Below are 288,358 nucleotides of genomic sequence, written 5' to 3'. Positions count from 1 at the left end.
CTCCCCCGAGAGTTTTATTTGATTTTATTTTAATAAGTTGACTCCTCCGTCGGACGTGTCGTAAAGCATTCTAAAGAATGACTGTCACCGGACAGACCGCCTCTAGCACGACGCGAAGCCTTGCTGTCACTTGGGGAGGAAGGAGAAGGAGCCAGGCCGCTGGCAGGAGCGCAGGCAGCGGCAGAGGTAGGCCAGGTAACTGGCGGCTCGGGACGTGCCTCTGGGGGCCCGGAGGGGAGATGCTTAGCGGCGGGCCCTGGGACCCCAGCCCCAGAAAACCCTTCACTCCATTGCCCCTCTTCCACCCCTCCCCCACCAGGGGCAGGAGGGTGCTGGGGGAGGGGGTACTGGTCCCCCACGGGGTGGGGGGGGTGCTCAGGAGGTCCACCGGGTATCCGTGTGCGCGGTCCTGGGCGGGCGGCCCACCCAACAGGTGCCTCTTCCCCAGAGGCCACCTCAGAAAGGTTTCCTGTAAGGTCGAATCCCTGCAGGTGAGGGCTCGGCCTGCAGCCCTCTCGCACTTCCCTGCACTCTACCCTGGCAGCCGGGTTGCCGAGTTCTGTTAAGGTCCTGCGGGGGCAGACCCCGGGCTAGGCTGCAGCCCAGTCCTGTTGGCCAGCAGAACTTTGAAGACATAGTTAAGCTGCGTTTGTCTTTCCCTAGGTCCAGGGGAGCCCGTCCCAAACCCAGGTGTCGGGCTTGAGAAGAACCCACCCTCCGTGGCCTGCAGGCTTCTGGCTCCTAGTAGGTGCCCGTTGCCTCCAGCCACCACCGGTCTTCTGGCTCCTGCCTCCTCAGTGCTCCCCCCCTTCCTAAAATCCAGCCTCCTGGCTTCAACCTCCACATCGGCCGCTTCCCACACACTGGGCCACTTGGAGGACCCAGCCCCCCGGTTCCCACCACGCTGCCGCCCCACGTGGGCCGTCCTAACTCAGTGTAGGGCAGACTTTACACCAATTATTGAAGTGTCGAAAAGGAAAGAGAAAATGGAGGGGGGGGGGGCGGTGCTCCAGCAGTCCTCGGAGCATACCAGCGTCGGGGTCTGGGATGTTTTTGGTCTTCCGGAGAGGGGATTCTGGGAGGTAGAGGCCTCGACAGAGAGTCACCCAGGTGGGATGACAAATGTAACAGCCAACGGATCAGATTGCAGGCTTCGGGGGTTCGCTTCCAATTAGATAGTTTAAGTGAAAAAAAATCAGGTCTAATGTTTATCACCAAGGATGATTGGCCTGCAATGTTTCCATTTCCAAAGGCCAGTTCCTGCTGTGTTTCATTAGCATTTGGGGCTCGTCCCCTCGCCCTCCCTCCCTCTCCCTCCACCCCCCTTGGGCCTGATCTCTGCCAGGGGCAGAAAAGAAAACAGCGAATTATTACAAAAACATCCCCAGTTTGGAGCAGGAGCGTATGCTCCGGATACACTCGATTTTGACATCAATTAAGTATATAAGCAGACAAGGCCACGTGGCTTTGGAGGGGCTCCCGCTGCCCAGGGCGCGTCTCCACCACGGCTGTCTCCTCTTCGTCTCTTGCGCGCGAGCTGCTGATTCTGAAGACAGCCTCTTCCTCCCGCGTATTTCCCCCAGCAATTACACCCCTCCACTGAAATCCAAATTCTCCATACTGCTGCCTGCTACTAATAAAAACCGTCTACCTTGCACTATTAAACAGTCGAATCGCAGTGCTTGCCGCTTTTATTGGTAGTGACTGTAGCAAATTAACATGCCTACGCAGAGACATTAAAACTTACGCTCCGCATTGTTCCTGGAATATATAAACTTCGTTTCACGTTAAAGCTCCCGGATTTTTTTTTTTTTAAGTCACTTTCCTTGTCTTGGATTAAAGTTGGCTGGCTCTTCTTTTAAAACAAGTCAGTGGGAAAAACAGGCTGCAAGCGAGGAGGCCCGACGCGGTGGCTCGGCACGCGGCCACCCGCGAGGGTGGCGAACTCCGTCCCCGGTGACCGCGGAGAGCGCAGGCCGCGCGGGGAGCGAGCCGCCGGCCCCGGGCCCCACGGCCGCCCGTGCAGCAGGGCGGGGACCCGGGCGCTTTGGTGGCGGGCGAGGGGTGTCCGGGCGCCTGGCCGCGGCTGTTTTCGTTGGCGTCCGAGCCGGAGCGGCGGACGGAGGCGAGGCCCGCGCGGCAGCCCCGGCCAGCTGCGGTGACAGCGCGATGGCTCGTAACCGTCACGTAGGCGGCGCGCGGTTTCGGGCTCGGTTTCCCTCTCCTCCCCGCCGCCCGCGGATGAAAAGAAGTTAACACCGTCGCATTTCTGTGTCTTGTCCCCACAGCCGCCGGTGCCTTTAGAGCGAGTCGGCGTGGACACGCACGTTTCAAGGAGCCGGGGCGTCCTGCGAGGCCGAGCGCGGAGAAAGGCCTGGAGCCGGGCTTGCGCCCGAGGGTCTCTCGGAAGGAGCTGGCGGCGCCGGCCGGGCCGCCTTGCAGCTTCGGTCGGCCCTGGGCTCTCGGGCGGGGCGCGAGGAGGCCGGGGAGCGGCGCGGGCCCGGGAGTCGTGCGCGCGGGCGGCGAGGGGGCGCTGTGGCCCGCGGCTGCGGCCTGGTCCCTGCAGCGGTGGCCCCGGCGCAGTCCCCGGCCACTGAACGGCGGTGGGCGCTCTCGCCCCGGCCGGGCCTACGTCTGCCCGCGTCGCTTTAACTTGGGGAAGAAGGAAAACTAGGCCGGGCGTTTCGATGAACCCAAGCCGCGCACGGACTTGTTTCACTCTGTCTCACTGCCGGGTAATAGGCGCAGTTTGTGGGGTTGGTGGCAACACTTACAAAATGGAACGTGTAATGGGGGGGGGGTGTCGATTAAGGTGAACGTACACATTTCCCCCCAGGGCTGTGACTTTCGCCACATGGGCGTGGGCGCGTCAGGGCACCTGCCCAGCGTGTTCTGAATCCCGGGTCGCTGCTGGCCCACGACTTCCTGGGGCCCTGCAGCAAACGCAGCCAGAAGGAGTCGGGGGTCACGAAGTTCGGATCTGCAACTTCCTTTGTTTCCGTCTCCCTCTGTTTCTCGCAAAGCAGCGCTGGCCGCCTTGAACTGCGCGAAGAGCAAGTCCCAACGAGACGCCAATCTCTCTCCGGCGCGGGTACCTCCGGGCTCGTCCGACGGGGCTGCAGATGCGGCGCTCTTCGGAGGTTCTCAAACACGGTTCCGGTGAGACCTGTCCCCGCAGAGCGAGCGCGCGGGAGAACCCTGGCAGGCGGGAGTGGGGGGGTGGGGGGTCCCCTCGCCCCTGGCCTGGAGCCGCCTGCGGCCGCGCGGGAGGAGACCCGAGGGCGCAGCCCCCAGAGGCCGGGGGCAGCCCGTGGCGTCGGGACCCCAGCACCGAGGGCACCTCTCTGGCTCCCCAGGCACCGGTGTTTGGTTCCCGGTCGCTGACTCGAGCGTAGCAGCCAAGTGTGCGTGCCCCCCGCGGCGCCCGCCTCCGACGCGTCCCCACTTCCGCGCGTCCGGCGGCCTCTGGCCTCGGTCCCTGCCCGCCCCCCGCCTCCCCCCGGTCCGCGTCCTCCCAGCTCCTCTGCCGCCGCTTCCCCCGCCTCCGGCGCGCAGCCCCCGGGCCCGAATTCCGTTCCCGGAGACCCGCTTCGGGAGCGTCCCGCGTGGGTCAGCGATCCGCGCGGGAGGCAGGTGGGCGAGCCCCCCCCCCCCGCCCCCCTGGCCTCTCCCCTGCGCGCGCACGCGGACACGCGCCCGCGCGCCTCCGGGAGGGTCTCCCCGCTCCTGCGCGGACAGAGCGGAGGTCGGGCCGGGGCCTGGCTTCGTTGTGCTCCTGGTTCGCGTTTCGGCTTTTTTTTTTTTTTTTTTTAAGTGTTTCTGCAAGGCAAACAGTGTTCGGGACAACTCAGCTGCCCCCTCCCCGCCCCGCGGCAGCGCCCCCCGCTCCCCCCCCCACCCCGGCCTGGCCGCTCGAGCGGGGGGCGCACCTCCGGGGGCCGGCGGCGCGGACCCAGCGGAGCCCGCGGGCGCAGGAGCAGGTAGGACCCCCGCTCGCAGGAATACGCTGGCGAAGGAGGCATCTCTTCAGCCGTCTGATGGCTGCTTTAGCGCCTGTCTGGGGCCGTGTTGCATCGCCTCGGGCTAACTCCTCGTCGGTCGTGTGTACCCCAAAACAGCTCGCCCAGACCGCCGACTCGGGGGCACAGGGCAGGCGCACAGGCCAGCCCGGCCCCCACCAAGCTCTCCCGGAGGCTGTGGCACACCTGGGATTGCTTAGGTAGGGAGGGCAGGAGGGTTTTGTTTCCTTTTTGTTTTTGATTTGTTTTGTTTTTCTTTTGAAAAACTGGGGAGCATGCGGAAGCCATTTGACAAATTGCACCAAAACAGTCATCATAAAAACTTCAGTTGGGCAGCATGGAAATGGCCCACCCCCGCCAGGGGGAGGACACTGGGAGCGTTTGCAGATAGGACAAGCCTTGCTGTGCAGAATCAGAAAGAATCCTCAGAGTCCGAGAGTGAAGACGAGCCATTTGGTGGGAAAATGGACCCGAGATAGAACAGACTGTGCGGAGAGCAGGTCTGAAAAGGCTCAAGGATGCCCCAACTCCCTAGTGATGGGAAATCAGAGAGTGCCCCAGATGCGACTTTCTGTCCACTGGAGGCCACCAGACTAGGTCCGAGGGTGCAGGCACAGGGAATGTCTCTCACTGCAGTGCTAGCTGAAATTGCTGAGAGGAAACTAGGGAGCTGTTCGGCAGCACGTGGGAGGTCAGCAGACACCCACTTCTCTGGTCTGCAACCCACTGCTTCCTGGTCCACCACAGAGAGCAGGCCAGTGGAGGCAGGGAGGGGTGGCCAAGCACCGCCCGCAGCGTTGTTTGCCAAGTGCAAACTGGGGACCCCCGGACCGCAGTCAGCACAGGCCTGGATATGCAACGTGGGGCATATTTCATGGAACACAGTGGCCCCCAGGGGTGAATGTGCATGAGGGTAGTGCCCCTTGGGTCAAAGTGTGTAAGTCCTGAAGGTACAAAGCTGAGTGAGAAAAAACGATCCTCCGAAAGGAAAAAGATTCGGGCAAGATGATGCAGAGGTGGAGTTTTACGAATGACAATATTCTGTGCTATTTACAGACAGGGGTGGGGGGCTGTCCCAGAGGCTGCCGTCACAGTGTGGGAAGGAAGGCTCCACTCCCCTGCAGGGCGCCTGAGTACTTGTGAAGGGGGGGTGGGATTTGGAGGGGGGTCCAGCGCTATTGGTGATACTTTAATTCTGAAAAACGTATCTGATGTAAATGTCCCACGAAAGGTGAATGATTATTCGCTTGGAATGATGGTCACATGCAGTTATGTTACTCTGTACAATTCTATTGTGTGGAAATGTTTTGTGTTGAAAATGAAAATAAAAAATAAGAGTTAGCGTTTTAAAAAGTGTTATACTACAGAAGAAGTATAATTTAGGGGTTTTATGTAAAAGCAAAACAAGGAGGTGCCTGGGTGACTCAGTCCCTCAAGCATCCGACTTTGGCTCAGGTCATGATCTCACGGTCCGTGAGTTCGAGCCCTGCGTCAGGCTCTGTGCCGACGGCTCGGAGCCTGGAGCCTGCTTCGGATTCTGTGTCTCCCTCTCTCTCTGCCCCTCCTCTGCTCATGCTCTGTCTCTCTCAAAAATAAATAAACATTAAAAAAATTAAAACAAACAAAACAAACAACTAGGTCTTGGGTTTGCCGTTCAGACCTTTAAATGGATTTTGTCAGCTGTGTATATGTCTTTGTGCCATTATCCGAGGCCCGGCAGGGGGACGGGCTGCTTGGGCAGTAGGCTCCCCAGGATCACTGTGCCTTCCATCTGGGGTCTGCAGAGTCACTGCCTCGCCTCGTGGGAGGTGGGCCTGGCCCCCGGCTCTGCTCTGGGCGGGGGGCACCGTGGGCACCGAGGCCTCCAGGGAAGGGGAAGGTTCAGGGATCACTGCAAGTGTCCGTGGGGAGAGGCTTGCCTTGACGCTGAGTGCATTCCCGCATCTTCCCTGATGTCACAGTGAACATCTTTAAGAAATTCCAGTCGAGGTTAGAGAGAGGGGCGGGGGCAGCACACAGCCTAGCGAGGAAAGGAGAAGAGAGGCGGGCCTGGGAGACAGACGGTGCTGCTCTGCCAGGCTGTGGCCCTTCAACACCGCCTCACTCCTGGAGGAGACTCCTCCGGCCTTTCTTGCCTCAAGCTCCTTCTAGAAACAAGGCGCTCTCACTCTCCTCTCCGCTGCAGCCAGAGGGATCTGGGTCTTCACGTCCAAATCTGCTCAGAGCCCTTGCTCAGTGGGAGAGGCCGCGAGGCCGGGTCCTTTGGCCTGGCCCCTCAGCGATCATCGTGGTCTGCATATGTCGTTCTGCTCCCCAACCCGTTTAGAGCCTGGCCAGGAGGCGGGCACTCTTGCCTGGGAACCACCACACTTCCGAAAGCTTCCCTGTGCCAACATGGCCAAAAGCCCTTTGGAATTCGTTTCTGCCCGCAGCTGTAGGCTGGCAGCTCCCCGGCTCCCTGCTCGCAGCACCCTGGCCCACTAGCCTTTCCACCAGCAGCCACGTTCCCTCCCGGCCGGGCCTCTACAGGTTGCTTCACCCCGTCAGTCCTTCCCCCTCGTCCTCCTTGGGAGCTGCTGGCGTCCGGGTAGGCGGGCTCTCTGGCCTCATTCTCCCACCCCCCAGTCCAAGCCTGGGAAAGTCATGAACACTAAATAAGTGTTGAATAAATGAATGAATGGACGGGTGGATGAATGGCTCACTCCTGGTTGTTCATTTTTACTTGTAAGAGGCACAGCAAGGAACCGAGGGAGATGAGCAGAGAACTGACGCAGACACTTGTGTAGATTTCACCACTGCTTCCCCCTGGGGCAGTCCCCTGCACCTGAGCGTCGTGGACCACAGGTCACGGGGCAGATCAGATGACAGGAGCCCTGGCTCTCCAATGTACGGCATGATCAATTTTGGGTATTAAACTTTAGGATCTAATAGATATGCACATTGAATATAACGTGGAGTTTTTAAAAAATACCTGAGTTAGGGGCACCTGGATGGCTCAGTTGGTTGAGCTCAGGTCATGATCTCACAGTTCGTGAGTTCGAGCCCTGTTGACAGCTCGGAGCCCGGAGCCTGCTTCGGATTCTGTGTCTCCCTCTCTCTCTCTGCCCCTCCCCCACTCTCACTCTGTCTCTCTCTCTCTCAAAAATAAATAAACATTAAAAAGAAAATTCCCGAGTTAGCCATCAGCCCCCAAACTTGCATTCCTTGAGCAAAGTGGGCACACGTTTCTGTTTTGCATCCGGAATGACCTGTGCTGTTCCCAGCACATAGCAGGTGCTCACAGCAATTAATTGGGTTGACTGAATGAATGCGTGTTGACATTTGGGAAAAGGAAACTTGAACATGAGCAAACTGAACGGTGATGATATTTTACATAAAATATTCAGGGTGGGAAAGAGTTATAGTATTTAAAAAATTAATTTGATTCCAGCAAGAATTTTGTGGATACAGGCAAATCATTTCCCAAATTTATTCGTAAAGGCATGGTCTTTAGTACTGCTTAAATAATTTTGATGAAGGACAAAGTAGGGGGAATCAGTTGATTTTATTTTAAGACGTTACATGGCTACCAGAGTCCGGAGTATGTGTTGCTGGTGGAGGGACAGACATGTAGATCATCGGAGCAGAATAGAGAGCACAGACACAGACCCACACGAGCCTGACCTGTTTGATGACAATGAAAAACAATTCAATGGAGGAAAGTTAGTCTTTTCCACAAATGGCGCTGGAGTCACTGGACATTCCCAGCAAAACAACAACATGTACAACATGTCACACCTTGCTCTCACACCTTGCTCAATAATGAACTAAAAATGGATCACTGACTTAAATGGAATTGTAGAACTTTGAGAAAAACATAGAAGAAAATCTTTAAGACCTAGGAGCTAGGCAGTGAATTCTTAGGCCAGGCACCAAAGGCATACCCAGAAAAGGAAAATTTGATTAATTGAACTTGATCCAAATTAAAATTTTTGTTCTGGGAAAGACACTTCCAGTTTTAACTATTATTCTTTTTGTGAAAGATATTTGTAAAAGAACGCAAAGATGAGCTGCAGAGTGAGGGAATTATCTGCAAAACACATATCCAACAAAGGACTAGTATCTACAATATATAAAGAACACTAAAACAAAGCAAAACAAAGAAAGAAAGAAAACAATGACAGGAGACCATCATTTGGAATTTGGACAAAAGATCTAAGAAGACATTTCACCAAAAAGGATATAGAGATGGAAAATAGGCACATGAACAGATGTTCAATGTCATCAAGGAAATGCAAATTAAAACCACAATGAAAGGCGTGACCCCCCTCGAATGGCAAAGGTAAATAGAAGAGTGACACCCTCAAATGCTGGTGACCACGTGGAGAAGCGGGCACGTCCACTCCTTGCTGGTGGGCATAACAGAATGATACAATCACTCTGGAAAACAGTTGGGCGGTTTCTTCCAAAACTAAACTTGAAACTCCCACGGAGTCCGGCAGTTGCGTTCTTGGGCATTGGTCCCAGAGAAACAGAAACGTGCATTCACACCAACTCTGCACACGGATGTTCCCAGCAGCCTTAATTGTAATAGAAACTGGAATCAGCCAGATGTCCTTCTGAGGCCGAATGGTACAGCTACTGCTCAGCTGTGCACACAGTGAGCTGTGGGTCCACGAGGCAATCCCGATGGATCTCCAGAGAATTAGGTTGTGGGGCAAGAGCCCATCCCAAAGGCTACCTACGGCACGACACATAGAATCTAAATCAAAAATGGATAGAACGTTTTAGAATGAGGAGATCGGAGAAGGGGGCACCAGTTTGGTGGGGACAAGGGTGGGGAGTTGGGGGAGGTGAGGGAAATGGGCGTGTCCATACAAGGGAATGGGAGGCACCCTTGGGATATTTTGTGCTGCCCCCTCTGAGCACGGCGACCAGGGCCCGGTGAGACCACCCCCTTCCCGGGACACAGAACCAGGAGCCAATCAGTGTCCCTGCGCTGAGGCTCTGGGGGGAAGTTGCAGGAGCACCAGACAGACACTCAGGAAGTGGAACTCTAAGAGGGGACCTTTCTGCATTGTTCTCTTAATTTCAGGGAGGCCCGGAGGGGAGGATTTGTAACAGTACCAGTGGGTACAAATCAGTCACAAAATTTGGTGGATTCTTTCTTCATTTGTTTGTTTTTTTTCAAAACGCTATTATTGTGTGCAGAAGGATTTGTAAGGATACACAGGAAACGCCAGGTCACTATTCACGAGGAGTGAAATCTGCAGCATGAAATTGGAAGAATCTACATTTTGCCACTTCATGTGTATTTGGTAATTTTCAAAAGCTATGTGCCAAGTGATGAATCGGGTGCATACGATAAAGGAGCGAGAGGAGGAGCAGGTCTCTATATCCGTTCTCTTTTGAAGTCTCTGACTTTGCCAGAGTTTACATGACTCCCTGAGAAAAATATTTATGGTCAGCTTTTATATATAGATTTTGAAATAAAGCACATAATCAATTATATTTCAGATAAGTGCACATATATTTCTAATTTGTATTTAGCATCAAAATATTTTTATTTATATCTCTCCCCATATATCGAAAGTCTTATTTCCTTCAACATGGTATATTCATTTATTTGATTTATCTCAAAATATATTGCATTGACATTATTAATAACAATAAATTCACTGAGTGCAGTTGTCTTTTACATTTCCTTAAATTTTTTTGTATGTGGAAAACATCATATTTAGGATGCATAAGGCTCTATGTCCAAAATTACTTGAAAGTATTACATTATCTCATCAAGGTTATACAGGTTTATGTATTTCTATCTACCGTAATTTTAGGGTTTTTCCCTTTTTGGACCGGATTCCATTTTAAAAAATTTAATGTTTCTATATTTTTGAGAAAGAGAGACAGAGCACGAGCAGGGGAGGGGCAGAGAGACACAGAATCCAAAGTACCTCCAGGCTCCGAGCTGTCAGCACAGAGCCCAATGCGGGGCTCGGACTCACGAACTGTGAGATCGTGACCTGAGCAAAGTTGGACGCTCAACCGACTGAGCCGCCCAGGTGCCCCTGGATTCCATTTTTTGCAGAATAATTCCCATGGTTTCAGTGTTATGAACAGTGAACTCAGCAAAGTCTTGCCTCTTTCCTTCCCTTTTATTTGTCTCCCCCACCGCCATCAGTCCATCTTCGTCAGCTTCTAGGAAGTGTTCCCCGTTTCTTTTTGCAAATGTAAGCCAAGGTATGCGTGCGTTCATGACAATAAGTAAATCCTCTCCCTTTCTTTCTTAAGACGAGGTAGCCTATTGTACACACTATTCAACACCCTGCTACTTTTTTGTAACAATAAATCAAGGACCTCACTACAAATTACTTTGTAGAGACTTTCCTCATTTTTTTCAAAAGTACCTGCATAGCATTCATCTTGGAATGCATTGCGGTCAATCAACCAGACCCCTCGTAAAGATATTTGTGTCGTTTAAGCTTTCACTTTTAGAAACAGTGCTGCGGTTTCTACGAAGGCTGTCCCGTATTTGTAGCGGTCCAGGAGCAGGATGGATTGTAAGAAGTGGGGTGACCGGGTCGCAGGGTGGACGGATGTGCGGTGTCGTCAGGGACGAGGCTGGCGGTAGGGTCTCATGTCTCTCAGCAAGGCGGGAGGGCGCTGGCTGCTTCACACGCGTGCCAACACTTGGCATGCTCAGTCTCTTCCACTTAGCCGCTCTGGTGGCTATGACAGGTGTTTTCTCAGATTCTGTATTTGTGTGTTTGATATGCATGCATCACAGCGCCAACATGTCTCATCAACATAGAAACAAGAGTCCTCATGCGTGTAAGGGACCCAAGTCCCGCAGCCTATCAGAGGGTAAAGCACCATGCACAAATGGGGTTCATCCCGGGAACTGAGAGTTGACTCAACTTGGAGAAATCGATGTAATTCACTATGTCAAGAGAGTAAAGGGGATAAATCATGTCCGTAGATGGAGAAAAAAATGGACAAATATATGACTCCTTTATTAAGAACGCTCAGAAAACCATGGGCAGAATGAAATCCCTCAATTGGACGGAGAACACCAACATGCACCACAGCGGACATCAGTGTTAACCAGAGAAGAGTTAATGCCTTTCAGGGTTGGGAGCACGATAAGGATTTGCACTGGATCTCAGCATTGCACTGGGGGTCTTAGCCGGTGTAATAAGATAATAAGCAGACAAGCCAACAAGCAAATGAAGAAATAAGGCAAAATTTGGAAGGTTTCTTAGGCAGCATGACTGTGAAAAACAAAGTATCTATCAGAATTAGTATGTGAATGTAGCAAGGTCACAGGATAGAAAATCCATATTAAAACAATTGCATTTCTCTTTATTTTATTTTGTTTTATTTTCATCATGACAAGTGTACTCTTTAATCCCCATCACCCATTTCTCCATCCCCTGACCCACCTCCCCGCTGGTGACCATCGATTTGTTCTCTGTAGTTAAGAGTTTGTTTCTTGGTTTGTCTCCTCTTTTTTTTCCCCTTTGCTCATTTGTTTCGTTTCTTAAATTCCACATAAGTGAAATCATATATTTGTCTTTCTCTGACTTACTTTGCTGAGCATAATACTGTCTAGTTCTATCCATGTCATTGCAAATGGCAAGATTTCATTCTTTTTTATGGCTGAGCAGTATTCCATTTTCTATATATATGACATCTTCTCTATCCATCCATCAGTTGATGGACATTTGGGCAAGAGGTTTCCTTTTTCTCCACATCCTCACCCGTACTTGTTGTTTCTTCTGGTTTTTGTTTTTTTTTTTTTGTCTTTAAAGATTTTATTTTTAAGTGATCTCTACACCCAATGTAGGGCTCAAACTTACAACCCTGAGACTGAGTTTCATGCTCTACTGACTGAGCCAGCCAGGCCCCCTACTGCGTTTCTGATTTTGGTCATTCTGACAGGTGTGAGGTGACAAATCTCCAAGGTTTTAATTTATATTTCTCTGATGATGAGTGATGCTGAACCTCTTTTCATGTGTCTGTTGGCCATCTGGATGTCTTCTTTGGAGAAATGCCTATTCATGTCTTCTGCCCTTTTTTAAATTGGATTATTTGTTTTAGGGGTGCTGAGTTGATCAATTCTTTATATATTTTGGTTACTAACCCTTTGGCAGATGTTTTATTTGCAAGTATCTTCTATTCAGTTGGTTGCCTTCTAGTTTTGTTGATTGTTTCCTTTGCTGTGCAGAAGCTTTTTATTTTGATGTAGTCCCAATAGTTTATTGTTGCTTTTGTTTCCTTTACCTCAGGAGACATATCTAGAAAAATGCTGCTATGGCTGATGTCAGACAGATTACTACTGCCTGTGCTCTTCCGAGATTTTTATGGATTTATGTCTCACATTTAGGCCTGTAGTCAATTTTGAGTTTATTTTTGTGTAGGATGTAAGAAAGTGCTCCAATTTCATTCTTTTTCATGTTGTTGTTCAGTTCTCTCAACACCATTTGTTGGAAAGACATTTTCCCCATTGTATATTCTTTCCTGCTTTGTCGAAGATTAATTGACCATTTAATTGTGGGTTCATTTCTGGGTTTTTTTTTTTTTTTTGTTCAATTGCATTGATCTATATGTCTATTTCTTTAAAGTTTATTTATTTATTTTGAGAGAGAGAGATTGAGAGAGAGACCAGATGTACATGGGCATCCATGAGCAGGGGAGGGACAGAGAGGAAGAGAGAGAATCCCAAGCAGGTTCTGCACTGTGTGGAGCCTGACCTGGGGTTTGAACTCACAAACTCAAATCATGACCTGAGCTGAAATCAAGAGTCAGATGCTCAGCCAACTGAGCCGCCCAGGCACCCATCTGTCTGTTTTTATGCCAGTACCATACTGTTTTAGTTACCACTCCTTTTTTAATGTAACTTGAAACCTGGAAATATGGCACGTCCAGTTTTGTCTTTCTTTTTTCAATTGCTTTGGCTATTCAAGATCTTTTGTGGTTGCATACAAATGTTAGGATTGTTTGTTCTCGTTCTGTGAAAATGTTGGTATTTTGCTAGGGATTACACGAAATCTGTAGGTTGCTTTCAGTAGAATAGACATTTGATAAAAACAATTATATTGCTACAATGTAGCAATAAGTTATAGGAAATTTAATTTTTGACAATTTTTTAACAAAGAAGCATTTAAATTTGAAGGAGTACGAATCAATTGAGTCAGATGTATCACACAAAAACTCTACCCAGAACACTACGCAAGAGTGAGGGAGGGAAGTGTCAATAAAACGAGAGGTAGGTCACACTCCTGGATTGCAAACTCCATCTGTGAAAATGTCCATTCTCCCCGGATTGGTATGTAGACATACGGCATCAATCAACACATCGGTGGTTTGTTTTGTTTTGTTTTGTTTTTTTCAGAGAAACTGATAGACTTATTCTAAAGTTTATGTGCAGTTACAAAGAACAAGATAAGTTGAACAATTTTGAAGGAGAACCAACTTGGAAAGCTTACGCCACTTGACTTTAAGCCTGACTATAAAGTTATGGTAATTAAGACAGCTTGACACCGGTGAATAGAAAGACCTATAGACCCACAGAACAGAATAGGGAGCCCAACATAGATCTGTACATAGATGATTGCTTAGTCTTTTATTTACTTATTTTTTAAAAATCCATGTTAGTTAACATACAGTATAGTCTTGGCTTCAGGAGTAGAACCCAGTGATTCACTACTTACATATGACACCCAGTGCTCATCCCAACAGGCGTCCTCCTTCACGCCCATCGCCCATCTAGCCCATCCCCCCACCACCTCCCTTCCAGCAGCCCTGTTTGTTCTCTGTGTTTAAGAGTCTCTTATGTTTCGCCTCTCTGTTTTTATCTTATTTTTCCTTCTCTTCCCCTATGTTCATTTGTTGTGTTTCTTAAATTCCACATATGAGTAAAAGCATATATTTGTCTTTCTCTGCCTGACTTATTTTGCTTAGCATAATACACTCTAGCTCCATCCACGTTGTTGCAAATGGCAAGATTTCATTTTTTTTATTGCTGAGTAATATTCCATTGCATGTATATACATATATATATATACACACACAACGTCTTGTTTATCCATTCACCAGTTCGATGGACATTTGGGCTCTTTCCTTAATTTGGTTATTGTTGATGGCGCTGCTATAAACATTGGGGTGTGTGTATCCCCTCGAAATAGCATTTTTGTGTCTTTTGGATAAATTCCGAGTAGTGCAATTTCTGGGTCATAGGGTGGTTCTATGTTTAATTTTTTAGGAGCCTCCATACTGTTTTCCACAGTGGCTGCACCAGTTTGCATTCCTGCCAACAGTGCAAGAGGGTTCCCCTTTCTCCACATCCTGGCCAACATCTGTTGTTTCCTGAGTTGTTACTTTTAGCCATTCTGACAGGTGTGAGGTGTTATCTCATCATGGTTCTGATTTGCATTTCCCTGATGATGAGTGACGTTGAGCATCTTTTCATGTGTCCGTTGGCCATCTGGATGTCTTCTTTGGAGAAGTGTCTATTCATGTCTTTTGCCCATTTCTTCACTGAATTATTTGATTTTGGGGTGTTGAGTTTGATAAGTTCATTATGGATTTCGGATACTACCCCTTTAGATGGTCACTTAGTTTTGACATAAATACCTTGGTGCAAAAGCAACTCAATATCCACATGAAAAAAAATGAACTATGTGTTCTACCTCAGACCATACACTGAATTATTTTGAAATGGATCATAAATCTAAATGCAAAAGCTAAAACATCTGGAAAAAAAACCATATGAGCATATCTTCACAGTTTCGGTGATTCAAATATTCCTTAGATAGGACACACACAAGAATATCCTTAAAAGAAAAAGGCATTAGTTGGAGTTCAAGTGATCCGTAAGTGACAAGGACAATACAATGAAAGGACAAGCCACAGTGTATAATTTGTGATATAGATTATATTGTTTATAGCATGAATCCTGTGATATAAGATATATTGTATATGGTGTATAATTTAACCAAAATACATATATATGAACACATCATACACTTTGATAAGAAGACAAGGAGCCTAATAAAAAATGGGTAAAAGTCTTGAATGGACATTTGCCAAAAGAAGACGTAAAATGGCCAATAAGCCTTTCAGAAATGGTCAACGTCATTAGTCATAAGAGAAATGCAAACTTAAAGCACAAGATACTACTACAAACCCATTAGAGTCAGGCTAAAACTAAAGCCTGAGAATATCAAGTGTTAGCAACGATGAGGAACAAGCCAGACTCTTCACTACCGCTGGTGGGGTGTGAAATCGCATGCACACTTGGAAAACTCTTGGCACTTTTATATATAGTTCAGCATCCACTTGCCACTTGTCTAAGAGATTCTACTCTTAGGTATTTACCCAAGAGAAAAGAATACACATGTCCTGCAAACTATCTGACCCAAATGTTTATTGTGGTACTATTCATAACAGCCCCAAACTGGAAACAAGCCAAGTATTTATCAAAAGATGAATGGAGAGTTAAGTTGTAGTCTATTTACCAAATGTAATAATGCCATAATCAAAAGGCTGAACTACCACACACAACATGGGTGGATCTCAAAAACATTTTGTTGAAACAAGAAAATAGATACAAAAGAGGGTAGATAGTCTAGAAGGGCATGCCGATGGTGTTGTAGAACAGTACTGGCTAAGATTAATCAGGAGCCCAGAAGCCGCCTGGGACGTCAGCGGTGGAGGACTAAGACGGGTCGGGGCAGGTGGAGACCTGACCCGATATGCTGATTGGTGTCATGACTGCATGCATGTGTATATTTATGAAAGCTACCAAATTTGACACTTACCATCTGATCTTTGTATCATATATAAATTATGCTTTAAGTAGCAAACATATACATCTTACGTTTTACTGAAATTACAAAACAATGTTTAAAATACTCCTGGGGCTCCTGGGTGGCTCAGTTGGTTGAGCAACCAACTTCGGCTCAGGTCACGATCTCACGGTCTGTGAGTTCAAGCCCTGTGTCAGGCTCTGGGCTGACAGCTCGGAACCTGGAGCCTGCTTCGGATTCTGTGTCTCCCTCTCACTCTGTCCTTCCCCCACTCATGCTCTGTCTCTATCTCAGAAATAAATAAACATAAAAAAAAATTTTTTTTAAATACTCCTAAAGAGTTTATGTTTACATCCCTCCGCCTGTTTACCAAATCCTGTCTGACCTGGACGTTCTCAATCATTTCTATCTTTGACAGTATGACTGGAGATAAATAATGTTTTACCCGTGTGTTAACTCTCCTTGGTCTTTTGTTACATTTGAGCCTGAACACATCTCATATTTATCGGTCAGTTAGCTTTCTGCTTCTGTGAATTGTCCCCTTAGTTTCTTTTCTTTTTTTTAAATTTTATTGTTGATCTTTCTGTTATTAATAAGTGATCTTGTAACTTATGATACTAAGCCTTTTACATCCATGTAAATTGAAATTATTTTCCTAACGTTTTGATCTTTCAACTCAATTTAAAGAATTTTTTAACTTAAATAAGTCCTTGATTTATCAAGGACTTAGTATCGTCTGTCAGTGGTTTATAAGTTGTGACCTTTTGGTTGATTGAAGACATTTCTTCAAAGAACCTAGAACGCCAAATATGTGTTTCTTTTTGTAACTATAGGCCTTTCACAGTAACATTTTTTATTCATTGGGAATTATCTTTTTAATGATGTGAGGTAACATTTACTGAATGGATAGCAAATTTTCCCAAGATTCGAATTTGTTTCTCCTACAAATGACAAGTTGAAACAGCCTCCACTCTTTCATACTATGTTTGCACAGATTTGCGGGGCTCGTCTAGTCTGTCTTTTTTTCTAAGTTGGTTTTTATTTTTATCAAAGTTATATATCGCCATCATTTGAAAACTCAGCCCCCTCCTCCCCTTCCCTGTTGTTTGCTCTGCCCAGACTGTGCCCCTCACAGGCTCCTCACACCAGGAGGGGAGGCCAGCCCCCTCCCCTTGCACCTGCACAAGCCCCAGGACAGGTTTTCATCAACAGAGTACAACGGAAGCAACTTTCAGCGACATCCAGCTCCAGCAGGGGACGGAGGCTTTGCCTCGTGGGCCCCCGGCTGCCATGTTGTAAGGAAGCTCAGGCCAGACCCCCTCCTCCCCCAGGCAGACAGAGGCACACAGACAGAGGCCCCGCCGGGAGAGGGCATCTCGGATGCTTCTGTGAGCTCCCGGCTGGATGTGGCCAACAGGAGGGGCTCCCATCCGAGTGCAGGCAGCTCACAGAATCATGAGACATAACACAATGTACGTGACTTAAGTCACTAGGTTTGGGACAATTTGTGTCCCAGCGACAGGTAACTGTTACACTGACCTTGGCAAATTACTGGTTCTCTGTGACCTTCAGTCTTCTGCTCTGTGCAATAGGGCTACAATGGCTTCCTTAGAAGGCTGCCCTTTTAAAAAAATTATTATTATTTTTTATTTAAATTCAAGTTGGTTAACTATAGAGTAGTACTAGTTTCTGGAATAGAATCTGGGGATTCGTCACTTGCATACGACAGCCAGTGCTCATCCCGACAGGCGAGGGGGCTGTTCCTTAGCAGGAACAGACCCTGGGGACCTAGCCCAGGGCCTGACACACACACCCGGTGCGTGGGGGTCAAGAGCCACACGTGGCTTTGGACGATATGCTTGCTCTCCTGGTTTCTCTGTAGCTGAGAACACTTTAACACTTTCTTCCATACTTTTTAATTTGGGGGGGAGGGGACGTTGACGGAGGCATGGAAATCGACTTCAGCGCGCTGACCTCGCACGTTCCTGTCCTCTGATGGGGACGATGGCGACAGATCCCTGTTTCAGACTAAATCCAGCCACAGTCCCCGAGGGAAAACGGGGCAGTGACTACAACCGGGCATGACACAGGAAGAGGGGGAAATGTGTCTGTGTCACATCTGAGCGATGCCCGCCGGCTCATGACTAGACCGCCAGATAGGACGTGCCGTGGCGGAGATGGAGGTGCATGGATGTGGCCCCGAGAGGCAGCTTGGCCTGGAAGCATGGAAGCACTCCATGGCCCCACCAGAGGCGGCTCGCGGGACGCGCTCTCTCCCGGCTCAGCAGGATGGGGCTGCTGTTGGCATTTGGAAAGAGTTGGCCGCCGAATGACTGAGTCAGTAACAATGCAGAGGTTGTCTAGTTATCTGTTAGATGTAGCTACTTGGACTTCACAGTGGATGCGGCATGGTTTCTGCCAAGGGCCAGGAGGGTGTCTCCAAAGCCTGGCCTCTGGGCAGAGGTGGTGGAGAGCCGCAGGCCCGGCCGGGTTTCAGGCTGAAGGTGGCACCAGGCGCGAGGGCCACCAGGACAGCAGAGGCCAGGGCCCGAGCTTAGTGGCGCTCCCAGAAAACTCCTCCCTCCCAAAGACAGGAGGATTGAGGCCATTGAGAAAGGGAGAGCACAGAGGCTCGTCGCTATCAGCGCAGGGGACAGCAGGTGCACACTGAAAATAAGCACCAAGACCTTGACGTGGGGGTTTCAGAGGAGATGGGACAGGGGTAAGAGGCGCTATCTTTGCAAGGATGCTTTAGTTCATTAAATTCTGGGAAAGGGACGGTGGAAGGTGGTGGCCGTGGGCCGCTGTCGATATCGCCTCGCGGCCCCCGGGACGGCGTCCGCCGTGCGCGTGTGACCTTCTGGCATCACGATCGCCCCTGGGGGACTCTGCGGTGCCTGTCTTTGGGATGTCCAGGCTCCCCACCACCTGCTTCGTCCTCACCACCGGTCCAGAACAGCACACCTGCCCAGGCAGCTCTGTCCTCATGACTGCAGGCGTGAGCCAGTCCACCAGCGCTCTTTGCTGGGCGTTACGTTTCTGTCTGTTCGTTCGTTTGTTCGTCAAATAGACCAGCAAATAGTTGTTGACAATGGTTGTGTGGTGAACCGTGTCCCCCAAATTCATCCTTTAAAGCCCTAACCTCAGGGGGCGCCTGGGTGGCTCAATCGGTTAAGCGGCCGACTTCAGCTCAGGTCACGATCTTGCGGTCCGTGAGTTCGAGCCCCGCGTCGGGCTCTGGGCTGATGGCTCAGAGCCTGGAGCCTGCTTCCGATTCTGTGTCTCCCTCTCTCTCTGCCCCTCCCCCATTCATGCTCTGTCTCTCTCTGTCTCAAAAATAAATTAAAAAAAAGTTAAAAAAATTAAAAAAAAATAAAAAATAAAAAAATAAAGCCCTAACCTCAGTACCACTACGTGCGACTGTACTTGGACATAAGCTCTTTTAAGAGGTGACCAACCCAGGGGCACATGGGTGGCTCAGTCGGTCGAGCGTCCAACTTCAGCTCAGGTCATGATCTCACAGTCCGTGAGTTCAAGCCCCACGTCAGGCTCTGTGCTGCCGGCTTGGAGCCTGGGACCTGCTTCGGACTCTGTGTCTCCCCCTCTCTCTGCCCCTCCTCTGCTCATGCTCTGTCTCTCTCTGTCTCAAAAATAAATAAAAACATTAAAAAAGTTTTTTTAAAGAGGTGACCAACCCAAATGAGACCATTAAAAGTGGCCCTAACCCCATGTGACAGGTGTCCTTATAAGAAGAGGAGCGTAGAACACAGGCACGCACAGGGGGACGGCCACGTGAGGACACGGGGAGAGACGGCAGCCGGGAGAGAGGCCTCACAAGGAACCAGCCATGCAGACCCCCGTTTCGGGCTTTGGCTTCCAGAACCAGAGAATACATTTCTATCATTCAGTCTGTCCAGGCCTGGCACTTTGTTACGACAACCTGAGCAGACCAACACAAGCACCTGCAAAGTGGTAACCCCTGGGCACAGTCGTCGTTTTATTTCAAAAAAGGGGGGGCTGGTTGTTTTTCACGCGGGGGAGGACAGAAAGTCACTGGTTACAGCATCGGCCCGGCCAGCAGGAGCCTCCTACGGCCTGTCCTGGTGGCAGGTCCGTCCTTCCACCGGGTTCGCAGCAGACTCCTGCCCTCTACGCTCAACCTCCCAATCAAATCAGGGGAGAATGTCACAGGCCGCTTACATCTCCCAGTTGGTGGGTCCCCGGAGACGGTGCACAAAATCCAGGTTAGGGCCTTATGTTGGCAGGGAATATTGGCCGAGCCCTCGAGGGTGCGAGGCCATGGCCTGCGGCCTGAGCCAACACGCTCCCTGGGCAGCTGGGCCACGCCACGTGCCGCTGGCTGATGCGGACACCGAGGGCCTTGGCCCGAGCTTTGTGCACATTGGACAAGAAGGGGCTCAGTGAGACCCAGTCCTATTTCCCTTGGGGACTGATGTCCACACAAGTGAGGAGGAGTGTTGACAGGGGAATATTTGGTTATTTATTTACATTCTGACTGTGTCCTCACTTTGCATGAACAAACTCAGCGGGGCGGGGGGCAGGGGAAGCCTGTGTTGCGAGTGTCCTCCCCGGGCCGCTGGGGGCTGGGGACACACGCTCCCAGCCTGCACCGGGTCGCGCCACGCAAAAACTGATGCGGTGCGGACGGCGTTGAGAGTTCAGAGCAGGAGCTGCAAACCATTGCCAGCATCCAGAGTGACCGTGGCCGCGTTGTGCCGGCCCGTCACCCACTCTCCACGCATGTGTGTCTGTGGCTCACGTGGACGCCTTGCGTGTTCTCCAGGATTATCGCTGACGCTCCTCTGATCTCCCTTCTCTGTCTCTCAGGTTTGCAAGTTTGCGGATGAGCGTGTGAGTCTTCCGAGGGCTTAGAGCACGCTTCACTTTTTCATTTTCAAAAGTATTACAGCGTCTTGGGGTGCCTGAGTGGCTCAGTCGGGTGAGCGTCCGACTTCATCTCAGGCCATGATCTCACGGTTTGTGAGTTTGAGACCCATGTCGGGCTGTGTGCTGACAGCTCGGAGCCTGAGCCTGCTTCGGATTCTGTGTCTCCCTCTCTCTCCACCCCTCCCTTGCTTGCACTCTGTCTCTCTGTCTCTCTGTCTCTCTCTCTCAAAAATAATAAACATTTTAAAAAAAAAGTATTACAGCGTCCTCTCCAAAGAGCCTCTCCCTCACCTGCCTTTCTTTCTAATTGTTTTAAATGTTCTTTCTTTTTTCTTTCTAATTGTTTTAAATCTTTAGTTATTTTTGAGAAAGAGGGAGAGGGAGACAGAGTGAGAGCAGGGGAGGGGCAGAGAGAGAGGGAGACACAGGATCCGAAGCAGGCTCCAGGCTCCGAGCCGTCAGCACAGAGCCCGACACGGGGCTCGAACCCACCAACTGTGAGCTCATGCCCTGAGCCGAAGTTGGACGCTTAACTGACCAAGCCATACAGGCACCCCTAGTTTTTCGATGTGCTTTTTTAATCAACCGTGAGCTAAGCATGGTCTCTCACCCGTACCTCCCTCACCTGTGCGGTCGGAAGCAATAGTGTATTAATGGGCATGTATCTCAGTGGGCTCTTCTAATTCACATGGGTTTTCGGGCTTGTGCTCCAAGGGTAGAAGAAGGACCCAGGCTTCGATTTTCAGGATGCTCTGTTGGTATTTGCTGGTGCACAGACAGATGTGTACACGGGGTCCCTGAATCCATGAGCTCAAGGCTGGGGCTGGTCCGTGTGGCCAGTGGTGGCCGGCCTGGACCGAGGCCCCTGGAGCTGTCTTGTGTTGCGAAGGCACATGTCCGAGACGGCTGTGGCCTGACCAGCTGTGCTGGACACATCGTCGTTTCTCAGGGGTCAAAGGTGCTAGAGGCACAGGGAAACAAGGGTAGGCGATCCGAGGGCTCTTTTATGAGTGCCCACGAGAGAAGGTCACGAGGTGACATCTGAGAAGAAGCCAGAACGGAGGGAGAGTGAGTTTCCGGAAGGCGTGGGGAGGTCAGAGGGTTTATCTGGGGAATGTGGCCACAGACTTCCAAAGTCTTAGAGGGAGCAGCCCATGGGTCCAGAAGACGGTTCTTCCCGGAGGCGGGTGTAAAAAAGGTCCGCAAATGGGGCGGCTTAAAGCGAAGGGAATTTACGGTGTCAGAACTCGAGGCCAGAAGTTGGAAGTCAAGCTGCCGGCGGGCGTGGGTCCCGCGTCCCTCGGTGTCTGGGGCCCCAGGCGTCCTGCCTGCCCTGTGGCCACACGGCTTCGGTCTCTGCCTTCCCCACAGCCCCCCCCCCCTTCTGGGAAGGGCCCCCCCCCTGAAATCCAGGCAGGTCTTTACCTTAGTCAGGTGCGCAGAGACCCTGTGTGTAAATCAGGCCACATTACCAAGTGCGGGTGGAGGCTTTCTCTGTCGGGGGAGGGGAAAGGCAGGAAATGCAGACTCCAGGAGGAATTCAGAAGAGAACGTTTGTTGACTGACCGCTTTCCAGAAGTGGGGGGAGAGAGCGGCCAGCCCCAGGCAGGTAGGTGCGGGTGGGTCACCCGGGGACAGGACTGTTCGCCGTGAGACCAAAGCTGATTCACGCTGACCTGGGGGCCTGGGGGGGGGGGAGGACTGGGCAGGTCTGCCCGGCTGGTCTCTGGCCTCTCGCTCCCCCTGGTCTCTGGTGACCCTGTCCTTTCTTTACCCCCAGTTTCAGGGGTCCCTATATGGTGCTAGGGCTGCCCAAGCTCGAATTTGTCACGGGCCTCCCTGCGCTCGGGCAAGGACCAGCTTCCTCTGTGTCCGCTTCCCGGCCCCTGACCCCCGGCAGCCGGGGTGGGGGGAGCAGGCACTTGAGTCCTTTTGAGATTGCTGTGCTGATGGCCGCCTCTAAGTGAAGAGCATGCTTTGTGTTTGGGGTTGCCCCGGGCCTGGTGTGTGCTGTTTGTTGCAGGGGCTGCCCCCCACTCCCGGCCCCCTCCCCCCACCCCCCAAGGCTGGAATGTGCCCTCAGGTGCCACACACCTCAGTGCAGGTGAGAGGTGCTCCCGGCACAACTGGTTCGACCTGTTTCCACCACCTGGGACCAGGAACCTGGAACCTGGGCCATTCCAGGGCTAGCCCTTCCCGGGGCAGGCTCCGGGCCCCCCCCCCCCCCCCCCGGCCCGGCCTGGGCACAGGTCTGCAGGCCAGGGCAGCTCCGGGCCCCGGGTGCAGGCCACTCTCCACACCTGCTCTCCCAGGAGGCTCTGCCCTGCCAGCTGGCTCTGCCTCACCTCTGCAGGCAGGAGCCCCGCTTTGCTGGACGTGGGAGGAGGCCTGGGGTGGGGGGAGGGGGGCGGGTTTGCTTCAAGATAAAGGCAGCTTCAGATTTGTTGTGGGGCTGTTTCCCCTGCATGGTCGCCTCCCTCTTTCCTGCTGTTCCCCTCTGCACATCCCCCTGGGGAGGGGGCAAGCCCCCAGCACCCACTCTTGCTCAGGAAGAGCGACGTTACACAGTGTTCTTGAGCTGGCTTCTGCCGATGGCCACAACGCCAGGGTTAAGTTCCTTAGGAAGGGTTTGCACCAACAAAGATCCTTTTCTCTCTAACGGGAATTCTTGTACCGGCCCATGTTATGGAACCAAATTAGAATGGTGTTAGATTTTCGTAAATAGGTATGTATGTATATTCACATATTTCCCACAAATAAAAATACATATGCTTATAAGGTACATATGAAAAGATGCAAGTTTGAGGTTGCAAAATTATTGCATGGTTCCCCAAACAACACATGCCCAGGCAACAATGATATAAATTAACCACAAAATGACCCCCAAATAGCCTACTGGAAATTAAACATCAACAACGATAACAAAAGAGCTCAAGCTATTTCATGAGCAAATGGGAGAATATGCTCAAGGTGGAGGGAACAGAAATCATCTATTTCGGGGCATAGATATAAACTATGCTTTTTGGAAGCAATTAAAAAAATTTTTTTAATGTTTATTTATTTTTGAGAGAGACAGAGACAGAATGCGAGTGGGTTGGGGCAGAGAGAGAGAGGGAGACACAGAATCCGAAGCAGGCTCCAGGCTCCGAGCTGTCAGCACAGAGCCCGACGCCAGGCTCAAACTCATGAGCTGTGAGATCATGACCCGAGCCAAAGTAGGACACTCAACCGACTGAGCCACCCAGGCGCCCCTGGAAGCTATTTTTAAATGTTTGTCAAAATACAGAATCTTTGTAGTCTCTGAATAAGAATCCTGTTTCCGGAAATTTCAACTATGGAAATATCCCAAACTACGTGCATAGGAGCATTACGAAGGCGTGCTTGTCATAGCAGAAAACTGGAACCGGCTTAAACACCTGTCAGGAAGCGTAGTAGGTAATTATGCACTGGCAGAGGACCATCCGTCAGCTCTAAAATCATGCCCACACCAGCTACATACGCAAGGAAGTATTTGTCAAGATTCGCACTATGTGGTTGGAGGTTTAACTTCTGAGGAATCGAATAAAGATTCTAGGGTGAGTATGTGTCCTTATCAATGTTCACATTGCTTCTCACCACAAATATGTGGCATTTTATAATTAAGAGAGACAGGGACGCCTGGGTGGGTCAGTCAGTTAAGCATCCAGCTGTTGCTTTTGGCTCAGGTCATGATCTCATGGTCCTGAGATCAAGCCCCGAGTTAGGCTCTGCCCTGACGGCATGAAGCCTGCTGGAGATTCTCTCTCCCCCTCCCTCTCTGACCCTCCCCCACTCGCGCGCGCTCTCTCTCTCTCTCTCTCTCTCTCTCAAAATAAATAAAGAAAAAATAAAAGAAAGTATAACTAAAAATATAAAAAAATAAAATAAAAAAAGAAGTAGAGAAGAGGTCCTGGGTCAAAACCGCCGCGATACAGCCTCGCGGTGGAACCCTGAGTAGACACTGAACAAGAAGGGCGCAGAGCCATGTGGAAAACATTGCAGGGAGAGCCGCTACCATTGGCTAGATTGTGTGTGCGATAAAGCAGGTGCGATACTAATAAAACCCTGGAAATAATAAGTCACAGAAAATCTGGAAATAAAAGCCTGGAAAGCTGAGTCAGCGCTTCTGTGATGGAGCACGTGGTCGCGGGGTCTCCTTCCTCAATATCTGTGTTTGAGTGACGTCGGGGACCGACTGTGGAGGGTGACCCGTAGGAGCGGCTGTCTGTCCTTCGCCAGCACCCCCTCCTACGGAGCAGCGACGTGACTGTGACTTTTAATCGTCGTAATGACCGAGAAGCTGAATAGTTGAGGACCCTAGCGCACAGCAGATCACCCACCGCCCTTTCACAGGTACTGGGTCGCAGTGGTAGGACCCTGTGACAGCTCCCCTGGAGGCTCCGGGGAGAATCCTTTCATCCCTGTCCCTCTTGCTGTCGGGTGCTTGCTCGTGATCCTGGGTGTTCCCGGGCTTGGGGCCGCCTTGCTCCAGCCTCTGCCTCCAAGTTCAAGTGGCTGTCCTCCCCGACACGGCCTCTCCTCTTCGGTCTGTCCTGGGGGCTGTCACTGGACTCAGGACACACACAGATAATCCAGGATGACTTTATCTCAAGGTCCTTGACTTACTTACATCTGCAGACAATGGTTTTCCAAATAAAATCCTAGTCACAGGTTCTGGGATTAGGACACAGGAGAATGTTTCTGGGGGTCACCATTCAACCCCCTGTAGACCACAACCCCAAAGTCATTCCTCCTCCCCAGACTCAGTGTGTACCCCCAGCATTTTCTCTAAGCATTTCTATGTGTCTACACGCACCTACAGACATGTAAGGCATGTGTGCATGTATGTGCGTATGCACCCACGGTCCCGTAAGTCGTGTGTACATACACATGTGTGCACCTGCGCTCACGGAAGCCATAGGCTACATATGCCAAAGCCTTCCAACAGTCAGTTCGTGGGCTGGGAAGACAGCCCTCCCCCCCACCTCTCAAGACACTTTGAGTCACTCAACTTTCTGAACCACAGAACCGTGACAGAATAATTGTACTCACAGCGGACGATAGAGTAAGTTTTACGGAACACACTGCGGTCTGACACTTTCTTCTTGTGCTAACGTGTCTTGAGGGAGTTTCCATATCACCAAGGTCCTTGGTTTTTATTGACCACATACTAACCCAGTGGTTTAGATTCCAGTTTTGAGACAGTGTTGGCGATTTATACCTCCAAGATCGTTTCATCATGGGTCGGTTTTAAAATGTATTCCTATAAAGTTTTGATTACCTTCTACCTTGAATTTTGGTTACTTGTGCCTGTGCATTAATCTTTCCTATTCAATTTACATACAGTTTGAATATTATTTCTTTTCAAAGAACCACTTTTTATGTTTGTTGAAAGATAGTGTATGCAAAGATGGATGGATTGATTTAAAATATGTTGCGATTTCCATATGCAGTAATAAAGGCTCAGTTTTTGTGATCGTTTCATGAATATTTTAAAATAATGTGTATTCTCTAATTGTTCAATTTCAGTAGCAAAAGGCAAATTAGACCAAGCTTATTAAAGATAGTATCCAACTTTGCCACTTTTCTTTTTTCTATTTGATTTGTTAGTTTCTGAGCTATAAGTTCATGTCTCTTTACTATGGTTGAGACTTTTCTACGTGTCTTTATTTGCTTTGTGTGTTTTCAAGTTCTGTCTTTGGGTGCAAAAAGTTTCCAATCGACATAAGTTTAGTCCTTTATTCCTTTTATCGTATGAAGATCTGACTTTCTCCACTGTGTTTTCACTCTGAATTCAAATTTATTTCACATCCACACGCTCTATTTGCTTGCTCGTTTTTGAGTTTGATGATCACATCTCTATCCTTCCCGTCTTTCTCTCTTCATGTTTGATGTGTCTCTTCAACCGACTGGTAGTAGGATTTTTTTACCTGGTGTGTAAGCTTCTGTCATTTACGACATGAAAGGAGCTCTTACATTTATCATGAGCACTGATCTGTCTACTTAGCTTTTCTTTTCAGTATATTTTTGTCTGTTTCTGCTTTCGCAGATACCGTATTTTTCCATTTCATTCTTCCTTTATAAACTTTCATTTGTTTGACTTGATCATGCTTTCTTAGTTCCTTCTCAGCTTCTCTCTAATTGTATCTGTAAGCATATGACTAGGGCATAACTTTAAATGTGCTCATTTACTGGCTGTTGAGAGTAAAACTGCTGTGAACACACATGAACTGGTCTTTGTGTGGAATATTCTTTTGACTTCTCGTGTAAACACCCGGGAGTTTGTGTGCTGGGCCATAAAGTAAGTGCATGCTCAACTTTATAAGAATCTTCCAAATAGCTCTCTGGAGGGGCGTACCATTCTCCATTTCCACCAGTGATTATAATGCTACCATCGGTCGCCGTCCGTACCTTTGTGCTCCGTCCGTACCCGATATTTTCAGGATTTAAAACGTTCATTATTCTGGTGGGTTTGCGCTGGTAACTTCTCGGGATTTTAATTTGCATTTCTTTGATGATTTAAAGAAACATGTTCCATGTGTTTATTGATCGTTCACATATTTTTTGCTTACAGATGGAATGTTGAGACATTTGTCAACATTTAAAAAAACATGGCTGTTTGTATTGTTTTTATTGAGTGATATTTTGGACATCAGCCTTTGGTCTGACATGCATATTGTGAATATTTTCTCTAGTCTGTGGCATGCCTTTCTATTTCTGTGACTTCCTCCCGAGCACAAAGTCTTTAATTTGTGGAAGTTCCACTTGTCAGTTTCTCTTTTATGAGGTCTCTGCGTTTTAGGTCCTAAATAATCTTGGCCTGTATCCGTGTCACAAAGATTTCTTATTATTTCTTCAAGAACTTTTATAGTTTTATATGTAGGGCCGTGACTCATTTCAAGTTAAAATTTGCGTTTGACGTCCACTTGTCCTAGAACCATTTAGTAGACAGACTGTCTCTTCCCCACGAACTTGCCGTACCCTCTTTGTAGAAACGCCATTGACCGCGTCCGTATGATCTGTCTCTCGGTAATTGATTCTGTGCCATCGGCTGCACGTCCCTTTCAATGTCAGGACCACATGGGCTTCATGGCTGTAGTAAAACAGCAAGCTTTGAAACTAGACTGTGGCGGCCCTCCCTCTCGGGTCCAGTTTACGACAGTCTTGGTTCCTCCAGGTCCTTTGCCCGTTTGGTCAAGTTTTCAAGTCAGCCTGTCGTTTTCCACTGGAAAGCCTGTTGAGGTTTTCATTTGTATTGCAATAAATCTACTGATTAATTAAAGGACAATTGATACTGTAACAAATTGGGTGTCTGATCCAGGTACATGATGTATCTCACTATTTACGTAGGTTTGTTTCATTTTCTTCAGCAATATTCTGTAGTCTTCAGGATGGGAGCACAGCACATATTTGGACATTTTTGTTTTTACGTATTTGTGATGCTATCGATAATGGATATTAAAATTCATTTTCCAGTTGCTTTTTGCTAGCATATAATGAATTATGCATATTGACCTTTCATCGTATGACTTTGCCAAATCCATTCTGAATTCTAGACACTTTTGATGATTCCATATGATTTAGGACTTACCATGTAAAAATTATGTCATTCACAAAATATATTATCCACAAATAAAGACAACTTTATTTCTTCTTTGAGAAGCTGTGATGATGGCTTCTTTTTTTGGCCTTATTGCACTAAATAGAGTCTCTGCTACAGCGTTGATTAGAGGTGGTGGGAACGGACACCCTCGCCTTGTTCCTGATCCTGGAGGAAAGCATTCAGTCTTCCACCACTAAAGATGTTGTTGATTGTAAGTAACTTCAGATGATCTTTACTGGTTTACGGATGTTCTCTGCTCCCTTAGTTTGCTGACTTTTTGTTTTTGTTTTTGTTTCCCCCACTCAGTGCTCATCAAGATAGTGTTCTCTTAATCCTCTTTGTCTGTTTCAATTACCACCCTTCACCTCCCTTCTGGCAACCACCAGTTTGTTCTCTGTGTATAAGTCTTTATTGTTGTTGTTTGCTTATCTTTTTGTTGTTCATTTTTTAAAAAATTTTTAATATGAAATTTATTGTCAGATTGGTTTCCATACAACACCCAGTGCTCATCCCAAAAGGTGCCCTCCTCAATACCCATCACCCACCCTCCCCTCCCTCCCACCCCCATCAACCCTCAGTTTGTTCTCAGTTTTTAAGAGTCTCTTATGCTTTGGCTCTCTCCCTCTCTAACCTCTTTTTTTTTTAATTTTTTTAAATGTTTACTTACTATTTGCAGAGAGAGAGAGAGAGAGAGAGGAGAGAGAGAGGCCTAGTGCGAGTGGGAAAGGAGCAGAGAAAGAGAGAGAGAGCGTGAGCAGGGGAGGGGCAGAGAGAGGGAGACACAGAATCCAAAGGAGGCTCCGGGCTCTGAGCTGTCAGCCTAACAATGGGCTAGAACCCATCAACTGTGAGATCATTACCTGAACCAAAGTCGGATGCTCAACCAACTGAGCCACCCAGGTGCCCCCATTTGTTTTGTTTCTTAAATTCCATACATGAGCAAAAACATATATTCATCTTTCCCTGACTGACTTAACTTCACTTAGCATTATACTTTTTAGCTCCATCCACGTCGTTGCAAATGGCAAGATTTCTTTTTCATGGCTGAGTAACATTCCCTTGTATATATACACCACATCTTCTTTATCCATTCATTGATCGATGGATACTTGAACTCTTTCCATAGTTTGGTGTTGTTCATAGTGCTACGATAAATGTGGGTGTGCATGTATCCCTTTCAATGAGTGTTTTTGTATTCTTTGGGTAAATACTTGGTAGTGGAATTACTGTATCATATGTATTTCTATTTTCAATTTTTAGAGGATCCTCCATACTGTTCTCCTCAGTGACTGAACCACTTCGCATTCCCTCAAACAAAGCATAAGGGTTCTTTTTTGTCCACATCTTCGCCAACATTTGTTATTTCTCGTGTTTTTGATTTTAGCCTTTCTGACAGGTGTCAGGTGATATCTCATTGCAATTTTAATTTGCATTTCCCTGATGATGAGTGACGTTGAGCATCTTTTCATGTGTCTGTTGGCCATCTGGATGTCTTCTTTGGAAAAAATGTCCATTCAGGTCCTCTGCCCATTTTTAATTGGATTATTTGGTTTTTGGTTTTCAGTTGCATAAGTTCTCTATATATTTTGGACATTACCTTTTATTGAGTGTGTAATTTGTAAATATCTTCTCCCATTGAGTAGTTTGCCTTGTTGTTTTGTTGACGCTTCCTTCATGTTTAAAAGATTTTGATTTTGGTGTAGGTCTAATAGTTTAATTTTTCCTTTTGTTTCCCTTGCCTTAGGAGACATATCTAGAAAAATAATTCTATGGCTGATGTCAAAGATTACTGCCTATGTTTTCTTTCAGGAATTTTATGGTTTCGGGTCTCACATTCAGGTCTTTGTTCCATTTCGAATTTATTTTTGTGTATGGTGTGTAAAAATGGTCCAGTTTTTCCCGTTGTATATTCTTGCTTCCTTTGTTGTAAGTTAATTGACCAGATAAGCATGGGTTTATTCCTGGGTTCCCCATTGGGTTCCATTGATTTATGTGTCTACTTTGTGCCAGGACCATACCGTTGCACTACAGCCTTATGTAGCACATCTCGAACCCTCAGTTGTGATACCTCTCGTTTTATTCTCCTTTCTCAAGATTCTTTGGCTATTTGGGGTCTTTTCTGGTTTCATACCGATTTTAGGATTATTTGATCTATTTCTGTGAAAAATGTTGGCATTTTGACAGGGATTGCATTAATCTGTAGATGGCTTTGGGTAATATCTACATATTAACAATATTGGTTCTTCTAATCAGTGAGCTGGGGTATCTTGCTACTTGATTTTGTGATCTTCAATTTATTGTTTTCAGTTTGCTGAGCCTTAAATCATGAAAAGGTATTGAATTTTATCAAATATTTTTTCCATCTGTTGAAGTAATTTCTTCTTCCTCTTCTCCTTCTTCTTCTCCTCCCTCCCTTCCTCCTCCTCTTTCTTTGTCTTCTTGTTAATATGGTGAATTATATTGGTTGATTTTCGAACGCTAACTTAATCTTAAATTTTTGAAATGAACTCTATTTGGTCATAATGTATTTTCTTTTTGTTGCCAGTTTTTATTTGCTGATATTTTGTAAAAGAATTTGCATCCTTTTTTTTCATAATGGATTTTGATAGTTCTTTTTTCTTCTGTTTTTGGTGTCTTAGTAATGAAGTAGTTTTGGTTCACAAAATGAGATCGGAAGTATTTCCCTCCTCCTTTATTTTCTGAAACATTTTTATCATTGTTGTTCTTCTTATTTCTGAAAATATTAATAGAATTGATCACTGAATTTTTGGAGGGACTGGGTGGCTCAGTCAGTTAAGGGTCTGACTTCAGATCAGGTCATGATCTCATAGTACATGGGTTCAAGCTCTCCATCGGGCTCTGCTGACAGTGTGGAGCCTGCTTGGGATTCTCTCTCTCCCTCTCTCTCTCTGCCCCTCCCCCACTCACTTGTGCGCGCTCTCTCTCTCTCTCAAAAATAAATAAACAAAAAATAATTGATCACTGAATTTTCTTTGTAGGGAATTTTTCATGATAAATTTAATATTTTGATAAATACAGAACTACTCATATTTTCTATTCTTCCTTATGTTTGATATCTTTCAAGAAATTGTCTCAGTTTTATATAAATGATTGAATGCATTGCCATAAAACACATTATAATGTTTCCTTATTATCTCTTTAACATCTGTGGGATCTGTAGTGATGTGCCTTCTTTGATTCTGGATATTAATAATTTATATCTTCTCATTTTTTCTTGTTAAGTAAACTACAGATTCATGAATTTTATTGATTTTTTTTCAAAGAATGAGCTTTTGGTTTCATTGATTTTTCCCTATTGTAAGTCTTTTTTTTTTAATCATTGATTTCAGCTCTGATCTTAATATTTCACTCCTTCTCTTATTTATTTGATATTCTTTTTCTTTTAGCTTCTAAGGGGGAGGCCTAGACCACTGATTTTCAACTTTTCTTCTTTTCATATTTAGCATTAAACTACAAATTACCTTCTAAGCATTGCTTTTGCTGAAGCTTACACATTTTTATGTGCTGTGTTTTCATTTTTATTTAAACTATTTTCTCAATTCCCTTTCTTCTCACCCTCTTCTTTGACCCATTGGGTTATTTAAATATATTTTGCTTAGTTTCCAAATATGCAGAAATATTATAGATGCATTCTTATTATTTATTCCTAATTTAATACCACTGTATCAAAGAATATGCTCTGTATAATTTCATCCCTCTTAAGTTTATTGAAACTTGTTTCATGGTCAATTATTTGGTCTATATTGGGGAAGATACCAGATTCACTTGAGAAATGCATTCTGCTGTTGTTAGGCAGAGTATTCTCTATAGACCAATTGATTAAAGTTGGTTGATGATGTTATTTAGGTCTTCTATGTCCTTATTGATTTTCTTTCTACTTGTTCTATCAATTGCTGAGAGAGGAGTGTTAATATCACCAACTGTTCTTGTCTAGTTCTCCTTCACTCTGTCAATTTTTTTGCCTCATGTATTTCAACACATTATTATTGGGTGCATACAAATTTAGGATTGCTTTTTTTTTCTTTATTAACTACTTTATCACTATGAAATATCCATATATATATATACATATATATATATACACATACACACACACACACACACACACACACACACACACACAAATATTCCTAGTCCCGAAGTGTATATTGTCTGATACTAAAATAGTCCCTTCTGCTTCCTTATGATTAGTGTTTTCATTGTGTGCCTTTTTTGATCCTATTATTTTAACAAAGCTCTCTCTCTTTTTTTAATGTTTAAGCTTATTTCTTATAGACTTGCAGTCTATACTCGGGTCTTACATTTTATTATGTTTAACAATCCCTGCCTTTTAGCTGGTGTCTTAGATTTTTTTAATATTTAATATCACTTGTTGTGGTTTGGCTTAAATCTACTATATTGCTGCTTATCTATTCTCTCCTGTACCTTTATCTTTTCCTGTCTTTTTTAGATTGATTTTTCTGTTTATTTCACTTAATTTCCATTGTTGGCTTATTAGTTATATCTGTTTTTAATTATATTTTTAGCGGTCTCTGGAGCTTACAGTATGCAACTTTAATTCAAGAAATCTACCTTTAAATATTGCATATCTATGTATATAATATAAGACCCTTACAAGACAATTTCCAATGTCATACTTTTATTTATACATATGATATTAACCTCATAATATATTATGACATTTTGGCTTTAAATGATCGATTATCCTTTAAAAAATTCAAAATTGAGGGGTGCCTGGGTGGCTCAGTCTGTTAAGCCAGTCTGTTAAGTCTGACTTCGGTTCAGGTCATGATCTCATGGTTCCTGAGTTCGAGCCCCGCACTGGGCTCTGTGCCAACAGCTCAGAGCCTGGAGCCTGCTTGGGATTCTGTGTCTCCCTTTTCTCTGTCCCTCTTCTGCTCAGACTCTGTCTCTCTCAAAGATAAAATGAACTGGGGCACCTGGGTGGCTCCGTTAAGTTAAGCATCTGATGCTTGATCTTGGCTCAGGTCATGATCTCACAGTTTGTGAGTTTGAGCCCGGCATGGGGTTCTGCACTGATGGTGCAGAACCTGCTTGGGATTTTTATCTTTCCTTTTCTGTGCCCCTCCCCCGCTTAGGCATGCTCTCTCTCTCTCTCTCTCTCTCTCTCAAAATGAATAAATAAACATAAAAAATGTTTTTAAATAAAATAAACATTAAAACAATTAAAATAAATAAATAATTCAAAATTGAGAAAAATGACCTTAATATTTATCTACCATTAGTTACCATTTCTGGAGCTCTTTGTTCCTTTCCATAGACCCAAGTTCCTATCTAGCATTATTTAATTTCAGCAATAAGAAGGTTTCTTTTTTTAAAAAAAACATTTATTTATTTTTTAAGAGACTGAGAGAGATAGAGCATGAGCAGGGAGGGGCAGAGAGAGAGAGGGAGACACAGAATGTGAAGCAGGCTCCAGGCTCTGAGCTGTCAGCACAGAGCCCGACGCGGCTTTGAACCCATGAACCACAAGATCATTGCCTGAGCCGAAGTCAGACACTTAACCGATTGAGCCACCCGGGTGCCCCCAGCATGAAGAACTTTTGAAATTAACATTGTTTATAGTAAATGTCTTCTAGTGATAAATTCTTCCCGCTTTTATTGATCTGGACAAATATTTTGCCTTATTTAAAAAAATGTTTCTCTGGACACAGAATTATAGCTTGATTCTTTCTCCTTTCAGCACTTTATAGATTTTCTTTTTTCGTTGTTCTGGCTTTCACTGATTCTCAGAAGTCTGCAGTCATTGTTATCTGCGGTCCCCTGAATTGTGCACTCCCGCCCCTTACCCCAGCTGCCTTGCATGGTTTTCTTTGTATTTATCCTGACTGGGCTTTGCTAAGTTTTTTCATTGATTTGTAAAAGTATCCACTGTCATTTATTCAGATATATTTCTGACCCTTTCTCTTTCTCAGAGATTCCAAATGGGTTTACATTAGATTGTTTGACCTTTTTCCACTGAGGCTCTAGCTTTTGTTGTTATCCTTGATGTTTTGTCTTTTTTCCTCCTCTGTGCACTCCTTTTTGGATACATTTTATTGCTGTATCTTCAAGTTCCCTAATCTTTCCTTTTGTGGTGTCTACCACTTTCTCTGTCTCTTTCTTTTTTAAATGTCTATTTATTTAGAGAGAGAGAGTGTGAGCCGGGGAGGGGCAGAGAGAGAGGGAGAGAGGGAGAATCCCAAGCAGGCTCCACGCCATTAGCTCAGAGCCCAATGTGAGGCTCAAACTCACGAGCCATGGGATCATGAGTCGAGCTGAAATCAAGAGTTGGACAGTCAACCGACTGAGCCACCCAGGCATCCCTTTCTCTCTCTTTTTTGGATGGTGGTGTTATATTCTGTGGCACAAAAGTAGATTATTGTAATTTATTCACCCATTTCCCCAAGGAAACACATGTAGATTCATTCTAGGTGTTTGCTATTCTCAATGGTCATACAAAAGACATCCTGGCACATATATTCTCATTCAATTTTATTTGTGTGTGATAAGGTACTGTGTGTCTGGGATTTCTGAGCCAAAAAGCATATATATATGTATGTATATGTATAATTTATATATATATATGTATATATATATATATATATATACATATATTTCATTTTAAAACTATTGCCCAATGCTCTTCTATCTCAAACATGTCTGTTTGATTATACACTTGCATAATTTACAGCACACAATTAATGTGAAGATTTCATACATTTTGCTTTAGCGCAGTCCTTCTTTCTTTCCTTCTGTGCTCGGATGTCTGCTCCTCTGCCCTCCAAATTTTCCTTTTCTGTGGCGCTTAATCTGCTACGTCCATCAGCCACTTTTCTCTTCAGCTCTTGACTTTTTTACCTTTAGACGTTCCACTGGGCTCTTGGCTGAAGTTTTAGAAGGTGTAGCACGAGAAGGCCTAACACATAACACTGAGCACAATATAAATCAATGACTCAACCAAACAAAACCCCTGTATGTGCTTTGATGTAATAATACGTATGTATTTAGTATAAAATACATGCCAGATTGTCTAAAGGTAGGAAGGCACAGCGCTACTATAAATAAATAATGCCAAAATTAACTTTCTTATATGAGAACCTATGTGCATAAGTCTGTCTACAGTTTAAACTTAAGTGGAAATGTTGACGTAGAAGACGTGGCTCCTTCAACCGCACCAGATACACCACCTGAGCCGGGTGATGATGATGATGGTGAGGGAGAGGAAGCAGTGGGGAATCTGTATTTGGCCGCTGATATTTTTTTAAAAGAGCATATTGGTTGATTTATATTCTCCCTTCTGGCCTCAGTTTTAGAAGTGGATGTTATTCTTTTAATTTGCCCGTTCCATTCAAGTCTGAAGCAGCTTGGTCTAACCTAAGCCAGGAAGGGAAGGTAAAGCATAAATGGGAAAAGGCTATCTAGGGCATATTTTCCTTGCTTGCCAAACATGCAGTTCCTAAGTCCAAGTTACTAATTGCCGTTAGCCAGAGTGAGTATGCGTCGTATGCTATGTTGAAAATTCATCGATAAATTAGAATTGCAGACAATCGTTTCTAAAAAGGAAAGACTAATATTTACAAAAGTGTATGATTTCTCTTTATAAAAGCTATTTTTTAACCCTCTTGGCAGATCTCAAGATCCTGTCTGCCGTAGAAGAAAATATATCTGATATAGATGAAAATTTTCGAACATTAAATATCAGTCTCTTAGCAACCATAGAGATTTAAAGAGTTGACTTTCTTAATACCCATTGAGAAGTGTGTCGATGATTAAATGTTTCCTAAAAGAAAGATATGGAACACCACCGGCTTGGGAGGGTCCCGTGGAAGGCTCACGTGATTGATGGCCCCAACCCCCCTGATAACACTTGACAGTGGTCTTGATGTATGGTCCACCTTCACAGCCATCTTGGGAAGCAAAACTGTGTGTCAGGGTCTGGGATCACATTTACGGGCTTTCGGGTGACTTTCTCTGAGTGGGTCTCATTTGTAATCCGTTTGATGCTTTGATATATAGTATTATGGGGAAGTAAATGTGATATTTCTGAGGATTGATAGCCAAATTCTTCACAGTCCAAATGTTTACACTCCGGGTTCTGAACAAAGCAGATAACAAGAGCTCAGTTAGTCATTTCTAAGAAAGAGAAGTTACATTCAAGGAATGGAATAATTTTATAAATATGGTTCAACTTCCAGTACTTAATAAAAATAAGTGCCCAATTTGAGAGAGATTCTCCGAGAGGGCATTGAAAGATGCCAAGTGAACTGAAACATTATCATCAGAGCAAACTTTTCTAACTTGAGAGCATTGTTTTAGACTTTGGGTATGATCTATAATTTGGCTCAAGTTTGGCTTGTTCTTGGAATAATAAGGCATCGCTCTGCTCTTTGCTGACGTCACGCAAAGCCGTGGTGTTTCATTTCCTTGGCTGGTTCGTCTTAGCCCGTGCAGGTGCAGGGCCGTTGGAGGGCTGGAAATACCCGGCAGGTTGGTGGGGGAAGCCTCTGCTCTTCTAGTGTTTGTTCCTTGGGACATGCAGGCTTTTGTGGAGATCTCTACTCTGGGACAACGGGGCAGCGTGGCTCTGGCAGTTCTGTACGTCCTGTCCGCCACACTGCAATCTGTGACATGACATTCCCTCTGGGGACAGTAGTAAGTTCTCCGCCTGGGAGTGAAGATTCACATACAACGTTCCTTAGGCCAGAGCAAGGAGTCCACCCTGAACTCACATTTGCCAGGAGAAAAAAACCTAAGGGCACACACCTAGCCTAAAACAAAAGCAGCTTCAAAACGTCAGATAGATGATCAATCATGAATTTCTACATAAGAATATATGTGAAAATAATTAGGGCTTTTGATTACGTATAAGTTCCCAATAAATCAGCAATGATAAGGATTCTGTCACAATCTGATGTCGTCTTAGTTCTTATTCATAAATACCTGGTATCTAGACGCGGACTAGGAGGCTGTGTGCACTGGTCAGACAATACAACAGGTAAGATGTTCAATCTGGGGATGCGTATTTGAAAATGAGATAACTGGGTCATGGGGACGTTTCAGTGACCGGGACTGAGGACGAGAACATTTTCTTCTGAAAGAAAATACAGGGATTGTCCCCTAAACTGACGCAAGTAGGATTGACTCTAGAAGAGATTTCTTTGGGGCTCTCTTCACAGGGTTATTTATCCAAGGGGACGAGGAACCCGTTATGAAACACTTTGTGTCTAAAGCTATTGCAGGGAGGAAATTCTGAGGCAGCTGTTAAACTGAACTTCAAGTACAGGGAACTCAGGGCTGTGTATCAGTCTGCATGAGTTGCTGTAACAAAATCTCCCAGCCTGGGGGGCTTAAACAACAGACTTATTTTTTTTCCCCACAGTTTTGGAGACTGGGTGTTTAAAATCAAGGCGTCAGCAGGAATGCTTTCTGGTGTGAGCTGTGGCCCAGGCTTGCAGGTGGCCTTCCTGGTGTCTCTTCCTCTAGTCAGAGCCCACGTCCGCTGGATTAGGGTCCACCCTTCGGCTGGTTACTTCTTTATGAGGGCCCCGTCTCCACATAGCCGCATTCCAAAGTGCCCGAGGGTAGGGCTTCAACATACAAATGTGGGGGGAACACAGTTCCGTCTGTAAGGGACAGCATGAGATCTAAATGGCTTCTCAAAGTGAGGATGGCTGGAAGCAGATTCCCAAGACTTAAGTTGGCCTTTCCTGAAAGTTCCTCCTCGTGTTGGAGGAATTTTTGTTTTTCCAATGCTTAATTACTGTGTGTGTGTGTGTGTGTGTGTGTGTGTGTGTGTTCTGCTTTCACCAGGAGAGGTGGTGCTAAGAATGACAACAACATCCCACTTCCCAGAAATAATAAAATTCAGGCTCGACTGAAAGTAAGCAGATCTTACAAATGGGGAGCCGTCCACTCTTGAGAGGAGCTTCTCCGGCATTTTCTCCCGCACCCTTCATGTCAAGGCTCAGCAGCCTTACCCTCCGGCACACCGTGAATGCAGCTTCTGGCTCGGGCTCATGTGTCCAGATGTCTAGTGTACGAATTTGTCACCGGCAAAGCCCCCCGTCAGGGCGCTTGGATCAGGCAGCTCTCCCCTCCCTTAGGGAACAGACCTCTCGGGGGCTCAGCGACACAGCTCTTTCTCCGTGGGCACTTGTGGTCAGAAAAGAGCCAGGCAAACCCTGTTAGTAGGTGTCTTGGGTGGGCAGAGGCCGTCTGACCAGCGTGTGACAGGGTGATGGGTTCTCCACTTGGAGGGGCTCATGCCTGAATTTCATGGCCAGAAATCAGCAGGCTACATGAATGAATGAATGAATGAATGATCCAATAAATCAATCAAATACCTGGGATCCCTTGCAGGCCCTCCTGAAAGCTGCCGTTCACATTTGTATTTCGCAGTCCTGGTAATCGCTTCCTTTCTGCGCCCTGTGGCTGCGATAGATTTTTTTCCCTCATCATTATAATTTCAGCAAATTTTTTTGCAATTGTAAAATACTGAAATTTTAGAGAAATCCAGCTACTGGTGCCCACTGAGCAGAGCGTCGCCTATGTTGTTAATTCAGTTGTCTTCCTCACCCTGGGCACCCAGCTCCAAGGACCCTTTACAGGGATGGATTTATGATGGATGCCATCTGGTCTGATAGAAGGAAACAGATATTGATTTTTAATATTTTCTCCCAACGTGTTTACTCCAGGATAATACAGCAGCTATGTGGCAGCTTGTCTGGGAGTGGAAAGGATTATTACCACTGCCTTTTGATGAGATAAATTACCTAGGATGCATAGCTAAAGGGTTTACTTTGATGTTATGTCGCTTCATTTACCCATATGACTAAATGATTATTGATTTTATATTTTTGAGCTCTTGAAACGTGAAAATAAGTTGGCGGAGGAGCCCGGCTGTGTTAGTTTTATTAATTTATTTCTGCGGGGCATAATTCACTTTGGACCAGGTTGTGAAGGTTTTGGGTTCATGACCGGCTGTAGATACAGTTGCAAAGAAATGGCTTATTTATATAGTCATTGCAAGTAGTCCCAAAATCAATACAGTCTGGGATTGGATGATTAAACTCAGTCCCTTTGTGGGACTCATTCCTGTAGCTGCTGCTGGAATCATCTGGACACCAGCAGACCCATGTGATCAAGTGTACAAATAGCAAGTTTGTTCAAGTTGAAATATTATTTTTTTTTGCTCATCATCTTTTTTACCGGCCAGGCTCACTCGGTGACATTTTAACAGCCTGGAAAAAAAAAGGGGGGCCGGGGGTTGATTGACTACTTCAGTGAAATCAGCCATTTGCATTCTGAGCTGCCTCCGGGGCCTTCTGGAACGCCAGCGCGTGGGTGGACGCGGTGCGCGTCTCGATCGGAGGTCCCGCTGCGCGCTGGGTGTCACCCAGCAGGAATCCGGGGTGCCCGCTAACCTACTTGGCGGCTCCGCCGGTTCAGACGGCTCGGCGTCTCCCTGTGTGAGGAGCAGAGACACTTCTGTGAAGTGTTGACTTTCCTACGCTCATTGAATGTGCCGCACCGTTTGGCCTCTGTCTGGAGCACGCTTGTGACGCTCTATTTCTCACCGGCCGCTCCCCGGTCAAGTGCAGAGACCCTGTCTGCAGAAAACTGGCCTGTTTTGTTTGAGTTTTCGTGATCTTCGCTCCATTTATTTTCACAGGTTTTTAAACATAATTCACCACATCACACCTATTCCTCGTTAATAATAAAATTTGGTATAATTTCTGGGCCTCATGGGCGTCTTTGAGGTGGAGTTTACATTCGAAATTGGGAATTTCTGCTTGCCCCACACTCAGATGAAGACAGCTCGGATGCTGGGTCAGGGGACATGAGCAGGAAGGAGCCACGTTCTAGGAAGATTCCGCATGTATTTACGCAGACGGTCAAAACCCAGGGTGAATGGAAGCTGGGAGTTGTGGAGAAGAAGGGAGTCTGGGCTTTATTTTTATTTATTTATTATGTATTATTTATTATTAACTTATTATTTATTTATTATTTATTATTTTATTTCTTTATTATTTTATTTATTATTTATTCATTATTTTATTTATTATTTATCATTTTATTTATTTATTATTTATCATTTTATTTATTTATTGTTTATTCTTTATTTTATTTGTTTATTTTTTATTTATTATTTTATTTATTTATTTTTAATTCTTAATTAATTAATTAATTATTTATTTATTATTTTTATCCAGCCAAGTTCCTGGTCCATGACTTCCCTTCTCTGTGCCTCATTCTCACTCACCTCAATGGTTAGCCCAGGGTGCTTCAAGAAAAGGGTGAGCAAAGTTCAATGATGGGCCTCATCCTGGGATGGTCTTTTCCTTTCCCTTTTCCTTTTCCTTTTCCTTTTCCTTTTCCTTTTTCTTCCTTTCTCTTCTCTTTTTTCTTTCTCCTCAATCTCTCTCTCTCTCTTTCTTAAGTAGGCTTCACACCCAACGTGGAACCCAACACGATGCTTGAACTCAAGACCCTGAGATCAAGATTTGGATGCGTAACCAACTGAGCCACCCAGGTGCCCCCCTGGGATGATATTTTAAAAGCCAAAATTTCACACATCGATTGCATTCAGATATGTAAATATATATATATATATATATATATTTTTTTTTTTTTTTTTTTTTTTTTGCCTTGGAAACTTACTTCACATAAAGCTACGTGTTCGCAGAATCTGAAACTTGCTAGGCAAGGTAACTACTCTATACACGCCGGAAGTGAATGTAAGACATCTCGCTTCCCAGACTGGACTTCTCAATGTTGTAAGTGATAGTGGCACGTTTTACAGAGTTAAAAAAGGTGTAAAACACTCCTTACTTTAGTCAGCGTGTATGTATAATTAATGTGTAGTAAATTATATGGCTCCGGTTTAAAGCTTGTTTAAATGCATAGAATTTGAAGTCGAATGAAGAAATAAAATAACTTTTGGAGCAGTGTAATGTAATATGTTGATCAATTTTATAGGGGAGTGGTGAATATTTAATTAATCACCTTTTGACAATTATTCACACTGGTCGGGATCAAGGTCTCCATTAAAGCCAAAGAATAGCTTCATTACAAACGACCCATAAAACTGTCAAGTGCTGGCTGGGAAGACAAGTAATTTCCTTTCCCTTTAAAACCATTAGATGGAATGATGGGGGTGGGGAAGGTGACAAAGTGTATAATCGCGTGATTACAAAGAAAAGCTTAAACAGTAAATTTGACAGCCAGGTTGCACAGGGTAGGGGATAAGGGTTATAAAGCGACGCCTGTATTCCTTCCAGGAGCTTTTAATTTTCTAAGAGGACAGGAATGGCTGCGTTCTATTTTTTGCTGGACTTTTTCTTCATCTTGCAGTATTTGCTTAGGGCTCAGGCGTGCCAAGTTTTTAGTACCGGTGGATGTAAATAGAGGAATAACACGGACTTTTTTTCTCCGAACGCCTCTCTCTCGATGACTCTCAGCAGAGGGAGAACACACTCGCTGCCATCCGGATTAATGCTTGAGAAGGTTGGCCTATCAGAATGGCGTCTGGACGGCAAAGAGGGACCAATATGTCAATGGAATCAGCACATGCATTTTCGGGCCCGGCTTTGAGGACTCAGAACAGATTGATCATCGTGACTCCTCTTCTGCCCCAGTACAATCTGGAAAGTTGATAACCGCTTGCATTTTACTGAATCCATTTCTTAATTCTTCAATATTGACCAAGAATCCTTGACTCTCATCAATCTTCACATGCCCAGAGAGGTCTCTGGGCTGCCGGAACTCGTGCAGGTATTTCCCTGAGTGAAAACGATGTTCTTTCCCAAATGACTCAGTGGTGAAAAGTCGCTTATGAGAATCTCAGGACTCCACTGCCTTGCAGAAAATAACACAGAACAGACCTGTTCGCAAGATCGTCTCCTCCCCTCCTCGTGGAGAGAGGCGTGTCAGGTGTTAGCCAATTTCAGCCGTAAAGGAGCCTGCTAGAGGCCAAGGCTTAGAGGCCGAGCTCTCCGCGTTAAGTGTTTCAGACACTTGAATTTAACTGTAATTGTACAGAACCTCCTTAGCCGGTAGAATTTTCCTAAAAACTGAGCAAAATGTAAACAGCCGTTCCTTGCTTCAATGGAAACAGATAATACTGGGGTTTACAAAAGTTCAGCAAGCCGTAGCCGCCACTGAGACGGGTCTCTTAGACCCGACTTCTCTTTATTTCTTTGAACCTCGTCTATTTTAAGATCCTACACCCAGGGCTCCAATGCACACGCCCACACGCACAAGTTCAAGTGGCCACTCTTAAAAACTAATGGCTATTGACTCTCGTTGGGATCTCTGTGATGTTATCTCGCCCCGTAAAGATTTTGCGGTATGCCGTTTACACTGTATCTGGTGATTGTATAATCATTATTGATTTTCCTTGTGTGCGGTACCTATGTCAAACAACCTAATATATTTAAATGGTGATTATTTCAGTTCTCTATCTGCTATTAGATAAGATCAAAGGTGGTTAAATGTGCGGTAGATGGGGGGGAGAGATAGCGTAACTTACTTGCGCCTCTGTCCCTGCTATTGTACAACTCAACGACAATCGAGGGTATTTAATAATTAACTTTCTAAAACGTGTGGAGATTTTGGGCCTGCGGAAGAATGAGGCTGTCAGATGGAGGGAGAGCGTCCCAGACGCGCAGCTAAAGGCGCGCGGCCCGCGTGAGTGCCAGTGCTGGGATGGATTGCTTTTCAAAGATCCTGGGAAATCACTCTGCGTGCTTAATTTACTCCTTGTTTTTGTACTAATGCTCCTGAAGACACGAGAGCCAAATCCGGAGCGTTGGGTAATTTCCCCCAGGATGTTGTCACTGCTAATCCAAGGAGTGGGGTGCACGGGAACCCAGGCCGGGGGGTGAGCGGGCCTCGGCAGGTCAATCTCAGGGGCGGCATCCTTACGGGGCTTCATTAATCATGGGCCAGGGCCCTGCTCGTGCCGCTGGGGAGGCTGTCTGCCCGGGCGCATTTATCTGAAGGCAAAGTCAGCTGATTTTGTGGCTCCTTCACAATTTTCTTAATGTCATTCCCCCCCCCCCCCAAATACACTGTGGATTAGTTTTTGGAATCCTTTGTAACCTATGTAAATAAATGCTTATTATTTTGAAAGGTGCTAACACGACATCTAAGAGCATCTAACGAACACTTTTCAATCCAGTTAGAAAACTAAATCTTGAAGTGAGGCTTCACGTTCCCGCCGCGATAGACACCATGGGCGGCCATCGTTCGTCAGGTGTCCGTGCTACGACCCGTGCCGAGTGTGAACGTGGCTCCCCTGCCCCGTTGTCCCTCCCTGGGCTCTGGGTGAGGGGAACCTGACGGAGGCTCGTGGCTTCCTTGGCGTCCCGAGAATATTTTCCGCAGAGGGTCTCCTGGCCCTGCGTATTCCCCCCCCCTTACATAATGTTGGTGACAAGTTCCCTGTTTAGTCGAGGTGGCTGACGGAACACAGGACTTTTCCCGGGAACCGCCATCAGAACGGTTCGCTTTCCCGGACTGGCTCACGTCAGCAGACGGAAAGTTCTCGGTGCAAAATGCACCGAAACATCTTTTAAATTTCTAAAACGCTTTCGGATGTTATTTCACGTACAGCCAAACGATGCTTGGCAGGGCAGTGCCCCGGACGACGATGGCCCTAGAATCCAGGTGGAAAATCCGATGGCGAAGCAGGTGTGTGGCCTGCCCCTGGAGGCCAGGTCGGCCAGCGTGTGCCTGCATCTCTGAGTTCTGGGGTGCTGCCCCCCCCCACAAACCACCTGTCGTGGGATGGAGGGGACACGGTCGGACACACTTTCCTGCATTTCCCTCAATTTCCCCGAACACCGTGCTCGGCTGCCCCGTAAACACTGAGGTCCCAGAGACCCTTGTGCACACTTCGCCGTCATTCCTCTCCACACCCAGTGTCCTCGCTGGGAACATTTGATTAGGTTTTCATTGGATTTGCTGATTTTCGCTGACTTCGTATTTAGTTTTGGGGTCCAATTCTTGACACTAGTTACCCCTTCAACTAAGTTCATGAGTTGAATGACCTACATTTTTTAGTTGTTTAAAAAATATTTTTTAACGTTTATTCATTGTTGAGAGGCAGAGACAGAACATGAGTGGGGGAGGGGCAGAGAGCGGCAGACACAGAATCCGAAGCAGATGCCAGGCTCTGAGCTGTGGCCTGGAGCCTCATGCAGGGCTCCAACCCATGGACGGGGAGATCGTGACCTGAGCCGAAGGCAGACACTTAACCCACTGAGCCACCCAGGTGGCCCTTTTTAGTTATTTTCCATTGTTTTCTTGTAGATCCAGCCATTTCTTGCAGATCAGACTGTAGAAGATGTTTTACATTAAAGGGTGTGCACTACTGACTGGTTTTTTTTGCACCCTTCTCGTTTTCAAACATGACATTTTAGGCACTATTAGAAAAGGCCACTTTCGGCCACGGTGAGGTAGAAAGCCTGCGGTCTCGCGCACGATAGCGCATTTGGTCACCAGCGTTGGCACCCGTGTGGGTGACAGGCAGGGAAGCGTCTGTGAAGTTGACAGGAAGTCACCCCGTGCCCCGCTCGCGGCCCACGGGGAACGGAGGCAGGGTGGGTGCACCCCCAGCCTTCGGGGCACACCGGACACGCGCACACTGCCTGCAGGGGCGGGAGCCCTCCAGGAGCGAGCTGGCCGCACACGGAGTCTCGGCCTTGGCCTGGCAGCCTCCTCAGTGGCGTCCTGACCGCGTGGAAGCCGTGAGGGGAGAGGCCGTGCTGTGTCAGGTTGGGTTCCCCCAGACCCGCTTGGAGGCAGGCGCGGAACCTGGAAGCGGGGAGCCGCGCTGGGCGGGCGTCCGGCCAACCCCACGGAGGGAGCCTGTCGGTGCCCCAGGAAGAGCTATCCACGGGGTAAGGGGGAGGGGGCCTGGGACACCCACTCCCCTACCACGCAAGGATTGCTTGGGGGAGCCCTGGGAAGACGTCGCCTGCCAATTTGCAGGCAGAGTAGGTTCTGGAAGCCAGGGCAGCCTCTGACAGTGACTCAGGTGCACGGTGAGGGGTCCAAGGGGAGCTCACAGACCACCAAGAGGCCAGGAGACACATTGGCTTTAGGCCATTTCTTGGAGTACAGGATCCCTTGGACGAACAGCCTTTGGGCAGTATAAGCATGACCTGGACAATGTTTTTATAGGTGAGCAGGGAGGGGTTGTGGGCCGGGAGGGGTCGTGGGCTGGGAGGGGGCGTGGTCCGGGAGGGGGCGTGGTCCGGGAGGGGGTGTGGGCCAGGAGGGGGCGTGGTCCGGGAGGGGGTGTGGGCCAGGAGGGGGCGTGGGCAGGGAGGGGTTGTGGGCCAGGAGGGGGCGTGGGCCGGGAGGGGGCGTGGGCCGGGAGGGGCGTGGGCCGGGAGGGGGTGTGCCCGGTGGGGGGTTGTGCCTGGGACGGGGTGTGAGCGGCGAAGAGGTGTGCCCAGGGAGGGGGTGAGACATCGTGCGGGTGTGTCCACACTAACTTAACAGAGCTGAAAGGGTCCCTCTGAACCCCGCCACACTTAATGCTGGCCTCCTCTCACACACACACCCGCGCACTCCAGTGACAGCATGCATGAACACGGAGGAACACCTGAGCAGCACGCGTGTGCACCCACGCACCCCGTACACACTCATTGACAGGCGCACACGTTTATGTCCACATTCTGGGCAAGGCTGCTTCTTGCAGGCACATGTCCTCACCCCCTTGTCAAATGTCCTCTGTTGTCCTCTCCAGATGGAGGGCAAGTTGACCCTTAGGTGGGATTTCCTCCTGCTGCTGCTGGAAGATGGAATCTCGGTCTGAAGCCTGAGCATTTAGTTCACACCAGTGAGTGGCCGTTTCTGCGCAACCAGACCGCTGTCTGTCTGGTCTCAACAGGACCGACTTCTCCCGGGAGAGGTGTCTTTAAGGGTGACCGCTAGTAGGCCTGTGGCGGCCACACTTCCTCGAATGCAACATTACGAGTTGACTGATCCTAACCACTCTGCAGATATTTAGATATCAATTACCCCTACTTATTATTTTGATATGTTTTTACCCGGATGGCTAGCTAACTCCCCAACTGTTGTCTGAAAAAGGTCATTTGGTCGTGATGGCTCAGCAGAAATGACAAATGACGCCCCTTGCAAGTGGACAGGGCACAGGGCCGGAGACTGTCCCGTGGGGGTGCAGGTGCAGTGGGGACAGTTACGCTGCAAACGAAGTTTTTACTTCACTTTCAGGGAACGTCTTTGTATTTAATTCACGTTTTTTGACTTCCACACGCTGCAGAAGCATCTCTGGCCGTGGCGTTTTTATTAGCAATTTCCTGTGTCCCACCAAGAGGGCTCTAACGTCAGGGCTACCTTCCCTCCGGTAGTCGGTCCCTGCCATGTCCTTTGCTCCTCGTAGTCCTATGTTTTATTTTCATTTTTGTTTAATAGGAGTTTATTGGCTCTCACAACAGCTAAGCCCAGGGGTTGGTACGGAATTCAGGGATGGCTTGATCAAGTGTCTGGCTAGTTTAGCTTCAATCATCTAAGAATTGCCCTCCACCACTTGTAGCTGTCACCCCGGAATCACTTCTCTTACAGTGATGACTAAGGAACCATTGCTACTATGTGCTTTCCTGAGGACGGAGGGTGGTTCTGACCAGATGTTTTCTCCAGGTTCATCCACCTGAATGGGGCCGTAAGGCTCTGCTGCACCCAGGACCGAGCCAGGAGATCGGGGTGTGCTCACTGACCTTCCATTGCCATGTGCCTCACTGCACGTGCTGCTGTGGTCTGCTTCCCGCAGACCAGACGCACAGCAGGGGCGGCTGCGGGATAACCTTGTCGTTCTCCACGCCCTTCAGCACACGGACAGTCGTTCAGTAGTAGTGGCCATCCTGTTGTAAGCTTCAAGAATTGGTCATGGTGGCGGGGGAATGTCTGGAGAGAGGGCCAGGAGAACTGCCTGCTCTTCCTTCCGCCGGACCTGCCCACGCCCTGCCTCTCGGCGCGGCGAGCCCTGTGCTCCAGGTCTTGTGTGCCACGTGTGCAGGTGGGAGGTGCCACTCTGCACTCCGTTCCCTTTGACCCCACCTTGTCATGATTCTGAGCTCCCAGGCCGACCCCCTGACCTCAACCCAAGCCTTGTTGTCCCGATATTAGGAACACAGCTCTCTCCTGCTACGTTGAATAGACTCACTCACCAGCCCTGGAGTCAAGTGTGGCTTTCAGGGAGGCTCCCACCATGACCTTGTCCGTGGCTGAGGTCTCTCCACACCTGACAGCTGCCTGGGAGGACAGGGCACACTTGGATAAATACATCAGACAGTGTTTCGGAGGAGGGCCTGTAACATCACCGAGCTCCCCTGGGGCTTGGTGATCGGAGTGACCCAGAGGAGGCCAAGGCCATCACACTCATGGCAGGAGGCCAAGCCCATCAGAGTCTCCTGGAAAATGCCAGGGCCATATGTTCAGCGTTGTTTCAAGACAGAAAAGCAGCCAGGTGCTCTGGAGTAAGATGGTGTTCAAAATCAGACCCTTGCCTCTCGGGGCGCCTTCTTTCTTCTTTGTCTGTCTTTGTCTTTGTCTCCCTTTCCTTTCCTTTCCTTTCCTTTCCTTTCCTTTCCTTTCCCTCTCTCCTTCCTTCCTTTCCCTTCCTTCCGTCTTGCCTCCTTTCTGTCTGTCTTTCTGTCTTTTTCCCTTGGCAGACACGTGATTTATGCAGACGGTGATAAATCTGTTGTGAAAGCACATTTTCCACTTAAAGGCGAGCCTGGGTTTCTGCCCAGCCTGGCGGCCTGCGGGCACGTGCTTGCCCTGGAGGAGGCCCTGTTAGGGGACAAGGGTGGGGTCGGGACGCTGGGTCCTCGAATGCCATGAGAAAGCCCTTCATTTGTGGAGCGGGAGCCGTCCGTCGGTTGTGAGGCAGGAAGTATCAGAAACTCATTTCGATTCAACCAGAAAACTGGGGCCGGCCCAGGGGTGAGTCACAGAAGGGCAAGTTGTGAACAGGGGTGGAGGGGACCTTGAAGCGGGGCAGGCCAGTGGGAGTGAAAACGCGAGAGCGCCCTGTCCCGAGCGCGGAGCGAAAGCAAGAGCAGTCTCGACCTTTCTCGCCCACCTGAGGAGGACGATGCTGAACCAGGAAGCCCTGGATGAGAAGGAGCTGGGGAAGGGCAGGGCCATCTGGTCGACCCATGTGCTCGGGGCTGGAATAAGGACTGGAAATGGAGAAGGGTGGTCTCGGAGGGGGCCGGGAGGGAGAAGGTTTGGACGCCTCCACTCCTTCCTCTCAGGAGTCCCTCTCGGGACACCCTCCATACCCTCTGAGGCCATGGGACCGACAGGAGGAAGGCAGCTTACCCCACTCGGCCTCGTGCTGAGGGGAGGCCCAGAGGCGTGTCGTGAGCCCAGTCTGGGTGCGGGACGAGCCAAGTGCAGAGGGCAGCCTGGCGTCCCTGGCGTCCTTATAAAGGAAGACTGTCCTTGGAAAATAAGAAAGTCTGACCCCGGCGGGACCCCTGGGCCCCACGAGTCAGCCTGGCTCCGAGGCCACGCAGAGGACCGGCCCGACCCCCCGCCACTGGGCCCGCCTTCTGAGTGTGCCCTTCTCTGGTTCTGCTCAACCAGAACGGACTCTAGTGGCGCACATTCAACAGATTCGGGCCACCAGTTGTGGTGGCTGAGATGCTATGTAAACAGGAACATTAAATAGCTTCTGGACTTTTCCCATCGAGCAGAGGAGATGCCTTGAGAAGCCAGCGGACCGCTCTGCAGCTGTGGTGCGAGCTGACGTCTTTCACTTCGTTTCCACGTTCCTCTTGCCAAACGTGGCACGAAAAGTTGCCGAGGCGAAGGAGAAGACCCGCACGGGCCCACCGACCACTGCCATCTTGCAAACACGCACACGGACCGCCCGGCTGCCCGTCGACGGCCCAGCGAAGCCGAGACAAATCACTTCTGCCTCCGCTGTGGATAACGGCGTTTTGACAATCGCAGGCTCCCGGTACTTAAGGTTTAGATTTATTATTATTGCTAATAATAATAAAAATGAAGATTGCTTATGCTCTACCACAGCGCTCTACAAAAATTGATTTTCCTGAGGTCTGCATGGTGTTCTAAGACTTCCTTTTCTTTAGTCTCCAAGGTGGATGGGTGTTTCATAGCCTCCATGCTTTATATTCCAAACAAATGATTGACATAATATTGATATCCTCACGAGAGGATGGTTTTAAGATCACATGCCTTCATCTAATGCCTTTATAATTCAATCGATTACAGACATTGGGCAGACCCTTTGATTTTTATGAAGGAATTCCTTTTAAGCAAGGAGAATGCCCATGCATGGAGATGTCTGTCCCTTCAGACCATCAAGCCACATCTTCTCAGCAGGCTCTCCTGTGGCTGAGGAGGTTGGTCTGGACGACAGGGCCGAGGACAGGGGCTGCCCTGTTTCCCCCGGCAGAGGGCTTCCGTCCGCGAGATGCAGCGTCGTGTTATTAAACAGTAATTAAACCCCGCAGGTGCAGCCCTTCGCGCTTGCTAATCTTGGTGAGTGTTTACATGCTACTATTTGTTAAATGGCAACGTTTATTGATTTGGCAAATTCAGTCCCACATTGTAGATTTTCACTCAGTCTGTGTTGCTGCATGTGGTTCAGCATTTTTAAATGTCAACTGCAAAGTATTATTGATCGGTAATTAAAAGTGTAGAGAAAAATTAGCAGAGTAGAAGTTTACGGTCATTAGTACAAGTACCGTCGGGCAATTATTTAGTATGTTTTCACATTTAGTTTCCTTCCCGCTATTGACAGAGAGCATCTTGCTCACCCGACAGTTTTTTGTTTTGCTAAAAAGGAAAGTTTTAACATCAATAGGAATTAATGACATACAATCCTTTTTGAAAATTTGCCTGTCGGTTTCCCTGGTGCATAAATAAACGAATCCAGAGAGTCCTGTGTGCCCCGAGCAGGATGAAAGAGAAGCCTGAGCTCTGCGGGCCTGGCCGGAGGGACCACAGGGCTCCCCGGACCCGGCGGCGGGGGTCCTGGCTGAGACTGCGCAAGGAAACCCGCGGTGTGAGCCAGACGGGGGCCCCTTGCTAAGCGTGCGTCCCGATATTGTCAGACGCACTGAGGACGGTGATACGCTGCACCGAGTAAGCGTATTTATGGGAATGGGCTTTGTTCCGGAAGCACGGCCACCCTGTTAGGGGTAACCCGGGCCCTCGGGAATCTACCATCAGATCATGGTTAAAAATCCAAAGCACAAAGCCAACACCACAAGTGCGCTACCTATGGGAGTGTGGCCTGAGGCGGGCTGGGGAAGAGAAGGACCGGAAGGTTCTCTGCACAGGGCGCACATTCTCAGGAATGAGCTGATGTCGCGACAATGTTTGTGTAAGGAAGGGGACGCGTGAGGGTCTCTGAACCTCCACGCTTAGACTGCAGGTGGAGTCATGATGGGATGACTATAAATTTCAGCCCCCAGGCTCAATTCCAGAAGATGATACGGTGAAAACCCGGGAGATACGTTTCATAAGGGAAAGATCTTGGGGAGGTCAGGGCAGGGGACTGGGGCCTGGCCCAGGGCGGTGGCTGGGGGCAGAGGGGCAGAGGGGAGGGCAGCCAAGATTTCATACAGACCCTCCGGAGAGGAGAGGTGAGAGGTGGAGTCATCACTGCACCCCCCACCCCCCCCACACACGCCCCTCCCTCCCTCGCGCCTTCCTCGGTCCTTCCAACAAATCAGCACCTACAAGTCTGTAGGGTCACCTCCAAAGAACCTATTTTCCGCAAGGAAATGGTGTAGCGCTTGAACAGTTTGGATGCGGAACCACAACCTCCACGGTGTGGCTGTGCCAGGGTATTCTGGAGACGGACGCCCACGCAGATAGGGGGAGCGTTTGCACGGCTGAGCGCAGTTGTGGGGGTGCAGGGAGGCACTCGGGCAGGTGGGAGGGGAGCGGCGGGGGCTTCTCGGTTTGAACAACACGGGTCAGTAAAGTTGCAGACAAGTGGCAGCCGCGGGTGCAGAGAAAGCCCCAGGAGACCCGAGTCCGCGGTAGGAAAAGGTTGCGCGGAATTTGACAAGAAACAGGTGGTCATGACCTTCCGAGGGAGTGTTTTCGATGCCACAGTTAACCGTGGAGTCACGTTGCAGGAATTCAAGAAATACAACGGATGAAATTACATAAATGTACCTCGTGCACATGGTAAATGCAAAGCGGAATGAAATACAGTCAAACGAGGTAGGAAGTTGAGCACAGACAGAAAGGAAGAAATCGCCGTGGGAACAGACGGAAGAGAGATTGCGTAGGAAGGCAGAGGAAGCCTCCTCCGGGTGCGCCTTCTGCGGGGGCCTCTTTGTTTATTCCCTCGCTCACTTCCTAGCACTGTTGTAACCGTTGGCACACGGTCGGTCGGTGGTGCAGGAGCCCCCGGGGTGGTTGAATAACCCGTGTCCGAGAGAGAGCCCACGAGGGCGGGTCATGAGATGGCCAGGCGGATGGCATCGCAGGGCCCAGCAGGACCGCGTCCCAGGCCGGGGTGGCGTCATGGCTAAGAGTGGGGCCCCGGTACCAGGTTACCTGAGACAACATCCTCCCCGTCCCTCATCGGTTGGCAATTCTTGACAAGTTGTAGTTAGAGCACCTTCCCTAGACCCCGTGTGCTCAGACTGAAACAGAGACAAGACTGGCCCGGCGGAGAAGGTCTACTTTGAGGACCAGGCGAGATGACGCCTGTAAGACGGTTAGCAATACCCAGAATGGTAAACATGTGACAAACGTTAGCTGTTTCTACTGCTGTTGCGGGGACAGTCCGCCCCCGGGGGCTGTGGACGATCAGCGCATCTAAAAACAAAGGTGGAGTTTGTTTTCAGAGTGGGCACGCGTCCGTGGAGAGACCGCCAGGCTTAACGAAGTGCGTTTCGTCTCCCAGTAGACTGTTGTGTTGGAGTCACCACATAGGTTTGGTCTGGTTTGTTTCCACAGGTGTTGGACACAGGGCCCCAAGGACTAGGCGGGTTGGGGGGCAGTGGAGCTGGGTGGGCTGGTTCACGCGACTGCTTACCTGGAAGGTGCTCCCCGGGATGGGGGAGGCCAGGCCGGGGCCGGCGGTGATGAGCACATCCAAAGGGCAGTCAAGACGCAAACAGGCATCAGGACAGCAGCCTGGAGACACCGGGAAGGGGGAAGAGCCGTGCTTGCAGGAAAGATATCTTAAAGCAAGACTTGGACTTTTGCCCTTTTTTTTTTCCTAGAAAACACACCTAAGAAGCATATTGCCATGGCAGGGACACAAATTTTGGCTCAGTACGGTGTGAACGAGTGTGCCCCTGCTGCACACGGAGCTCCCGTCTGGGGAAGGGTTCGAACACAGCCCCGGTCACCCCTCGCTGCCCGCATCCTGTGGGCGGCTGCCTCACGTGACCGACACCACATTTCCAGGCTGGAAATGGCTCAGGTCACGATCCTGAGCCATTTCCAGGCTGGAGGAAGCCAACGGGCACAGGTTCTAAGGTATTATGATGTGAGGGTGCAGGTTTGAAGAAATGGGGCCCTGTGCCCCCCTGAGGCCAGCAAGGTCTGGTGGCCACCGGGTGGGTGTAAGGGCAGGGAGGATGGTGGCCGCTGGGCATAGCTGGGCCTTACTCGGAGCCCGAGGAGCTTCACTTCCAGGAGCTAGGTGATGGGCCCAGCAAGCCACGGAAAAGGGTCAGAGCCACAAAACCGGTGAATCAAGGCTGCAAGCCAAGCGAAACCAGGCAGAAAGCGGTGGGCCTCGTGGCCTTGTTCCCCGAGTGAGCCGCCACTCCTTCACCCGCTTCCTTCTCCCTTGCCGACAGGTGCTCACTCGGCCGGCCACGCGCTCATCCCTCGAGGGCCGAGCGTCTCCAGCTGGGCCCTTGAGCTGCACGGTGGAGGGGCTGCCCAGCCCACCCTGGCCCAGCTGGAGCGCGCTCCGGACCTCACAGCCGGTGGGGGTGAGCTTCTCACCTGGGGCCGAACACGACAGTCACACACAGATGTAACCCGGCTGGAAGAACTAATGCCTGGGCCCTGGGCCGTCGCCCAGGGTCCCCCGGGGAGAGGGGTTCCAGGGGCAGCCCCGGGGGGGCTCAGCCCACAGGTGGGCCAGGTGGCCCCGCAGCGGGACGCTACGTGGTTAGCCGTGGGGACAGAGGAGCGAGGTGGGGTTCCGGAGGCAGGGGCGTGCACCCACCTGGCCCGTGTAAGGAGAAGGGAACGTGGTCCGGACGTGGGGTGGGGGGGGGTGCCGGGAAAGGCCGGCAGCGGGAAGGACGGTGCTTCTGGGGCAACTGGCGGGAGATAGGGAGACGGGCGATGGGCCTTCTGCTGCGCGATCGTCCTCCAGTTATGGTTTCCTGCACTTGAAACGCCACTGTCGCCCCAGCAGTCGGGACACATTAGACGCGGGGCTGGAGACAGAGGCGCGGTGGGGGCCGCAGTCAGTCTTCAGATCCCCGTGCTGAGTGCCCCGGGGAAGGTGGGGAAAGGCCAACCCCAGGGGCCGCGATGGCCCGCGTGCCTCGTAGGTGAGGAAGCCTCAGTCTTCAGCAAGGTGAGAACTGAGATTTAAAATGTATTTTGATACTTATTTATTTTTGAGAGAGAGAGAGAGACAGAGCACGAGCAGGGGAGGGGCAGAGAGAGAGGGAGACACAGAATCCGAGGCAGGTTCCAGGCTCCGGGCTGTCAGCACAGAGTCCGACTCGGGGCTCGAGCTCACGGAGTGTGGGATCATGACCTGAGCTGAAGTCAGACACTTAACCGACTGAGCCAGTCAGGCACCCCAGAACTGAGGATTTTTTTTTTTTAATTTTTTTTTCAACGTTTTTATTTATTTTTGGGACAGAGAGAGACAGAGCATGAACGGGGGAGGGGCAGAGAGAGAGGGAGACACAGAATCGGAAACAGGCTCCAGGCTCCGAGCCATCAGCCCAGAGCCCGACGCGGGGCTCGAACTCCCGGACCGCGAGATCGTGACCTGGCTGAAGTCGGACGCTTAACCGACTGCGCCACCCAGGCGCCCCCAGAACTGAGGATTTTAAATGAAATTAGGTGGAACGTGGTCACTAGAAGCCGCGCTCCGAGTGAAGACCACACAGCAAGCTTTCCGGGTTTGCAAGCCCACAAAGGATGGAGACTGGAGTGAGGCTGGAGGGGGAGGGGGAGGCTGCAGGCTGGGCTCGTCATGGAAGGATGCAGGCTGACCCCGGAGCAGGAGGCTGCCGTCTAAGAAATTAGCGTCCTATTTTTTAAAAGCCACATTTTCTATTAAAAGCCACATTTTTATTGGGTTAACAAATCCTATATAGGAACAACAAATAACCACATAATTAAAGCAAATCCAATCTCTTAATGCAAACAGCCTTTAAAGAGCCCTTAATTTACTTTTAAATGTAAATATTAAATAACACCCAACCTTCAAAGAATCGCTTCGCGAGCTTTCTTTCCGGATGAGCTCTGCCCCTCAGTTTTCTCTGTGTGTGAAAACTCTTTTATCTGGTGGCACGGAGTCCGCTGCCTGCCCCTCCCCTCTCTGCCGAGGGCGCGTCAGCACGTGTCCTCTCTGCTGGGGACCCGTCTGATACAGTGACGGAAACACCTGTCACTTAAGGTCACCCCTCTCTTGGGCACTAAAACTTGGAGTTAGAATTTGGACTGCAAGGTTGGACATAAAGCTTGAAAAAGCGTTTTCATTTGATTTCTCTGATTCGTTGTATACACTGAATTATTTTTTTCCCTTTTAAAACCTTGCAGTCCGGGACGTGGACGTATTTAAGAGCTCCTCCGGTGTTGGGCATAGTAGTTGCCGAACAGCATTTCACTTTACTAAGATCATCTGAAAAGAAATAAGAACGGAGAAGGATTACACGTGTTTTCCTTTTCTTCTTGTTCTCATTATCTTTCTGTATTTGTGCTTCAAAGATTTTCAGGTAGAACTCTCCGGGCTGCCGTGAGATAATTTCCCCGACTCCAATCCGCCGTCTCTCACAAAGGGTAAGGAGGAGGCTCGGGGAGAGCCAGGGACCGGCTCAAGGTCAAGTGACAATGGCTGAAACATGTCACATGGGTCCCGAGCTATTTACTCACCGAGCGTTCCTTGATGCTGTGCCTGGAACATCACCTGGTGAGTATTATCTGCAAAACAGATATCTTTTCATAATTTGGCTTTTGTTGAAAGTGCTGCTGTAAACATTGGGGCACAAGTGCCCCTCTGCGTCAGCACTCCTGTGTCCCTTGGGTCAATCCCTAGCAGTGTTACTGCTGGGTCATAGGGTAGATCTGTTTTTAATTTTTGAGGAACCTCCACACTGTCTTCCAGAGCGGCTGCACCAGTTGGCATTCCCACCAACAGTGCAAGAGGGTTCCCGTTTCTCCACATCCTCTCTGGCATCTCTAGTCTCCCGGTTTGTTCATTTTAGCCACTCTGACTGGCATGAGGTGATATGAAAAGAGCCTGAATGTCCATCAACTGATGAATGATAAAGAAACTGTGGTTTATACACTCAATGGAATGCTACGTGGCAATGACAAAGAAAGAAATCTGGCCTTTTGTAGCAACGTGGACGGAACTGGAGGATATTATGCTAAGTGAAATAAGTCAGTCGGAGAAAGACAGATACCATATGTTTTCAGTCTTATGTGGATCCTGAGAAACTTGACAGAAGACCATGGGGGAGGGGAAGGGAAAAAAAAAAAGAGAGGGAGGGAGCCAAACCATAAGAGACTCTTAAAGACTGAGAATCAACTGAGGGTTGATCCAGGGGTGGGAGGGAGGGAAGGGTGGGTGATGGGCACTGAGGAGGGCGCCTGTTGGGACAAGCACTGGGTGTTGTATGTAAACCAATTTGACAATAAATTTCATATTAAAAAAACACAGATACCTTTTCTTCTTCGTGGACAAGCACATCACAGCCCAATAGAGGGGAAAAATGCATTTACTTGCCTACAAAATACCATACAAATACAAAAAGATGTTTCTTAGACGATGTTCCAAAGTGAATGAAGCATTTACCTTGACTTGCCGTATGGAAAAAATGTTTCTGAGTGTCCTTCGTTAAGGAGTATTTCCTATTTCCTTTTATAGCTTGGTGTAAAGTTTTTTTGTTGTCGTTTGTTTTTTGTTTGCTTGATTTTAATAATCACAAAGTAGAGCCCGAAACCCTTCCAAGGTTTGGGAGTGAGTCTGTTGCTGATTGTTTAACACAGAAGGTCTTTCTTGAAATGCAAAGTATTGAAAACGTTCATATGATTAGTATGTTGGTAATGAAGGCGTGTCTTACATACGGTGTCTGAGGGCATCTCAAAGCCCTAGACTGCTTCCCACGGCCAGTTCGTCATCCTGTAAATGGAATATTGTCCTCAGTATTCCACTTCCCGATGCACAACATCGCATATATGTCCTGAGAGAAAGAGATCGGTGTGGGAGGCATTTCTAGGGCATCAGGCATGATTGAATGCGAGCTAGGCCTCTGGTCCCAACCCTTTGATGGAGTTGAAATCAATCCCTTTGAGTGGAATGGTCCTATTCATCACCTCAAACTATGTATTAACACAGCCCCCAGCCCGAGGCTGCACCTGCCAAGGGGCGGTGTGGGGCAGTGCTGGGTGGGCCCAGGTGAGTGTCACCATGGTGACAGGACCTAAGAAGGGCCTTGGGTCAGGCCAGGGCTGTGCTGACATTGTGGTCGGACCCTCACGGGCTGGAATGATTTTACGCATTCCTGCCGCTGGGTCATGTGACATCTCACATCCACCAGCCTGCCACCTAACACCCATGCCCCAGAACTGTTTTCTACCCTCCCCTCCCCTTAATCGACGAGTAATTGTCTCTAGCTTGCTGGCCTTCCCTTCTGCAGTAGCGTTGGGGAAATGGAGTCGCCCTGCAAAGACAGATTCCAGCTGACTGCTTCGCCCAGGGAGCCTGGCATCGAGTCTTCAAAGGGAACCAGGGCCACTAGGTCAGCAGGGAGCCTGCCTCCATCACCCAGAGATGCCCGAGTATGCTCTGCTCACAGAGGAGCCAGGCAACAGGAGCATAGAGGGCTGCCCCCTGGAACCCGGCTCATCTGGGAAGCGAAGGGAGGGCTGAGGCCGACGACTCTAGAGGGAGGGGTCCTTCCTGATATCACTGGATGCCACGAACACGGGCTGTGGCCCTACGACTTTGGGGGCTTTGAAGGCACTGTGCCTGGAGCTTCAGGGGGCTCAGACATGAAAAAGGTCTGGGAGCCTTCAAGCCATGCCCGGACAGGACACTCCAGGAGAGGAGCGGTAGTGCCTGAGGGTTATGGGGTCCCCCCCCAAGGAAAAGGAGGCATTTGGCGGGGGATCTGTCAGATAGTGGGGTTGGACAGGGAGCGTGGTCTGCAAGAAAACAGTAGGATGGAGATTGTTGCACCATCGAGCGGTTTTGTCCCCGGGAAGAACCATCGGCCTGGACCAGGGGACGTGGGAGAGCCTCCCACAAGCACACGGCTTGGGCGGTCACGTCACAGACGTCAGGTTCACCGTGTGATTTGGTTTTCACGTAGCGATGTCGGTCTTGGAGGGCTCCTCGTTGCCAGATTGTCTTCTCTGCAGCGTGACTCAACAATTCCTGTTTGCTGCCCTGAATCGTAGAATGAACCAGAGACGGTCAGATCTGCCGAAAGTTCTTGCCCGTTGAATTTGCACGTTTATGTTCCTGGGTTGCACCTGAAGGTTGTATCGATGGCCAGTTATCTTTGCACATGAGGAAGCAGGATAACACAGAAAAGTGAGCTGGGGTCCTCTGAAAGTTAGAGAGATGGAACACGTAGAAGAGCGAGAGGGTGATGGGGATGAAGAAACGTGGCCATCATGTTTATTTACGTAGGAGAAAGAGAATTCGCTGCGTCCACGTTACAAGAGCACCCTTGCATTTATTGAAGAACGGGCATGTATCCCATGTTGTCGGAGACCAAACTTAGGGGCTCGTGCGCACACGGTGTGGCACCGGGGGACTGGACCCTGGGAGTCACCTCACACACATCTCCACACATTTCAATTCACCTTCAGCGAACACAAAAATGATGAACAAAAGCGTGGACGAGAAGCAAAGTGCTGTGAGGACGTCATTTCGGAGTCTGAGATGGATGCTTTGTTGGCAGACTGTGGAGAGTCACAGAACCCATGGGGACAGAGGTCATGTCTGCTGGGATGGTCCCTGGCCTTGGCTCACGGCCGCCCTGATGGCCCGAGTGCTCCTGGGAATGACCACGTCTCTGAACCTTGGGTTCCCCATTTGAAATTAGAGGTAAGAGCTGCCCCCTTGGACTGCATTGGGATGTAAGTGACCCTCACCATTGAGAGGAGTGGCTGCCGCAGGACGAGTACATGTCTGTGCTGAGGCCACCACTGACCTGTGACCAACACCATCCAGCCTCCCAGAAACACCCTGCAATTCGCTGTCTCTACAGAACGAATTCCATCAAACTTCCTTCATAATGACCCAAGACATTTGCTATAAGTTGAATACTGTTCTACTATATCCTGAAGAAAATTTGGAAAATATTCATTTAATAACCAGGTTTTTAACAGTTTCTTTACTGCAACTGGGAGACATTTAGTTCTTAGACCCAGAAATTATAAACAACAAATGCCACTTAAGCTAAAAAAGAAAGGGGGGAAAAACGCCTTTTCTGTTTTCATTCACATCTTTACATCAAAATACCTTAGTCTTTTCATGATCGTAGACATTATGAATTTTGAGGTCACTTCAAAATTGACATGTGGCCGTTCTCCATATTCTGTTACATTTAAACATTTATTGGTATTTGAGAAAATCACCGTGTAGGGAGTCCTGTTCGTTTTTGTGTGTTTGGGCTCGACCAGAGCAAATAATTATCCCTGAAGCCAGTTTAAATTCACTCTCTGCTGCCTTAGCTTTGGGCACCTTTCATCCCAAATGATTTCGTGTTGGAAATAATTTGTTTTGGAAGCCAATAGGAAAGGGATGTATGCTTTCCAAAATCTTTTGAATGAAAGATTTGATTGAGAGACATTTCTTCTTTTCTTAAAACCAAATGTGAATAAATCTCTCCAGCCTGAGCCGTGCCGTGAAGACTTGAGTTCAGAATGGCGCCATGTTGTGGGAAGTCACACCCGCGGGACCAGGGCGGTCTTCCTGGAAGCGCCTCTTCTCTTTCACGTCCAAGGCCGCTGCGAATCAGGCTCTGGGTGTCACACGCTCACAGAGGACGAATTCCCCATTTACCACACATCTCTGCTGCAATCTGGCCAAAGCAGCAGAGATGGGCACCCGCCCACAATGAACAGATTGTACAGCACCGATGTGGAAAACTTACCTCACTTTGGCGGAGACAACTTGATGGTTTTCAATGCAAATGTATTTGTTGACCATCATCACAAAAAGGAAAAGTCGTATATGCCGAAATATAGAACACGTTCATGTTGCCTTTTTGAAGACGCCCTGTAACATGAGCGTCCTGCTCGAGGTGCTGAGACCTAGGCGGTGCCGAGACCGTGCTGGGTACTGAGCGCCACAAACGTCTGGAGGAAATGCACCGCGTGCCCGGGCTCCTGCTTGATCTCTCTACGGCCAAACAGCACGGGAAAGGCGTGCCGAGTTTCCTTTCCTCGACATGTGCTTTTTGATCGACTTGTCTGTGACTACCACCGAATGAGTTTGAGCCCCCTCCCCATTTAAATCGCAGCCATTCATGGGTGTAATTTTGTTTGTGTGCCGATGTGATGTCAACTGTCTCTACACTAACTAATCCAAACTGAGGTGACAGGGAGCCCTGACACCTAAATCTTTTAGCTCTGCACGCCTCTCACTTTCTCAATTCTCGGTGATATAAAAACATTACTGTTATGTACATGTGTTAAGCACTTGTGTGGATTCCTTTGAACCCTACGCCGTCGCATTCGCAAGGAATGGCTGTGTGTGTGTGTTTCTGTGTACCCAGGCAAATATCATCAGAAAGCCTTGGCTGTGATGGTAACCTTTCCATACACTTTCCAACTTGTCTGGGTTTTCTTGAAGGTCGATTGGGTTTTCAGCTGTGTTATCTGCTAGGTGTTTGATGGAATGGTCCAGATAACAGGCGAGAGCAAAGGGAAGAGAATTTTTTGAAGATCAAAAGTGGCTGTTCATTTTGTTATCTGACCCCATCTGTTGTCATAGTAACAGGTTTCTTTTAACCTCTGTCATGGGATGATTTGTCTCTATCCGCTCCGAATTCTCTTTTGACGGGGGAACTGCCTCCACGGCATCCTGGCTGTTCCAGTCTCTCTGTGAAGCCCTGCTGGGGTGGGGGTGGGGGGGGGGGGTGAGAGGCCCGACTCTCCTGCCGGAGAGGATTTAAATTACATTTTCAATTTAAGCCGCTATCTTAATTTCGGAGGAGATAAAGCCAACACAGACTCCCTCTCCCCTGGCTTTGCAACGTATAAGTAAATGTCATTTAGAAATGAAATGAATTAACGTGTTGACTCAGTGACACCCAGGACAGGCTCCATAGTGCATCGCGCCCATGACCGCCCGTAAAGTGACCAAGCGCGAGATGCCGTTGGAAGCGAACTTTTAATGGAAGGGACAGAGTAAAACGTTCCCCTTTCCTCTGCTGCCCCAGGAGGGGGGCGCCAGGAGGCGAGGGGCTCCCCGCGCGCACGCGGCGTCTCTGCAGTCCGCTCACATCGGGCCGCGAGTGACCGGAAACGTCCGTTTAGTTTTAAACAAAGCTTTCGGAAAACCGAGTTTCAGAAGTGAGATGCCTCCCGTTGCTCATTTCCAGCAACTTAATGCACCTGCACGTTTCCTTTTAGGTTTTGCAGGTAAAGAGATCTTGGAAACGACCACTGCGGCGCCTCGTGGCCCGTGGGCAGGCCCGGCAAGCCCTGTGGCTGGTGTCGGCCGGCCGGGGCTGGGGGAGTTCTGGAACCCGCCTGTGCCCCGGGCGGCAGTGCAGCTTGGCGGGGAGGCGGGCCTGTCTGAGGCCGGGGTTCCTGCTCAGCGCTCCTTCAGCAGAAAGCAGGAGAAAGTTCCTCCTTGCTGCCTGGAAGCTTCTAGACCCATGTCACTGCAGTGGCTTCATTTCCACGTGCCAAGGATGGGGGCGCATGGCCTTTGCTAAGTCAAAATGCGTGACCTCAAGGCTTTCCTGTGGCTAAAAACACCACCACCATCACCCTTCCCTTTAAGCACAAAGCACCTGACCCAGAAGTCTGAGACGTGACCCAGGAGACCAGAGCTGTCACCGGGCAGTTTCCTAACGGATTTGCCGAGACCTGTGAACCTTCCCGCTTCCTGGCTCTGGACAGACTCCTCTTCTGCTGTGGAAAGTTCCCTCGAAGAACATGGATATGGCCACCGGGTACAGGCACAGTGTCTCAGCCCAGACCATCCTGGCCAGGACAGAGGTCACCCCAGAGAGCAGAGTGGAAGTCCCCTCCATGTCTCTGTAAGGTTACTTCTCCTCCCTTAAGTCGGGTGTGACACCTGTCCCATGAAACCTCGCTGTTTTCATCTACAAAGTGCAGACAACACAACACTGGGCCCACAGGACTCGGAATAAATGAGACATTTTTCCAGAGAGCTTGCAAAGAGCCTGACACGGGGCCAGCTTGTTGTCCCTGCTATTGGCGGCTGAGTGCGGGAACTGTCTCCTCTGTGACCTGGCTTCATCGTCCCCCTGCCCGCAACGTCCCTGCACGTGCGATGGCATCTAGGTGCATTGTTAGGGTCAAGGGCACATGTAGTAATACCTAGGGCTAAGTTTTGTGCGCAAACTAACAAACAGTGGCCGACGGCATAGGGACAGTCACCTGTACGAGGCCGGGAACCGTGTTCCTGGACGAGGTCATGGTGACGTGGCACCTGTTTGACGGTGGAGACCTCGGTATCCTAGCAACTCTTTGTGAGCTCCTGGGGCCTTATTTCTTCGCCGCTGCTCCAAAGATCTGACCTGATGACCCAACGTCGGTCCCATTTTTGCTGATACACCTTTCCCTCTGACAGTCTCCCTTATGCATCACCCAGGCAAAACCGGGAGGCGAACTCACACATGTCTGAGCCACGCACGCCAGCCCCTGCTCCTCATGGCAGGTGGTTCCTCAAGCCTCACTCCGTGCTGGGTTCCTCTTCGCGAGACCCAGGAGGCTCAGGTTTGCCCTGTGGGTGCCTAGAGGGTGGGGGTCTTCAGCGAAGGAGTAGGAAGTTCTCAAGGCCAAGAGCCAGCTGTGGCTGAGGCCAGAGGAGGACGGGGAGAGGAACCCACGCCCCGGGCCCCGCCAGCGTAGAGGCAGTGGGGAGGGTCCTCAAAAATAGTGGTGACAATAGTTCTGGTGCCGAGCCAGGGGGAGGGAAGGGCGAATTGTGAGTTTTACGGGCAGAGAAATGATTCATATCTTTTCACAATAAAATTAGTAAAATCCACATCTTAATAATCTCTTATAGAGACTATTATGGGAAGTGGTTACAGTGTGTGTGGGTGTGTTTCTTCCCTGCCGCTCTGCACAAAGAGCCTGGAAGTTAAGGGAGCCAAGAGGGTAACTTCGGATCATTTAAATATTCACAGACATAGTGAAATCCACTTGTGAGATTCGGATACGACTATCCATTCTTCCATTTCTACTCATAAATTCTTAACAGAAACACGAAGAGCTTCCAAAACGGCGTGCAGTGAGTGAGACGGCACGGTGCGTTGCATTTGTTTCCTCAGAACCTTAAATTTAGCTTCCAATTCTGTAAATTTGATGATACATTTATTACCCGAGTTTTCAAAAGGAACTTTCGGGATAGAACAAATTCTGTTCTCCAAAGAGCTATTCACGTTTTATTTTTAGGCTGGCTGATTAAAATACAACTTTCTGGACCTTCCAGATATACTTTTAAAAACTATTCCATGTGAAGTTTCATAAAAATAAATAAATAAATAAAGGTAATTTCAATGGATTCATTTAGCCTTTGGGCTGCTAAATGCACATATCAGCCACTTTTTTTTTTATTTTATTGCCTGACACATAGTTAACCTGAAAGCATACCTCATTGTCCTTTATTTTGTGCCTTCACTGTTCCCCTGGGCATCGTGGGTGAGGCTGCCTCTATGTGTCATAGGTCAGAACAGGCAAACCAGGAGCTCCCAGAGATGACAGAAAAAGGTTTTATTACTCCCCAAGGGTTAAAGGGACATATTGCTTACAAACGTGGCATTTTAGGGTTCTGGGAACAAAATCCTTCCTGGAGCAGGTATTTCAGAAGAGGTGACAGAATACAAGATTCCCCCCTCCACCCCCCGCCCCACGTGTGCAGGCTCAGCCCTGTCAGCTATCAGAGGGACCTGGGTGTGTTGAGACACATCTCTGTAGGGACCACGTCACCCAGCACAGCACCTGTCCGTTGGTACTGACACAGGTGTGCACGAGCCCCGAGGTAGTTCGCTGGGTCCTCTGCTTCGGATTCTGTGTCTCCTTCTTTCTCTGCCCCTCCCCGTCTTGTGCTCTGTCTCTGTCTCTGCCTCTCTCTTTCTCAAAAATAAACAAACATTAAACTATTTTTTAAAAAGGGGGCACCTGGGTGGCTCGGTCAATTAAGCGTCTGACTTCGGCTCAGGTCACGATCTCAGGGTCTGTGAGTTCGAGCCCCGCGCTGGGCTCTGTGCTGACAGCTCAGAACCTGGAACCTGCTTCGGATTCTGTGTCTCCCTCTCTCTCTGCCCCTCCCCTGCTCGTGCTCTGTCGCCCTCTCTCAAAAATAAATAAACATTAAAAAAATAAAAAAAAAAAAAGAAGTTTGCTGGGTCCTGTGTGACATGAAGACATTACCTTTGCATGAACTCTGCACATTTCTTACATTTAAACCTTTAGCTCCTGCTGCCAGTACAGCGTCTCCGATGTGTTATCAAGCTGGTCATTCTTCCAGCGGCTCCAGTCTTGGAGGCCAATTACACCCCCATTCTACTATCAGCAAAGAGTTTGCGTGTTAAAACCACCCCCTGTGTGTCACAGGGAATCAGTATGTCCCCTCTAAACCGTTTGAGAGGTCCGAAAGGAGCAGGGTTTGGCTTCGCAACTTCACAACTGGCCTCATGTTGCAGTGTTCGAAAATACAAGCACGAAAAACTCGTAGACGAATGGTAGGAATGTTTTCAGGAGAAACGATTTTCTTCGTTTTTGTTTTCACATAAAAATGTTCCTAAAAGCCTTACAAATGCTTCAAAGAATAGATCTTTTGCAGCCAGTGGGAAATCATGTATCAGTTGCCTCCGATATCTGAGACACTGGCGAGAAATGACGTGAGTAAACAACATATCGTACACTGATTGCATTCAGTACCTGGTTTTAAGCGCATATCTAAAGATGACTAAGAAGGTCAAGAGAAAAATGATTAAAATTAATTAGTGGGAAAGGTAGAAAAGAAAACCCAAGAAATGACTTTTAAAAATAATAAAAAAAGAAAATCCAGGTATGTCTCCCCGTTTAGACCACGTCCGGTAAGTCCTTCTAGAAACTTAAGATGGTGGGACAAAAGAAGCTTACGGTGCTTCTAAATAGAAAACGCTATCATTCTTTTAAATTGATGAAGTAAATATCAAGATAAGAAATAAATAATATCTGACAAGCGAATCAAAAGGAGCGAGTGGGAGCCAACAGAAATGAACCTTATTCTCATGATGTACGATAACCCCTGGTTGCCTTTTTTTTCTTTCTTTTTTTAAATTCTAAAAATCCATTTAAATAAGAGTTTGGTGTTGAACATTGTTATGTACGTAGCTCCTTTTTCGTTAAGACTCTCCCCCCCCAGAAAGCATTTTAAAGTAGTTTTCAAAGCTCTCCCACCAGACTTGTCTCTGAGAAGCAGGGCAGAAGAGGGTCTGACTTCTTCAGATCTGCAGACTTGGGCTCTCCCAGCGGGTCAGACCTCAGGAGAGGACTTTGTCATATGGAAATGTTTAACGGTCCAGCTCATAGCCTGTGGAGGCCGCCTTTTATCTTGGCAGGGTTTGAACATGATCCTTTCAAAGCCAGATAACCCAGGAAAGGCCTCGCAGTGAGTACCCGGTGTGTGCTCCCAAGCCCCTGACGGCAGTCTCTACGGAATCAGTTATTAGAATTCTAGAAGGAGGCTTTCCTGAGTTTTCTATTTGGGCTTCAATCTTCATATCCCTGCAAAATAATATGCTCCCATCATTTTTTGAACCAACAGAAGCGATCTTAAAATTCAAAAAAAAAAAAATGTTAGCTATAAACGTAGGCTTTGAGATTTATTTGAATTTGCACACCTTTTAAGTATATTGAAATATTTGAAATCACATGGCCTTATCGGTTCCATTTGCTGACCCCTTGCCTCTGTCTGATCCCCAGATCTGCATAGTCTGACTTCTTGGCTAATTTGAGAAAGACAGTGCGTTCTTACTAATTTTTTCACTAATAGGGCACTTTAAATGATAAAGACTTTGCATTTAACACAGATAAGAGCAGATGCAGATTGTTCTTGGCCAGACTGTGTCAGTGTAGATTTCATACCCACGAAAGGAGTGTTTGCCCACGAGCCGATCAGCTTCCTACACAGCAGCGTTCCCTCTGGGTCTCCCCACTCCCCCCGCCCCGACCCCCCATCTTGAAGATCACGGCTTCTCCAACCAGCTTGCGAGAAGGACCAGGATTGCCCTACCCCCAATCCAGAGCAGACCGCCTTTTTTAAATACAATCACAATGAATATAAATGATGAAAGAACAAACTTTTAAATGATGAAACTCAACAGACATAAAATTACTCTGTCACAGTGCGACAACAGTTTCTAAATGCTTACTTTCCATTTCTGTTCTTAGCTGGTCTTGGACAGAAGATGAACCTTTTGCAGACTGTCTCTGCTCAAGTGTGTCTATGGTCAGTTGATTTTGGACAAGGGTGCCAAGACCATTCAATGGGGAAAAATAACTTTGACAACAAATTGTGCTGGGATAGCCGCGTGGCCACATGCAGAAGGATGAAGTTGAATCTTTACGCCATTTACAGAATTAGCTCAAAATGGAACAATGACCTAAATGTATGAACCAAAACAGTAAAACTTTTAGAAGAAAATGCACCAGTAAATTTTCATGACTGTGGGTTTGATGGTGGATGGTAGGTATGACACCAAAAGCATGAGCAAACTACAAAACAGACAAGTCAGACTTCATCAGAATTAAAAACTTCTGTCCTTCAAAGGACGCCAGGAGGAAATTTAAAAGAATGGATAGGGTGCCTGGGTGGCTCAGTTAGTTAAGCGTCCAACCCTTGATCTGGGCTCAGGTCCTGATCTCAGGCTCGTGAGTCCAAGCCCCACGTTGGGCTCTGCACTGGGTGGGAAGCCTACTTAAAAATAAACAAACAAACAAAAAATAAATAGATTAATTAATTAAAATAAAATCAATGGATAGGATGGGAGAACATATTCACAAATCATATATCTGATGGGGTTTGTACGTGGAATACATAAGGAACTCTTACGCTCAAAAATGAAACACAATAATTCAATTAAAAAAAATGGTGACAGGCTCTGAATATACACTTTCTCCAAGGAAGATACACAAATGTGCAATAAGCAGGTGAAAAGACGTGCATCATTGGCCTCCAGTGAAATGCAGATCAGAACGATATTGAGAGGGTACTTCCCCCCCCTCCTAGGGAGGCTGGAATCCAAAGTCCAATAAAAATATGCTTCGGCATGGGGCGCCTGGGTGGCTCAGTCGGTTGAGCGTCTGACTTAGGCTCAGGTCATGACCTTACACTTCGTGAGTTCGAGCCCCGCTTCAGGCTCTGTGCTGACAGCTCGGAGCCTGAAGCCTGCTTCGGGTTCTGTGTCTCCCTCTCTCTGCTACTCCCCCGCTCACGCTCTGTCTCTTCTCACTCTCAAAAATAAATAAACATTTAAAAAAAACCCACGTGGACGTGGACATAGAAAATTCAGAAGCCTCGCGCACTGTTGGTGGGAATGGCTGATGGCGCAGCCCCTTTGGAAGCAGCCTGGTGCCTCATCGAAGGTTAAATTAAACACAGACTTGTGGTAGGACTCAGCAGTTTCACTCCTAGATATACGCTCAAGATAAATGAAAGTGTTCTCCATGAGAAAGCTTGAACGCAAATCCTCACAGCGGCATGAGTCACAACAGCCGAAGGGTGGAAAACAACTCAGAGGCACATCAGCATATGGATGGATGAGCAAATAGGGTCCATCGTGCACAGGAAAATGAGTCGGCCACCAAAGGGAGTAAAGTGCTGACCCGTGTCTCCAAGGTGGGTGCCCTTGAGAGCATGATCCCGGGAGAAAGAGACCAAACCAAATGCCGCAGAGTTTATGATTCCAGGACGTACAATGTCCAGAAGAGGGTTATAGAGACAGAGAGTCGATGAGTGGCCTCTTAGGGCTGGGTCATGGCGGGAGAAGGGAGTTCTTGCTAACGAGTTTGGGTTTCTCTTGAGGTGATCAAAATGTTCCAACATTGACCGTGGTCACAGTTGCACGCAACTGTAAGCGTACCCCAAATTATTAAGCTGTACATTGCAAATGGATGAATTCTGTGGTATGTAAATCCCATTCCAGTAAAGCTGTATAAAAAAAGAAGTGGCATGTGAACGTCTCCCCCGCCACGGGGACCACGACCGAACTCCCCGCCACCAGAGAAAGCCTGCACTCCTGCCCTCACGGCGCCGTCCGGGGACCTCAAACTGTGCCTGGCTGCCCTCAGCGCAGGAGGCTGCCCTTCCAGCCCGGGACAAGTGGCATTCCGTAGCAAATCCGAAGACCACCTCACAGGTCCTGGAAGCAGACTCTCTGTCCGGCCGAAGGGCCAGCTGGCATCCAGCCCTGTAGATGTAAGGATGTGAAGGAGGCCCCCTCCTTCCCATGGGGTGCCCTGTGCTCAGCTCCCTTCTGTTACCTTCCCTGTGTGCTCTGCTCCCAGGAGATGCAGAAGACCTTCTCCCCAGACAGTAGTGCACGTGGTGGCAGAACATCGTCTCCCCAGGATTTGGGAAGAGCCTCCACGGTCCAGCAGTACCTGATAGCGGGATAGACGGTGGAGGGCACTCGAGGGCATCCGGCTTGAAAGATGATTTCTCTCATGGGCCACCTTGCTCACGATCTTACCATCTGCTCGCTTACCCAGAGACAACGCACCTTTCTTACTCAAGGCAACCAACATTTCGGCTGCCCTGGTGAACCTCGCGAGAGACACGGATCCCACAGCTCTGACCAGGCGGTGGTCTGGATTTCAAGTCTATGGCACAAATGCTGTTGACCTGTCAGGCAGTTAGCCACTCAACGTCACACCCCACCCGCAAACCATGTGACATGACCTTCTGCCGTTTGTTTAAAGGAGCTGGGACCTGAGTCGATAGAATGTCACAGAGCAGTTGCGACGTCCGTGGATGGGTTTGTGTGCGTTGGAGCTTTCCTGCAACTTTGCTTCCCGCACAGCCAGGAGGCGATGCTTCTCAAAGGAGATTCATTCCGGCATTTGGCCACTTTTCCTGTCAGTCTCCTCCTGATTTATTCTACCCCAACTTTAGAGTCCTAAAGAACGTAGGAGACGCATGAAAATTTTAATGACCTGTTTAAATGGACCATTTGTACTCAGTGAAAACAAAACCTCTTGGCTTCAGGGAGAGACAAGAAGGTTAAAATTGTCTACCCCAAAACTTCAAAATGTTTGGAAAAGAAAAAACAACAAAACAAGAGACCTCTTGGTTTTGGTTTTCATGAGGCTGTGCACAGTGTTGGTGGCTTTGGCCCATTCACACACCAAAGCCTCATCTCAGAATCTGGTCCGGGATGTGATACTTGCAGCCTTGAGACTTACTGTCACGGCCCAACGCGATGCCACCCAGCTGCTTAGGGACCTCCTTTATCAAGGGAAAGGAGGTGATTGTTCCCCCACAGAAACGTTTTGCTCCCCAAACATATTCCTTTGGTCCTCTGTGGATGACGACACATCCCCCAGCCTGTCTTTTTATCAGAACACGTGTTGGTGAGACAGGCTGGGGGATTTGGTGGGGGGCGAGTCAAGTTGTTTTCAAAAATTGAAAGTCATGAAACTTCCTTCCTGACTGGTGGTATTTGATCCTTAGTGCTGGGCTCCACAGCTCCTACCTTCAAACACAGACCATCTTGGAAAGAAGGAAAGGAATAAAGGCAGGAAAAGTAACGAGTGTTCATAAGCCCCTCGTTTGCTCTAGGCAGTTTGTATATCGACCGCTTTCTGTTTCTTATGGCGATCCTTTGGGATCGATCGTATTGTTAGTGCAATTTCAAAGATGAGCAATCTGAAGCTTGTAACAATGTTTCTGAAAGTGGTCAAAGATCACAAAAAAACGTTACAGAATAGAACCAAGAATGACCTGGCCATTGCTGTCTCGTGGTCCACCCACCGGTTCCCGACGGCCAAGAGACCCTTTTGCAAGGCGACTTTCAGCCCCGTTGGGTTAGTCTGGGGGACGGTCCAAGTTGGTAGAACTCTTCCTGTTGCCTTTCTGCTTAAGCCCCATGCTCGTCATCGTTTCTGCCTTCCCGGAAAGTCGGAGAGCCCAACGAAGCCCGCGTCTTGTTGGAGAGTGCGATCTGGAAGCGTGGTGACCGATGCCAACCTTCAGGCACGCAGTGCTGCTGGGGTGGTTGACCCATCCACGGCATTGCACGCTGAGCCCGTTCCTAGGAAGGTCAGCTCTGGCGCGGTAAACGGACACCTGGGTGCCCGGCCGGCTAATTTTGTGTGCGAAATGGGCTTTTCTGTAAACAGCCCCTGGAGTGCGGGCTTATTCCCCAGGGTGGAGCCCAGCTTCCTGCAGCAGGTGTCCTGGGGTGCCCATCTCAGACTCCGAGAGCCTCTGCCGTTGACGATAGCCAACAATAGCCTAGAGGACACCCTCAGAATGTTCACTGTGAGTGAGCACTTACATTTGCATTTTAAAGGACTGTTTTTTGGGGGTTCCAGCAGCACTGAAAGGAAGATGCAGAGATTTCGCATACAGCACCTACCCCCACGACACCCTCCCTCACTGTGAACATCCCCTGGCAGAGCGGGGTATTTGCTATGATGGATGAACCTACAGGAACACACCATTATCGCCCAAAGTCCACGGTTCGCAGCGGACTCATTCCTACCGCGGTATGCTCCATGAGTCTGGACAAATGTGTAATGTCGTGTATCTGGGGTTACAGTGTCATGCAGAGTATTTCCACTGCCCTGAAAACCCTCCACACTCCACCTCTGCATCCTTCCTTGGCCCCCAACCCCGGGAAATCCCTCAGCCTTTTACTGTCTCCAGAGTTGTGCATTTTCCAGAACATCATACGGTCGGAGCCATACAGTGTGGAGCCTTTTGAGATTGCCTTCTTTCACCTAGTAATATGCGTTTAAGTTTCCGCCATCTCTCCTGGTGCCTCGAAAGCCCATTTCTTTTTAGTGCTGAGTAATACTCCATTGTCTGCTTGGACTATAGTTTATTTACCCACCACCCACTGCAAGGGATCTTGGTTGCTCCCGCATTTGGGACATTACGCATGAAGCTGCTGTAAACATCCACGTGTGGGTTTTTGTGGCCATAGGTTTTCAACTCCTTCGGATAAACATCAAGGAGCACGGCTGCTGGACCACGTGGTGAGAGTAGGTTTAGTTTTGTAAGAAACCAGCAAACTGCCTTCCAGAGCAGTTGCAATACTTCTCATTTCCACTAGGGGTGAGCGAGAGCTCCTGTGGCTCCATCATCAGGATTTGATGTCAATGTTCCGGATTTTGGCCCCTTCCAGTGTGTCAGGGAATCTCGACGCTACTTTTACACTTGTTTTTGCCCAGCTTTTCCATGCCATTGGGACAGATTTTCCAACACCCAGTAGACCTAGACCATAAAGCCTTCTGAAATTCCCTGCCAGGTTTTGGTATTTTAGTCCCTGAGATTGTGTGTGTGTGTGTGTGTGTGTGTGTGTGTGTGTGTGTTGCAGAGGTGGGGATGCATGGGTAATCTAACTGATGTTATGAAACCCACCTGCTGGAACTACTGTGGATACAGAGCATCAATAATAAAATATCCGTGTCTCTTTAATTAGATGGCTACACTCAAGGTGTGTGTTTATTGCTTAAATACTTGAGGTAGCATCAGTCAATACTTTTTATGGTTTTTTTTTTTTTTGCTTCAAAAGGCAGCCTGATTGAAAAACATCAGCATTGATTAGGCACCCGCTGTGTGCCAGAGCCTGTGGTAAGTGCTTTTATGTTATTACTTTTGAGCCCACAACATGCTGTGGGACCCCTGGAGTCCAGGTGGTGGAACTGGGGTTCAGACCGTCAGCTACTGGCTGCACAGCTGGCCCACCGTGGAGCTTGGGTGCCCGTGGTGCACTTCTCATCCCTCCTCCTCTGCCATGCACCACCATGGAAACCCTGTGGATTAAATAGCTACGTTTGCCGAGTCTGACCACATACCAAGTGCAAGCATTTGTTATTTCCCATCCAGAGACTGAAGGGGGAGTGTCTAGGCAGTTACTGGTGTCCCTGTTTTATAGACAAGGAAAGGGGTCCATAAAAATACACAGTAAATTGCCCAAGGTTATACACCAAAGCTTTGACTCATTCCTGGTCTGCTGACTGCACGCCTCCTACCTACCTTCATGCACTAAAAGACTCTATGAGAGAAACTTTAACAGAAAACTTCCGAAAGGTTAGTGTTTCGTAAAGAATTGTTGAGACACAAATTAGCAGTTAGTATCCCTTTTCAAAATGACTTTATTGAAATACAATTTATGTACCATAAAATTCACGCATTTAAAGGGTTACGAGCTAATGATTTTCCGCAAATGTAGAGAGCTATGCGGCCACCACTGGTCTAGTGGTAGAACACGTAAATCACCCGAAAAAGAAAGCAGGTGTTCATGTGTAGATATGGCCCCATTCTCACCTCCAGCCCCTGGCAACCACTAACCTTTCTTTCCCTACGGATTGGTCTTGTCTGGGCTTTTCAGGTAAACGGAGGTGTGCCATAGATGCGTAACTTCTGTGATCAGCTTCTTCTATGTAGCGTAATGCTGTTCGGACTTCCCCGTGCTGGGGATTGGTACCGCGATCCTTTTCACAGCCGCGTAGCATTCCGCACATGGATATTCTGCATTTTGTGCATTCGTTTGCCAGTTGATGGCACGTGGCTGGATTTCCCTTTTGCGCTGCCGTGACTAACGCTCGCTGAACATTCACACACGAGTCTTTGCGTGGACATAGGTCTCCGTCTGGGGGTTGGGGTCTCAGTATTATCTCTTCAATGTGCATGCAATATTCAGACTTATAATAGCCTAAATTTTCTTTTTACCCATCCTGAAAGAAATCATAGTGCTTTGAGAATGCCAACAGAGGTATAGATATTCCTTCTTAAATATGACTGGGGTGATGAACCTAACCCATGAGAATTGATCAAAATTCTGTAGACTCCCCATATTCATCACTGAATGTTGTCTTTCCTCTTTAGTGTTGGGTCCGATGAAGCTTGCCATGTGTGTAAAAAAGCACAGGTGAACATGTGTGTGGAGGGAGAGAGTAAGAAGAGAAGTTTGTTTCTAGGTTTACAGGGCCGACGAGGTGAGAGTTGCTGGACTGGAGGAAATCCTGCCTTCTCTGCAGGTCCCACTATCTCTGTAACGGGAACAGCGAGTGTCGCACGGATCCGTCGGGTGTGTGGAGGCGAAGCACCTGTAACCTGGTCTGTAGGGACAAAGATGCCAGAAAGCGTTTCTCTCGGGTGTGACCGCAGAAGGGAACTAGGACGTGGTGACTTACACACCTCATGGGGTAAAAGCCCTAAAAGACAAAGGAGCAAATTTCTCAGGCACAAGGTTTCTGACAATGTCTCGTGCCTGACATTAGAGCCTGTAGGAAAGAAACGGGATGTGGGTCGGCCAGATCACTCCAATGGGTGGACATCCTGGGCTAACTATAATTTTTCTCTGTATTGTCTTCAAAATGAGTAGTTTGAACTGAATAGTTCAAAATGTGACCTGCGCGTATCACTGACACAGATTTTTGAATTTGGAATATGTATTTCCTCATCTCAGTAGTGAAAACTCAGTAATGAAAGCCACAATTAATACTAACATGAAACTACCATTCGATGTGCTCTGGGACGGAGCCCAGCAGGTGCCTGGATTCTGCGTGTTGGGCTCTATTTTCAGACCTGTTTGTTGGGTTTATGCTGCCGTCCTCACACGCCACCTACAAAGGAGCAAACTGGATTTGGAAGAGTGTTGTTCTCTCCCCCAGCACACGCCAGCCTCCCGGCTCCCAGGAGGAAATCGGAGGTTACAGCTGTTGGGCAAGCACCCCTCACTAGGTGTGATCAACTGCTCAACCGTCATGGACTGTTATTCTGGAGGTCCTAGGCATTAACGCAAAACAAGTTACCATGCTGGAAAGAAAGAGAAAAGAGTCCCATCATTTTCGGAAAATGGCTGTTCACCTAAAGGTCTCCAGAGAGGCAGTGAAAACCGCACGTTCTAGGAGAAACTCAGCAGAGGGTCTGGGTCCAGAATGATGCAGGGGACGGTGCAAGGCGCTCATGTAAGAGCCAGGGAGGCAAGATGGTGGGAAAGGAGCTCCCCTCCGGTAACAACAGAACCTGAAGGGCGCTGAGAAGCAAATGGTACACAAACACACAGGATGTCCAGGAAGAAAACCACCCGATCTGAAGGGAAGCCAAGGACTGGGGAGGAAAGCACCCGGTTCCTGGACGAGACTCGGCACGAGAAGATGCCGCCGTTCCCTGAGCTAATTTATAAATACTATGGGAGTCCAGTCAAACGCTACGGTTCACGGAAAAGGCAAAATGGCTGTCACGATTCAGATCGTTGAAAGGAATGCTGAGAGAGGCCGTGTACTCAACCAGCAGCACGATGAAAGCAGAGACGGGAGTGGGAGAAACAGAGAGAGAGAGAAAGCAGGGTGGAAATACCGGAAACAGTCTGAATTCCAGCAAAACGTTCCACTGATGACAAATGAAGCATTTGGAATGGTCCAGAAAAGGGCCACGTGTTCGTCAGCATTGAGGAACATGCCACCAGCTCTCTCTTGCACACCTCATGCTAAAGCAAACCTCCGGCGGGTCTGAGTTCGGAGTGAGAAGGACAGAGGACGTCCCCGTGAGAGCAGAGAGTGCGTCTGTCTTCCTCAGAATACTCAGAATGACATTGGAGACAGAGCCCTAAGAGACCGACAGGGCACTCAATTAAAAAGAAAAGCAAAATCATTCAGTATGTAAAATAATCAATACCATCAACATATTGACAGTCAAAGAACATAACAGGACCAAGTCGTGTCCACCCCCCCCCCCCGCCCGGTGCCCTCCCTCCCCTCCCCCCCATGGCTGATAAAGGACTTTTATTCCCCATGTGAAATAATGAGAAAACCTGTCATAAAGAAAAAATATAACAGGGACACTTGGGTGGCCCAGTCGGTTAAGCGTCTGACTTCAGCTCAGGTCATGATCCCACGCTCCGTGAGCTTGAGCCCCGCGTCGGGCTCTGCACTGATAGCTCAGAGCCTGGAGCCTGCTTTGGATTCTGTGTCTCCTTCTCTCTCTGCCCCTCCCCTGCTCGTGCTCTGTCTCTCTCTCTCTCTGTCAAAAATAAATAAAAACATTACAAAAAATTTAAAAAAGTTAAAAATATATAGAAATGAGAAAAATAAAACTTAAAATTGTGAGATAAATTTTAGCTGTCAGACGGGCTTGGATTCCAAAGAACGCCACTGTTCAGTGCTGGTGTCGGCTAGAGGGAGAGCGTGAGCACGAGCGTGACTTTCTCGAGGACACGGCATCCTGTTACCAAACATTCCCTCATGTATGTGCATGCGAAAGCTCATTTTGTTATGCGTGTAAACATATAATAATAAAGCACTGCTTACGAAGAGAACATTCTGTCCAATACACAGGGATATATTATCCTCAACAGAGGGATATGTTCTAACAGAAGAATACCGTTTGTAATGTTATGGTACTTAATTGCAAGTTTAAATATATTTTCTTTTAAAAATTTTTTTTTAATGTTGACTTCTTTTTGAGACAGAGACAGAGCATGAGCAGGGGAGGGGCAGAGAGAGAGAGAGAGAGAGAGAGAGAATCCGAAGCAGGCTCCAGGCTCTGAGCTGTCAGCACAGAGCCCGACGCGGGGCTCGAACTCCCGGACCACGAGATCGTGACCTGAGTCGAAGTCGGCCGCCCAACCGACGGAGCCACCCAGGCGCCCCTGTTTAAATATAATTTCTGAGCAACCGTGTTTTTTGCCTTGAGTGTGTTCTGATGGTACAAGAAATGCTCTTTGAGAAAACTGAATGCTTTAGTTCATGAAAAAGTAATTCAATAGTAGCCATGTATAAATAAATGAGTAAAGTAGGATATAACTGCTTGTTTATTCTTTAAATAAGCCTTATACTCCCGAAAAGTGAAAGCACGAATCAAACGATGATATTAGGTACAAGAATAAATCTCAGCACATATAGACCATAGGTGCAGCTGAATTCCTCCTTTTCTGTGCGTGTGTCCGTGGCGGGACCTAAAGAGCTGAGTGATCCCGTGGTTTGGAATGCACGCTCGCTTCTGCGAGACTGCAGGCTGTCCAGCCCCCCCCCCCCCCCCCGGATCGTGCTGCTCCCCGGAGGTGGAGTTCTCGCAGGGACCCAGCATGACTGTATGGCTCCTCAGTGTGGAGCCGCCCAGCTCACGACCGCCGTCTCTGTGGATGCGTGGGAACGACCCTCAGAACCACGATTCCGCTATGGTCTGGATGCAAAAGTGTGGCAACCACCCTGTACACAGAACGTGAGTAGGGAGCCCACCTCAGCGACCCCTTTGGGGAACCAGGCTGTCTAAAGATAAGGAGGCCAAAATTAACACGCACAAGCGACTTGTAGTTCGGGGGCCGATCTTGCGTGGCCAACTTTCTGCTGAACCGCCACATGGAACAAGCTCACAATCCCTTTGAGTTTTAAAAAAAAAAAACCTTCCTAAAATATTTTCCGATTTTACGGCATTTGATAAAGTCAGGGGGTTTCTTGATGTGTTTTCTCTGGAAGTGAATGGATGCTGTTTTGGCAACTTTGATATTTCATTCGAAGGGAGTATAATAAACTGTTTTCTTTGTATTGATTGAAGAAATATGGTGCTTATTTTTTTTTGCTTGGTCTTCTAGTAGTTGTTCAATAGGTTAAAGGGCAAAACCATCTGTTTCCTAACAGGACATTTTGTGTAAGATTTGCAAGCCCTACAAGCACCTTTAAGCATGGATAAGTATATGCACTCTTGGTTTCAGATGGCTAGGTTTTTACTACCAAAGGATGATTATGTTGTGTGCCTTGAGACATTGGCCATAATATATTTCCTGTCCCTTTATTGCATTTTGGAATCATAAACAATGACTGTTTGGCTCAAAGCCATTTATTCAGCCCAAAAAGACATTATTTGCACAACAAAAATCAATAAAAATGTTACTGGGTCTGGCTGGATACTTTGCTTAACTGTGATATTTGTCTATCACTGATGGCAAACCATCTCTCGCAGGAGACTGGGGCCAAAACACAGATATTGATCCAGTCAGCGATGATGGATACTGGCATTTGGAAAGGGCTGCTGTAGAGAATCTCGATTAAAAAAATATTTCTAGGTTTTGCCTGGAGCAGAGTCAAGATAACTCGACTGAGGAGATTTTCTCTGTTCTGTTGGGTCTCTCCCTCTTGTGGTGGAGAAGCACTCCAGACCAAAGTCATTATTGAAAGAATTAAGTCAATCTCTGTTTAGCCAAAGGCTTTGGCATCATATCAAGCTCAGCTGATTTAGACGCCTTCCTCTGTCCTTTTCATCACCTCGAAGCTTGGGGAAAGCATTTTATAGACACCGAGGGTGGGAGGTGCCGTGCGAGGCTCCCGTCTGCCTTTTCTCTCTTTCTACGTTATCTGTCTATGTCTAGAAAAATCGGACAGGCTCTTCCCCCAAATAATTAACTATGCAGTGCTGCTTTTGAAATGAACAATTTAGTTGAGACTCACAGCTTTAACTGAAACTGAGCCCATGTGAGTGACACAGAAAACATGCCGAGCAGGCTATAGACAATTTATTGCAGTGAGCTTGAGGAGAAAAAAAAAAGTGATATATTATCCTCCAGTCTCATAAATTTAAAATATGAAATTGTTTTTCATTTTTCATTTGCTATCTCCCCCCCTCCAGCATAAATCTGATCCGTGGAGCCACGGTGCATGGTGGTAGGAGACGGAAAATATTTTTATTTTATTTTACTCCATTTCATTTTATTTTATGTATTCGTGTGTTTATGCCACACCTTTTCCAAAAAGACTTCGTGGAAAAATGGAGCCATTTGAACAGAGTTCCGGATGCATGTTGGTCAAGTGCAGGTGTCCCGAGCTGCCCTCTGCACGGCCGGCAAACAGCAGAGCTCTGCCCCAGGCTGGGAGCGGACTCCGGAGCGGGTCCCCGGGGGCCACCGCAAGGGTGGCCTCGGTGGTTCTCCCACCGCCCGCAAGACCGCCCTTCCCGTCAACCAGCCTGACCCCCAGGGCAAGCGGCGGCTTGGTCCTCCCTACATCGCGTGTGAAGGGCTGTTCTCCTTTTTCTTTTAAACCAAAGACACTGGTCCTAAAGTCCATGCATGTCTCTGTTATTAACTATTAATATGTTTAATCTCCAAAATCTCCTGTTTGGGTCGCAGATGAGTAGAATGCACAATTACAAACCAACGGATATTGCGGGCGTCAGCTCTTCTCAGGTCGGAAATTCGGTGGCTGGTGGAGATCGAATCTCAGCCTTTTGGAGACGGCTGCCAGCCACGTTTCCCTCACGTTCCTCCGCAGCCACCGCTCTGTCTAGTGCCCGTGAGTTTACACTAATGATAAGTGAGGCCTTTTGGTCTTTTACATCGTGCGTGACTTTCTAGACTCGTATGACGGCTCCATTTGTCCGTAGATGAGAAGTAGTGAGTCACAGTAATTCGGAGCACGTCTTAAGGTGGTTAAACGGCCAACAAACACTGAAAACATTGTGTGTGTGTGCATTTTGTTTGCAGGAAGTTTATACATGTACCATATGTATAGATATTTGACGTGTGTGCACGCGCGTGCCTGGGTGTGCGTGCGTGTGTGTGCGCGCGTGGGCACCTGCGTGTGTTGTGTGCTCATTCCCTGGGGTCGGTAACTGTCGATGCACCGGCCACGACGTCCCCTCAAAAGCCTGTTTTCCACGATGCTGGATTTGGTAACGGTAATGCACTCCGACGAACAGACCCTCTGAGGTTAGCATCTCTGACGGCCGACGACGGCTCGGCTGAGGCTGTCGCACCCTTTAGAAAGCGCGTCTCCAAAAGCTCCTCGTGCGGCCGCGTCCACCTGGCCCCACCGGCTCCCCGTCCCTGCTACTTCCCTGAACGTGCGCGCTCACCAGTGATTAAAACTCAGCCCCCTTTCATCTTGCAATAGAGACAAACCGAGCGAGGCTTCGGATCTCAAGCAGATGGCCTTTAAACACTGCGAGGCAAACACACACCCGTGGCTTGCTCCCCATGTAACAGCTCGTTCCAATTTAATAGAAGAATAAACACTAGGAAGCCCCTTGTAAATGACAGTGAACAAATCAATTCTGCCCTAAATAGATTTGGTCTCATCCTGCAGGTCCCCCCTAAAATTTAAATGGGCTTTAAAAACATCTCTTTCGCAAGTTGAGAAAGAGCCGGCTGGTGCTGTGTCTTGCCTGCCGTCACTTAATTTGCGCGGAGATTCCTGTTTTGAGATGCGCTCCCATATCGAGTGAGCCTGTTTCTTTTTTAGTTCTTTTTAGTGCTTGGCTTTGTATTAATGGCTTCCATGTGAGGTCTTAATTTTCATTCCTGGTAAGATGGGTAATCGTCCCTTCCTTACGGGGCAGAGGCCCGGGCTGCGTTTTGGGCAGGAATGTGCCTGCGTCTGGGAGGGCTTCCAAGAACAATAGACTGTGGATGTTGTTGTTTTCAATCAACTGAGAAACCACCCTAATTAGGGGACTTTAACACATATTTGTTGAATGACTGTTGAAGCGAACGTGTGTTTAGCTGAAGTTTTAATGCTAGATCTAGTTAAGTTAATTGCATCTAAATGACTAATCCGGCAGGGTGTGAACGTAAATTATCTTTATTTGAACAGTAAGAGCCCACCGGCCAGGAATTATTTTTGGAAAACGGAGGGCCTGGGATGACATCCATTTTGCAAGTGAATCCATCTACAATTGACATGACTTTTTGATTCTGTGGCAAGGCCACCCTTCCTGCCCTACCTGCACTGTTCGTCCGATGCTGTTACGGGAGAGCAATGTTTTGTGGTGCCATAACCATGCGGGGGGGGGGGGTGTGTGTGTGAAAAAGTCATTTAGCGTGTAATTCATTAGCACACGTAGGACCCTGATGAAATACTGCGTTCAGATGATGCTTGAGAAATCCAAATAGCGAGGAGTGTAGCACGTGGGAGAGACTGAGTAAATACTTTTCTTCTCCCAGATCGATTCTATTGATTGTCATTAAAGCCGCGAGCTCAAAACAATGAAGTGGCTTCTAATTTCCAGGCTCCGGGTGGAGCCTGCCCTGTTCCTTCCTCCTTCCAGTTAAGAGCGTCATTAAATGTAAGAGCAAACAGCACATTGAGAGGCCAAGTGTTTTATTAATTCATCATCAGAATTATCTCTGTGCATTAATATTAATAGCCTCAAATTGGATTTCATTTAAGAGGTGAAATAAATATGCAGATAGTAAAAGCCTGCACAGCCGGGAGCGGCACGATGGGTATGCACCTGGAGCTTTGCCACGGGAGGGCTACGGTCCTACCTTCTTCCCGGAGCTGCCTGGAGCCAGAGCACAGCCGAGCGAGGACCCTGGCGGGCCAGGCACGGGGTCAGGAGCGGGGGCCCTGCCTGGCCTGGCCCAGGAGGTCAAGGGTACGGGGCGTGGCGGGGGGGTGGGCAGGGGGGTGTTCTCCTCGGATGCCTGTGGCTCGTTCATTTCTCATTCAGCAGGACAGAAACGATACCCTTGCCCGTTTCGTCAACAGGGGCTCGTACTTGATCTCCTCTGCATGGATCACATGAGGAAAACCAGATGTGAAGGGGGCCGGTGAGCTCAGATTCTGGGCACGGAAGGGCCTGTACAGCAGGAAGTAGATCGTTTCTGCACGAAAACAGAAACAAAACAAAACTTTTCTGCAGATCGCTTCAGTCCCGGACGAAGATGGGGAGAACGGAGATCGGGTCCCACGGAGCTCTACACACGCAAGAGTTGCCGGGACAGACGTCAAAACTGTTTGGTTTCTGTTAGAAAGCCTTCCATATAGTTGAAGTGACGTCGAACTTCCTTTGGGTATTTTTACGTGGCGTATGTGGTTTTGTACCCGGGTTCACTAGCGTGCTGTTTTGCCACAATGAGGATGCAGGCGCTGGAGGCTCCCTTCCGGCAACAGAAACAACTGTGTCACGACGTGGAGGTCCAGCATCTGGGGTCCGGCTGCGTGCGGAGCCGTGCTCCCTCTGCGACCCTGGCTGCCGCGTCGGCTCAGCAATTCCAGCTGCTGGTGCTGGCGACGGGCCCCGAGCTCCGTGGTTTAAGGATTCCAGTCACAGTGGCTCCGGCCCACCCAAATGCCTTCACCTTGACTACGCCTTACCAAATAAGGTCACGTTCACAGGTATGGGGAGTCAGGACGTCCACATACCTCTCACAGGCCGGACACAATTCTACTGATAACATCAGGATACTTTTGAAATAGGAAACAGATGCATTCGTAAATCAGTGTGCCTGGGGCTGCCGGAGAGTACCAGGGTACAGGGGCTCAAGGAGAGGAAGGTGGGCCGGCTAAGGGTGACTCTGCAGGTGCTGAAGGACGGCTCACCGCGGCCCACAGAAGGACCAGCCCTCTGATCCCCTGGGCAAAGGCCCACATCACACAATTTAGCTGAAAGACACAGCCCTGTGCCTCTGCTCACTCGCACTCAGATCCCAGCCCTCCCTTCAGGCTGTCTCAGGAGCCTGCAGACCCCACATGGAGCCGCCCACACAGAGGGGGTGGCCCTGGGTGGAGGGATGCTGCCTTGGGATGGCTGCAGGGTCCGGAAGATCCTGGGTCTCGGGGGCAACGTGGAGAAAGGAAGCAGAGAAGTGAAACGCTTTCAAGAGGCATGGCATCTCTCTCACAATGTTGCCAAAGGTTTGTCTTTTGTTCAACGTAATCAGCACCGTTTAAAATCCCGCACTTGTTTGGGCAAATGTGGTCCCTGTTCAGGTGCCACGGGACTCTCGACAATATGTACCCCAAGGAAATGTGGCTTTAATGTGCACGTATTCAAGATGGGGGGCACTGGTGCTCTTACCACTCGTGGGGGCCTGAGAGGGCTGGCACCCTGTCACCCTCCGGCCCGAGAGCACCCGCCTCGTCTGCTAATCCCTCATGCAGAACCGGCAGTCGTGCGGGGTGCCAGTTCCCGCCTGCGCCCCTCAGCTCCACCCATTTCAGTCTCTCTCTAGCCATGCCAGCCTCGCCCGGGGGAATATCTTCCTGTCCTTTAACTGTCTTGTAAAAAAAAATAAAAGCAAATTCTCATTCCCCCCCCCCCTCAGAACACTGAGATACTAGCATTTAAGGATTAATTTATTGTATTATAATGTATTCTCCTGTTAGAACGTTTTACAATAGACACATATCTATTCCAACAGAACGGATGATTTCTTTCTTAAATTGTATTTCAAATGAGCGGTTAATGATTTCTGAGACTGGAAACTGAAACGGAGAGGAAATGAACAGAATCCTGTAATTAATTTAACCATATACAAAAGTGGACTTTTGGGGAGGAGAAACTCAATGAAAATGCAAGTGTGTTTTTATCTATCATTTCTTTCCTAAATGATTCAAAACAATATTGTATTAGGAGGAGGAGTTTTTAAGATAAACTGTCACCAACCAACGTTCCTATACAAATACTTTTGGAACCTGAAACTCAACACTACTATTATTTTAAGAATTCTGACCCCAAGTAGAGATGTGTCTTCAATGTCTGTGTAGTTTTCTAGTTGTTGAAGGGCCAAAGAGTGGTAATTATGACTTCTTCAAATAGAGCAGCGCTTTTCCTATAAATCGCACTCGTACTCGATGTGCCCTAGCACCGAGGATGTTGCAAGGTTTCCATGGTGATGGGGCAGGGCCTGGCTCACATCCAGGGCTTTTGCAGAGTTCTGGGGGCACAGGCATCCCCCTGCCCAGGACAGACCCTCTGCCTGTGGGCACAGACATGAGACCACCCCCTCCACCCAGGCCTGCCTGCCAGGGTCTATGGCACTGGTCGGCCAAGAATAAGCAACCGCATTGATTTGAGGCTCTGTCGCTTGTGTAATGTGGGCCCCTGATGATTTTTTGTCACTGGCATTCTTGGTCTATTCTTGCAAACCTCCTACTCCTATTACAATTTTAGTTAGTTTTAACCGTGTCGAGAATAAGTCGATATATTCTAATTATAACAAAGCTAACAACACACAAGTAGGTGGGCGAAAGAGGGAGAGCCGTAGTTTGACATGATCGACACGTGCTATCATCACTTCCACGATCCCGGGGAAAAGAAGAGAAAACAAAGTCAAGGAACAGCACAGGGGAAAGAGCAGAGCCGCCCCCAAAACTGTTGGATGAAACGGGTGTCCGACCCTCGACCTAACTTTCCTTTCTCGTCCCTGCCACTATTCGTGATGTTCTCAATCTCTCTCCATCTTCATTTCGAAGTAGACATCCCACGAGATGCCATACTCCGCCTCCCAAAGTAAGCCCTTATTTAGGCAGACATTCTTCCTAAAAATATTCCGTATGTGCCTATGCACACTGGTTGCAGATTTTTCCAAAAATTAAAGCAAATCACACTTACTGTCCTGCATCTGGCTGCCCCTCCCCTTAGAAACATTTTGTGTTAGTTCCTGAAGAGGCACATTGCAGTAAACTAGGCGTGCATTTGCACACCACAGTCTCATGGCCCGTGACTTCTTTTAGGGCCAGGGAGGCATTTCCCACCTGATCAGTTAGATCGCTTCTGGGTCTTCTGCCATAAATAATATTCCAGCGAACAACTTTCCACATGGACTTTTGTTTTCTTTGCCTGAATAAAAAATAATATTTTTACACATATTCCCAGTGGTGAATTTCCAGAATTGCAAACAATCACCTTCCAGAAAAGTGGCTCCAATTTACTCTTGCATCCGGCATATAAAAGAGCTAGGCTTTCAGCCCAAACAGCTTCTTACTTCTGTATCTGTTTCTCCAATTACTTGTCCATTTGTGCACATTTTTAATTCTCGGAATTATTTCTTTTGAGTAATTTTTATTTGGTCAGTTTCTTTTTCTTATTCATTTGTAGTACTGGTCACACCTCATGGATGTTATATAGGTTACAAATATAGTTGTCCAGTTTGCTAACTGTTTTTAACCTTTGCTCATGGCTTTGTTTGTTGCATAGTGTTTCATTTTAATGAATTCAACGCTGCCAGTCCTGTGTGCGTATGAGGCATTTGGGCTTTGAAAATACATATTGCACACACACAGAAGAATATATATATATATATGCACACACAGTCTCTGCACACACGTATAAACACATATTACACATGCATGCATATATGTGTATATGTATATGAGCACATACACATATATGTAATTTAAGCTTTTGTTGTCCTCCAGATAGTTTTACAAACATTTCTCAGCATGAAGAAGACAGGGAGCCCAGGCTGAGTGTGTAACTTCTCTAACTGCAGATCCCCTGCCCCTCTCTGCCGCCTTTCCATGCTGACAGTCCAGGGCAAGTGGGTGGATTTATGGGGCACAAACGGGCCAACGGGGACAGTGTGCTCTCTTCGCTTCCCTTCTTGTCATGGAGGTGCCATTACTTTTGCTCGCTGCACGAGGCCCCGTGCACCCCGTCCGGTCTGTCCTCGAGGCCCTATGCATTCCTGCGTGGCTACTCTCCCACCCGTGGTCGGGCAGCACCGTGATCTGGTCTCTAATTCCATACCTGGGCGTTTGCTTCATTTCAAATGTGTCGTCACTTCAAACAACACGGATGTATACGTCCTCTAGATGTTTTCCTAGATATTGGCGATTTTCATTGTTCGCAATAGATTGCAGGAGTCAGAATGCTGGACCAAAAAGTATGCTATTTTAATTTTTATAGGAGATTCCAGATTGCTTGTCAGAAGTCACACAATTCACAACCCTACAAAGAATGTATGGGAGTATCTTTTTTCCTAGCATTCCTACATGGGATATGTAGGCATTTTTAAAGTTGTTTTTTCCTTTTTAAGCTATGAGTTATTTAATCCATTGCGTTTTGAATTTCCAAGTTTTGAGACTTCTTGAAAATGCTCATCTGTTTTTTCTTTTATTGCTCTGGAAGAATTTGGCTCACATGACTCTTCTGGGGACTACTGTTTATTGACATTCTCTCACAGGGCCTCTCTAATTCATACGATTTTTGTAATAGTTTCGCGTTTGAAAAGGATCCATACACTGTTGTGGTTGTGCTCAAACTTCACAACTGTGCTCAGTCCAGTCTGGTTATTCAAAGCCAAAGTGTATCCTTGGGGCGCCTGGAGGGCTCAGTCAGCTGAGCGTCTGACTTCAGCTCAGGTCACGATCTCACAGTTCCTGAGTTCAAGCCCCGCGTTGGGCTCTGTGCACTGACAGTGCTGAGCCTGCTTGGGATCGTCTTTCTCCCTGTCTCTTTGCTCCTCACCTGCTCTCTCTCTCTCTCTCTCTCTCTCTCTCAAAATAAATAAATAAATAAACTTAAAGAAAAAAGAAAAAAAGAGGCATATCCTCACTTCTTTGGGGGCTACTTTATGTGAGCAAAGAATGTGCAAATAGTTCTCCTTATATTTCTATACACTTTTGCCTTATTTATTTCCAAGTTTTATGGTTAGATGAACATGTTTCATTTACTTGTAACTCCTTGCTGGATCTTGTGTTTATACACAGAGCAAGCCTCATCATAACCGAACCATTTGTTCTTGATAATCACTGTTTGCATGAACCCTATTTTCTCGGATAGCCTCCTGATTACCATTTCCATGCCAGGTTGCTTCCTGATTTGCATTGCCCCTGACCTGCGTACAAATGATCCCCACTCCTGGAGATGACTTTCATCTGGTGACTTGCTTTTAAGGAGCAGAAACAGGCAAAAGTGATGGGTGGCCACCTTCGAGATGAGGTTGTAAATAATCATGATCTCCCACTCCCCCTAGACTTTCTCGCTTGCCCCGTCTGATAAAACAAGCTACCAGGTCCTAAGCTGCCCCAGGTAGCAAAAAACAGTGAGGAACCGAGACCCTCTCCAGTCGCCACATGAAGAGCTCAATCCTTCTGACCACCCCTGAATGAGTTTGGATCCTGCCCCAGTCGAGCCTGAGATGAAACCACAGCCCAGGGCAGCCCCTTGGCTGCAGCAGTGGGAGATTTTAAACCGGAGGGCTCAGCTAAGACTCACCCACACTCCCAGTTTATGAACTGGGACATAATAACTGTCTGCTGGTTTAAGCCTGTGAGTTTCGGGGTGATGTCTTACATGGCAATACATAATGCAGACAGGAAGAGAACACAGCTGGGAACTCTCTCTACCATAGACTCTTTTTTGAAATAGTTGAGTTTAACTGATTCCATGTCTTGGCGCTTTGGCATTTTAGACTCATTTTTATTGCCTTATTTTATGTTGGCAGTTCTCTTAGAATTTTAGCATGCGGAATTAACTTAGGGAAACACATTTAAAATTATGTTGTTCTACGAATATCTAAATTCAGTACACATCCTCCCTGTTACACACAAAGCATTCATGTTAAAAACTTCTTAAACGGTATTTATGTTTATATCAGTTATTGTCTCATCATGACTCAAAGACGTGTTATACTTAAAGATCAGTTTTACTGATTTCTGAGTTTGCCGTCATTTATTCAATCCCGCATTTTGCTTTCTGAGGACTGTTTTTTTTGGTTGTTGTTTTGTTTTGTTTTGCCTGAGTACATCCTTAAGTAATATTTTTTCAGTGACAGTGAGTTTGCCATTCAGCACATTTGACAATATATGTAAACACTTTCTTTTGTTTTTAAACGTTAAAGCTTTATCTCGTTTGGTAAATGGTTCTTTGTTTAAAATAAACATCTCTTTCACTTTCATTTGCATTTATTTTATGAAGAATTTATTCCCGGGCCATAAATTTTTGTTTCCACACCTTCTGGGATATCTTTTCCTTCTGTGCATCCCTCTTCTGGCTTAGGGACAGTCTGCTCTTTCCCGTCAGGATCATCTCCGTGAGGCAGGGAGAGCTACGTGAGGGTTGATCCAATCGTGAGTCCTGGAAGTTCTGCCCTGCATCTTGGGGACTTTGTTCACCCGGATGTGCTCAGTGACCAGAGAACCTACATCCCAACCCTTAAGCTTGGCATCACTCTCTGCATATTTAAGCACGTGCCGCAAAAAATCTCACACTCTCTATGGGTACCTGACCCTGTGTCCAGCCCCACTGTTTGTCCTGGGCACACCCTCCAACTCCACCATCGTAGCGACGGAACGGCACATGCTGCTTCTGCAAAGCGACATCCTTCAGAGACTCGGACTTTCCAGACATGCACACCCTTGATGTCTCGGGCAGTTTCACGTGTGTTCCTAAAGTGAACTCAAAGACTTGAACCTCTTGATTTGCATGATTTCGTGGGGTTTCTGGGTCAATTGAATAGCAAACCATTTTCAGAGATCACATCGGGCTGCTTCAAAATACTTTTTATTCTGAGCTTCAAAGCTGTAAATATTGTCACCTAGCATACCAAGGAGAAGCCTGAAGTCAAATGAACTCTTGTTCATTTTTAAGAAATTTGGGTTGTTTTTTTTGGGGGGGGGGAAGATTTTACTCTTTTCTTTTTATCTTTGCCGTTTTAAAATGTCATCAAGTTATGTCTTGTAGTAACTAAACCTTTTAGAATTTATCATGCTCAGCCTTGCATTTTTGTGTATGTATGTGTGGCAGAGCTCAGGGGCAGGTGTTTTTCTTCCTACTGATATTTTAAGATGAATTCTTCTCCTCTGCTCCTCTTGGAACTCTACTGGACAAGCACTGTAAGTTCTGCGTGTGCTCTGCTTGTCTCTTAGATGCTCTGACTGTTCATGGGATGCAGTGACACTAATCTTGTAGCTCCTGGAACTTGACCTCTGTCTGTACCTAGTCTTCTAGTCTCTTTGTTCTATTCAACTTTTTAAGAACTGATTAGTTTTTGTTTTTGTTTTTGTTTAGATCTCATCTTCTTTATGTATGTGACTGCCTCTTTAATCTCTCTCAGGATATCTGCTTTAATTATTTAAAGTCTTTTTTTTTTCTGTTTGTTTTCCTGTGTTCTCTCTGGTTGTGGCTCTTCTGTTATTTAGATGAGGACTTCTCTTTTATTGTGTTAGTTTTCCTAAGGGTCTGCAAGTTTTGGGTTGTTTGCTTCTATCCGTATCGAGGACCGTCTTTCCCACAATGCAACTGATTTCCCAGACTGGTGGCTTTTCTCTTCTAGTGCCCTGTTTCTCTTTCGCCTTATTTATTTTTACTCTCAATTTGGGGTATCTCTGGAATGAATCACTGTCATCTTTGCAGGAACTTTGTCTTGTGTTTTGGACTCAGATTTCTCACTCTTGTGTTCCCCAAGTGGATCGGTCATCTAAGAATTTATCAGTGTTCCTTCGTGGGGAGAGCATTCTGCTGACCTTCTGTCTTGTCTGATGACCTCCAGGATTTCTTCCTGGGTAATACAGTGTGCTGGTTATTTCCATAAAAAGGGCTGAAAAGACATGTGCTCAGTGTTTCATATTATGTCTCTTTCTCTCCATAAACACAGTCTTATTGTTAAGATGCCATGTGCTACTGGGAAAAATTTTCATTCATATTACTGATAGTCATTTCTCTTACTCAAAGGTTCCCAGAAGATTTGAAATCAAATAAAATTTATTTGGATATGCGTTATTACCCTTTCCAAGTAACTTTTCTAGCTTGGTCAAAGAGATTGATCACAACCAATTCTACATTCTTGTTATCAAAAATTTGAATATTATTGATAGTACTATTTAATGGTATATATTGTATTAATTAGCATTATCTTATATTTAGTATTTATGACTAATTAGAAAACACCTGTATCCGCCTATTATCCGTTCTACATAGAAAATCAGTCTGATTCGTGGTAAGATTAAACTGTTTAAAACATTCCATCCAGGGCTTTGCCACCGTCCCCAAATCCAATCGCTGTAGCAATACAAGCTCCCTTGGGGATAGAAGCAAGCCAAACCATGTGGTTCTCCTTCAGCTGTGCACCTGAGCTGGGCAGATGGCAGTCTAAAGACAGGTGAGACGCACCTTTCCCTTTAGTTTCCCACCAAACTAGACCCATCAGTGCAGTGGCCATGGGGCCAGGCAGCAATGAGTGAGTGGACATAGGCTTTCATGGTGCCCTCCTATGTCCTCAGGGAAACACGTGTGAAGGTTGGGTCCCACCTGTGAAGGAGGCCAGAGCCCCAGCCTCCCTGACTTTAAATCCTAAGACAGGGTTGGGCCAACCCAATACCACAAGGCAAGACCTTACCGGACCTCAGTTAGGGACCCTCAAGTTTGGCTTCCCATGATTGGCCATCAGTGTTCTCCAACGGAGTAGTTAGTGTGCATGTGGCACAGATTCTGGGGGAATGAGGCCTAAGAACATCTGCTCTGGAAAGTTGGTTATGCACTGGCCACGTGGACATCAGTGACTGACTTAGAAAAAAATACGACGTGAACTAATAAAAATCTGAAACAGTTCCCCGTCCCAGTTTTCCAGATAAGCTGCAAACACCTTCCACAAGTATATATGACATTAGTCAGTAGAATAGGGCCATCCCTACTGAGTATTTAGGCCAGCTGGGAGACACCCTTGGGACCCACAAGACTGCCAAACACCACTATGGAAAAAAAAAAAAGACTGATGAAGGGATAATGCAAATAGAAATTCATATTTATTATATAGGAGATATATAATCCAGTGGAGTATCTATATCTAGAAAAATTAAAACTTGATCCTAGTCATTGAAACTTTAAAGATCTAAAACTACATACAGCTACTAACAACACAGAAAAATATCTCAATTTCTACTTATAAAAAAGTAAATAGAAGTAATTGGGTAATTTCCCATGAATGCTCTCTCTGCTTACAGATGTGCTATTTTCTCCAAGTTTCAACGTGATTCACATCGCAAGTGTGAAGAAAACTGAGACAGTCATTTGCTTTTTGACAAGGCAAGGAAGTCTATTTAAAAACACTCCAGAATAAATGTAGACAAACATGTACAGAATGTGTATTGTGTGTGTGTGTGTGTGTGTGTGTGGCTCTTACTGCATGCAATATACATGTGTTATATAACATTAAGAAAAAAATTAATATTTATTCATTTTTGAGAGACAGAGAGTGAGTGGGGGAGGGGCAGAGAGAGAGAGAGAGAGAGAGAGAGAGACAGAATCGGACGCAGGCTCTAGGCTCCGAGCTGTCAGCACAGAGCCTGACACGGGGCTCAAACTAACCGTAAGATCATGACCCAAGCCGAAGCCGGACACTTAACAGACTGAGCCAGCCAGGTGTCCCATATAACATTTTTAAACCATAGAGTTTTAAATGAAAATTCCAATTCCAATAGATTCAAGGGATTTTTTAAAGGAAGAGTTTGTAATTCACACAAAACTGAGCAGAAGGTAAAGATATTCCCCATAAGCCTCCTGTCCCTGCCTCCCGTGCACAGCCTCCCCTGCCATCAACACCCCCTCCAGAGTGGTACGTGTGTCACAATCGATGAGCCCGCATGGGCACATCATTATCACCCAAGTCCATAGCTTACCTGAGGATGAAGCCTGGTGGTGTACATCCTATGGGTTTGGACAAATGCATAAGGACACGCCTCCCCTTCACGGTATCACACAGAGTATTTCACCGCCGTGAAAACCAGTCGTGATCTGCCCGTTCCTCCTACCTCCCTGAACCCCAGAAACCACAGTCCATAGTTTCGCCTTTTCCAGAACGTCACGGAGCTGGGATCTGGGAATATGCTGCCATGTCTTACCCCCAAATAGCACTCTGGGATGCTGGGCTCTGTTGTCTGGATGGACCACGGTTCGTCCATGAGCTACTGAAGGACAGCTGGGGTGCCTTCAAGTTTTGGCGACCACGCAAGAAGCTGCTGTAAACATCCCTGTGCGGGGATTTTGTTGACGCAAGTTATCAGCTCCTTTAGGTAAATGTTGAAGAGTGCAGTTGTTGGATCCCGTGGCAAGAGTGTGTTTATTTCTGTAAGAAACCACCAAACTGTCTCCCAAAGCGGCCGTTGTATTAGTTCTGAAAATAACGTTTCTTCGATGATGCCGAGCTGTGATTGTCAGTTTCACATTTTCCAATAAATTTCTCCAAGTCCCGACACCTTTCAGCTTGTTAGTGTTCTACCTGGAGGCAAATTTCATCCAGGGGGAGGGAAAACTCCATGTGGGACCCCCATGCCCGGGAGGCTGTGCTTGGTGACTAAATTAGAAAGACAACCTTCCTTGCTACCGAGGCAATTGGAAAATGAAAATAAGGGGCACCTGGGTGGCTCAGGCGGTTGAGCGTCCGACTTCGGCTCAGGTCACGGTCTCGCGGTTCGTGAGTTCGAGCCCCGCGTCGGGCTCTGTGCTCACAAACAGCTTAGAGCCGGAAGCCTGCTTTGGATTCTGAGTCTACCTCTCTCTCTCTCTCCCCCCACCCCCGCTCATGCTCTGTCTCTCTCTGTATCTCAAAAGTAAACAACTATTTTAAAAAAAGAAAATGAAAATAAAAAATAAACACACGCACGCACAATGGATGGATGAAAGGCACTCTTCCTCTCCGCAGAATTACAGATGTGAACACTTGGAAGTGTGGACTTGGACGAGGGCTGGATCAGCCTCCCAGGGCCATGTAGAAAGAAAGCACAAGTCAGCTGGGTTACGCAGAAGTTGATTCTAGTGGTTCTGGGGGCCAGAAGGACAGAACAAAAGTGTCGACAGGCTGCCAACCGTCCTGATGCTCTGGGGCGCCTTCTGCCCTGCCTTTTCTCATTTCTGGGAGGTTCAGGTGTCTCTGGGCTTGTGGCTGCATCACTCTCCAATCTGTCCCCTGTGTCCCCATCTTCTACTGGGGACACCAGCCATGGGATTTAAGGCCCACCCTAAAGACGGAAAGCCTCCCTCATCTCAACTTAATTCCATCTGCAAAGACCTTCTTTGCAGACAAGGTCACATCCTGAACTTGCGGGTGGTCATACACTGTGGGAAACACCACCCAGCCCTCTGCATGGGCACAAGCACTATGAGACTGAGACCGAGGGTCAAGGCCCGGAGAAGGGAAGGGGACGGCAGAGAGGGGCCAGAGGTGCAGAGACAGAAAAAACTTCGCTGATGTCGGACATAAAATGATTCCAGTCAAGCCCAGTCCCTCTAAAACTTCCAAGTACTGAACTTATTAAATGAATATTAAATAGTGTTTCTAAACATTTAAAAACATATGAGTCAACAGAATATTTTATTACAGGTGCCAGAAAATAATTATTTAACTTTGAATGGTATTTAATGCGCATTTGCTTTTGCATTTTTCTGACTTCCTTATGCTTTTAAACGGTTGTATTTTTAACACTTAGCACATTTTTAGTAAAAGTGTTAATTCTTAGGTTCTCGCTACATATTATTCTTCAGCACTCTCTCAAATCATTCTGTTCCGTTAAACATTTTCATAATCTGGAGATCTGACTCTTGTTAACGTGGTTCCCCAGATGGCCCGGCTCTGTTCACAGGGTCGCTCACACCTCCCGCAGCGGAGTGAACCTGGTGATTGTTGAAGGAGCAGTTCTGTCCGCCTAGGGCTAGAATTCGTCTAGAGCACGGCCAGAGACTGGCTGGGAGCCCGGTGGTTCTCGGGTCCTGCATGTGTGTGGTTCATCCTCTGCCCTGGACTTTGTCTCCCCATCTGTAAATCCAGGCTGATAAACCTCACTCCTCTCGAAACACTGCGTCACCATTTCCAAACCAGGAAGCAAAGACAGGAAGCTCCAGGGAGAGTTCAGCGTCCATCTAGAACCTTCTCCAAGGGGGTTCCGCACGGCACTTAGTGAGGTAGGGTTTTGTCCCCTGTCCCCAGTGCGTATCTGTCCCTGGGCTGGAAGGAGGTCTCAGGCTTCCTGGAGAGGCATGTGGGGTGAAACCCCCCGGGCTGATGGCAGCGCTTGTCCCCACCGGTCCTCCTTGTGGGGACAGTCACGGCCTCAAAGAGGTGAGGACACCTTCTCCACGTCGTAGGACGCTCAGAAAGCTCTGGAGCCGGGGCTGGGCAGGGGCCAACAATGGAACACAGCCGTGCCCTTGTGGTCTGCATTCCTGAACCACCAACCCCGTGCCATCAGGGAGCCGGAGGTCGGGGTCCCCGGCGGGCCCTGTGCCGTGCGGTCACCACGGTGGCGCACAGGGGGACACAGAAGTGGCAGCAGGCCTGGGGACCTTTCATACGAATGACCAGAACCGGGACTGCTCTGTCCTTGTCGGGCATTTTTAAAAAGGAAAATATTATTTGCTATCTCCTAATTTAAAATGCCAGTGCGATTTCAAATATGGTGGAAAGAAGACACAGTCATCTACCAAAACTTAAAGAATTCAAGTAACTTATGCTTAGAATCTCCGGTTTGTCTACTAACACCCCAAAGCGCATCGTATTTCAGACTCTAATGCCTTTTGAATCCTCTTTCTGGCAGGACTGCACTCAGCAAATGCATCAGCCAGAAAACACCCAGGACAGGAGCATTTTCCCTGAGAGAGAAATCAAGCAGGCAGTGCTCACCACCCACACGTACACCCGTGTGAGGCTCGGCCGGGGGCCGTTGAGTCCACCCCGTCTGCCTGGGTTTGCACAGAGGTGGCGCTCGGGCGCGGGCTGACATCACCAGCACGGAGGGCACATGTTGTCCACAGCGCTCATTTCGCGACACAAAAGATGATCTTAAAATACCAGATTTCTGGGGCGCCTGGGTGGCTCAGTCGGTTGACGTCCGACTTCAGCTCAGGTCACGATCTCGCGGTCCGTGGGTTCAAGCCTCACGTCGGGCTCTGGGCTGATGGCTCAGAGCCTGGAGCCTGCTTCGGATTCTGTGTCTCCCTCTCTCTCTGCCCCTCCCCCGTTCATGCTCTGTCTCTCTGTCTCAAAAATAAATAAAGATTAAAAAAAATTTAAAAAAAATACCAGATTTCTGAATGCGAGGACCAGGGTTGTCTCCAGATGCTCTTGTTGATAGCTCTAAATTGAAGCTTGAAGACACCAAATCAGGCCAAGCAGCCAGTTAAAACAGGGACCGAGAGACTCTCGCCCAAATATGCAGCTTTTAGAAACACGCTATTTTTAGACAATTTTCTTGTCTCTAAGCTTCCCTGAGATTTGCTCAGTGAAAGCCTGAGCTGAAGACGAAAAACAAAACCAAAAACAACCGTCTTCCCTCTGCCCAGTGCCTACCCCTCACCTACCACGGAACCACTTGGTTCTCGGTGACGGCCCGTGGACGCTCTCGCCGGAAATGCCAGGACGCCCTTGCTCGCCGTGGCCGGCTCTGCACGGGAGAGGCTGGAGCAGAATTGTAATGTGAAATTATTTACTTTCTGAGTCAGGTTAATTAAAACTCTCAAGTCTGTGCCTATTCAAGCTAAATAATGTAATTAAAAAGACATTTAGTTTTTCACCTGTTCATTATAGCATTTACAGTAACGGATGTTTTCCCTGAAATTACAAAATGGTTTCCATTTTTAATCTTCTGGTTCATGATTTTCTGCTCCCAACTTTCTGATAAATTCCCTTCAGGCCGGAAGTTGGGAGTGCCAAACACGGGGCCCTTTTGCAGGCAGCTGCTGCCCTGTTGCGAGTGGACCATTCGCATTTGACCGCAAGCCTTGCTCCCTTTACGCCCCCGTTTCCTAAAAACAAACACAAAGCACCAGGACTCAGATCGTGGTTTGTCGTCCGCTTGTTAAAAACGATCACGGTTGGGATCGCTGAGCCGCGCTGTGCAAAGGCGTCCTGGTGCGCAATGTCATCTGACCGGGCTTTCCACTTGACCGTTGCTTTGCCGAGAGTCTGGATCTACAACCATTTGAGAACAGTGCTTGGGTATTTCTCGACGTATTAAATTTAAAAACAAGTTCATATAAAGTTCATAGAAAAGGTAAATTTGTCATTTTGAGCTGCAACCTTACGTGGAAAGACAATGGGGGAAATCGAATAGCTGTGGGGCAACTGTAGCATCTTAAAGGGATGGCAATAAATTGCCAGGACGTTTTTATGGAGTTTCTTAACCTCTGGCCTTTGGAGGGGGGAAATCAATAAGATATTAAGAAAATCATGAATTAATGTTTCATAGAGTGTAGACAGCAGCGTGAGCCCTGCCGACCGGTGGCCCGCGAGCGAGGCTGGGCTATCGGCGACTGCCCGCCCCACGAGGCAGTGTCCTCTGTCCCAGCCGGGAGGGCACCGCGGTGTCGCGTGAGTATTGACAGCATGGAGTGGTGCCCGGGATGTTATGAGGAAGTCTCTAGAGAAGACAAACACAAATAATCCCTTCATATTAAGTGAAGTCACTTTTGTCGAAGTTAGTATTTTATAAGGATTTTCTAATCAAGTCACATTATGTTTGGACAACTCTAGGCTGCGGAGATTAGAGTGTTTCGTGAATGATGAATGTTGGAAACACACCGTGGCAACCTTCCACGATCTGTTTGACCATGGATCTTTCTGGGAGGGGCAGAGTGCCTTTCCCTCTGTCTGTCTCCCTCTGTGTGTCTATCCCTCTCTGGAGCAGGGGGCACACCCGCCAGGGCTCGACTCAGGGTTTGTGAGGACGGGGCATCCTGGCAGTGTTAACGGAACCCACCCCGCCTGGCACCAGTGGCCGATTAAGCCTTTTGCTCCCTGGGTTCCACTCCCGGAACTAAGAGAGGCCGCGTTCCAGCTGGTCCTTGTCGACCAGGCGGGTCCCTTGGCCAGCCAAGTCAAGAATGGAATAAAAAATCAGACAAGACACCAATCGTGGAAGCACATTTGTACAGTGTCACATAGATCGTGGTGACTCCTGGCTCAAAACCTTCGGAGGGGTTCCCATGAGACTCAGAGTAGAACCCCAAGCCCACCATGGTGTCCCCTCCGGCCCGGCCCACCGTGATCTGGTCGGGCTCTGCTCCAAGTACTGTCGCCCAGGCTCTCAGGGATGTGAACGCACATTGCCCACTCCGCCTCCAGGCCTATTTGCCCTGCCCTCTGCCTGGAACTGCCCCCGGCTCCTCACCGGGGGCTGCCTCCCTCTTTGCCCAGGCCTAGGCGCATGTGGGGCCCGAAATAACATTTCCACCCCCATCCCTCCTCCTGCAGCCCCGCCGGTCCCTACGACAGGCTTCTGTGGGGACCTCGCACATTTGCACGGGGACCTGTTTGCTGCTCCCTCCTCGCCCCCGCCCCCCCCCCCGAGGCCAGGGCTCGGCCTTCCCCGGTGGCCACGTGTCCCCAGCTCCCACAGCAGAGCCTGCTGTCCTGGGCCCTGAACCAAGGGCTAGGGAAACACCTCATGGCATTCACAAGGCGCTCTGTCTTCACACGCAGCTTGCTTCGTCCTTCCTGAGCGGGAAGGTGTGGGTGCCTTGGGTTTCATTTGAGGAGACTGAGGCACAGAGAACATCGCTGGCATGCCTGGGTCTGGCGGCCTGCAGGGGCAGTGCTGGCCTTTCACTCCGGAGTCTCTGCTCCTGACTCTGTGTCACCCCTGACTCTGTGTTGCCCTCCAGTCTGCCCACCCTGCACAGGTGGATAAATGCATATGCGCTGTCCTTCCAGGGAGGGCAAGTGTCCAGAACGCGCTTCCTCCTGTTCTCACGGTCCACCTTGGGCAGACGCCATGACCTGTCGTGCGGCCGAGCACGCTAGGGCGTCTGTGGGGCTGGCCACACCCCCTCCCCCACATCCTCCCCAAAGGGCAGCCCACCCCAGCACAGTTTCCCCAAACAGAGGGACCAGGCCGTCTCTGGGCAGAGCTGGGACCGGTGGTCACCTACCTGCCTCTGCCCGGCCTCCTCCATCTGCATGCTTTGAATTGATGCTCTAACTGGAGTCTCGGGGGGTGAAAACCTGTGGCTATTAAAAAACCTGTGGGTTTTCCCCTTCATGGGGACGGGGGTGGCGGGGAGAGTCCATCCCAGCGTGTGGTCAGCAGGAGAAGCAACCAACCGCCAGATTCCTTGGACGGTCAGGATCCCGTGTGGATATCGATCAGACTCAGGAAACTGCGTGTGGCCCCTTGTCCTCTGAGCCCTGGCTGGGATGGGGGTAGGGGCGCGGTGGCTGCCAGCCAGCACTCCAGGAGGGGCTGGAGCTGGAGGTCATCAGGGTCAGAACGGTCTTCCTTTCCACCCCTTTTCAACCTTGTGACTTGTGTACACATGTCACCTACCCAGAACTTGGTTTTTGCTTCATTTAAAATCATCACCACAAAAAACGGCCAGCACGCTTCTAAGTATGTGACCGAAGAATTAGTATTTAACATTTTCTCCGGCCAGTTTTGCTGCTCAGCTAGCAGTGGGAGGGCGGGGGTGGGGGGGCTATGCTCAATGGAGAAAGTGGGTCCGGGAAGGTCACACCTGACCAGAGCACATCCTACTCCACAAAGGGAGCCACCGGGTCCCCTGGAAAGAGAAAGCCCGTGACCGGAAGACAGGGGCAGAAGCGTGGTCGTGCCTGCCACAGAATGCATCTGGGCGTCGCTGGGATTCCAGGCAGGAAGCGCCTTGTGGGCGTCACCCCAGAAAAGCCAACCGGACCTTGGCGACGACGTGCGTGGCCTTTCACATATGCTGAAAAGCAGATTAGATGTCTATGATGGACTCAGGTAGAGTTTTGCGGGGGAAATGTGGCTTGTAAAATTAAGAGGTCATTGGCAACTTTGGATCTAACCGGGTACGTCAGTCAGCCAAGGGTGGCCTTCTCCGTGGATAAGGGCAGCGGCAATTCTCTTCTACGAGAGGCTGTGACGAGGGTGTTCTCTTACAGCAGAAGCAAACAGCGTGAGCAAGTCCGGAAGCACAGCGTTGTGTGTATGTTGACTCACAGATGGTCCCCCGCTACAGAACCCCCCCAGGCACCTGGTCAGTGCTGACATTCTGTGATTCCAGGGCCCGGGGAACGAGGCTCGAGTTCCAGCTGGCCACCAGAGAGGGATCTCAGGTACTGGCCTCTGTGATCGCTTCCACAAATACCGCTAAGTAAGGTTGGCACAAGCGAGAAGCCTCGTTTGGCTCTGTCCACAGCAGGAATCTTGCTACCTTCTAGAAGGTACTCGGCTTACTCCTATTTGCAATTGAAATAGTCGGACCGTACAACCGCGCTGCTGTGCGCACTCTGGCTTTTACGTGGTCCTGTTTCGGAGGCGACCATGTTGTTGGTGGGAAGCGTTTGTGGCCGGCCAGACACCGTCTTGCAGCTTTGCGCGGCCTGTCTCGTTTAGAGTGGAGGTCAAAGCTCACAGAGGCTCTGCAAACACAGCGGCGGCGGCAGCCTGTTTCCTGAGCGGGGAGCATCCAGCCTTTCCTGCCATTTGTCACCCACTCTCTTTGCAAGCGCACAGGGGGAGGAGGCGACCTGGGCCAGCCACTTGGGTGGAGGAGAGGGACGGGATGGGCCCCGACACTGGCTGACTTGTGATCCCATCAGACCGGAGCGTCACCAGGCTGGAGCAGGCAAGGATGTCACCAAACAGGTGATGTCACCTCCGGCCGGAGGTGGGCTGCCCCACGGGACGGCCACAGACGTCTATTTCCCAGGCAGGCCCTCAGTGGCGGCCCTGTGCTCCGTGCGCATCGGGAAAGGCCGCGTGTGCGATGTGACGGGCCTTGCCGTCGCCTCGCGCTGACGTGTGGGCCCCCGTCAGCTCTGGCCGGGCGGCCGCCATCCCCACGCTGAGGCCTGTGGCTGGAGCCGCTTCCCCCGCTGCAGAGACGCCCCTCGGCACCAGCATCACACCGCGATGCTGCACAAAACGGAAAATTGTCTGGAACGTCAGACGTTGAGCAAAATGCCCGTGAATGGCACGTGTCCACGTGGCACCGGCCGGCTGGCCCTGGTGGCACACGGGAGGCCCGGTGGGGGGGGGTGGGTTGACTCTAACGCATGGCCCCCACGTGTTCACACGCAGAAGGGGCACCACCCTGAGCTCTAAGTTGAGTGGCCACATCGCGAGGTGACTACTTCCCTGCAGGCCGTGGGAGGAGGCCTGTGGTGTTAAAAATTCACACAAAATGCCGCTATTTCCAGAGAAACAGGAGCAAAAGGTGTGTGTGCAGCGCCCGGGAGAGCGTTCCAAGCCAGACAGCGCCCTTCCCTTGAAAACCTGCCGGGCGGCTCCGGCCAGCGGCTCCGCCGGGACAAGTCAAGGGCAGCTGAGTCTAAGAAGCGGGTCTGCTGTCTGGTGGGGGCCGCACGAGGCCTCGCTTTGTTACCGAGTCCGGAGCAGGGGGGACCATGGGGGACCAGGGCTCAGCGGCATTGTGAGCGAGTCCAAAAGTTATGTGGGTGTGGCCCCCACCCCTCAAGTCTCCACGAGCGTGTGAACGCGCTATGGGCACCCCTGCCGACCCGACTGTGGCCCCGAGGGGGGCAGGAGGGAACGCCCAGCCACCTGGGGGTCACTGCTGCCTCCGCGGGGCTCAGTGCGAGGGGCAGGTGCTCCCCCGGGCCGTGGCCGGGCGTCCAGGTGTCGGGCACACACGTGGCCACAAACAAAAGGAAGTGCCACGGGATCTTCTCTCAGGAGGTTGAAACCGGGACCACCAGGCAGGCTCAGCACCACATTTTACGAGAAGCATCACAGGCCCAGATCGCGTGCAGGGGGAAGATGTGGTTGTGTGATAACAACTACAGCACAACAGAGGCCACAGGGCCACGGGGTCACAGGGACAAGTGTGAGGGCAAGCTGGGAACTGTAGCCACCACGGGGGAAGAGATGAGTGGAGGGCGGTGGTGGGGGTTGGAGACATAGCGTGAGATGGGGCTCTTCTTGTTAGATGGGTCACCACGTGAACCACAAAGTGTCTCTGAGCCCCAGAGTCCCGTGGCTGAGAGACCGGGTCCCCTGAAGAATGACTCGGTCAGCGTGGCCGGGATCCCCAGCCTGGGGGTGCTAGAGCGCTCGTGTGACGATTGGCCATAGCTGCCCAAGTTCTGGTGTTGGGGGACAGAAAAGCTACCATTACTGGCGTTATACACCCGAGAAAATTACAGGTTTATTAGGTGAACTCTTAGAACCAGAAAGAGATCAAGAAGTTTCCATCTACAGCCATAACAGCATGTCTTTGAACGAGCAAAGGCCATTCCAAAGTACAAACTGTTCATAAATAGTCACAGAAACTACGGAGTATCTGCAGTTAATTTTATCCAAGAACACACAAGCCCTCCACAAAGAAGCCTCTAAAAATCCTAATATAGGACACAGAATCTGATCTGAATAAATTGGACAGATTTTCTATGCTTTTCACTGGGGCAGCTTCAAAGATGTCAACTCCTTCAAAATAAATCTGTAAAATTAATGAAATCCCAATCAACAGTCCACTTTGATATACAGTAAATTTAAAATTTAATGGATGAATAAAATTTCACGAAGATCTGCATTAACCTCATAAAACAAGAGACGGCAGGCTCTCCCTCCGGTCATTAAGAAATACACACACCATAGTAATAAACGCAGTAGATTTTTGGTGTAACAGCAAGCAACGGAGCAGTGGAACAGAGTAGAGACCCGTGTATCTACGAGGACTACGAATATGGGGAAAGACGGTCTTCGAATCACCGGGAGTTGAATCTGTCGTTCGGCACATGGTGTCGGGGAAAGACACGCACTGTGTAGAACTAAGTCGGTTCCTTACTCTGCAGACAGTGGTGGACCCCAGCACAGCACCCACAGGTGAAACGTATGACTGTGCAGTTACTAGAAAAGGTGGGAGCCGTGCAAAGATTTGGGAGTGGGCAAGGACGCCTGAGATAAATCTCTGTGAGCAGAGCCCATCAGAGGCGGGAGATGACACCAGCCACCCGGCCGTCGGGTAGAGGCCGGCCAGGATGCGTGAGCCGGGGGCTAGAAGGAGAGAAACGCGGGCGCATTCTCTGTTCATATTTCTGGGGGATCCTCAACTCAAGCTCTCAGAAGGTGGGTCAACCTACGTGATGAATTGAGTGGGAAAAATGCTTTGGGAAGAGCCCATTATAAGGTCGTCAGTTTATTAAAGTAAGCGTGCAGTGTCAGACCATGCCAGCCTCCAATTCCATCCACGTGGCTAAGAATGGATCTTCCCTATAATTTACCGGAATCATAATTGACAGAGATTCAATTATTCTTGAACACATGAGCTATAATGTGCTAAAAGGATAGGCTCTTTTTTATTCATGGGAGTATATATTTTTAATTGTCTTTTAGAAAGTCATTAGGAAGGGACAATTGAGTAACAATTAAGTTTTCTTTTAAAAAATGTAATTAAACACACGCTTTTGTCTTTGACTTCGGGGTCTCCTTTGCCATTAAGCGCAGGGGCTGCGTTGACGAAAGCGGGCAGCCCCCACCCCTCCGCCCTTCAGAGATTTTCTCAATGAGCAGGATGCCACCCGATGAGGCGGGGACTCCACGGTTTCTTGACCTTTCCCCGTGGGTGATGGAAGTGATTCAAAATCGTGCATCACAAAATACATGAGTTCTCCTCCAAGCAGGGAGGAAGAAGTGACTTCTACAAAGCTACTAAGTGAACTGGAGGGTGTGTGATGTGGCCGGCGGGCAAGAGGCACTCGATGTGAGGGTCTGCGGCTCGCCATCCAACGCCAGGTGCACAGGGTGGAGTCCCTGGTGTCTGCAGCAGCAGAATGAACTGGAAGCCCGGCTCCGTGACATACCAGCTGGCTGGCCCTGAGCAAAGGCGGTTGTCTCCACCAGTTCCCCAGGGCGGAGCTCAGATGGGCTCAGTGGTGATGGTGCTCCTACAAGCGGTGTGCTTATTATTATTATTGCTGTGTGGGTGCAAATGAAGGTAAAGTCAGCATGAATCTGTAGAGACAAGAGAAACCAAACCCAGTGCTAGCTGGACAGGACTACTTAAGGAACAGCCACAGGTTTTATGAGCTTATCTATTATTATTATTATTATTATTACTATTAAATCTTCATTCTGTGCCAGGAAGCGTTTTTACTCCTGCAGAGGTGGAGGGAGCCAGCCACTTTTAAGCGGGTTTTGGGGGGCGCCCTCTCCGGACTCGACAGGCCCCATTGGTACACCCGCCTCTGGCACGGCACCTCCAGTGAAGGGGGTGCTGACCGCCCCCCAGGATCCGCCCAAGTGGCTGCTGCGTACTCTCCACTGGTCAGCAGAGGAGTGAGCAGGAAAGGCCGCCGGACTGTCCCGATTGTCAGGCTTGTCTTTGTGTCACTTGTCCGCTGCACTTTCACGGCAACAATACCAGCACCGTCACAACTAGCTTGGCTTTGCTGCCGGGGGAGGGGCGAGAGGATCTTTCAGCCATGGCCATTTGCGTGTGCGATTCTTGCTCGCTGTGGCTCGCGGCCCCTGTCTCCCTCCTCCCAAGAGTGACAGCAGCTTTCAGACCCCGCAGCTTGTGTCACTGATGGTTCTGTGTTCCCGTCCCCAAACCGCGGCAGGATGGTTCTTGGCCGTTCATTGGCATTGGGAATGGGCTTCCCCCAAACCACAGGCTTCTGATCCTCAGCTGTTGGTTGTTACTGGAGATTCGTGGGCTAACGTGGATATTCGATATTCACGCACTGTAGGAATAAACCTTCTGCCCCATCATGAATATGCAGGGGTGCTGTTTGCACTCATTGTTAGCAACACATGGAAGTGTGCTTGAAGTTTAATGAGTGCTTTTCATGCTCTGCCCCCCCAAATCTGTTCGACACATGATCGATCGTATGTTCCAGCCCTGCACCGAGAGGTCTGTGTGAACGGGCAGCCCTCACTGCCTGGGCAGTAGCCCCATGGACGCCTCTGGTCCAGGGCCCCGGACACCCACGACAGTGCCGCGGGGTGCGAAGGGGGTCAGTGGGCTCCAGGGTCTGCCGCTGGGACACTGGCTTTGCCAGGTGTTACTGCTGCCACTCCGGGAAGGGGACGGTATTTCCCTACCCCCCAACAGCAGGGGTGGGCTCGTGAGTTGCTTTGGCCAATGAAATGTCAGTAGAAATGACACGCTGTTTCTGGGTGGTGGCTTTCATCTGTTTTTTTAATATAATTTATTAGCAAGTTTGCTAACACAGTGTATACAGCGTGCTCTTGGTTTCGGGGGCAGATTCCCATGATCACCACTTGCATATGACACCCGGTGCTCATCTCAACAAGTGCCCTCCTCGATGCCCATCTCCCATCTAGCCCATCCCCCCAAGCCCCCCATCAACCCTCCGTTGGTCCTCTGTACTTAAGAGTCTCTTATGGTTTGCCTCCCTCTCTGTCTGAACTAATTTTTCCCCTTCCCTTCCCCCATGGTCTTCTGCTAAGTTTCTCAAGATCCACATACGAGTGAAAACGTAAGATATCTGTCTTTCTCTGACTGACTTGTCTCACTGAGCACAATACCCTCCACGTTGCTGCAGATGACAAGATTTCATTCTTTCTCATCGTGGAGTAGTGTTCCACTGTATCTACAAACCACAGCTTCTGGATCCATTCGTCAGTGGATGGACATTTGGGCTCTTCCCGTAATTTGGCTGGGAGACATCTGGAAGGCGACCTCAGCCCAAAGAACATCTGCCCGTGCCCTCGGCAACATCTGCCCGAGTGCAGCGGCTTAGAGCAGAATGACATCAAGGAGCTGACGGTGCCCTCGCCAAGGAGCCGCACGGAACGCGTGGTAGTTTTTTTGTTCTCTTTATTTGAAGAAAAAATAAGAAGGTATTTTCCCAGTGATGAAATGGCTTATTTTGTATTTTACTATTATAGCAAAAAAGATGGCCAATGGTATTATGATTTAAATGTTTGATGGAATTCTTAGCTTTGTATGTTTTTATTCAGAGCAGCGAGCCATTTTTGTAATTAATACCACTAACCTTTTATGTATGCTATCTTTGTGTTCGTTAAATATAATTTCATCAGCATAAAAATACACTCAATGCATCATATATGATTAGTAGCTAATTTATTATTTTTGTTTGTATTTTCACCCATAGCAATGAAATAGATTCTATAAAAGCACAAATGCACTTTTTTGTCTTTAGAGCCTACTCTAAATGATAAATATAAAAATCCAATGTCATTAAATACATAAATGTTCTTCTTGGTAAACAGCTGACTTTATTTCTAGTGCAGGAAAATCTAATTTCTGTGACAAATTGAATGTGGGACTGTAGGAAGACGAGGGAAGTTGAGGATGCTTATTCTAGAAGCGGTCATTCGGTTTTACTCTCATTTCCTGCCCACAGTTAAAGAACCTGGGGAAGTTTAGCAGAAACCACATCACCGAGGCCGCCTTCTCTCCCTGAGTGCTGACCTGAAGTCATACCATTGGCTGTGAGTCACTTTGCTTCAGGGCGGTGGCTGTCCCTGGACTACGGGTCCCTGTGGTCTAGTCCTTCCACCAGAACAATTTGATTACAAGTCACTTACCGGGAAGGTAAGCAAACATCCAAGAGAGCTCAGATGCAGTGCTCCCACTGTGACCTCCACACAAGCTGAGAGCCAGCCTTCTCCAGTCATGACCCATGTGAGAAGCCTTCTCTCTGGGCATCCAGGCTTCAGCCCCTTTGTCTGGTTGCTTGTCAGGACCAGTCTCGGCCTTGTGAAACTGATCATCTCAAATGGAGTTAATGGAGTAAGTCAGAAGACTGTGTGCTTGTTTACCTGGACTCTGCCTAATGAATGCCAAAGCCGTGATTCAGTGCTCCAGGATCAGGAGAATGTGAACCAGTTTCAGAGAGCCATTGCACAAGAAGCAAAAGCACCAGAGGTCGATGGTCTAGTTCTTTAAGCATCTACACTGCTGTGCAGAGGGTGGCCAACAACATTAACAACCTGGTTGCAGAGGACTGCTTAGCCATCACACCCTCCTGTTCTCACTCACCTCTCTCCCACCTGTGGGAGCAGCTGGGTCAGAAAGGACACCGTGCAGTTTACAGGTATGGAGACTGTCGCACAGACATGTAGCCGAACTTGTCAGAGTCACCCACCACAGGTGGAAACAGGAGCCACACTGACCCTCTGCTGGTACATCCCCCCTCTGCCCCACAGTGTGTGTGTGTGTGTGTGTGTGTGTGTGTGTGTGTGTGAGCTTGAGTTAGCTTGAACCTGTGTGTGCGAGCCAGTGTGAGTATATGTCAGTGTTATGATCAAATTTGCAGTTTGGAAGTCTTTCCCAGGAAGCAGTAAGAATAGAAAGTTTGTGTCCCCGAACCTTGCTGGAGGGTTTCTCTTGAGGGTTAAGAATTGGTGTTGAAGGCAGTAGAAGCAAAACTGAAAGTGTGGTCCTCCTGAGTAAACACCCCTCCCCTCCATCAAAATCCATGAGAAGCAAAATAAAGAAAAAACTAATTTCTTAAGAAGAGAAATGCCATCTTCAATTAAACAGAGGAATTTCCACAACTAACAAAAACAAACCAGGGAGACAATGTGCCAAGGCCTGCAAAAATGTGCCAAATCCTCAAAAATGATACATATGCAACAGTCATGCCAAAGCTGTTTTTCAAGTGCAATGAGATCTAGGGTGGTGGTTGGACCACAGAAGAGCAAACCCGATTCAATACCAAGTAATGTCAGGGGACAAGAAGCTGAAGGGAAAATTATGCTGACCAGCATTATCATCATCTCCAGCTTGGCTCCCTTGCAGAGGAATTGACTCTGGGGGTTGGGGAGCCAGAGTGAGGCCAGACAAGGAGGCAGCAAGGGCTTCTGGCATTGCAGAGAGCTCGAATGGGGTCCTGTTTCAAGTTATGGCGTGCTCATTCCTCAAATAACATAATTATCAGATTTCTCAAGATATGTTTGAGACCCCTTGTTAAGTCCTGTTCAAAGGTAAATGTTTTTCCAAGTGATTTCCATGTGTCCCTCCCTAGGCTTTTCTTAGCAAAGATCTGGCAGTAGAAAAATTAATGATAAGCACAAAGGAAAAAAAGGGACCTGGCCTAAAGATTTAGGAAATAAAAGATGAGAGGTAATATAGGCAAAAAAGTAAGTGAACAACAAACACAAACAAGGTATCCAACGAGTTCAGACAACTGGTTCACCATAATCTCAAAGATATTGTAGACAAGATCAACTATCAAAATATGAACCCAAAAATACACATAAATGTTCAAAAGGGAGACTATACAATCTTAGAAGAAAGGGATAAGTAAGTGCATTGTCAGAGTTCTGGAAATATTTAAGATGGAACAAAAGAGACATTTACAGAAATTAAAGCTATGCTATAAACAAACCAAGAAATACAAACAAAAAACTAGAATAAGTACAACTAAAAACCAAACTGTATGATAAATGTCTTTAGGAAAGCACACTATATGCAGTTTAGTAGATATCTGTCATTAATTCTGGCCACCCAGCACATGAATTTCTATGTTTGGTGAACATCTCATTTTATGCCAGATTGCTTGCCCAGATTCCCTTGCACATGAAGTAGAACAAAGGATTAGTGAATAAAGTAGCAGAGAGGATTAGCAGAGGGAAGACAGTAGAATGCGTCCAAATTGAAAGACAGTGGGAGAGACACAGAGGAAGAGAGAAGGAGAGAATAGAAACACACACACACACACACACAGGCTATGGTGAAGCCATCTCAGAGGAGTCCAAAAGAAAAAGGAGAAAGAATGGGTAGAAGAAATACTTGAAGAGATCATCACTGAGGATTTTCCAACATTCATAAAAGAAGACATCAACCCACTGATCTAGACTCTCACTTAACTCAAAGCAACAAAACTAAAACAATTCAACAAGACAGACACACACTTTGGAATATTACAGTCAAATTCCTTAAAACAAGCAAACAAACAAACAAACAAAACTAAAGAAAATATCCTAAAGGAAGCTAAAGATAAGAGAAACAAGAAACATTGGATACAAAGGAGCAAAATTTAGACTTACAGATGACTTTTGAACAGAAATTATGAAAGCCAGAAGACAATAGATGAAGAGTCCCAGGGGAAATGTACCAATCTAGAACTTATTACCAGCAAACTTGCACTATAACAATTATTACAGAATGTTCTTCAGGCTATTCAATAATCTACATGGAAGCATATAACTTTAGGAAGGACCAAAGAGCACCTAAGAAGGTAAATATGCAGTAAACATATGAGAGACAATGTTGCCTCTGTAAAGCAAAAATAATTATAATTTGAGGTGTTTGTACTACATGTGCCTGTGAAATGTATCACAAAAATTTCATAAAATATAGGAGAGAGTAAGTAAACATAAACTGTTGTAAGATATTTTTCCCGGAGTTTATAAAATAGTAAAGTATTTAAAGTATTAATAGTATTTAAAGTAAAGAATAATAAGTCAAAGATGCATATAGTATCTTTGCAGTAGCTACAAAAAGAATGTTCAAAATCCATAACCAAAGAGTTAATTTAAAAAACATAATCAAAGAAAAAATAAACCAGAAAAGACAAAGAGGAATAAAAGATTAAAAATAAATCGGACAAATTGAAAACAAATATCCAGTCGGTTGACTAACATCCAGATATGTAAGTAATTAGGCTAAACGTGAATGGATCAAACATTCCACTTAAATTGCAAAGATTGTAACGCTGGGTCAAAATACAAGTTCAACTATATGCTCTTGGCCAGAGGTGCACTAAATATAAAGGCAAAGAATGTATCATTACAGAGTCTACAAACATGAAAAAGGCAATAAGCAATTTTGTCAATCTATTTGAAAAGAACATTTCTTGGAATTGACACATTTCTGGAAAAATACACTGTATCAAAACTGACACAAGAGTAAACCAAATATACCCCAAATCTGTCAACAATATTGAATCTACAATTAAAAATCTGCTCACCACCCAACGTCAGACACAAAGAGCTTCACTGGTGAATCCTTCCAGTTATTCAAGGAAGTGAGAAGATTGATCTTACTCAAACCCTTTCAAAAAATAGAGAAAATAGAAGTAATTCTAAATGCACTTTATGGAACTGGGGTAATTCTGAAATAAAAATTTGGCAAGAATTTATGGACAAAGAAAATACATAATACTAATGCTAATTAGTTCATAATACTAATGAACAGAATCAGTAGTATATTTGGTATATAAAGGACCCTGAACAAGATTATCGAAGGAGCGTACATTGACTTCAAAACCGGAAAATGAATCAATGTGATTCACCATAGTAACAGAATAAAAGAGAAAAGCCACCTGATCATTTATTAGCTTCACTGAAAGCAAATGGCTAATGAAAATTCAATATCTGCTCATAAGAAGAGACATCAGCAAAGTAGAAATACAAAGAGTATTAATACGATAATGAATAAAAATCAAAACAGAACCCGTAGGTAACCTTGTACTTAATGATGAAATACTGAACACTTCCTCCCTAAGGTTGAGAATAGTCAGAGAGTGCCCGCTTTCACCGCCTTTATTCAACAATCTTCTAGAAATCCAAACAAATAAGGCAAGAAAAAGAAACAAAAGTTGCAAAGGTTGAAAAGAAAATTGCTTGCTCTGGCCATGACTATGTGGGTAGAAAATCCAAGAGAATCTACAAACTGTAAAATTAATTTGAATTTAATAAGGTCACTGAATCCAAAGTCAATATAAAAATCAATAGTGTTTTATGTGCAAATATAAACAAATGGAAAATAAATTTTTATAAAATGTCAGGTGTCAGCAAAAAATATTTTTTTAAAGGTCCAGACAGGAAATTATTCAGGCTTTGCAGGCCACATATAATCACTGTTGTATATCATTTCCTTCTCTCTCTCTCCCTCTCTTTTTTTTCTTAATGGACTTTTGAAAGCATAGGAACTCTTCTTAGCTTAGAGGCCATATAAAAACAGACTGGTGGTGCAGCCTGGCCAGTGGGCCTCAGCTTACTGGCCCCTGAGCACAGAGACAGACAATACTAAATACACAGGAGTAGATCTCTAGGAAGCTATGCACGATTTCCCTCTGCAACTAGAAAACATAGCCGAGAGAAATTCAAGAAAACACGAATAACAAAGAACATACCATAATTCAATGAGGATTGTCTTTTTAAATAATTGTCCTGTGAGAATGTCATTTCTGCATGGGAAAAAAATGTAAAGAACTTTTGTTCATTGTTAAGAGAATGAAAAAAAAATAAGCCACAGGCTGGGAGGAGGTATTTGCAATAAATGCGTCTGACGAAGACACCCAGCCAGGATATGCAAGATCCCCCATAAATCAGTAAGAAAAAAAAATAAATATCAAGTTAAAAAAAGGGTTATAAATAAGCTTTCCCTAAAAAGGGTATGAAAATGCCAACCAGCAAGTGTGCTCAACGTCATTAATCATCAGGGGCATGAGAATCAAGTCCAAGATCAGATACCATCGCACGCCCACCATAATGGAAAACTGAGAAAGACAGAAAATGCCAAGTGTCCAGCAGGATTCAGAGACAATGGGCATTCTCCTCTGCCCATTTTAGTGTGTAAGTTCGTGCAACCTTTTTCAGATCTGTTTGGTTGTACTTACTTGCCTTAGCTAGATATAGGTCTATGCCGTGACCCAGCAATCCCATCCCTAAGTAGAAGTCCAAGAGAAATTAGCTTATCCAGCTTAAAGATACATATATAAAATGTTCATAGAAATTGTGTTCATAGTGACCAAAAAGATAAAGCGGGGGAAATGGATACAAATTGTGGGGTCATAGAATATAACGCTATACAACAACAAAAAAACCCAAGTAAGTTGTCAATTCATCCAACTATGTGTGTCAGTCCCACAAACCTTATGCTGGGCTATAAAAGCCAGACACAGAAAAACACAGGCCATGTGGTTCTGTTTATAGGAGCTTGATAAGAGGCAAAAGTAATCTATTGAGATAAAAGTCAAATAGAGGCTACTTTTGGGCAGAGACGGGGCAAATGGCACTGAGCGTGTTTTATCTACTACTGATCTGGGTGGTGGTCATTTGTGCAAAGACACCAATTCATCAACTTGTTCAGTACACACTTAGGATCAGCACACGTCACACGAATGTCTATGCGTGTTGTTCTTCAAATTAAAACATGAACGAGAAGCAAGAAAATAAAACTAAAGGATGTACTACTTTAAGAAATTTGGCTATAAAAAACGACTGTTGCTGTGGAGGAAAACACATGTTTATGTGATTTTGCTGTTGCTTTTAGGATGAAGGACAATTGCATTCCCTTGTTGGCCGAGGGATTGGGGTGCAGAAGGGTGGAATCTAGGAAGTACACCCCACACGGGGATGCTTGCCTGCAGACAAGCTAAGGGTGGGGGGAGATCCAGAAAGAATATCCAGCATCCAGGGCAAGAGAGGGGTTTTGTTGGCAAAGGGAGAAACGGAAAGCAGGAAGACACAGCTTTACCCGAGGAGTGGGCAGCCGGAAAAATCCACTGCTGACAGCTGAGCTCTCTCAAGTCTGGGCATAGCAGGCATCCGACAGGGGCCCGGGTGGTGCCTGAACACCCCTGTGTGGTCCGATGTGGTCGCATTGCGCAAGCTTGTCCGGCAAGTCGGGGAGAAGATAACGCAGATCAGAGACTTGATCGTCGCTCAGAGAGTTTCATAATAAGGGAAGAACGGGGAAATGAGGGGGTTACGGACACTGGAGCGTAGGTTGGATGGAGTCTAAAGGGAAGGGTCTCGGTGTAAACACGCAAGAGTGACAGTCACAGTGACTTAGGGCACAGACCGGCACGTGTGGGTCAGTGTGAGGGAACGTTCCAGGAAGGAAGTATTCCAGAAGGGAGAAGTGCCCAGCTTACCCAGAGGGAAATGATAAACACCTGTTACTTAAGCCAATACATTTTGAATCATGTGTTATACAGCAAATTAACTTGTGCCCTTTACAAAAAATAAGAACGCTTTCATTCTTAGAACTTTGGAAAACCATTGCTACAATAGTACTGTTTTTTTGTTAAATAGGTAAGTTTTGGAAAAGGTTATCTATTGGAGTTGGGACTGAAATTGATCAGAATATTTCACCCTAAACGAGTCCATTTTGGTATAAGCACTATTTTGAGCTGGAGGCAAGAATCAACAGATAACAGAAAAATTTTCTTCCGTCTCTGTTTCTACCTAAAATCAGGGCATACATTTCCTGGTACAGGTGTCCTTCTAGATCACTCCAGCGACACCCACCACCAGAGACAGAGGGTCGGCAGGGGGAGGAGAAATAAACCTGATTAAAATGACCCTAATCTTCCATTAGTTCCCCATATATGTCTAAGTCACCTGCCAAGAGCTCATCAACTCTTAAAGTCCAGACTCTTGCCTTTGTTAAAATAGCGTATAAGACTGAGTCCAACCACTTTTTTAAATTTCACTTTTCTGTGAACGTTTATGTGCATAAAATACTAATAAATTTGTATTCCATTTTCCCTACTAATCTGTCTTTTGTCAGCTAAGTTCACAGGCCCTCAGTCGAAGAACGTAAGAGGGTAGAAGAAAGTAAAATGTTCCACCCTGACAGTTAAATGAATCTCTTTCACTTTTCCCCCACATTTTAGGATGATTTGACTTTTCTATAATAAGCCTGAGTTACTTTTACTATTAGAAAAAAAAAATGAAGATGTTAAGAGACACTGAATCCATCAAATACACAATATTATACAATGCCAAGGGTATTGAAAGTTTCCTTGATTCTCTTCCCGATCTCCAGTTCTCGATTATTATTACATATATTGTGATGATAGAAGAATGGCGATAGAAGGATGAACGGGTAAATGAGATTGATCTCTCCAAAGACAGTCAGATTGGCGGGGCGTCTGGGGGCTCAGTTGGTGAAGCACCTGACTCTTGATTTCAGCTCAGGTCAAGATCTCACGGTTTGTGAGATTGAGCCCCACATCGGGCTCTGCTCTGAGCAGAGAATCCTGCTTGGGATTCTCTCTCTCTCTCTCTCTCCTTATCTCTCTGCCCCTCCCGGATCTCTCTCTCTCCCTCTCTCTCTGTCTCTCTCTCTGTCTCACACACAAATAAACATTAAAAAAACAACAACAGAGGATCATATTGGCTTCATGAAGTGCAAGTCCATAGACCCATTTGGCAAACCGGAAGGGCTTTTAAAATGACAAAGCGATCTCATTCTCTTTAAAACACGCAATGCTGCCTACTGGCTTTGAAGATCTTCCTCTCTTTAAATCTGCCTCAGTACCACACAGAAAATAAGATAAAATGCCTTCTTTGCTTCTGAGCATTGATGTCTATGCTGTGTTTCGAATTTGAAGTTTTTTTTTTTTTTTTAACTTTGCAATGAAAATCAATCATTAAATGATGTTAGAGACAGCAGGAAGTATGTAAGAACCACAGAACGTCTTGGTGCAGTTGGTATTATTTCATTATCTAAATCAGTGGGTAATGATTTCTTAAATATCAAAGCTTATAATTATTTTTCAGGGATATGAACCATGGAGTGAAAGTAGGAGTTGGAGGAGGATGCCAGTAAAAGAGCCAGGGTTTCTGCAGAAAAATGCAGAAATTGGCCCAAAGAGCAATTATGTAAATAAGATGTGCCTGGGGCTAGAATAATGTGACTGTCACCCACTGACAGAAATGGCCCCGGGCTCAGGCCTACCAGTCTTCACGTAGGCAGTAGATGGGGGGGGGGGGGGGGACAAAAAAAAAAGTTGTTAAAAACCCTTGTTTTTAATTTATTTTCCTCCTGATTATAGATCATGGGAAGGAGGGTCTTTTCTGTATGTATGCTTACCTGCTAGAGCGATTGTTCGAGAGAGAGGGGTTTCGTTAATCCCCCCTTTCCTTCTCTCTGAGCCCCAGACTGGCCCCGCCCTTCCGTCCGATTGCACACGCAGGCTCCTCCCATATTAAAAACAAACCCCGAAACACCCCAAACGCACACTCACTCCTTCCACCCTCTGGTTCTCTGTCAGGCCTCAAATCCTTCGAAGACCACCCTCCACAGGAGGAAACCGTGGACGCATCCCATTGAAAAAATTAATAGGGCGGGCCAAACTGCCTCTTACTTGACCCAGGATGTTATTTTAAAAGAACATTTGCTATTGACAGGTTTTAAAAAGAAAGCACGTTGTAACCCCAAAACTTAGAGCAAGGAGGTGATTCCAGGCGATACTTAGCTTTCTGAGAAACTCGTGAAGATGCCCATCATCGATATTTTTTCCTCCTGATTTTCCTGACCCCGCAGAAATGCTGTGGACGCCCTGCTCCGAGGCCGGCGAGGTGGCCGGCCCTCCCCCTTGTCATCCTGCCTCTTGCCCGGCGAGCCGTCCCGGGCCACAGCCCCGGGCCGGCTGTCCATCTGGAGGAGTCAGTCGGCCCTTCCCTTCGGATCCGGCCTTCCCAGACCCCGGGTCTCCCCCGGGGCCCTTCTCCGTCTGGGGCACGCCTGTCCCCCGGGCTCGCACGCTGCGTGAGATGCGGCCCGTGTGGGGCGTCTACACCTTTCTCACGTGCCTTGTGCCACTTTAATGCTTTTCGGGTAGTATCTCTCCACACCCTCCCTGCCCTGCCAGAAGAAGGTACTGGAATTGGCCCCATTTTACAGAGGAGGAAACTGAGACAACGGGAGACCGAGGCGGTAGCCGGGGTCACAGCACCCTCCTGTTGACGGCCACGGGCTCGTCCAGCCCCTCGCTGATGCACAGGCCTGTCCTCCGGGGGGCACGGGGCCGGACCGGCCGGCGGGAGCCACGGCCACGAGCCGCCGCCACGGAGGCCGAGAGATGCGGTGGGTGTTGAAGCCCACCCGTGCGGCCGGCGGGGTGGGGAGGCTGCTCGCAGTGTGACAAGCGGCTGCCGTGTGCGTGGACGGTGGGCACACGTGTGTCACCTGCCCCTGAGCCGTTAGCGCGGCAGGCCGCACGCACTCAGGGCTCGCTGCCTGCTCCTGCGGGCACCGACGGGGCGGTGAGAGCCCCCAACACGCGGGCCAAAGCCTGGCATCCAGCAGAGGTGAGACGGGCTGACGCAAAGTATGTAAACGGCTGAAATGGTTCCCAACAGCTTCCCACAGGGCCAAGGGGATGGATGCACTCACTTTTGCCCTCTGCTGAAGGGGCGCCGTTTCCTCCCGCCGAGGGGGCATCCCCCCCACCAAGGGGGCGTCCCTCCTCCCAGAGCCTCCTGCCGCGAATCTCTCCTGGCTCTTGAGTCGTGCCTGGCCTTGCACCTGCCCTACTGCCCTAAAGACTCAAGACAGGGCCACTCTTGGCCTCCTCGGGGCTTGTCCAGGCTGCACGGCAGCGTCTGTGTGGACAGAGGGCATACGCGGGGCCAAGCCCACCTACAATGGAGAAAAAGGTGGGCTTTTTGGGGCCCTGGAGCAGGCCCTGGCTGGGGCAACCCCACATCAGGGTTGTAGGAACAAGAGTTCCCCTTCCCAGGACATATCCTGTGTGTCCTTGGGGACAAAGGCACTCACGGGTTTGAGGACGCAGGTGGAATCTGTTTGCCTGTCATGCTCATTCTTCAGGCCTCCCTCGCCCTCCTGGACCCGGGGCACGGGGACAAGAGGCGATGGCCTCTGCTCTCGAGAATTTTCCAGTCTAGAGCAGGAGGCTAGAAATTCCGGGGCAGGGCCGTGGAACACAAGGAGGGCTGGGAAAGGCGGCGGGGTTGGCCTGGGTGACCGTGGGCCCCACGCGGCGGGATGCGGGCAGTGTGCCCACGGCGGTAACGCCGTGCCCGGAGCTGGGGTTGGAAGGACGCAGCAGCGGCTGGGATGGCAGGGATTCGTGGGCTGGAGGGGGCGCCCTGCCTGCCGCCCCTGGACCACGCACCTGGGCAGAAGAGAGGAAGCCCCTTCCCTCAGGGCTGTTCCCGCGACCACCCGTGGGCCGGTGTGTGCGGAGAGAGCAGCTCCTAAGTAGGACCAACCTGACGAAAGCGAAGAGTGGAAAACACTAACCAGGGAATCTCTTTCGAGAAACCGTAATCCTTGATTTTGGAGTGCAGGTAGCGGAGTAAATTCTTTCTCCCCACCTCCCTGCAGACCTCCTGAGCCGGCCAGCGACGGCTGAGAGTCCAGGGTGGCGGGACATCCGACTTTCTTGTGAAAAGACACCGGGGTGGGCCGGACAGTGACACACACCCCCAGTGGCTGCCCAGGTGTTGGTTCTGGACGAGGGCTTCCCTCCTTCCGTGGAAAGGAGTCCTCAGGTCAGCCCCCGTGGGCACACTAGCAATGCAGCTCCGTGGTGTTTTGTATCTGCTCAATCCTGGGTTGTCCCAGTGGCGTTCCGTGTGTGTGTGTGTGTGTATGTATGTGTGTGCAGTGTGTATATGAGTGTGCATGCAAGGCTGTATATAAGGGTATGTGTTGTGTGCATGTGTGTGCATCGCATGTACATGAGTGCGTGCACGGCTGGGTTTCTTCGTTCTTGTCCTTGCTCCCTCGTCACTAGAAATACTGGAGAAGCTAAACGCACCGAGATCAGCCTGGGAACCAGGTGCGGCACGACGGTGGGAATCACGCACACTTATCTTTAGTTCAGACAAAGAAAATGAGCACCATTTTTAGGGGAGAAAACCATGATTTGGTGGCTAAGAACGTGAGCTCCAGAATGAGATTGCTTGGCCTTGAACCCCTGCCCTCGTCATCTCGGGCTCTGGCAGGGGAGGAGCCGCCAGCCCCTGGCCTCAGTTTCCCCTTCTGTAAAAGGCGGAGCTGGGGCTTCACCGAGCACACGCCGAGGAGCAGTCGGGTCAGCAGCGAGAGTGCACAGCCCTCATAACCACATCAGCCAGGCCCTGAGTGTCACTCCTCATGGGAAGGGATCCTCTGCAGCCCCCTGCCCTTGGGACATTGGCTCGGGACTGGATGAGGGAAGGGAGAGGAGGAAGGGGGCTGGCCACGTGCAGGACTGTCCACGTGGGTGAAGCCTCTCCGGGGCCAGGTGGCTCCTACCCACGTCCCTGTTGCAAGAAGCTGAATCCCAGCAGCCCGACTAACGATGGGCCCCCCAAATCCACTCCACCTTGTCCCGTGTCTGCGGTGGGTTCAGTGTTTACTGTACCCCCGAGCCCAGGTGAAATCTGTATAAATAGCTGGGGTGACCCTGGAAATTAGAGAGCATCAAAAGGAAACTAGCACAGCCAAGAATGGACAGCTAATCCACACGGCCAGCAGTGCGTTTCAGACCACAAAATTTGGAACTTCTTTCCGGGTCTCTGCTTCCTGAAGCTTCTTTATTTTCAGTTCTGTTACTAAGTCCAAACATAAGACATTTTCTGCCCTTCCTCTGCCCCGAGACAAGCTTCAGGGCCACAGGGAAAAAGCGACAGAAACGTAAATGTGTGTGGCACCTTGTGACATTGATAGCACCTGTTTAAATACCTACTGGTTTGAATCCGTGCATGATGAGCTCGCAGCCACGGCTGAACCCGGATTTAGGTGTGTGGGAGTCGGGGAGTGTGTGTGGATGTGCCCTCACCTGAGATCTCGTGGCCGGAGGGCTGCTTGTGGCCCTGGAAGCGGGGAGCGGACGGCTAGCACAGGGCGACGGGTGGCTCGGCTGTCGGGCAGGGTTAGGGACGGGCAGGTGTGTCGAGCATCTGCCTCCGGAGCTGGAGCCCCTCGGACTGAGTCTCAAGACCGTGACTCTGAAGGAATGCTTTAACTTGGCTTTTTAGCCAGTGAAATAAGGAAGACTCCAACCCGTGCACCTCACGATGGAGTCAGGAGCCGGTCCAGAGGGAGGGTTCTGAGATGGGCGTCTAACACGCCCGTGGTGTTCTTACTGTCTCTTGTGGTAAACAGAGCCCTCGTGAGAGGGCATTCTGCTGTCTTGTTGACAGTCGGGAAGCCTGCATGCATCTGGTCCTCCCCTCTGAGTTCCAACAAAATCCTACGGGCCAGGAGGTTCAGACATTGGACATGTGGTGACTCACAGCCCTGGAGGCTGGAGGTCCAAGATCCACAACATGGGCCGGGCTGGTTTGCCCCGAGGAGGCTCTCCTGGCCACGTAGACGTCCACCTTCTCCCTGAGTCCTCACGCGGTCAACCTTCTGTGTGCATGTATGTCCTGACCTCTCCTCCTGTAAGGGGCCTGGTCCTGTCGAATCAGTGCCCACCCACACGACCTCATTCCAACTTAATCACCTGTTTAAAGAGCTTATGTTCAAGTACAATCACTTTTAAAGGTGGTGGGGTTGGAGCTTAGATGTGGGGGCTCATGCAGCCTAAGACACAGCCTTATGCACACTTGTGACTATGCGTTCATGTCTCCTTGAGGCGGAAGGAAAAGAGTGTCGCACCCCTGCAACTAAGGGACATTCTGTATGTGTTTGCCTGAATTTACGAAAGTGATTTTGTTGGAGCGCCTGGGCAGCTCAGTCACTTAAGCATCTGATTCTTGGTTTCGGCTCAAGTCACGATCTCACAGTTCATGGGATCGAGCCCCACCTCCCGAGCTGCCCTGACGGCGTGCGGCCTGCTTGGGACTCTCCGTCATGCTCTCTCCCCCTCCCCTGCTCAAGCTCTTTCTCTCTGTCTCAAAATAAATAAATAAACGTTAAAAAATTTTAAGTGAATTTTTTTTGTGATCGTAATTGTTATGAGAGTATTTGACTAGCATCTGATATGACTTCCTTGCATATTCAAGTCATTTTTTTTTTAATTTTATCCTTTTAATGCTGCGGTCACAATGGTTTAATCTTCTCAAACTGTTCTTATCTGTCTCCTTTATGAGTCTTTTTCGTGTTAAACCCTAAGAACAAAAGTTTGATAAAACGTTTCTGGTATTTACCGAAGGGAGAGGCCCCATTGGTGTGTTCCTGACTCTTTGAACCCTCTCGTCTCTGGTCCCCTCACCTTGTTAAGCAAATATTTTCCTTAGTTTTAATCAAGCGAGCGTTTGCACACAGATTTTCTCGCTGCTGCTTATGTTAACTTCCCTCTTTCCAGCCTCGTTTTAAGCGCGGTGGCACTAACTCATAAAATTAATTCCCTTTCCGTGGGATTGTCAGAAATGAGGATTGTTCTGACCCCTGTGTGAACTCATCAGCTGGAATGAAGTTGTTCACTGAGCTGGAGAAGACAAAGCTTGGTTCCAAGAGATTAATCAGCTCATGAGCCCTCGGAAGAGGCCCTGCCAACAGCCCCGTCACACTGACCCTGAACAGCTCCGACCCGCGTGCAAATGAAAGCCATCACTCCTGGCCAGGAAGATACTAAATTATAGGCTTTTAAATTTAATTTTCAGTTTACTTGTGTTTTCGATTAGCGTGCCATGTCTCATAAAGACAGTAGTACCTTTAAGTAGTAAACACCTCCACCCAGGAGCTCCCACTGCCCTGATAATGAAAAGGCAGATCCCAACTGCCATCAGTTAGCAAACCAAACAGGAGTGGATTTTTTTTTTTCCCGGTGACACCTTAAGCAACAATAGCAAATTATTTTCTTCATACCAAAATCAATAACTGGCTTGGAAATAAAAAGTCTCCCTGGGCCTGGGGCCACAGGATTTCCTGACAGACTCCTAAAACTATCTTCTGGGCGCCGGGAGGCCCAGGGTCGGCCATCGACTTTCCACTCACAACGGAGTCGTGGGGCATGTCCCTGGGCTAGGAGAACGTAAAGGCTGGATGACAAATCGTCAGCTGGGGAAGTTCTGTCTTTGTCCACCGTGCCTGCGTGGGGACGTCAGTCGTGAGCACACACAGTGGAGGCTTTCTTGTGTTCCCAGAGGGAGCGTTAGAGTCGCCAGCTCTCGGTGGGGGGGCAGTGGGGGCAGGTGACAGCCCTCCCGGCCACACCTGTGATGATTCAGGATGTCGTGCCCACTCTGCCAGCATCGTCCGGCCACTGTCCTGAAGAAGGGCTCCGGAGAGACCCGGGTGTCACCGCACAGAGATCCCAAAACACCCTCGAGCATGGTGAGGGTTTCTGAACCCGCAGCACCCGCCCACCCCAGGACCGCGTGCTCTGCGGCTGTGGCTGACGCTGTCCTCCCTCTACTGGTCTGCGTCCCTGAAGACGGCCCCTTGAGCAGAGTCGGCCCGCTAACACACAGGGGTGTTGTCCGCGCTCCTTTGAGCTTCAGCTCAAGCTGTGCTGGGCTCACAACAGAGACAGGGAGCTGAAAGGCAGGAGAAACTTAGTAAACGTTTGGTGGCATCTTCACTAGTCTGTAAAAATCAGTCTTAGTCTCGGTTGTTCGGCCTTCCTCCTCCTGCCTGCAGTTCACGTCCCTCGTTTTGTTTTTATTTAGTTTTTTTAACCTTTATTTATCTTTGAGAGACAGAGAGAAACCGAGGGTGAGCGGAGGAGGGGCCGAGAGAGAGGGAGACACAGAACCCGAAGCGGGCTCCAGGCTCCGAGCTGTCTGCACAGAGCCCGATGCGGGGCTGGAACCCACGAACCATGAGATTGTGACCTGAGCTGAAGTTGGACGTTCAACCGACTGAGCCACCCAGGCGCCCCCTTCCCTCGTTTTAAATAATAAGTCCTTATAGAGTTGAGCACAAAGTGTACACAAAGGAAGACTTGACTGATGCCCCCCAGCTCAGCTTTCCTGAGCCGTGCATATCAATAGAATGTTCTAGACCAGTGTCAACACTCCTGTACTAGGAAGAGCCAGATAACAACAGGTCGCACTTGAGTGTAAACAGCAGAGTTCTCTCACTCACGGCACGCTCTGGGCCTTGAGTGGCACGACAGGAGCCTAGTGGGTCTGTGTGGCCTGAGGGGGCCACCTCGGGCAGGTGGAAGGGGCTCAGCAGGGTCTCCACAGAAGTTCCAAACATGGAGGCCCAGCCCCAGAGCCGGGAGAGGCCTGCACACCCGGCAGAACTGATGACCTTGAAAGGAGAATCGGTCCTCGGCACAGACCCAGGCGTTTCCGGAAGAAAGAGAAGCATTTGTCCCACAAACAGGGAAGAGCTCTACCCGGACAGACGTCATGCACCAAGTTGCATCCCACCCCTCGAAATTCCCACATTGGAAACCGGACTCCCAGCACCTCATCCAATAGGGCTGGTGTCCTTATGGGGAGAGGAGATAAGGACACAGACAGGGACGTGGGGACGCCCCAGTGAGGGCGAGGGGAAGTCAGCAGACCGCACGCCAAGAAGAGCGGTTCCGGGAGAAGCCCACCCTCTGGACACCTCGGGCTCAGTCCTCCGGCCTCCGCGGAATCATGACAGAAGTAACACCCCCGGCGGCAAACACCCAGATGACTGCGTGCTGTCGGGTCCCACCGGCTTCCCTCCCGTCAGTGAGCTCTGCCCCCTGCGCTCCCGGTGAGGGACTGACGAGCGAGGGTCTCGGTGTGTGGTCAGCTGTGAGGCTTGGACGTGGCACCGAGCCTCCCCGAAGAGCGAGGAGAGAAAACCCGAGGCCCGCCGGCCCACGGATTGCAGGGGTCCACTCTGAACTTCAGAATCAACAAGGAGGAATTCGAATCGGCGGGAACGTGGGTTGTGCGTGGGTTTAGCTGGCGACCCTGAGGTTTGCCACCAACGTGTTCTCCCGCGGCCTCCAGGCTTTCCATTCCTCTCCGTCCTTCCTCCACCGGCCAGCGGGCTGGCTGAAGCCCCCCGCGCCCTCTGCCCTTTGCTCTTTCCAGGCAGACACGCTTCCAAGGTTGTGTCTGTCTGATTTGACGAAAGGAACACAGGTGTTTGTTTCCACATTGCCTTTGTCCCTGGGCCCAGAGCCGCGCGGTCAGCCCCGTCGGGGGCAGTGGGCGCTGTTCTCGAGTCCAAAATGGGCTTGGGGCTGCTCTCGCTCATGGGCCCTCCCAGGAGGAAACTCCTTTACTGTCAGACGCGACGATGTGATCCAGCTCCTCCCGAGTTAGGTCCTCAGATTCAAAGTCAAACGGCAGACGAAAAAGTTTGAAAGCCGGAGAGTGCTGTTCGGCAGGGACCGTGTCTGCGACTTTCTGTGCCCGTCTCAGAATGAGTTCTTTGGTTTTAGGAATGTGTCAGTGATTAAACTGACCGTAAATGACAGGCCACCAGAGTTTTCATTCAAAGCAGGGTTTTCTAATTTTACAAAGAGAAAGAATCACGGGGATGAAATGGGCAAAGGGAACTATTTCTGTGTTCGTGTCACACTTTCCCCTCACGTGGGTGATTCCATTTGCACGCTTTGCTTTTTCGTTCATTTGCACAAGAACGTGCTAGAAACCACTTGGCCGTGCACTGGGGTGTAGAACAAAATGTTGTAGAAATACTGAGTTTAATGGGCACAGCATGTCTTTTTGTGAAAAACGTTAAGCAAGACATATTTCACAATATACATTGGTTCTCACTCCAGTTGGACCCAGAGCTAAGAGTCTTCAAGTGAATTGATTAGCCAAATGGAGGACGCTTCTGGGAAAGTTTCCAAACACAGTGGCACGGACGCTTGTAATCAGAATGGGGCTTGTGTGTGGGCGCCCAGTCCTGAGGACTCTTAGCCGGCAGGCTGTGAAGGGAGAAGGAAGGCCGGCGGCCCGTCCCCATGAACTAAGAGATGCCCTAGCCCGTGGCCTCTGCCGGCCAGCCCGGCGGTGCCGAAGGAGTCCGAGTTCTGCCTCTTCTCCGGGAACAAACACAGGGTTCTTGTCTTTTCCTTCCTCTCATTTCCTATAAAGAATACAGGAAGGAAGGCGATCGTAAAAGCAAGAAAACAGGATAACTTTCCTTCTTCCATGGCTCAGGTGGGAAGGCCCCCTCGGACACCTCTCCTGGAGGCGGAGAGCAGGACTGTGGCAGAACGGTTGGCCCTCTTTGTGTTGAGTGACCTTCTCCAGTAGACGTGAGTTTGGGATATCACTACGTGAGTTACCACGGGAGACATCAGTGGTATCCCAGATGGCCCACCGTGCCATCAGTCGGAAGAACCCGTAACGGGGCCCTCTGGGCACCGGCCCTTAAAGAGTTGCCTGGGCTGAGCTGTTACCTGGACTCGAGCATAAACAGGGGGTTCGTGCTTGGCGGTGCAGCTTTCCTTCCGGCTGATGATAATCCCCAGCTCTTGGCTTGCAGTTTAGATGATTTACAGCTCTGAAGCACGAAATGCCGGGGACATCCTCCCGTGTCATGGGGCACAAGCTCTGGGCAGGCTCTTTGCCAGCAGTGGGAGGTGGCTGTAACGCAGTGCCTGGGGAAGACAGGTTTGAGAAAGAGTAAGTAACTACAGCGAGGGCGCAGAGAGTGTGCAGAGACAGACGCCGTGTTTTGTTGTCCAGGCGAGTTGGAGCCGAGAGCACGGGATGGACAGGACAGACACACAGTCAACCTTGTGCGGACAAAAGGCGTCTAAAGGACACGGCAATGTTTTTGTTTTTCTTCTAAAATGGGAAGCGTGGATTCTGTCGTCGGACGTTCTCCGATCTTACTTGCTGCACAGGTCTTCCAAGTTCCGTGTTTATTAGGCCGGTAGGTCCACGGGGAGGCCCCCTGAGCTTGAGAGGCAAACGTAGGTCGTCAGAATCGGGCCCATTCCTGAGGCCCGTGTGCGTGCGGGCTGGGTCAGCTCCGGCACTCAGGTGGGACAAGGATGTCAGAACGGTCTGATTCTCCGGGAAGCAGAGAACCTGTCCTGGTCACACGTAGATGCCCCAGGGCCCTGGTGGACGCACGGAAGAGGAGAGGCGCGAATGACTGTGCTCTAGGTGTTTAGTGCAGCAAAGCATGCCGCCTCAGCGTGCGGTGCACGGGACAGCCCTGTGTGATGCCCCCAGGTTCTCGGGCCAGGACCTGGGAAAGGGCAGAGGGCAGCTCGGGGCTGCTGCATGGCGCCCGGGGCCTTGACGGGGCAGCCCGATGAGGGGCCTGGAAGCCTCTTTGCTCACTGGTCCAGGGTGCAGGCTGGGCTGCCTCAGAGACCCAGTCTCGCGGCCCCCGCCACCCGGCGGGGGGATCAGGTGCAGGCTGTGCTGGTTCGGGCAACGAGGGTGCATTATCTGTAGGGAATGTGAAATACCAAAAGGGGACTAAACGTCGGTGCCCCTCTAATTATCACCATGCACCGATTCTAAACAGTATCAGTAATAAAACTGTCCTCGCGGAACGCATTTTTGGATGAGTTCCAAGTAACTTCGGCCATTGCTGTAGAAAGCGCACAAACACGCGAATCAGCTCTGGCACTTGCTCGTTTCCGCTGGGATCGCAGCGCGAAGCCCGTTCCCGACCTTGCCCCTCGAACGGCGTCACCCACCGGCCCCCGGGGGAGGCGAGGAAGTGTGGCCGCCACCCCAGGCTGCAGCCGGACACTGGGGCGCATCCCTGGCTGTGTAGTTTGGAACGGTAGGCGCCCTCCCGGGTCTGAGGGTTATGGGTGCCATCGGCCAATCGGTGCCCCGCACTCGTTTGCTTCTGTCTCGGGTTGGAGTCGCCGCGGCTCCCTTGGCCCTAGACGGTCCACTCCCGACTCTGGCCACTCTGTGTCTGCCCGTAAGTTCCCCGACCCCGGTATAACTTCGAATTACACCACCACACTCCATTCCACGTGCAGATGGCGTAAGGTTCCATATATCGGCTCCGTGTTGTATTTCAAAACTGGAGTTCAAACCTAAAATAAGTTATGTGTTCTCGGGACGCCCCGCTGGCTCAGCCAGTGGAACATGTAGCTCTTGACCTCAGGGTTGTGAGTTCAAGCCCCATGATGGGTGTAAAGCTCCCTTGAAGATCAGGGGCGCCTGTGTGGTTCAGTCAGGTAAGCATCCGACTCCTGATTTCGGCTCAAGTCACGATCCCATTGTTCGTGAAATCGAGCCCTGAGTCAAGCCTCTGCACTGACAGTGCAAAGCCTGCTTGGGATTCTCTCTCTCTGCCCCTCCCTCCCTCGCTCACATGCTTGCAAGCTCTCTCTCTCTCTCTCTGTCATAAATAAATTAAAAAAATAAATATAAATAATTTTTTAAATATGTGTTTACTTATTCATGGTTTTACTCGTCAAATCCTTAGGAAGAATATTATTTAAAACGTCTGACTTACTCACAAGGTATTTCCAGGGTATCAGTTATTGTTTAGAGGCCTTTTCTTACCGTTACATGAACGAGGGTCTGCATCCCCCACAGCCTTGTGAGGGATCTACACAGAAGGCCAGTCCTCCCTCCCGCGGGCGCCTTGGCGTCCCCACCCTTGGGCTCTTTTCAGTGTCACCACTGCAGCCTGTGACGAGGCAAGACTCTGTTCCCACAACCGCGCCCTGCTTCACCGTGCTCATGCTCTACTTACGAGAAAGAAACAAACCGCAGAGTGACGCGATGTGGCGCTTTTTGTTCTGGGCATCGCGGGGCTTTTAACCCATGAATAATTCATCTTTTTTGTCCTGGTCCCTGCCGAGTACCTACCTCTCCAGGTGTGCTGGTGGAGGCTGCGCACTTCTTGTCTGAGATGAAGTTCACGTGGCCTCGCTCCCACGCCGCCCCAACCCGGTTCAGGAGCGAGCGTGCTGGGTTCACCCCTCGGCCCACCGCTCCCCACGCGGCCCCGCGGCACCTGCCGTGACCCTGCAGGCGGCCCGCGGTGGCTCCAAATCCCGTCCGAGGTTGAAATTCCACGATCGAAAGGGAACACTGCCTCTCAGATGCCAGAGAAGGCGTTTGCTGTCCACCGAGGGCTAACACGGGCAGGACCCAAGCCCGGGCAGCAGAGTCTATGTCGGGAGCCACCAAAGCCTTCAAGAAACCCTTCCTGGCCATTTGACCGGGAAGGCAGATTTGCTCTTCAGCCCGGAGCTACGCTCCGCACAGATTGTGACTCAGTGGAAATGGGGGTGCAGGCGTGTGTCAGTCACACGGAGACGAGCACGCAGGGTCCCGGACGTGGCTCGAGGGTCCCCTGTGTCGAAAAGGCAGCGCTGGCTCTCCTGGAAAATGTTAAGGTGGCACCTCTTCCGTGCCGTTTTCAGACTTCCTGCGTGATGTAGGGATTGTCCTCAAGTTATAATTGTCGGCCTGATGAGCGCCATTTGAATTGCAAATGAGAAATATTAAGTAAACAGGAAATGTGTCTTTGAAAGTGAGCTGCTCACGCTTTTAAGGGCCACGACTCCTAGGGGTATTTGGAAACTCATTCTGAACTTCAAGACAGGTCAGGATAAACGCACGTTTCCCCCAGATTTTTATTTTCTCTCTTTAATTCAGGTAAAGCTATTTTAGAGTACCCTAAACTCAGGACAGGTTTGGGCTCTCAGGCAGTGCCAGTGGGAGGCTAGTAAGAGTCTTCCTTTAGTTAAGGCAAAAGCGACAATTTAAAAAAAGTTAACTTTAGTGTCCCATCTCCTGTGTTTCAGAACAGGTTAGATTGTAAGCTAAAAAGGAGATCCTTTTAATGATTGAGACTATGAACTTAATCTGCAGTTTTAATGTAAAATGTGATTTTTATAGGTTGATGGAAATCAGAATGCCCAAATACTAGGTATTTGGGGGAATTCTTAATGACTGAGTGCATTTAAGATAATTTAATTTTCAGACTGTTTTGAAAATGTAAGCCGTATCAAGATAAAAACAAATTCACGCATGTGACAACCTCATGAACGTCTTTTAGAAAATTCAAATAAGCCACAAGTTATGGGCATGCTGGTGGGAAAACCAGGCCTGCACTTGGCTTCCAAGAGACAAATGACAAACTCAATGTTAGCCGGGTCTCCCTACGGACAGTGTCATTCAGAACCAGCATCCCCAGGAGAGAGCTCAAGGCCATCAGTAGGTGATGGGCGTCCGTGGGTCCTGGCTGTGAGGGGTGTGCAGGGGGAGTAGGGCTGCTCTGGGCCCTCCAGCCTGGGGAGCAAACCCATCCTTCAGCGTACAGAGGAGGCAAAGACACAGTGTTTATAAAAATCTCCTCTTCCCAATCTGGGCACCTGCATGGACCAGCTGACTCGAGTTCCCAGTCTGGAGACGCCCCTTCCTCCTGATTGCCAACCCTCCAAAGTCACATGGTGCATTTGCATGCTTGCCCAGAGCTGGGCTGATGGGAGCATCAGGGATGAAAGAGACAAGGGCTTGGGAAGGCGGGGAGCTACCGTGGGGAGCGGCTCCAGGCCGGGTCTACGCTCCCAGGCCAGGGCGGGAGGGGCCCCGAGCAGGACTCAACAAGGCAAAGGGCTTCCGCGGTGGAAGCCTTCGCTTTAGAGGCAAATTAATAGTGGGGTGCCGGGAGAGCCCGACCTTATCTGAATATTGATGACCTCGTTCTCCAGGTCTCCCCGGGCCGGGGTGCGAGGTGTTGATCCGTGCTTCTTACTGATAAGCAAAATATTTCCAGAGCGTGAAGAATCGTGCGGCGTGTGGGGAGAATAGCCGTAATCTGCAGCCTCGCGGGGCCTGGACGGCCCAGCTGCACAGACAGCAGCCCTGGGTGCTAAGCTCTCTATTCGAGCCGCGCGGGGAAGGGCCCGCTCATCCGAATGCGGCCTCTCCTGCCTGTGAACGCGGTGCCGGGAAGGAGCACATCTTTAATTAGGCGGCTTGGGAAGCCCGGGCCATGAATGTTCAGTGTTTGTGATGCTAAGCCGTCGAGTATTTGCAAACGCATCGTCGTCGTCAGCAAACATTTTTACTCTTATTTCGCAGAAAGGGAATAAAGGGCCCGCCTACCACATCGAGGAAGGGCGTGGATCCCACCGGCTGTCGAGGCCACAGGAAATTTAAATCCAACTGTTTGATGAAATGTAGAAATACGTTTCAATGCAGGATTAGACTTCTAATATACGGAGCAGTCCGGAGATCAAAACGCTCAAAAGTCGTACTGAAAAGGGGCGGAGGGTACCGGGCAGATTTTAGGACAAAATGATTAAAGAGAGTTTCAATGTGCTACATCCAACCTGGCCTTAAAATAAAATGACACAGCGGACGGATGGGTAGAGTGGGTGCCGGGCACCCCGTCGCCTTGGACCTCCTGCCGGGCGCCTCGGCTCTGCTCCCGTCTCCAGTGCTCACCGGAAAGGAGGCATTTGGCCCCCCGAATCAAGGGTGGTCCTAGACAGTGACCTCACAGAGGGCTTCTTGGGGACGAGTGGCTGACGGGCCCCCATGTGAATGCGATTTCTTAAATCGTATTTTATTCTCCCCCCGTGTAAACAACACCCACGACAGACCGGACTACACCTGCTGAGACCCGAGCACACTCATCGAGGTCAGATTTAGATGCGACAGCAGCAGCCCACACCGAGAGCCCCAAAGTCCAAGCCGAGGACGCCCAGGAGGAGCTGTGTGGTCTGCTGCACCAGTCTTCGGAACCTGGACTCGCCCTTCAGTTTTGGGCTTTCAGAAAGATCCTTCTACCATTTTCAACATGTTTGTGAGCGTGTCCAAGTTTGAAAACGTTGGCACGTGCAGTAATCGAGAAAGTAGCAGATAGGATGATTCCAAGTAAGTCAACAATCCATCCAGGATTAAGAAACATCTCATTTCTATTCCTGTATTAATCTGCCGGATTGTGTATTTTATGCGTTCGCTCATAGATGGTTTCTGTCTCTGTCTCTTTCTTGTACCTAACATTTTATGCAAGTGAAAACTTTAAGAATTGGACTTTTAATACCAAGAAGGACCGTTTATCACTCTTTAACATCTTTTTTTAAATTTTTTTTTAACGTTTTATTTATTTTTGAGACAGGGAGAGACAGAGCATGCACAGGGGAGGGTCAGAGAGAGGGAGACACAGAATCTGAAACGGGCTCCAGGCTCAGAGCTGTCAGCACAGAGCCCGACGTGGGGCTCGAACTCACAGACTGCGAGATCGTGACCTGAGCCGAAGTCGGCCGCTTAACCAACTGAGCCACCTAGGCGCCCCTAACATCTTATTTTTATGACTAGTTTCTACACATAAGATCTTATGAATCGCGCTTTACACAAACAAGTACCACACCCATCATCATGTTTTCTTTCATAGACGTTTCACGCCTTCTAATTCCTGTGCAGCTTTGCAACATGTCTCGTGACAGTATCTGTCTCGGCAACCTCCCCATGATTTCGTTAACTTAAAGGCTTAAAAGTCTATAGTTCTTTTCGCACTTTGGAAAATTTGAAGTGTGCTTTGAACATGCGAACTATGGGCTTGTCAGCTCAAGAAGATTGCAACAGCAGCAGGAAGCCGTTTCTGTGCACAGGGAGAGGGTCTGAGAAGGCCACAGGAGGCACCACTCACCAGCACGCTTCTCCTGGCCACAGCCTTCACGTGGGTGGTACCCGCCACGAGGCCCTCACCGGTGGAGGCGAAAGTTATCAGCACACGCTTCTGAGTCAAACAGACCTGTCTTTACATCACGGCTTCTCCGTTTCCCAGTTTTACCACATGGGGAAGTTCATCTCTCGGAGCCTTGATTTTTTCATCCGTGAAATGTGGATAGGGACGGTGGTGACCTCACGCAGCTGCCACTGAGACGGAGTACGTGACAGGTGTGGCTTGGAGCCAGAACACGGCCGCACTTGGTCCCCGTGAGCCCAGGGTCACATTTTTCCCGGGTGTGTGTTCCTAAGAGAGACTAGCAGAGGATTTCTAAAACCATGGACATCCCCTGAATTTTTTTAAAGGCTTCAGAAAGGGGATTTTTTAAAATATACTTTGTATAGTTTTGATGGATGTAGATTCACTAAAGCTATTTTTAAAAATCTTAGTCATTTGACTGATATGCAATGGGTCGGATGCTGAAACCATGTGTATCTGGGCGTGGGGATCTGTGGCGAGGCCCTGTGGGCTGCCGCTGGGTCACAGGCAGGAATGGGAAGAGGCAGCAGGGGTCCCCTGGGACACCTCCTGGGCCCGCCTCCCCCCCCGCTGTGCACTATCACCCGAAGCAGGACACAGAGCAGCGTCGGCTTGGCCTTCCCCTTCCCAGACGGTGCCTTTGAGAGGCAGACTTGAAGATCGGGTATGTGCTATGGCCCCAAATGTGAAAGGAAATAATCGTTTATGCCCAAGGATTGCTCAAGGATTTGTTTTTCACTTTTAATCGTTCCCTGGGCAATGCAGCTCGAGGAAGGCAGCCAGGAGGAGGGTTTTGTAGACTCCTTTCTCCCGGTTCCCCAGCAATTCCCGTTGGATTCCGAACACCTTTCCTTTAAGTTTCATACCATTTCCTGGGAAAGTTACGGGCCAGTCCCAGGAAATTGGTCTGTGCCTTGTCGCTTCTCGGGGGTGAGTAGAATGACCCAATATCTACAGAACCCGGGTCATCTAGCTCACGGCCACTGGGTTATGGAGGAGGAGGAAGACCGTTAGAGTAACAAACAATGCCTGTGTAATAATACTCTTGAGTGTTTTTGTTTCTAAAGATAAGAATCGATCGTAGATTATATCTTCCACATGTGCCACATGCTAGTTACAGGGACCCAAATATTTTGTTTTCTGAGCTATGTGGCTGCTTTACTTTCCCACGGAAATGTGGGTGGGTCTCGCGGTCTTATCCCCTCTGTTCTTCATGGTGAGGGTTCTGTTCCATCTTTCTCTCTGGGCTCATAACCTGTCCTCCTACTTGGAACCGCCTCGGTAAACGAGGCCACTGCCCTCGGGCGTCTGCTGTGCAGGACTGTGGTGGCACGGAGCGGGTGTGAGCCTTCATCTAGAGGAGGAGAAGCTTCCTTCCTTTCCTTTTCGGCATCTTTGCCGTGCAGCGTGATGCTTATGCGCCTTGTCTGTGCCACAGTGATGGCTGGCGAAAAAGCAAGCAGGAGGGGTGGCCTTTGGCTTCTGGGGCCCTTGGGGCCTTGTCACTAAGACTCCCTCAACGATCATAAAGGGCGAAAGAGAGCAGAGCGTGGGGACGGGGGGCCCGATCAGTGCCGTGGGTACCTGTGCCCCTAGAGGCCCGTGTCGTCGGTCCTTGCCCCCTGCCCCGGCCGGCTGCAGGCACTAATGGGTGCCACCCACAGGTCAGGGGGTGCCCAGGCTTAGATGTGGGGCACCCTGAAAGCCAGTGTGAGCCTGGGGGTACTGAGCCCCCATCACCTGGCTGAGCACCCATCCACACTGGCTCACCTGTGCTGCCTCCCACTCCGGCTCTCCTGCTTCTCACCCCGCTGATACCTGAGCCCTCCCTGGGCTCCGGCCTCCCCCAGCTCAGTCCTCCGGGATGAGGAGGCCGCCTGTCAGCCCAGCCGCCACCTGGAAAGGAAGGTTCACAAGAGGAAGAAAAAGGAAGCGAACGGTAGAAAAGCAGAAAGGCGAGGAAAAGTGTCTCTAACTGGAAATAGGAGCCAGTGTGCAGCTGTGACCAGGGGTTGGTCCCCGGCTCCCGGGGGCAGAGGGTCTGGGGGGTTCGCTGGTGCCCCGGACACCGGAAGGTGTGCGCACAGGCTGGACAGGGGGCAGAGAGCCTGAATTACGCTACATTTAATGTAACTTCAACCTAAATTCCGACAGTGTTTTTAACCTCACAAACGGCCCTCAGGTTCACCTACAAGTACGTACTCGAAAATTACCAGGAATATTTTTGAAAACAAGACAAATGAGGGAAGGACCACCTGGGTGGCTCAGTCGGTTAAGTGCCCGACTCTGGATTTCGCCTCAGGTCACGATCTCACGGTTCGTGAGTTCAAGCCCCGCACCAGGCTCTGTGCTGACAGCGTGGAGCCTGCTTGGGATTCTCTTCTCCCGTCTCTGCCCCTCCCCTGCTTGCACACACTCCCTTTCTCTCTCTCACTCTCTCAAAATAAATAAATAAACATTAAAAAAAGACTAATGAGGGAGAATTTGCAATAACAGACCAAAACATGTAATATAAAGTTAAAATAATGTAAACCACATACATTAGCCTGAGGACTGGCTGATATGTCAATAGAACAAAATGAAACAAGTCAGACATAGTATAAAGAATTTAGGATGTGATAAACTTGAAATTACAAATTGGTAGGAATAAGAGGGATTATTAAAAAGATCGTATTTAAGGGGCGCCTGGGTGGCTCAGTCGGTTGAGCGTCCGACTTCGGCTCAGGTCATGATCTCGCGGTCCATGGGTTCGAGCCCCGCGTCGGGCTCTGGGCTGATGGCTCAGAGCCTGGAGCCTGCTTCAGATTCTGTGTCTCCCTCCCTCTCTGCCCCTCCCCTGCTCATGCTTTATCTCTCTCACTCTCAAAAATGAATAAATGTTGGGGCGCCTGGGTGGCTCAAGTCGGTTGAGCATCTGACTTCGGCTCAGCTCATGATCTCGCGGTCCGTGAGTTCGAGCCCCGCATTGGGCCCTGTGCTGACAGCTCGGAGCCTGGAGCCTGTTTCAGATTCTGTGTCTCCCTCTCTCTCTGTCCCTCCCCCGCTCATGCTCTGTCTCTCTCACTCTCAAAAATGAATAAATGTTAAAAAAAATTTAAAAAAAGATTGTATTTAAAAGACGGGCTTATTGTTTGGAAAAAATGAATACTAATGGATGCTACACTACTGCTTTTAAAATTAACATTCAAATTAAAAATTTAAATCCAAAATGAAAAGACAGTCATGTTCTGACGGAAAACATACATAAATATTTATTTCATTTTTGGGTAAACCTTTATTATTAAACATGACTTCAAAACCAGAAACAAGGAAGCTGTTCAACTGATTTCGATCTAAAAACTGGTAAAAATCCAGAGAAAAATACTACTGTCATCAATGATAAAAGATAGACAGTATATTGCCAAAGTAACGTGACAGACAAGAGTTAGTACCTACCAATAGGAAATAAAGTGTTAATATCGAGAGGCCGCAGTAATTTTTTTTAACAAAAATTAGGCAAAGGAAATAAAGAGGTAACGTGCAAAAGAGAAAACGTAAGCGTCAGAAATTACAAAAAAATACTGCAGGCTCACTGGTAACTAAATAAATGCTATTGCTGCTGTCACAAACTGCCACAAGTTTAGTGGCCCCCAAACAACACGAATTTATCATCTAACAGTTCTGTCGGTTAGAAGTCTGACGGGGGGTCTTCCTATCTGGGGGCGCGGGAGGATGGCTCCTCGGGTTTCTGCCCACATTCTCTGGCTCAGGGCCCCTGCCCCCATCTCCAAAGCCTGCAGGGCTGAGCCCCGGTCCTCTGTCACTGCTGCCTCTGTTCTTTCTCCAAATGTTCATCCTTGTCCGTGTCTCCTCTGACGGCACCTGGAAAGTCTCCTTTTTTAGGATGAGTATGACCGGACTGGGCCCAGCAGGTAAAGCCGGGATAAGCTCTCTGTCTCAAGGTGCTTAATTTAGTCCTGCCTGCTCAAGTGCCTTTGCCCATGTAGGGTAGCATTCGCAGAGTCTGGGAATTAGGAGTGGGCATCCTGGCAGCAGGGGGGCATTATTCTCTCTACCGCAGGCATATAAGAAATTTAATATCACTTTAATTTATATATATAATTATAATATACTTTTAATACATACAAATGCATATATGTTATAACATATATTACAATATACAAGATGTTCTAACAGATTATAATGTAGAACATATTTACACTATTGTGTATATTTATTATAGATCATGTACAATAAAAAGATGCATTTAATGCATTCTTGGACATCTGTTGAGATTCTGTGACTTCTTCCATGAATTAATGTAATTGACTCTTCTAATGTTAAACAAGACTGATTGCTGGGATAAACAATTTGGCATGATGTACGATTTTTGTATTTCTTGTGTTTGGTTGGATCATGCTCCATGATTTTGGCATCTATGTATACGAGTGAATTGGGCCTATAGTCTTCTGCGTTACCTCTCTTTTTGGTTTCGAGGTTAAACTAACCCCATAAAGTGAATGGGAGAGGACTGTTTCATCTTTTTCTTATTTTATTTATTTTATTTTTTTTAATTTTTACTTTGAGAGTGCGTCACGTTGAAATTATTTTTTCTTGACTGTTTCACAGAACTTGGTGTTCAAACCATCCATGCCCAAATTTTTCTTTCTGGGACAATATGTATCTACTAATTTCTGTGCTTTTATGGTTCTGAGACGAATCAAGTAGTTTAGTTTTGCACCCCTTATTAGATTTTTAGTGGCATGCATTCATTTACACAGGGTCTATGATCTCTTCCAGTATATGTATTTCTGATTTACAGATTCTGTAACCACTCTATATCTCAGTACGATGGAGTTATTACGTCATCTGGTTATCATTAAAATTAAGTGATTTAATAGCTGCACAAGTCTAAGAACACTGCTTGCACATGGAGAGTGCTGTGACAGTGACCGTCTGCCAAAATTACTCACTCAGCGTTCAATACTTTCTAGGTCCACAGCGATTCTTTCTCTGCGCCGTGAGTTATTTAGCAGTGGTTTTGGTTCCAGTCCAACATGGCGACGCAGAGAGTGCCAGAGCTCACCGCCCACCCCCCATGTACACACCAAATCCACATTATTCGTAGAATGATTCCTCCTGAAAAAGAACTGAGGGCTGACTGAATTCAACTGTTTTCCTTAATTTCCAAGTATGTGGGTTTTTCCACACATAAGCTTTCTATATATAGTTATAGATTGCTTTTGATTTTTAACTTGACTTCACGATGGTCAGAAAATGTATCCTGCATCATACAGTCCTTTGAAACTTGTCAGGATTTGTGCCATGAGCCAGTGTGTGGTCACATCACCTTCATGTTGGAATTTGAATTACATGTTTGTTTGACATTACCAGTGTGCTTAAAAATAATTTGTATTTTAGGGGTGCCTGGGGGGTTCAGTCTGACTTCATCTGACTGAGCCGTCTGACTTCAGCTCAGGTCATGATCTCACAGATTGTGAGTTTGAGCCCTGCATTGGGCTCTGTGCTGACAGCTTGGAGCCTGGAGTCTGCTTTGGATTCTGTGTCTCCCTCTCTCTCTGCCCCTCCCCTGTTGGCCTTCTGTTTCTCTCAAAAACAAACATTTAAAAATTAAAAATAAAAAAAGAAAATAATTTGTATTCTGTTATTTTTGGATAGAGTATTTTTAAAAATTTTTTTAACGTTTATTTATTTTTGAGACAGAGAGAGACAGAGCATGAACGGGGAAGGGCCACAGAGAGAGGGAGACGCAGAATCTTCAAACAGGCTCCAGGCTCTGTGCTGTCAGCCCAGAGCCCGATGCGGGGCTTGAACTCACCGACCGCGAGATCATGACCTGAGCCGAAGTTGGACGCTTCACCGACTGAGCCACCCAGGAGTCCCTGGAAAGAGTATTTTAGATCAGGCTTATTAAATATGCTATTCTAATATTCTGATTTTTATTGATGTTTAAAATGTGTAAGATCTGTGTTTAAAGCTTTTATGATTGTGGATGTCCCTTTATAATCAAATTGATGTTTTAAACGTTTTATTTAAATTCCGGTTAGTTAACATACAGTGTAATATCAGTTTCAGGGGTGCAGTACAGTGATTCAGTGCTTCCGTACATCACCCGGTGCTCATCCCAAGTGCACTCTCTCGTCCCCGTCACCTATTTCCCCCCACCAACCATCGGTTTGTTCTCTAGGGTTAAGGGTCTGTTTCTTGGTTTGCCTCTTTCTCTGTCCCTCTCTTTTCTTGTTGGTTGTGTTTCTTAAACTCCACATGAGTGAAATCATATGGTATTTGTCTTTCTCTGACTCCTTTCACTTAATGTAACACTCTCTAGCTCCATCCATGTCATTGCAAATGGCAGGATTTCATTCTTTTGATGGCTGACTAATATTCCGCTGATATAGTCACCACATCTTCTTTATGCAGTCAACAGTCAGTGGACATTTGGGCTGCTTCCATAATTTGGCTATTGTTGGTAATGCAGCTGGAAGCATTGGGGTGCATGTATCTCTTTGAATTAGTTTTCTGTGGGTAAATTCCTAGCTGTGCAAATCAACTTTTGACATGTATTTTAACTCTACTGTTGGGTTTGTACAAATTTAGATTTGTTGTATCTTTTTTCCCAAGTGACTCTTGTATCTATATGTAGTGTCCCTTCACGTCTATATGCCTTTCACCTTAATATAACTGGGACAGTGTTTGGTTACTATTTTCCTGCCATATCTTTTTTCATCGTTCTGTTTTCTACCTTTTGTTTCCTTATGTTTTTAATTGTATCTTAGAAAGGCTTATGCATTTTGTTTCTCCTTAATCCAGTTCGATAATATTAGAATTTTAATTAGAGTTCTTAGTCCATTTGTACTAATTATATTTGATGATTTATTTAGACTTGTTCCTACTATTTTTTATATGTTTCTTCCTTTTGTCTCTTTCTCTCTCTCTCTCTCTCTCTCTCTCTCTCTTTCTCTCATGCTTCATTTGAATTTATTGAGCACTATTCCTTTGTTCTGTTTCCTCTAAGAGTTAGGAAGTTGTTTTTGTCCCGATAGACTCAGTTTCGCTTGAAATGGTCATCCGAACCAAGCCACTTTTAAGAATGGAAGGCGTCGTGATCCTTACTTTTGGCAAGACGGCAGAAGTCCACCTTGCCTGTCCTGTGCGTGCCACAGCGAATGATCGCTCTGAATGGACTAGAGTAACAGCCAGCCTTAAAATCCCAGTCACTTGAACACAGTGTGTTTCTCGGTGATGCTGCTCACCAAGCACACGCCAGCAGGACAGCCCCTGCTCAGTACAGTCGCTCAGGGACCTGGTCTGACCTACGGTCTGTCTACCCACCTGTTTTCACGAACTCACGGCAGTGAGAAAAGAGCATGTAACATTACACAGTGACACCAAAAGTATATTCCCACCACCTAAAATATGCAATCAGTATCCAGATTCAGAAGACTTGGATAGTTTTACAGAAAGGACGCTTCGACCAAGGAGTCCTGAAAATAAAGTGAAGAATCAAACATCTTCAAAACACGCTTAGGTTCTTTAAGATTAGGTAATATGAGTTGAGGTTATTTATTTTATTAGTGACCTCCTGTTAGATCTCTAGGAACATGTGCAAGTGCATTTAAAGAGTTAATAGAAGAGGTAAAATGCCCGTTGGTTACAAATTGTGATGTTTTTGAGACGATGCCAGGTCATCCCAGCGTGATGTGAAGCACACAGCGCGGGCAGCCAATCTGCATAATTCAACCTCAAAAAACCAACTACACATATTCACTATGTGTGTCTCAATTCACTACTTCACTTTAGTCAGTGTGTCTTAGTTTTGCAAGTGGAGTTTTTTTTTTAATTTCAAAACACGAAGTTGACTCTAAAATTGTCACAGAAAACCACATCATGCTATTCATTGGTATTACAAGTTGGAGCTCATTAGCAGAAAATTCATTTGGAACACGGAGAGCATACGAGACAATGGATGGGGGTGCATGTTCTCAGATAGTCAAAGTCGAAGATGCAGGGGGACAGTTAATGGCCAGAACTGGAGAATGGCATAGTGGGCTTCCTGGCTCATCGTCCCGTGGGATGTCGGCAGCAGGGTGAAGCTCTGGTCTTCCCATCAGGCTGGTTCAATCATCTCTTCAATTAATACGTCACATTCCATCCACCCCTTCATGAGAGGAGGTACCATTTCACCCCCCTCCCCAACCTCACTGTGGAATTTCAGCAACCTGGCCGCCCTCGATCCTGGGTTAGACGGCCAAAGTTGTCGGGCCATTCCTTCGTTCTTCTCCGCACGCCTCACGTGCGACACCCACCCCACCATCCCAGAATTTAACTTGACCCTAGAACGCATACCATTTCGTCCCATACCATTTCAGCTAGTTGGGGGAATTACAGTCAAAACACCACACTTTAAGAAACAGCTTTTATTGAGCACTGTTACGTAGCAGTGCTTTTTATAAAATCCTGGTAACACTAAGGTAGCAGATAGTTTGTACTTAAAACATTAGTCAAATCCTCTTTCTCAGATCGGCTCATTTTTGACCTGTGAGAGACACAGCACAGGGGTCCAGGGGTAAATGCAGATACAGAAACAGGGAAGGCTTTTTAGAATTTCTCCAAATCTGTTACTAGAACCAATTGTGTGTGTGTGCACATGCATGTGTGTTTGTATGCACATACGTGTGAACGCATGTGTGTAGGTTTGTATGTTATGTATGCGTGCACATGTATGCATGTGCAGGGACACACGTTCGTACCTAAGTATGTACGGGTGTGCATATGTGTGTATGCACGTGTGTGTATGAACGCAGGCATTCAAGGATCCTAAGCTGGCACATCTGGTTGGAACAATCACAAGTAAATCATAAGTATTAAATAAGGTTCCCTTGAGACGCAGCTAATTTTTCTAAAATACAGTTTTCAGCACAACACGTCAGTGTTGCCAACTGCGCTACTCCCCCGGGGTTGACCTAACAAAGTGGAAAACAGCCTGAGCACATAGGTAACAGCAAATATCCCAGGGGTCGTGGGACCTTAGGCAGGATCTTCACCGTCCAGATCGCAATGTTATTTTCTAGGAATCAGAAGTTAGACCTGAAGTTTCCTCCCTGCTCAGGTCTCATGACTCTGTGAATCGATTACTGCCGCGTCCTTACAGGACAGGAAGGCACCTCTGTGTTGCCCAACCTTCCAGCAACACCGGGAACCTGCAGGTGCTGGGCCACGGCTATTTCATGACCTGCAGTGCTGATGGAAGGCTTTCCCTTCCTATTTGACCTGTGACTTTCTCATCCTCCGAGACCCAGGTCGAATCTCCTCTTGCTATTTCTAAAACCCACCCAGTGGAAATACTTGCCTTTATTACCAACATCACTTCTTGTACTAGTGGTTCTCTTGATCATTCTCTTTTTTTTATATTCACATATTTATTCAATGTATTATATACCTCTTTCCGATTGGAAATTGATAATTCATAACAAAATCCATGAAATCAAATAAAACAAGAACTGGGTTAAAATTTTGAAGTAACTATTATGGATCTCACAAAATTGAGAACTCACATTTAGATAGAGTATGTTTATAGTAGAAAATGCCAAGTTTTCTAGGCAACTTTCTCTTTCTTTCTTTCTTTCTTTCTTTCTTTCTTTCTTTCTTTCTTTTTCTTTCTTCCTTTCTTTCTTTCATTTGTTCTTTCTTCTTTCTTTCTTCTTTCTTTCTCTCTTTCTTTTTCTTTCTTCTTTCTCTTGTTCTTTCTTTCTTCTTTCTTTTTTCTTTTTTTCTTTCTCTCTTTCTCTCCTTCTGTCTTTTTTCTTTCTTTCTCTCTTTCTCTCTTCTTTCTTTGTTTCCTTTTTTCTTTAATATACTTTATTGTCCAATTGGCTAACATACAGTGTGTAAAGTGTGCTTTTGGTTTTTGGGGTAGATTCCTGTGGTTCAGGGAGTCATGGTCTCTCTCTTAAGAATCAGTGCAGTCCTTTGACATCTCCGTCTTCGTATCTTCAGCATCTGAAATTATGCTGACACAGAAGAGGTACTCAGTGAGTATTTATCGAATGAATGCATAAGCCAACCAGTCAAAATGTGCAAAACCAAGGAGCATGATACTGTACCCCCTTTGCCTGAGGAGGACTTCAAGGAGGAATAGATGGGAAGTGTGGGGACATGTGGCCCATCACACAGTCCTCTCAGCCATCCAGGCCAAGACTTGCACCTACGTCTCCACCCCTTGAATGTGGGTTGGGCCTATGACAGATGGGGCCCATGAGGCATTAGCAACTGTGACTGAAGCAGAGCCTTCAACCATGCTGGTGCATTGGGCCTTCTGTCTTCTCACTGCACTGGGAACTGGTGGCCTGATGTGCATAAGCCTGAACCAGCCTGTTGCAAAGTCCCACGGAGCAGAACCTGGGAGCCGGGTGGACAGCAATGCATGGGAGCCCATCCTGGACGTCCAGCCCCCGACACACTGACTCCAGGCGAGAAAATCACCCACGGGTGTCCAATTCAAGGTGTCCACCCACAGAATCATAAACTAGTGACTAATGATTATTTTAAGCTATTAAGAGTTGAGGCCACTTGTTACATAGGAAAAATCAACTGATACTGGTTGTCGAGTGTGAAGAAACTCCTTGCATTGTAGGCTTGTAAGTTCAAATTTCATTTTGACAACAATACAAAATTAGCACAGGCTATCCTTCACAGCAAACTTGTGTTATCCTGTTGAAAGTCATTTTGATTAGTATTGTTACTTCTCTATGATTGTCTCACCCTCTACCACAAGTTAATCCTGTCTACCTATGATTGTGTGACTTTAAAAGAAATGGAGTCACGGAAGCAATTAATCATCAACTCCTTCATCGGGTTGTGGAGGACAAAAAGCTTACTCTAAATGACAGTATTCATATTTGTCCCATTATTCCATTCAGTTGACGAAATTCAGTATTTGGCAACTGCAGGTTTAATTCTGAAAGCTTCCGGGGGAAAGCACAGTGAATCTGAGAGCTGAGCCAAGTCCTGGGAGAAATAATGGCTCTTTGGGCACACATGAGCTGTGTGACGTATGGGGCAGAGGGCGGACAAGAGAAGTCCCCAAGCTCATGCTAGAAGTGACAATGAAAACGTCTGCCACATAGGGAGCCAGGTGAGACATGAAGGAAGGGTGTTTGGCAAACAGAGAGAGCTGAGAGCTCAGCCTGAGAGTGGCAGCACGTTTCTAACACAGTGAGGGAAAGGGGGGCAGCGAGGAGACTCTGTCCGTGTAGAAGGGATCACTGTGGGGCGCCTGGCTGGCTCAGCCCGTTAAGCGTCTGACTTGGGCTCAGCTCACGATCTCAGGGTTCGTGAGTTTGAAACCCGAATAGGGCTCTGGGCTGACAGCTCAGAGCCTAGAGTCTGCTTCCGATTCTGTGTCTCTTTCTCTCTCTGCCTCTCCTCCTCTCTTGATCTGTCTCTCTCTGTCTCAAAAATAAGCGTTAACAAAAATTTTTAAAAAGAAGGGATCATGGCACTGGCGGCACGTGGGCACGATGGAGAAATTTTTCCTTAGAGTGGAAAAGGTCTCAGCTCCTAGATTGAGACTCACACTTGAGCACTTTTGTGTCAAAGGGACATTACAGCCATATACATATGTAGCGAGCCTCAAAAGTCACTTTGACCTCCTTCTCTTGGTTCTCGGCAGTACAGAACTGCTTTGAGTTTCCCCATGTTTGAAGATTACATCATGGATCAACCTGGCTTCTGTGATGTCAATTGTTCTCCCGAGGTGTCTGTCCAAGCAGCGACGGGTTTCTGAGTTCTGCCCAGAGGCCTCATGGTGGGTGCAGGAAAATGTGGAACGGTGCATCATGGAAGCAGAAGATGCCATTGACCGAGCCGGGGCATCGGAATCAGACAGACCTGGGGTGGGATTAGTAGTTGTGTGACCAAAGTCCAGTTACACAGCCCCCCCCCCAACTCATTGTTTATTCATCTGCAAATGGGGACAAGAATACCCACTTCATAGGATGTAACCAGAAGACATGGAATGTACCTAATTCAGTCCTTAGTACGGAATAACCCCCCTGGCGTGGTGATAACACATGACTTTCCTGACAGCTCTCTGTCCCGTCTTCCACACTCTTCACCTGAAAGAGAAGTGATTCAGACTCCAAGACAATCAGCTGAAAGTGTGCGAAGCATCTTTCATCAGTTTATTCCAGGCTCGATTTTCTGCATCCTTCAGGTTCCGTCTTTGGGGAGTAGGGGAGGAGCAGTGGCTTGTGTGGAAAGAGCCCGCACCCTCTGCTATGGGACACCCAGTGGTCTTCCTGCTGTTCCAGAATTACCTGCATCGCCTGGTGCGTTTACGGAAAGACATCTGAAGCACATTTTTGTGTGAAAGAAAGGACAACTGCAGACACAGGTGGAATTTACAAATGAACCTTATTTTCAGTGACAATAAAGCCAAAGAACAATGTGCAACTGAGACAGGGACAGAAGTTTTGTTCTTGTCTTTTCTTAAAATCGAAAATTTACAGTAGTTTCCTCTCTCAGCGACACTGGGGACATAGTATCTCAAAATGTAAAAACATATTTTTAACATACTTGGGAAACTAAATTCAAGGGACTTAAAATGTACATGCGTATATAGATACATTATATAAAATATATAGAATATAGAATATGTAGAACATATATGTTATATAGGATATGTAGAATAAAATATGTATTATATATTATAATCCTCAGGCCTTCCAAACTTCAGGACAGGAGTTATCACTGCCTCATTCCTCTGTCCCCATGTACAAACAATGATCGAAACATTACTCCCCCTCCTCATAGAACTATACTTGAAGGCTCTTTTCCCCCAAAACCATATAATAACTGAAAGCCACCCCAGCAGGCTGAGTAGGGACACCAGAAGAATGATGAGGACAAGGGTCAGAATATCAGAATAGACTAGAGACAGGTGGCCGTTAGTGTGAGCTCAAAGAGGTTAGTGTGGCTCTGTGTTAGCAGGTCAACGTGTTTCCTCCTCCCATGACCTCAGGGCCTAGCTCAGGGCTCAGATCACTTAAGAATCTCAATAAAACTCTTCCTTCGTATCTAGCCATGAAGATGTGAACTGAATTCATTATCTTACAGCCACATAGGAATCCTGGGCCGTTGTGATAACTGGAATCCCAGCACCTAATATTGACCATGACCCAATACTGATGGGAGATTCTGATTAAATAAAGTTACCGGGACGAGAGCTTAGTTTTGCACAACTTCTTTGGAAAACTGGAGTATCAAAGTTGAATTGAAAACCTAGCCACTTCATTCCTAGTCGTACAAACTATAGAAATGTGCACAAGGAGAAAATCTGGAAAACAACACGAGAAAAGCAATTTGTCACATGCAGGGGAACAACAGTATGATTAATGGCCGGTTTCCCATCACAGGCAAAGGAGATCAGAGACCAGAAGGATTATATATGCAAAGTGCTTAAAGAAAAAGAAATCTAAAAAATATCAAAGAGGAATTAGTTGTTGAGTAAAAGTATCCTTCAAAACTGAAGGCCAATATTCTCAAATAAACAAAGACCATATGTTGTTGGTATCAGATTTTTATGACAAGACGTACTAAAGCAAGTTCTGGATTCATTCTCCTCTTTAAGAGGCCGATTGTATAAAGTAATGATTATGACACTGTTATTGCGTTTATTACATAAATTCACATGAATATAGTTCCATGTAATACACTGATATATAGGGAATATATATCAGTATATATTTATACAGTGATATAATATGTGGCCATATTGATTATACTATATTATAGTTCTATTATTATATATACTGTCATGTAAATCATATCACAGTAATAGCACAAAGGAAAGGAAAAGAAATGAAGCTGTATTAGGGAAAAATTTCTAAATTTTACCATAATTAAATTAGTATTAGTCTTAAGTAAATGTGATAAGATGATATTGGAATCTATAGAGCAAACACAAAATCGTTTTTAAAATAGTTATGTAAATCTACAGAATAAAATAGTACACTAAAACATTTATTTTCCCAAAAGAGTAAAGAAGGAACAGAGAAACTAGAAAAAAATGAGGCACATAGAAATGAAATAGCAAAATGACAGACATAAATCCAATATTAACCATAAATAGGCTAAATCCAGATTTCCACAGTGAATAAAAAGCAAGATCCAGCTATATTCTTTCTATGAGAGATATTCTTTAGATCCAAAGATATGAATAGGTTGAAAGTAAAAGGATGGAATAGATACATCGTGCAACAGTAACCATAAGACATCTGGAATGGCTATAGTAATATCAAAAAATATCACAAAGAGAGGCATTTCATAATGACTAAAGGGTCAGTTAATCAAGAACACTCTTCGTAACCGATGAGTTAATTAAACTGAAGGCAAACAAAAAGGGAAATAGAAGACTTGAACAACATGACAAGCCAACCTCACTGACACTTCTAGAACACTCCAGAAATAGAAGAATACACATTCTTTCAAAACACACATGAAACATTCTCCAGGATGAACCATATGCTGGGTCATAAAACAAACCTCAATACATTTTAAAGGATTTTAATCATACAAAATATGTCACCTGACCACAGCAAGATTAAATTGGAATTCAATGATGAGGAGAAATTTGAGAATCACCAAATGTGTGAAAATTAAGCAATATACTTTTAAATAACCTGTGAGTTAAAGAAAAAATAAAATAGCAATTAGGAAATATTTTGAAATAAAGAAAAACACAACACAACATTGAAACAGATGAAATGCACCCAAAGTAATATTTAGAGGGAAATTTAGAGATATAAATATTTTCACTAGAGGAGCTATGTCTGAAATCAATAATCTAAACTTCTTCATGAAACTTTAACAAATAGGGAAAATTAAATCCAAATCAAGTAGAAGAAAAGAAATTATAAAAATCAGAGTAAAAGGCAATAAAACACTCCAGAGAAACAGAAAAATTTATGAATCTAAAAGATGATTCTTTGAAAAAAACTGACAACTCATAAATTTTATGTAGGATAACTATAAAATAAAAAGAGGATATACAAATTACCCAAATCAGGAATAGAGAAGGGACATTCTTATGGCTCTCCAGAAATGAAAAAGATTATAAAGGAACATTACAACTTTATGTCAAGATATTAGACAATGTATATAAAATCAATTCCTAGAAATACACAAATATCAAAGCTGACTAAACAAGAAATAGAAAATCCGAGTGGGCTATAGCTAGCGAAGAAATTAAACCAATAATTAAAAACCTTTCCACAAAGAAAACCCCAGGTGTAGATGACTTCATAGATTAATTCTATCATCATATTAAAAAATACTACTAAGGGGCGCCTGGGTGGCGCAGTCGGTTAAGCGTCCGACTTCAGCCAGGTCACGATCTCGCGGTCCGTGAGTTCGAGCCCCGCGTCGGGCTCTGGGCTGATGGCTCAGAGCCTGGAGCCTGTTTCCGATTCTGTGTCTCCCTCTCTCTCTGCCCCTCCCCCGTTCATGCTCTGTCTCTCTCTGTCCCAAAAATAAATAAACGTTGAAAAAAAAATTTTTAAAAAATACTACTAATATGACACAAATTGTCCCAGAAAATACAGAAGAAACTAACACTTGCTAATTCATTCTATGAGGTCAATAACAGTGATACCAAAGTTAGATAAAGACATAAAAAGAAAAAAAAATAGGACAGATTAATATCCCTCATAAAAAGGACTAAGAACACTTAACCAAGTCTTAGTAAATCAAATTCAACAACTTACAAAATATATCCAGAAATGTATAGCAGGCTTGCTAGATTTGTTTAACATCCAAAAACAATTAATGCAATTTACCATATGAAAAGATCAATGAACAGAAGCCCCGAGAATATCTCAATTGGTGCAAAAAAAATGACAAAATCTTATATCCATTCATAATTTTTAAGGTACTCAGTGCAGTAGGAATATGGAGGACTTTTCCTGTCTGACAAAGGACTCTATAAAAATTCTGCAATTAGCATTGTATTTAATAGTGAAGGCCTGAATGTTTTCCCCTAAGATCATGAACAAAGCAAGGATGTTCACTTTCACAACTTTTGTTTAATACTGAACTCAAGAATTAACATTTTTAAAAAGAAATTATAAATATACAGATTAGAAAAGAAGAAACAAAACATTTTTTATAATTCTTAATTTTTTATTTTTGAGAGAGAGCACAAGTAGGGGAGGGGCAGGGAGAGAGGGAGGGAGGATCTGAAGTGGGCTCCAGGCTGACAGCAGTGGGACCGATGTAGGGCTTCAACTCATGAACCACAAGATCATGACCTGAGCAGAAGTCAGACCGCTCAACTGACCTTTTGTTTCAAGGTGCCTTGAAACAAAACTTTTTTATTCACAGATTACATGATCCATTGTGTAGAAGATCCTAAGGAACACATACACAAATGCAGAACCCAAACTAATAAATGGGTTTTAAGAGATCTCAAGATACAAGATCAGTATTTCAAAAATTAATTTTATATCTTCATTTTAGCAACATAAAAACTGAAAATTAAATTGAGAATACGATTCCCATTACCAAAAAGTGACAAAAGATAAAATACTAGGAAATAATTTAACAGAAGATGGGAAGGCTAGTACACTGAAAACTACAAAACACAGAGAGAACAAGAAAAATGTGATTGAAAGGATGTCATATTCACACGTTGGAATACGAAACAGGAAGGTGTCAATTCTCTCCAGACTGATCTGAAAATTCAGTACAGTCCCTCTCAAAATCCAGGTAGGTCACTTTTATGTAAAAATTGATTATCTCATCACAAAATTTATATGGAAACTCAAGGACTGGCTAAATAATTAGAAAATAAAGAAAAAAATGCAGAGGATATAGACCATCTGATTTCAACTGACTAAAAAGCTATAGTAATAAAAACAATGTGGCATTAGACTAAGGACAGGATATATTTATAGATCAGAGACATAGAATTGAGGTGCCTGAAATGAACCCTTTCATTACGGTTACTAGATTTTCAATAGAAAGCCAATTATTAATCTACAAATTAATAATTCAATAAGTAAAGGATACGTTTTTCAATAAATAGTTCTGGGACAAATGGTTATCAATATGCAAAGCAACAAACAACACACACACAACGACAAAGGAAAACAAACTTGGGGGTTAGGAACCTTATCTCACACCATAGATAATATTATGTAATAGAGGCTCTTATACCTAAATGTAGGAGTAAAAACTATAAAATTTCAGAGGACAACATAGGAAGTAATCCTTGTGAACTTCAATTAGGGCAAGAGCTTGTATCATGGCAGTAAAGGCATAATACATGTAAGAAAAAAATAGATAAGTTGGACTTTGGTAAAGCTAAAAAACAAAACTTTTATTTAAAATGATGTCATTAAGTAGCTGAAAAGACAAGACACAGACAGGAAATATTGCAAAAATAATATATCCCATAAAGGACTTTTATTCAAAATATATAGGGAACTTTTGAAACACAATAAATAACAAGACAATTTCTCAGTGGAAAAAAAAAAGACAAAGGATGTGGAAATAAATTTTACCAAAGAAGATTAACAAATAAGTAATAAATGCATGAAATGATGGTTACCATCATTAGTCATTAGGAAAATCCAAATTAAAACAGCAATAAGGGGGCACCTGGGAGGCTCAGTCTGTTAAGCGTCTGACTTCAGCTCAGGTCATGATCTCATGGTTCATGAGTTCAAGCCCCGCGTTGGACTCTGTGCTGACAACTCGGAGTCTGGAGACTGCTTCTGATTCTGTGTCTTCCCTCTGTTTCTCTGCCCCTTCTCCGCTCATGCTCTGTCTCTCTCTCTCTCAAAAATAAACATTTAAAAAAATCAGCAATAAGAAACCTGTACTGTCTCACTAAAATGGACACAAAGAAACTAACAATATCAAAAATTGCAAAGGGTAGATAAACTGGAACCTTCAGGCATTTCTTTTAGAAAAGCAAAACGTACAAATACTTTGTAAAAGTTTGCAAGTTTTTTTCAAAAGTTAATGCAAACCTAAATTATAATCCGGTAATGTCAGCGTCTTGATTCAGATTTGCAGGTCATTAATTTTTAGCTTTTCTTCTTTTCTTACATGTGCACTTAGTTTCTGCATTTCTATTCTATATTCTATATTCTATTCTGGCTACATTTTTCAAATTTATGACATTTAATTGAAAATATTTCTAGCTTCCATTTCAATTTACCTTTTTTTTTTACTCGTGGAATATTCAGAAATGTGTTCAACTTCTGAATGTTTGAAGAATTTCTATTTATTTTCTTAAATTAATATCTAAATTAATTTCACCATGGTCAGAGTACATGCTCTTAATGGTTTCTGTTCTATAAAATGGTGAACATTTTGTGTGTATTAGAAAAGAATGTGTACTCTGTTGCTTTGGGGTTTAGTACATGCAGCCTACCAATTTTATAAATCATCTAAGCATTCGAACTATGTAAATCCATACTGATTTTTCAATCTTCTAAATGTACTAGTATATACCTAATAATATAGCCTTGCATTTCTTGAATGGCAAAGAAATAACAAATCTACATTTGTAGTTGCATATTTTAACATGACTATCTTAGCAACTAATAGAAGAAGTTAGGTATTATGTCATACTGTTGAATTAACCATTTATCATTATAAAATATCTTAATTTCTATTTATACTTCTAGTCTTAATACCTATTTGCATGATGTTAGAATATTTATACCAGCTCTCTTCTGCTTAGTTGTTGCATTATATATATTTTTCCAACGTTTTGTTTTCAGATACATGTATTTTTGTATTTAAGATGTGTCTTTTACAACAGCATATAGTTTCTTTTAAATTTAGTCTGATCATCCTTTTTTTAAATTTGCAATATTATAGCTTGAGAGGCCCTGAGCAGAGGACTCAGCTAAGCTGCGCCGGGGGTGCTGAGCACAGAAACTGTGGGATAATAAATAAATGCAGTTGTAAGTGTAAAATGTGTAGTGATTCATTATGCAGCGATAGAAAGCCAATATACACCACCAATTGGCCAATGTTTAGAAGAACAAAGGTGCAGGGGATTTAGGACCCACTTCCAAGCATTCCTCTTCTTTCTAGGATATTGGCTTCTTAAGTGCTGGCTTAAGTTGTGTATTTGCCTATATCTTTAAACAGATTTTCTTTTCTCTTTTTTTAGTTTTCTTTTCTTTCTTTCCATCTTTCTTTCCTCCTTTCCTTCCTCTCTTTTTCTTTCTTTCTTTCTTCCTTCCTTCCTTCCTTCCTTCCTTCCTTCCTTCCTTCCTTCCTAAAAATTACCCCGCTATTACATTGGATCTTGAGGAATAGACTAATATAAGCTACTCCTTATTAGACAAATGGATCCGAAAGTCAAGAGAACAACATCCAGATTAAGTAAATAAACTTGGCAATGTTGCTAGATATAAGACTAATATACAAAATTTAATTTTTATTTTAGAAATATATTAAATTATATACATATGTATCAGCAAAGATACTTTAAAAATTATCAAAATATACTAGAATAAATCTAACAAAATATGTGCACCAAAACTTATAGAGAATTATTTTAATGAAAACCTACATAAATAATGAGTGTGCCATGTTTATGATTAGAAGATTCACTGTTATAAAATTCACATATAAATTCAAATGGCTTAAAATAAAGATGCCAATCTCAAAGAATGACAAGGAGGAAGGAATCATTTGACCAGATAATAATACTTATTTAAAAGTGACAGTAATTAAGGCTATAGGTATTATCAAAATATGGACAAGAGAAACAGATTAGAGACCCAGAATCAAGACCGAGCACTTGATTTATGATGCAAGAGGACCCAAAGAGTACTGATGAACAGTAGTAGTCTTTTAATAAATGATATCAGAATAAGACAATGTAGGTGGATCAGTCGGTTAAGCATCTGACTTTGGCTTAGGTCATGATCTCACGGTTTTTGAGTTCAAGCCCCTTGTTGGGCTCTGTGATGACAACTCAGAGCCTGGAACCTGCTTTGGATCCTGTGTGTGTCTCTCTCTCTGCCCCTCCCGTGCTCACAGTCTGTCTCTCGCTCGCTCTCTCTCAACAATAAATAAACTTAAAAAAATTTTCAAAAAGAAAGAATAACACATTGGAATTTAATCCATACTTCACAACATAAACAAAAATTTATTACGGATGATTGTTGCTCTAAATCAAGAGGCAAAACAATTAAACTTCTAGAAGAAACTACAAGAGAATATCTTCAAGACCCCAAGGTAAGAAAAGATTTCTTAAGTAGGATGCAAACTACACAAAACAAAAAGAAAAAAAAACTGATAAATTTTCTTTATTAAAATTAAGAATTTCCATTTATCAGAATCACTATTAAGAACCTGAAAAGTAAGCTACAGGGTAGACAGAGATATTTCTAACATGTATGACAAACAAATACATCCAAAATATGGGAAGAACTGTTAAAATCATTTTTTTTAATTAGGTAACTCAACAAGAAAAAGAAAATAACATAAGATTTGAACAGATCATTCACAAACAAGGATATCCAAACGGTCAAAAGAAATATTTTTTTTGATGAAAAGGTATGCGATCTCACTGGTCATCAGGAAACACAAATTACACTGTTATGAAATGCAATTACACAGGTGTCATAGGTAACGTGGAAAGGAAAAAGTCACCAGACAATTCTAAATGTTGAGAGGATAGGAAGCGATGGGTACTTTCGTCCATTGTTCCTGGTGTTTAAATCAATACAATTGTTTTTGGGGGACTGTTTTGTGTATTTGTACAATGGAATATTACAAACTATCACGTTGAAAGAACCACAGTGCACAAAAAAATGATTGAATCTCCCCAATGTGATCAGACCAAAGAAGTTGGAACCAGAAGACTATGATCCCATTCATATGAGGTTTAACAAAACTTCAAACATAAATCACAGTACCAGACATGAGGACAGTGTTCTCATTTGTTGGGGAAGGTGGACGTCATGATTTGGAAGGGAACGAATGGCCTCCAAGGGTCTGGGAATATTCTACTTGCTAATCTGGAAGTTCACTGAGCTGTATCTTTAGGCTTCATGTGTCTTGGTGTGTGTGTCTTCAACGAAGTCCACAACAAAAAAGGTTTAAAGAGAACGCAGTTTGTTTTACTAAACAGAGAACTCTTTTTCACTGAGGGTTATGGTGCAATGCTCAAATGTGCAAATTCGGGGAGGCAGAAAAAAAAAAAGAAACAGACAGACACATGGAGAGAATCTCCTCACCATGAGGAAGTGCTTTCTTCTTGAAGGCGGATGCAGTCTCACACTGAGGCTGCCAGGGTCCTACCACGGCCTGGGGCATCCCGGTGCATCCACAGAGTCCTGGCCGATGACCTCGCGGAAAGTTTCTTTATGGAACTCGTCAGTGCCCAGTTAGAGCAGATCCCAGCTGCGAGGCCCAGTGACATGGCCATTATGCACTCTCCGTGGGCAGGAACCGCCTGTCCCCAGTGTGCCCCGTCCCTTCAGGCAGGCCCTTCTTGCTCTCTCCTCTCACTCTGGACCAGACACCGAGCAAAGCGCCTCGCAGCATCATTCATTCCATCTGGGCAGAAGCTCTCTGCAGGAAACCCCGGCCGGGACACATGCACAGGTCACCGTGGTCGCTGTTGCTTCTGCTGCGGTGGCGGTGGCGGTGGCGGTGGTTTTGTTCGGGGTGGCCCGCCGAGAGACGGAGGGTCGGGGACCACACCCACGGCAAATGTTCGTACCATTTTGTCCCCTGAAATACATGTGCATGTGCAGCACAGAGGAGGCTGGTTTCCTTCTGTGTCTGAGAGAACTTCTCTGAGCACGACAGAAACCTTTCCTATTAGAAACAGCGGACTTCAGCATCACAGAAGCCTTATTAAAGCGATAGTTAGGTAATAAATTAATGCCGAATGTCAGACCCTACATAGAACAGGGTAGTTACCTCTAGGAGCTTCAGGGATGACAAAAGAGAGAGTGTATGCCCAAGGGTTTCCTTTGAAGGAGAGAACTAACTGACACAAAGGCCCTTTAACTTTCGACTTGGAAGCAAGAAAGAGCCGTATGCACCAAAGACCTCGAGCGTTTTCCAAAAGATGAGAAAGAAGTGGAAAGCAACAAGATCTTCACGTGGAAGGCATAATTCCTTCCACTCAGGACACAATCATCTCTAACGCTGTCTTGACATTGGCAGGTGTGCAAAATGAGCACCGTTTAAAAATTTAAAATTATTTCATGATTTCCTCTCTTGCACTAACTGCTCCCTCTACGTATTTAAAAGAGTTTAATCTTAAAGGCAACAGGCAGGATTGCCAAGATGACAGATGTCTCAGACTGGAACGCCGGGAAAGGTCCCGGTGAGGTCATTGTCCAAGGTCGCTAGCGGGCTTCCACCCCGTGGGGTCTCAGGTGGGGGGGGTCTCAGGCCCCAGCAGAGCCCCGGAGTGGGGGCCGTCAGCCCCGGGCTCCAGGGCGACCGTAGGGACAAGCCGTGATGAATCGGGGGCACGGGCGGTCTCCTCCCATCATTCCTGCGAAGCTCTGAAGTCGTGTTAGCACCTGGGGATGCATTTTTAAGCGAATGCCCCTCCTGGTGGCTCCGGGTGATGCATTAGGGCCGCTCACGGTGACGTCTCTGAGGAGCACACGGCATCCCCCCCCCCCCAAATTGCTTTCAAATCAATCACCCACATCGGGCTGCTCGCTGCGGTGGATGGCTGGAGGACAGATGTTTCGGTATCTGGGATGAAATTTAGGTGTTGCCAAAACTTTGCCGAGGAAGGCTTTACGTGCGAGGCTGACGAATCGTGTCGAGAGCAGGAGACTGAATATTCTTTGTTGAAACGCTGCGCTTTGATCAATTGATCCCCGCGTTTTGACAACAGACACAATGCCCGCCAAACACTTTCTAATCGCATTTCTTTCCAAGGCCTTGTTTGCACCCCAAACATTTCTGTAATATCGCCGCTGTGTTTGTGCCTTTACCCCGAAAAGTCAACCGGACGTCTGTGAAAATGGATCCGACACTGTGAAGCTAGCGTAATACGAATAACTTCACTCGGCAAGTTAGATGTTTACCAAGACAAAAAACACCTGTGTGTGTCTCGTGTTTGAAATGAGGTTCAGCGGGGGCATCACTGAATCTTCCTTAGCGGCACCCCCCCACCCCCCGGCAAGACTTTGTTAAGATGGTAAAGTGCTTTCGTGGCCGTGGATTGGTAAGTGCGGTGTGCATATTGACGTGCGCTTTGAGTTTTCCAATCTTTTTACGACCTGTATTATACTATCAATTACTTTTAATATTTCCGCATAATGGAGTATTCCCTTTAACACGGATGGTATTTGCTCCTAGATGGCCTCGCTATAGTTATTCGTGTAACTGTAACGTACCACTTTGTAAACTGTGTGTTTGTTATTTGTTTATAATTGAAAATAATGACAAAAAATCACCCTGGATCACACAGGGATAGTGTGTGATGTCGTAGCCAAGGGCTCGAGCGCTAGACAAAACCAGACCGTGGAGTCCTGCCTTTGAAATATGATTTAAAACAGAATTTATAATGTGGCAGAATTACATAAAACTGTGTGAAATTGTGCAGATAATCATTTAAATCTCCCTACATGTAAAGATAATTGCTCCAGAAATTAACTGTACCTGGGGTTCATTCATTTGGTCATGGCTAGTTTCTTGTGTAGCGATGATTTGATATTAGAGCTAATTAAGATCAGGTCAGAGTTGCTGAAGGTCAGACATTAATGTGTGGGATCATTGAAATGATAATTATAAACAGATTAGGAAGCCACGGTCTTTTATAAGGGGTTATTAGATAATTACTATGAGGGTGAACGGCTTACTGTAATAATGCATTATCGACCACTTACAGCATTTTAAGGGCGAGAGTATATTACTTCCTCAAGGACTAAAGAATAATGTTGTCAAAACTCAGAGCTCAGTAAATAAAGTGGAAGAGAGTTAGCTACATTCCTCTGTCTCCGCGAAGTGTTTTTATTTTCGGGGCATGCCTGTCACGCCTGACGTTGCCTCGGTTTGTGGCCGTCCTCGTGGCCCTCTAGCACACGCCTGCATTTGGCCCAGGTATTAAATTCCCTGACATTTCAGTAGCTAAATGAGGCAAAGCTCGAGCGAAGCAATGGACCCCAGGCATCCGGAACCTGAGGCTCAGCGTGGGGCCAAGTTTCCCAGACTCGACCCGGTGGCTCGCCGGCGAGGCCACTGCCTCAGGTCGTCTCACGGAGGTAAATTTCCAGAGACACAAGCTCATGAGGAGGAAGAGATATTCAGGCCCATCTTCACAGGCTCTCAGATCTGAGTGTGCTGGAGTCTGAAAACCTCTTCCCTCGGTGGAATTTTGATAAAACGGCTAGAATTCTTTTGAAGCCTTCATCCTCTGATGGGATGGCACCACAGCCCGACACGTGACGGTTACAATGCAGGTCAGGAAAGCCGGGGGGGGGGGGAGAGCTCTGTGTGTACTGATCCTGACTCCACCTCGTTCAAATTGTTAGTCCTTGGCCGGGGTCCGGGGCAGACCCCCAACCCTGTGGCGGAGATACACCTGGTCCCACGGGTGCCCCTGGGGCCTGTGCCGTGTCCCTGGAAGGTCGGAAGCAGCTGGAGCCCTGGGCCAGGCTGGCGCTTTGGGGACAGGCCTCAGGACAGTCATTGGCCTCGGTGGTAGCTGCTCACGGGGACCGTGTCCCGCGTGCAGGGCCCAGAGCGTGTGGGTGCTCGGCCCGGACCCGGGCCCCCTGGGGCCCCGGCAAGTGTCCAACCTCAGCCTGGTCTGTAGCGTCAGAGACCTCAACACAGGAAGCAGACTGCTCGACCTCCCCTGACGTGGCCAGAGGCCGACCTCCCAGAAACTCAGGTTTGGATTTCCCACGAAGTGAGGTCGGCATCTGGGAATGAAAACAAGACCGAGGACAGAGGCCGAGAAGGGAGACGGCCATCCAGGGCGCCCGTTCGGCCTCCCGGGCCACCAGCCAGCCGGGGATTCGGGGCTGGTCCCAAGAAGAGACCGTGACGGGCACTCGTGAGCCGACCCACAGCGCCTCTGGCCCGGGCGGCTTAGTGAGCATCTCCTGGTCACGTCATCACTCGTTTCTTCTCCCTGGACACACACTCCCCCTCCCCCTTTATGTGGCCATTGCCACAGATGCTTCTTGGCAGACTGTCCTGAGTGTCCCACGTGGGAGCGCTCAGAGTTTTCAGTCATCTGAGGCAGAGGGCCATGGACGGGACACTGATGATGCACAGGTGCTTGACCTTTTAGCTCTTCCCTCCCGAGAGCATCTCGGCTGATATGCGCTGGCCACCCCTAAGGAGCAGGCAGCCCTGGCCACCGCTCACGTCCTCCTGGGGCTTTGCTGCAGGCAGGTCACCCCTCCACCTCGAGGCCGAATTCCATCTCTAGAGAAGGTCCGCACGCATGTGGTCTGAACGTCCCTGTCACTCATGATCTGGTGTTTTCGCACCCCGACAGAGGACGCTTTCCTCTCCGGGAAAGAGGTTTAATCGGAAGCACACATGGCTTGAAGCTTTGGCAAGACTGGGAGTCCCGAGAAAGGCAACAGAGGGGAGCCCCACACGTGCGGTCTCACCAGGGTGGGCGGCACACTCGCGGTTGCCCCCGCTTCCAGAAGGGACGGCACTCACCTGGCGGAGTGCGCAGAAGATGAAAATGTGAAGTCTAAATGCGGGTTGAAGTCTGCTTCCAGAAGATCACGGCGGAATCCCACATCTCGTGCTGTGGTCCAGGACGAAGGGGGGCCAGCCCCCACGGGGCTCCAGACACATCTTCCCCCGAGCCGTCTGCTCCAGTGGCTTTGAGTCCAAGTGAAGCCGTCGTGGTATGTCCGTTCCTGACCATCCCCCGATCAGAGGAGATGCTTTTCCGTGACTGAAAGCTGGCAGCATCTCGCACCAACCTTCCCGCCTGGCAAGGGGGAGGTTGCTAGAATGCGGAGGTCTGGGCCCCACTGCGCTTTCAGGAAGGCCATGTGCCAGGCCGTGCAGGAAAGGAAGATGGCCCTGTCTGAAGCTCGGGAGGAAGAGGAATATTTACTGCAACCTGGACCTCTAGCAAAGCCACTGTCTCCCCCACCGCACAGAGCTCGTAGGTGGCAAACCGCCCCAGCAAGAGGGCAGTAACTTGCGCACTGTTGTGGGCAGTGGGGCGCAGGCCTTCGGGAAGCGGAGGAAGGCTTCACCGAGAGAGCGGCCTCTGTGCTGAGACGGAACGGTGCAAGGAGACTTGCAGGGTCTTGGTGGAAAATGCAGACACAGGAGGCAAAGCGAGAAAAACAGGAGCCATGCAGCTAATTGTTACCAGTCTCGGGCCTGGGTCCCGTTCAGACCCTCAGACTCTTTGTCGTCTGCTGAACTTCTTGAGTGGAAGGGACAGTGAGGGAGGCCTCATTTTGGCTGTGGCCGTGCTCCAAGGAAAACTCTTGTGGTAGGAATTTCTGAACGGCCAAGAAGATTCCGGATTCTTTTTTTTTTTAATGTTTATATTGGAGCTCGGGTCTTTCTCACCAGCATCTCATTCACCCAAAGCTCAAATGGCTTATTTTGTTACAGATGGGCATTGGAATTTGCAAAACATGGCCCAGTCTTAAGTGGCATTCGTAGTTCACCTGAAATCCATGATAATCGGCTCATTCTACGAGCGACTTCTCAGAACCACGTGGTTCCGAAGAGACTGTGTGGCTCCAGAAATGAGGTGAGTCCTTGTATAAATGAGACACTTGGTAACTGACTTTTGGATTTCATTGTGTTTGTGGTTGCTCAGCCAGATTTCATGCTCTCCCCAACCCGTGACGTGCTGGCCCAGTTCCTTCAAACCCAGAGTAAAACAAAACCCAGCCTTTTATCAAGGCATGAACTCCAGGACCCCCGAGGGTGCTCTTGGACACACGGAATCCAGGCCCAAAGAAGTCTGGGAAGCACAACATGCAATATCTCTGTCCTAGGGACTCAGAGCACAGACCGATATGGCAAGACGGAAAATTCCTGGAGTAGGTATAAGCCACTTTGACAAGGTGCCCGTTTGTCAGACTTCTTTGACCACTGAGAACACCTTCCAAAGTGAGAAAGTACTGACATTCCACAAAGTGGGGTGTTTCCAGAATGCACCCTGGGGGACGTCTTTTATTTTTACATACACTGAGTGGGAAGAACTGGGTTCATGTCAGTTATTCATAAGTTAGGCACGTGTCTGAACGTAGGAATTCTTACATGAAATGGTCTCTATAATTTTGTAATCCTTCACTTGAAGTTTCGCAGCAGGAAATCTATCACTGTCTCCGGCCAAGTGGCCTCATGAAAGCGTTATTTGTGGTAGTTCTTGGGAATCTACATTCAGTTTTCATTTAGAGACGTTTAAACCATATGACTCTAAGCTTCCTTTACCTTTCTACAAAAATCCACTATTAGATGTGGTATGGAAGACTTCACCCAGGCTGAATTGGAACAGAGCTTTGATGTGGGCAAGGCAGTCGGCTCCACAGATATCAGGCCATTTTGATGTAAATTGAGAATCTCAACAGTCCAGGAGGAGCCAGGCAGAGAACCTGAGGCTCACATCGGAAGCAGAAAGGCATTCACGGGTTGTGATATTTGAAGATCAATGAGGGTTTGGATTCTATTCAGAAATGCCCCACATTTCCAAAGCAGTCTTACTAGACAGAATCAAGTGTTTTATTATGATTTTAAAAATAAAAGTTTTAGGTGGTAGCCTACCTGGGGTGTGTGAAATTCATCCTGCATACTAAAAAGCTTACGACCGTCGACCCTAAATAGAAAACTAAGAGATCCTCCAATAGGAGTTTAAAATTTCAGTCACGTCGCCCTTCCACAATAAACAAACTCTGTAAATTCTCTTTCTCTCTTCCTTTTCTGAGAAGTAGTTGTCGTGTTTCGTAACTCGAAACTTCACATTGTATAGTATAACCTTGTTTAGAGAAAGACTCGGGTTTGGTGGCCCAGCCCCGGTCGGGCCGTGGGGTCCTCACCCAGGCCAGTCCCCACAGTGGTGCCCAGCCTCAGGGTGACCCCTCAGCCTCCTCGTCCACACTTCACCTGTCAAAGACACGCAGGAAGCAGATCTGGACTTTTCTCCCCGTGTCACTTACAAGCTGTATACATTGGTGCAGAAACCTCCTTCTGAGTCTCATTTCCTCATCTCGAATGTCAGGGCGGCAACGTGTTCCTTCTCCTCAGAAGTGGGGTAAAATCAAGCGATTTCACGAAGCTGCCATCTGACCCCGTGAACTCCAATGCGACTGCATAAGTAGGATGAAATAAATTAGAGCGAAAATGCAAGTATTTGATAACTGGCTTACCACTTCGACTCTTAAAGTGTTATTTATCCCTCAAAGAAGACAGCATAAATTCAGAGGTTTAGTTTGTCAAGCGGAGCGTGCGAGGGCCGTGTGCCGCCAAGCTCCCAAACCTGAAGAAATGCGCTCTGCTCCCACCTAGATCGTCCCTGTCTCGCTCTGTCGACAATGACAGAAAAGGAAGAAATGTGTGTCCTCAACAGCTAAAAATTCTGGCTTCCTGTTCATTCTCCTACGTATGGAGGAAACACTAAAAGTGCTTTCCTATCGCACACCCTGGTCCATAGTGTTTAACCTCTTTATACTCGACTGATACGTTTGGGGGCAGAATATTCTGAAAGCCACACGTCACTCACAGATTCTTTCTTCCGCCTAAATGGCTGCCCCTCAGCAAACTGCATCTCCTTCCGCCCGAGTGGCGTCAAAATCATAGCCGCGTTCGTTTCTTCAGCAAAGCTGATTAGCAAACACATTCCACACAGACAGCGCTCAAGGAAGGACGCTTTCTTATTACTTTAATTTTAATAAAAGCAAATAAATAAAAGGTCTCTGGGATCAGTTCCCTTTGTGTCTGAGATGTCCCTGAAGAGCTGCTTGGTCTCACCAGTGTCCACGGGAAGAAAATAGATGCCATGTGCGAATGGGCCCACAGGCCCATGGCCTCTCTGGAGGTCTGACCTTGACCTGGGGGTGGGGGGGGTGTGTGGCTTACCCAGTTCTCCAAAATGCCCAGATAAGATGCTGGCATAATCTGAGCCACATGTACACAGCTGTCACCCTCCCTCCCCTGAGTGATTGTTGCGTCTGGTGAGGATGTGTTGGAATTCATGAAAGGAAAGACCCAAAGCGCTTGAAAATTTTCCGGGTAAAAATCATTGCACGTAAAAGCCAGGTTAACCTGACGGTGTTCTCCGACTTAGCGTGGGAGGCTGGGACCCCACCTCGGTGGTTGCTGTCTGTTTTCCACCTCCCACCACGGACTTATGGGCTCTACACGTGGCTGCAGAGCCGTGAGTTTCCTGTTTGTTGGAAGCCCAAGGCGTTTGCGCGTGTTCCGACCTTTCCTCTACTGTGCACCGGTGTTCAAAGTTTCTCATCTGTGCACACGAAATCTGAGGTTAAGGTAAGAAAACTGAAGCAAGACACTGAGAGGCAGCTGACTAAAATAAATGAGCTCTTTATCCTCTAAAAATATTACCTTTTGTTTGATTTTGTTAGTTTGTTTTTGTCTTGATTTTGTTATGGGAACTTGGTATTTAGTTCTATTTTCAGTCTTTGAATCAGTCGAAACTGCACTACAAACCCAGACCAGGGCAAGCAACCGCACTGGTTTTAAAAACTAATAAAATAATGATGTTTCTGGTTTAATGTCACAAGTTATGTATGATTCTATTAAATTTCCATAGGGCGTTATTGCAGCGTAAACACAGGTCATCAAAAAGACTCATACCTGGGCCAGCCAGAGAACTCTGGTGGCCTGTCCAGGGTCCACAGGAGGCGACAAAGTGCCCGAAGGGTGTCTGGGGGCTCGGGGATGGAGGCACAACGTATCATTCAGGGCCTGACATGTAGTAGGTGTTCAATAAATACTTGCTTGAATGATTGGGGGTGGGGAACCTCACCAGGCATTTAGTTCTTCCAGTGCATCTGAAGCTCTGAGATGCCTTTGCTAAGTCTCTTTGACAAAGATATTCAAGGGAAACCACAGTGTTCTTCAATATCCCATGAGGATTTTCCTTTTACACTCTAAGTGTTTGGTCAGTGATCAATTTGGCTGAAATATGTTGGCCTCATGTCCTCTTCTTGGATGCTCTACTGTGACCCTTCCAGTTGTCCACCCGGCAGGCCCCTTCTTGCCTCCCAGCTCCCTGCTTTCTCCATCCCCTGCCCCCACTCTGCTTAAATATGCCTGTCTGAATCCCCATCCAACATGGCCCAGGCAGGGTCCGCGGTCGGTCAGAGGCGTGACTGTGAATCAATGTGGGTGAACGGTAACTCCCTGTCAGACACTGGAACAGCTGGGAGCCATGCCTCCCCCCACCAGTCAACTGAGACTGTGAAACCACATCCAGCCCGGGCCCCACCCAGGGTGGAAATGCGCCTGCCCTCTCTGCTGAGAGGCTCTGGGGACTCCCCCACCCGCCTGTGTCCATCAGATGTGCTGATGGGCATGAATGGGGTGGAGGGGGAGTCCCTTGCCTGCTTGCACCTGTCAGCAGAGCTGATGGGCAGGGAAAGGTGGGGGAGGCCCCCTCCCATGCTGTCAACCCAGCTGACAGACAAGTGTAAGTGGGCAAGGCCCCTGGCCTCTCCTAGTCAGATGGGGGAGTTGCTTGATTGGGGAGTGGATGGGGGTTCCGCTTGCCTGGCAGACTGAGGGGCTGTAAGCGTTGGAGGCAGAAGGGTCTACATACACTAGACTGAAAGGCAGGGCTGGTGCGCGTGTGTGCGTGTGTATGCGTGAACATTTCTTTTTAATGTGAAAATGTGGCCCCACGTGCGCACCGTGGTGCGTTCGCCGAGCCATAGCATTTGTCTTACAGCGATTGGGGCAATGGCAACCTTTTGTCCAAGGAGTATGCTATAGAGGGACTTTCATGGAAATATGCTTTCGGAAATGAAGGAGGGATGCAAAGACCACATCTGTTAAGTTTGAGCTTCAAATTTGTGAAAAAAATACTAGAATGTATTTTTTTTTCATATTTATAACCCAAACTAGTCAACTTGTCCCTTATCTCTTGTTAGGAAAAAATGTGGTTTCTAAATCCTTCACCAAGTGGCTTCAGTGTATTTTTCTTTCTTAGGTTGTAATCCCTTCACCCCAGTGACGTTCAATGCAAGGATCTGGATGCAGGTCTCAGGCATAAAAATTTGTTTTTGATGAGAAATGTTATGTAATGTTCACTTAATGGGCATTTTTTTTATCACGTTGATAGGTTGAAACTTCCATGTGACTCCAGCTTTAGCCACATTTTCTTGGAAGCTGAGGCCTTTCAGGAAGCGAGTCCCATGGAGAAGGTTGGCAATGGAGCCACTCCCATCGGAAAAGAGCTAGTGTAGAGTGTTTTGTTTCTTAGTATCTGGTTGGCTCCCTACAACCTGCAAAAACGTCAAAATGTTTTAGTGATCTATTGGTAAACAAAAAATTTATTTCATAGAAACTCCAAAACAAAAAAGGGGGAGAGCAAAGAGAAATCTTCAATTTGGAGGAAGGAATTTGTGCATTTACTCCAATACCATTTTGTTTCCATGTAATAAACAACAAAATGCCTAATTTTGCATAGCTGGAGAGTTGGCTGTCAACAAAGTCTTAAGACAAAACTCTGTTGTTCTGAAGTTTAATTTAGGGGAAGGACTCTTAAAAAAAAAGTAAGATCACTTTCAAAATTTCCTGATTACGATCGTATGGAATAGTTCAGTAAAAACAATCGACCATCCATGGGATCACATAATCTTGAAAATCTGTGTGGGAAGATCTTACAGTCAACCGCTTGAAGCCAAAGTCAACCCACTACTCCAGAGTAGGTACGTTCTCTCATCAAAGAGTGAGACTAGGAAAAGCAGACACAAGCGGTTGAACCTGAGGGAGAGTAAATGTGTGCACTGCACATCTTGAAATGCACCTGTTATTCCCACATTCATAAACCCTGATTTCATCACTTTGACTCATCAACGAGTAAGGTATCAGACCAGACTTTAAAAAGACAGAGGGTTTGTTGTCCTACAGCTTCTTCTTTCTTAGTTTGAAGCATCTGTGCTTTTCTTGACTCATCGGTACGCATCCTGTTTGTATGTGCGGACGTGCTTCGGTGGCAGGGAGCATTGTCTGTGGTTCTTCATGATCAATTTGGTCATTCATGGTTGAGTTGAAAAAAACCCAAACAAACACACACATGTCTCAACTGGACCAGGAAAGAGAGGCTTTTATTTCTGTTTTGTCTCCTTTTATTCCTGGGAAACTTGAATGTGTGATCCATACTAATGTGACAGGTATACATTGCAGGACAGCTCTGTCTTTTCATTGGGAGCCATGGATTTATCCTTGCTCCCTAGGTTGGTCTTCGCTTCAAGCATAGAATCCAGATAGAAGTGAGAATTGTTCTGTGAGTCTCTCAACTAGTTTCCTTTTAGGCTCCACACTGGTCATTTTACACTTGGAGTAGCACATCCTGTTTGAGAAGCCACACTTAGAAAAGAAGGCTGAAGAGGGGAATATCCAGGGGGTGGTCTGGTAAAGGTCTTCGATGACATGCCAGGAGAATACTGAAGATTGTTAAAGCTGAAGAAATTTAAACCAGACAGTAGGACACTTAGTTGTGGCATTAAAGTATTTGTGAAATATACATGAAAGAGACATGGCAGGATGGTTTTGGTCATGTTGAAGACCTGAGCTAGGATCTACCAAAGAGTCAAGTCATAGTGAATGAGGCATGTGGCAAATTAAACAATGGTCGGAGAGTCTTTACACACAATGTTGAATAGGTGGCTGGGAGACACATCTTAGGAATGCCGGAGAGAATATTCCTTCCTCTGAGTGGGAGTTTGAAGTGAAAGAGTCTAAATGTTTCCTCCAAGGGTGCGTGATTCAATCACAAAACTATTTAGATTACTTGGGTCAGGATGGAGCCAGGACTTCCCTCTTTATTATAGATCATTTGAGCTTTTCAGACTGAACACTATGAGGGTTTGTTTTTAAACATAATAGAATAGATTTATCAAGTTTTCTCATATTAAGTCACAAGTTGATTGCATATTCAGTTTTGGTGGTTATATGTCACCTTGCAGACAACCAGCTAATATGAGAGAAAAATGGAATGAGCTTTAAAATGGCAAATTTTGACTGCCTGATAAATAAATATACCCTAAAGATTCAATAATTCAGCACTCTGAGTTATTTATCTCTCTCAAAAGATTTCTGAAATCATTCTTTACTGTTTCGCTTGATTAATTCTTTCATCTCTACGATGAAGATCACTTTATCCATGGCCGCCGCACAGACTGAGTGATTAAACAAACAGCAAGGTGATAAACAGGTTGATGTTAATCAGTTAAAACTGTAAAGGGCCTTGGTGAACAGGCTGGGACTGATGGCTTTAATACTAATCATGATTTTGAGAGCTATATAGCTGCTGGGTGTGTGTATATTCATAAAGCATAAGTGGCTAATTTGTAAGCACACTAGTCACTTGGTGCAAAGCTCTCTGCGTGGCAAAGAGCACGCCTGAGTTACTTGTGTGAAGTACCTACTTGAATTTCCTTGGGGCAATTGGTTGCCTGTCTTTTTACTGTGAGAAGAAAACAGTAGCGATGGCTGGAGTTTTACCACGGCACCTACGTAAAAACCTGAGAATCACGTAGACTTCCAAAAAAATCACCAAGTGGAGAATGTAATCTCCCACTGCAGAGGGAGCCTTTGTGTATATTTGCAAGGACTGAATTAAATGTCAATGGCTTATGATTATATTATTATCAGTAGCCTGTTACAGGAAACCTGGACATAGGTTATTGCACCTTTTTGTTCCTGATGCGCTGCAGACATTGTGAATCAGGTCAGGACCCAAAACTTTATTGTGGCTGGTTGGTGATAATGAAGGTGGCCACGGGCTCGATCTGCACAAGCAAAGATCTGAGTCATAATCCACACCCCCCCCACCAAGGCTGTCTTTTCTCATAAATGGACACAATAAGCTGCAGAAAGAATTTCTAGGTAGAAGATGGGCTTCCTTTGATAAAAAGATCAAAATGGTACATGGTTAGTATTTAAATATCTGAGCACATGGTTAGTTCTTGAAATGGCGTAGCTGTGCAGAGTGGATCCACAGGAGGGTTGGGGGCATCCAGAACCGGCAGCAGTGAAGGACTGAGAGTCTCCATACTGGATTATATGGAGAGGTTCATGCCCCCCTTGAAAGATAAAGCAACACAAAGTACCTGAAGTAGGAGAATAGGGCTAAGAAATCAGATTTCTCATTGACGTCCACCCTCTTCCTTCCTTTCACTGTATCTCATGTTGACTCTAAAAGTTGTACATCATGGTTGTAGATGGAACACTCAGCCTTATTTATAACAGCACTTCCCAAACTATAGTAGATTATTTTTCTGGAAAGAAGGAAAGAGGAGTACAGGGATGTCTCTGTTAGTAGTTGCTCCTGGGCAATCCTGAAATGAACCAAGTCCAGTAAGCTTCTGGGGTTTTCAGGAGACTTTGGTTCACCAATGTTGTTGGTCTCCAAGATGGACAGCACAGAGGGCTTCCTGAACTTATTTGCCCATAAAATCCTTTTTCATGGAATACCTATTAATATCTCAGAACACAGTATGGAAAACTCCAGTTTACTCTATTAATTTGCTCACTAAACCCTTTCTCCATGGATATGGAAGCGGCAAACACAGTCCTCGGTCAGGTCTGAATTTACAACAAGTTCTAAATCGGCAAAGACAAATTGGTGACATTTTACCCTTGTGACATCTCTTTTCCGTTAGCAGCAGCAAAGTGTGCTGAGGTTTGCCTGTTCTGTGAGATGTCTCCAGAAAAAAGGTGTCATTTGCTGTACCTGCCACAAAGTCATGTCACGGAAATTCCCCCTAGTAATTTAATGATGATGATGATGGTGATGATGATAATAATAGTAATAACTGGAGATATGATTTCACGACCTTCGTTTTAAACTGAGCTGCTATGAAGCTGTGCTTTGTAACCATTTGTTTTATGCCCCCGCTAGATGGGTGGTCATAGCTCAGAGACACCCGGTTCTAATTGAGCTCATTAACACTTGCCCACCTCTGTATGTAAGAAGACACTTGATATGCTATGGATAGCTCTTGGGTGTAGCTGTTCTGCTTTACAATACAAATAAATCTGATCTTGGCATATTGCAGCAAATCGACAGATAAGTAACAGCACTGCCGTGGATGTATTCTGACTGTTCCCCTATTTAGACTTTTAGAATTATGAGTAAAATAGTAAAAATTATTTGTAATCTCATAGCAGGGTTAAGATTCCCTGAAAGTAATCTCAAAACTAACAGGACAGTGTGGAACAATCTCTCCTTGCTTTAGCATACTGTACAGGGTTTGCAGAGAACACACAAGTCAAGTCTTCCTTCAATCTGAGATCTTTCTTTAGATCCTGGCCCTGCAAGGTCCACAGCTTTGTTTTTCTTCTCTTAGAGTCAGCCTTCTATCACCTTTGATAAGATGGAATAATTCCAAATGTCAATATACTCTTCATGGTATGATTAAGTTTAATAGATAATGACAGTATGATGTATCTATCTGGCAGCTAGAATTCTTTTATGATATCAAAATTATTATTGATATCACCACCATCATTATTAGTAATAGAAAAAGCCAATAAGGCAACAACTCAATAATTCCAACTGTATCAATATAAATATTTTTAAACTAATTAATTACAATTAGAAATAAGCAGCTTTTCTTTAATTTATTGAAAGCTAAAGCAATTTGCAATAATTTATAATCCCCATTCATTTAATTGTGCTCCCAGAAAAAAAAATATAATTATCAAGAAAATAAGCTTTACAAAATGAACATCAAAACCAAGCACTGACCATGTATTAGGAAGTGTCCAGCTGTTATTTCTAACACATATAAAGTCTGAAGGTTTTTACATACGAGGAAACTGAGGCTTAGTGTATAAAGCAGCTAGTAAGAGTGAAGTCAGAATTATAGATTTTACAATTCCTTTCTGTAGTATTGGGCTCCTTCACTGGAAGTCTTTCGGGTGACAAAGCTTTATATATGCCTAAAAGAATCACAATAACCAACGTAGCCACGATGGGTAATATTTAAGACATTCACTTCATGATACCATTTTATTTTGTTCACTTACAAAAAAATACTCAGTTATTCCTCTTTGTTGTGAGTATGAAGTTGCACAGAGAATGTTTAATGTAATTATCAGGCTACCTGCTTTTGCTGGTGAACGGAAATTTGATCAGTTTTGCTAAGAAATCATTAGGTAAGACATCAGTGCACATAGACCCATGTTACAAAATCTTGTGACCAGTCATGTCGCCTCCATTGACCAATTGTCAGGCTCACAATCTAGAAACATGATTCCAGCACCAAGTGGAATATCAATATTGTCTGTATATATAGCATTTTGGTGCTGTTTATCTTGAGTATATATCTTCTGCTTTAACTGAAACACACTTGTGTTTTCAGAGCACTGGCATGTCCATCCTATTAGGTCTCCTCCCTGCAGGTTCTTAAAGGTGACAAACAAGAGGACTATATCCATTGCCCCTAAGACCCCAGCCTTTCAAACCTGATGGACTTTTCATCTACTCAATGATTTTTCTTGTTTAAATCCTATTTATTAATTTGAAAAGCAAATATACACTTATTCTTACTAATAAAAAAGCACAGGGACACCTGGGTGGCTCAGTCGGTTGAGCGTCCAACTTCGGCTCAGGTCATGATCTCCTGGTTTGTGGGTTCGAGCCCCGCGTCAGGCTCTGTGCTGAAGGCTCGGAGCCTGGAGCCTGCTTCCGATTTTGTGCCTCCCTCTCTCTCTGCCCCTACCCCACTCGCATTGTGTCTCTGTCTCTCTCAAAAATAAATACTAAAAAAACTTTTTTAAAAAGCACAGAATGGTAATATTTGTGAGATAAGTATCTTTCCTCATCTTCTACCCATGCATTTGTTTTGGAGATTAGCCTAATATTTGTGGTAGCTGTCCTTTCCTTGGTATGACCAAGAGGTGTAGGAATTCAACAGTGCACAGGAGGGTTATCATGTCATTTTAGCAGTCCTAGAGAAAAGATCATATCAAACCCAGACACTATAATTGAGTTTTCCCAGTACTGAATCATGGACTTCTCTGCCAATCAATGGCTCATTCTTGTCAATATACAACCCATTCTTGTTAATAGCTGTATAATATTTCAACATAGGGGTAGCTACAAGTTATTCCCACATTAGTGAATATTAAAGGATGTCCCTGTTGATCTTGAGTTTTTATACCATATGCAGAAAAATATTTAGATATCGTTACATATTACTGATTTTCCTATTTGTGTATTTTATGTTCCCAAAAGAAAGGCTGCTAGAACTGAGTAAGTACATCTTGATTTAATAAATGACTCTCCAATAGACTGCAAGAATTTAAATTCCTAACAATAATTTGTGCATGTGGGTATTTTCAATACTATCATTCATACTGGCTATTATCACACTTTCACAATTTTGTTAAATCAGTGGGGTTAAAAAAAGGGGGTTCTCACTATTGCCTTAGTTTGCATTTCTCAGACAGTGGTGCTCAGCACCTTTTCTCACGTGTATCGGTCATAGGGACAACCCTTTCTGTCAATTGGCTCGCCATTCAATCTTGTTTGCCTCTTCCTTATTAATTTGTAGAATCCTGATGATATTCACCCTTTGCCATTTGCATATGTTGCAAGTATACGTCCAGTACCTTGTCTTTGGCTCTGTTACCTTTCACCTTTCTTTAAAAATATGATTAAATAGGTCTATCTTTCATTTCTGGCTCTTTGTTTTTTAGTAACACAAATATCTTCCAAAGTGTTCTCAAATTTTCCATGCATTTTTAAAGGCTTTTTAAAAAATATTTTCTTTTGTGTATGGTACAAGTAGGTTTTGTTTTCCTCCAATAAATGGCTAATTATGTTTAAACCATTTATGCAGTACCCTTATATTACCCCCCTGAATTGAAATTCACTTTTGTTGTACATTGTTTCTGTATGCACTCACTTTCCATGCACATTTCCTAGTATGTTCTTTCATGCCAGTGTAATATTCATTTTCATGATAATGACCTTGTGTACACTTTAAAATAGGTTAAGCAAGTGTCTGCTCATTATTCTGATATTTAAAATTCTAACACCCATTCTAAATCATTTTTTGGGGGCGCCTGGGTGACTTAGTTGGTTAAGCATCTGACTTTGGCTCACATCATGATCTCATGGTTCGTGGGTTTGAGCCCTGTGTCAGGCTCTATGCTGACAGCTCAGAGCCTGGAGTCTGCTTCAGATTCTGTGTCTCCCTATCTCCCTCTTCCTCTACCTCTTGCTCACTTGCACTCTTTCTGTCTCTCAAAAACAATAAACATTTAAAAAGTCATTAAAAAGAAAAAAATAAAATGTTTACTTAACATATTGCCTCAATCAGATTAAGCTAGGCAAAGAGGAAATAAATAATCTTGAAGTTTTAATGCACAATTCAACACAGGTGTGTCTTTTTCAAATCCCATGTGGGAATGGGTTAATGCAGCTCTGCTCCTGTTGATGACTCCGGTTGGATCCAAGTCCTTCAACTTGTGGCACCACCATTTCAAAATGAAGCTTCTAAATTTGCCTTCACAAAAGAAAAGCTAGTAGAAAAACCACACTCACTCTCAAGTACTCCATTGGCCAGACCAGTCATGTGGTCTCAACATAAGAATAGAGCAGATTGTGCTATGCAGATAAGCATGTGGAATTTTGGTGAGCAGGATTGTCTCTGCCTCACACCTGGCCTTTTAAGCGATTTAACTCAGTTCAAAATAAAGTTTTATTCTGATTAAAATTGTATCACATGTGCATATTACTTGGGAAAAAATAAAATTTTTTATGAGCTTAAGTTTTCTTACTCATGAAAATGACATTTATAGCTAAATGTCTACCTGAGCTGTTTTACGTTCTTCAATAAAATTTATGGTACAGATCTTTTACCTTTCTTATTAATCTTTTTCCTAATTATTTTATAGTTCTGGTTCATTTGGAAAAATGAAATAATGTGTTTCCATTTTTATTTCTAATGAATCATTGAAAGTATAGAGGAAAACTATGGTTTTGTATATTTAGCTTATATCTAGCCACCTTACCAAATTTTATTATACATTCTAGTAATTTTTATTAGTTTCTTTTCCTTTTTTCTGGAAGTACAACATCATCCACAGAGTTTATGTGTTTCCTGTTCTCCACTATATAAGCAAGTTATTTGACATTTCTTCTTATATGATCTAGATTTTCAAAAACAATATTGCATAATAGTGACATTCTTTTTCTTTCAGTAATATCCCCCAAACAACCATAGTAGAAAACATTGTACTCATTTCTACCTTCCTTTGAAGCTCATACATGAACTTTTGAGTTCTATCTCCTTAATATTTTCCTGTCTCTTCTTCCTCTACACTCTTACAGACGCAGGTCTTATTTCCATCATGGTAACCAGATTATTAGAATAACTTTCTCATTGTCCTCTGGCTGAAATTTAGTCTACCTGTAGAGTTGTATTTCCATACCAAAATCTAATAATGACCTGCCTTTTGTTAAAACATCCAACTGCCTACAGTCTAAAGACCAGAATTCTTAACATTTAACCTCCATTCATTTCCCTTCACAACCTGGCACTTGTCCAGTTTTTTGGCCATTATGCACTGTGAGCTCTGTTGCTGTGTTACTGTGGGCATGCTTTCTCCTCAGCATAGAAGCACCTGACTTTTCCTGTAAATGTGGTTCATTTTAGATCATATGGGTAACTCCTTCTTTGTCATTACACTGACCTCTTTCTTGCAGAATCTTGACTTTTTAACTGAAGTTAGACTTTCAGACACCAGTACAAAACCTTCTCCTCAGATTATTCATGTTCATCTCCTTTCTGCCAATGCACCTGTTTAACCACTAGAGAACACTTTTGTGAAGCACTAAATTACTTGATGCAACAGAATAATGTTTCTACAGGTAGGAAGATATTGAAATAGCTACTCTATTGAAAAGAGTAAGAATATGACATATTACATTATAAAAGATTGTAGACTTTATGAGAAAAGAGCAAATTAAGTTGATCTTTTCAAAATAGTTATTATTATTATTATTATTATTTATAAAGGAGATAGAAATGGAGAAAAAAACCTCACAGGCCTAGCATTGCTAAGAACAGATACACAAACACACATAGGCTTAACTTTCATCATTTAAAGCATTATTAACCCAGAAGCATTGGAAAATTTTATCAGGAAGTTTTATGAATTCAAATTTCTGTGTCTTTTTCACCTATGTACTGCTAAGAGCTGTCTGCCTGCCCAGAATATTGAGACAAAAATTCTCTTCTTTTTCAGCACTTTCATTTTTGGTCAGAGGAAGAAATGTCTAGTCTTAAGCCAGTTTCCAACATAGCTACTATCCAATCAGCGTTGTTTAACTCATCAATCATCCCCTGTGTTGTGCTTCTTTCAGCCATCTGATGCTGTGCTTTGTCTGTAAGTTTTGAGTAAATATTTCAATATTGCTTTAATTCCATCTTACAACAGGGCTATGAAGTCTTGGCTACAGATCTGTATCATCCAGTTTTTTATACGTAAAGCCTCTGTGAGGATTCAAGTTCAGGGATGTCTTTCAGGAATGTGCTTAACGGGCACCATGAGATTAAAGATACTATAAACATGACCTTACCCTTATTCTTATCTTGAGAAGGAACCACCAAAACTAGTCTAGTAAGTCCCTCCTAGAGCAAACAGTGGTATAGGTTGTCAATTATCACTTACTCTTTGTTTTTAGAACTTCAAAGTCACTAGAAAAACACTGATCCCTGGACAGCTGTGCTCACTGTATTCCTCAGGAACTTGAAGTTTGGATCCTTTAGTAGCAGCTGGCTGAAAAACAGTTTTCAAGACATTCCCCTGCCTGATTTGCCTCCCGTTTCTTTCCTCTTCTGTTTTCTTTATTGATGTTCTTGTGTTCTTTCTTGTGTTTAGTTCCCACAAAAGCCCCAAATGATGGACCAACTCGCAAGCATGACCAAGAACGTAGTGCCTAAGTGTAAAGAGTGGGGCAGCCTAGCCAGGCCTGTGTTTCCCCAGTGCGGCACCAGGCTCTGCATGGACAGTGAGCACCAAACCTCCAACAAGGATGATCACCTGCTGAATTCTGGGAGGTCCAGCCCCCCTCCCCCAGAAAATCCACTAGCTTAAATAGGATACTTTGTCGCTTTATTGCTCAATTGTATGGCTTCAGATTCCTTGAACGTCCCTCGAAGGGCAAGTCAACCGCAGTGGGACGGTCTGACTTCGCACATATTCCATCTTTCTGACTGTGGTCAAAGTATCTAGTGTTTCCAATCAATTTCCATAACTCCTCGCTTATGGCTACAGGAACAATCAGAGACATAATGTGCTCATACTGATCTTGTTTTTATCTAAAGCGATGCTTTGTTCATCATGAATTTTTTGTGTGTTAATTTTATTATTTTTTAAAAAATATTGCACTGCGATATTATTTATCTTGCTTACACTCTTTGCTCTCCTTAAATCTTGCATCCAAGGTTAATGCTTCACTCACCTCACCTTAGTCTCAGCCCTCAGATTAACAAAAAGCCTAGAAAACACTAAAAATGCCAACTGAATTGTCTGATTGGTTAAACACATTTAAGGGCAGTTAATTTTTACTTCTCATGCTTTGTTTTTATCTGTAAAAATTTTAAAAAAAGACTTTATTTTATGTGAGAGAAAGGGAAAAGGGCTGAATAGCTATCCCAAATTATTCCATACCCAGGCCAAAGCATCAAAGTAGTTTTTAAAATGAACAATAAACTTCCTGAACAAGTATTTTGTCATATGTGGGCTGAAAACAACTATAAAATTGATTTAATCTTTTACGTATCTCCTCAAACTTTTGGTCACTCACTGATGAGAAGACACTTGGAAGCCAGCTTCAATGGTCCATGTGGTGGAGCTCTGCTTTTGTCTGGAAAACGAATTATCAGAATAGCATATCTTGGAATCGTAAAGAATAGAGTACAAATGCACTTCTTTTTGCACAGGTAATATTTTCTTTTTTTTTTTTTTTAATTTTTTTTTTCAACGTTTATTTATTTTTGGGACAGAGAGAGACAGAGCATGAATGGGGGAGGGGCAGAGAGGGAGGGAGACACAGAATCGGAAACAGGCTCCAGGCTCCGAGCCATCAGCCCAGAGCCTGACGCGGGGCTCGAACTCACGGACTGCGAGATTGTGACCTGGCTGAAGTCGGACGCTTAACCGACTGCGCCACCCAGGCACCCCCAGGTAATATTTTCTTGAAATGTAGTGTGGCTTGACTCGGCAATTGCACTACTAGATATTTATCCAAAGGATACAAAAATGCTGATTCGACGGGGTACATGCACCCCAATGTTTATATCAGTGGTGTCAACAATAGCCAAATTATGGAAACAGCCCAACTGTCCATCGACTGATGAATGGATTAAGAAGATGTGGTATCTATATACAATGGAATACTACTTGGTGATGAAAAAGAATGAAATCTTGCCATTTGCAACAATGTGGGTAGAACTAGAGTGTATTATGCTAAGCAAAATAAGTCAGTCAGAGAAAGATAAATATCATGATTTCATTCATATGTGGAATTTAAGAAACCAAACGAACATAGGGGAAGGGAAGGAAAAATAAGATAAAAACAGAGAGGGAGGCAAACTATAAGAGACTCTTAAGTATAGAGAACAAACTGAGGGTTGATGGAAAGGGAGGTAGGTGGGGTATGGGCTAAATGGGTGATGGGCATTAAGGAGGGCCCTTGTTGGGATGAGCACTGATGTCATATTTAAGAGATGAATCACTGGGTTCTACTCCTGAAACCAAGACTACACTTTATGTTACCTAACTTGAATTTAAATTTAAAAAATTATATTGTACAACAACTATGAAAAAGTAATTCTAGAGCTATTTTATACAGAAAATGTTTTAATCATCTTTCGTCTACTAAGAAATATTAAAGTATAGATTTTTTTGTATTGGGCAAGATTTTAGAAAGCATCTAGTGCCAATTCATAACTTTATTTTTTTATTTTATTTTATTTCTTTTTAACGTTTATTTATTTTTGAGACAGAGAGAGAAAAAGCATGAACGGGGGAGGATCAGAGAGAGGGAGACACAGAATCTGAAACAGGCTCCAGGCTCGGAGCTGTCAGCACAGAGCCCGACGCGGGGCTCAAACTCACGGACCGCGAGATCATGACCTGAGCCGAAGTCGGCTGCTTAACCGACTGAGCCACCCAGGCGCCCCCCCCCAATCCATAACTTTAAAGATGAGGACACTGGGGCTAAAAAATGACCATTTTTACTTCCGGAATTTTTAAAATTTCATGAACCAATTCTAATTTATTCACAGAGTATCTAAATGTCCAGTGTTTTATGCCTTAAATAATGAAATCCTACTTAAGGATTTAATCCAGTTGAATGCTGGGAGCTACCAAATATTTTTCTTCTAATAGTAACCTTTCCCATGACAAACCGTGATGCTGGTCCTTCTCCATGAATACGTGTCCCACCCACAGAAGGGAGTGCCCCCTGACTTCATTTTCCCCCTTCACATTAGGTCCCATCGTGTTCTAGTAATGAAGGCTTCATAACATTATGGAAACAGATGAAGGATTCCATTATGTTTTGTTGGTTTATTATTAATTTTTTTAGCGCACCAAACTATTAGGTAATGTACCACAGTAATACATTTATAGATGAGAAATGGAGTGAGTCTAGCTCATTACCAGATATTTACATATGATCTCTGCCTTAGCAATATAACCAAAGAGATACAAATGAATGGACTAGAAGTAGGCAAAAGAATTCATAAGACCAGCCACCCTGAAATCCAGTGTTTCTATCACTTACTTTCTCCTTTCCCTAATGTTCTTATGGGTGGTTTGCTGATGAATATCTTTCAAAATTCCCATTTTCTACATTTTAACACTTTCCCCCACTGGTGCAAGCAGGGGTTTGTGTGTGTAACATATTTCATGCATATTTTGAGAAGAGATCTATTAATATAAATATTATTGCTCTACATTGTCTGAACAAACATTTAGAAGAGCTGCTAAAAACATTCAGAGCTGAATCTTATAGAATAGTGTAGGGCTGTACAGGGGTAAGCTGCATGAAGGTAAAATCTGTCTTTTTGTACAGACCCTCAGTACAGTTGCTGGCACATGGTAAGCACTCAAGAAACATTTGATAATAAGTGAATGAATATAGAAATGAGTAGACGAATGTCACTAAAATTTCTTATCTCTGTCCTTTCAAGGGAGAGCGTTAGTTATTTATAAAGTTAACAATCACTATAGATTGATAATGGATTGTCACTTTGTGTACTGTATTCCATGGACTTTAAAAGGAAGACGGTTTTAATTTGCATTTAGCTAGAGTGATGTCAGTAAAGAACAATAACATTATAATTAATGTAAGGATTGTTCTGGAAACAATGGATTCAATCAAACATTTTTCTACACACTGAACTTCATCATTTCTCCAGGGTTTATGATGGTAAAACTATCTAAACATCACAGATCTGAATAGCTCATTTTGCTGATTTATCTTCTAGAATTCTGGAAGGATATTTTAAGGCTGTTGGACATAAAGTACAAAAAAGAAGGACATGAATGTGACGTGCTCTTCAACATCACGGGTCCAAGTTGCTTCACCAACGAGGAGGTGGCTGGACACCACGGACATAGAGCTGGATCCTAGCCTCGTACCCAAGCCCTGGCACCAGGCCAACTTAGGCGCCTGACCAGCCCTGAGCCGTGCAAACACGTAGCCTTCCTCCCAGCTCCGCACACTTTGCTCAGAATCAAGGAGGTGCCAACATATTCAGTCATCAAAGTAATTAATATTCTAGGGCAATATTAAAAAAAAAACACCTCATTGCCAGAAAATTCCATGATAAAGCATCGTGACTCTAAATAAAGACAAGATCAGCATAAAAGCATAAAAGCACCGATGCCTCTGATTGTCGGTCTAGCCAGCAGCGAGGATGATGCAAACTGGTCGGAAACACCGGATAATTTGACCAAAGAGTAAAGGGTGTGATATCCACCCAATCAGACTCCTGCTGGACTAGACTTCCTCCCTGATTCCAATTCCCCCCACACAGCCTCGATCCCTCGTCCGATCAAAATTTTCCCAGCTGGCACCTCTCATGTGGGGCATGTGTTTATTTAAAAATAATGCACACAGTACTCGTGAGCTTAGTATGACAAATTTTAAAAACATCATCTGTGGGAAAAGCTATGCAAAGGATTTTAATCCTCTGGCTTAAAAATGTGGTCTTTATAATACTTACTTATAACTTGAGATACAAATATTAATTTGGTTCTACAGAAGAACTCCATCATGATGCAGCCTGTTATTATGCGACTTTTGGTTAGCCGGGAGTCTAATTAAGCAAATGAAGCCAAGTAGATACGTGTAATAAACTCTACACGGCAGGCCCAGCTAGCCTGTCAGTCATGGTTTCCAACCCCGACCTAAGTGTCACCACAGTGCCTTGTGGATTATTTCCAACGTATGGTGAAAACCTGGGATTGCGCCTGAGCTGTCCCGGGAGACAATGGGGCTCTGCACTGGTGCAAAGATGCAACGATGCGTGGTGTGTGTTGAGCACAGAGGTCAAGGCAAAGAAGGATGCCCAAGGAGGAAGAACTGTGTATTCGTTGCCAACGTTCTGTGCACTTGTGTGCTTTAGACACTTGGTCTTGTCCAGACGTGTCACACAAAATAAATCCCCATGAAAATGCTCCTGGGGTTTGCCCAGCACATTTCCAGATTCTTCTGGAACATTCTGCAGTCTCTGCGGGGCCTTTGCCAGCTTCACTACTGACTGCGGGGCGTCCTGGCTCCCTGGCCTTTCCGGGGGCAGCCCCAGGAGGCGTGTGCGTGACTCAGGGGTCTTCTGGAAGAGGTCCACACTCTGAGACCACTGTGACCCAACAGGATTTGTCCCCTCCCCCTGCTGCCCGGGCAGTCTGCTCTGGAGCCTGCTCTCAACGCCCGAAGTTGGGGGCCTGGCCGACTAAGCCATTCCCTCCAGCTGTTCCAGGTCAGCGCTAAGAGTATTAAGCAAATTACAGCCCTAGGGGAGGTGAGACAGAGAGATGCACAATCAGTCCTCCTGACGACTTAGGTTAAAAAGAAAATGCTAAGGCAGAAAAGACTTGATCCAAGCAGTCATGCCTCCAGAAAGAAACCTTTTTTTTTTTTTTTTTTTTTTTAAGTCCCCAAGCCTGGGAATTGAACTTGCAAGTGAATGAGGTGTTGGGCCTCAAACACCCCCCGCCCGCCTGTGCGCCACGTGCCCCACGCCCCTTGGGCCCTGCGGTCTCCCCTCACTGGGCCTGCATAGCAGAGCCGTGCTGGGAGGGTCCCTATCGTCCTCACTCTGCACGTGGCCAGGAGAGGCCCCACTATGGTGGGCAGCTGCAGCCTGGCCCCACACCCCCCCGGGCACAGGAGGGCCCCGGGCCAATGCTCCTTCCTGGCTGGGCTTTTCTGCTCCCCTGCAGCTGAACGTCCCCCAACTCGGGATGAGTCCCCCATCGTGGCCCTGAGCTGCCGTGTCCTGAGGGATGCCCTCTGCGAACAATCTGGGGGTCAGCTCTTCGCCCCACCAGCCCACCCGCCCCACGCGGGCAGCTCAGGAGCTGTGTGATTCTGCGAGCACGTGGCACAAAAGCTCCACTGAGGCCCCCAGGGCTTCCCTGCAAAGGAGCCGGTGGCTGAGGGGCGGGCCGTGTGCAGGAGCACGTGGCTTGCTCGGTTTCCCGGGGCCACAGGAACACAAGGCCACACACTGGGGTTTATTCTGTCAGCCTGGAGTCAGAAGTCCCCCATCAAGGTGTCCCGGAGCTGAGGTCTAGGGGAGGAACCTTCCCGCGCCTTCCAGCTGCTGGCGGGTGCTGGTGTTCCCGACTTGTGATCACATCACTTCAAGCCCTGCCTCTATCTTCACGCGGCCTCCTCCTTCTGTGTCTCTGTGCCCATGTTTTCACTTGACCTTGTTACAGGGACGCTAGTCACTGGATCTGGGCCTCACCTCCTTGCTCCAGCATGGGGCCCGGCTTAGCTGACCATTTCTGCCCACACACCGATTCCAAACAGGACCTCATTCGGATGCTCCACTTGGGCGTGACTTTTGGGAGGACACTGTTTACCCCAGTCCAGCGCCTCAGAGAGAGAAGGAAACGTGCAGCACACTTTTAAACCAGACCTTGGCCATCAAGAAAGCAGATTATATGTTTACCGGTGAAAATGTGTGACGTTGGCCTTTATGGGAATTGACTACTGTATGGAGTTTTAAATTCTCACTTAGGTTTTTTTCCCCCCTTTAATGACCAATTAATTAATTTTGCAAGTTCATGTTTTCACAATGCACTTAAAATATCTTGGGGTACAAGGGGCGCCTGGGTGGCTCAGTCAGCTAAGTGTCTGACTTCAGCCTAGGTCATGAGCTCGCGCGTCCTGCGTTTGAGCCCCACATTGGGCTCCGTGCTGACAGCTCAGAGCCTGGAGGCTGTTTCACATTCTCTGTCTCCCTCTCTCTCTGCTCCTGCCCCACTCACACTCTGTCTCTCTCAAAATAAATGAACTATTAATTTTAAAAAAAATTTTAAATATTTTGGTGCACAAGTATTTGTTCTATACACAGTACTTTTAAAACTTTTTTTTTTTAAAGAAAGCATTCAGTTGTTGTAACTGATTGGGAGAGGGAGTGGGAGTAAGGTTTCAGGCACCTTGCTTTTCCAGCCCATACATCTTCATCGAAGATGTATTTATTCTCCTTAGAATCTTGAAAACCCAAATAAAATTCCATTACTTTGAAAAAACGAAGCGGGCTTTCTGCGCCCGTCTATTCTCCTAGTTCAAAGCAAATCAGAAAGCAATCAGGTGGGGAAAGACCATTAATCCCACCTGATCCCACTGTCCAGAAGCTGTCCTTTTAAAGGACTTGCTAAACCACAGTGTTTTATTTCAGTGACGTGAATCTCCTCAGTCAACCAATTCTTGTTGTGTGCCTACTGTGTGCAAAGAACCAGAAGGGGTGGAGAGGCCTGGCATCCGGTGAACACAAAGAGAACAGGTGTGAGCATGTAGACCTGAGGCTGGACGCACACGAGCCAGTGGCTGGAGCAGGGGAATAAACCCACTAAATCCGTCCCCTGATCCTGGGCAATCTGGGGACCGCCAATAAAAATAATCGAAGATGTCTTACTTTTGGACACTTTATAAAACATATGAACGTGGGCACAGTCTAGGGGGATGGTCCTTGTGCTCAGGGAAGGGCCCACGCTGGCTGGGGGCTTACTTAATTCTCAGAAAGTGTGTCTCAACTCCGGCCTTGAATTCTGACCCTGAGTTATTCTTCGGTACAGCCTCTTGACTCTGACGTGCCACTGCATTGGCCTCACTCAAAACGCCCAGACAGCTGTCATGACCTTTCCACTAACCACAGGAGCATTCAGCTCAGCACCCCAGCCTGCCCCGTCCAGACAGCCTCTGGCCCCCAAGGTCTGGGAATTGAAGACTCTAGTTGAGGCTCCTCAAAGTGACATGTGGGGCTTTGTTTTGTTAGCAAACCAAAGTAAAAAGAGTTGACAGATGGCAGGAATTCCCTGCAGAGTAATAGAAAGCCAGAGGAGGGTGAGCAAATCTTGAATGAAAATGTGTGGAAGAGCGACTGGAGTCACGAGACGTGAGAACAAGATGGAAACACTGGGAGGGAGATGATGAGGAGGACCGACGGCCTGGCGCAGGGGTAGGAGCAGGCTCAAAGGTTGGGGACCAGGCCTCAGAGCTGTTGTAATAACAGTCAGGGGGAAGTGAGGAAGGCAGGGCTTGGGCCGTCTTCTCTGGCCACATCCGAGTGCTGAACATGCAGAGGAGGGTTGTGGAGACCCATGGAGGCCGAGGCCCGCCCACACTCCATGCATATCTTCAGGCAGGCACGGGACTCCATTCTCTGAGGGGAGGCACAGGACCTGGCGTTGTGTTGCACACAAGACAGGAATGCCTACATGCCTTTATCTCTTCTAAGCCTGCTGTATGCTAATTGATATTCTACTCCCAGCCGATAGCCTCTAGTTCCCTTGCAAGAATGAGTGTTCAAATCTGCTACCTGCTGGATAATTGTTTTGAATAATTTTACGTCTTTCTGACCCAAGACTCAAGGGTATTCCCTTTACCCAATGACCAAGTTCATCTTATCCAAGGTCCACTTGGTTCCCCATCTTCCTCCCTCCCTCTTGCCTGCCTCCCTAACTCCCCTCTTCCTTCTTTCCTTCCATACCACTTCTTCTCACAGATATTTATTGAGTACCCATTTGGGACTGGGCTTTGTTCTAATAACTCTGAATTTCTGTCGTATGGGCCACATTCACACTCATTATTTTTATGTCCTCCGTGAGGTGAGCTCCCTTGTGCCTTGATTGAATGTCCCTCCGCCTTAGTCCCCTGTAAATTGGCAGGTAAACTACACACTCCAGTGGGTTATGGCTGTAAAGTTAAATGTAAAGTTAAATGTAAAGTTAAACGTAAATTTCTAATGCCTGTTCTACACACCTCCTGTTCCAGTGCATGTGATTTTAGGGGCAGAGTGTCCTGAAACCACTGAACAGACCTTGAAGTTTCCCTTTTCAGATGCCATGAACCCTTAGTGAGAGCCTCCATTTTACTGTTGACTTGACTGGGCCACGGGACACCCAGAAATTTGGCTAAACATTATTTTGAGTGTGTCTGTGAGTAGGTCTCTGGATGAGGTTAATATTTAAATCAGTAGACTGAGTAAGTATAGACTATTATCCCCAGTGTGGGTAGGCCTCATACCGTCTGTTGGGCACCTGAAAAGAACAAGCTGAATGAGGGAGAACGCTCTCTGCCTGGTGATCTTCAAGCTGGGACATCAGTCTTCTCCTGCCTTCAGACTTGGACTCAGACTGGAACTCACACCGTGGGATCTCCTGCTTCTCAGCCCTTCAAACTTGGACTGGAACTAGGCTGCTGGCTCTCCTAGGCTTCCAGCTTACTGGCTGAAGATCTTGGAACTCTCCCATAATCAGAGGAGCCAATTTATTGGAATAAATATTTTTATACAAGGATAGATAGATAGGTGGATAGATAGATATATAGATAATAAATAGGCAGATAGAAATTCAGATAGATGGATAGAGACAGATGGACAGATGGATGGAAAGATGGATGGGTTGATAGATGATAGATAAATAGATGATAGGTAGACAGATAGACAAGTGGATGGGTAGATAGATGATAGATGATAGGCAGGTAGACAGAAGGACAGATAGATGGATGGATAGATAGATAGATAGATAATAGATAGTTGGATAGATAGATAGATAATAGATAGATGATAGAAAGATAGATAATAGATGGATAGATAGATAAGTGGATGGATAGATAGATGATAGATGATAGGCAGATAGAAAGACGGATAGATAGATAGATAGATAGATAGATAATAGAGAGATAGATGATAGATAGGAAGATAGGTAGATAGAACATATATCTCATTGCTTCTCTGGAGAACCCTGACTCACACACTCAAGAAGAACAGTTACCATCCTTTATCATCTTGGTTCGACAGACCCTTTTCCTTTTTTTTTAATTTTCATATTTTAAGCCATTTTATAAATAATGTACGATGAGAAGAATTTTCAATCACAAAGGAAGATTTCTTTATGATACACTTTTACATTTCACCTGTGATGTCTATAACCCCCCGCCCCCCCAGTGTGTTCCCAACTCCGTGCTGGCATAAAAGGACAAGACATTATCCTGGTGTGTGTTTCTACCGATTATGTTTTGAAATGTTACTTTCCCAACACAAAAGAGCTTTTTTTCTCAATATAACAAAAACTGAAAATCCTATGCGTAATTGAATAGTAAATAGACAGGTTTTATTTTTTGATTTGCACTTGAAGAGTTGCATTTCCTATACAAGGTTACAGATAATAGTTTTTACTTTCTTTTTCAGTATAAAAAATGGCCTTGATGGCATATTATGATGCCGTGTTGATTGCTTGCAGAATAGTTAAATGTCAGTTTTGAAGCCTGATCTTTAGCTGCTGTCTTAACCATATGAGTGAGAGCTCACTGAGCACGTATTTTGTATTTTGCTGCGTTGCACACTGCAACAATAAACCAAGGAGGTGACATATATCAGATGCGTGCACTGTTTCTAAAAACCACAGACTACAAATGATAAATTATCAATATAGTCTGGTTTTGCTAATTTCACTACACTCTTATTTATATAGAGAGAAGTTGTAGGGATTATATACCCAATTTGAGTCAAGTTTAAAAACATATGTTTTGTGATAAAGGACCTTTAACTTAAGATGGCCAAAGCACTGGGCAGCTAGGTGGCTCAGTGGGTTGAGCCTCCAACTTTGGCTCAGGTCATGATCTCGTGGTTTATGAGTTCGAGCCCCACTTCGGGCACTGTGCTGACAGCTCAGAGTCTGGAGCCTGCTCAGGATTTTGTCTCCCTCTCTCTCTGCCCCTCCCTCATTCACGCTCTATCTCTCTCTCAAAAATAAACACACATTAAAAAAATATGGCCAAACCACTGATATTTTATATTTGCTGCAAAGAGAATATTAAGAGTTTTATTTTTCTGATATTAAAAGTTACTTAACACTTTTTTCCATTAACCAAAAAAAAAAAAAAAAGAATTTTCACATAACAAATTCACATTTTGATTCCATGTTTTCCGAGCTTCAGGGTCTAAGTGAGCGAAATGGGTAAAGTCCTACGAACACACTCTCTGCTCATAAGCCTTGTACAAATCCGGAATGAAACCTCCCTGTAAGATCTGACTTCAGATCGTAAATACTCCCTAGATTCTCCCTCGCTTAACTGCGTTCCTTGTTCTGCCCTCTTGTTTGCATCTTGAAAGCACACTTTAAGGGGTGCTTTGATTTTTTTTTGAAATTTTTGACGGCTCCTCACTTTCTTGGAGAGCGAGACAGCCATCTTCTTTGCCCCATAATTGTAAGTAATTTTCATTTTCAGTTTTATAATCATTAATTGACGGAATAAATCCAATGACTTTTTTTTTCATTTTTACAACATCTATTTCCTTCCAATTGTTTTGTGTGCATGCCTACCTTTTGTCCAGGTAAGAAAAATGCTAAATGAATTGTGGACAAGCATCATTTGAACTGTCACAAAGATTCCATAATGTTTTCATTTTGCAGAACAGGATGCTACAAGTTCTGGTCCCAGTTGGCTGTGCTCTCCTTTGGTGGCTAACCTGGGGAAAACAGCAGATGTCCTCTTTGTCTGTGGACATACATATGAACACACATAGACATACATGGCTCATGTATTGATTCTCAGCTTGAGAAAATGTATTTAGGACACTGAAGAATCAGCATGTTCTGAGATCTCAGAGAGCTGACATCTGTGTGTATATGTGTGTGTGTGTGTGTGTGTGTGTGTGTGTGTGTGTATATATATATATTGAGCTGGGGAGACAGAGAATCCTAAGCAGGCTCTGAGCCATCAGCACAGAACCCTACGCAGGGTTTGATCTTACAAACCATGAAATCGTGACCTGAGCTGAGATCAAGAGTTGGGAGCTCAACAGACTGAGTCACCCAGCGCCCCGGTGCCTTTATATTAACTCTCTAGTTTGTGTGATTATGAAACATATTCCCTTTTACTGCTTTACTGTCTACCACTTTAGGCAGAATCTGGAAAATTCTGAATCCTTAAACATGTTTAGTGAAACTAAAAACGAACTACAGAGAAAGTATCTTGAGTCAGTTTTATATCTCCTGGAAAAGTGACCCAATATTTTGGACAGCGCACACACATTCGCACACACACGCACACACACTCACAGGCACACACATGGATGAGGTAATAGTGGTTTATTACATTGTTTTTCAACTTTTCCCAGCTGATCTCATCGTTCTTCCATTCTTAATGCTTCAGGGTTTTTAAGCAGTGTTGGAAACAGTGAAAAAAAGATGAAATTGTTCCTGGAATGTTAAAATAGTGAATTGCTTCAAGATACAGGAAAAAGGTCACTAAGGTCCCAACTGTTAGTTTGGACTTCATGAAAGGGACCAAATGATCTAAATGGTACCTGCAAGGTGAAAGGAATCCTTTTCCATTAAAAAAATAACAGTAGGGGCGCCTGGGTGGCTCAGTCCTTGAGTGTCCAACTCTTGATTTCAGCTCTGGTCATGATCCCAGGGTCCTGGGATTGGCCCTGCATTGGACTCTGTGCTGAGTGTGGAGCCTGCTTTGGATTCTCAGTCTCCCTCTCTCTCTGCCCTTCCACGACTCATACTCACTCTCTCTCTCTCTCTCCCCCCCCCCCTTAAAAAATAATTGTAAATAACATTAGCACATAACAATGAATATTGTTTTCAAATAGGCACATTTTTCGTTGTTCTTGGAAAAATCCGTAATAAGTAATGAAAGTTATGAACTATTAACCCATACAAATAAACTGCTCACAAAAACCTGAAAACTGCTGACCGTGATGGAGCCCTGAGGGCCACAGGCTTACTTCCTGACGAGCTGCTTTATTGAGACAAACTGTGTGGGTTCCCACTTGAATTTTAAAATGTGGGAATTTAACAATTTTTTAAAACAAAAAGACTGCTACCCATGGCATGAGATGATTACCAGTGGGCTTTGTACCATGACATAGGAAACCACAATCACCATGGAAAACCCCTCCACTGACACATTGCAGAACTGGGTGCTGCGTCCAGGGGCTAAGTCCTCCACTGCCCGTTTACCTGGCGTCCAAGGGGTTTTCCTGAGACTTGACCCTGTTGCTGCCTGATCTCCAAACCCGTCCATCCACCTGTGTGGGCAAAGCAGCCACGCCCTCGCAGGGAGCCGTAGATGGAGACCAGAAAGACCTAACACTTTGGGACACATATGTGTCTGTTTTCCACATAATTAAGAATCTATTTGATTCTTGGCTTAAATCTCGTATATTACTTTGTTGCCTTATTACTGAATCAAACATGAGCAATCTGATAAAAAACTTAATTCTAAGACAAACAACACCAATAACAGCAAAAACCCTTCATTCAATTTCTAAGTAAGTGCAGAAAGAAGGGCGAAAGACATTTTGCTGATGAAAAGTTCCAGGCTCCCACGCACGCCCCAGAGAGCCCCAACAGGGACGTGTAAGTGAAGTGGAGCCTGGCAGGCAGGATGTTTGGGACTCTGAGCCAGACAGCGCGGCACCTGCCCTTCCAGCCCAGGGGTCCCAGGCTGCTAGGAGAGGAAGGCAGAGAGGCGACGCACAGCTTTGCGGGTCTGGTGCCTGCACGCCGGGCTGCAGGTGCACACATTCGCTCCTGTATGACAAAGGTTTCACAGCTACTTTACTCATAAGCGGTTCGGGGCAAGAAAATCGAGAGTTTGACCTAGATGTGCCAAGGAAATATTCTGGATGGTTCTCCCGTCGGCTACCATGGAGCTTTGAATTTTGCCCTGCCCTGTGGGAGAGACGCAGAGCTACTCCAAGCCACAGCGAATTTTGCCTGAAATGTTTTTATGAAATAAGCAGTGAAGACCCGCCCCCCAAAACGAGCTAACATGTTGCTTTTTAAAATGAGTTCAAATGAGCTTCTTTCCAAGGTGTATGTTTACCCACATCATTTGAGGCCCTGAGACCATCCTGCCAATGTGTACCACCCTTGCAAATGAGTATTCCTGGAACCGAGGACCTTAGCATCAGTACATCAGATTTTCTGGCAATGCAGTGCTATTGAGGAGTAAGGATCATTATTCTTTAGGGCAAGATGCAAAGAAAAATGAGGTGGGGCCCATGAGCATCCGCGGCCGGATTTCAAGTACACTTGTACTAATCGTCCTTGAAGCTGCATGCCTGTGCATTATAGATTACCCCAAACATCCCTGGATAATATTTATGCTAGGATAAATATTGGCTTTATGTAGAATGAAATTGTGCTAACATTTTGGGCAATTAAAAGATAAAACATGTATGGCTTACTGAAATGAAAAGAAGACTTTATTTTTTTTTTTTAGAGTATTGAACACAAAAGCCAGTCCCTTCAAAACACAGAAGAATCAAGTGCGGCTCTTGGTTGAAAGATCCTTGCAGAACGTTGAGCCGTCATATTGCAACGTGAACCTTGCAGCACAGCCTTGGCAACCAGGCCCTTGGCCTGTGTGCACCCACACGCCTGACGGTAAACGAAAACTACCCACAAAAACAGTAGTTTGGTTCTGCTTCAGTGAGCAAAAATTTAATTTCAAAGGGATAAACAAGGCATACGTTTGGTTACATAAGTTACATGTAACTTTCCTCTTCTGGTAAGCACAGAACAAGTCACTTATATGTGCATTAAAATAAAATTGTTCTTTACATATGCCTTCAATTAATATTAATAGTTTTCATATCATAAGCATCAACTTAAGAGTACAGATGCTGAACTTGCATGAAAGCAAAGGGAATAGCCACTTATTTCTCTGAGTTTTGGTTGTTTACTTTTGTGTGTGTGTGAACCAGACATTGACCCAAAAAATGGATAAAACAGATCTGCATAATTAAGTCACTCATAATCTTATATAATAAAAACAATCAACAGGTATCAAATAGTTGTACTAATCTTTCATTTCTCCCTACATTTGATAATACATTTAATTTCAATAAAATAGCATATGAAAAGTTTGGGATTCAGAATAGTAGTTTGTTTGCTTGACAAAATGAGATTTGCTTATTTGATGTCTATTTCTCTCCCCCATTCTCTGAGTGTATACCTACAATCCTATCATATCTATACCTAGACCTCCATCACTTATATGTATAGGTATAGGTACAGGTGTACCTGCAGAGGTGTGTGTGTGTGTGTGTGTGTGTGTGTATTGATGATAGATAGATAGATAGATGATAGAGAAAGAAAGAGATAGAGATAGACAGATGATAGAGAAAGAGAAGGAAAGAAAGAAAGAAAGAAAGAAAGAAAGAAGATAAGTAGAAATAGATTGATGATAGATAAATAGATAGAGATAGATAGATGATAGATGGATAACCTAAGCCTAGACCCACGTCTCTGTTACCATTTCTCTGAGTAGCCTGCTAATATTTTTCAGTAGCTGCTCAGAATTACTCATTACCCAGCTCCTGCCTTCCGCTCACAGCAGCCATAAACATCCAAATATACTCTGTGTGCCTTTTCCAAGGTTTCAGAAGAGTTGAACTAGGTTCATAATGGAAATCACTGTTTGCTCAGATAAAGCAAATAACTCTGGGGCTTCCCAATGCCTGGACAGGGCCGGGTGCGGACACACAAAGATAAAAGAAAACGCGGGGCTGTTGGCCGAGCATCTCAAGCATGATGCTATGCAAATAAGGTACCGGTTTTCTAGCAGGTCTGAAGCGGGCCGCGCATGAGGAACCGCAGCCCGCTTCACCATTACGTGCCCCGCGAGCCCCTTCTCTCCAAAGCCTCGTGTGGTTGCCAGACAACGTGCTGCACTTCTGGAGAGCTGGCTGCTTTTCCAGGCCCCACCGTTGAACGTTCACCAATCACACACACACACACTCAGAAAGCTCCTTCGCTGAATCAACAAAGCCTCCCCAGACCGTATGGCTTCATTTTATTTACGCGGGCTGTCCCTAGGCAGCGCATTTTGGTCCCCATCCTTCCAAGGTTTAAAGAGTCAGGATTTGAACCAATGAATTCCAAGAGGGACAGAGGAAGCAAGTGAATATTATGCCCAGGTCTCTGTTCCTATGTGGGTCATTGTCACAAGAGTCTATCGTCAAGGGCTCCCTGTCATAACGTTCATGAGAGCGGATTCCGCATAAGGTGGCCAGACCTGCTCACATATTACTGAGGCTGCCCAGAGAAGGAATTCTGTGTCAAAACGGTAGAATCAACTCCTGCCTCACCTTTCAGCCACCTGGCCTGTCTGCCCTATGCAGTATTAACTGTCCACTAAGACCAAAATCACCCAACGGAGAAATGTGGTATATACGCATGGCTGCAAATCAAGTCACAACCGAATAATTTACATATAAGGAGACACAATAGAGGTACTGACATCCAAAAAATAGAAAAAGATCCGTAGACCTACCCTGTGGATTTCAGACGTGCGGGCCCCATAATCGTGACGGCCATTTTTTTTAATAAACTTGTGTTTTTAATAAGATGACGCATGGATATACACCATGGGCGCTGACCACATATTTTGTATCAAGCAGAGGCCCGTGAGATGAAAAGTGCAAGTGAAACACCAGGTGTTCAGCCTCACAGCCAACCAGGATGGTGCCTGCGGACGCCCCTCCCTCCCGAGTTGGGAAGCATTAGGGATGCCTTCTCGCGGGATAAACTTAGGGTTGACCAAAGGCCGGTTGTCCTCCACCAGGTGCGCTCGCCTGGGCTGGCTCACGACTCCCGGAAAGAGGAGTCTTGTGTGAGCCCCGGCGTGGACCTTCCTATGTCCTTGGGCCACCCAAGTCAAACGTGTCTGCCATCTGAAGCCCGAGGTGCTTTTACTCCACGCAACTGAGAGGAACCACAAAGACATGGGCGAGCCGTTCATTAAGATCAAAAGAGTCATAGTGGTTCTATTTTCTGTGGCTGCTACAACAAATCAGCACAACCCGAGAGGCTTAAAAGAACGGGAAGTGTATGCTCTCCCAGTTCTGGAGCCTAGCAGTCGGAAATGAAGATGTTGTCAGGGCCATGCTCCATCTGGAGGCTCTAGAGAAGAATCCCTCCTCCCTCCAGCTGCTGGTGGCTGCTGGCCATCCTTGGAACTCCTTGGCTTGTGGACACATCATCCCAATCTCTGCCTGCATCAGCACATGTCTGTCTTTTCCCTGTGTGTCTGTCCCTTCTCTTCTTGTAAAGACAACAGCTCTGGGACGAGGGCCACCCTAATGCAGCACAACATCATCCTAACTGGTTGTATCGGCAAAGACTCTGTTTGTAAATAATGGGACCTTCTAAGTTCCAGGTTGACATGAATTTGAGGGGGCACTGTTCACCGCGGCCTGGTGAGCCACAGGCAAGTTCTTTAATCACTGAAGTGGATGTGTGGCCCAGAAGGAAACATGAGCACTGCGTTTCCCGCTCCATCAGAGTCCTTCTCAGTAAGGGTGAGATGAGGGGCAGGTCGGCCTGGTCTACCAGTAGTGAGGGGTTCCCAGAACAGAGACTTTCAGTGCTAACCCTACAACAGCACTGCAGACCCAGTCACCTTCAAGGCCCTTGCTAAGCACATGGGCCACAGACGAAGTCTCCGTCCGGTCCAGCCCAGTTCTGTCGTGTGTGTGCCTCTCAGACCTCTCTGTACACTTCTTGGGTCTCGGCTTTCCTCAGCCTTGGGTTTGCGTCTACTGCCCGAGTCCCTGCCACGTTTCGGTTGCGGGTTTTAGCACCTGATTTCCTCCCCCATGAAATTCTCCACTGCTGCTGGGTTTTCTCTGCCCTTCTATCATCATCCTTCCTTGACATTCTTTTTCTTCACATTTTTTTTATTTCCTACAGGAAACCTAGACCGTAGAGTTTATGAACACAGGGAGCTCAAAGAGAAGCTGGTCTCTCAAATTCTATACTCAGGTTTTTGCCTGTTCTTGTGTAGAGAAAGCTAAGTGAATGTTCCGTAAATTTTGGAGGGAAATCTTTACCTCTGCATCTAACGTTAGGTAGCTCTAGCATGGACAGTGATCAAGACACCATCTCACAAGTTCTGGTCTTGGCCTGGAACACGGAAACCTCAATGCGCCCTTCTCATTTGCCAGAAGGCCTTTGGACGTGTCCTAATTTCCGACAGGTACCACTTTCTTATGGAAGGGAGCTCCTACCTACCCCACTCACTGTTCCCTGGGGAGTCATTGCTCTGTTTTCTAGACCTAGCAACCATGCATGGCAATTTAGGACACATCCCCTACACTCTGGTCGCCTGACGTGTGCCTGTGACTCCATGGGACTGCAGGGTTCATACGATGAAATTACAAATTCTGAGCAACCTAAAGGAATCTTTGGGTGGTCCGCAGCTTAGTTAGAAGAAGTTCTTGTTGGTTCTTTGACTTCAGCAGGGTCTCACTGAAGGTTAATGTAGTAGCCTCGTGGCTCTACATCGACATCCCCGAGCAGACTCACGAGCTCCAGTCATGTGGACATCTAGCTTTATATTGTAGGACGTCAATGGCAAGGTGAGGACCTGCTTAGAAAGGCTGTAGCCTGTTCAGAGAAGTCTTTTCAGCTCTAGGGAAATTAAGTATCTACAATCTGCATAACATGAAGCCAAGAAGCACGAGCAGCAGGTGGTAGCAGCCTTGCGGGACTTCTAGTGGGATCTTTTTGTCAACGGTGCGCCCCCCGGGCAAAACACCTGACTAATCAGGTGTTTCCCACCGGTGAGTCCTAACCCCCACCCCAGTGTCCAGAGTGATGATCTCTCTCCTGTGGGGCCCAGAAGGAGCAGCACGTTGGACTGCTCTCCTACGGGAAGACGGACTCACTTTCCCAAGGAAGTCAGACCTATCAGAAACGAGGTGCCTTCAAACTGCCTTCCAAGCTCCTGGCAAGGGCTGCTGCAACCCACGAAAATTGAGCACAGCTGTCCAAGGATCGAGGTCACTGTTTGGGACTGTTGACTCCCTCCACGTAGTCCCTCTATTGCATCTTGAACACTTACACTTTTTGTCTTTGTGTTTTCATCATTCCTACTAGGATTCTCAGGAGAATTTAGGGTTTGTACAGCTCTTTTATAGGCATTGCTGTCCTTGATTCTCCCGATGGTCCTGTTGTTAGTGACCAAGTCAAGCACGAGGCAGATAACTGGTGTCTGAGACAGGTGATCAGACGGAAGGAGAGCCACTGAGGAAGTCTCTTTGATGGCAGGAGAATGGCAGCCAGGCCCATGAGAACCCACCAGCGACTGCTGTGCGGAATTGGGTAGACACAGCATCCATCCACACTCCCAGGGGGGGACCCGGAAATACTTCAGAGCCAGAGAGGCCTGGGAACCAACCGCTGGGGACAGAGGCCAGCCATAAGCCACCGTGTGGCCAGGCTGCTGTGGACAGCATCAGCTGTGCAGAGCCCTAGGCCCGGCACCTCTCTTCAAACCTCCCGTGGGAGTGCCGACCCAAGCGTGGACTATAGCACTGTGGGGGGACACTTGAAGGGAAGAAGCTCGGGAAACTTGCGTCAGACCCAGGTTAACTGACGTCCCAGCTGCCAGCCTCCTGGGTGCCTCCACTCTGCTCATGAGCAGTATCCCAGTTCTTCAGGAGGAGGATGGGTGCCATATGTTCTCCAAACACCTGGGCCAATCTCTGCTCCACAGAAAGTCCCCAAGGCCAGGGAATCCTGCCGAGGGAGAGACTGTGCCCCAGCTCACAGGAACTTTGGAAAGGACACTACGGGGGGCAGTGTGAACAAGTATGTACAGAGGCTGGGGGACACAGGGGACAGGGGGACAAGGCTCCAGGGGCTCCCTGGAGAGGGCGTGCCTACCCCCAGACTTCAGTTTACCACATTTTAAAGGGCTACGATTTCCACCTTTCTGCACAAACCACGTTTGAGTGTGATCCATTGTTTTCTGTCTGAATGCGTGTTGGTTTGAGTGTGTGTGTGCACAACTGCATGTGCATAGAAACCAAAAGCTGATGCTCAACATAACACAAGACTGACCCTTGAACGTCAAAAAAAAAAAATAGTGACAAGAAAGTAGAAATGACAAGGAAATGGTGAGGCTCTTGGCTGATCCCCGCCCCCCCCCCCCGCCCCCGCACACTTCAGTACAGAAAGTTGGTGGGTATTTTACACTTGACCCCTTGGTCTAAAGGTGGGAGGTTGGCCGCGCCCAGTCTCTGTGCTGGCAGAACTTTCCCCAATTCTGGGGTTTCGGGATCCTAATACTGTCAAAAGAGTTGGCCAAATATATATTTTGTGCCTACTTTTCTGCATATAACTGCATTTTCTAAATTTAGACCAGCCTTCTGAGATTTAAAGACAGCTTTGACATTTTTATCTTACTTTTGTCTCACTTCTACTAAGTTGCGTAAAATATTACAGTGAAACACTGAGTGTAGCCGTTGAAGGGTAGGGTTGAGTTGACAGTCATATAAATGAGTTTGTCCTTTTGGGGAAAGTCTAATTATTGAGGATTAAATGCTCTGCTACTTTCTAAAAATACGAAGCTAGAATTCAGAAGGAAGATTCCCAGAATATTGTGACAATAGCTGACAGCAAAGTACAGTTCTCCCTGTTTTCTTCAAGGTGTCTTCTCATTACAGTGGGGACTCACCATTAACCAGGGTGCAGACGCCCAGGAACAGTAATAGATATAACTCAGCAGATCCTAATGAAAACAGAATATTCTATGGAGTTAAAAATCAATAGATTTTAGCCAGTCTTATGCTAATGAACTACTCAGATTTCTTTATCAGTCTCTTGGGGGCTTGAGAAAATTATAACAGCGAACCTCTCCCCGAAGTCCGGGGTCAGCACTTTTGCTCGTGGGTTCTTTCTAATGCCCCCTTTCAAACATATGCTACGGTTGGGTAAAGCTTGAATGCTCGGTTATGCAGTATTGATTTAAAGACATATTTGTTCTCGTCTGTTCAGAAAGAATACCGAATCCAAACTGCGGGATTTCTCATAATTGGATTCAGCATGTTTTGTATTAACTAATTAGGAGTTTTGCCTTTTTGGGCTCGCTCCTTTTTGTCCGCTCAGCTGTTTTAATCCTCTTTAGTCCATGAAGCTACAATGTAAGATTCATTATTTTCTTTTTAAATATTTGACGATGCACTTTCAGCCGGATCGGGGTGACTGGGGAGACGTCGAAAGAAATTCTGATCTAATTCCTTCTACCCTTTTGAGTGTTCTTTCTGTAAACTTTCCTGTAACGTTCCTGCCCCCTCCCCTGCCTGAAACACGCGCATGCGCACACCCACACGTAGCTCCTAGTGACCTCGGGGCTCACGTTTGTGTGTCTACTGGCTCTGATCAGATCTTCAGCGGATCATCTTGTATTCCATGAATGTTACACCCTGGTTTGCAAGGGAAATGGTGGCTGGGGGTTGGTGCGACGTGCGTGCCACGTCCCTCTCGAATTAAAGCCAGTCACTGGACTTAGCCTTCCAGAGGCATTTGGTCTGAGAGAAGCAAATCTTCTGCAACTGAGAGATCTTGAGTCTCTCTCTGCACTTCCTTTGTCCTGGCCGGGCTCCCCGAGCCCAGAGCTTCTATTGAAATCCATGGGAGCCCTGAGCCTGGGCCAGCTCCACAGAGACAGGCGGGGAGGGGGCGAGGCAGGCCTTGGTGGGGGCCACGGCAGAGGAGAAGGACGCACGGAACGGGCCGACAAGCCCCGGCCAGGGGAGCCGTGTGGGGGAAACCACGCGGAGGCAAAGAGAATAGATGTGAGTGGGGACAGTGGCGGAGGTCAGCGAGCGGCTACCAGCTACTGAATTTTACTCCGCATTTAGGACAATAAGTCTGAAAACAGGAAAGTTACAAAAGCGTGGCTCCGTGTAGATGCTATCCCTAGGTACTTCCTTATAGTTTTTTTTTTTTTTTAATTTATTTTTGGGACAGAGAGAGACAGAGCATGAACGGGGGAGAGGCAGAGAGAGAGGGAGACACAGAATCGGAAACAGGCTCCAGGCTCCGAGCCATCAGCCCAGAGCCCGACGCGGGGCTCGAACTCCCGGACCGCGAGATCGTGACCTGGCTTTAGTCGGACGCTTAACCGACTGCGCCACCCAGGCGCCCCTATAGTTTTGATAGCACGTATTCCTTTCAATTGAGCTCTGATGGAGTGTTTCACTAGAATTAATATTTAGGTGCCCCCTCAGCCAAGAGCCAAGGCGAGGCTCCTTGGTGGTCCACGGCCGTTCTCCCTCCCGCATCCGGAAGCTGCTTCTTTCCCGGTGGGCTCTATGTTGACAACATGGCTGAGCCCTTATTTTGGAAGCTCAGGATAATGCGCCTTTGAAAATCCGACAGCTTCAGGGGCGCCTGGGCGGCTCCTTCGGTTGAGCGTCCGGCTTCGGCTCAGGTCACGATCTCGCGGTCCGCGAGTTCGAGCCCCGCGTCGGGCTCTGCGCTGACCGCTCGGAGCCTGGAGCCTGCTTCGGACCCTGTGTCTCCCTCTCTCTCTGCCCCTCCCCTGCTTAGGCTCTGTCTCTCTCTGTCTCAAAAATAAGTAAAACACTAAAAAAAAAAAAAAAGGAAATCCGACAGCTTCAATCACTGCCCCTCTGCAGATAGCAGAGGACGGGGTGGGTGGTCCCCGGACACCAGGAGCAGGTTAGGCTCCTGCGACCCAGGCACCCAGCAGGGACACGCCAGCCAAAAGGAGGAACAGAATGCTGCCTGCACAGGAGTGGCATGAATTGTGGTCACCAAGGCATCACGGCCACCAGGCTTCTCTTCAGCTCATCGGAGGCTTGTATTCAAAACCCTTAGGACCCAACTGAAGCTTCCCGGCTCATCTGGCTGTAAGACACGATGCTGTCCTCTGTCATCTGAGAAAGTGCCCCCCCCCCACCCCCCGGTCAGAAGCCCGCATGCCTGGGAGCCTGGACCCACATCTGTGCCCTACTGTCCTCCTCCTCAGATAATAGAAGCTTTAGATATTTCTCTCACACGCCCTCAAATCCACGACCTGAGCATTTAAACGAGTCGAGCGGTGTTTGCTTCGGTGCGTGCAAGTGAAATCTCTTAGGTGCGAAACGGGTGCAGTCTGCTGACCGTGCTCATCCCTGGGCTTTGGCTCCCAGGGATCCATAGATTTTTCCTCTCAGCACGAGGTCAGAAATGGATTCACTCCCACTCCTGTGTGTTGGCCCAGCTTCCCTCCTGGGGTGGAGCTGCTCCCTTCCCAGCCCATACGTGTGGTTCACACCACCCGCCCCGAACCCCGTTCGTCTGGGACCAGCCAGGGTGCCCCTTCGGGAATGCATTCACCCCGAGTCTAAGCAACATGACCCATGGCCCTCCGCGATGTCCCCGAGGTGGGGCCGCTTGAAATCCCGGTGGTGGGAGGAGTTATGTCCGCCTGGACGTGGGTGGCGTCCCGGCGAGGCCAGCTTTGTCTGTCTGTCCGTCTGTACGCGAGGACGTCAGTGGGGCGCTGTGGGCGGGTGTTGGCGATAGCGATGTGGATCCTGGCGGCGCTCTTCAGTCTCTGGTCCTGACAGTGGAGGCCTGGGAAGCATGCCGGCTTTCCTTCTCCCTCCACGCCGCACCCAGAGGCAGGGCACCGAGACCTAGGGACGCGAATTCGAGAAGTCAGCTGTCCGGGCCCCAGGGCGAGAACGAACTCAGGCTGAGTTGCGCAAATTCCTTGTTCTTCCTTGTCCTGAGTCCCCACACGGAGACCACAGTCGCGTCTTCTTTACCAGAACTGCAGTGAAGGGTCCGCAAGATGACGCGTAGACGGAGCTTCGTGCGGAGTCTCGCTCAGAGCCAACGCTCAGTGCGCTTGGGCTGCTACTGCCACTGTGGCAGAAGCTTCCCTGCTTCCCTCTGCTGTACGGGGGACTTGCTGGGAGGGGACAGGGAGACAGGTGCTACACTGGCCTCCTGTAACTGTTTTCAGTGACACCTCTTTCTCTCATCCGGGTCTTCTCTCTTTGTCCTTCAGTGGCCTTGAGAACATATCATAAAGTGTGTACAAAATACGATCACAGTTCAGCTTTAAAAAAGAAGGAAATCCTGTCCTTTGCAATAACACGGATGAGCATAGAAGACACTGCCAAGTGAAATGAGGGAATCAGACAAAGACTGAACGGTCCCACTTACGCGTGGGGTCTGCAAGGCTGGAGTGGGAGGCACGGAGTAGATGGGCTTTCCTGGGGTGGAGGATGGGGACACGGGGAGGGGTCGGTCAAGGGCACAAGGTTCCGGGCGCGAGATGAATCAGAGCTCAGGATTGAATGTGCACCGCGGGGAGTGCAGTTAATAAGACTGCTGCATGCTTGAAATTTGCAAAGACAGTGAATCTTTATTATTATTATTATTAGAGGGGCAGAGGGAGGAGAGAGAGAGAGAGAGACAGAGATTTCCAGGCAGGCTCACACTCAGGGCAGAGCCTGACACGGGGTTCGATGCCATGACCCTGGGATCATGACCTGAGCCAAAATCAAAAGTCAGACAGTTAACCGACTGAGCCACCCGGGCGCCCCCTAAGAGAGTGAATCTTGAGTGTTCTCACCACACACACACACACACACACACACACACACACACACTCTCACACACACCTTAACTAAAGGAGGCAATGGATGTGTCAATCATCTCAATTATGGTAATTATTTCATTATATATGTGTGTATAAATATACACAAACACACAAATCATCACATTGTACACGGTAAATATATACAATCTTATTAAAAAAGAAAACAGGGACGCCTGGGTGGCTTAATCCGTCGAGCAAACGCCTCTTGATTTCGGCTCAGGTCATGACCTCACAGTTCCCGATTTCAAGCCTCGTGCGGGCTCCACGCTGACAGCACAGAGCCTGCCTGGGATTCTTTCTTTCCCTCTCTCTCTGACCTCCCCTGCTGTGAGCATGCTCTCTCTTTCTCTCTCACCCACAAAGTAAATAAATAAAATTAAAATTTTAAAATAGATAAATAAAAAGAGCCAACCTCATTCTTTAAGAAAATCCGGCGTTTCAGCCTCTTTAACAAAATCACAGGCAGGAGGAGAGAAGGAAGGAGCCGGGGGGCGCAGGCGGTTACGCGCGGGGGTCCTGCAGGGGGCAAGGGGCATTTGCTCTCCGGGGTCCTGCACTCGAGCGCACCGGCTTTGCCCGTGGAGCCGGATCGCCCGGGCCGGGCCTGGAAAGGTGGCCCGTCTCCCCTGCTGTTCAGCTTTGCCTTTGGGAGGCCAGTGGCCGGAGGCAGAACCAGAATCTTTTTACGTACTTGACCCGGGGCCGGAAACAGGAGAGAATCAAAACGGAAACAAAAGTACAGGGACCAGGCCAGCCTCCCCACCTAGCTCGTCTGTCTGTCAAGGAGAAAGACACCTGCAAAGCCTCCCTGACGGTCGCGCAGCTGCCCCCCTCAGAGCCCTTCCTGCCCGCATCCTTGGAGGCCCTACGTACCCTCCCTGCATCCCGTAGCCCCCAAGGGGTCATGTGGCCAAGGGTCAGGGCCTTCGTGTCCCCCTGCTGCCCTCCTCCTCCTGCTCGTAAACGCCCAGAAGCCAACTCTGGGCACATGGACGCCTTTGGTCCCCGCCTCTGAGCCCCCCTCTCCCCGTCTGGTAAGGACACAGCCGCAGACCTGTGTTCTCAGGAGGCCGCAGCCTCCAGGTGACCATCCAGATGTGGGCCACAGGAACGGAGGACAGAGATATCCGGGGTGGAAGTTTCCCCAGGTCGCCACAGCGAAGGGCTTCTGACATGAATGCAAAGACTGAACAGAAGTGTGACGGGAGGAGCTCTGGGGAAGGCGTGCGAAACGCTGACGGTGAGCTGGCATGATGCGCCTACGTGTACACATGACGAGGGCGTGCGTCTGATACACACAGGAGAGGTGAGCCGGCCACGCGTGCAGAGAAGACAGGGGAAAATGCAGGAAAGGCCCACTTTCTTTCCAACTGTTTGACATCCCGAGACATCTCTCCAGGGAAGACCAGTCTGAGGCTATGCGTGGGCTGGCGTGTGCACAAGTGGAAATCTCCATGCTTCTCTGCCGAGAATACGCCTGCCTGAGACCACCCCAGGCAACCTGGCCGCGCCTCACGGAGTGAAGGGGCTCGCCCACCAATTTCCCGCCGGCGGTGCATCTCGGAGACTCCAGCGCCAGTGCTCACCAGGTCACGCAAGGAGGCCGCAGGACTGCGTGAGGGCTGATCCAGGTAAGGGCGTGCGTTTCCAGGAGGCCGGGGAGGTCTTACGACTTGACCCGCTGCCTTGTCTGGGATAGCTGGCGGTTTTTCGGTGGGGGACGGCCTGGCCGCGTTGTGTTTTAGGAAGACCTACCAGTCAGGTTGTGCTGAGTTCAGGCGTGGTGACAAACATCCCCCAAGTCTCAGAGCTGGGCGGGATGGTGGGGAGCATGGGAACCTGCAAACTTCTTCCAGTAGAGCTTCAGGCCCCCCTGCTTAGCCACGCCACACACCCTGGTCTCTCCTTCTCCTCTGGCATTCACCCCTCCCTCCCCTCGCCGCACAGCCTGTCATGCCCAGAGGCAAGGCCCTTCCCCGGGAATTAATGGAATCCCGGCATTTGGGAGTATGGAAGTACAGGAAAGATGATGATAAGGATGTCGGGGGCACAGGAGTCACTTAAACCTTCTTGATCCTCACCAGTGAGATCCAGATTCTACTCAAGGTCTGGATAAAATGCATCCATTTGCTTTTTAACTATAACCGAAGGAGTAATTTCCCGGGGCTTTGAACGCAACCAATATTTCATAATGATGTCCTCTTAGAAGCATGTGCTGCTCTGGGGAGACTCTTTCACATTCGGTAGGTGTGTCTGTGATGTAGCTGATGCTGGGGGAGAGCCTCAGTGCCGGTGTTGGAGGGCTGAGATCTGATGCCAGGAAGGGACTACGACACACGTACCTGGAAGACAGGGGGATTCTAACGTGGATCGGAGATCTTGCTTTTGTGAGAAAAAAAAAAAGAGTTCACATTAACATACATCGAATTAGCATCAGGCAGCAACACAAAGGCATTCCTGCAAAACCAAACAGACCTCTCAAAGGCTCCAGAAAGCGCACACGGTTTAAGATAAATCGGGGTCTGACCTTGGCCTGGGACGTGGCCCCGGGGCGGGGGGGTGTTTCAAGAGCGCTCTCGGCTGCCATGTGCAACTTGTCACCTGCCGTCTAGGAATTGCTCTTCTCGTGTGTCTGCTCCTTGCTCGCCCATTTCTGGCCTCTTTCTTCACCCAGAGTGTTTATCTGCAAGGTTTATCACGTCCACACCCAAGAGGGGATGTGTGCTGAAACTCCTCGGGTGAGCTGGGAAGGACCGGGTCTGGCAGGAGACGGAACTAATTATGCGACTGGAAGACAGCACTACCAGGTGGAGTACGAAACAGGTGTGTCCGCTGACGTACAGCCAAGATATTTATGCAAATTATTAAAAGGTATGAGATGCGTATCACTTCTAATCCACCAAATGAATCATTTAAATAAGCTCTTCAGCACCTCCGAGAAAGAAATGGCTCAAATGACAGCCAAGATTGAATAAATTCAACGGATTTCCTCACAGTCAATCAGCCAGAAGGAGAACAATGCATTTTCTCTGATGGAAAGTCGGGAACGGGCTTCTGACCGCGGCGGCTTCCGGCTCCACACTTTTCACACAACGTGCGCGTGGAGGCCTCGATGCTCAGAGAAATCACTATTTCCCCCATTTCGTCAAAAGTGACTATCTACAATCCAGCACAATTCACGAATTTAAAGGCGGCCGCATGTATATGCATTAGCTTCTGTGAACTTAAGTTCAATTGTACCAAATATTTGTGCACGTACGTAAGCATTAAGCCTCACCATCTTATAATAAGGTCGAACAACCTGCATTGTCGTGAAATCCGAGTTAGAGAAGGATTTGGTGAAGACTTTTGTTGCTCTGTTCATAAAAGAAAGTGTTTCTTGGGGACTTTGTTTTCATGCATATGCAAGAATGGTTAAGAATGTACACATTAAGGTGAATGAATTAATATTTCTAAATTAAGGTACTCTAAATTATTTATTTTTACTAGATGCTTCAGAAACTCCCTCTGATCTGATGTGTTTTAATAATTTGTCGAGTAAATCCCTCCCTTCTTGTTGTTGTTGAGTACAGAACACCCGACCCCAGACTGAACTGTGCTTTGGTGGGCTTGCGGGAAGAGGGGAGGCCCGGCAAGCCAGGGGGGGCCGTGGGAAGAGGGGAGGCTTGGCGAGCCAGTGGGCCCACGGGAAGAGAGGAGGCTTGTGAGCCGGACTGCCCAGCGGGCACATCCCTGGTGAGCTCCCCAGTGGCCGGCCCCAGTCCTGGGGTAAGGGCACTGCCTGGTTCACAAAGTCTCAGCTCCCAGGACCGCAAGCCAAGGTCACCGTGCAAGTTCACCTCATCTGTCTACCACAGAATCAGATCGCTTTCCACCTCAAGTTTCCATTTAGCTTCCTAAGGGAAATGGATGCCTATTTAACTCAGGGCAAACTTCTTCAATTTAGTTCTGGATTCCCTTCCTGCCTTCCTTCTCTGGGTGAAGGATCACAGTCCCAAAGCATCTGGGACGCACCTGGTGGTCACCAGTCCTGCATCCTGGCTCCCTCTCAGGACATGCTCCTGTGTCCCCCTGAAGCCTGCCTTCTCATGCAGGTACAGGACAACACTCAACACCTCACCACCAGTTGGCCACTACTCAATGTTCAGTGCCCCACCTGGGGCTTCTGTCCTGCCCCTCCGCCCACTCAATTGGGGAGATGCTCAGAGCTCCCCACATCCCTCTTGGCCTGGACCTTCCAGTCTAGGAAGGAGCAACCTGTCTCATCTCCCTTTCTCCTAGTGCACCAGCTCAACCCAGTTTTTGAGGGTTTAGGCTGATAAACTCACAAAGCTCCAGGGACCTAGAGAGCTTTATCTCTCACAGCTGCTATCTCTGTCAGGAATCTCAAAAGCTTAGTTTGGAACTCAACAGCCACAGCTGCGTTATCCCTTTTCCAAAGCAAATGTCTCTCTGTCCATGACTGTTTCTAATGGGGAAAAGAGCCCAGAGGTAAAATAAATTAGAGGGTGTGGAACATCTTAATTCATATACTTGTCTCTCACTTAATTTAACAACTTTGGTTTATTTCCGAAAATTCTGTTCTTCGGAGAAGCAATGCATGGGAAGAAAAAAAAAGTTTCATTAATTTCAGGTAGGTGAGTGACAGCATGTCCCAGCTCAACCCCAAAGACTCAAACAACAGTCACAAAGAGAAAAAATAATCAGTCGAACAATAAGAGAAAACTTATATAAATGTAAGCGACAACTCCAAAGTAAGTGCATGCGGTTTGCACATAAAGTATAATAAAGTAATTAGACACATTGATTCCTCTTTCTGCCCACCATTCTTCACCAATTTCAAAATCTTCCTGGGCTTATGGTTATCTTGCATTGAAACTGCAGTAAAAGCAAGGTAATAGTGCAAAAAACCACTTTTATGGGGAGAAAAAGGGTCAACCCAAGAGCGCTCAGACGTCCGTGGACGTAGGCAGGTGAGGCATGACCCGTGAACCCAAGAGTGTTCCAGAAAGGCTCATCTCCATCCCTCCCCCTTAAGCAGAGCAGAGGTCCCCCACAGGAGCCGGAAGACTCCCCCAGCACGTCTCCATTATGTAGCCACAGCTGGAGAACGTGGCACGCTACGGAACACTTGCTTCTGCGGAACCTCAATGCCCTTGGGTCACCTTCCACAGTGAGAAATCATCCGGTGCCAAGATTTACCGGCTTTGGATGTCCTGGGCAAGAACACCTATGTCCACCCCATAAAGACAAGCATCTGCTTCCTGAACAAGACAGCCTTTGACTGTCCGGGTGGGGTTCTCTCCTTGCCCTTAGTCAATAAAGCCCAGCACGCTTATTTATGCAGGGAGAGCATCTTCACTTCCGGAGAGCTCTCCACAGTTCTGAAAGATACTCTGATTTTTCTTAGGATGTCAAGCAAATTGGTGAGAATTTCTATCTGAAAACATAATGTGAGATGTCACTTTTCATAGAGCACCTATCTTCTGTGTTTTCTGTGGAAGGTGTCACCATGCAAGAGTCATTATCCAGAGCCCCTGTTGTGAAAAGTTGCTCCCTAAACCTCCTTTATGGCAGGGACGTGTGTATGCAGAGGCTCGGGGCTGCCCTGGCAAAGCAGTATCTGTCTATAGCCCAGCGTTTCCTGCTCTAAAACATATCCTTGCCATCCTACTTAGATCAGGCAAAGACCTAGTCTGGCCGTCTTCCCCACTTCTACTATTCTATTAAGGCACAAAAATTAAACTGGGATACAAACGAAGACGCCTCAGATAAATTAATTGACATCATTGCTATTGCTTGAGTATCGAAACCAATATTTCATGAAGTCGATTTTCAGAGTACATCTTCCTGGTCAAGAGATGTCTTCTGAAGGACCAGTGCTGTAGACACGTCTGCTCACATAGGGGGTGTGGCTACATCAGCCACACCACGTGCTACAGGTGGGCTCTCTCCCCACATAGACACTCTTCTTTTCCAAGCAGGACTGGACACCTTGGAAGGGACATGGTGCTTTATGCTGAGATGGACACCTCAGGTGGCCACTTAGTCCTAAACTATTCCTAAAGGCACACATCTTAGCGACTGAAATATCCATAGACACAGGACAAACTCAATTTGATAATATTATCTAGAAAAACCTCGGGCCCCAGGGTCGGATCCAGCCTGTTCACACCTGATTTCCCAAGAAGGGTCCTCCAGCCTCTCCAATGACATCGTGGGGCAGCTCAGCTCAATCCGAATAGCTTTGGGTGTTTGATTTTAGCTCAGTATAAAGGAAAACGTCCTGTCTTATCACCTCCTCCCCCTGGAGCTGTCCCACGTGGGGCACATGAAGCAGAATCCCGAGGGACTGTTGGCAGTCTGTGTCAGACCCCCTCCTCCAGCCCAAACACCCAGGGGTAGCTCTGGCTGTAATGGGGGAGGGGTTCTGCACGAGACCCCCCTTCCAGGCCCTCCAGGGAGGACCTGGATTGCCGGGCTTTCTCCTGAAACACAGGCCCTGGGCTCCAGGGGCTTAGCCACAGCCCCGTGGCCAGCAGCCCCCTTGCCCAGATGCAGAAGTTCACTTCATTCTCGAACACACACCTACCAGAAATGGAGGCAGCGAGCTACGCTATGAGGAAGCGTCACATTAGAAGCTCCTTTCCGATTGATGTCCTGTGAGTCACAGCCTCCTCTCTCCACACGGGAAGAGGCTAACACACTGGGGACAACAAGGGACTCACCATGGAGAGAGTCTCACAGCGAGGATGGAACGTCTCAGCCCCTTGAGGCCACTCCACTTACATGGCAGCAATTGGGGGGATAAATCCGTTCATGACAGACCTAGCTAATCTCGGAATAAAGACCTGCCAACACAGGGAGGAACCTGGGCATCTCCAAGAGATTGGGTTAACTCATCACAATGCAGAGCTCGGCCTTTATGGAGCGACTCTTCTGAAAACTTGCAAACGACCCACGGAGACACATGTGATCTCCGGACAGGGCTAGAGAGGGAGGAGGAGGCTGGCATCGTCACCTCTTTGTAATCACAGGGTGGTAGTGGGACAAAACTTGACTAGGAGCCCACACCTTGGCTAAGTCGAAATTGATTGGATCCTGTGAGCAAAATACATGACCTTTAACTTGCTTGGCTTATCTGATCATGTCATTACAAATAAACTATCTTAAATGATAAGTGGATTTTTAAAAATTAGGGTCATACTAGCCTGGAAACGTGATTGGTGATGGTGTTCAGCTGAGTTTCCAGAATGTACCTTGTTGAGGGTGGAATGCAGCTAGGCCCTATGTGATGGCAAGGCTTGAGCGTCCTAATTCCAAGGGCCCATCCTGAGATCTGAAAACAGAAGATGGGCTCATAGGTGCTGAGGGTGAAAAGTTCTGGAGGCTTGGAACATGCTGGGGTGTTGAGATCCGTTCTAGGAACAGGAGAGGTGGGGGAGGGAGGACAAGATGAACAATGTTTCCGGGTGACTCATCGAATTGGGAATTTTAATGACACAAGGGGACCTTCCAGACAGCTCTCTTTGGAGACTCTCAATTTGTGTTTCTGAATCGAAACACAGTGATGGGCCCTCAAGCTGGCTGCTGAGAAGAAAACAATGCATAGATGTGGTTAAGCTCGTTTTAATCTTCGTTAAGCTTGGAGAGGTTGTGGGCAATTAACAATGGTCTCAGGGGAGCCTGGGAGGCTCAGTCAGTTGAGCGTCCGACTTCGGCTCAGGTCATGATCTCTCGGTCTGTGAGTTCGAGCCCCGCGTCGGGCTCTGTGCTGACTCAGAGCCTAGAGCCTGCTTCGGATTCTGTGTCTCTCCCTCTCTCTGCCCCTATTCCACTCACGCTCTCTCTCCACCCCCTCTCTCTCACAACAATAAATAAACATTAAACAATGGTTGCAGAGAGAGCTCGAGAGAGCAAGCAGCTTCTCCCCCGGGACCTGAGCACTTCATCCCACACGGACCAGCATGATCTCCCTCCCGAGCCCTTGGCTCCTTGGCCAGGAGCACACAAATTCACTCCATTTCTGAGCTGTCGCATACACGCCACTGTAGATGGTTTGTGTATTATTGATTTGTTTTCATCTCTGCTGTTTTTTCAAAGCAGACTAGAAGCCCCTCCAGGACACACACGTCTCTCACTTTTGCGCTCTCCCGCAGGATGGCAGTGAGAGCGGTGATCGACTGGGTCCACAGAGGGAGACGAGGGAAGGAGGCAGTGAACGCGAGGCCTGGGGCACGGGGACATTTGGAATTCAGAGGCCTGCGTGCTCACTGGGCCTGGTGGCGGAGCGGGCCCCTGGGCACCAGTTGGCCTGGTGTTAGTCTGGTGGGGAACTCCCATCGCCTCTTGCCTTAGTCTTCACATCTGCAAAATGGGAAATAGATGGTCCCTACCTCAGAGGAGTGTAGCCATGGGGCTAACGCGATCGGGCTATGCTATGGTAAGGTGACACGTGGCCCCCCGAAGCGTGGCCCCCTAATCCCAGAGCCTGTGACTATACTGTTCCATGGCTAAGGGGGCTCCACAGATTCAGTCAAGGGTGCAGGTTTCACAACAGGGAAATTATCCTGGATTATTCAGGTGGGCCCAGTAAAGCTGCCACAACAGAGCACAACCCCCTGGGCGGCTTTGACACCAGAAATGTATCCCCCCTCAGCCCCGGAGGCTGGAAGGCCGCGATCAAGGGGTCCGTGGGCTTCTCCTTCTGAGGCTCTGAGGGAGCACCCCTCCCGCCTCTCTCCAGCCTCTGGTGGGGGCTGGCCCTCTCTGGCGTCCTCTGGCCGGTAGATGCCCCACCCCGGTCTCTGCCTCCGTGTTCACGTGGTGTCCGTCTGTGTCCAGACCCCTTCTTCTCGTAAGGACTCCCGTCACAACGAATCAGAGCCCACCCTCATGACCACATCTTAACTTGATCACCTGCAGAAACCCGCCTTTTAAAGAAGGTCACATCCAGGGGCGCCTGGGTGGCTCAGTCGGTTAAGCGGCCGACTTCGGCTCGGGTCATGATCTCGAGGTCCGTGAGTTCAAGCCCCGCATCGGGCTCTGTGCTGACAGCTCAGAGCCTGGGGCCTGTTTCAGATTCTGTGTCTCCCTCTCTCTGACCCTCCCCCGTTCATGCTCTGTCTCTCTGTCTCAAAAATAAATAAACGTTAAAAAAAAAAATAAGGTCACATCCAAATAAGGTACGGGGGTTAGGGCCTCAACGTCTTTTGTTGAAAATGGGACACAATTCTGCCCTTTACAAGCCCCTGCAGCGGAGAATTTTCTCTGGCCGTCGCCACGGGGCTGCGGTGGAGGGGATGTAAGAGGCCGAAGCCCAAGAAGGGCCTGAAGGTAAAAGACAAGTAACGCAGGTGACAGGCAGGCGCTGAGGGCTGGGGGACTCGGGCCTCCGGCTCTATGAGCACGAGAACTGACCACTTCCAACACCTGGGGGGCGTGGGGATAGACACTGCAGGGCCACCACCCGGGTTCAGGCCTGTACAACCTGGCAGAGAAAGGGCTGAGCCCCCCTGGACCTCTGGCCCGTGGACTTGTGGGGAGGGCTCATCTGTGTTGTTTTAAGATACCGTTTGTGGTCACTTGGTATGGAGACCAATGTCACGTAAAGGTTATGCCCGGCCCCTGACGTCAGCTTATCTCACCTGTCTAAAATACGCACACGTTCGTACCTGCGGAAATTCCCTGGCTCTTCTTTGGGATAAAGGCTGCTGCGTGTACCACAAACACACACTCAGGTGCACACGCACACGCTCACCGTTCCACATCCAAATCTAGATTTATGTCCTGCTGTATCTATGTAATAACCTGGTCCACTGCAACAGGTCTTGTCCACATACAGAAGACATTACGTAAATTAATTACCTACGTCGCCAAAATGATTCTTTGTTGATGACGTGGCCCAAGTGTGTTGAAACTATGATTTTATTAAACATGATCAACAGGGGCGCCTGGGTGGCGCAGTCGGTTAAGCGTCCGACTTCAGCCAGGTCACGATCTCGCGGTCCGTGAGTTCGAGCCCCGCGTCAGGCTCTGGGCTGATGGCTCGGAGCCTGGAGCCTGTTTCCGATTCTGTGTCTCCCTCTCTCTCTGCCCCTCCCCCGTTCATGCTCTGTCTCCCTCTGTCCCAAAAATAAATAAACGTTGAAAAAAAAATTAAAAAAAAAAAAACATAATCAACATAAAAAGTGGATCGCTGCCCTTCAAATGCCGTCCCTTTTCCGAGGGAAACCCGCTGACCTGAGGGTCCTGCGTGCTTGCTGGTTGAATCACAGCCATCAACAGAGCCTCGTCCCCAGCCCCACATCTCGGGCCTGGGTCCTCTGGGCGGCACCGGGCTCCAGGCGAGGAAAGGGCTCAGGGGTTTGTAAGGAAGGAGGGACCCGTAACAATGCTTTCTGGGCAGCAGAGTCACGATAATTATGATGAGACTAAGAAATCTATCCCATTTGTGGCAGTAAAGCCAGAGTGCTTTATTCACGGAAACGCGGTCTCCATGATGGCACGTCAACCCCTTTCGCGCTCCCCAGACTCAGCCGCAAGTACGCCCCGGGGCTTGGGGCCACGGTGAGCCACTCTGAGTCAGCCTTGTTGCTGATGATGTAGGTAACTACATTTATTGGGCACCTGCCATGTCCCAGGAGTTGAGCTCAGAGCGTTTTCACATTATTTGATTTACTCCTTCGAGAACACACTCTCTGTTTTAGGAGCCACACAATTTTCTTCTTCTGTGCGAACCCTGGGACCCGACAAGAACGCCTCAGCTGTTCATTCTAGGAAACACTTGCTTCTGGGAGATAAGACCTTCAGCCAACTAAAATAGCTTACTTATCAAAGCTTAGCAAGACGTTTGTTCCTCAAGACCCTCCCCTGGGATCACCCCCAAACTATCACGTGACTTTCTACCTGTTCCTCAGTGTCTTAAAGGACATTGATGGCAGACACCTAATCTCATGGAGAGGTGATGCCATGGCCCCACTTCCCAGAGCTGGAAACGGAGGCAAAGACAAGACAGTTGTTCACAGAGGCGGAGCTTCTATTCTCCCAGAACTTGTACCTGGGATTCCATCACTGGGTTCTTGTTATCTTGAGTTCCTCCCCAAGGGACAGGTCCTGGTGTGGATTCTTGGGTCTGGGTCTCTGCTGCAGACCTCAGCAGTTGTCCCCAGGACCTAAGTTTCTCTCTGAAGTCCAGAGAGGCTGGCCAAGGACTGCACACTCTGTGCCTGCAGCCGGCCTCCAGAGCCACCAGCCTGACTCCTCAGCACGTTTGCTGGGACTGACCCCGTCACCTTGTCCTTGCTATTGGGTATGTCTGCACCCAGCCGACAGCCCCTCGCAGTGTGACCCGTCCTGTCCCAGACCAAGCCTTGGTCTTGACATTCTGAACCTCTGGCGCTCCATGTTTCAACGCTTGAAACTGCTTACTGTCCAGGTTTCGGAATCAGATTTCTCCATGTTACTGACAATAGGAAAGTTCAAAAATTTTAATATCCCTCAGTATTTCGTGACAGTTCCTGTACTGTGGTGATTTTGATCAATGGTTTACTTTTGTTTTGCTGCTAAACAAATCACACAAACTCAGAGGTTTGTAATAATGTGTGTAGGGGCGCCTGGGGGGCTCAGTCAGGTAAGTGACTGACCTCAGCTCGGGTGATGCTGATCTCATGGTTCGTGAGTTCAAGCCCCACAGTCACATCGGGCTCTCTGCTGTGAGCACGGGACCTGCTTCAGATGCTCTGTCCCCTACTCTCTCTGCCCCTTCCCCGCTCATTCTCCCTCCCTCTCTCTGTCACAAAGAAAGAAACATTAAATAAATAAATAAATAAAATAACATGTTTATCATCTCTCGGTTTCTGGGGATGAGGACAAGGTGTGACTTACCAGGCTCCTCTGCTCAGGGCCCCACACCTGTGCATCACCCGGGATGGGTTCCCATCAGAGGCCCGACTGGGGAAGATTTGCTTCCAAAATCCCCATGCACTGGTACAATTCATTTCCTTGAAGCTATGGGATTGTCCTGACTGTGTTTTCTTAAAATATGTTTGTCCACTGGGGCGCCGGGGTGGCTCAGTCGGTTGAGTGCCCGACTTGATTTCGGCTCCACTCATGACCTTGGGGTTCATGGGGTCGAGCCCTGTGTCGGGCTCTGTGCTGACAGTGCGGAGCCTGCTTGGGCTTCTCCCTCTCTCTCTCTGCCCCTCCCCTGCTTACAGTCTCTCTCTCTCTCTCTGAAAATAAATAAATAAACCTTTTTAAGTGTATTTTTCCACTGGGCCTCCATTCATCACAGGGACAATTATGTTGATTCTCTTTTCTATATTCTCAATACCTTCCAGACCTGGAAAGGGGCTGACTCTCCAGGGGCTAATTCCTGGAGATAATAATGCCCTGCGCCTCTTCCCTAGGAAAGTGTATGCGATGAAAACTTTTTTTAATGTTTGTTTATTTTTGAGAGAGAGAGAGAGACAGAGAGCAAATGGCGGAAGAGCAGAGAGAGAGGGAGACGCGGACTTCGAAGCAGGCGTCGGGCTCTGAGCCGTCAGCACAGAGCCCGACGCGGGGCTCGAACCCACGAACCGTGAGATCGTGACCCGACCCGGAGCCAGACGCCCAACCGACTGAGCCACCCAGGCTCACCCCTATGTGATGAAAATGTAAAGGCCTCAGCCTCTCCGCGTCATCAGCCGGCCGCACCTCTATAAATTAAATCGCAAGTATAATGCTGCTGGCACGTGGGAGGCTTACAGAGAAGCAGTCTGCCACCGCGGGAGCGCCACCCCTCACCTTTGCCACGTTCTGTTGGTTAGAAGCAAGCCGCAGGTCCCCCTCACACGCAAAGGAGGGTCGTCGCCCCCAGGGCTGGGCGCACAGGACCACCTTAAAGTGGTTTTAGAAAGACCAGGTAAATTGAGCTGAAAGGTAAGTCATAGTCGACGTGTGCATTTTCCTAGCCAGCACACTCCCTTCGTAGTGACCATGGCTCAGTAAATAGGAGCTCTCATATACTGTGCATTCCTGATTTGATAGACAGTCGTATCAGCTGCATGACCCCTTGTAGCTGCGCGCGATGTGCCTGGCCCAGTGGGGGTGTTCACGCTGATTTAGTAGCTTAGGTGTCTGATTCAGCAGAAAATTCATAGTGTGTCAACAGGTTACGATGTATGTGGCTCAACTGGTGATCTATTCCTTTTTAGTTGGTGTTTGTTTTTCCTATGAATGATTTATCTGTTCTAGAATGAACTGTGTCAACTATCACACATGGTATATTAATTTCAGTGTGTTATGCAAACATTTCCTCGGCAATATACCTTATTCTATCTTTATTTGCTCTCACTGGCAACATCATATCCTTTCTTTATTTGAATTAAATAGCTTTTTCTAAGTGCGCTATTCTCCTTGGGGATGTGAAATGCACAGCACGTGGAAAGGAAGCTTTCATTTAAAAAAAATGTAACAACCTTTTTTTTTATTAACTCTTGCATGAGAGTGCTTACCACATTCAGTATTTTGCTCCAAATATTCCAAAATATGCTGTCATTTAATTACACAACGCTGGAATGCCTCCTTTTCCACAGTTGTAATAAAAGATACCATTATTGGAACATTAAAGGAGTTGTCAACTATTTAAAAATAACCTCATAACATCACACGTGGCTTAATAAAGTCTGGGGAGGGTTGATACGATTATTCATGTTTCATAGAGACAAGTGAGCACAGGGATCTTATGGGGTTTCCCAGAGGAGGGAGCAGCCATGGAGAAAAATGGCGGGCGGGTTTGTCAGAGCGCTGGTTCTCTTCCATTGGAGGGAAGCTCTCTGGTTTGTTTCCCGATGCTAGCATGTGTTTTCCTGATCCGTACCCCAACGTCCACGATCATACCGTGGCTTGACCCAGAACCATCACTGTGTACCAGGCTAGTCTCTGGTCTGGAACCATCACCATATATCAGGTGAGTGCCTTGTTTGGAGTCATCACGGTACACGAGGCTAGTGCCTGGTCTGGCTGCATTTACGAAACACTAAAGGAGCTTTAAACTGTTTAAAAACAGCCTTGACGGGAGGTACCTCACCTTACAACCGATAGGCTGACATATGTGATGAAATGTAATATAACAAGAATAGAATAGCACCAGACCCAGAACATCACTCCACACAAGGCGATACCTGGTCCAGACAATAACGGTATACTAAGGTAATGTTTGGTGTGAGACCATAACCATTCAGGCTAGTGCACATACGTGTGTGCGCGCGCGCGCGCGTGTGTGTGTGTGTGTGTGTGTGCGTGCAGTTTTGTAGTATAATGTGCATACAGTGAAATGCTCAACTTTAAACGCGCCATTTACTCAGTTTTTACAAATGTGTTTCAAGACACAGAACCTATTCATCACCGCAGAAAGCCCTTCCCTCTCCCTTCCTGGTCAATGCTGTTTCCCCTGGAAAGACTCACTATATGACTTCTACCGCCATCTATTAATTTTCTTCTTCTAGGCGTGTCGGCGCAGTCATGGGGGATCGGCCTTTCTATGTTCAGTTTCTTTCATTGAGCTAGGGGTTTTGGTGCTCGTGTGTGCTGTTGCACATATCAGAATTGCATTCTTCTTTATCCTGTCGTCTGAATAAGCCACAGGTGGTGGGTCTGTTCTCTGGTAAATGCTCTGACGTTGATCGTTACGGATCAAGTAGCGATGGACATTCTTGTACAAGACTTGCTGTGGATATAATTTCATCGTGTCTTTAGAAGTAGAACCACTGGCTCATAGGACAGATGCGTGCTTAAAACTTTAAGAACCTACCAAAAAGTTTCTAAACATTGCTTTAACACTTTATACTCCTACCACCAATAAATGAGAGTCCTGGTGGTTCCATATATTCTTTGACATTTGGTGTTGCTAAACTATTTTTTTAAGTTTATTTACTTATGAGTTGAGAGGGACAGAGAGAGCATGAGCAGGTGAGGGGGAGAGAGAGAGGGAGACAGAGAATCCCAAGCAGGCTCAGAGTCACGAACTGGGAGATCACGACCTGAGCTGAATCCAAGAGTTGGGTGTTTAACTGATTCAGCCACCCAGCCGCCCCTGGTATTTCTGAACTTTTTAGATTTTAGCCTTTCTACTATACATATAGCCATCTCTCATGATGGTTTCAATTTGAATTTCCCTAAGAATGATGTTAAGCAGTTTTTCATTTGCTATTTTTAGGTGGTTTTTTCCTGACCTTCCTTCCTGTCCTAGGATCCTGTGTATTTTTATTGGAGTGTCGGTCTTATATTTCTGTTAAGCTGCAGGAGTTGTTTTTTGTTTGTTTGTTTGTTTGTTTTTTAATTTTTTTTCAACGTTTATTTATTTTTGGGACAGAGAGAGACAGAGCATGAACGGGCGAGGGGCAGAGAGAGAGGGAGACACAGAATCGGAAACAGGCTCCAGGCTCTGAGCCATCAGCCCAGAGCCCGACGCGGGGCTTGAACTCACGGACCGCAAGATCGTGACCTGGCTGAAGTTGGACGCTTAACCGACTGCGCCACCCAGGCGCCCCAAGCTGCAGGAGTTTTTATATACCTAGATGCAAGTCTTTTTCAACTATATCATTGCTAATACTTTCCTCCAGTTAGGGACTGTATTCATGATGGTGTTTCTTGATGAGAAGACATTTTTAACTACAAAGAATTTTCGTTTACCAATGTTTTACTTTATAATTCAAGCTTTTGTTTCATTTTGATTTTTAAGGAAATCTTTACTTGCCCCACGATGCAGAAGAAATTCTTCCAGATCAATCATTTGCACTTTACATTCAGGTATGTTCTGTCTTCAGTTGGTCTGGGGTATGGTGCAGGATAGGGACCAAGGGGGTTTTGGGTGTGTGGGTATTCCCTTGTTCCAGCACCATTCGTTGAAGAAATTTTCCCTTTCCATTGAGTTTCTTTGACACTTTAGTTGAAATAATTTTATCTTATAAGTGTGGATCAATTTCTGGATTTCTTATATTGCTTCAAGGATGTAGTTTTAATCATTATTTGATATCACACTGTTTTAGTTACTATCCCTGCCTATAATCATCTCTGGGGGTGCTAGTTTTCTCCTTTGTCTTTTAAACTAATTTCAAATAATCTTGTTAATTTCTTTAACAAATCTGTTGAAATTTTAATTAGAATTGCATTGATTTAGGTGCACTTGGGTGGCTCAAGGGGGTTGAGCCTCTGACTTTGGCTCAGGTCATGATCCCACAGTTTGTGGGATGGAGACCCGTGTTGGGCTCTGTGCTGACAGCTCAGAGCCCGGAACCTGCTTTGGATTCTGTGTCTCCTTCTCTCTCTGCCCCTCCCCTGCTCGTGCTCTGTCTCTGTTTCTGTCTCTCTGTCTCTCTGTCTCTCCCTATCAAAAATAAATAAAAAAAGAAAAATTTAAAAAATTAAAAATAAATTGTTGTTTAAATTGTTTATCGCATAAAGCTGTTTTTATATATCCCTCTCATCATCATTTTTATCTGTACAATCTCCAGTGACATCACCTGTTTCACTTCTGCTATTAGTAACTTCTATTTCTGCCTTTCTTCTTTGACCAATCTTGCTAGAAGTTTATCCATTTTATTTATATTTTTGAAGAAATAACTTCTGGCTTAGTTGAGTTTCTCTATTGTGTTGCTGTTTGTTTTTACTTCACTGGTTCCCACTTTTATTTGTAATATTGCCTCTCTTCCTATGTAAGGTATAAGTCATTCTTTTCCCAACTGATGTTAGGTAGGAATAGAAGACAGGGACCACACACCTTCTTACATTCTACTATATGCATCTGAAGCTATCAGCGTCCCTCTCATGACTGATTTAGCTGCATCCCCCAAATTTTAACATGCTGTGATTTCATCATTAATCAATTAAAACTATTTTCGATTCCCTTTGTAATTTCTTCTTTGATTCAAGGGTCGTTTTATTGTTTCCCTTTAATTTTTAAATATTTGGAAATCTTCTAGAAAGCTCGTTGCTATTGATTCCTTTGATTCAAGGGTTGTTTAAGTTTCTTCGGTTTAGTTCTTAAATATTTGGAAATCCTCCAGAAATCTTATTGATATTGGTTTCTATGCTCTTGTCAAAGAACATGCTTTGCATCATCTCTGCCCCAGAAGGCTCTCTCTAGTCAAAGGTTCATATGGCTTGAGAAGACTGGATACTCTCAGTGAGTAGAGGAATGGGCGTAGGGTTCTACAGATGAGAGCAAAAGTTGATTGCTTCTGGGGTGTCTGGGGGGCTCAGTCAGTTAAGCGTCCGACTTCGGCTCAGGTCATGATCTCACGGTCCGCGAGTTCGAGCCCTGCGTCGGGCTCTGTGCTGTCAGTTCGGAGCCTGGAGCCTGCTTCGGATTCTGTGTCTCCCTCTCTCTGACTCTCCCGCACTCACGCTCTGTCTCTCTCTATCAAAAAATGAATAAACGTTAATAAATAAATAAATAAACAAACAAATAGTTGATTGGCACTGCACCTGTTTAAACTTATGGGAATTTTATTATATGAGCAATCTTATATTCTTGTACTGAGTGTGACACAAACAACTAAAGACAAGTTTTATAAAAGAGAAGGCATCCTACTATGGTGAAGACATTACCAATGAAAAAGAGTGGGTGGTGAAGGACGAATCCTTGTTGGGGAGACTGGGCCCTGGAGAGACCGCCTGTCCCAGGGAGAGAGAGGCCCCCTCTGTGGGACACAGGTGACCTCATCTCCCTCCTCAGCCGCGCCTAGGGGTCGGTCATCTTTTTTCTTAAATGGTCAGGTAGTAAATATTTTAGGTTTTGTGGACCAGGAGGAAGAATCATGGCTATTATTCAGGTATTGACATAACACACAAAAATGTAAAAGCCCTTCTTCAATCGCAGGCTGTAACAAGGCAGGCAACTGGCCGGGTTTGGCTCACAGGCCTTAGTTCGCCAGCTCCCGCGTCATGTCCTGAGCGCACTCTGTCGAGCACTAGGTGGAAAAGGCTGTTGTGGGTGGTAATGAAATGAGGTCCTTGGTCACGCTGGGGAGTCTCTGGATGAAACACGCTTGAACAGATGGTTTTACCGCCGGAAGTCACAGAGGCTTCAGCGTGCAATGTACATTGAGAACTTCCATGAGAGTCCCATAAAAGGAGATATTTCCCAGAGCCATCTGACCACAGAGCGGTTTTATTGTGCTGGTTTCCTGAGGGTCTGCGGCACCTTCAAACACCCTCCAGCAAACGCTAGTCCGATGTGGTTTTCCAAAGCCAGCTTCCCCTTTTCACCCCTGGTAGTTTTGAAAATGGAAATTGCACTGGTCCGTTGTGTTTTGCAAATGTTAGAAATTCTTCCCTGGCCTTGCTTATATTTAAGTTGAAACGGACAGAGGTGAAGGGACCAGAGGGAACGCTGACCGCAGGCTGCCTTTCCACCTGGGCAGATTCGGAACCCTGGGCAGAGCTGGCGTATCTGTGTGGTGTCTGCCCCCCTCACGCCGGGATGCGGACCTCTTGAGGGCAGCACCTTCCGTCTGTTGTGATCACGGTGGCTCCATGGAAGCCCTGAATAGTTTCCAACACAAGAGAATGTGCTCAACGAACCGTGTCCAGTGAACAGATGATGTGTCGTGACCTCCAAGAAACTGGTAGAACCAGCATCAAGCCCCTCCGCGAGCAGTAGATTAACAGCTACCTGCGTGGATTAGCTCCCGGGGTGCCACACGAGTTCCCACAGACGGGGAGCTTCAAACAACACACATGAATTCTCTTTCAGTTCTGCAGCTTATGGGCACAGGTGTGCGGTCCCTTGGGAGGTTGGGGGAGGACCCACTCCCGGCTCCTCCCACTTGGGCTGGCTCCTCCCACTTGGGCTGGCTCCTCCCACTTGGGCTGGTTGCACATCTTCCTTGGCTTGTGGCCCCGTCCTTCTCTGCTCCGTCTCTGTGGGCCTTCCTCCCTGCTGTGTCTGTCTTGTCTGCCTCTGCCTCTGCCCCCCAAAAATACTTGTGACGTCATCGAGGGCACCACTGGATAACCCAGGGCAAGCCCCTCATCCCCAAATCCTTAACTTAATCACATCTTTTGGGGCTTCGGAAGCAAAACCTCTGAGATCTCCATCACTCAGCCCACTACACCTGATTCTTTGGAAAGACCGGAACCTTTCTTTTGATCTTTGCTTCTAACAGGAACCGACGTTGAGGTAGAGAGAGTCCACTCGAAGGAAATCTCACTTCGTGCTGCTTGTGATAGAGCCCATGTGTAACAAAGAAGTCCGGCTTTTCAAAATTACCAGTCGGTGGTGAAAGAACAGCATGTTTCTCCGTTATCGGCTCCAAATTTGTTTTACATTCTTTTCGATAGAATATCTTATGCAGCAAAATGTAAGCCATTACTGGATACGTTAGTAACAGGAAAAAAAAAAAAGCCACTTCTGAATCATTTAAGTTGGTGGTATAAAATACAGAGGAAATGGTAAATCCTTGCAAAGTGGGTTATATAAAGACAATGCCAGCAGTCTCTAATGTTTCCATCGGTTCTCATCGTCTATATATCACTTGGGGTTTTAAGTTTTGGAGCAGGTTTTAAGGTAAACAGAGACTGAATTCCAAACGGCTTCTGTACTCATGATGACCCTGACTTGATTAGTAATGAGATCTAATGACATCATCTTTGACAATCATGCTCTTTAACCTGGTTTGATCTAAACCAGACTCCTCAGGAATGATATCATGAAGGTAAATCCCTGAAAAGAGACCCAGCCACTTTGGTATAAACCGTCGAGAGGGATTGGGTTACTGAGAATGACTTCACCCACCACTCGGTTCTTACTTGGGCGACACAGACCATATCGAAACTGCCGAGAAGGGCAGCGGATTAGCGATGTTGTTTTTAGTAACCACCCTCAAAATCGTGCCCGGATTCTAATTATGCACGTGGGCAGGCTTATGTAAATATGGTTCCTACCCTTTTTCGTTAGACACATTTTAATTCTGAGAGCCCACACTTCCCTCCATGTGTGAAAAGAATGTCTGGCATTTATGCGACGGTGAGTTTAAACCTCCCGTCTGCTGTACAGGACAAGGTAAAGGCGTCTAGGTTAATATGCCTCCTAGCTGTAGGAACTGGTTGTGAAAATAATCTGCAAATAACATTTGCATGAGGCAAGGGCTGTGTATGCAAATGAGGCTTGCCTACCTCTACATCTGTCCACCTCCAGCCACACTGCCCCCAGTCCTTAGCCACGACACCTGTCTCCTGCCCTGTGATGGCCTCCTTCCTCGTCTCCTGGCACCCTCCTAAAAGCATTTCTCGGTGGATCCACAGAGTACTGACCTTGTTGTGCCTGGGCGGAAGTAGAAGCATAGCCACCCACACACAGCCACGCCAGCCAGTCTCACGATATGCGTCAATCAATGTTTATAGAAATACGTAGACGACCACAATACTAACCGTCGGTGTCAGTGACTAACTTGATATGCTATTTCCAGAAAGAACTGACATTATTTTCTTGACCTGACCTGGTTCATGCATGTGATTCCCCCCCAAAATACCAGTAAACCCCTCAGAGGCAAAGCGCAGTCGATCTTAAGTCACTAGAAGAACTATTTAATACTCAGGACTTGGTCGTGCTGCAAAGATAAGTCTGAACCCACAGTAGATTGTCATGTCTGTCTTTGCAAAGCCACTGAGTGATTTAACGTGCCAGGTGGACAAAACTCTAAACCATTTGGCTTATGCAGAAATGGGTTGAAGAGCTCACCATAGGCCTGGCTTCAGCACACATGATCGTTCTGAGTCGGAGGAGACGAAGCGGTCAGGTCCACCCACCCCGGGGTGCTCTGCATCTGCCCCACCTCAGCTCTGAGGTTTGGGAAGATGGCACGGCATCTTCAACCATTGGGTCAAAGTCGAGGAAGCGGCGGGACCCCCAGGGCCCTGGCTGAGTTCTCCTTCCGCCCAGTCCTGGCGCATTTCTACGCAATCGGCCGGTGCCTCCGGGAACGACCCCAGGCTTGTTCCGGCAGGGAACTGCACGGGGAGTGGGCTGTCCCCAGGGACCAGGAGGGAGGCAGGCTGGACGCCAAGGACAGCGGTGGGTGCCGTGCACTGTAATGAGCGCTCTATCGGGTGTTCCACTGGCAGCAAAGGCTCACCTGCCCCGAGCTGGGGAGAGGCAGCAGGCAGTGGTTCGCTGACTCCAGGGGAAGAGCCCCGGGGTCCGGGGCCGTGTCTCCCAGTTCCCGGTGAGGCGAGGTGGGGGCAAAGTCCCCAGCTTCTCCTGGCTCAGTTTCCTCCTCTGTGCGATGGGACTAAGGGCAAGGATCCCTCCTAGGGATCCACAGCTAGGAGCTGTGGCGCCCATGCCCACGAATCACACTTGTACCCATGAGGTGATCGCGGCTGTAGCCTCTCTTTGATAACCGAAGCAGAGCCCGCGGGCAGAACGGGGTGATGTCTGCGCGGGAGGTTTCATCTACCCCCGGACCCCAAGCGGGCCTGTGTTCCTAGGAGCACCCCCACCTTCCCTTTTAAAGCCAGGAGTTCACGACACTTTACAATAGTGTAATGGGAGGCAACTTAACAACGTGTGATTTATGGAGCCATCAGGAGGCACATCAACGTCTCCGTCCTGGACACAAATCAAAGGCCAGACAAGGGTGCAAACACTAATTACTTTTAACAAGTACGAGCGGAAGGTGACGGAGGGCAGGGCTGCGCTGGGCCCGGCCTGAGGGGCCGCCGATCGCTGCCTGGACAACGCCGGCCGGCTCTGAGGGCGGCCTGAGCTCCCCGCGGCCACCCTTTGAAGTCTCCTCCCGGAGCAGGCAAGTGACGAGCGTCCGTCCTCAGAGAGAGCCCAGTCCCCAGAGCTGCTTTGGGTTAGCGAAGGAATGTGCGCTTTTTTGAAACCTGACCCCGGGGGCCCCCAAAAAGGTGGGCTTAGGCGGGGCCGGGAGTGACCTTGTAAATTTAGACAGCTGCCGGGCCACCGCTCCGAGCAAGTGATCACGGAGGGGCTGACTTTCTGGACTCGAGAAATCCCAGGGCGCCCCTTTAAGCCCCGCGGGGTCAGGTCCCACCTCAGAGGCCGGTGTGAGAACCGGGCGTCCAGAGGCCTGGCCGCTCTGGGGACAACGCCGAGGCTCTGCGGGCCGGGCAGGCGAGGGGGCCGCGGGCAGGCAGACCCCGAGCCCCCGCCACACGCGTGCCAGTCGCCCCGTCCGGGGACGGCCTCCTGTCTGCCATCGCCACGCGCAAATGCAACTCTGAGAGCCGCTCGTTAGGGCCGACTCTGCCCCCGACGGTCTGGTCGCTCCCTTTAGAAAATGGTGCCTGGGCTGGCCATGGCCTTCAAGACCCCGCCCTTGTGGTTGCAGCTGGTGCAGCGGCCGCCCTCGTGCGCCTTCTCCGCGAGGACCCTCAGACGGCTGTGAGCACAGTGTTTGCCTTGAGTTAGGGTTAGAGAAGGAGGAACAAGGACGATTTTACAGAGACACTTTAAAGAGCTAAAGTTTAGAAAGGAAGGAAGTCAGGTTTCCCAAGGGAGCCCAAACGAAGCAAACACTCACCGGGGACTTGGGTGTCTCGCGGAGTGGTGAGAAAACGGCGGCCGCGGAGCCGGGTCGGAGCTCCCGGCCCGGCCACGCGTGCCCGGGAAGCCCCGAGCCTCCAGAGGGTCCTCGCTCCCGCCCCTTCCCACCTGCACCCCTGCGGACGCAGGCCGGGCCTCGCGGGGCTGGAGCTGCACGGCCCAGGCTTCATGGCACGCGGGCACCACGGAGACGTGGCCCCCACCGTCTGCGACAGTAAGGAGCCCACACGTGCCGTGGGAAAGTAGAGGGGAAAACAAAGTAGCAACCTGCTGTGCAAACAGATCCCTACCGACTCGTGCCCAGTTGCCCCCCTGAGTCTTACTGGGTGTCTCAGCCTAGAGCTCCTGGGTCGGGGGGGCGGGGCCTGGCATGACACCCGTTCCAGGGTCGGACCCACCTTCCCTGGAGCCTCCTATTCACTATTTCCATCCCCCAGATAGTTCGGGGGGTAGATAGGGACTGGTGCGGGGAGGCAATGTGTCCTTCAGAAGCCACGTCTTCGTGGGGAGCCAAAGGGCCACCCAGGAGACACCTGTTGGGGAGGAGGAGAGAGAATCAGGGCCCTTGCTCAGCCGGGCACCTCGCCACCCCCTGGTCACGTACGCACGCCCTGACTTGCGTCACCGGAGCTCACTGTGGCCTGTTCCAAAGCTCCAAGCAGGGGGTGACTGACAGTGCCCCCCTGTGTCCGGCTGCCCTCCTGACACACAGTGTCCGTGGGGGGCACGTGGCTTCGTGGAGCACAGCTTGCTTGTGGTTTTACCACCTCGGCATCCACAGTGTAGACGGCCAGCCCGTCTGTCCCTCCTCCTTGGGTGGATGTTTGGACTGGCTCTTGTGCCGGAGTTTTGGTCACTGTGTTTGGTGTCACATGTACCTTCTGTGACGCCCAACACGTGGGCTTTTGGGTGACCAAGAGTCCTCAGGGACACCGGGAAGGTGCCCGCAGGGGGCACGCCTACAGGCCCACGGGGGAGTCGAAGAGAGGGACCCGGCTGGGCCGCGTTGTGCTGCTGGAGGGCGTCACCGCAGGACGCGTGGGGCAGTCGCCGGCTTTCTCCTGACAGATGCCCTGTGGGCCCCCGGCTGCGCGTGGAGTCAGGGCACAATTACGGACGCCGTGAGCCTGTGTGTGGACGGAGAGCGGGAGCTCAGCGTGCGTTCCTACCTCCTTGTCACGCGTGTTTTCCTGCAGCCACTCGATGCCTTCAGGTCCTCGTGACAAATGGAGTTTGGGGCAAAGCTGGCTTAATCGAATCAAAGTCCCCGATTGTGCAGGAGACGCAGTGGAGCTTCTGTGAGGAGATTTGCTCTGGAGGGTGTGGCAGAGACATGTGTATCCCTGGCCGTTGGGACCCTTGAAGACGGGCAGGGTCCGTGTAGGTGCCCAGCCCAGGTCGCTCAGAACCTCCTTGTGACACAAGCCTCCTGCCAAGGGGGGACGCTGGACGGCTGGCCAGGACCACCAGTCTTAAGGACTTGGGCAGCTGGCTGGGCCACACGCGGGGTGGCTGAAGATGTGGGGCTGAGAGGCATTTCTTCGACAGAGAAGGGCCCCGAAGTCCTGTTCCGCATGCAGAACTGTAGGTTGCCTCCCCCAAACTGGGACTCCTTCGAGTGAAAATTTCTGAGGGTTATTTAACAGAGCCTTCAAATCCTGCCCGATCCGTCCCTTGACTCTGCTGGGCGAATGGCTGGGAAAGCCAAGTTTAAAAAAATTTTTTTTTACATTTATTTGTTTTTGAGAGACAGGGAGAGACAGAGGTAAACAGGGGAGGGGCAGAGAGAGCGGGACGCAGAATCCGAAGCGGGCTCCGGGCTCCGAGCTGTCAGCACAGAGCGCGACGCGGGGCTCGAACTCTAGGACCGTGAGATCCTGACCTGAGCCGAAGTCGGTTACCTAACGGACTGAACCACCCAGGCGCCCCTTGGAAAAGACACGTTTAAACGTCCGCGGACCAGTGTCTCTGGCCAAGCACCCCACAGCCTCTCCGACGTCCCGTTACCCCCAGCTCACGGCCGGACCAGAGCGGGAAGGCCCCAGCAGCCTGTTGCTCAGGACGGGCATTTGCCAGAAGGAGGTCGCCCGTGGGAGGTCCTGCTGACATATGGAGGGTTCTGGGTCCAACACCCGGATGTTTGGTACTAGCAGGGTTCTGCTCTGCCCCCCCCCACCCCCGCTTCGCATCCGAAGACATTTCCACTGCAGACTTGGGAGGTGACACTGAGCGACGTGCGTCCCCATCTGCCACCCCGCCTGGCACCTCACCCGGGGCCTCTTCTCTGAAGTGTGAGCGGGGCTCCCGTTATGGCGCTCCAAAGGAAGATAAGCGCCAGCCCTGGAAAAATGTCCCTGAAGTGGCAGTCAGCGAGTGAGTGACATCAGACATGAGTCCTTCCTTATCTGTCAGGGCTGGTGTAAGGCAGGGGATTGGAAAACAGGCCCCCCCAAATGTCACCCACACCTGTTCCCCGGGCAGGGCCAGCCTCACGCGTGCTGGGGGTGACGAGCTGCCCTGGCCCAGGCTGGACGCCATCCGGTGGGTGTCCTGAAGCATGACACAAGCCTGAGTTTGGGACAGCAGTTTGGGGGAAACAAAAGGGACTTTGCGTTTCTCTAGCAGGCACATTCCCACGTCTGTCTCCAGGAGGGAAATGCGGGACACAGAGCATTGTCCCCTGTGCTGCATGGCAATGCTCTGTGCCTTTTTAAGTGGCCGCCAGCCACTCCCGCGTCAGCCGGGCCACCTGTGGAGTGCTGTGACGACTGCTGAGCGGGGCTGCCCTCCCTGTGCTCCCGTGAGACTCCTGGGCTCTCTGGGTGTCCCTTCTAGCGGGTCCGTCCGTGAGGCTGGGGGAAGGGATGGGGGCACACCCGGGGCCGCATCCTGGGACACGTGCCTTGTCCCCGGAGAGAGCTTTAATCCTAGATGAGGCACAGGTTCGCTGTGGCTCCAGGCAGACCCCAGCGATGGCCGGGCTTCAGATCCCGGGCCTGTCCCTCCAGCAGGACACCCTCTGTCAGCCCCTGTGTTCCTCAGCCTCCTCAGCTGTACAGTGGGACAGTGACGGCACCTGCCGCACGGGCTGGCTGCAGCGGTTGGTGATGGGGCACTAGGTAGAGCCAGACGCAGAGGGAGCCGGGAGGACAGGGGAGGAGGAGAGAGGGGCGGTGGGGGTCCTTAATCACGGGATGTCACCGACGGGGAAGCCCGGTCACACCTGGGCAGTGGGAGGGTCTTTCTGGGAAGCCCAGACTTCCACGCCGGTGGTCAGGGGACAGAGCCCCACTCGGGAGACGACCTCAGGCCGCGGACTCTGGTCCACGCTCTGGGTTTTATTTTCCGGTAGGACTTTGTGGAATTCATCGCCGTCCCGTGTTCTGTATCTCGCGACAAGTGGGGCGCGTGCCTGGCCGCACCACGGAGCTGACAAAGTGGACGAGAGACCAGAAGGGGAGCTCGAAGACGGAAGACGCATTTCCGCTGTGAATGCCATCAATCTACACCCGAAAATCAGCACTTCAAGCAAAAACACGTAGTGATCCACGTGGCTAAGCCCCAGGCGCTCCTGGCGGGGACGGGGTCTTCCTTCCGCTGGGGAAGTCCTGTCTCACAGGCACCAGAGGGGCCCCTGCTGGGTCAGCCCTTGGCTTCTGTGCCCCCAACGGCTCCTCACGGGGAGCTGGTGCTTCTAGAGGTGGCCTTGACCCCAGAGCCGTGTCAGCACAGGACCACGTGGGGGCGCGAGGTCCCCTTCCCTCTGGGAATCTCCCCGGCCAACGGTCGGTTCCCTCCCACCCTTAGCACGAGGGGAGGCAGACACTTCTTGGGGAAGCTGGGGCTCAGGGCGGCCAAGGGGGACACAGGGCAGTGGGTGTGCCCGTTGCGGGCTGGGGGAACGGGGCTCTGTCTGCACACAGTGTGGGTGAGGGTTTCAGGCCTTGACGCTGGGGAGCCCAGAGGCCTGGGGTCTGTGATGAGCCCTGAGCGACGACTGCGGCACACAGAGGAGGCCCGGGGCCGGGGTGAGGGGGTCTGGGGAGGGGACAGGGCAGTCTCTTCTTTGCGGAGGGACAGAGCCGCAGAGGAGCTGCCGGAAGGAGTCCAAACCCCGACTCCAAGGACGAGGCCGCCAGTTCCGTGAGGCGTTGTTTTCTGAAATTCCACCGCCTGCTGGAGGGGACACAAGGTGACGAAGCCGCTGCTGAGGACGGCTGGGTGGTTTCGGCACACTCCCACCACAGGAGCCGGTCCTGGGACTCCCAAGTTTTTTGACAACTTACGACATGCAGACAGGAGATTACAGCGGCTGTATTCCTAATTGTCCAAACTGGGAGGCAACTGGGTGACGCATACATAAACTGGGGTCCGTCCAGACCATGGGGTGCTATCCCGCACTGGAAGGGAATGAGCTTTCCGGCCATGAAAAGACGTGGGGCAAAGTAAATGCACGTTGCAAAGGGGAGGAAGCCAGCGTGAGGTCCGTGTCCTGTGTGGTTCCAACCCTGATGGTGGAGGTGACGTGTCAACTTGGCTGGAGCACGGGGCGCCCAGACATACGGCTCAACAAATTCTCGGCTGCATGCATAACACAGGGACTCACTTGGATGAGTTTCACATTTGAAGCAGAGGACGAAATAAGACAAAATGGCCTTCTCCGTGTGGGTGGGCCCCGTCTAATCAGGTGAAGGCCTGGCTAGAACAGAAAGGCCACGTGCAGGGAGCTGCTCCTGCCTGACCGCCTCGACCTTTACAGGTCTCTGGACTCAAACTGAAACCTCTGATCCCCCCGGGGCAGGCCTGCTGCCGTTGGGGCTGCAACTATACCATCGGCCCTCCTGGGTCTCCAGCAGTTGATGGCAGATCTCAGGACTCCTCAGTCCTCGTGATCTCATGAGCCATTTCCTTGTAACACTCCTCGTGCTACGTGTACACAGCCTATTGATGCTGCTTGTCTGGAGAGCCCTGCCTAGTTCACCCCTCCATGAAGTTCTAGAAGAGGCAACGCTCCAGAGATAGTGAAAGAGCCACGGTCGGTCCTCAGGAGTTAGGTGGGAGGGAAGGGAGGGTGGGCGGACCCCAGCGGGCGTGTGGGACGGGGAAAACACGCTGTCTGAGACCACGATGGTTGGTTCATGCCTTTATCCATTTGCCGCAAGCCACAGGATGACCCTGAACTAAAGGACGGTCTCTGGGTAACAAGGACAAATCATCGTAGGCTCGTTGGTCTTCACAAAGATTTTACCCTGGGAGGTGATGTTGACATGGGCAGGCTGTGCATTTGTGGGGGCAGGAGGTATGCGGGAAATGTCTGTACTTTCCACTCAATTTTACTGCGGACCTAAAACTGCTTGGAAAAAAGTCTTTTTTGTTTGTTTGTTTTGTTTTCATGCTGCCGCCTCCAGCATTGGGACGCTGGACGTTCCCACAGAGTCACCCCTGGAGGGGGGAACAGGCCAACCCCTCCGATGACTTTCCTGTGCAGGTGGAGACAGCGGGACGTCTCAACTTCTCCTAGCAGAAGTCGGAATGCTCCGGACCTTCCACGAGATCTGTGAAATTTGGAGAAAGTCTGGGACGCATTTTCACACTGATCTGGACGCAGTGAGTCATTTCATCCTGGAAGTACGTTTCTGTCACCTACACCTTCCTCATGTCTGTGACAAGTGGCCATAAAGGGCGTGGAGCTCACCTTCCAGAGATTCGTGCGAATGATTTTACTCACGCGGATCTGGCTTATTTTCTTTCTAGGCAGTCGAGGCCCCGATTTTGCATTTGAATTCGCCTTGGCCCCCAGGTCCCTGGGCTGTTAATCGTCCCCTGTCAGCGTGGAGGAGTGTCCCCGCGCGGTGTGACTGACGGGGACACCTCACCCCCTTCAGCTGGGCACGTGGGGCCAGCCCGACGCCAGGAGAGTTTCCCGCTGATTTACCTGCAAACGGCGGAGCTCAGACCGGATCGACCCCGTTTGGGCGCGTGTATTTTAACCTTTCAGAGGCAAACTACGCATGGCCTGTATCCATCAATTAGCGGTCCTTGCAACCGGCCGTGCGACGCGGTTTCTGTTCCCCACCACCCCCGCCGAGGCTGCGGGGACGTGCTCCCCACACAGGTGGCAGCGTCCGGGTCCCCGCCGCAGCCGGGACAAGGCGCGTGGGGACAAGGCGTCAGGCTCGTCACAGCGTGCCCGGACGGCACGGGGCCGCTGGGGACCCTTTCCGCCTCCTGGGGGCTGGCCTTGGGCTCGGCCAGAGTTGGGCGCTGGGGCGTTTTTCCACGGGCCGTGATGTGTCTCACAGCCTCTTCGGTGCCCTGCGCTTTGACCGCTGGGTTACGCAGCACCTGCCTCCGCCGCGCCCTGGAGGAAAGAACCCGCTTCGCTGGCCCCCGCTCCCTCTGCCCCTAGGCCTGCCTCTCCGGGTTCATCTCAGAGGCAGGGAGGCCCCGAGCTTCCGTTCACTTCTCAAAGCCCCCTGGGATGTGCACGGGGGGGGGGGGGGTTTCCTCCCAGGGCCACACCCCTGCCTGCTGACCAAGGGACAGGTAGCCGTGTCCCTGTGGCGTCGTGTCACAGGCCAGCGCACGTCCGCCGGAAGGGTCAAAGCGACGCTCGAGAAATACGCCCACCCAACCGCTGAGGATTAAGAAGGAGTGACGACCGACCACGCGGGGCCGCGCGCCGCAGTGTGATGGAGACGCAGGGACCCAGAGGGGTGGGGCTGCGTCACCTTTGACCCCTCACAGAGGCTGTGGCTTTGGCCGGGCTCCCGGATCCAGCTGAGAACCCCTGCCCTGGCCTGGCCGCAGCGGTTTGGCGAGTGGGGACACCGGGGGGGCCGAGGGGGCTGGTGTCACATTTCACAGTAAAAGCCTTCCTTAAGGTTGGGGACCCCAGCCCCACACCTCTGGGCCAGTGACGCTGTATAATCTCACAAACTCACCGTTTGTCTGGCGTGTAGGCCGCGCCCTCCAAAACGCAGCTTCCAAAGTTGGCGAGGCACTGGTGTGAAATCCACAACCCTGTTCTGGAATAAACCTGTTGAGCCGCATTCCGTGGCTCAGGATGCTTCCCGCCGCCGCCAGGCTTCAGCGCCCCCCCCTGTGGGACCTTTACCAAAGCTCTGGATATTTCAGGCTCTGCATTTCTTGCAGCGAATCATTCCCGAATAACCGTTGGCAGTGCTTATAATATTATTTCGGCACTCAGCTTTCCCACAGATCCCAGCGGGGCTGGGACGCCCTCGCTGGGCCTGGGTTCCATCCCTGTGCAGGTGGGGCCGTCCCTGCGTGGGGTCAGGTCCTATGATGGGGGGGGGGGGCTGTCCCTGAGTGGGGCCCTCGCTGCCTGTGGTCAGTTTTACAATTAAAGTTGGGACCCGCCCACCTTGCCAGCTCTCACCACCTGCCCCGGGGGGGACCTGGACAAACCATTCATCCTTCCTGCCCCTCTGTTTCTAAGTTCTCGGTGAGGAGATGCTTGTGTCCCTGGTGTGCGTCACGTGGGGATGTGTCCACAATACGTGGCTCCTTGGGCGATCTTTCCACGGGCCGCGTCTGTGCTGCAAGAACGTCGCCTCCGACTCAAGCACATTCTGAGACCTTGAGGCCAGTTTAGGGTCGGTGCTCTGCTCTTTCTTGACCTGAACTTGGAAGTTTTGTAGAGAAAAGCACACAACCGAAAGGTGAATGAATTCTTACAGAGGACACGCAGGTAGCCGTCACTGATGAGGGCGGATGTCCCTTCCTGGGGCCGCCATCCGTCCCTCGGGCCACCACTCCAGCACTGTGCCCAGGCCCCGCACTGCTCTTTCCAGAGCTGTGTGGTTTGAGGCGGGCGTCAGGGACACCTTTGTGGCAGTGGCTTTATTGCTGGAGGTCCTGTCTCCTGCTTGGCCTTGGGGGTGGTTCCGCCCCGTGGATGCCTGAGCTCCGGCGTGGAAATAAACCCGCTGTGTTTCTCAGGCTCTGTCTTCCTCCCTGACCTCTCGGTTGGCCTCACCATCGCTTCTTCCTGCCCTTGGGTTGCCCCTGCCCTCCCCTCCTCCCCGCTGTCCCTCCGTCCTGGGCCCAGGCCGTGCACGGCCAGCTACCCCTGCAGCTGTGAGCACCCAGCCCCACTGGAGAGGTGCACCCACCCAGCACCGGGGCGGGAGAGGATCCAGAGTTGTCACCCGTGTGGAGCCCCTGTGGGCCATCCCGGACACCTGCCCTTGGCTTCCCTCCCTGCCAGGCTGGGCCCAGGGGCCACGGTCATTTCACAAATTTCAGACAATTAGGAAGACACTCCCGTGTCCCTCAACTTACTACCTCCCGTAATGATCACCTTGGGCATCATCTTGGCCAAGCTCATTCAACCAGACACCAAGCCAGGTCTGGCAGGAAAGCCACTCAAGAGGTACTAACACCCACAGTCAGGGGACTCGGAGTAAAGCCGAGAGCCTTGACGGTGCGGGTGGGTCTCGTCCAACCAGTCGCAAGACCTTTAGTGCAGAACTGAGGTTTCCCCGGGGAAGAAAAACTTCTACCTGAAGACTGTAGCATCAGCCCCCCTCAAGAGTCTCCAGCCTGTCCTTCCTGCTGGCCCGTTCTCAGGTTCTGGACATGACACCCCACAAGTGCAGAGGTGAATCCTTGAAATAAATCTCCAATAAAAGATATACATACATAGGGGCGCCTGGGTGGCTCAGTCGGTTAAGCAACTGACTTCGGCTCAGGTCGTGATCTCGAGGTCCGTGAGTTCGAGCCCCGCGTCGGGCTCTGTGCCGACGGCTCGGGGACTGCAGCCCGCTTCGGATTCTGTGTCTCCCTCGCTCTCTGCCCCTCCCCCACTCGCACTCAGTCTCTCTCTGTCTCTCAAAAGTAAACATTAAAAAAAAATTAAAAATACATATATCCATGTGTGTATGCGTGCATACGGGTATGTGCAGATGCACCATACGTATAAACACATAAATATAAACGCATGTGAATACACATACACGTGTGGGTCTGGAGCACCCCAGGGACACACAGCGGCTAAGCAAAGGTGTGCACACACCTTGGGCACTGATCGCAACGCACCTTTGCTTCATGATTTCCCTGTCCAGCCCGAGGTCCCGGCTCGTGCCCCCCTAAGGGAAAGCGTGGGCTCTGCCCTCCACCAGCCTGCACCTTCCCTGCAGAGGCACCGTGGGTCCGTGGACGTTCTCTGCCCGAGGAAGCGAGGTCGTCTGGGACGGGGTCGTGCCTCTGGCGTGAAGGCCTCCCCTTCCGTAGGTTTGTGTCGAAGTAAAGTGTGCGGCCGTCCGTCTGTCCACAGTGGAGGCTGTTATGTGCCCTGAAAAGAGACTTTTGGCAGCTTAGTGTTTTGCTAACCAGAGGCCAGGTAATAAAACAAAGATTTAGGAAATAATGAAAGCTTCAGCGGAGTTCCCATGGTTTTATCACCAAGCTCAAGCTGTTTGTACGGCAGCCGCGGAGAAACTTGTCGACGGCTTTGATGTTGTCTCCCGACGTGGGGAAACGTGTCCGTGGGATGTGTTTTGAAACGTGGAGAAAAGATCCTCGCGGCGGCTCGTGCAGCGTGAGGGTTGCTGTTTCACGACTGTTCTGCTCTTCACCCTTTCATCCGCGCCGTGGATCAACATTTCTGCTTTTATTGCCCACATATGGCCAAGGCCCTGCTCCCCGCAGGGGAACCACAACATTCAAAAGCAAGAACCGGGTGCCGTTTCGGCAGGACACTGGTTCTGGCTCAGGGGCTCTGCAAACACCGGAAGGCCCGCCTGAGAGTGAGGAGCTTTCAAACAGCGGGATGTCGATTTAAATGCGGTGAAGAGTTGCCAGAAAGATCGCTGGAGGACAGCTCCCTTCTGCCAGAGCGGAAGAGATGGTCGAGGTCAGGGCTCCTGGCCGCCGGCGGGACTCCCCGAAATAGACTCAGCCAAAGGTTGGGAGCGTCGCGTGTCTGGGTGGCTCAGTGGGTTAAGTGTCCAGCTCTTGATTGCGGCTCAGGTCAGGATCTCGCAGTGCGTGAGTTCAAGCCCCGTGTCGGGCTCTGTGCTGACGGTGCGGAGCCTGCTTGGGGTTCTCCCCCTCTCTCTGCCCCTGCCCCCTCCCCCAAGAATAAATCAATACACTTAAAAGAAATAAGGGATGGGCGTGTCTAATGCCTGCATTTTGCCTCGCTAATTTGAAAAAAAGAACGGCACGCTGCGTGTAAATCGACCGTCTGGGGAGGGGCTAACACACAGTTTCTGTTATTGCTTTCTGACCTCACGGTGGGGACGGAGGTAGGAGTTTCTCTTTATTATTCCTTTTTTTTAAGACTTTTTTTTAAAGTTTATTCCTTTATCTTTGAAAGAGAGAGAGAGAGCACACGAGCAAGGGAGGGGCAGAGAGAGAGAACCCCAAGCTGTCAGCACAGAGCCCGATGTGGGGCTTGAACTCATGAACCGAGAGGTCATGACCCGAACCGAAATCAAGAGTCAGATGCCCAACTGACTGAGCCCCTCAGGCGCCCCTCTTTATTGCTCTGAAGCCTGAGGACACACATCTGTCACCTGTCACTTGTCCTCACGCAGTTCTTTCACTTGGACGTCCCCCAGGGGACTTGACTTGGGAGACAACATGTTTGGTGGCTCCTAGGAGCCCACAGTCACATTCCAGGAGATCCGCTGCTTCCCAGGGCTCCGGAACCCTCTCGCGACCCTGGAGGAAGCCCCCTTCCAAGACTGCAGGCAATGAAACTTTCAGAGTAAGGGGAGCTAGGTCCCAATTCGGTCACATTTTTCCTGTTATATGTGAGCGATGACCACGTGTCGGCCATTTGTTCTCAAGATGGGCACACAAGGCCCGGGCAGGTGAGAAATGGGGACACCATAATGCAGGGGCACCCAGTGCTGCGGGCGTGAAGGATGGGCCACTCGCTGCACTCAGAAAAGCCTCGCGATAGTTGAGGCCACAGCTGGAGGACAAGGAGGCAGACGGGAAACATTCTAAGCCAAGGGAAGGCAGTGTATTCGTCTGAAGTGGGTAACTCACTGGAAAAGAATCTGAAGTAACACCACCATCAGGGACTTTTCCGTCCAGAACAAGTCCAGGCAGCAGCTGCTGCAGAGCTGACCCGTGGTTCCTGGACTCTGGAGTAGGTGCTGGGGGGTGGGCACTGGCCATGCGCTTTGGGGATCACTGTAGACCAGTGGCACTGGGAGGGGACTTGGTTGCTCACGTTCACAGAGCGATAGGCAGGGCCCAAGACGGTGCTCACAGGAGCGTCCAGACGGAAGAGATGGAACCAGACTCGGAGGAGAGGATCCTGGGAGAATCGTAACCCAGGAGCCACACGGGAACTTAGCCCAGCGAGAAATCGGGACTCATACGCACAGCAAAATAATGGTGAAATGACTCAGCAAATGTCTAAAAATATGATGGGTTCTGCTTCTGAGTGTGTTCATTAGTATTATTTATCATTAGTGTTCCCAAGTTCTTATAATGCTTTCATATAAATCGCCTCATTTAAATATATCTATAACGTTATGAGATGCATTGAGAGAGCATTTTTCCAGGATTTACTGATGAGCAAACAGAGACACAGGAGTTGAATAAAAGAAAGGGACTTCACTTTAACTATATTACTACAGGAGCAGCAGTGTCTCCATTGCTGAGGTCTGAGAGGGGTGGGCTGGACAGGACAGAGAGCGTTCTGGCCTGGGGACCCTCAGCGCAGGGGCTCAGGGACACCAACACCTGGCCCCAGAGAGACCGTGCAAGGTGCTCTGCAAGCAGAGGGCAGGAAGTCCAGCCATGTCCCAGGAGGCGGGACAGGAAGTCCAGCCATGTCCCAGGGGGCAGGAAATGCCACCGCAGAAGACTGTGGATCAGCAGAGATTCAACAAAATGCATCCACATTTGCCAGGCAAGAGCAAACGGGGGAGAAGTGTCCCAACGGAGACAGGTCAGACAGGTGTGATTATGGCAGGTCTAGAGGAAGGCTGATCGTGCACTCGGAAGAGTGGAAGTGGATTGGCAAAATCTATGGTTGGTTAGACCCAGGGTTCCTCACTGCCTGCTCACGGTCCTGCTTATACTTCTTCTCTGGTCCCCTGGGGTCTATTTGTCGATCATCTATCTCTCCACATCGATCTCGCTACACCTATCTGTCTATCTATCCATCTATCCGTCACGATTTAGCCATCTATCATCCATGCATGTATTGATGTAAGTACCTCAATCTCTTCATCTATCTATACCTATCACCTATGTATCTACTTCAATTTTTGGAACTTAAGGGTTTTTTTTTTTATTTTTTAACATTTATTCATATTTTGAGAGACAGAGAGAGACAGAGCATGAGTGGAGGAGGGGCAGAGAGAGAGGGAGACGCGGAAACCAAAGCAGGCTCCAGGCTCTGAACTGAGAGCACAGAGCGCGACGTGGGGCTCGAACCCACGGACCGCCAAGATCAGGACCTGAGTGGAAGTCAGAGGCTTAACCGCCTGTGCCACCCAGGCGCCCCCTGAAACTTAAGCTTCTAACGTCAAATGCTGATGTGCCATGTGGGGTAACAAGCACTACGAAACACCATCAAGAGTATAAACTGGTTCAGCCCTTTGGGAAAACCTTTTTTCTTTTTGAGCAAACGCACCTCTATACAACGACCCAGCAATTCCACTCCGAGGCATTTACTGGAGAGAAACAGCGGTAACTTGCGTTAAGAGTGTTCGCACAAGGCTCATCGCCATAGCCAGTGAGCAGTGAGCCCACCAGCACTCGTCACGGGGGAGGAATGGACACCGTGGTTTATCCGCACAAGGGGACACTGCTTCGCAACAACAACAGAGCAGCTGCTGAGACGCCACTGTGTGTCGCCCTGAGGGACAGAAGCCAGCATCCCGCAGAATAGACGGTGCTCTCGTCCTGGCAGAACAAGCCCACGGTGAGGAAAGCCAGAGAGCAGGAGTTGGGGCAGGAGCAGTGCTGGCCAGACGGGCGAGAGGGGGCTGTCCCCGGGGGGACAGCCTCTGCCCACACCCCGGGCTGCGGTTACAGGGCAGCCGCAGCTGTCCACGCGCCTCCAACCGGACATTCTCTGGTCTGTAAACTACACCTCGAAGCAAAAGAAGCTGGATTGTGTTCTGGATGTTAGAACCCGGACGGGAGGGCGGCTCTGGCATGTTCTCTCAACAGGAGTCTCCTGGGGGGGGGGGGGGGAGCGGCGAGGACATGTCGAACAGAGGGAATATGTTTGGGGTTAAACCTGACTCCTGTGCTCTCCCCTCCCTGCTCAGAACCTCAGCCTCTGGGCGCCGGGGGTCCCCTCCCCTCTCGCCGGCCTTTCCTTCTGGGGGTTTCGCCCCTGGACTCCTCCACGTCCTCGCGGGACAGCTTCCAGCGGGCAACGTGCTTCTGGGTGTGAGCCGCCCAGAACCACTGGCCCGGGACAGGAAGGGAGCAGGGACATGCAGGGCAGACAAGGCTTTCAGCAACTATTAGTTGCTCTCTCCTTTTTAATGTTTTAAAAAGTCCACTCTCCCTTTTTTTTTTTTAATTTTTTTTTTCAACGTTTTTTTATTTATTTTTGGGACAGAGAGAGACAGAGCATGAACGGGGGAGGGGCAGAGAGAGAGGGAGACACAGAATCGGAAACAGGCTCCAGGCTCCAAGCCATCAGCCCAGAGCCCGACGCGGGGCTCGAACTCACGGACCGCGAGATCGTGACCTGGCTGAAGTCAGACGCTTAACCGACTGCGCCACCCAGGCGCCCCAAAATCCCTTTTTTAATGTTTTCTCAATATCAGAAAAGTTCCCAAAACATCATTTGCAGGAAGGAGCCAAGTTCTCAGATTAGATGAGAGTTCGGGTGGTTTCTTTGGCGGCTTCTGTGCGTGACAGAAGGGGCGTTAATGTCCTGCCCTCCCCCCACCCCGTGGCACCTGCCACCAAGGCAAGGCTCCCTGCTCTCTGCACACACGCTATTTCGGGAGCCCCGGGAGTGAGGCAGGGCAGGGCCACGCCCCGGGCCCTGCGCAGGTGTTCAACACTGTTAACCCCAAGAAGAGGCGATTTATTAAGGGAAATGGGAATAGACCCTTGAAAAGTTTTTTTGAGTATTAGGGAATCTTAGATGTAAGCCTCAAGACTCGTTAAGTTTAAGAGAGATGGCATTTCAGCCTTAAACAGAAAGAAGTCGAACACTTTCTCCCAAGGAAGCTGTGGGTCTCACTAGGGCACGTCCTCCAAGAAGCAGTTCACCGTTCGTGTTATTTTGGGAAAGGCGCCTGTCGAAGGGGTGTGTGTATAAAACGTGCCGGGGTGAGTGTGAACGTCTAGCATCTCGCGTGACAAAGCCACGCATGACGTCTGCAGAGACTCACCCCTGCAGAATTGTAGACACAGGGACGCTGAGGCATGAGACTGAGTTGTAACAATCAGCGACTGTCCCTCGTGGGCCACGGAGCCGCCGGACCCAGTGTGCTGGACGGAGAGGGGCCAGCAGGTCCCAAGGGAGCAGACTGCCTGTGCCCTGGTCCGGCCCACTGGCTGCTGTGCCCAGGACAGTCAGGGGACCTCCGATGAAGGACTGTGCGCCTACGCAGCAGGCCCAGCACGAAGGTGGCCATCGGCAAACCGAGAAGCACGTTTCGCGTGGTGGCCTGAGCTGAGCGAGACGGTGGCTTTTAATCATGGTGCAGCTGGTACGGTGGAATCACAGAGACTCAAACAGCATTTGCAATCGGGATTCTGGGGATCAGGATGGTCCCAGTGTGTGCGCGTGTGTGTGCACACCTCCTGGTGTCTGTGGCTCCCCTGATCTGCCTTTCTCCACCAAGGAAGCTCGAAAGCACGGTCTCTGGCCATCACAACAATGGCCCGGCTGGCTGTTTTTACATTTCTCTCATCCTTGCCTGATGAACATGGCAAGTGTTATTTGTTTTGAGAAATTAGGCCAAACCTTGGAGCATCTTACCATTCCCCAGGGCATCACGACTGCTTCTTAGATGGGCCCCTCTAAGGGGGCCCTTAGATAGGCCCGCTGGACAGCCTCTACATGTGGGCGGGGCCTCTGCACAGACCTGCCCACTGGGGTTCCACCTGAATATCCTGAGTACGGCCGGGGGCGGGGGCGGGGGCGGGGTGGCTCTTGCGGGCAGGTGGTCTCACACTTGGATAGTCTCTGGCCTTGTAGAAGCTGGGATCAGAAATCGAAACGATCCCGTCACACCATAAAAACAGCCTAAAATAAGCTAAGGAGGAAGAATACAGAAGACACAGTCATCCCTGCACAAGTGGACACCTGCAAACCATAAACCCATCAGCAACACCCAGGAGGTGTGGATTGAACATGTGATGTGATAGCTTATTAAAAGGTCAGAGGATACAAGGAAGGTTTAGAAAGACACCGCAGGTCCAGCCACACATCTGTCCCCAATTAGCCACCAACTCAGTGATATGGGAGCCTAAATGATCATGTTAATCAGAGACGCAGGCCAGAAAGGAATCTCCATGGTCAAAGAGATTCTGTTTTGTAAGGTGAGCCAGGGGAGCGCGTTACAAAATCATCATGAAAACGCTACAGGTGTGGGGCTAGTCAGAAGCCGTGTTGGTAGATTGGCAACAAATGGGCCAGGGCCACAAAGTCACGGACAGGGACGGGACGCAGGAGGCCTCGAAAGCGGAGGGACAGGTGAGGCATCAAAGGTGGGAGGCCCGCCAGAGCGGATGGGCACATGGGAGCATGCACGGGGATGGTGGTGGGGAGGGGCGGCTCTGGCTGACCGTCGCCAAGGGCGGGAGGGGGGTCAGGGCAGCGGATGGTACGCCCATCTTGCAGGTCACCCCCTTTTGGGCCACGTGGGGTGCAAAGAAAGCCTGGAACGCGGTGGGTTCCCTGGACTGAGCCACATCCTGAGTGTGGAGGGGAGAGGAGCATTGAGCGTCTGGGCGCGGCAGAGACTCTGGACGTGGCCCCCACGGAGGCGTGGACGATGGATACCCATACCGGACTCTTCCTTTCCCCTAAGGGACTTCTGGGGGGGGCAGATTGTGACCCACTGTGCGGCTGGCAGCTGCTTGTATGGAAGGGAGTCCGTGGACGATGGAGACACTGTAGTGTAGATGCCAGAACATGAAATGGATTTCCCAGAGGGGCAAGAGATTTGGGGCCAAGTTTCTCTCACCTTTTCTCGTCCTGGTCTTTGTCCCTCTCCCTTCTTCCTCGTGCGCGTCACCTCAATTTTCCGTACCAACCTATACTGCTTTTCTAATAAACGCAATACCATTAATTGTCTACAATTTTGGAAAGGGTGTTTATTATACTCTGATGAGCTCTTCATAATTCAAGAATAAGGAATAGAATCAAACTTGGACAGATTCTGAAAGTTTTATTCTGGAGGGGCCGAACAAACCAGGAAGGATGGCCCGCTGGTGAAGGCGACGGTGCTTTGGACGCTGTCAGGACCGATTGTAGACCCACCAGTCGTCTCTGCTCCTGAACCCGGGAGCAGACACTTCCTGCCCATCACTCTGCCTTCAGGGGCAGCAACGTCTAAACGCCTCCACGTGCTGGGGAGCTCAGAGTGACCAAGAGCCAGTCGGGTCGCAGAACCGGCCAGGGGCGAAAGAATCAGAAGCAAGCTTTGTCGGGCCTCACCGAAACCTGAGTCAGGATTATAGAAGGACAAAGAGAGAGAGAGAGAGAGAGAGAGAGAGAGAGAGAAAACCGATTTTGCTGTGTCCTAAGAGGTCGTCTTCTTCAGATGACCCATCGCTAGAGTATCTGTCTCACGTAGCGCCATATTGGCCGACAGATATTTCTGGGCATCTTGGAAAATGCTGAGGCATCAGGAAACACCCCATCGCATCGGTAGGAATACCGCGTGCCGAAAATGACTCAAATGTGTCTGGTGATGTTAATTAAAGATGGAACCACTTGGAAGAAGTCACTCACTGAAGCAAAAATATGTGTTCCCACGCGAGGTAATTTCCCTGCAACCCTCTTTATTTTTTATTTGCTGATAGGAAGAGACTGTTGATGAATACTTATGGGCACTTCAGGCTTGAGTAGGGTTAATCTCTTTAGTTCAGGTGAGTTCATTTTAGCCGTGATTCACTTCATTGGCTATCTGTAATGATTATTAACAAGCTTAAAGACCTCTGGGAGATTGTGGATAAACCTGCAGCACCAGGGAAGAAGGCTATCATTATGCTAATAGGGTTGGAATAATAATTACCAGGCAGGCACAGTTTCCACAGGAATCCTTGGGACTGGAATGGGTCACCAGGTTAGACAATCTCTCACACCCCGGTGGATACACCCTCCCCGCACACGCACACGCACGCGCACGCGCTCCTATGGAGAGGGATACGAAATATATATTTATGTGCGCTGCCTTGTCATTGCACTTAAACGAATTCACGGCGAGGTGAAGGATGGCGTAAAGAAATAACATTTGTATTTTTCACGCATCAGTGACACGTTTTAATAGCCTTAAGTATGGATTCGGTTAAAATATTTGAAACCTTTTTTCCCCCAGAGCTATCGCTTGTATTACCCTTGCTTATTTTGTGATGCTGCCTAAATGCATTCTTACAAACGCAGAAATGGAACGCACCCCAACCTTTGCTCTGATGGTGGTGGAGCCTCGTGCCTGCTTATTTTCCTCTCCCGTCTCTTTCTTTCACGCGCACCAACACCTCTGCGTCCTGTTCACACCCCCAGCGCCCGGCGCGCCTCCTCCGGCAGGCTGCTGTGCTCCTGACCACGCCTTTGGCTGTGGGCTCTCGAGTGCAGAAATGGTGCCTCAGTCATCACGGTGCCTTTGATTCCTGGCACAAAGCATCACGCAGATATTTAGTGTGAAGGCGCATTTTTATTCATCCTTTTTTTTTTAATGTTTATTTATTGAGTTTAAAGAGAGAGAGAGGGAGAGAGAGAGAGAGGATCCCAAACAGGCTCCATGCTGTCAGCAGCACAGAGCCCGATGTGGGCCTCGATCCCAAGAACAGGGCGATCGTGACCTGAGCCGAAATCAAGAATCAGACACTTGGGGCACCTGGGTGGCTCAGTCGGTTGAGCCTCCAACTTTGGCTCAGGTCATGATCTCACGGTCCGTGATTTCGAGCCCCACGTCGGGCTCTGTGCCGACAGCTCAGAGCCTGGATCTCGTTTTGGATCCTGTGTCTCCCTCTCTCTCTGCCCCTCCCCTGCTCATGCTCTCTCTCTCTCAAAAATAAAGAAAGACATTTAAAAATTTCTTTAACCTTTATTTATTTTTTTGAGACAGAGAGAGACAGAGCATGAACAGGGGAGGGTCAGAGAGAGAGGGAGACACAGAATCTGAAGCGGGCTCCAGGCTCCCAGCTGTCGGCACAGAGCCCGACGCGGGGCTTGAACTCACAGACAGTGAGATCATGACCTGAGCCGAAGTCGGACGCCCAACCGACTGAGCCACCCAGGCACCCCCATTTTTAAATTTTTTTAAAAAAGAATCGGACACTTAACCAACCCAGCGCCCCAGGTGCCCCAAAGAAGACACATTTTTGAATGCATGGATACGTGGGCTGGACATTCGTCCCACACTGCTTCCATGATGCTTCTCAGAGCAAGCCAATCCCACACCATCCTCGGGGTAGGTGAGGAGCTGACCTTCCTGGAGGGTCTATGAGGCCCCTGGGGGGAGGACACCGGACTTCTCGTACACGTGGTCTCTGCTAGTTTGGCAGGTGCCCTCAGTGCGGTGTGGCCTCCCCTGTGCACAAGGCCAGGCTGTTGTGTGCACCTGCGGAGGTGCAATGGGTGTTGGGAACACTAGAAGCCACCTTCTCCCTACCGGACGCAGGTGCTCCAGGAGGGCTGTGGCCGGTCCTCACTTTAGGGAGGAAGGAGGAGGCCGGAGCCTCCAGCCCCGACGGGCTCCGTGAGTGGCTGAGCAGTTTGCTCCTCAGAAGTGGTGATGGAAAGGACTGTCCTCACCCGGAAGGGGGTCGCTGCAGAGATGCTGGGGCGGCGGCCCTGGAGCACTGGTGGTGACATTATGGTGCTCCGGCTTTACAGAGGCTCTGGGTTTTGGGGTCTTAAAGCCCAATTATTTTGGGTTATGGTTAGAAAGGAGAGAAAGAAAGAAAGAAAGAAAGAAAGAAAGAAAGAAAGAAGGAAGGAAGGAAGGAAGGAAGGAAGGAAAGAAAGAAAGAAAGAAAGAAAGAAAGAAAGAAAGAAAGAAAGAAAGAAAGAAAGAAAGATAGCGCCCTCCTGTTTGGTGACACTGTGTCTGATTTCACCCACCTAACTTGTTGGTAGGCCTGGGACAGCCGTCGGGGCAGCCCCCCAGCCCCGGACTCTGTTTCCCTCTCAGGGAAACTCTGCATGCGGAAGAGGCAGGGTCTGCAGAGGGCGCACGGCCTGGGGCCAGGCCCACGTCCACCCAAGCCGGAGGCCACTTGGGGAAAGTGCAGGAGAAATGCCCGGGCCTCCTCCTGAGCTCTCTCTTTCCCTCTGAACATCCCTCCATCTCTGGGCACAGTCAGCAAAGGGGGCTGGACACGTTCCCTACCAACTGCTTCCCCCAGAGAGGGAGGCATCAGCCAGGGAGCCCATGGCTCAGGTGCTTTCTGCTGGAGCACTTTGCCTCCATGATGTCTGGGAAGATGGCAATGACCTCGAGGGCAAAGGTCCTGGGGCACGACGTCACCAAGAGGCGGTATTGCTCTCGGATGAGAGACTGTGTTCTGGGCACAGTTGGTCCTCACGTGGCAGTGGTGGGAGGTCTGCAAGGAGACAGTTGGGGGCAGGGGGTGTTCGGGAGGGGCAGGCCCCGGCAGGTGCCCATGTGCAGTGGCCAATGTGGCAGAGCATCTGACGACACTGGACTGGAGGCGGTGACCGTGTGGCTGAGTCAGTTGTGTGGCTGTTGTGATAGCGGTTTGTGGTGTCATCAACAGAGGATTTGACTCTGATCCTAAAACCTAGGTAAGTTGAGAAGAGAAGAGACTGTCTTCCAAGGCCTGATTTTGATACTTGATTAATTAATACTTTTAAATCTCAGTGTTGGTGATATTAGCAGTCAGTTTCACTGATGTCCAAAAAAAATGCCCAGCAAATGTAACACACCCAGATTATTGGCCGGCTGTTTTTTCAATCCCAATACGTTACTTCCACACATAACGAGCTCCCTTGATTCATGTATGTCAACTTATTAAGGATTAAGCGTTATTGTTGCCCATGTTTAGCTTGGGATCTCGAGTCTGATGGCTGCTACTTACAAAGGCAATTGGTCCCACATTCCCGAATCTGAGGTTTTCTTTAAAACACCTGGAAGGAGAGTGGAGTGGAATGAATTTCTTGCCTAATTTTGATTTGAATACTCTAAATTAGCATTCTGAGTGAATATTATTCCCATTTCTCTAGCAATGCCAAACTGAGAAAATTGCTGATTTCTGACTCAGGAGTCAAAAGCCACTGACCAGTAGACAATAGGCACCGGGGACAGCCCGTGGAGGTCAACGGGACTTCCCTGGAAGCTGCCACCTGGCACGTGTGTGTCTACACCAGCGGAAGTGGCTCTATTTTTAGCGCATTCTAAAATGCAGCATTTTCAATACGCTCAAAGCATGGGCATTGATCCTCACAGGGGCTCTTTGCAGAACTGGGGGATGTGCACATCAGCAGTGTGCATCGTGCCAGAAAAATGCACGCAACTGGCAAATTGCTTGTGTTTTCTCAGTGCGACAGGGAAGTGGAAGCATGAATCTGTCATTACGGCAGGCTCATCAGATTCCACTGCTTTGGACCCATACTTTGTCCCCCAAACATGAATTCTAAACTTACTCCTTGTTAGTGTTGAGATAAATTCTTCATGAGAGATGCTTCGATACCAATTTAGAAGTTTTACTTAAAAGCTTTCATTGAAAAATTAATATATTTGGGGGCGCCTGGGTGGCTGAGTCGGTTAATCGTCCAACTTCGGCTCAGGTCACGATCTCTTGGTTTGTGAGTTCGAGCCCCCCGTCGGGCTCTGTGCTGACAGCTCGGAACCTGGAGCCTGCTTCGGATTCTGTGTCTCCCTCTCTCTCTGCCCCTCCCCTGCTCAAGCTCTGTCTCTCTCTCTCTCTCTCTCTCTCTCTCTCTCAAAAATCAAAAGATAAAACAAATAACAGATAATATATTTGATTAAAAGGTCATGAAGTTTCTCTGAATTAAGTTTACACGTTACCAGCGAGGGCACATGTAAATACGTAGCATTCCATTTAGGTCCACAGGATACAAAGGCATCTACATCGACCTCCATCTTTCTCTCCAGACACGAGTAGTTCCAGTGTGGGGTAGAAACCTTAAAAACGTTTTTTTCAGGTGTATTTTCCGTATCATCAGGTCCATCTCAGAGACTCGCTTTAGACTCAGCCAGAAGGCCAAGAGAAGAAAGGGTCGTGCGTGGGGGCGGGCTGGCCAGGTTGAAAAAATGTGGGCAAGAGATTTTCAAAACCTGTCTCTCCCTTTTCTCCATATCTGAGTACTAAACAGATCAATCGGTGAATATTTTCCATAAATTTGTTCCTTATGTGTTTTATTACTCCCGGGTAGAAGCGAGTCCTTTTGACTGAGTGACAAGAGTCTTAAATTGCACGCCGGTGGGCTGGCATCTCCCAAGAAGTAAGCTCCTTCCCTTAGAAGCCCTCCCCACCTCACAGCCATGATAAATTTCTCCCCTAATCAGACTTGCAGGGAAAAGCTGAACAAGATAAAGAGAATTTTAAGTGGGTATTTGCTATATTCGCACGGTGCCGGTTCCCCATCTGGCAACCATCTTTCGTGAAGATCAAAAAGCTTTCGACACGGGGCCTGTTCATCCTCGCGGGTCGTTCCTGTGAGATGGGCTTGCTCTCGGGCTGGGTGCGGCCCCCCATCTCAGCGTCGGCCGCCAGTGTGTGTGAAATGGGAAATCGAGTCCCCACCGACCCGGCGGCCCTGCTGGGGGCGTCAGCCTCGGGCGCTGCCTGCGTCCTGAGAGCCAGCTCTCTCCCGCCGCTCGGTTTCCCGACGCTTCCCTCTGGTGTGTTTGTCCACGGGTGGTGAGGAGACTAGAAACCAGACCACGAAGACCCCCGGTGCACCCGTGTTCCAGAGACGGGTGGGGGCCCGCCTCACCCCCGCCGGCTGGCTCCGGCCGTGGCCCAGGTCCCCGCGGGCCGGCCCCCGGCCACCCCCCTGCTCTGGGGTCTACAACGGGAGGACGACAGATCCGGGGTCAGTGCTAAGCCACAGGAGGCTGGTCTGATACTAAACACTTTGACCACGTTACGAGCAAAACGTGTGTTCGCGGCATCGGTTATCACGAATGGTCTCCGCCTTTGGAAAGCACTGTATTGGTTCTTAGGTGCTTTCGCGTATACTCCGCTGCCTTGTCTTGAGAAATATGCCCCTCTGATGTCTTGAAGCATAAACACACACGTACACGTGCACGCAGGCTGGTTTCGAATGCTTGGTGGGCTCGTGTAGGGTCCTCAGAGGGGCCCCCTGTCACCAGGCCCGTTGCTCGATTCGGGAGGAGGGGGCGGGCCTGTCCAGAGGCCTCTGGGGGCTCCTGGAGCATAAAGGAGCCTTGAGTCTCAGCACCGCTGCGGAAGACAGGACCGACCGTGTGGGCATCACAGCAGGAACGCCGGTGGCCGTGCGATGGAGGCCACGGACGCAGCTTGAGTCACACCCCTGAGAAGACTGAGGGGGGCCTCCCCCGGGGCATCTGGGAAACGGGCCTCCTGGGAGCCGCGACCCGTCCACACGCAGGGTGTGGTCTACACTGTGCATGGTCCCTTTGCAGGTTACAAGTTGGCACACTTTGTGCCTCCTCCATTTTAGAGCCACCCGAGAGCGAACGTTGTGTGACGACGATGGACGTGTTCTTTCACTGATGAGCAGCTAGTTGCTGTTCATGTTTTGAAAAGGGAGAGAGTCCTCGCCCATTGACTGGGTTCAAAATTTAAAGGTAAAATGAAATTATCTTCCACGTCTGGCCATGTTTAAGAGAGAGTGCTTTTCATCTGTGGTGGGAAATGCTTGGCGCGCTTGGGGAAGCGATCGATCCTAATGATCAATCGTGAGCGGGCTCACAGACAAGCGCCCTGTGATTACCCCATTCGTCCGTGATTGCACGTTTAGTACGTGTCCAAGCGGCCGCGGCCGCCGAGCAACTTTGTGAAGTGCAGCTGGGAGCCTTGCGAGTCCTTGGTGCCAGGGTAAAAGCCCCAGAATTATGCCATCACATTCAATTATGGTGTTCACGTGTCAGACTCAGAAAACTCGCTTTGTTCTGGCTGTGCATTCTGGGTTTGCAGGAGACTGGGGGGGAGGCTTGGGCTTTGCCATGGTGCGGGGGGCGGCCAGCACTCTGCATGGGGCGCTGGGGTGCGCTCCGGCCTGGCCCTCTGAGTGACTGCGGAAGTGAGCCGGGGGTGCTTAGCTCCAGTGGCACCCACACTTGTCCCCAGGACTGGGGTCTGCCTGGGTCAGCCCTCTTCAGACGCCCGCTTGGCTTTCCCCCTGATCCTCAAATGTTTTCCTGAGTACAGCCACGGGGAGCCCCCACACCTCCCAGAGAGCCTTCCTGAGCCGCCAACACAGCAACCCTGCTGTGGGGGGGTGTCCTTGGTTTACAATGATAAAATGTCCAGACGGGGGTTAAAGCCTTTCTCCCAAGGCCACCACCGGTAGGGGACCGTGTTGCGTGGAGATGTCCTGGCCACTGGGAGTCGGGAAGCCGGGCGAGCCCCAGGCAGCTCGGGGTGACGTCGCAGCTCCGATGGCCAGCAGGGTGTCAGGGCATCGACGTGGGGCCTCCGGTCCGTCAGGCCCAGTTGTGAGCTCGATGCTCCGGCCCCTCGTGCTCATCTGGTGGGTGGGACTAGCAGGGTACTTGGCCCGCTGGCTGCACGGGGAGCCCCTGGTCCCGGCAGACCCCACCCTCAGGGCTCTGGCTGTCCCTGGACCCCAGAACAAAACAGCCCGGCTCTCGGTTTCTACACCGCCTCCCTCCAGAGCACGAGAGTCCATGCCAGGCAGCCAGGAAGTTACGATGCTCTTAATAATGATGACAGCAAAACAAAATCTTCTCTTTTCCTTAACTTCTGAAATTTACTTTTATTTTTGTTTGTTTGTTTTTTATTTTATTGAAATCCAAGTTAGTTAACATAGGGTGTAATGACGTTTTCAGGAGCAGAACTCAGGGAGTCGTCACTTGTGTATGACAGCCAGTGCCCCTCAAGCCCCCTTGAGGCCCAGATGCCCGTCACCTGTTTAGCCCACCTCCCCACCCCCCACCAGCAGCCCTCAGTTGGTTCTCTGTGTTTAAGAGTCTCCCTCTCTGCTTTTATCTTCCTTCCCTTCCCCTATGTTCGTCTGGTGTGTTTCTTCAATTCCACATCTGAGTGAAATCGTACATGTGTCTTTCTCTGACCTCTTGCGCTCAGCACAATACCCTCTAGTTCCATCCACGTTGTCGCATATGGCCAGATTTTGTTGTTTTTTGTCGCCGGGTAGTATGGCATTGTCTATGTCTGTGCCACACCTTCTTAATCTATTCATCAGTCAGTGGACATTTGGGCCCTTTCTGCGACGTAAAAGCTTCTCTCGATAGAACACGGAGAGGGGAATTGTCGAGACCCTGGAGAAAACCGTCTCCCCGCACTTCGCGTGAAAGTTGAGCGAAGGTGGCTGCACCAGATCAAGAGCTGTGGGAACAACACAGAAACAAACCAGCAGCCACCAGAACCACGTTTCTGACGGTTTCTGGAAGCCACGGGACACTTGCGGGATCGGGGGAGGGACTAGCCCGGGAGCGGCCGTGCCGATCGCCCGCCTGGGTCTCAGACACTCTGTACGGGAGGGGGTCCGGGGGTGCGTGTCCTGCCTCCGTGTCTGTGTGGTGCTGTCCCCCTGGCTCACGGAGGGAGTGCCCACCCCACCTGCCCCCCGACACAGAGCTGCCATGACACTGACTCAGGGGACCCACGTCTCCCCGGGGACCCGCTCCTCAGAGCCTGGAGAGCAGGGAGACCCGCAGCTCCCAGGACACCCGCCTGCGTGCCAGCCACGGCCCCTCCAGGACCAGGGTCCCCAAACTCTCCGCACACAGTCCCTGAGGCCACCATGTCACCACTGTGTGTCACCCCCCCACATCTCTTTGTTGACACTTAGATTTTTCCATCCTATTTAAATAGTTGCGGAATATGTCATTTTTGGTGAATTATAAATGTTACCATCTTAAAATAAAATTGTCACATTGTTCCTTCCGCTGATTGGATGTCCATTATCATCACTTTAAAAGCCCATGAGCAGTCTTGAAATTCAAGCGTGATGTCGAAGAGGCGCCTATCCTCATGTGTCTCGAGTGAACGATCTCGGACCCCAAACATGTCACTGCTCTGACACCCATCCTCTAACAACACACGGTCTTTTATGTTTTTAACCCTTGGGAAAGGTTGCTTATCTTCCTTTTGTTTGACTTCCGTTTTCGTTATATTTACAGCCCTAATTTCATCTCTCTCAGTCCGAGAAGGTGCCTGCCGTCCAGGAGAGCGGGGGTCATGCGTCACCAGCAGCAAGAATACGCGAGCAGGGACCCTCCGCGGGCTTGGTTTCGGCGATGCTGACTCAGCCTTGGAAAAGAGCACTCTTCTTATCTCGCGCTTTAAACTTACCCATTTGGGGGTAACTTTAGGTTCACAGAAAAGTTGCAACGATAGCTCAGGGAGTTCCCACACACCCCTTGCCCAGCTGGCCCTGCGGGTCACATCCGACATTGCTAGGATACATTTGCCAAAAGCCAGAAATCACCGTCGTGGACACCCTGTTGGCTAAGCGCAGACTTCATGTGGATTTCAGATGTTTCCGCCAACGTCCTTTCTCTGATCTAGAACACTCTTCACATTTAGCCCCTGCGTCTCCTTAGGCTCCGCTAACCCAAGACCGCTTCTCCGACTTTGTTTTCCATGACTTCGGCAACCTCAGGAGTATCGGCCAGATATTTTGTAGAATGTCCTTCAGTTTGACTTTGGTTGAGGTTTTGCCATGATGAGCCTGGGGTTGTGGGTTTGAGGGGAAAGGCCGTGGCGGTGAGGTGACCGCAGTGCGCACACCCGCGCCTCCGTGACGTCCCCATGACAACCAGGTGGCGTCGGCCTCGCTTGCCTGGTTCAGGTGTATCTCCAGCTGACCCCACTGTAGAGACCCCCTCCTGGACTCCCTGTCTGGGGGATAGTCACCAAGTCCTGGGCATCTTCAAGGGGGAGCATTGTGGCAGGGAAGGGTATTTACGTACATTATTTGGAATTACTCTGCCAAGATCTGCCCCTCCTTTTTTTTCTCCAATTATGAAATGTGTTCTAGCTAAGAAAGTCCCTGTATTTCATAGGTTCATGAAGACAACGAACCTCCTCTAACCACGTACTTAGAAAAAGTCAGAAAAGCCTAGCTCTTGAGGGTGGCTGACTAGGCTATCGACTTGTCACACGGCGGGCTCCCGCCGGCACGCCTCCTTCCCCGTGCCCGCCGCGAGCACACGGACACACACACGGCATTCACGTGCCCTCTTCCTGACGGAAAAGACGCACTGGCATCGCTTCGAGCGGACGTGACTCGTTTTGTATTTTCGGCGGGTCTTTCGGTCTCGGTTTCCCGTCTTCTTTTTGGCCCAGCCCCGCTTGCTTTCACTTGCGATCCCGGCACGGACACGCGGCAACCTGCTCGCTTCCGGTGAAGTCTCGGCCAGGGCCGAGGCCCCCCGCCGGCTTGTCAGCTTGCGGTGCGAGGAAGGTCGCTGGGGTTTTGTTTCACGCCTCCAGGGTTTTGCTAAACGTTCACGTTCTGTTTCGAGGTTGACACAGCCGCACCGCCTCCCGGCCAAGCCGCGCATTTTGCAGAGGGTTCTCGGGGAGGTGCAAACGAAGCCTAAGTGTTAGAAACGTGGATCCTGGTACGGGTGATATTTTAAACAATTACAGATGGTGTGGGGCTGACTGTAATTGACAGGGGTATCAGCGCTAGAAAGGCCCTTGACAGGTTTCCTCGTCCGATGATTAATTACCGCGAGCTGTCTCTGGGCGTTCCAATTTCCTCTCGTGCAGCTCATAGCTCGAGTAAAACCTGTAGCTCTTATTACACCACACAACACAGGAAATGTCTTTTCGTTGCCCGACCCAAGGACCACTCAGGGCCGGCGGGGGTGGGGGCGCTGCTCCAACAGCTCTCCCCCTGACAGGTCGGATCTGGAGAGGATTTGGCACGGGGAAGCCGGGAGGGAGGCACGCACCGGGGGTGCCCCCCTTGATTTCTTTCTAGGTTGACAGGGACTTACCGGTTAAGCAGGACGGTGGCCACCGGACGGACTAGCTCTGCCTCCCAAGTGCCCCCCACCGCGGCGATGTCTCCGAGGAGAACACGGGGTCCGTTTCAGCGGGTGGCGCTGGTGCGGAGCCGTGGGTGACACAGAGCACGCGGACTCCTACCGCAGGGCTGCAGAGATCTTGCTTTCGGTCCTTCGCCAATTGCCATCTTCTCCCCTTGGCCAACGAGAGCTGGGCACGTCTCCGGCCTGTTGGCGAGGGGGGCGTTGGGTCGGGGCCCCAGCGGGGTCTCCAGGAGCCACGGCTGCACAGGGGCCAGCAGGCTTCTCGGCCTTGTGACAACTGACGTAATGGATGGGACCTTGGCCTTCGGGCAGACGCTCTTTACATCTTTACAACTCTGAACGTTTTGATGAGTGTAGCTTCCGAGGCAAGTGGCTTTACCAGATACGACCAGACGCCGCCCGAGTGATGGGGGGACATGGGGGGAAGGGCAGCACCCGAGGTGAGCGGGAGCGCTGGGAATAGAGCCCTTCCAAGGGCCTGGCTCGCTGGCGATGTGAGGACTGGGGACAGCCAACAAACCGACTCTGCTGTAAGAGTGGAGACGGGCGATCCCTGGGGCCAGTGGAAGCAAAGTGGAAAGAGACAAAGCTCGTCTCTGGACCCTGTGCAGGATCTGGGATACCATGTGCCGGGGGGCTTTCTCCCACTCCCTTCCCTCTGTACCAGGCAGCGTCCTGGGTGCCCCACAGTCCTCACCCCATGGCCTCACCCCATGAGCTTCCTCACCCCATGGCCAGGCAGAGACTTGTAAGGAGGCTGCTCCGGGGGCTCTACGCTGACCGGCCCAGGGCACAGCCTGTCTAAATCTGGCATCTCCCGACACTGCCGGCCTGTGCCAAGATCCGGCCACGTGCGTCGGGCGAAGACTCGGCCACAGGGTCTCCATCCAGGACCGTCTGTAAGGGAGGGTCAGCGGGACAGCTGATCAGATCTCCGGGACACGAGGCTCAGCATACCCAGACTGATGGGAAGGAGTACCGTCCTAGCAGGTCAGTGCCCTCACGTGTCAATAAAGACATTCAACCAAAGAAACGTGGCCAACGATGTCCTTCCAGTAGCCAAAAATAGAGAATAAAGGTATTCAACTTCACTTACCAGGGAAACACAAATTATCATCTCAGATTTACAAAAATGCAGAAGCCCTGAGCGGTGCGGATGTTGGGGCACCGTAGGAGAAGAACGGGGGGTCGAGGGCGGGGCCGGCACACGGCTGGACCCCCAGGGAAGGCACGAGGGACTGAGGGCACAGAGGTCCCGCCAAGCCAGCCCGGGAGGGCCGGGGCCTCCGGCTCCTGCTCGGTCTCAGAGCAAGGACTTGGGCTCATCCGTAGGGTTGGAGCAGTGATGCAAGGTGACAGGTATGCGCAGGCCACGGTGATATCCAGAGGACACAGCCTCCCTCAGTCTAGACTGCCGGAGACACTGGGGAGTCTACACTTTTATTATTTTGAGGAAACACACTCCGTCGTGAAGAAAGTCTTTTTTGATCAAATTCTCACGTCAAATTCTCCATGGCTCTTTGGTTTTGAACAGCGAGGGCCCTGTTTCCTTTCCCTGACAATTAGCATGCAGACTTTTCCATCAGGGCCCCGAGTGTCCCCCGGCAGCTGCTGGACGCCACTGCGGGCAGGAAACGTACAGCTGTGGGCCCGTCGGAGCCCGGGGCCCGGCCCGCGCGGCGGCTCGGGACACGGCTCCTCCCGCCACCTCCCGTCTCGGAGACGCGCCTGTGTCCCCGAGACTCTCTCTGGGATGAAGGTCATGTCAGGCCCCCTGGGCCACCTCGTCAGGAAGCTGACATGAACGCCGGCCCCCTGGGCCTCTGGCAAGAAGCATTCCACAGCACTGAAAAGAAAACAGGCACTTTCTTGGCCCGCCTCCCGCCACCACACCGCGCAGGATGACCGGAGTTGACCGAATCTTGTGATTTTCATCTGGTTTTTGCAGCTTACTTTTATTGTCCTTCAGTGAAGTGGGGAAAGGAAACTCACGTTAATGGGTTGCAGATTGCAGACCCCCAGTCCCATTCAGTAGCCCCCGTGTGCGGGAGGGGACCACTCGGCCACTACTGCGTGCGCGTGAGGGGAGCTGGGGGCAGGGAAGCTGAATTACACACTCAGGGCCATCATCTGCGCCCCATGCGTGAGAGGGGGCCATCCCAAGCCGGCTCGGAAACCTGGGTCCTGGGCCCGTTCGACCACAGGGCCCTGGCCCACACGCGTCCCTTCTGCTCTGGATGCTCCATGGTGCAGGGACCACTGTCTAGCTGATCACGTGCTCTCAGCAAGGGTTACTGGAACTAAAGAGAACTCTCGCTCGCACGAACTGGAAATGTTTGACTGACTCAGGCCACTCAACCAACCGGCGAAACAATGGACACGGAAACCATCTGACCCCCTAAGAGTTACCCTCAATATAGAGCAGACATCCTAATGGAAGAGACAAACCACATACGCGCACAACCCACAAGAAGAGACACCAGCCTCCACGGAACACATAAAGGAACTGCTCTCCACTGGAACCCGAACTGAAATTCTGGTACACGGAGAGCATTTTCTGCCTATTGGTTTAGCAAAGGTTGAAGAAAAGGCCTTCTCTGCTACGGTGGGAAGACCAGAGAGGGAGCGTGTGCACACGCGTGGCAAGAACACGAACTGGTACAAGGTCTCTGGAGAGAACTCTGGCGCCGTTTCTTCCAAAGCCTTAACATTTGCAAACCCACCAATAACTCCATTCCTAAGAACTTATCCCCCCGCATCGCTGGACAAACGTGCAGAGGCTCTTACTTAAGGAGTCATCTCAGCAATGTTCGTAAGAGTGACAACTTCGGGGGCGCCTGGGTGGCGCAGTCGGTTAAGCGTCCGACTTCAGCCAGGTCACGATCTCGCGGTCCGTGAGTTCGAGCCCCGCGTCAGGCTCTGGGCTGATGGCTCGGAGCCTGGAGCCTGTTTCTGATTCTGTGTCTCCCTCTCTCTCTGCCCCTCCCCCGTTCATGCTCTGTCTCTCTCTGTCCCAAAAATAAATAAACGTTGAAAAAAAAAATTTTTTAAAAAAGGAGTCATCTCAGCAATGTTCGTAAGAGTGACAACTTTGAAATAACCATGATATCCAGAAATAGGTATTTGGTTAAAGAAAGTATGCTATGGCACGATAACAGAATCCCGTATCTTCAAAAATAAAGACGAAGATCGTTATTTAGTGACGTGGAGATCTGCTCACGGCATATTGTTATTTTAAAAGCTGCGGAACAGTCTGATGTCATTTTAGTAAAATGCGTAAGGATAGGCAGAAGCAGAACAAAAAGTCTGAAGGAAATGGGGTGTAATTGAGGGCTTGCCGAGAGAATCTGTAGGTTTTAGGATCCAGGGTATTTCTCTTTGTAAATGTTTCTGTGTTTGCTGGGGTTTTTCATTTATAATGGATGTTAATTACTTTCGTAACTAGGAAAAGTAGTTACTTCAACTTTGCAAAACATGGGCTGCCCATCTGTAGTTTATGAGCACGTGACAACGACCGGGAACTGTGTCTCCTGGTTAATGCAGAGACTTCTTTCTACTTTTCTAGAGAGCGATTTGCAATAATTCTCCGGCATCTCTTCCTTTCATTTGGAAGCGTTTCTAAGCATCCGTGCTATTTGCATTCCCATAACCTTATGCAATATCTAGCTTTGGGCAACTATTTACGGATACAAACCATCTTTTCCTCTGCCTTTCTTCATGTTTTTGCTTTTTTCTACAAGGTGGAACGTGGAATGTATTTTATCTTTCTTTCAACTAGTAATAATATATTCTATTTTATGGTAATAAATCCTTTTTGAGTGGTGCATTCTTAAAAAGCCACCAAATGTTTCTATAAATGTTTTCAATCACTAGTCGTTTTAAGCTTTATGAGGTCAGCATGTATAAAATGTTACCTGACTCTAATATATTAGCTTCCTTCTCCCTCATTAATATGTTTTTCTAAGAAACACACAGGGACAGTGTCCAAGTGTTACTGACTTTAACAAATAAAAATTTGCATTTCGCCAGTGTTTCAGCTGATGTCCTTCCTGTGTCACAGAACCCAGGCTAGGGTTCTACATTGTGTTCAGTGCTCACACCTGTTACGGGTTGAACTGTGTCCCTTCAAATTTTATGTGCTGAAATCCTATCTCCCAGAACCTCAGAAGGTGACCTTGTTTGGAGACGGAGTGTTTACAAAGGTCATCATGTTGAGGTGAGGCCGTCGGGACATGCCTGGTCCAACTGGATGAGGCCTATCAGAAGAGGAAACAGATAAAGAGACACCAGAGTTGTGAGTACACGGAGGAAGGGCCATGTGGGGTCACAGTGAGAAGGTGGTTGTGTGCACGCCCGGGAGGGAGGCCTCCGAAGAAACCTATCCTGTCGACACCTTAATCTTGGACTTCTGGCCTTCAGAACTTTGAGAACAGAAACTTCTGTCGTTTGAGCCTCCAGCTGGTGGCCCTTTGTTAAGGCGATCCGAGCAGAAAATACGCTGGCCTTTCACGTTCTTGAAGTCTCTGCAGCATTCTAGTTAATTATTTGTAGAATAATTTGGGTTATCTACTGTTTTCCCAGAGTCGGGGTGGCGTTGTGAACTTTCGGCAAGAACACCATGGAAACGAGACCTTGTGGTCAGGCCGCATCACCCCCGTGACGTCTGCCGGGCGCCTCTCTGCCTCAGTGGGTAGAGTGGCCCACTGATACCATCCTGGCTTCGATACGAGGGTCCTGTCAGGCGTTCGCACCAGAGGAAGCCAGTCGAGAGGCCAACAGGACTCTGTGAACTATTCGTGTAATTTTCTGTACGTCTAATATTAGTTCAAAATACCAAGTAAAAAGAAAAAAACAAAAACAGTAGAATTTTATTTATCAGAGAGCTCATCAGTTCGTGGAAATTCTCTGGAAACCTCGGCAATTCTTTCAAAAATGCTACTCAAGGGGCGCCTGGGTGGCGCAGTCGGTTAAGCGTCCGACTTCGGCCAGGTCACGATCTCGCGGTCCGTGAGTTCAAGCCCCGCGTCGGGCTCTGGGCTGATGGCTCGGAGCCTGGAGCCTGTTTCCGATTCTGTGTCTCCCTCTCTCTCTGCCCCTCCCCCGTTCATGCTCTATCTCTCTCTGTCCCAAAAATAAATTAAAAAAAAAAAAAATGCTACTCCAAACAGACATCTCCAAATCCAGGCACTAAGATGGATGGATGGATAGGGTGAGAGGGCATTCTAGAACAGAGAACGGGCCAGTGAGCAAGCCGTCGGTAGATGGAAGGACGCGAAACACTTAGGACGATTGGTCTCTGCTCCTCTGCGGTCAGGGACCTGAGGCCAAACAGTCACAAAGCGAATGGAGCCGTGGAACAGAGATGCCACGGAGTTAAAGACTTGGTGTTGGGTCAGGTGAAGGGGCTGCACACACCTGCATCTAGAATGCCTCCTGGGTGTGTGTGACCTCCACGTCGATCCAGCACAAGGGACTGAGCTGGACTTTCATTCCCGTTTTGCTATTTAACTCTCAGGAGCAGAAGAGAAAACAGAGCGGAACCCAAAACAAAACAAAGGCCGAAGCAGCGGTGACCATATTCCTGAGCCGTGGCCTCAGGCCCCATGTCCATTGGGGGGTCCCCACCCCCCACAAAGACAGGAAATGGTGCTCCCTGGAGCGTGCACCATGGTGATGAAGCCGTTTCTGTCCTTTGACCATTGCATTGAGGAGGGAGGGAGGGAGAGGTCAGAGACGCTGACTGTGGACGGACACTGGGGCCTGGTGTCATTAGAGGTCCAGAGCCGGACGGCAGTAAAGCGATACAGGAAACACTGAAACAGGGAAGGACGGACCTCGGGGATAGAACAGGGCTCCGTTCTGCACGCAGCGAGGACAGCGGGGTGTAGAGCCGAGGAGCAGGGCAGTGGTCAGTAGATGGAAAACCCCCCCAGGAGACATCAAGAGTAGGGGGAGTCTCGCTAAACGGACTGGGCAGGATTCCTGCTAGACAGAGCTCTGCAGGCACAGAGCCAAGGCCCCGGGAGCCCGTCTGAAGTTTGCTGCAGGAGGGATCTCTGTCAGGGCTGGGATCCAGAGCGTGGAAAAAAGCAGGTACCACTTCCTGAGATCTCACCTCTGTCCGTTGAGGGGCTCAGGCTGCTGAGTGAGGCTGGGAGGGGCTGGCCCCACCCACAGGACCCAGGGCTCCCCGAACGACCGGAGTGGCAGAGGTGGCCTGGCCGGTGCAGGTTCGAACACGGACAGAGGTGACACTTTGGTCTCCGTCCCCCTCCCCAGATCGAGCATTTGACCGGGGTAGATTGCCCTTGAGAGGCAGAGATCCGCGGCTCCAAGAAGACGTCCAGTCCGGTCCGCATCTCTGCCTCGAGATTGAGCTTTTTAAAAGTAGGGAACACGTTACCCCCGCAATGGCAATCAGCCAATTTCAAGTTTTGTTTAACTACTTTGTTATTCAATTATTTTCTTTGCTTTTCTAATGAAGGAGAAGAGAAGTTCATATCTCTCCAACGATCTTGACCGCAGAAAGGCATTAAATATATATGGGAAGCCGGGGGCAGAAGAAAAGGACACCGACAGCCCTTGTCGGTGGCCAATGCGGGGCACTCTGTTGACTCGGGTGGAGGGGAACCGCAGCAGCCTCCTTGTCCCTGAGCTCTCCACATTGTCATCTCTTACTTGCGGGTTTTTCTCTTTAATTATTCATAATCGTGTCCGTGACTTATCCAAAGTTGTTCTCATAACCCAGGGACCATGAGAATATACATAAGGCTGATGGCAGGGGCTTATCCATTTGGGGACAGAGTGCAAAGTATTCTCCAGGAGGCCTCCATTTGGCCCCAGCCAACACACCTTTGACCTTCCCCCTTTGGGTACCCTACTTTTCCTGATCCCCACATACCCTAAGCCTTGACTAAACAATAGCTACACTCGGGCTGGAATTAAGAAGCGGACCAGTCCCACCTCGGTCACGTGTAAGAAACAGAATGATAAAAGTTACCAAAACTCAAATAACAAATGTCCAGCAGTCACAGGTCTGGGAGGGAGAGAAAAAACGACATATGCAGATTATAAAAGGTATGATTTGATTAGAAGTTGTCCTGACAAGACTCACCCTGCAGTGTTTCTGGCTCTTCGCGGCCCTTCTGGGCAAATTTGATTTCCCGAGGATTACGCAGAAAGTGAGACCGGGTTCTAAATACGTACTCAAACAATGACATCATATGTTGTCTTAAATTTTCAGCTCCCTCTCAAATCACCGTTTACAATATTACCGTGTCATGTTTATTTAATTTCCACAAATCCCAACCCTGGTAACGATGGACAAATAGACAATATGGTGGTCCTTTAGCATTATCAGCAACACGCTGAAACCAGTGGAACAGCAGAAACACGGCGACATGGAAATGTCCAAGTTGCTTACGATGACACCTTGGTAGCTCATAGCTTGTCCGCACTTCGTGTGTTTCAGGCACTTTGCCAGACAATTTTTACGTACTAGATCACCCCTTTGAATCTTTACAATGGCTCTGAAATTTATCATTTCCATCTGCAAAGCTCATGCTCTTCAAGGCAGGTAAAGTGCGAGTTCCGTCTCCCTGGTGGTTGTTGCCCCAAGAGTGTGATTCTCTGTTCCTTCTCCCTACCCGGGACTTGCTCATCCTCAGGGGAGGGAGAACTAATCGACTGAGGGATGTCAGAGGGGGCCCAGCCGTGTTCGGCTAAGTGCCTTCCCTCCTCCTCCTCTCGGAACTGCAGGGTAATGGGATGTCCCATCTCTGCCACGTGGTCTGGAACCCACTCCACACGTAGGGCTCGTGGCAGGTTTGTCTACTCTCAGGAAGAAGCCTTGGTCAACCCCTTCGGTTGTCTATCCAGCACCCCTTGTCTAATCACCTCCATCAGAAACACAAGCGGTATTTCCTTTGCTGGCATCCTCTTTCTTACTTCTTACCTGGTTTACGAATGGGAGAGAAAAGGGTGAGTGTTCATGCATCAGCCCGTTGGGACTCCCACAGACAGCTGTCCTACATTCCAGACCAGGGAAGGGGCTGGAGCGGCCGACAGCAACTGCTCCCCGAAAAGTCAGAGTATTGAGGCTCAGGGCTGATGTAATCTACTCATGATTCCCTGATTACATCGCTCAAGAGGTCTCCAGAAATCTGATCGAATTATCCCCGCCATCTTTGATTATTCCGGAATGTCTGTTCTCCATAAAGTCCAAAGTCTGGGAGCGTGTAGGGTGACCTACTCGATTTTCTGCCTGCACTCAGGACCGCTCCTAAATCAGACGAGCAGATATATCTGTGGAGGCCTCAGACAGGGGTGTCCGGGCTCTCCCACGTAATCTATCCAGTGTCTCCCCCTGAGTCCACAGAACAGGAAAACTTCCTGGCCTCCCAGTTTCCTCAGGTGCCACTGAGTCTTAGGAGGGAAGCTGGTTGTCTTTCCAGGGCTCCCGCTGAGCGAGTCCTGGCGTAGGGTTCTCCTTACTAGCGCGGAGCTCGGCTCCGCAGACGTGGAATCACAGGGCAAGGGCTGCAGAACACATTTCCGGACCTCAAGGTGAGTTTGCAGCCACGGGGAGCTGGTATCAGCGCTTCCCTGGTAATGGCCCATCTCGATTGATGTCCACACACACCCCAGCCTGCAACCTTCTTTTTGTCACAGCTCTGCCACGAGCCTTAAGAAACCTAATGCTATGTCCTCATCACCCACCAATTCGATGTCCAACCGGGTTTGTCACTCCCAGGAAAAAAACCTGTATTCCAGGCCTGTGGTGTCCCATTTGGCCCCGATCAAACTAGCCTCTCCTGTGTCCCATTCTGACCACTATGCTTACGGGGCTCCCCATCCACTGTAAAACTTTGGCCTATGAGTGAGGATCTTTGCTGAGCCCACCGTTTGCCCTAATTTCAGAAAGCTCACACGAGTCTGAAGCGATCCCATGTTCACTCATCCTTGTTTTAATACCCTCAGCAATCTTGGCATTGTCTCCATCAACAAAACCTAAAAGATCACGTTATTCTAAGATACAACTTGGTCACTGCTGGGAAAGGAGCTCTTGAAGGCCCTGCTCACACCTCTGTCTCAGACCCCCAAGGAGCTCTGCCCCCTGCCCCCTGAAACTCACATTTCTGTGTTCTGTTTGGCTAGCATGGGGCACACTCATTCCATAAGCACACGGTTAAGCCTGGGTCAGTGTGGGGTTACTTTGTATTCTCCATCCTTACTTGGCCAGTAACCAAAGTAGGATCTCGACTTCCTTCCACAGCTAACCCCTCCAGCCCACGTCTTGTTCTTCCACAGCCTTAACACCCTGACAGAGTTTCCACGACTTTCCAGTTTCCAATCTGTGCTCAGCTAGGTTGCCGAGGAGAGGCATCTGGTTACCACGAGTCTCTTGGTGTCGTGACTCAACATCTAAGTTACATCATACACAAAATGTACATAACACAGTTTCCGGTGGAAATTTCGTCCTTCTCAGCCAATCCTGCTTATTAAAGGATTTTCAAAAGTGTCTGTAACAATAATCTTCCAAGGAATGTTTGTCTTTTTTCCTGTGGAACACATTTCTTTCCTCTTGCCTGGAATTCTCCACTATGCATGGCGGTAATGGACACAGTGCCACATGCCTTCCATAATGGAAACCGATGGGTATGTCTCCCCTCCCCCTGCTCCCTGGAACCCAGCAGTTTGGCATGTGGCCCTCCTGCCCAAGATCTACTATTTTTAAGGAAGAGCTCAAACACCGCTTGGCACCTTGGGACTTCTCCACTGAGACGGAGGAAAGGCCAGCCTCAAGGTTTCGTGTCTGTAGCCCCCGTTCCTCAGCCCCTCTGTCCTTCTCATGTTTCTCTGTGGCCTGACACTGACTCTGAGCCACCCGTCTCCTCCTTCCTTGCCTGAGCTAGCAAGAGTTGAACGCATCCTGGGTGAGAGTCACGTGAACACACTGAAGTAAACGGAGTCCCAGTCTGGCTCTCTATTTCCCAGTGATTCCACGTCTCACCACATAGGGTGGGATTACCCGGGGTGGGAAAACCCATTAGTCCAAATAAACCACAACTCTACATATTTTATTGCAAATATTATATAAAATCAACATGGCAGACTTTATAGGACTGACCATGTCACTTTTGTCGTGTTTATTATCACTTACCAACAAACAAACAAATAACAAACTAAACAAACAAATAACTTACTAACAAGTAAAAAGTTCTACCAGAAATGTTTACATTATTTTTCATAAATGTCTACTTGAATGTTGTTCCTTCTATCTTGATGTAGGATGGACATTTTCATTTTTAAACTCAAAGGCATCTAGGGGCGCCTGGGTGACTCAGCCGGCGAAGCGTCCGACTTTGGCTCAGGTCATGATGTCACAGTCCATGAGTTCGAGCCCCATGCCGGGCTCTGTGCTGACGGCTGGGAGCCTGGAGCCTGCTTTGGATTCTGTGTCTCCCTCTCTCTGACCTTCCCCCGTTCATGCTCTGTCTTTCTCTGTCTCAAAAATAAATAAAAATTTTAAAAAAATTAAACTTGAAGCCATCTTGTTGAACCACATTGTCCTCATTTTCCAATGACAATTTGTTTTGACCCAATGTCTTCCCCTTCTGTGGCTTTGGATCAGCAAATTCACTATCTATCTATCTATCTATCTATCTATGAATATGGCTCAGATGCTCCCACTTGGAAACTTTAGAATTTTTTCCCTACATTTGTGTAGGAGGGCTATGCCACCTTTTGTCTTAAAATTGTTTTAAAGCCTTCCTAGTTCACAACGATACTGAACACAAGTGACTATTACCTAGGGAGCTGTTGACCACCTGCTGTTTACCTTACTCGTGTCCAATGAGATGCTGACGCCTGATGCCCGCTGCCTGGGGCCTTATAACTTCCTTCCTCTTTTCAGGTCAGGACCGGGAGCCACTTGTCTGCGGGAGATGGGGCATTTCCAATGACGGGCTCTGAGCCCACCGTCGAAGGAAGGATGACTCCTGCGTTCCGGAGTCCGACCCCCAGGCCTGCCGTGGAGCGTTCAGACACCAGGACAGGAGCTCTGTTTCAAGCAGTCTGCCCACAGGAATTTGGAATAGATTTCCCGGTGGTGTCTTTCTTCGTGGAGGGCCCCTGCGGGAGCCCGCTGTAAAGGATCCCATCAAGCTAATAGGTGCTGGGAGTTTTAGATTGAAGGCCCTTGTTGTAAGGAAAATATGCATGAGTGACCTCAAGCGCTTACGCTGCGGAGCAAACGTGCAGAGAGCCTGAGAGCAGCCTGGTGATGGCAAAAAAGCAACCAAGGGCTTTTCCTCTCATGACCCATGTGGTGCATTTCAAGAAGCCTGTGTCTGATTTTTAAGTCTCAGAGAAATGCACATGCTCAGCGACACATACTTTCAACTTTCTACCTAGGTATATGGAAGATTAATTGCTAAATTTACTTGGAAACCAAACCTTTGGCAAGTGGAGTGAATGTGGGAGACATTTCCTGAGGATGTTCATCCTTGAGTAGCAGCTGAGAGGTTATCACTGGCTCTCACCTCTGTCCCAGCAGGGATGATGCCCCCACAACAGATCTAGCAGAGTTTTAAGGAGAGGGAACCTTCCTGCAGAGGCTGGCCACAGCCCCATGCTCAGCCCCCTACTGGGAATCACTGAATTATAATTACTCCCCCACCATCCTTTAAATTGGCTTATCACGTCAAGCCTCGGAATGTCTACCTGAGATCCCAAATAGACCCATGGCTGAACAGTTCAGAGACACAAATAGAAGATGAAATTCTGTACAATTGTTTATCGTGGACTACCGATGACTTTCAGGAAACTGCATTCTAGGCTTCTGAAAGGAGGACTTTTACTCTAACCGATGCATGGCTGACCAGACAATACAGAGGTACCTGCCCGGTGTTCCTGCCAGGATGGGGTCCCCTGTCCAACGTTGATGGCGGGGATCCTTTCTCCAGAAGATCACGCCCCTAGTGGGAAGTTTGGGTAACTGCAACCGTCTGTCTCCTCCAATTGCACACTCACCTCCCCTACCCTCCCTCAAAGGGGGATCACATACAAGTTGTGCTGTTATTCTGTCTTTAACTACGTACGGCTTCACGAACTTCACCTCCACCAAATTCCTTACCCGCTATCCCCTGGCTCGCTATTTGCTCCCGTGCTTGTTAGGCACCTAGAGCCCCTTCCCTACCACCTTAACGATGGGGGAGAGCGTCTAGTAGCCGCATCCCCCGTGTGGGTGGGAGCCCTCCCTTAGAAGTGTTGTAAGGATTGGATGAGAAAAGGCATCCAATGAGCCTAGACTGGACCCCATCTCAGCGTGAAGATGTGGAGAGAGACAAAGAAATGGAGGTCCAACAGACAGGAGACGCTGAGCAGCAGAAGAAGTCCCCTGAGCTGGAAAACGTGGGATTGTAAGGATCCGATGACGTGGGGAGGTACTCCAGATTCTCGGGTCATGGCTTCTCAGAGTTGGAGGACTCAGGGACCATCCGGGCCAAACTGTTCTTTAGTCCAGTTGAAGAACAAGTCATTTACAAGATGAGGGGACTCTACGCGGAATGGCCTGAGACCTTCGCGAAGTTGACTTGGAGGTGATGTGCTTCCCACGTCAAGCTGACGGCTGGAGCTGCTCAGACACTGCCTCCCGGTGATGTGGGTCGTTCGCTTTCCGGGGGAAGGGAAAAACACAGTGTAGACACGGTGCTCTGTGTCCCAGGCAGGGGACGTCATAAATCCCGCGTAGAATCCCCGTAGTGCTCAGTCACACTCCGTCCGCTTCCCCACCAGCCCTTTCCTCATCACCGAGCCCTCGGAACTGCAAAGGGCAGACACGTTTAGGTGCATGGTGATTCGCCTGAACGTTTTGTATGACTGAGTCGGAAAAGGAACTCCACTCCACGCCTCTGTGACTTGAGCTCCTGCCTCCATCAAGGGCCCCTTTCCCTTTGACCAGCTCTCCCACAGCCTCTCCCCGACCTTTCCCAGATTGGCAGTTATAGGTGATATCCGTCTAGATTTAGCGCAGGTGGAATCACAGAGGTGGTGATGGTTATGACCGGGGGGCCATCACATGGCTTCTGAGGTTAGAAAAGAGATCACTGCAGACATTTCTCTGAATCCTCCAGAGAAATCCCGTGGGCACCATCTAGAGAGCACGTCCCGAGATGACTGAATTCTGATGAGGTTGATGGGGTTCAGAACCTGCTGCCCCAAAATACGGTGCCTCAGTATATTGAACATTTTGACAGAAGGAATCTGGGGAGCACAGCAGGGCAGGAAGGACTGTCTGCCCTTCCCTGCTCTCCTGCCTTAAAGCAGGTGACCTCCCTTGTGGGCGGTGCCCCAGTCTCTGGAGGAAGGGGGTCCTGACCTCCAAGATACAGGGACCCCGAGAGAGGAACCTGAACACGCCGGCCCTGCCAAGTTCCCCCCAGTTTATTTCTTTTAGCTCATACCCTCCACATCTGCTCACATTTACCATGACTGTCCTTCATCAAACCTAATATGAAAAGGCTCAGGTCTTCCTGTTTTATGAAGGCTCCTGCATCATGTAAAACTGATATTAGATAAATCTGTATGCTTTTCTTCTGTTAATCTGCCTTCGCTGGTTTAATTTTCAGACCCAGCCGGGACCCTCAGAAGATCACGGGAAACTTCTTCCTCCCCCTGAGGGTGATGGACAGCAACTCGCCTTGACTTGGGGCAACCACGTCCGCTGACTGTCTGCTGTAATTTCTTAAAAAAAATTATTCATAAAAGTGTCGTTAATTAACATCATCGGCAACAATCTAAGTACTGAGTAGGACAAGAGTCAGATTTACAGAATCTGCCCTCTGCGGCGTGGGCTCCGACCCCCCACCCAGCTGCCGAGGCTGTCCCGTGGTCCCCGTGGCGTCCCCGTGGCCCGTCTCCCTCTGTCGGGGGCCTCGCGGACGCAGCATTTCATGGGGCGGGGAGGGGTGGGCAGGCCGGCCCTGTGAGCGGGCACGTGCAGGAGAGCGGGCTTGAGGAGGCCGGGAGGGGAGAGGGCACGGCGGGACCGGTGCCAAGTGCAGAGAACCACCCCGTGGAAACAGCCGCCGCTACCCCCTCCCTCCTGTTCCTGTTTCTCAGACGGGGTCCCCTTGGTGGCTCTTTTCAAGTCAGCCTGGAACCCACATTTTAGTTTTAAAATTTCTCATTAAAAAAAGCGGTATAGGGACTCCAGGGGGGCTCAGTCGGTTGAGCGTCTGTCTGGTTCTTGACCTCCGCTCAGGTCGCGATCTCACGGTTCGTGAGATCAAGCCCCAAGCTGGGCTCTATGCTGACAGCGTGGAGCCTGCTTGGGAGTCTCCCTCCCTGCCCTTCCCCTACTCATAGGCACATGCTGTCTCTCTCTCTCTCTGTCTCTCTCCCTCTCTCTCTCAAGATAGATAAGCATACATAGCAGCAGCGTGATGTTTGAAGCACTGTGCGGACTCCCAGAGCCAGTCTGAGAACTCTGCTAAACTTTAACCTGGAAAAACCTAAAATGGGCCATTCTTTGGGAGACTTGGAGTCCCTAAGCAGAGAACCCTGATAAACTAATAAACCGCTCAAAGGGAATCTCTCCCCACCTTTGAAAGGAGCTGGAAGGCCCCCTGTGGCCCCCCGTGATTTGTGGTTCACGGAAAGGCCCTCCTCATTCACCGTCTGACTCCATTGTTGGGACCCCTCACGGCTGCGGCTTCTCTTGTCAAAGTTGGAGCCACAGTTGAGGCCGCAGACGAGTCCCGCCGACAGGGCAGGAGAGAAGGTCTGTGGTTCGGCACGAGGGAGAAGGAAACAATTTTAGCAATAAGGGTTCAAGGAGAAACACAAGTTCCACCTACATCATGACGTCAAGGCTCTAGGGTAGCTGTGTGTTCAGAGAGCTGTTCTCCAAAGGCTTCTTCTCTGAGGGGACCCTGTCGTTGTGCAGCTGTGTCCCTGCTTCTTAGGGGTCACCCTGCTCTTGGGGGCCCGCGCCCTGCTCAAACAGCATGAGGACTGTCCCCAGGCAAACACTGTCGTGGAGATATCCGGCCAGGGGGGTGGGGACCCTTTCACGGACAGACGCCTCACACGACTTCAGTTATTCTGTGCCATCAGCCCCCTGCTTTAAAGAGCCACGAAAGCCCGGGAACGTTCCAGAACAGGAGGTGGAGAAGAGCAGGGCACGTCTGCACGGCTGGCTTGTGCCCACAGGTGGTCAGCAGTGGGACAGGGGACAGAGGAGAGTCCTACCAAGTACCAGCAGCAGGAGCCCCTGGAGGGGACAGCCCGGTGGCGGAGGCTGAGGGGAGCAGCGTGCTCGCGGGGTCTGGGGAGGGAGGTTGTCCGGGCGTCACGGTGAGGGCCCCCCTCTGCAGAAACATGCACCAACCGGGGGAACTGAGGCTGTGCAGACAGACAGTTCCGACCCCCGAACAGGGGACGTGTGGGGCCACTTGTTCGTGTGACCTCCCCCAGTCAGGGTCTCCCTGCCACAAGTCACGGCAGGCTTGACGGCATGGTCACGGGAGTCCGTGCTGCCACGGAAAGGACTGCAAACACATGGTTAATTTCCACTTCCTCCTGAAATGTGTTCAAACTCTCGCCACGGGCCTGCGGGGATGGACGGGGTATCGTGGCGGCCTGAGTTTCCGTCATAGCGGTTTTCCTGGCCCAGACACCCTGGAGTCCAGCGCTGAGGTTACACCTCGGGCAGGCAGCTCGGTGAGTGTGGGCACAGGGCAGGACCCAGAAAGGGGGACGAGTGCAGAGGTCGGGAGGAGGGAGGCTCTCTGAGCGGGGCCCCTCCTCACAAGGAAAAGCCCGCTGCCCCGTCCCGAGGAGCATCTCTGGGCAGGCGGGGTGAAACCACCACGCGGAGAGGGTCTGTGCCAAGGACGAGGGAGAGGAACCCAGCTGCGGGGTCCCCGGCTCCGCTGTCACTGGCCAGCACTGCCTGGCCTTCCTCCCGCACGCTTCCAGGCTGCGTCAGCTGCCCCTTCCGGTGGCTGGTCCCGGGCCACGGGGGCCAGAGAGAGGCAGGCCTTCTCTCTCCTGCTTTACGGACGAGTCGAGTACGTACCCGCATCTGAATCATGCCCACATCTCTCATCTAACGTCTATCAGTCTCTCTCTGTCGACCTTCCTAACTATCACCCATTTATCTAGACCTCTACCTACCTACCTACCCACCTACCCACCTAGTCCTGTCTTACAGATAAGAAACTTGCCGCTCAGCGAGGCTGAGTCACCTGCCGAGACCCTCCTCCTCCTCCGGGGAAGGACAGAGCCCGCGTGCAGCCGGTGTGCCCCGTCTGCTACCCCAGCTGCACTACAGGGAACGCTGGCCTTGCCCTACATCAGCCAGGAAACAGATACTTTAAGTGAAACAGATTGCTTCTGCCGCACGGGCCTTAGTGCTTCTTTGCAGGCTCCAGGATGGGCGCACTTGGGGAAAACATAACTTCCAGACTCGGCTTCTCACGTAAAGAAGAAGGGCTTCTTCGTCAGGTCTGGCAGGTGTCTGATTTCGATCACATGCCGTTAATGTATGGCTCTGCACCCCTGGGCCGCTGTTATGAATCATCCCTTCGCACGTCTCCAGCACCTGGAAAGATGGTTTACTACATAGAATGAAATAATAATTCAGTTATGTATTGACAGCCCAAGCAATATATACTTACTCCACGTGAAGGGATCTGAATATGGCTCGGCATTATTTAACTAATAGGTATCTCAATAGACGTACAAATCTAAGCGGACTTAACCCATATCGCTGTGACTGACGAGCACGGTATCCAGGCAGTGTGGCCTCCGTTGACCATAGAACAATTGATTCAGTGTTTTTGAATGGCGGATCAATGACTCTGCCATCGATGGAGTCAGCTGGGTGGTGACGACCTGACACCTGAACGCAGTGCCTACGTAGCTCAGCTTAAAATACACATAGTGACCACTCCGTCGCGGCTCTGTGAATCCCTCCTTAAGAATATAGCCTAAGCCCGGGGCGCCTGAGTGGTTCAATCCGCCAAGCATCTGACCTCAGCTCTGGTCATGATCTCAAGGTTCCTGGGTTCCAGCCCCACGTCGGGGTGCTGACAGCTCCGAGTCCAGAGCCTGCTTCAGATTCTGTGTCTCCCTCTCTCTCTGCCCCTCCCCCACTTGTGCTCTGTCTCTCTCTCTCTCTCAAAAGTAAATAAACATTTTAAAAAAATAAAAAAAGGGGCGTTTGGGTGGTGCAGTCAGTTAAGCGTCCGACTTCAGCCAGGTCACGATCTCGCGGTCCATGAGTTCGAGCCCCGCGTCAGGCTCCGGGCTGATGGCTCGGAGCCTGGAGCCTGTTTCCGATTCTGTGTCTCCCTCTCTCTCTGCCCCTCCCCCGTTCATGCTCTGTCTCTCTCTGTCCCAAAAATAAATAAATAAATAAAAAAACATTGAAATAAAAAAAAATAAAAAAAGGAAAAAAAGAATGTAACCTAAGCCCTAAAGCCCTGTCCTCCCTGCAGCTTTGGTGATCATTCGAAAACAATGCAATTTTATCAGGAATGAATCAATCAGGTTTAAAATTCCAGACATTTTAGGAAAACAATAGCATATAACAAGCAAGAGTTCAGAAATAGGTTTGTAAGTACGTGTGAGGTGAAGACCTATAGGGTTTATTGTCTTTTCTGTTTCACCTGGTGAAATAGCGTCCGGGAGCCATATTATAAATTTTCCACAAAATGGAAATCTGTGGCTTAAAGAACACCCAGTGAGACGTCTTCTCTGAGACAGCAGATCGCAGGAGAATTTTAGGCTGGCATTGCTACCTGGTTGGCCAATAACCAATGCCACTGGTTGGACGTTCTCCATCAGACATCCTCTGGTAGGGCAGAGCTCCCGCAGGGCCAGGGCGTGGGGCGCTGCAGAGGTGGGGCTCCGAGCTGAGGGATGCTCTTGCTGGCACAGCTGTGTCCAGAGTGGAGACTCCGTTTTCAAATCCCATAGATGAGGGGGTCCCGGCTGGCTCAGTGGGAAGAGCAGGCAACTCTTGACCTCGGGGTCATGAGTTCAAGCCCCATGTTGGGTATAGAGATTTCTTAAAATAAATAAAATTAAAAAAATTCAACAGATGACCAAAGAGAACATGGCACAGACTGAAAAATTAGGTATTATGTTTTGTAAAAAGCTTTCATGTACACACACACACACACAACTTTGCAAAACAACACCATCAATACGATAGTAACCTAATTCGTGCACTCTTTTTCCTTTACTTTTGTATTTGTACCTGTTACCCACTCATTTCCCTCCTCACCTTTCTCCCAAATCAGCGCAGGCTCACGATCATAGACTGTCACTGTGACCACCTGATCTTCAGAGGGGCAGAGATTGTGGTTTGTACTGCTCTTTGCCAATATTTCTCTTTCTCCTGTTGAGATCAGGGGAGGACTGCACATTCTTCTCCTCCGAAAGTCGGACATAGGCGTATGGTTTGTTTGGCCAATGAAATCTGAGCAGACATCATCTGTGTCACTCTGACATACTCTTTAAAAGGTCTTGAAAAGCCAGTAAGTGGTTTGTCATGTTTGCTTCCCGTGCACAATGACCAATGTCGCAGGTGGGAACACGCCCAGCAATGTCGGTGAGCACGTACCGTAAGTGGGAAATAAACCTTCGTTGCTTGAAACCACTGGGATGTGGAGATTTTCGGCCGCTGCAGCATGGTCCAAATGGTTTTGGCCGCTGCATCAGGACCAAAAGCACTGCTGAACTTGGTTATGGTGACTTCTGCTATACAAAAGTTTTTAATTACTTTCTCGGAGTTAATTATGTCCATCTTTTCATTTATCACATCTGGGCCTCCAGTCTTGTCTGGAAAGACCTTTCACATGCCAAATTAGACGTGTTCATAGCCCGGGTCCTTGGAGTTAACCCCGATTTTAATGAATCAATCCAGCGCTTTCCCTGGAACTTTCTCTAAGCCTCTCGCCTACTCTTCCCCACCATCTTGTACAGAAAATTAATAGGATTGGTCTTTTTTAGTGGAAAACTGAGTTGATTCAATGTAATAAGCTTTTCACTTCATAAATGGGTCTAAAAGAATATGTCTAGGAAAAAGGCAGAGTCCCCGGTGACTCCCGTGACTGCCCAACTCGTGTCCGGTCTACCTACTCAGAGTGCCGGATGTCCATAAATTGGATTTTCTTATCTTCACTTCCTAAAATTCACCATTTATTGTTCATTTTTCAGAAAGATCTTTGTAGCCACGCAGCTTAATTCAAGAAGATCATTCTTCTCGGGAAAGAACCATTTTCGGAAGTAATTTGTCACAGTCTCCCGCTGCCGGGGATATTGACACGACATTAGGTTGCTGACCATTTCTGGGCCCCCCTCCCTCCCCGACTCCATCAGCAAGGATCAAGCATGCATCTGAAGAGATATATTACAATTATATAGCGGATCTTTCAAAGCTATAAAATAATCACAGTCTAGAGATTCGCTTTTCCTAGTCACCTGCTTATAAATGGATGTGAGACCCTGATCTCAGCGTTACTGGAGGAGGAGAAAACCTGATGTGGGCTAGAGGAATGAAAATCAATATTCCATTCCGTGTTCATAAGTAAAAAAACAACATTCCGTTCATAGAACTTGCGGGGATAAAGATGTGCTGAAGTGTGTTCTGATGGGACCAAAGTGGCTCATAGTGTGGGACCTGTCACTGTCCTTATTTACACCCCAGTTTATAAAGGAGACTCTTCAACAGGATAAGAAACTAGGCTTGTCTGGATTCTGTTTGGCAAGAAGGGACCTAAGTGAAGGGGGTTCCTCAATGGCTTTCAGAAGCAGCATTTGATAATAAAGAGAATCTTGCAGTTAATTCTTGCAAATGTGCTTTCAATGATTTGTCCTTTCTTGCCAGAAGGCAGTGCAGGTGCACTTACATTGAAAAGGTGACACTCTGGGGAGCAGTCGAATTACTGCGTTTGCGGGGCTGTTCGCAAACCTTGCGAAAGTCGGTTCTCCTTGCACGGCACACAAGATGTGGGGCCATCGTCTTTGGGTTTCCAGAATCTGCAGACTTTGTTGAGAGAGAAAGGACCTTCCAGAAGACAGGAATGGTCGAGATTTGCTTTGTGCCTTTGGTCTGAGATGAGCTGTCTGTGGCCTTGCCAGCAGGTTGATAGGGTCTTGAAGTCAAATTTCAGAACCAGAGTCTGTGAGAAAAGCCAAGTGGGGTCAGACCCTCCCACCCCCTCCAGGACACAGGTGGCAGACAACTTCCCACAGCAAATAACACACACCCACGTGTCAGGGCTCGTTTTTGTGGAAATCTAACCTCAGAGTCCCTTGGTTTTCTTGTTCCCGGCGACCGACTGTCCCGTGGACATCTTCAGCTGAGTGGCATTTCGGGAGCAAGCGGGCTCAGCTTTCACAATAATCTTTGACAGGTTGGGTGGCGAGAGAGATTACCCACTTTTGCGCCGGGTTTTGTCTGAAGTGATGCTCTGGTTGAGGGCTCAGGAGTCTGTCCTATTTTAGGAAGGCTCATGGCTTCCTCTGGTTATCAGCGCTCACACCATCACACTCGGGTTATCTAGAAGAAGCCAGCTGGGGGCAAAGTGTGAAGTGAGGAAGTGTCGTCCCCAGCTGTAGACGGCGACCCGTGGCGGTCAGTCGCTCGCGGGGGGTGGGCTTCCTGTCAGAGCAGGAAGAGGTCGTCATGATAGCCCAGGGTGGGGAGGGACAGAGTTTCCATCCGGGAAGAGCCACCTGGGACACGCGGGTCCCTTGAAAGGCTACGAATTTCACAACACCTTCAAGGACATCCTTGCCATTGGGAGAACCGGTGTTGAGGGTTGACATATTCGGGAGGCTTTGGATTCTCAGAACGTGGACAACTCTGTCGAAATAAAATACTGAATTCTGAATACATACTGTGGAAGAGAACTTTTTCTCCAGTTTGTAAAATTATAGTTTGTTGCTGACACAGCCTGAGGGTACAAGTCCAAATGAAATGACATTAATTAAAATACAGAAAAACAGCAGAAGGGATCATTTTATAATGCGGGTTCAAAAGAACGGGAAAAAAAATGGAAGTCTCTGTCTTTCCACCACTGGGGAGCACGAGTTTGCGAAGGCCGGGTGCCGGGCCCTCCGGCTCATTTGAAGCCAGCACGGTGTACGTGCCCCGGCCTCCCGTGAAAGACACCCTGACTTCCTTTGCCAAGACGCTATTGAGGAGCCGAGAGCGGGTTTTGCTCCCTGACCTCAAATGTTATAAGGGAGCAGAGGCAGTGAGCTTCCTCCTGGGATCTGTGGGCTCCTACTCAGAGCGTGGCTCCTACCCTGTCGGTCGGCTCCTGTAGCCGCACGTAGGAGACGATGTCGGCCGTGAAGACGCGCGGAATGTGCCATCTCCTTCTCCCCCAGGTGGGCGTGACAGCGAGGGGGCCCCGGAACTGGCCCGTGGCCTCTGGTGCTGCCCCCGTGGGAGGCTCCGGGCGATCTCCTGATGGAGGGCGCCTCAGCTTGACCACCGGTCAGCCCCGACGCCCTTGAGACGAGCACCCTGGTGGTCTTGGCACGTGGGCAGTCCTCACGGGGAGTCCGGCAGAGGAGAAGAAGAAGGTGAGCCAACACCTGTCCGTGGGGAAACCCCTCTGCTGCAGGGCTGGCGGCGAGAAGCCACGGGGGTGCTGCGTGGCCAGAAATGGACAGAGCGTGGGCCCCTGAAGCCCCCGACCCGGAGAGGGAGGCAGGTAAGTAGGAGAGAAGACGCTGGAACTGGCCACCAGGACGGAGATTCAGTTCAGTATTCAGGACTCAGCGTGAGGACTTTCATACCAAATCAAGAAGAAAATGAGGAAGCAGGAAAGGAAAGGCAAGGCCTACCTGTCGAGGCAGTCTAAGTGGGAGTTACACACACACACCTGTGTAGATACGAAGCCACCGCTGGTCTTGTTTTTACTGGTTTCATCCCGTGAGAATTCCAACGTGTGGTACTTGTACAGATGAAAGTCTCCACCCCAAACACTGGGGGAGCCACTGCCCCCGTAGAGGAACCAGGGGGTCCAGGGCTGGGCTGCATGGACGCGGCCGGGGTGTCTTCTCCCTGGAGAGATCGCCGTTGAAAGCTGACCCGTAGCAAGGTGACCCCTGCCTGGAGGAAGGCTTTCTCCAAAGCGGGGCCCAACCCCCTCCCGGAAGCCCCTCAAGGCACTGTGCTGGCCTTCGGCCTTGCGTCTGAGCACGTCCAACACTGATGTGAATATCACAGGACCACGAGCGTGCATTTCACCTCTGGACTCTCAAGTTTGATGGGGACACTTAGGAGAACAGCTGCCTCAGGCAAGAGCAGGAATCCCGGGGCCAGCTCACCGCGGTCCAGCTCCACGGTGACCAAGGACCCTTCTTGTTCACGCCCCTTCCCATCTCTGTCTCTATTTCACGTCCTGTTTAAGATTGCATGCGTGTCTGTCCCACGGTACCCACACCCTCGGCCTGGTACCCATCTCTGCGCCCACGCCCGTGCTGCCACCCACACCGATCTCCGGAGCCGTCATCGTGAGTGCCATTTGGAGAAACAGAAGAAAGTAAAAATTGGCCTTCTCATCTCACATCCACAGATGAGCACTAACTGGTTCCGTATTTCCCATAATTAGAGTAATAGTCCATTCTATCGTCAAGCCTGGTTTGTTTTCCATTTAAGTTGCTACCTTGCAAGCGTTTTCCAACATCGCGAAACGTTATTGCCTGCCAATGTCTGCTCACATAACTCTACCGAAATAGGCGAAGGCGTTCACCGATGGTTCGACACCGAAAAGGCGGCAGTGACGTGGAATGCTTCAGGAACATCTTTGCGCAAGAAGGCGTTCCGGATTTAGAGTCTAGGATTTCGACCCGCGGTCGACGTACGAAGTCAAGACGCGTAAGTGCGTGAAGCCCCCGCACCGATTGCGTCCAGAAAGGTGCCACCGTGCACCAGCCTCACTGCGTGCGAGGGGGCAGAGAAGGCCGTGCAGGCCTCGGGTGCTGGTCACTGCATGGGCGCTCGGCCCGCTCTCCGGGCACGCCGCTCACGCACACGGGCTTCAGTGCCGTTAGCAAGGCAGGGTGCTGTCCACGTACCGGACGTGCTTGATTATGTCGCTCGATTCTGATGCCCCTGGGGAATTCACACAAGTCATAAAAATTTTCACAGAAACTGTTGACTTCAGGTGTGTTGAACAGAAAATCCCTACAATAATGTCCCTCAATACAGGTTTCTCTTTAGGCTCAACTGGGAACTATCAAATTCTTCCCGAGTGATTGATGCTTTAATAACAATTTTGCTGTCGCATAAAATTAACCTTGGATTATCTAGCCCAACACGCATAATCCTGCAACTGCAGCAGCTTTTCTCCTGCTCAATCCTTAGAAGAACTCATTCACATTTTGAGAACTGCCTTTTGCATAAAACTGGCAAAGCCCGGGTGTGAAGAGCTTTGGGTTAAAGACACAGCTCTGGGGCGCCTGGGTGGCTCAGTCGGTTGAGCGTCCAACTTCAGCTCAGGGCACGATCTCACGGTTCGTGAGTTCGGGCTCCGCGCCGGGCTCTGTGCTGACAGCTCGGAGCCTGGAGCCTGCTTCCAATTCTGTGTCTCCCTTTCTCTCTGTCCCTCTCCCACTCATGCTCCGTCTCTTTCTCTCAAAAATAAATAAACATTTAAAAAATCAGAAAAAATACAAATAAAAATAAAATAAAATCAAGGCGCAGTATTAAAGCAGTCACCACAAATTGGCGATGGCGAGCGCCACATCGGACCTCGGACAGCTCACAACAGAGCCCACAGGGCTGGTGCACAGGTCTCCGAGGCTTAGGCCTAGGCAGGAGGGACAAGGGACTCCCACCCGGGGAGTCTACAGAGGGTTTAGCAGGACTTCTCAGACACGGGAAAACTGCCCCAAGGCCCCTGGCAGGACCGGGAACCAGCTCCGATGCCAGCTCCCTGCTCAGCCTTCTCTCCTTCAGCAGAGGAGGTCTGCTGACCCGAGGCTCCCACTGCCCCACTCTGTCTCCTGCTCTCCTGGGCTCCAGACACCTCCCCCAGGCGCCATCACGGGGCTCCAATTGCCAGCAGGTTTCGGGCCTTCGCCTTTTCCTTGGGAAGGAAGGAGCTGGGACATCGGACACGGCCCCTCACTCCAGTCCTTGAGTAAGAGGCTCGTGGGTGGGGCGCCTGGGTTGCTCAATGGTCGAGCGTCTCCGACTCTTGGTTTTGGCTCAGGTCATGATCTCACGGAAGGTTTGGGAGTCCAAGCCCCGTGTCAGGCTCTGTGCTGACAGTGCGGAGCCTGCTTGGTATTCTCTCTGGCTCTCGCTCTCGTGCTCCCTCTCTCTCTCAAAATAAATAAACGTTTAAAAACTGACTCTCGCTGGAGACGCACTGAGGCAGAGCTCCCGCAGGCCCGACGGTGCTCACGCAGCAAAGTGCTTCCCAGAGTTCCTTGCTTTCCCTAACGGTGTGCGCTCTGTTCCTGAATTTCAGCCTCAAGGAGACTACTTCCGCTACCTTCAGGGGCATGCGGGGAGGCCGCCATTTACAGGGAAACGTTTGGAGTTGATAATATTTGGTGGGATGAACAAAACGAGGAGTAAGATTCACATGGGCCTCCAGGAGGCAGCCCGACTCTGGAGCCCAGGGCCTCGCACAGCCTGTGCCCTCAGCCCCAGTTACACACAGGTTATCACCTCCAGTGAGATGTGACTCCTGCCTGGAGGAGGGGAGCCGCCAGACGCCCACCCAATGGGATGGGAGAGAGTGGCTCAGGTGGGGGGAGCGTCTCGGGGCGGGGGGCCTCCTCTGCCCCGTGGAGGGGGTCAGCCTGCTTCTTCTTCCGTGGCCAAGATCCGAGCAGTGACGGACGGCCCGTGTGGGGCTCGGGGGACATACAAGGCCATCTGTCCCTCTGCTTCCTTCTGACAGCATCTGACTCCCACGCCCTCCTTCCACCCTGCGGAAGGGGGTCCCTGTGCTCGTTCCCCATCGCGGGTAACCCCTCATGGTTCTGCTTGACTCGGCTCTAATAAGGGTTATTTGGTGTAGCTATATCTTTTTTTTTTTTTTTTTTAATTATGGACTGATACTCAAGTATTTTCATTAGGAGAACGCATCAAAATCAAGCCTCGTGTTTCTGGAAGCTCAGAAGACAAAGGCACGCTCAGCCGCTGACACGAGGCAACATTTGTCAGAAGGCCGAGAGCTGGATGTGGCCTTCAGTTATGGAAACCTGGCTTGGTTTTATTTGTGATGCTTCTGACGATAACAGAAACTTTTCAAACGGTGCTTGCGCTTCATCCTGCTTATTTTCATTGTTTATAGGTGAGCAGAACGCCAGTTGGCTCCTCTCCGTACCGGTGTATTCCTGGCTTCCGTCCCTCCCGGCTCCCAGGAGCCAACGGGGGTCCTCTCTCTCCACCCAAGGCCTCCTCGTCCCTCCTCGTCCTCTCCCTGACCCTCAGTTGAGCACCTTCCTTGCAACTGCAATCTCCTGTTGCACCCACCCAGCTACCCGGACGGGTGGCTTACGTAGCCCGGACGGCGGTGCCCTCGCAACCCTGGGGCCCGGGCCTCATCCTGTCCCGGCCCCAGCGAACAGAAGTCACGTTCTTACTGCAGGACAACGAACGTGATCACCTACGGAGGGATAGGTCCTGTGTGTCTGTCTAATGAGGCCTTTGTCACTGGCCTTCTTAATTTATTTTCTCTGGAATTACTCAGTTTAATGCTTGTGATATTTATGCGTGTGTCCTCCAAATATAGTCACCTAGCCTGACGGGACTTGCCTGGAATTTCTTTCAAATTACTGTAAGTATTTGTGAAGCGTAAAGACATATATTACGCGTTGTCAGGGTCCTTACTCCTGCTGCACCTCCCAGGTGCTAGGCTCCGGGCTGTTGTATTTTTCAGGCAAGACCAGGTAAGCTTTTCTAGAACGGGTGCCAGTTGGGTTGGCCTCATGTAAAACCTACATTCTGTTGTGACAATTCCTCCACGACCGCGTATCAAGAGGTATGTGTTCAAGTATTCACGTCCAGAAATTCAGAATAAACGTATTCCATCAACCAAAAAAAAGTATTTGAAAAAGCATGCAAGTAACATGCGGGTTAACTGCTATGTCCACAGTTAGTAGGCAACTGCCATTCATCTTCACCTTATGCTAACAATTAATCAAAGGGACCGTAAGACACAGCCATCAGTCTCGTAGAAAATCTAATAAAAGTTATTAGATTAAACACACAAAGTCAAAACACATACTTCTTGTCTCGAGGGATCCTGGTTAATAAGGGCCCGCGCGGAGTCCCGTAGGTGTGCTCTGGGCCGGCACCCCCAACCCGCCCTCGCGGCGCCGTGCTCCCTTGGCATCTGGTTGAGGACAGCAACACCGCGTCAGATCTGAGTGTCGAGGGGGGGAAGTCTTCCCAGACGGAGCCTGATCGCCACCCTGTTTGCCTGAGCATTTGCGGCCCTCGCTTCAGGTTCACCTTTGGTGATGGCCCCACAGGTGCCCCCTTGTTTACAAGATCTAGAAACGGCGTCCGAGCAGGAGAAGCCGTTCTTTGGGTCGCACCTCCGCTGGCGTGGACACAGAGGCCCTGCTGTGGAAGTTGTCTCTGGGGGCAGTTGGGGGTGAGACGGGGTGAAGACCCCATCACTCTCCACCCAAAGGCAGGAAGGAGAGATCGATTTAAAGTAGAGCTTGGACGTTCGAAAGTTGGGTAATTGTCCAGTGCTGAAGGGAATCGCTTCAGAAAGGGCGATCTTGGTGATGCCGAGTGATGTCGTAGGACAAGGTAGACCATACACCTTGGTGCCTCTCTCTCTCTTCCTCCCTCCCTCTCCCACCCCCGCCCCTCCGATCCCTCTGGTAGCTAGAGATGGAAAGTCGATGGCTGATACCTGTGGACAGCAGGGGCCCTGTCTCTGGGGCTCTGAGGGGTACAGAGTGGAAAGGGTACCAGCACTGATCCTACTTTACCTGTGTGAAATCACAGCTTCAGAATTCCGAAGAAAACTGGCAAAATATTATGAAATGCTGGGGCACCTGGGTGGCTCAGTTGGTTAAGTGTCTGTCTCTTTCAGCTCAGGTCATGATCTCACAACTCGCGGGTTCAAGCCCGACATTGGGCTCTGCGCTGACAGCTGGGGCCCTGCTTGTGGTTCTCTCTCCCTCTCTCTCTCTGCCCGTCCCCTGCTCCCGTGTGTGCCCTCTCTCTCTCTCTCAAAAATAAATAAACATTCTAAAAATATTATGAAATACCGAATACCTTATTTTGCATCACATAAAGTGAATTCACAAGGTTTATTATTTGAGAGAAAGAGAGAGAGAGCACAAGCCAGGGAGGGGGCTGAAGGGGAGAGAGAGACAGAGAGACAGAGAATCAGCTAGTTCCACACTCATCCAGGAGCCTGATGCAGAGCCCGATGTGGACCCACACACGACCCTGGGATCACAACCTGAGCTGAAATCCAGACCCAGACCCTCAGCCCATCGAGCCACTGAGGTGCGTCCCCCCCCCGCTTTTAATTCGTATTGGCTCTTTTCTTTCCAATATCTGTGATTTTTTTCTGCATGCCACTCACTGGCCACTGTGTGAGGAGGGCCCAGGCCTTCCGCAGGGTGAGGGACAGAGGCCCTGTTGGCCGGCCAGCCGGTCCAGGAGGAGGGAGCCTCGGGTTGTAGTCGCACTGCTCTGATATGGCGGCCACCAGTCCCGCTGACTGTCCTCTTACTGGGCGAGGCCCACCAGGGGAGGTGTGGCTGGGCCTTCTGCCCTCCAGCCTGGGAGCTGGGGACGCACGGACGGACACCTGGACAGACTACATTTGCAGAGCAAGGAGACAACCAAATGCCTCGGCCAATGAGAGCTCCAGGCTTTCCACCTGGCTCCTTCTGCTCACCACGCATGGCGTTATGAGTCATGTATGAGAAAGGATCGGCCCTCTAGGACTTCTGAGCTCATACTTGGAGGGTAAAATTCATAAATTCTCTGGCTCCGGCACACGAACGGCCTGGCGGTGCTGAGCTGGGCAGGGAGGCTGCAGCTGTGCACACACGGGTCCCTTTCCCAGGGAACAGAGAAGGGAGAAGACAGCGGATGAGATGGGGACAGGGCCCGTCCCGGTGAGTATGGAAGCCTGGGGATGCTGGCTGAGCCTCCCCGAGGGGAGAATTTTCTAGAACTCTAGGCCCCTAGTGGGTAGCTTAGCTGGGCCAGGTAAGGCAGCGGTTCGTTAACATGGCTGCTGTGAAAACACAGCGTGCTTCTAATAAGTGTCCGGGACAAGGGGAAACAGTGTCTGGGTTCCTGTTTAAGGGATGCCTAGCAACAGCTGGATTTTCTTTGACGCAACAAAGTTTTAAAGCCTGGTTCCTGATGGGCAGGTAGCTGACGACGTCTAGTCGGTCATGCTACACGGTAAGAGCGAGCGAGCCCCACAGGGGCCCCTGCCTGCCGGAGCCGGGCCCCTGGAGGGTGTCAGGGACCAGGGGAGAGAAAGGGTCGTGGCCCTGGGTGACGCAGAACCTGACACGTCGTCTTCCCACTTCCCTCTGCTTTCACAGGAGCCCAGCTCCCTCGTTCAGCCCACAGTCTGGGCCCAGACCCACCTTTGCCTGTCTCTGTGCCTGGCAACTTAGAGCCCCTGTGCCACCGCGACACCCTGCCCAGGCCCAGTGTCTCCCCCACGGGGCCCACGGCCCGTGCCCGGGCCAGAGGCAGAGGGGCCAGGACCACCAGGCTCTAGGGAACTTGGGGTCTGCAGAGCGGGCAGGTGCAGGGGGCTGGACACATTGAGGGGGCACACTGGCTACTGCCCGCCCCCCAGAACCAGCCCTCTCCAGTGCCACCACCTGCCCCTGCAGACCGTTCCCACTCCCGGCTGGGAGGCTTTCCTGTTTCACTCTGTGCCTCCTGCCTGGAAAGACCCCTCAAGGCCTGGCCCAAGGACTCCCGGGTCCCAGGAGGGACCTCTCCCACTCTGCCTTCCTCCTCTCCCCCCTCTCCCACTCTGCTGCTCCCCTTTGGATCTGGAAGAGTGAGGGACAAACTCAGAGAAGGATCCGGAAGTGTCCGGAACAAGGGGAAACAATGTTTGGGTACCAGGCAGGGTAAGGATGGGGAGGGGCAGTGGGAGAGCCCCGGGGGAGCGCAGTGGCCACCTGGCTCTTCTTACTCTGGACGGGGGCAGGGAGGCCAAGTGCCAGTGAGGCAGGGGTGGAGGGGGCAGGGGATGGGAAGGGGCTGCAGCGGTAGCTGCCCTGCTGCTTAAGTGTCACTGAATAGTCCCCCAGGGCAGAGCTGCCCTGAGAATCTGGAGGTGGGTCCCAGTCCCTGAGCATCCTCCTCACTCAGCCCTGCGTGCTGAGCTCAGGGCCCCACCGGCCACCCTGCCCCGGGCACCACGCAGAACCCGATGGGACCCTGCTGCCGGCCCACAAGGGAGTAGTTCCTCCAGAGGCTTAACAAGTCGGGGAAAAGAAGAGACAGACCTACAGGGAGCAGACGCCGCTGGCCCTGGGTGCTGCCGGTTTTCCCCGACGTGACCCAGCCGCGGGCTGCAGAGTGCGCCCGAGGGTCTCGGCCCAGGCGGGGCGGCCCGACGCGGCCCGTGCGCTGTGCTGCCTCTGGGCCGGAGCCAAATACAAACAGAAAAGGCGACTGATACAGAAGAGCCCAGTCAGCTGGAACATGCCTGTCCTTTATCCGGCGTCCAGAACCGCCGGGGGGGGGGGCACCCTGCCCCCCGAGATCCGTGACGGGAATGCGCCTTAAAACCCTCAGCGCCTGGATCACCAGTGGCGAGGACCGGAGGAACCCTGCAGTCCCACAGCGGCCCCGCGCCACGGTCGGCTGTGCAGTAAGCAGACACGGTCCCCGGGACAGCCGGGCTCGCTCCCGCTCCCGGATGGAAACCCTCTCCCTGCACTTCTGCAAAGGTAATGAGGAAGTAATGAGGCTTGACCTGAGTGTGCTCAGCCCCATCCCTCCTCCCCCTCGGGCTCCCGTAGGAGGCTTCTGGAGGAGCTGAGCCGCCCGGCTGGCCGAGTGAGAAGTTCAGATAAACCAGCCTCCCCCCACCGCCCCCCCCCTCCCGGGCTGGCCGGGGAGCCCGAATAAGACAATCTGACGCTGTGCAGGCCCCGTCAAGCCGAGGACTGTTTGTTTTGTCACTTGATGGATACGGAGCCCTGACCTTTCCGGGCTACCTTGTCTCCAGCACCCCCTCCCCCGGGAGGCCTGTCCCCCACCCCCACCCCCATCTCCTTTGCAGGTTTGCCACAGTCAGCCGCGCGAACAGTCAAACCAAAAAAGGTAGGCACAGGGTTGTTTGCGATCATTAGCTTAATTTGAGCTGAAAGGTCTTTGTTGTAAGTTGGGGAGGGGAGGGACCTCGGGGCCTCTGCAAAGTGTTTTGCTGGCAAGCTTGTTGAGATAGGGTTGCCTTTGTTGTGATAATCTGAAATTAATCTGTGCTTGAACCTATCTCTCTTCTGGGCTCCCTTTAAACGCGGTTGTAATTACGCGCCCCGCGCGGAACGGAGCCCGGCCCGCGACGACGGAGCCCAATTCCCCCGGCGCGGGAGGCTTTCTTCCCTCACCTCGGAGGCCCGGAAACAAAACGTCCCCCCGCACGTGCTCGGAGCCAGGTACTTGCCGGAGGGGAACAGGGATAATCAGTGTTCTGCCGCACGGTTTGCTGTCTGCTTTCTCAGGGGGTCAGTCTCGCTCTTTGCAAGCCGCCTTAAACTTCCGCGGCTCCTGGTTGACGCGAACCTGGGGCGTTTTCAGCACGCGGCGAGTGGTGTGGTTCCCCCGTGTCAGCCGCTTCCCATCTGAGGCCCGGTCTCCCACACCCGCCGTCTCAGGTTTGGTCCCGGGTTTGGTGGGGACACGACAAAGGCCACCCCCCCCCCCCCACGCACGACTGATCTGAGCCCAGCCCCGTCCTGCTCCCAGCGGGAGCGTCATATCCTTATCGGGCCCTCTGCCTTCCAGCCCCCAGGACTGGCTTTGGGGGGGAATCTCATTAACCGCGTGGGGGGCGGGGGGGGGGCATCCCCTCCGAATCGCCTCTAGAATCGCCAGGGCCTGGAGGGCCTGCAAGGGACCTGTCCCTGAGGCACGGGTTCTCCAGACCATCCTGGAGCTCGGAGTAACTGTACCCCCCCCCAAGAGGGGTCCTTCTAGACGAGCCCACTGCACCTCTGAAGCCTGTAGGCCTGAACCGGGGCCACTGGGGCCCCAGGTCCCCTCTTGCCCTTCCCCTCCTCTGCTCCCTCCCAACTCTCCCCTGCGTCCACCCCTGCCCAACCCCCTCCCCTGCTCCCTCCTGCCTCTCTCCTGCCCCCCACCCCTCCTCTACTCCTGGCCCCCTCCCCTCCCAATCCACTCCTCTCCACCTGCCCCTTCCCTGCCCCTGCACCCCTCCTCTCCCCCTGCTGCCCCCCTCCCCAAGCCCCCTACCCCTGCCTCTCCCCTGCCCTCCACCCCTCCCCCATCCCCTACCCCTCCCCAAGCCCTTTCCTGCCCTCCTCCCCACTCCCCAGCCCTCTCCCCTACCCTTCCTTCCCCTGATCCCTCCCACCTCTCCTCTGCCCCCACCCCTCCCCTCCTCCTGTCCCCTACCCCATCCCAGCCTCTCCATCATCCTCCCCACCTAACCTGCCTCCCTGCCTTTCCCCTCCCCTGCTCCCTCCCACCTCTCCCCTGCCCTCACTCTTCCCCAAGCCCCCTCCTGCCCTCCTCCCCCAGTTCCCTACCCCTCCCCTGTTCTTCCCCTCCCCTGCTCCCTCCTGCCCCTACCCCTACCCCCCCCACTCTTCCCCCTGCCCCCTCCTGTTTGCCCTACTCTCCAGCCACATCTGCTTCAGGGACTCCTCTGGAAAACAGCCTTTAAATTGCCCCCATCTTATCCTAGTGCTAAGAAGAAGGTGCAGTGTCTTTGTCCCAGGAGGCAAAGAACCCTTTGCCCACCTGGAGCCACAGGAGAGGCAGAGAAGGTGGTGCTACGGGGAGCCCCGCCTCCGTTAAAACGGAAGCTCATTACCTCCCAATACCCTTCACCTGCTCTGTACGTGACCGACACAGGACACCTACCTACCCACCGTATTTCAGGCATAAAACCTTCAGGAGTCAAAATTCGTGTTTTTTTGAAAAGTAGGATGTCGTCCCGACATCGGTTTACTTCTGCACGTGGGGTTACATGCCGATGGCAAACTTAGGTGACTGTGCTTGGTCGGACGTGCTGTTTTGGCGAAATGCAGGCGGGCACACATTTTAACAAAAAGCCATGCGTTTCTGCAGCGGCTGGTAATCGTTTTGTGTGCTCTCCAGGTGTATTTCGGGGGAAGGCACAGCATTCGGCGTGGAGGTTGGCTGTGGAGGTGACAGGGCCCGTCGGCTTCCTGTTGCCCAAGGCCTGTGAAGATGGCGGCGTCCTGGTCTTCACTTTTTACCACGCGATGTTGGAAAAAGCCATGGAGAACGCTTCAGCCTCCTTCCCCCCCTTCGAAGGCCGTGGGATGTGTCCACACCCGGTTTGGAGGAGGGGAGACGGGGGCCCCCACCACCGCACGGACGAGGCCGTGTGCCCCTTTTCCTGCGGACTCATGCGTGAGCCCCCAGCCGCCCTAACGGCCGTGGGAGGGGAGCAGGTGAAGAGCATCCCCTGGCAGGCTTCCTGTCCTGCAGGGGACCCGCCGAGGTGGGGGGTCACCTCTCAGAGGGAAGGTGCCTCACCTCGGCACGAGAGGCGGGCACAAGCGCACGTCCCCGGGGCCGCCCAGAGGGGGTGTGGGCTCCCCACGCCTCAAGGAACACCTGAGGCTGGGTCATCCAACAGCAGACGTGTGGCCGTGCACCCCGTCCCCCAGAGGAGGGGTGTGGACCGCTGTCCTGCAGAGGCCGTGTGTCCCCATCAGAGCACAAGGATGTGTGGACGCCGCCCGTCCGCGGAAGAGGAGCCTACGTCTCCAATGCCCACCCTGCGCGGAGAAGGCGTGGGTGAATTCACCCCAAGACCCCCACGGCCCTCCCGCCCACCGGCGCCCCCCGACTCGCCCCAGCGTCTGGAACTGCCAACAGAGGGTCCCAGTCAGGACCCCTGAGACACTCACTGGCTCGGAGGGGCTCTTCCTGGAGCCGTGGCAGGGCGGGGGTGGGGGGCGAGCTGGCGGCGGCCGCATCCCCCCCACGTGCCTCCCACCTCCCCGCACCTCTCCTCCGGCCTTATCTGCACACACCCACTCACGCTGTGCCCATCACCGTTGCCCACTGACAGGCGGGCCAAACGGCCTTCCCTGGACAAAGCAGGCAGGCCTGTTTCTCTTATGATAACATCTCCTGATCTCATTATTGATTATCTGCTTTCCTGGGTCTCGTTTCCTGAAAGTTTGATACGGGGCAACGGAGGTGACAAAAGATAGGCCAGGGGCTCTGGGAATTGAGGGGCCGCCCGTTACACCAGCGTCCTCGGCGGAGGCCGGAGTGTTTGGCAAAAGCATTAGATGCTGTCTTGACTTAATCTCTCCCTCCTTTATCTTGAATCTGTCCTGAACCCTCCCAGGCAATTTACCAGCCTTGTCATTGATTTTTATCACCTAAGTGCGCCCCTGCGAAGCACTCCTTTTTGAATGATGAATCCGCTCCTCATCGAAACAATTGTGAGCTTCACCTTAATGGGAAAATAGTTATCTAAACACCAGCAGAAATACCGTAAATACCCTAACTATGTACACCCGTCTTTGGCCTGCCCTGCCGTGGTGCTGAAGGCTCAGCCTGCGGTTCTTACTGTCGGTGGCCCGGTAAGGCCAAGGGCGCCCGGCCGCTGAATTTGCTGCCCGAAACACCTGCGCACAACTCCCAACCGTGCAGAATAGCGGGGGCGCCGACAAGCGCTGCCCAAGGAGGCATCTCGTCCTCGGCCTCTCCTGCCCCAAGGCGGGCTGTGGTGCCTGTCCCACTGTGCGCGTCTGGCTAACACAGGGCCTGGTTTTGTTACTTAAGACCTACTTATTTTCAGAGTAAAGTTCTTGAAACTGAGGGCCCCTGGCCACAAAACTCTGATGAAAAGCGTCGTGTTCAAAGTACAGTTTCTTGGGGTGCCTGGGTGGCTCAGTCGGTTGAGCATCTGACTTGGGCTCAGGTCATGATCTTACAGTTGGTGAGTTCGAGCCCCACGTCGGGCTCTGTGCCGACAGCTCGGAGCCTGGAGCCTGCCTCGGGTTCTGTGTCTCCCTCTCTCTCTGCTCCTCCCCGACTCACACTCTGTCTCTCTTTCTCAAAAATGAATTAACAAGAAAAGAACACAAAGTAGTTTCTTTTCTCCAACTGCCTGGTCCATGCCTCCCACTCCCTATCTCTGAACCAATGTTATTTCTGCTTCCATGAGTTCAGCTAGGGCCCAGGGGAGTCCACAGCTCAGGCAGGATGACAAGGGCACTGCTGGGCCCTCTGTGCAGCAGGGGGAGGGTCCTAGGTTAGCCGGAATAGGCCCTACGGATGCTCCTGCAAGTTCTCGGCACAGTTGGTGGAGCACCAGACCTGGCAGGAGGCAGCGCCTGGTCCCTGGTCAGGATTTCTGCCACCTGGGCCGTCCCTTTCCTGCAGTCACGCTGCCGGTTAAAACTGCCAAGGCTCGGAGGAATCTGGGCATGTGGCTGGGGTCCTCACGGGTCCGACGGGTATGATGGTCTTGGAGGTTTGTCTTCCTGGACGAGACCCTGACATCTGCTTCCCCCTCTGTGCCGTGGGAATTTTAGGGACACAGCTTTCAGTGCCGTGGGCGTCTTTGAACTCAGGTACAACTGATGTACAAGCATCTCCAGGGCTTTGATCCGCAGAGCAGGTGCAAAGAAGGGCTCCTGTCCATATTCCCTTTCCATTGTTGATACAGGTGCTCCGAAATGTAGCTGCAGGCTGAGGACTCCACCTGTCCACCCCTCGGCCAGAGGTATGCAGGGAGTGCCACACCGGTCCAGGGGTGCTGAGGGACAGTGGGAAGCCGATTTTCTAGTTGTGCTGTTTATTTTCGCTTTGCAAAAGCCACCTTCCTCACTCTGGCCTCGTTTCTTTCCCTTCAAATAGAAATTGAGAAGGTGTCTCTCCCTGGGAGACTGGCCTTGATCCGCTGTGCCAAGTATCATTACGATTAACTTATCGAGGTTGTTCGCCGTGGAGTCCTTGGCCGAAGAACACAACTGTGTCCCAAAGGGTCCATCCAGGCCCCAGATGTAGGCGTTGGCCTCAACGCCCCGCCTGCCTCTCTGTCTGCTTACCCCCATCCCGTCCACTCCAGGGGTCCTGCTGGACCCCTTCAGATGTTCTCCCGAACCCAAGTCATCTAGGAGCTCCGCTGGCACCCTCCCCGCCCCTACACCCCCAGCTCCCCACAGCTGTTCCCACCCCCATGAGTCGTCTACACCACCGCCAGGAATCCTCCGGAAGCACTGCCCACATGGAGTCTCTCTCCCGCTCCTGGAAGTCCTCCGCAGCTCCCAGAGCACTGGATGCAAATTCCCAGTGTGGCCGCAGGCCCCTGGGATGTGCCCCTGCTCTCTCCCACGTCTCCTGCGCCAGCCAAGTGGGCCTCTTGGTTCTTCTCCAACACTCTACCGTCAGCTCGTTCGCGCCCGAGACCTTTACACTGGTGGCGAGATCTTCTCTCAAACCCAGATGCCCCCTCCATCACTTCCCTGCAGAGAAACCCCTTCCCCGCACCCCCCACCCCTTCTCCGCATCCCGCCCCCCAGTCACACACTGACCAGGTAACTTCAGCAGACAGAATCGCCTCATTTTGCATTTATTGGGGTTTTTTTTTTTTTTTTTCTTTTTGCAGACTATCTCTACCTCAACAGCCTACACTCTGAGTGAACGAACAATCGTCATAGATACAGAAGAACGAAGCGTGACATTATGTAAACCTGGGCTGGGCTCCTGCTTCCTGGATGATCCTCCCTGTTTCTTATTTCGCCCACATCTCCGTTTTCAGACCTTTAAATCATGAACAGCACTAGGCACTTGAAGGAGCCACACATTTTTGGCAAAACCTGGCTGCTGAGGAGTTGGGTTTCCAGGGAAGTTCTGTAACATAAGGTGGTCACAGGGGAGTGAAATGCCTGGACGAGGGCTTCCCGTGCCGGCCTGAGCAAGAGCGAGCTACAGAGCCCCGTCCTTGCACGCGGGCTGCCCCCTCGGGGTCTCACCTGGCCACTGACTTTTCGGTCTCATGTTTTCTTCTGTGACTTGTGTCTGTGGCCCCGTGAGACAGGCGACGATGGGCACCCTCTATAAGAGGAGGTCACGTCCACAGTTGGGACTGAAGGGCCACTCGAAGGGGCTCCCGGTTGGGTCACGGATGAATGGGAGCTGCTGGGGCGGCACCTGAAGTCGGGGAAGAGGGGAGAATTACACACACGTGTAAACTATGCACGTGGGGCCCGGGTTCGGGCTCAGGGAGAGGCTCCCTGGGCAGGGAGGCAGGGTCTGGACACAGCTGGGCGTCTGCTGAGTGCAGACAAGGCCCTGAGGACACTCCTGCTGACACATCGCTGACCGGGACACCTGGATGAAATGGTCTGGACGCTAATGGAGCAACCTTGTCTACAGCTGGGAGAGTTCTCAAATCTCGGAGCATAGACGCTCCCCGGAGCACCAGAGTGCCTCGTGCCTGACCGTGCCCGTTCAGAGAGGATCACGGACCACAAAAGCCAAGTACTTTCTCCAAGCTCGGCTGGCAGAGAGGAAATGCAGCCCCACCCGGGAGTGACACCCTGCTCGCCCCCCACCCTGCGCCCCGGAGACGTCTTCCTGCCAGCACCTTCCCCCGTGGGGCCCCGGTGACGGCACGCACGGGCTGCCCAGCTCACCCTGCTCTGGCAGAACTTTCCAGGTATTTTTGCAAGCACTCCACGGCGATCGATCAGACAAGGCACCAACTTTGGAGATCAGAACCAAACCTTTCAGGATGCACGCCGACGAGATCTGTACGTGAGATAACATCTCTTCACTCGGGCTCCTGCTGGCCAAGTCGTGTCATTACCCGTGTTCAGGACAGGCTCCAGAGGCGCCCTCCCGATGGCTCTGCCCCCTCCACTCTGCTCCTTCCTGCCCACCAGCAGTCCCACACACAGCGCCGCCACAGGGCAGGACCCTGGTTTCATCTTTAAGGGCCCCAGAGGCCTTCAGCATCTCCGTGACCAGGGGTGGCTTTCCACGCCCGGGATGGCCCACGGCAGGTGCCGGGACACCTGCACCCTCCCGGGGCTCGCCACGCCCAGGCCACACCCTCCACATCTGTCCTCTTCTGCGGGCAGAAACGCACCTGTGTGTCTCCCTTTCAGTGTTGCCGTCTGTTCTCTCCACAAGTCGAAATGTGTCCAAAGCCCCACGGTAAGCCCTTCCCAACCAGTAGTTATCCTCAAGGACAGAGGGCCAATCCCTACCTTCGGGGCAAATTTTAAATGATGGAATGCTTATTAAGGGTACAGCGCAAGGCCCGACACGCAGCAGGTGTCCAACAGATGGGGATAGAAGCTGTTATTTGTAGTGCTAACATTATCCTTATAATTATAACTTACTGTTATTAACCCTTGGTTCCCTGTGTCTCAGGGGCATTTCCTCAACTCAGCCGAGGCTGTCCATCCTGTTATTTAGCACATACCGTCAAAGACGACATTCCCTCTGTCCCTCTGTCTCTCTCTGCGCGCACACACACGCACACACGCACGCACACATCCTGACTCCACTTCTGGAATTAGAAGCATCTAGAGGGAGGGGGGCCTGGGTGGCTGAGTCGGTTAAGCGTCCGGCTTCAGCTCGGGTCACGGTCTCACGGTTTGTGACTTCTCACGAGTTCAAGCCCCGCGTGGAGCTCTCTGTGCTGTCAGCACAGAGCTCACTTCAGATCCTCTGTCCTCTCTCTCTGCCCCTCCCTGGCTCATGCTGTCTCTCAAAATAAATAAGCATTAAAAAAAATAAAGAAGCATGTTGAGGGAGAGCACCCCCTGAGAACACAGTGTCTACAATAAGCCAGACACAGCGTTTCCTACTGGACTTTTTGAATTAAAACTATGAAGAAGTGTTTATTGGTCGTGACAACCTGTTGATGAAGGCGGTTGAAATAGGTCGTGCCACAGACCCAGTGATGGACCAAACCAAAAGAACTCACCACGAAAGGAGAAGGTCGTAAGTAGCATTTGAATTGATCATAAAACATTCTAGGCAAGTGCTGGAGACCGAGGCTTCGGATGAGACACGGAGATGAGTAAATTATGGTCTGGGGGCAAAATGCGGCCCCCCTCCTGTTTTTGTAAATAAAGTTTTATTGGCACACAGCCATGCTAACGGGTTTGTGTACCGCCCATAGATGTTCTCACACTGCAGTGACAGAGCCCAGTGTTGGCTTCAAGGACGATAGGTGGTCCTCAAAGCTGAAAAGATTTGCGGTGTGGTCCTTCACGGGAAAAGTCTGCCAACCCTCTCTAGGCCCACATGCGGACGCCCTAAAACAATTCCGGACTCTTCCGAAGGAGAGGACACATTCAGTGCCCAGGGACTCAGTGAGAACTGAAGCCCAAGGACCCTCGTGTTCACTGCTTGAGGATTTGCCTAAAGCAACCATACAGGACGGGACCCCCTCAGGAAAACTTTTTCCACCTCTGAAATGTAGGGTCTGCTCCTGACTTCTCAGACCTGCCACCTGCTCCCTGAGGCTGGAGCTTCAGCTATTTCCTAGTCAAACTTTGAGAAGCCCCATTTTGAGATAAAGGCAGGGATTATGTCAAAACACTGATACCGTATGCAGTTTTTGTCCCAAACCAACGAGTCCCAGTTGCAATCCCATATGTCTATGGTCAGAGTCTGCTTTTGTTTTTTTTAATTAAAAAATTAAGTTGATTTATTTTGAGAGAAAGAGAGCATGAGCTGGGAAGGGGCAGAGAGAGGGGGACAAAGGATCTGAAGCAGGCTCCGCGTTGTCGGCACAGAGCTCGATGCGAGGCTCCATCTCGTGAACCTCAAGATCACGACCTGAGCCAAAATCAAGCGTCGGACATTCAACCGACCTAGCCCCGCAGGCACCCCAAGTTTTTGCCTTTTGAAATAAACTGCACTCATCGTGTTTGGGAAGAGGCTTGTGTAGACCACTTAAGTGAATATACGCATGTTTATAAAGTTCAACCTGATTTTCTAAACAGGGACAGTGTTGGTCAAACCAAATAAAAAGTTGTCTCTTCCTACAGGCCTTTGAGCATTTTTGCTCCAACTTTTGCCCTAAAACAGAGCCAACTGGGGCGCCTGGGTGGCTCAGTTGGATGAGCCTCCGACTTCGGCTCAGGTCATGATCTCACGGTCTGTGAGTTGGAGCCCCATGTCGGGCTCTGAGCTGACAGCTCGGAGCCTGGGGCCTGCTTGGGATTCTGTGTCTCCCTCTCTCCCTGCCCCTCCCCCGCTCATGCTCTGTCTCTGTCTCAAAAATAGATAAACATTAAAAAAATTTAAAAAAAGAATACAGCCAACAGCCCCCATTTCATGGTCAAGGGCTCCATGTTGTGTGTTCAGGTGCCCCTCAGAGAGCGAGCTCAGCCGGTAATTTGAGGGGAAGGAAGGGCTAGGTAGGAAGAGGGCACACAGAAAGACGTCCGCCCACACCCAGTTATTCGAGAAGGACCCCCGTGCGAGTTGGTCTGCCGTACATCCTGAAATGACGTTCAGGAGTGTGTTGATGTGGACCAGCCGTCTATTCGGGAGACTGTTGTGAAAGAAGATGTTGGGACTCCGGGGGGGGGGGGGGTACTAAGAGTCTGTCACGAAAACCCGAGCGAACAGGTGCACAAGGGGCTCTGCCAGTGGCCCAGGCTTAGCCGCCAGCTCACCCTGCGGTCGAGACTCAGGAGCAAACAGGTGATGTGACCGCATTCTGATACTCACATTTACCTGAGACTCATAAAATTATTCCCGATCCCCCAGGAGAGTGACACATTTAAAGAAAGCCCTTCAAGTGTGTCTCTGAATTAACCTTTAAATTAATTTTCCATGCCATGAGATATCCATGCAGAGAACTCATCAATCCGCTTCTGCGCCAAACGGCTCTACAGTCACAACTAAAGGGGGGTGGAAACAAGTTTCCGCGATCCCACTGGGAGCCCATGTACACAGGAAAACAGTTTCTGTTTTCATTTGGCCCCGAGTTTTCCATTTTTGAGACAACTTTCTCGCGAAGAAGACTTCAGTCATCCTGCCGTGTTCACGTGTTTGGGACGGAGCCTTAGCATCTGGTGAAATAAAATCACGCCTCTAGACCCCGATGTTTCCTGGGGACACAGCCCTGAGTGTGCAGGCAGCTCTTGGTATTTTTAGCCAGTCACGGGCGGTTCATTAGCATTTAAATATATGCTAATTTCATCAAGGTGTGAAAAGATCTTTTTCTTGCATATACATGAAGTGACCATATTACTATTCAACTAGATTTTTTTTCTCTCTTTTTAAGCCAAGAAAAGCTTAGGGTGACTTAACAAAAGGGAAGGAAGAAAGGAAACACACACACACACACACACACACGCACACAGGCACACACACATCATCTAGAAAAACTTACAAGGGAAACTTGTTTACTTCCTATTGCAAACGTTACACGTAGACATTATGCACAGTGACCAGAGAAAGGTCATCCTGTGTGTCGCTGGGGATCACAACCGGGCACTTGAAATCGTACAAGTTCACAATAGCATCCCCAATGCGTGACTCAGGTTTTCGAGTTGACGTGGCACAGTTCCACGTGGCATCTGATGGCATCTCCCGGCCCTGGTGTCTCCCCATTATGTGTTATGGATAAAACAAAAACACAAATAAAAACAAACCAAACTGAACTGAACCGCAAAATCGCTCCAGGTTTCTAGAACTCACTAGAGCATTTACATGCATTCGCTGACATGTTTCTGTAGCACGCGTGCCCTGCAGACTTTCCGAGAGCAGGCACCCTGTGAGCCAGAGGCTGGTTTAAAAATCAGAGTCCTCCGACTGAGCCAAAACCGCAAAAATAAACGAATAAAAGTCCGAATCTCGCGTGCGCGCCCGCCGCCCTGCAAGGCCCAGGGCAGGTGCACGGGGCCTTGGCCGCCCTGCCTCCACGGGGCCACAGTCCCGCCGAGGACGTCTCAGTGGCTCCACAAGGCATGTAATAAAGGCCTTGTCTTACATTGCCATCATGATGCAGTTTGATAGTGTTGTAGGGAGGCCCGGGGTGCGCTTGTCACGACAGTAGGCTGTAGGTCAAATAGATTTACTGTCATTCCACAGGCACCTCGGCCATGACAGGGTGGTTGGGAGGCACAGCAGGGACTCAGGCTCACTGGGGTTAAGTGTCCCTGCCTGGGGGCTGCTTCCTGGAGCTGGAGGAGCCGTGGGCCCCTCGCTGTGCTGATGACAAGATGGATTGCCCGTGTCACCCTCGGCCCACTCAGCGTCACTCTGCCACCGATAAGAGGGCTGCCCTCCCCCGGGCGGAGAAGGCAGCCGCTTTTCTCCTGGTTTTAGGGGAAGGGCTCTCACAGGTGTCCTTTCCGGTGGGTTTGGGAAGATGTCGTACTTGGAGAGTCTCAAAGGAGTCCTCTGGATGAACTCCTCCTAGTCCCCTGGGTTGGAAATAGACCACCTGCCCATTTTAATGGGAAATGGCCACATGTGCAACTTGGCCCCACGAGGGGAGACACCTAGGGTGAAGCCTTTTCACAGACTCTTAACGAGGTCCCCATCCCCACCCCTTTTCCGGACAGGCGCCTGCAGGGGCCTCTTGTGTTCTGCCTCCGAGCACGAGGGTCAGGTGCTGGTTTCGGACGCACGGTCCTCCTGTGTCTCCCAGAAGCTCGCAGGCAAACCCTGCGTCCGCGGTAGGAAGCCGCTCAAGGAAGAAACAGGGGCGTTGTTTCTGCGAAGGGGTGTGGTGGGGACTTTTCATCCTCCCTGGAGGAGGTGGTGGGTCCCCGGGCTTCTCACCCCTTCTGCTGCTGGCTTCGTGGCCGGAGCCTTTGTGGGCAAGATGTGGGCGCCCCGCAGGGGTGCGGGGGAGACCTCCTCGTGGAGAGGGAAGCCCCCCCCCCAGGACGTGCATGAGCACACGTTGCGGGTGCTGGTTAAGAACACGCAGTGTATCTACCTCCCAGACCTCACTGCGCTTCCAGAAGAGACGCTGTTCTGCGTCTGTTTATACTTCCTTTAAAATCGTACCCAGTTTTGAGACTCAGCTGGAAGGAGGTCTTCCTGGCTGCCAAGCTGTCTGAGCGAGGGGGTCCCCGTTCAGCTCGCCCCGTCACTTGATGACAGCGACAGAAGTCCTTCTGCTGATGTTGCCAATGAGCTTTGGTTTGAAGTTTTAATCAGCTCTAAATGGAAAGTTATTGAGGAGAACGGCGTGGTCTGCATTTTAATCCCTGGCCCCTCCCCCTCCCCCCCCCCCCCCCCCAGTCTCTGCCTTTATTGCGTGCGGTGTGGCCTTGGATTGCAGTGTTTCTAACATACATAATGAGCTCAATGTCAGACTGTTGGGGCTTTTGTCTTTAACAATAAGCATTTAGCTCAACTAAATGAATAGAAATTGCTTTAGTGAATTACAAAAGCCAAGGTCTTTTCAATGCAGGAACGCCGACATTAATTATTTTCAACTTTGTGTTATTTTTTTTTGCAACTGTCTTAACTTCAAATTTGACTTAGAATGTGATAAATTCACGTAGTGTTTAAACTGAAATAAATTATTAGTAAATCAAAGTATCTGCTGATGGGTGGTGAAAATTCTCTTCAGGTTAAGGAAAAATACACACACACTCTTAGTACATTGTTGCATTCCTTTGACTGCGGAGTCTGAAGGACCTTCCTCGGCATCTACCCCTCTCTCCATTAGTTGGCTGAGTTTTAAGGCGTCTTCCCTGAGGCGGGACAGGCTCTCCAACCTCAGCAAACAAGGGGCGATGGCCCTCCATGGAGACTGGGGCCGGCCTTCCCAAAGGGCCGGCGAGCAGCCTTCCTTCTAGAAATCCCTCCGCCCTCGGCCTGCAGTTGCCGAGAGAGATCTGAATGCTTTTCCTAAACCTCTGTAATCCAATAAGCTTTTGTGTTTAGCATCTTGTTTTGAAACTTGTATAGCACCCCAGCCTGTGTCTCCTACGGTCGCTCGCAGGCAGGTGAGTGCCCGAGGGCCCGATCATTATTCAAGGCAAGAGGCCTGCTCAGCCCCAACCAGAATGTAATTTGTAATTAACTGTCATTTACTTCTGTCTGCATTGACTTGTTGTTCAAAAGACAATGTAACTGGGCTGGTCACTGGCTTTCCTTTGTTGTGGATATTATGTCTCTCAGATCTGGTTGTTTTCATAATATTTAGAAACCCGGGGCTTACTCTCTTGAAACCAGAAGGAGAAGGGGAATTCACTGAAATAAATCCAACCCAGATAATTTGTTATGCCCGGGCACATCAAACATTCTATTTGATGCGCTGGGATAAACCATCTTACAGAAGAGACGCATCCAGTTTAAGCCAGATAATTTAAATGGCCGGAGTAAGTGCTCTCCTGGAGCACATCTTTTCAAATGCAGTCTTCAAAAGGCGATCTGTTCTGTGACTGCAGACGCTAATTTATGCCCACTTTTTCAGTTTAATTATTTGCTTGTCACACTTTTCATTAGGAGAAAAACAAACAGAGTGTGTGGATGGGCCCCGGATTGGGTCTGTGTTTCCGAGATTGGCAAGTAATTTCAAGTTTGAAGACTCGGAAATTAACAACGCTTACAGTCCATTTGGACAGAGAAGCCTATGAAAGTGTTAAGAGGTTTTGGAAGGAAAACATCAGTCATTTTTGCAGCGAGAGCCCTAACAATCATGCTCCTAATTCCTCCATGTTTGGGGGAGGGTGTGGTCTACAAAGGTCTGGAGGGAGCGTAAATAGAGCATCTTAAATGTTTAAATTTTCCCCTTAGAAATCTCAAATCCGCCTGCAAACAGGACCGTCTGAGTTCTAAAGCGATCCGTGACACTTTTTGTTTTCCCTCTAAAGGTGCCACACAGTGGGTTCTAGCAGCAGGCCGGTGATGACGGAGAGTGTCATTGTGTGTCTATGAATGGAACCTACCCCTGAGCCCTCTTCCCCTGAAAGCCAGGCTCTTGACCGGAGCTTCTTCTCCTCACAAGGCCAAGATGCACGGGGACGGAATTGCCTGCTTATCTTGGAAAGCATGGAGCCATTTCAATTCAGTGTCACGGGTCCCCGTAACATCATTTTCAAATGCATCACGCAAATGAGGTCTGTGCACAAAAACAGCTCAGACTGGCAGAGCAGAGCGTTCCATTCATTTCAGCCCCCGGCCCAGAAAGGTAGGTCGGTCACCACGGCACTTGGAATCCTGGAGCTGTGACACCCACAGATGCAAAAGATCCCCCGCGTGTACAGAGATCTCCCCAGAGATGTACCTTGTGTCTGGGTGGGGGGGGGGGAGGGAGGGAGAGCAAAAGCTTCTGTTTGGACTGAAGCGATGAAGCGTCAGCCCCGAGGAGCCGCCCCAGGGAGGGTCCCTGGCGGTCAGGTTGGTGGGGGCAGGGGGGGGGGAGGGGGGGGAGGGGGGGCTGTGCGCCTCCCCGGGAGTCCCCCCAGCTTGTGGGAAATGCAGCAGGAACCTCAGCAGGGCGGCTCAGTGGCTCAGTGCCGGCCACATCGGAGAATTAGAATGCATTTCACGCTCGGCTTCCTCAAAACTGCAGAGCTCAAATTTACACCCTATTTGATGCTCTCTCCCCGCTGTTAAGGTAAAGGAGCAGTGACCCTTTTGATCTGGGCTACAAGCCTCTAAATGCCCAGGTCCGCTAAACTGTTTAGCAGGACAGCCCGCGGTGGCCCTGGACGACCAAGCTTCTCTTCTTCTCTAGTCTTTTTTTTTTTTTTCTTGGCTTTCTTGCCTTTGGTTTACATCCAAGTCGCACAGAAATAAGAGATGACAGTTGTTATAGATATGCTGGTTTAATTACTTGTCAGCTTATGGCGGGTATCTGGGCCAGCCGACGCAGGGGCTTAACTTTCTTCCAGTAGCTTCAAACCTGACCAACTGCTACAGCTTTCATATTTAGCCCTCCAACTCTGGATACATTTAAGATAAAAAAATAAAATAGAACAGCAGTCTTTCTGACTGGCTAGCGGAAGCCATCGGCC

General features: G+C 49.1%; 1 protein-coding gene across 6 annotated transcripts in view; it reads left to right on the top strand.

The window, feature by feature from the left end:
• The window catches only part of LOC111558276 (translation initiation factor IF-2), a 4,236-nt gene extending 371 nt beyond the window's left edge, over positions 1-3,865 (top strand). The window contains exons 1-5 of one of the 6 annotated variants that reach the window (XR_006586558.1): positions 1-195; positions 664-744; positions 2,289-2,735; positions 3,027-3,159; positions 3,357-3,865. The exon at positions 1-195 is cut by the window's left edge and continues 371 nt beyond it. Coding sequence is in view for 3 of the 6 variants with exons in the window: in XM_045039156.1 (XP_044895091.1) it covers positions 78-195; positions 664-744; positions 2,289-2,674 (585 nt within the window). In the remaining 3 variants the exon portion in view is untranslated. Of the gene's footprint in view, positions 196-663; positions 1,666-2,288 lie in introns of those variants that run through there. The other 5 variants (XM_045039161.1, XM_045039156.1, XM_045039158.1 and 2 more) reach the window with 5 other exon arrangements.
• Positions 3,866-288,358: the final 284,493 nt, after the last annotated feature.

Source organism: Felis catus, chromosome A1 (genome assembly GCF_018350175.1).
Source record: "Felis catus isolate Fca126 chromosome A1, F.catus_Fca126_mat1.0, whole genome shotgun sequence".
Taxonomy (NCBI): Eukaryota; Metazoa; Chordata; class Mammalia; order Carnivora; family Felidae; genus Felis; species Felis catus.
The sequence above is the reverse complement of the archived record's forward strand: the minus strand, read 5'-3'. Positions and strand labels throughout refer to the sequence as shown.